Consider the following 288,358-nt stretch of genomic DNA (forward strand, 5'->3'; position numbering starts at 1 on the left):
GGTAAAGATGAAGCAATATTTAGTTTAGTGTGACATGTTTCAGTGGACTGCATCTCTTGTCTCATGTGATACACGTCATCAACAGTAAAATGTCTGTTTCCTCAACAAGTTTCACCTCATTCTTCAAGAACAACGTGAGAAAGTATTAAAAGAGGTGAAAATCACTACTGAAACAGCACAGACACCTTTAACAGCTCTTCAGAGACTGCGTAGATACACAGTTACAATGACGTTACTTTTGGTATTAATGGCAGTTCTTTCACTACTGACTGAAATATATTATGTTTATTTATTTTCTAGACTCAAATAAAATGGGCACAACTGTGACTTCACCTCTCTATAACATTAACGATTAGGTTAGATGAAACTTTATTGATCTCACAATGGGGAAATTCACTGGTCTAAGCAACAACAGGAAAAAGTGCAAGAAAAATGTGCATGCAGAAAGAAAGAATGCTAACAAACAAAAATAAACAAATGATACTGTAAGTAATACAACTCTATAGGCTATGTACATATTTACATAAAAAACACACAGTATAGCACAGCAGGTAAAATACTTTTAGTAATAGTTTTTTTTTTTATTAGAACAGGAAATTATACTTTAATATTTACTTTATTAATGCACATATGATACAACTTTACATATTAAAGATTATTATGCCTCTAGGTCTTTAGAGGCATTATTACTTATTTTCTGTAAAGTATAACTGAAACAGAGCAAATGCATAAAAATGATAAATGAAAAATAACACAGCAGAATTTAAAACCAGTCAGAAGTATGTTGGTTTGGATGTGTGTTGTCTAATGCCCCAGATACATAGAGAATATGGGACCAGGTTAGTAAGGAAGGAAGAACTGGATCAAATAAAACAGGATAGAAAGAGTTGTAAGATCAGCATGTTTAACTGATGATTTTTGTTTTTGTTTTTTTCATACAGTTAACGCCCTCTCTCTCTAAAGGTGTTCAGTGAAGGGGTCATAAATATACTCATACACATCAGTGTGTATGAGGTGTTGAATGGGAAAGGCCAGAGAGCAGCTTTGAAATATTCAGTAGAGATCAACACATCGACATCAAGGAGAAAAAACTGATCCTTGTGCATGTGTGTGTGGCTCCCCGGGGCCTGTTGCTCATTATTCACTCTCGTGTCCTCCCGGCCAATGATTATTGATCGGGCCATGTTAAGTATGGAGAGGGCACCTTATGGTGACAGCTTGACTGGTGCTGCACAGCCTTGATCTTTTCTGAAGGGAGATGATCTGGTGTGTGAAGCTGTGTGTTAATGTGGTAAAATATGTGGGTTTGAGGTGTAAAGCAGATTCTGATCTGGTAAAGCACTGTATATGGTGAGAAAAACAGTGTGTGACTGTGTGTGACTGTGTGTGTGTGTGTGTGTGTGTGTGTGTGTGTGTGTGTGTGCTTGCTTTTGCTCTGAAATCCATCCAAGGATAAAGGCCTTCCTTTCAGTTTAATGTTAGTTTCAGTTTATTTTACACTTACTGCTCATAAACCTGCTGGTGCAGGTGTAGTGCTCATAAGTATAGTTGGATCTCTGATATATTCATGACAATACACAGCCTGGTCAAAAAAATCAAATCTAATCAAAATTATTTCCCTCATCTTTGGACACATAATGTTGTTGTAGCTTGACCTGACCAACTAAAGCAACCCCACACTGACCCCGCAGGCTTGTACTATAGGTACTAGGCATGATGGGTAATCACTTCATCCTCCTCTCTTTTCACCCTGATGCATCCATCGCTCTGGAACAGGGTCAGTCTGGACTCATTAGACCACATGACCTTTTTCCATGGAAACACAGTCCAGTCTTTATGCTCTCTATCAAACTGATGGTTGTTTAACCCATTATCAGGTAAGTGACTATTTTTGGTAATTTCCGCACACATTACAAGACAGTAAAAGCACCAGTTACAGTGAGGACAGTGAATCAACAATCTCAGGTCCAATGTGGTCTACAGGGTCTGTAAGGTCCACCTCTGCATGAACAGTGAGTGGACCTGCTTCATTAGGTACCATGGAGTAATGGTACTAATGTAAGGAATGATGTTCAAAGGGAGAATGTGAATGTCTAATGTTCTAAAAGTGATGTTCTAATGTTCTAAAATACATGTTCCTTTCACCTTATATTTGTTTTTTCTTGTATTTTGTATATATACCTCTTGGATTTTTTTTTTTTTTTTTTTTTTTCAATTTATGGGCAAGGAACAAAATATGGTCTTTTTTTTTTTACCTTGATTTTCTACATGCCAATAAAAAAAGGTTGAAAAATTTTACAACAGTAATAAAGTCTTTTTATGTTCTCCAATAACACACCAAGGTTGAAATGTTGATTTTCAGAGTATTTCTGTGCGTCCTATAAAAGGTTAAAAGATGAAAAGCTACTGCATCAGTTAAAGGGTTAAAGAACTTGTTGCAGCTCAAACATATTACCTACATATTTGTTTAGTTTAATCTCAGCCTGTTGGCCAGTTGGTCTGTATTTACCCCATCCTACTTAAAGGGGTCGTATTTTGCTAAACCTACTTTTATTTGTCTTTGGTTCATTTATTTGTGTATTTGGACCCTAATAGTTCAAAAAGTTTGAATTTGAACCCTCCAGGTGCTGCAAAGCAATATTTTTATTTATTCTGGCAAAAATCGAGTGGATTTCTACAATCTGTTTCAATTCCTGCTTAATTTGTTATGTCTATAACTAGTTATGTCATGACATTTGCACATATAAGGTCCAGACTTCTGATGAACATTTCTCTGAGTACGCTGTAATTGTTTGTTAGCAGCAGCGGTTGTAGTCCATACTGAAAATATGTCCAAATTTGGAACCGATTACCTAAAATGTTCAGTTGTTGGTTGCACGGGACAGAGCAGCACAGCCAACAACCTGGAGGGGGCAGGGTCTGAAGTGGCTCATGTGCATTTAAAGGGCCAGCACTCCAAACAACCTTTCTGGTGTCATTACTTAGAAATAGGGTTGAAGATGGACCTGTAGAGTTGAATTAATGAAGAATTCAGACCCAAGCATAGCATTTACACTTTATGTAGACCGCAGGGAGATGTTTTTAAAAAAAAAAAAAAAAAAAAAAAAGAAGCAAAATATCACTCCTTTAAATGCAGTGGGAATGGTATATATGATCACTTTGCCCCACCTGGGGCACAAACTCCAGATCTAAGCTGGCAACTTAGTCAACCTACAATACACATTTATGACGGCAGTGGAGACTGGAGGACCCAAAGGTAGTACTTGCAGAAAGGTACCAGCAGCCAAATCAGAAGCTTCTGTCTTACATCTGAGAGCCAACAGTACAAACCACTGAGACAGAGTGCTGCAGCAGCTATGTTGCTTTACTAACGCCAAAAGTCCTCCATATGTAAGATTTGCCCAAGCTTGTGTGGAGTCCATATTGTGCATTTTTAAGCTAACACAGGCAGTGAGTAACATAAGAAAAAGCATTGGGATTTTTATGGAAAATCCAACATGAAACCTCTACATGGAAATCAATAGCATAGAGTCACTGTGGATGTCAGCTACTGAGGCAAACATAAGCTTCATAATAGAGATACCTAATGCACAAAACAGACTACAAGTCACAAGACCCCATTAGCACATGCAAATCTTCCATAACACACCTTTAATTGTGCAGGAAGCTTGTGGATCACACTGATGAATCTGGAATTACTGTGAAACAGGTTCATGCATTGAAAATATACTTATTAAGGCAAGTAGATTCATTTGATTCAGTGTAGCTATTGACACTTGAGGTGTAGCAATAGTATTAGACTCATAAAACCTTTCCACATCAAGTAAAATCTTAACAGTTGAGTGTGTAATATCCAGTGACATCTCAATTGCAATCAACTTGAATACACTTTGCCTCACCTTAGTTGATGTTGGCTGCTAGAAATACAAAAATAAAAGGCTCTCTCTAGAGTCTGTATTTGTTTTGCCAATTCTGGGCTTTGTAGTTGAGGGGATAATAACTCTGGCACACACTCAAATAGAGTAGGTGATGGTAATGCACTTAGCACTGTATGTTCTCACCATAAAAACAGAAAGGAGTTTGTTCCGAGCTACTGCAGAAATAAGTTGTCCGTGCATAAACATCGTCTCCACACATGAGACCTGTTGCCTCTGTTGATACAAATGGCTCATTCTAAGGTAAAACATGATTCATATTTTTAGGTGATTATACACTAGTGAAAACATAATTATGTTCCATTTCTTCAGTTAGATTGCTCACAGTACCTTTAAACACTGCCAATAGTGACAGTCTTGCTTTACCAAGGGGGTGTTCATGACTCCATATACATCTTGAATAATTATACACTGAAAAAGAGGATCACGCTGGTATTTCTGGGATTATGCATCTTGTCAAACAGGTTTACACAATGAAAAGTGGCTTTATACTGCATAAGAACCTAAGTAGATTCAGTCAATTCAACTATTGATATACCTCAAATCAAAACGGGTCCTGCAACAAAGGCAGGTTTTTAATTCAAAGCGTTTTCCCCTCTGCAGAGTCTTTTCTTGAGTTAATCACCGCTGCATGAAAATCTGAGTCAGATCTGTAATGAATTGTTTATGTCTAAGAAAAACCTGAATCTATTTATTACATCTATTGAATCCAATATTTCCTCATTGTGGTTGGATTGCCACAGATAACAGGCCGCTATTCATTCTGTTGGTTTAGGATTTGGAGTGCTGCCCGCTGGCTTGCATCAGTGCCCTCCTGTTTGTTTTCTCCACAAGAGTAGATGAGTCAACTGATTGGCAGTCAGACGCACGCTAAGATGATAGTGCTAAACCTTGGCCCGGGCTAGCTGTTCAATTATTCACAGAAATGAGCAAGGAAAGGAAAGAAAGCAAAAAAGATGGGGAGCCGTGTGTGTGTGTGTGTGTGTGTGTGTGTTTGTGTGTTTGAGAGAGGGTTAAAGTGAATGAGAGCCAGGGAAAGAGAAATAAAGAAAGATGAAAGGAGCAGAAGAAGGCGATTCACATGCTGAACATCACCTAATAACACCAATTGAAAAAGATCTGCTTGTTATTATCACCCACCTTCACTGGCGCAAGTGCTGCCTAATGCCTTAATCTAGCTGCTAGCCACTGCCACCCACCACAGTGTGTGACACGCAAACACAATGAAGTAGCACTACCTCTGCCAACACAACACACAGACACACACACCAAGCACACCAAGCATATGGGTCAGATGTAATCGCAATAATTTCATTTCCCCGCTCATCAGCTCCAAGCCAGATAGACTAAGTCCCATTTGTAACCACTGCAGCGCTACTGGAAGGAAATATGACAGATAAGAGGACTCTTGTAATAAGCTGGCTGTGTGGATCTGATAAATGAAGAGAGCTTTTGCCAGTTAGCTGAAGAAATATATTGTGGAGCAGCGGAAACCCAAGTGTGGTAGCTAGAGGATTCATAAAAATAAATGGGGAAACAAATTAACTTTGTTGATTAGCTGCAAGACGGAGGAAGCTGCTTGGAAATGACTCGCCGACACTTGGGAAATCTTGAGAGTGCGAGGCGGCATTTTTGATATCAAGGAGGAAGGGGCGGGGGGTGGGGTGTAGGACACAGATGTGTAAGATACAGTAAGTCCTCATAGGCAACTTTCCAACAACAGTCACTTCTCTCTCTCTCTTTCTAGAATGAATCTCTTTATCTCCCTCTCACGTGCACTTCTTGTTAAAAACATGCACCCTTTTCATCTGTTTCTTGTTAAATGACAGATGTGCAGTCAGTGCTGTTCGCCATAGAAATTGGAATATCTGCTCCAAACGTGGGCCTGCATCATTTTCCATATGGTGGGAACAAGGTGGAGTTGCTAAAGCAGAAATTGAAATGTACATAGAACAAAAGCATTGTCGTAGGTGGTTCAGTTCAGCTTTTTCCAAGGCAAGTAAGCTTTGTGTCCTCAAATGGACCCATAAACTGGAACACATTACTCCTGTTCTCCATAACCTCCACTGGCTACCAATCCCCTTCAGAATTAATTATAAGACAGCCCTCATAAACTTCAGTTGCATCCACAGAAATGACACCGACTACCTCAAGGACCTCCCCACCCCTCACACTTCCACCCGTAGTCTCCGGCCCCACAGCACTAACCTCCTCCTCCCCCCCAGAACTAAACTTCGGACCAGGGGAGACCAGGCCTGCTCCTCTGCTGCCCCCCATATCTGGAACTCCCTCCCTGACCACCTCAGAGTTCCTCAGTCACTGGACTCCTTCAAAAAGGGACTAAAAACATTCCTGTTTAGACCGGCTTTTTGTGGCCCACCATGATGCTCTGTTTTATTTGCTTAGTCTTTTATTCCTGATACAGTATTTTATTTTTTATTGGACTCTCTCCTCTCTGTAGAACTTTGAGATTCTGCTGAATGAAAAGTGCTTTATACATGCAATTTATAATTATCATTATTATCTCCACACAGGCTGTACAATATGTTTGACAGTTGAGTTCTGAGTTTTCAGCGCTAGATTCTGTTCTAATACTGTAGCAACTCTTCTTTGTCTACCCAGTGGTCAGAGGCAGGTCAGTTTGAGGTGGATGACTTACACAGGTTAAGTTAATCACATGTTTTCTCCCTCTTACAGTGCTTTTTATGTGTGTGGTCATTCCCTTACAGTAGGTCATATTTAATGTATCAGCTCATATTTGCCCTGGAGTTATGTGGTGTGACTGACCACAATAATACAGAAATACATGATCCAATATATATTCATCTCAGGTTTGTTTCCTTCAAAAAAGATAAATTACCAAATCAGAGCACTGTAGGCATCAATTCATGCCCCATCATTACTAATACTAGCTTTGCTTTTCCAGGGAGTTCCCATTTTCTTTCATTTATTGCTAATTTTTTTTTGTTTGTTTCAAGGACTGCTGTCAACTGGAAGAGTATTTACCAAAGAGATGATGGTATTGTGAAGATTGAATGATGCCACAACTGTGCATTGTCAATGACTTCATGAACGTTCATGATTTTTATATTTATTTAGGGGGGTTTGTATGGAGGTCCTGGTGGTGTGATCAAACTTTAACCTTGAATTCACACTGGGGAAGTTTGTAGCCAATTGTGAATCGGCTAACCTGACAAAGACTAAGAGAGTTTCAGTATTTCTGGGTTTTGTTGAGGAGTGGTGATGGTTGTGGTGATGACAGACTCAAGTCAAAAGGGGGAGTTCTCATTTTACCAGTCGATCTACATTCCTATCATTACCTCTGGTGTTGTGGGTCAGTGACCAAAAGAAAATCTGCTGCTCCTCTTCATCAAGAGGAGCCAGCAGAGGTAGTTCCAGCATCTTGTCAAGATGCCTCCTGGATGCCTGCTGGGGTTTGGAGCATGTCCAACCCAGCAGACAGACCCAGGACAAGCTGGACAGTTGGCTGCAGAATGGCTCAGCATTCCGCCATAGGAGTTGGAAGAGGTGACTGCGGGGAGGGTAGTCTAGGCTTCCTTTATGCTGTTGCCCCAACAATGAGGACCCAAATAAGATAAGGAAGATGATATCTATCAAATCTTTCATTCACTCTTTTACATCTAATCTTTCTCTGCATTTAACCTTTTCAAAGTGATTTATCACCATTTACTGTAACATTATTCTTTTGTATTTGTCAACGTAAATCATGTATTTTCTTAAATGTAATTCATTAACCATGCAGATGTCCATGAAAGCTCAGAATAAATTAAAAGGTTATTATATCAAAACAGAACAACCTGCATAAAAAGTGACTTTTTTCTGTCAAATATATCATTTACTGAACATAAAAACAAGCCTCTACATCCACTGTCACTGATCCAACTCCATGGGTTTTACTGGTGAATTAATGTTGCAGAAAATGACGGTGTTTCTACGTTCACCACAGAGCCCCTGAATGTTTCAAATGGGTCATATCTGATGACCACGAAAAGATGACTGAATGCATTTTACACCAATTATCTACATGTATTGAAAGGATTAGTGGTTCAGAAGTTATTAAACGTTTTAGACCAGTAGATGCTTTTGGTCTTTGGGGGTTGTTTAGGTCTTTGCAGGTTAAAAAAAAAAAAGAAGAACACTGTGATCTACATTTTTTCTATTTACTGGTTCTCAAGCTTTGAGATGTTGAGGTTTTGTGTTTATTTCAAATAATCGAGAGTGGTGTTGTATCCAAACCAAACAACTGCAGTATTTGTTCAAGACTGAGGTGTTCAGGGTATGTGGTAAAAATTAATTACAAAAAAATTACATTTTAACTACAATAACAAGGCAAGCCACATGAAGATTTCAGGTACATTACATTAGCACATAAGAATTTTCTGTTTGGAAAGTAGGTGGTCATAATGCTCTCACCGTGTATCTGGACTAGTCCAAACTCTATCACCTGCGTTCCTTAAGTTCCCTTGTTTTTTTAATTTCATTTTCTTTGTGATTTGGTTCATCCAATACACTTGCAATGTTCGTGTGGTTGGAACAAACCACAGGTATTTATAATGCAGTGGTAAGCATTTATCCTTATTATAGCCATCAGTCTTATGCATGAGTTATTAGAGAGACAGTAAAAAAAAAACATACAGAGGTGTATTAGCCATAAAGAAATGTACCTCTCCAAACCTCCACCTCATCAGGAAAAAAAATGCATATGTAATCCTGAATACAAATGAAATATAGTTCTTTTCATGTTAATAATGGAGTGTTAAAAAACAAAAGAAAAAAGAACTACAGGCTTTTGAACAAAATCCATAACCCTGTTGCAACACAAGGCATCATCATAGAGTAACGTAATCGGTACAGTTTAAACATTTTCATAAATATTTTGATCTTGCAATATAAAAATCTTGCATGAACTGAAATGAAGGACTTACCCATGAGAGCAATTCAATGCTAAATGGCTCAGTGGAAATACTCTGTAGGTGAGCTTTTTTGTTTCAGATTAATTGCGTTCAGCACATAAAAGGAGGTCAGATATGAAGGGAACACTTTACTTTAACCCTTTATAAACAGAATACAAACAGACACACTCACTAAGAGGATAAAGGACTGGTCGTACCATCGCTTTATTCTATTTATGCATGCAGCTATGTTGTTAAATTATTTATAAATTAATGACAAATTGTGGACCTCCATTGAAATACTTAGTACGTAGGCTAAACAAATACTTAGAAAATAAGCCTCTGTTACCATGTTGTTGTTTTTTTCCTTTATTTTTATCCCTATAGAATGCAATGAAGGGGGATCATCATTTAGTTTCCATACCTTGGAATTTCTTGTGGATATTCTTTGACTCAACAAGAACAAGAAAGGAGCAGAACACAAGCATCACAAAACAGAATAAAAAGCTTATAGAGCTTAGAAACAGCCTTGTTGTGAAATGGATGCAAAGAATGAATATGATGAGCTGCTTCAGTCAAAAACAGGTCAGAGTTGACTGGTAGCGGACAACACCAACACTTGTAAATACAGTTCATCAGTCTTACAGATGGCATGGTATAATCTTTCGCAGCTTTTGAACACTTTTTTTATGATGTTTTTCAAGGTAACTCTCATCTCCTTGGCCAAACCATGCAGCTGAGCCAGATGCGGGTAAATAAGAGCTGGTATCAGGGTTGACTTTGGAGTAGATCACCTTGAAGGACACGCCACTCTGATTGGCTATTTTACTACATGGTTATGATTGAATTCATGAAATGCTACTATGTTGAAATATATAGTGTAGCTCACTTCTCCCGAATACTGCAGAGAGGGGCCCTGGGTTCGTCAGGAAACCAAACTATCTAATAACAAATGAATCCCATTAAATAATGTGTCTGTCTCTCTCTCTAAATGTAATGATTTTGATTGTCTTGTATTGCTTAGATATTGCCTGGCTAATCCAAGTAATAACTGTAATAAAGTTAGAATAATAATAAGCAATCACTACACTCAGTTTTAGTCAGGAAAATATGACAAAATATCAAGACTGTTTTACGAAATAATTAATCAATTATTTACTTCAAATAATTCAAATTATTTAAATGTAACAAAACAAGCTTTCTGAAAAAAAAAAACAGTAAAATAAAATAAATTTCTTATTTACTGTTCACACAAAAAAAAAAAAAATTAACAAAGCAACCTAATCCACAGTCAATTCTCATATTAGACCCAATAACTCACTGTAAGTTTCAGGTAAATACCTTTCAATTTAAACTGAAATTCCCTTTAGGTCCCAAAAATATATGCTTTAAGTTTACAGAAATAATAAAATATAGGTTCTCTTCCACTCTAGATTTTTTGGATTTCAATTACCTTCTCTGCAATAACCTAAGCTAAACACATACACCTAACTCAGTGGGCCCACGCTCACAATCACGCACACATAGGGTTAGGGTTAGGGTTAGGGTTAACCCTAGGGTTAGGGTTAACCCTAACCCTAACCCGATGCAGGCCTGATATTGCGAGGCTTGAGAGCGAGGAAATCCACAGTTTTAATCCAAAACCGATCCAAACAGAGAACAGAAAAGCGTTACCTCGAGTGTAGTTGTACTCCAAACAGCAGTAGGTTACCCGGTTCCAGTCACTGAAGAAGCTTGATCCAACAGGCAGACGGCATCCAACATGGAGACGGACAGGTGAGAAGGCGGTGGAGTCTCTCCCAGGCCCACGACAATGTCCGAACGAAGACGAGTCACAAACACACCGGCAGCAGCAGTCACGATGAATCCTCACGGTCCCGCGTTGAAACCACAAAGCACAGCCGATAACAGATGCTGGATTAGCTTCTCTCGGTCAAGTCCATTCACTTAGCTGGTGAATGCTAACGCACGCTCTGAATTAGCTCAGAGGCTAGGCTAATGTACACGGTCGCAGCTACACAGAAGCTTCGAGCAGAAACATCTCTTGCTACACACCAAACAGTCGTAGTTCCAGTATCCAGGCCAAGAATGTCGAGCAGACTGTCTCTTAATCACCGAAAACTACGGACTTCAAACTTAATCGCAGTAGAAACTTCACACTTGCTACCATTCGTCTCTTATGCATCTCGTTCCAATCGTCATCTCACCGTCAAGTTTTTTTCCCCCACAACATTCACTCACTCTCACTCTCCTTCCCTTCCTGTCTGAACCTGTCAATCACACCTTAACCAATTAAGGACCAGGATTACACCTTTTCTCAATCAGCACTTCCTCTTTTAACCTGAACTTTTTCACAATAAAACGAAATATTTCACTAAATCTTTGTCTCTTTTTAAGCATTTTAACATATTTATTACCTTCAAACTCATTCATCAACCCATTTTAATGGCAATAAAATAATATTTTTACACTCCTAATAACAGTTTTAACCACATCTGAACATATTTTAACCATTTATTATCTATCATGGAATGTGATTTTAGCAGGGTTACAATAGTAATACCACTATTTTAGTGAATTTATCATGGTGAATGTCTGTAACTGATTCACACCATAGATCATAGAGATACAAAGACATTTAACATCTTTTGCAAACTACTCCACTATGAATAATTGTATGCTAAATATCTATAAAAGGCTGTTGAAGTCAGCTGTGGCCTAACTTTCATTTGTCTACTCTGCTTTGTTGCTGCCATGAATTGTAGGATGTTCTGCCTAAAAGGATTGTACAGAAAAGAGTCTCAAAGCTCTGACACCATTACAATACAACTTTGTCCCACCCAAAGTCCAAACCTGCTAAGTGTTTCAGCTGTCAAATTTAAAGCTATGGGATAAATATAATGACATAAAATATAAAAATAACTGTATAAATTTTGTTATGTTTGACATTATATTCACCTCAATTGTGCAAGTATTTAAATCACATTGGTACAAAATAACAACTTCCTTAATACAGCTAACCTATAGAACTGTTCAGCCATTAGCCACAGCAGCTAACCAGTGGCTGGTGTAGCAACCAATCACAGCAGGGCACCCCTTCTATTGCCTAGCAACATAACAACCAATCACAGAAGACCATCCATCCTGCATTATATTATAGCATCAACCTTGCGTCAGCCAAGGAATAAAAGCAAATTGTCAAGTACCATCAGTCAGTTAGCTAATGTTGCTTTTAAGAAGCAAAAGGAGATTACCGGATTACCAACATAGTTTAGCAGGATAATGTGGGTGAATTTAGAAAACATGACTTTTTCTCTCATCCAGACAAGAAAATATAACTCTGCATGAGATACATTTTCAGCAAAATATAATTGAATCGCAATTTATGAATGTAGTCGTAAAGGAGAGATAAAAAAATAATAATTTTTAAGAGAAAGGTCTTATTTTAGATCAGTGGAACATTGTTACACACCATTATTATTGAATTATTATCTGTGACTAGTCTGTCTGAAGGGATCTCAGTGTTTTCTGCAAAGCATATTCCAATAAAAACAGGTCAAAAGGAAAGACATTTTCCTTGTGCGGGCTCTCTCTGGAGGAAACGCTTCAGTGCTTTGTAGAGAATCATTGATGCGAGACGTAACACATAAACAGTCACCTTGTCAGTCACCTTGTCAATCAGTCAGTCAGTCAGTGGGCCCGGTTCCCCATCCACTCGACTGTTCATGCATTATCCATCTATCCAGGAAGCTTCCCCTCTCACCCCCACATCATCCATTCCTGCTAATTCCTCAACATGAGCTGAACTTCACAGACCTGTTATGACCCAACGTCTCCTCTTTTTATGCTGATGCCTGATGGAATTGTTGATCAGGACCTCTTAACTAAACTTGGCGAGGGCAAGCAGGATATTGTTTTTGCCTTTGACCATTTTAACTCACCAACAGATCATCATTCTTGACAGTGAATATCTGGAACCCTGTAGTTTCTCTTGAAAGCACGTTAAGATTTAGCTGTTTTCTTGCTCTTGTGTACCATATCATTAGAAATGTCTTCATCTTTTTTACCTAGTGGCTCGTTGGGCGTATGAACACTGAGCATGCATCACTCCTTCACAGAATGTTCCTATAGTGATTGAACAATAAACATTTTAACATTTTCTTTATCAGCTTTTATCAGTTCTAAGAAGGGGTGTGAGAAAATATCAGTTCTGTGATATATTTTGATATTTCATTTCACGATAATGTATCAATATTAAAAAGTACTGTATCGATATTTTTAGGTATTTATTTTTAATGTAGACATGGTGGAGATTCATTTGTGTTCATTTGATTCCTTTTTTGTTTATTTTTGGGGGAATCCTGTGAGCTCTTTTCTTTATATAGTCACATGGGGATTTTGCTCTGTTTGTAAACTAAAAAGGTAGTTTTGTGATATTGCAGGTCATGCATGTAGTTTTTGAAATTGCTAACACTATTTTGTTAAACAGTGGTTATTTCAAGCATCCTAAAAGCACTTTTTACTGTCTGAAAAAGGCAGATGGTAGTTCCTTTGTTGGGACCACACAAAAATAATGTTATGATGTTGGATCATTCAGGGACTGTACACTATGCATTCTTTTCACAACTAATAGAATATGAATATTTAAGCAGGACCTTAAACTGTAATGTCTGGAAAACGTAATTTTATTTATTTACTTGTGTGTGTGTGTGTGTGTGTGTGTGTGTGTGTGTGTGTGTGTGTGTGCGTGTGTGTGTGTGTGTGTGTATGTGTTTTGTACTGGTAAAGCCGGATGTTAAATCCTTATTTTTTCCAAATCCTGCACTTAAAGTTTTTATGAAGGAAGATTCTGTGATATAGCATTAAATCCTGTTTTGATCAAATAAAAATTTGTTTAGTAATTGTACATATTTCTGGTGTAATTACATTTTTCCAGGAAATAATCATTTTTTAAAAAGAAACAAAACAAACAAAAAATATATTGTCTTGTTAACAGTATTGTGATATATCACAATTAGGGATGGGAATCGCTAAGAATTCCCAGAACGATTCCGATTCCATTATCGATTTTGCTTATCGATCTGATTCCTTATCGATTCTCATTGGGTGAAGGAATAAAAGAGTACAAACGGATGTGTTTGCATTAACTGTCTTTTATATTTCTATCTCACAGAAAATATACCATATACAGTATGTACAAATAATAAGAACAGATGAGGCCAGGCCCAGTTTGGGGGGGGGGGGGGGGGGGGGGGGGGTACAGTGAAAGTGAAACTTAAGACGCTTTACTAATTCCTCTATTGCCGCATGTGCACTACGTGGAACGACTTCAACTCGGCTTGGCTCGGCTCGGCTCAGCTCCCATTGTTGTGCACATTATTTCCTTCTCCTACCTTCGGAAACTTGTATTTGAGGGTGTATGACGTTTGTTGTCTGCACCGGAACCAGAACTGGGCTGGCGTTCACTCTGCCGCTACATTCACAAGCGTCGCTAAGTAGTGAATCAAATACATTCCTGTAAATGAGTCACATGCTGTGGACAAAGGTTTGAGCAGATTGGAGGGATTCCACCCTTTTGAAGACATGGAAGCTTTGACAGTGTTCCAAGTAAGTGGACCTGGTGTCGTCTTTTTAGACCGTTTCTGCCTCAACACCATGTTGGCTACATTCTGACCAAAACGATGCAGTGTACGCGTGACGTCATCGCACATGCACAACGAAGGCAGAATCGATAAGCAGAATCGTTAAGCAGGCAGGCAAACGATTCCAAGGAATCGAGCTACTGGGATCCGGTTCTCAAAAAGAACCGGTTCTCAATTCCCATCCCTAATCACAATGTATCTTATTGTGATCCTACTATTGTGATTTGTATCATATCGCCAGATTCTTGCCAATACACACCCCTAATTGTAAGATGCACCGTTTGGTACTTACAGAATACCCCCTCCCCTTCTCTATGTTGGCTGCAAAAAATGAGAAAAACCCCTCTGTGTTGAGTTTAGGGGATAACACTGGTCCACAGAGAGTGTAGGTTGCAGTGATGCATCTTAACAGTGCTTTCTACCCTCCATTAACCTATAAAGACCCAAATATACACCAGTGACCAAAACCAACTACTGATGTAAACTGTTTAATCCATGTTGATCCACTAATCCTATCGATACATGTAAATACTTGATGTAAAATGCAGTTTTTCATCTTTTCATGGTCATCAGATATGACCCATTTGGACGTTCAGAGGCTCCATAATGAACTTGGAAACATGTCATCTTCTACACTGATTCACGAGTAAAACCCATGGTGTTTGATCAATGACAGTGGATTAGTTTGTGTTCAGTTAATGATTTTACTGAAAAAGTCACTTTTTCTCTGTTTTTGGTTTGATAAGCCTCAAATGTAACCCCAGCATGATGATTAAAGTACATGATCAGTGAAATTAATATAGGAAATACCTGATTTTCACTGGAAAAATGCAAAATGGAGAGGATAATATTATTATAAACGGTGATAAATCATTTAAGAAAGGTTAAATAGAGAGAAAAATTAATTTGGTAACTAACCCAAAAGTAGCACTGGGTCTTTATGGGTTAAACAGAGCAAAAAAGGGAAAGGAAGTCCATTCTGAGCTAATGCAGGAACATGATGATGCTACATGGTGGACGTGTCAATAACAGCAACCGGTTTTCTCTCTAAAGGTGCTTTGTGAAGGAAAATAGGATGATCGTCTTTTTTTTGTGATTATACACTGAAGAAAAAACAATTCTGAATACTACATTCCATTACTACAATTAGACTGCCCACAGACTCCTTAAAATATACAACTAAACACTTAAAACAGTGCAAAACTTGTGTTTCCATGTGGTTTTCTGACTGGCACTTACACTTACTCCAGTTAACATTAGCCATTAAACAATGTATTTTATTATAACAGTCGTAACATTTGACATTTAGTCATGCAGTTATGTTGCATTCAGCTACAGTTATAATGCCCATTAAATATAGGGTGATAACATGGTTACCAGTCACATTTCCATGCCTATTGTTTTTATTTTCAGGTGACATTGGTGCCAATTCTGAAAAAGTTTTTCATTTCAAGACAGTTCCATTGAAATTGGATAGTTTGATGACTGCATCCATATCACATTTATGACATTTGTCAGATTTACAGAGCAAGTATTTAGAGGTAAATACAATTAAATGTAACAAACTTACCAGTTACTTTACAGTGTATTGTGATTTCATTGTATTTTTTTTAATCACAATAGGGTTTAGTAGCATATACATAATGCTATCAATATTTAGTGGCATTGCCTTCAAATTATGCATCTTTAATCAAATGCTTAGTTTCCCACAATACTGCCAGATTTTTGGTCTGTTTCTTCTGACTCAGGGTTATGGGTCCCTAAGCACAAACATGTTTTTTTAGTTCAGCCCCCTGATTTTCTGTTGAATTAAGGTCAGGCTTTGGAACACCACTCCAATATGTTGACTTTGCTGAATTTAAGCCATGTTGTTCCCATTTTGGAGCAATGCTTAGGATCACAATCCTGCAGAATGTTCTGTTTGTCTCTAAGACTGAACTTCTTGACTTATGTCCTCAGATGATGGTTCAGAAAATCCACATAATACTCTGTCTGTGTGAAGCCACCAGTTTTCTGAAGTGCATCAGTTTCTCTTTTGGTAAAATCTCCCCACATGCCTACGTGTCACAGATGGGAGAGTGTTCTGTTACAAGCATCACCCAAAGAATTGATTATGATGGCCGAACATTTCTATTTCTTTCTCTCATCTGACCAAAGAACATTGCTCCAAAAGGTGTCACAGTACTCATTTGAAAACTTATATATTTGAGTATCAGTCCTCTCTGGGGCGCCGTAAAGGGGGGGTAAACATGACAAATTCATGGGGCCCAGTATTCCCAGGGGGCTCTGTGAATATAAGTTAGAAGTTATGAAAATTTCGTGTAAGCTCCAGAGTAAAAGAGAGGCATAGAAGCCGGGAGTTGGCCGTCCAAAGTTAAGTTTGATTTTTGGGTTCACGCCAGTTACGGCCCTTATGGAACCCACCCCCACCTACATACACCCTCCAACAAATTTACAGATACTTTTATTTTATGAAGTGCCCACCATGTTAACCTTTCATGGGGCCGACAATTGCTAGCGGTATCCCAGAGTCCTCTCAAGTGACATAATGACAATAGGGAGTAAGTACAACATACCACTTATTTACTACATCTACACCAGTTCCTTGACTATTGATACAATAACTTTCAAACATTTGGAAACCAGACTAACAGAAGTGGAATTTTATTTTCCTACGGTCATGACTGACTTTTTATTGTAGAAGAACAGTGGTAGAGGACAGCTAATTGTGGATTTTTAAAGGCCAATGTAATAATGATAGTTTGAAACAGACCAGTGCCCTTAACTGATGACAACTGTGGACAAAATTAAACACTATTAGATCTTGACAACACTTCGTTAGAAATTGAATTACTGAACTGAACACCAAAATAAAAGTACCTAAGGTCGTAGCTGTTTGCATCCGGGTGTCCTTCATCACCAGTGCTGTTGACACCCATGTGGCTGGATATTCAATGGCAGATGTTATTTACACCTATGTGTCAATGTTTTTACGCCCAGATGTTATAATGACCGTCTTTGTACATTGTGAATTCGCATAGTGCTGTGATGGAAAGTCTTTCTTACATGTGATTAACATTGTGAAAGGTTCTATTTTGTCCCAAACCATGTTCTTTTAACTGCAGCCATAAGTCTAATCCACATTTTGAATGCCTCAACTTCAGTTGAGAGAAAATATAAATAAATCTGGGATCCCATCTGGGAATCAAAATTCACTTTCTCACCATAGATACATTTCTAGCGACAGACCTTTTCATACATCGCACCACTGAATAAATAGACTAGCACTGTATTGAACATTAAAGATGATTTTGTGTCTGTACTTGGATGTAGCAAAGCTGTTGTGTTACTGTTTTCATCCAGTGTGCAGATAGACACATCCACCCAAACCAATTAATTGGTCAAACCATCGTCACAAGCTAAAGGACTCAGCGTCTCAGAGTGAGCACTAAAATACAGCCCTAGTTGATTTCTAATAATGATGAGTTCAGAGGTCATGACATCAACCTCTGAAGGTTTTCAGGCTGCTTGAAGAATTTGGTGTATGTAAACTTCTGGCACTCTGAGAATGTGATACTATGGTCCAATCCCAATTCACCCCTTGGCCCTCCCCCTTACCCTTACCCCTTCCCCTTGGCCCTTGCACTTGCACTACGCCTTGAAATGGAGTTGCAAGGGATAGGGGTTGAAACATTCCCCTATGAAATGAGACAACCCTTCGAGATGTGTTACGTCATCAGCAGTCATTGATGCCGCTATAAACAGATATGACAACGTTGTTTCCGAAAGAATTCACCATTCCAACAGCAGCTGTAACCATTTCTATTGCATGGGCTTTGGTCATCTTTTTGCAACTATCAACCACAAACCACAGAAATACGATCTATAATACACTGAAACAACATTAAACAGTGGATCAAATGATTAAGTTGTCTACAAAGAAAATAAGTACATTTCATCACACTGCTGCACTTTTTTTGCTGTGTTTACCTCCATCTTGCCGATGATTTGAACAGAATTATGGGAAATTTCTCCTACCTCTCCATTTGTAGTGTGATGCTGAAAAATCTCTGTTTTGAGGGCCAAACAGCCCACCCCCTTAGCCCTTCCCCTCCGACTCAATCGGGACACCCCTACCCTTCACGTGAACGTGCAAAATTGAGGGGTAGGGGTAAGGGGGAGGGCCAAGGGGTGAATTGTGATTGGCTTATAAATGTAGAGGAATAAAGAGCAGAATTTCTGTAGCTTTTCTACTCTTTCTGAAAAAAATGAGTGTGCTTGTGAGACCACTGAATTGGCATAATTACATGGGTTTAAATGCAAATTTACAATGTGCTTATTAATTCTATTCTGCTCATTTCAAATGACTGACTGCACTTAATTAAATCAGATTGATTAGACTTTTCTCGACTTTCCCTTTACAACCACATAATTATGACAAATAGAGCCACTTGACATCAAATCTACAGCAGAGGACGGAGCTTTTCTTTTCTGTCACTTGAGTTTAAGTCCCGTTGTGGGGCGGGTCATGAGGATGTCAGAACAGGTCTCCCACAATATTCTGAAGAAATACTGTGAATTTTACATTGATTCCAGGGAAGTGACCTGTTGTTCTTAACAACACCGTACATAAAAATATTACATCAGGTTACTCCTCCACCCATGCCCACATACATTATATTTTCACTGACTGTGGACGGATGGGGTTTGTTCCATTTCATGATGTTCCTCATCAGCACATACATGCTCTGGGTGTCCACGCTGTGGTTAATGGATGTCGCTTATGTCATGACACCAGAGTCTAAACTTTTCAATTGGAGTAGATTGGATATAATTCTCTGCTGTTGAATCCAACATTAAACATGTCATTAAAGGGGGTTCCTAATAATGGAATCTGCTGTCTGGACTGGACTGGTAAGGCTCCCTGCAGTCTAATGAGAATGCATCATTATTTGTGGCTCATAGTTTTCCTCTCAATGTGAGATACTCACCAGCAAAAAAAATGTCTAACAAGCATCCTGAGCCTGAATGCGAGCCTTTATCTGAAACAAGGTCATACGTGTGAAGGGAAAAAAATGTTCTCACTGGTATAAACTTTTGTTGATGCGGTTACATTGGAATATTAATCATTCTAAAACAGTGCTAATGGCGAGGTGAAGAGAAAGAGATGTAGGAATAATTAAGGGTGGAAAAAAAAAACAATATGCAGAAAACATGTTCAAAGAAATGTTTTATTTAAAAAGCAGCGCCCCAGGACCTGGCGAGTTAATGGCTGAAAGGGCTCCTGCTTCTCAAGTGTTTTTCTGAGCTTTGATTGCAATTTGAAGAAGGAATTATCTCATCGGGGTGCGTAGATGGAGGGAGGTCGGCTCTGACTGTGAAGTGCTTGTCATTACCAAGATCTCTCCCTTTTTCCCTTGTTCCCTTTGTCTCCATACACACCCCCACACCCCCCAACACACCTCACACCCCACCCTTTTTTTCCCTCACATTTCATTTGTCATTTCCATCGAGCGGTGGTTGTTCTGCAACTGCAGCGTCAAAATATTAGTGAGCCCATAAACACAACACACATATGCCACTATATTTACAGTAAACATAAAGTAATATACAGAAATATATTGGTTTGTAGGCCATCCCATTCTGTATGTTCACTGTAGGAAAATGCTTAGCAGTATACTGGTAGACTGGTTTTACTTTCCCTTCAGTCACAAGACTTAGAATTTTATAACAGAGGTTGATGTAATAGTTTATTCATCATTAATGTTTTTATTTTTATTCACTAATACTATTTTACTTTGACTTTATCAGAAACTAAATAAGTGTTGAACTGAACGTCTATGTCATAGTAATAAATACCGAGATGAATAAATCAATGAAAAGATAAATGATGAATTGAATATGACTTCAAATCAGGTTAAAAATACCATACAGTATGTTTAAAGTTGTCAGTGATTTCCATAGAAACACGTGACTTTGTTGAAAACATTCTAATATGTTGATGATTACCTGAAGTTGAAAAGGTCTGAAAACATTGAAAGAATTCATTATAGATATGGTAAGAAGGAAGTTAATGTTAAGTTATTCCCCATATGAGCAAAAGAGTAAAATGTAATAAATTGGTTAAAAACTATGCAGAGGTGATGTTTTAATTAATGATTTAATAAAATAAATAAATACAAATTTGAAGTGCCATGTGTCAATAATTCTCACTACTGATTGGTTGAGGTGTTTAAATCGCAGAAACAGGAAATGAAAAAACGGGTTATGATTTGCAGAGGGAAAATGTTTGCGTAAAGGAGATGAAACAAGCATGGAATGGATGTTAGATCTATTACTCATCGTTCTGTAACATGATATCTATGCTACACTTTTTTGGACAACAATTAGAGATACTTTCATCTGAAATATGTCTTACAGTTGCTTATTAGCATACAGGATGTGTGTTAGCATTCAGCAGCTAACAAGTGAATGGACTTTTAGCCCCAGGTTAGTTAACTCTGCTAACTACAGTTCATTTCTGGTGTAGAAACCCTGAAGATTTACCAAAAGTTGAGCTCATACCAAACTATTCGGACATTATTAGTGCAGTGATCCCTTGACATGTACCATCCTGTTTTCCTCCAGAGGCTGAGACTAACCCTGCGCACTGGAATCAGACTCTGGGATGACCTACTACTGTTTTATTTATTTATTTATTTATTTTGGCTCATTTGAGTGAACCAGTCATAAGTTTAGGGCTGTATCACAGCTTCGCATCAGACCTGCAAGAAGAGAGTTACAGTAGTTTAATGATTGGTTACTGTGGATTTTATCTGAAAGGGAAGGTTGTAATGACTTTTGAAACAATTTGATGCAATTGCTATTTTGTCTTGATCACCTTTGTTTATTAATGTATTTGTTCTGCTGTTTGTTGTACACAAGAGATGTTTAATTTTTTCTTCTGCTCAAAACAAATAAATGAATGAATGAAAAAATGAATGAATTTATTAAGACACAAAGATTGACTGATTCATTCATTCATTCATTCATTCATTCCTTTTCTGAATCACTTTATCCTCGAGAAGGTCACAAGTACAAATACACAACTATTAATCACTTTTATTTTATTTCATATTTTTTAAAAACTTAACACTGTAAATAATATATTCTTTAATTTTTAAACATATTTTAGTCTGGTGTTTTATCATTGTTTATTGAAGGACACTCAGAGCAGTAAAAGTGTTCATTAGTACCAAAAAATACTAAAATATAAAATATTACATTAACATTTGCTGTTGAACATTGGAGTTTAATGACTAAATGAACTGAGGACATTTCCCTGAATAACATATGATTTAAGTGCAATTTTTATTCCTATCACACACACACACACACACACACACACACACACACACACACACACCCCTGAAGTGAGTATTTCCAGTTGAAAAGCCTATTGAAAATGATTTCTGTACTTTAGAATATAGCAATTAAATACTCCCAACCTACTCTCTTAAACAGTGCAAGCCACCATGTAACACAAGAATTTATGGCATAAAGACAATTTTCTACATTATTAATAATAATAATAATAATAATAATAATAATAATAATAATAATAATAATAATAATAATAATAATAATAATATAGTTTAATATTTATGAAGTTAGTCCACTCAGCAACATTCTGGTTAGAGTGCACTAGCTAGTCAATGTGGAAAACAGCAGAAAATGTTATCATTGTTTATTGGCGTATCATTTAACTTTCAAGATCTGCTTTTTATTGGTGGCAGTTTGCACCTCATTCATGCATTCTGATTCCGTCACATAGTGGAAGACTTTTTGGGAGTTAAACAAACCCTATATTAAGGCAAACCTTCAATGTATGAGATTTTCCTGCACTGGTAAGAGCAATAATAACAGTGGAGAACATAAAAAAAATGGTAATAATAGAAGAAAATAGTAATGTAAAGGGTTAAGGAATCAGACTGTAAGCATCAAAAAAGATATTTCACACAGGAATAATAGTAACCATGGTGGGAAAAAAAGCATAAAGGCTGTACTGTGCAAAAGCCTGAGGCCACCATTAGGCCACCACACATATGCAGTTCTCATTTTCGTTGTCAAGACACAATCAGAATGAATGGGAAATATGTACAGCACATGTAAGAACAGTTTCAGGGGGAAAAAAACAGCTTCTACAAGCCAAAGTGTCAAGTATTTAGTGCCCCCCCATGCACTGCACGTCTTTAACTCTTTTGTTCAGACAATGAGATTTATACACCAGGTTTCCTTCAACACGTCAGACGTTTCTTATTCCTCACACTGACGCACACGGGCTGTTTGAGCACGGTCAGAGCTGTCTGTCTCTGGGTTTGTTTGTTTTTTGGTGATTTTATTAGCACCATTGCTTAATAGGTACAAGAGCTAAGATGTTCAAACTCAGCCATAATGATGATCATGATCTGTAAAAAAAAAAAATTTGAAACTCCCATACAAGCGACTATGCAGGCAGAGTATGCAGATGTAGTGATTCTGACTCACAAGCTCATTTATTTTTTATTGTGTACTTCTGTTTATATGGATAGAAATATACATTATGCACCAGATGTCACAAAGTAAAATTCTATCCAATACAAAAAATACATGCAAAAGATCGAGTTAGTTATTCTAAACAGGCAGAGGACGTGGGTCGGCACCTCTTCTGAATGCAGCCTGGTTGTTTGGGATGTGTTTTGTTATGGAAACACAGGTCACACTAAATGCTGACTCTAGCCAGTAGAGGCCGTTTAAGTTCAGATTTTGATTTTTGATTTTTTTATACTGTGCACACATTTCCTCTATATTCTTCTTGTATCTGCAGGAAAATAGACTGGGAAATAATGTGTTTCCACATTACAACCTTGCAAAACAACACCAGTGTAGGTGCATGAAGACCTCTGCGCAGCACTATAGAGTGTATAGAATAACATATGTGGTACAGTGATATAAGAGTAAATAAACAAGCTTTTGCACATGGGAGTAGAGTGATTATCTATGTATTGCACCAGAGATGCAATTAAAATCTGCATTCTATGTACGTCTGGCTGAAATGTAAACCACAAAGGCCTATATAAAAGCCCAATTACACATTTATGTACCACAAAACAACCAGAATCATAAAATAACATGACAGAAGTTCTTGGTCATACCACCAAGCACCTCCCTAGGTTGGTCTTTAGTTGTTGAAGAGCGTGTTCAGGAATGAATGGAAAAACCCTGTACTCCAACATGCATTCACACACATTCATATGTATACAAACATGCACATGCATACTGAACCTGTCTATGCAGAAGCACTCTGTCAAGATATGTTTTCACACTCTTCCCCCTCCTCTTCCACTGATTCGACAATAATACTGCGTAACCTCAGTCTTAAGTGACTCCTTAAAAAAAAAAAAAGAAATGCCGTGGGCACAAGGGTCATGATATTTCCCCTTAATTACTGTGCCACATTATCACCATAAAGCACTCTTCCACCTCTCTCACACTTCTAATTACATTGTTCCAAGTGCTGTGACACATCCTTTCATTTGCCGGTGCACTCTGTAAAAGGACACGAGTGTGAGCAGGGACAAGAGTGAGAAAGAGCGTAGGAGAGGGAGACGACACTAAATTCCATCGCTGTCATGCAAAATGATGAGCCTTGATTAAAAAAAAATATATATATATATATATATATATACACATATATGTGTGTGTGTGTGTGTTAACGCTTTGGGCTCGCGGTGCTATGACAGTTGCAACAAAAAATAAAAAACAATATCTATCTGAGTCATCTGAGCTGAAAATCAGCTTGTGTAAATCAAAATAAAGACAAAAGCACTGTGTCCCTCATCATTACACATAAAGATACAGGATATGTTTACGAGTAAATGGGGGAAAGGATTTAGTTATTCTGCTGAACATAAGTAGGTGTAAACATACTGTCATTTTGTATTAACTATGCATCTGTCTGTGATTTATAAGTGATTTCTCAGTACAGTAGAGACTGACAGAAATACATGGAGGCTGTTCATTTCTACTGTTATTGTCATATTATTGAATATGAACGTGCACACTGCACTGCATTTATACTGATATCTTTTGGAGAAAACAATATGCCAGCAAGTCTATGGATATCATAGAATCACTGATTTTATATCAAATTTCATGCATTAGAACGTTAAGTAGAGATGTAAATGTGTGGGTTTTCATCCTTTTTTTATACTTCACATGTAACTTTCTGTGTTTTTAAAACCCACGTGTAGAGACTATGGATGTAAATGAGCAATTCTACAAAAAATCTGACATTTTTACATGTTGTATTTTTATAGTGTGTTCATAGTGTATTGTGTTCATCTGTGTGCATTGTCTCAATAGACTGAACAAATACTTATAATTAAATCTGAGTAACTTCATAGACATATTTCATCTAGATATTTCAGCTAGTTAAGAAATACTGCTGTCTTCATAGATAGACCTAAGAAAAAATGAAGTCTGCTGGGACTGAACTTGGCAAATAGTTCAGATCCTTCCATTGGACAGAGGTGTCAAAAGTATTCCCAGTCATAACTCAGGCAGAAGTATAGATACTAGGGTTTAAAATGACTTCTGCAGAAGTTGAAATATCAACTCAAGCTTTTTACTCAAGTAAAAGTGTAAAAGTACTGGTTTCAAAACTACTTCAAGTATAAAAAGCATTATGGCTGCAGTGGCAACAAACATGGAAACAGCTTCATTGGCTCTTGCTACTGAGGTTGCGTTGAGCTCCACTTCCCACAATGCATGTTATGACAAATTTCCGAAAATGCCAGAGTGACCTACCGGCTCTGTTTGTAAACAAATGGATTGTTAATGGTGGAGTACACTTTGAAATTGTTTCCCATGAGGGAGGAGATTCAGGTGAGTAATCACAGAAAGACATACTGTATGGATTTGTGATACTTAGGCTATGATTCAGGTTTTACAGATTTGATGAAATATTGGTAACGAAACTCATACATGGCTTTAAAGTGAAATGATTATAAAGTTAGTTCATTTCAATTGAAAGTCTATTCACATGCAACAGGAAAATGTTCACTTGTTCTACCATATCTACAATACTGTGCAGAGGTTTGGGTAATAACTACATGACTACAATACATCCGTTAATAATCTTGCAAAATAAAGCAATATGAGTCATTTATGGCTCAGGTTACAGAGATCATACAAACCCATTATTTTTACAGTCAAAATTATAAAAATTTAAAGATCTCATAGAATTTCAAAAAAAGCTCAGACATTATTCAAAGCAAAAAACAAATTACTACCAGGAAGTATTCAAAAACTATTCATAGAAAGGGAAGGGGGTTATGAATACAACGTAACAGGAGAACATCATTTCAAATCGTTAAAAGTGAGAACAACAAAGAGAAGTTTTTGTGTCTCAGTTTGTGGAGTAAAAGTATGGAACAGATTGAAGGTGGAGCTCAAAGAGTGCCCAAACATCAGCCAGTTTAAAAAGAGGCTTAAAGACATGGTTTATACGCGGTCTAAAACTGAAGAAAGGGTTTGAATATGAACACATGGGTGCTGGGTTGTTTGGGGTTTTTTTGTGTGTTGATTTGTTTATGTTTTGTGTGATTGCGGTTGTTGTTCACTTTGTCTTATTGTTTACTTTATTGTGTATTCATTTTGTGTTGCCTTCAAAGATGTATGTATGTATTTATGTATCTTTTACTTTTCTGGTATGTCAGTGAAGGTGTGTGTGTGTGTGTGTGTGTGTGTGTGTGTGTGTATGTCGTTTCTATTTTTCTGGTATGTCAATGTAGGTGTGTGTATGTATGTATGTATGTATGTATGTGAATGTGAAGATGATAAATGAGGTTAACTGATCCAAGGGACTTGATTTTTTTTTTCATTCATTTATTCATTTTCATATATTATGCTGATAGGAAGCTAAACAATAGACTGTTTTGTGGAGAAGGGGTGGGATTAAATAATGTTTTTAAAACTGCAAATGAAGTTATACTTTGTTTTCATGTATATGTACCGTTTTTTGTTTTTGTTTTTGTTTTATAATCTGTTTCATTTGTAAAGACCAGGTGGGATCCAAGGTTATAATCGTTAACGAAAATGAACAAATGACGAAAACTAAAACTGAAAAGATATTTTCGTTAACTGAAATAAATAAAAACTCCAATTAAAAGAAAAAAACGCTAACTAAATGACACTGTATTATGAGCTTACAAAACTAACTAAAACATATAAAAATTATGGATAAAATTTCCTTCGTTTTTGTCTTTGTCAGTGTCGGATTCATATCAAATTGATTTATTTCGCTCCAACAATTTTAGCTAGCAGCACCATATGACAGTTTACAGTCCTTCATGTCTGGTCACTGTGGTTTCCAGTCGTCTTCTGGTCCCCACTCTACCTGGAACATACAGACTAAAGCTGGGACAAAGCAGCACAGTCCTGTCTGGGATTTACTTTAGTGATGCATGGGGTCAGTTTTTTTTTTTTTTTTTTTTGGCTCACTGTGTATGTGAGTGACAGAGACAGAGTGGAGCTAAATGACAGAGACAGACAGGACTAGCATCCAGGTAAAAACTGGAGAGTTTATCACCATGAAAAGGCCTTCCAAGCCCTGAACTGCACAGTTTAGAAGAGGAGAAAAGAGGAGGATGAAAACTAATCCAATTACAGAGGTATGGAACCTGTTATCATGTTAAAAAATGTTTGATGTTACTAGCAACAGCTAGCTGAACTGAAATGAAGCAAAGTTGGCTAATAATGGAACTGGAGATGATTAAGATATGAGATATCTGCTAAGGTGTGGTTTACTGCTGATGAACTGGGTTATATATGTTTATAAGTGGTTTATATATGTTTCTATATGGTTTATATATGTTTTTATTTGGTTTACTGCTGGTTTATATATGTTTCTATTTGGTTTACTGCTGGTTTATATATGTTTGTATTGGGTTTACTGCTGGTTAGCTGGTTTATATATGTTTCTATTTGGTTTACTGCTGGTTTATATATGTTTCTATTTGGTTTACTGCTGGTTTATATATGTTTCTATTTGGTTTACTGCTGGTTTATATATGTTTCTATTTGGTTTACTGCTGGTTTATATATGTTTGTATTGGGTTTACTGCTGGTTAGCTGGTTTATATATGTTTCTATTTGGTTTACTGCTGGTTTATATATGTTTCTATTTGGTTTACTGCTGGTTTATATATGTTTGTATTGGGTTTACTGCTGGTTAGCTGGTTTATATATGTTTCTATCTGGTTTACTGCTGGCTGCTTTGTGCATCTCCACTCACGCTTTGCACATCTCCGCATTGTTTTCATGTAAGTGACGTTGTGTATGGATCACACACACCCCCAACCTGCTATAGGGAATTTATACACTGTACTGTACATGTGTTTGTGTCTCTGCTCAGTCAATGAGCCGCCCTAACCCGACCCCCAAATAAAGTGTCCGGGGTAACCCACTGATCCGCACCTCACTAATTTCTTTGAATAGGATGGTGAGGAAGATAAAATATATGAAATAACTAAAACTAATACCTAAACTAAACTAAACTAAAACTAAGCATTCAGAAAAAACAATAACTAATAAAACCTAGCAAACCTGCTCTAAAACGAATTAAAACTAACTGAATTAGAGAAAAAAAAAAAGTAAAAACTAAATAAAACTAAACTATAATTAAAAATCCAAAACTATTATAAACTTGGTGGGATCACTTGGTTTTGTTGCATATTTCAAATAAATAAACTAAATTAAACTAAACAATTTGAATGCACATTGCAGTAACAGATTTACAGTATGAAGTCCTTTAGTCTCCCACCACCAGCCCATCTCACAGTATTCAAAACCCATTATGAGCTCTTTTCCCCACTTTGGGTGTGGGAATAGGGTGGGGGTTTGTGGTTCCACCAGGTGGACTCTTTGCTAAATGGCTGTTGCTCCGTTAATGCGGCCATTAAAGTCACTGAAGTGGCGTTATTGTTGGACAACCTTTCCCTGTGTGAACATTGTACCAACCCTGGCGCGTCCTCATTGGTGGTCTCAGTTTCTTTTACCAGACCACTCTCTCGGTTCGTCGCTCTCCCACTTCAAACCAAAATCATTACACAGTAACAGTGAGAGTCCTGTTATGTGGCCCATAACTCTTCAGTACTGTGCATTTCCCCGCTGTGTCTGAAGTGCCATTACAGAGCAAAGTGTGGTCGGTTTATGTAGTTGAGGATGAAGGTAATAGAGTCATTTTATTAATCTAGCATGTGTTAGGGAGGAAAAAAGAGGCAGGACACAGGAGCGTATACACTGACATACACCCATTCAACCACATGAAAAAGGACAGGAAACAACGTCTTAAATAGAGGTTTGAGTGTTCTGTATTGAGGTAGAAATAATTAACTAAAACGAGCTTCTATTCAGGTTCTGCTTGGGTAGAAATAAAGGCCGATGAAACGTAGCACTTTCAGATTCTATTCAATGTATGTGCTAAATAATACACTTCATGGATGCATTACACGCAACTTGACTCTAAATCTATTTGAGTAATTTCATGGACAAAACACAACAGGTCTTTTAAAATGGATTTCTTGTTAAAATAGGGCAAAAAAGAAAAAAAAAACCTTAGGCTGGCTATTTATATTTGTAATGAATGAGCATGCAGCTACTTCTATTTAAAGGCTGAGTGTGTGATATTCAGTGGTATCTAGTGGTGAAATTAGACATTACAACTAACTGAATATCGGTTTGTTTTTGTCCTTTCTGGTTTTTTTACATACGGGTGATGTTAATGCACTTAAATGCTGGACGTTACCCGCTATGACAAAAGAAGAAAAGGTATTCTGCTCTGAGTTTCCATAGAAACATGGTGGCTTGTGCGTATTGCATGAAAACGAAAGCTTGATTCTTATGTTCATGTGATTTTACAGCAATGAAAACAATTATGATTATATTGTATTTCTGCTTTTAGACCTTTAAAATCAAACACATTATGCCCATTTGAGAATATTATAATGGTACTCACATAGTTTGTTTTGTTTTTTTTTTAAACGTGGAAATTTTATATAATTTGTTACTTTTAAGCATAAGAAATACAACCTAAATGCCTAAAAAGTTGGGTAAAATGTATATTTAAAAAAACTATGCAATGATTTGCTCATCTCATAAATCCACATTTTACTCACAGTAGAACATTTTGAAATAGAAAATAGAAAACATATCAAATGTTCAAAATGAGAAAATGAACGATTTGTAAATGTTTTGTTGGCCATGTTTACTTCTGTTTACCTCATTTAACAACAGTCTGCAAATGCCTGGGAACTGAAAAGACTGAGAAGTTTTTGGAGGTTTGGGAAAGGAATGTCTTCTAATCCTTGTCTAATATAGGATTCTAGCTGCTGGGTGTTTTTTGTTGTACTTTTTATTTTATGATTCACCAAACATTTTCATTTGGCCAAATGTCTGGACTGCAGGACTCAGACTCTAACCCATGCTGTTATAGTGGATACAGTACAGGGGTTGGACAAAATAATGGAAACACCTTAAAAAATCAACAAAATATAATTTAATATGGTGTAGGTCCGCCTTTTGCGGCAATTACAGCCTCAATTCTCCGAGGTATTGATTCATACAACTTGTGAATTGTTTCCAAAGGAATTTTAAGCCATTCTTCAGTTAGAATACCCTCCAACTCTTTTAGAGACGATGACGGTGGAAATCGACGTCTTACTTGAATCTCTAAAACTGACCATAAATGCTCAATAATGTTGAGGTCTGGGGACTGTGCCGGCCATACGAGATGCTCAACTTCATTAGAATGTTCTAGCTGTATGGATTGGGGCATTATCATCTTGAGGTGAAGGTGTTTCCATTATTTTGTCCAATCCCTGTATGCATTTGAACATTGGTGTTTTGGTGAAAAATGCAAGGCCTTCCTGAAAAAGATGGCACATGGATGGAAGCATACGTTGATTTTTTTTCTCCGAAATCATCAGTGATGGGACCTTTCCATATATACACGCACTTCCATAGAAACGTCACAGAAACATGCATCCCCATACCATCAGACATGCAGGCTTTGGACTGAGTGCTGAGAATAAAACACATGCCCTTGTCCTGTGTGCAAAGAGATTTCTCCAGATTATCTGAATCAGTTTTTTGCAGACTGCTGAATTTCTCTGGAAATGCCAAATACTTTAAGCCTCTGCCTCTCTTTTTATATCAGTCATGTTACTAACCTGTTATAAATAAATCTAATTTGTTGCAAAATGTTCCTCCAGCCGTTTCTTTTAGCACTTTTTATTTTTCCAACCTTTTGTTGCCCATGTCACAGTTTTTGGAGATGCGTCACTTGAATGAAATTCAAAATGTTTCCTATGTTCTATTGTGAATGAAATGGGTTTATAAGACTTGAAAATCATTAAATTATGATATTATTTACATTAAACACAAACCTCCTATATATCTTTAAATGGGGTCATATATATGTATATAATATAGATCACATGTACACTTGCACTATATTACCTTATAAAATATTCATGAAACTGTGCAATTACTTTTTATATGTTTATAACCTGTAGACACTAAGTGCACATTCAATGCTTGTATTTGTGAGCAGAAAATAGAGTGTTTATCAATGTTCTAATCTGTTTTGGTTAATGTACCTGAGGTCAAGTACAAATGACGTAAATATGAAGTTGGTTCAGTATGGTTTAGTTGGTCAAAACCCAAAGACAAACAGACTTCAAAAGTAGATAATTATGTTGTTGGGTTTTTGTTTGTTTGTTTCTCTTGGTCTACAACAATTAAATCTTAATTCAACTAATTCTGTAAAGCCCTGTGGGGTAACCTTGCTGTGATATAGGTGCAAATACAGTTGAATTGAATTGAATTAATTCAGTATGTAGAATTATAGTAAATCAAGTCTATTAATTACATCTCTACATAACATAAAATGTTCAAAACCTTCTGTGTATCAAAAAGGATAGACATACATAATGTATCCTGTACTGTACTTTTTTTTCCCCCATTCATTCCTATTACTGACGTGCATTCACCATGTTTTTCTCCTTTGAGACCAAAAGTAAATGCATAGGACTCTTTCAGGTGTTACTATAGCTACCATGCTGCAGTTTACCACCAGCACTAGCATGGTGTTTGTTGCATTATGTATATCATTATGCTACTGTCCAAGGTTCATATTTATTTATTTATTTATTTATTTATACACACACACACACACACAATATCTTCCTAATACAAGAATTCACTCAGTGTGATGACTCTCCAATGCCATGAAAGATGTACAAAAAGATGGATTGCTTGAGAGGTTAGAAGAAATGGATGGGTGTGGGGTGAAGGCTGGGTGTGTCCATTCAGTGTGCGTCAGGGTGTGTGTAGACTTGTGCATGTTGTACTTGAGAAGTAGCAAAAAATGATGATAATGAATAGCTTGAGTGAGTCTGGGCTTCTACATCTGTACTGTGTGTACTGTGGAAGTGTGTGCATGCGTTCGTTCGTGTGTGTGTGTGTGTGTGTGTGTGTGTGTGTGTGTGTGTGTGTGTGTGTGTGTGCGTGTGCGTGTGCGGGTGTGTGTGTGTCGCTCTCAGCCTTTGATGACCTTTGCGTGTAGCCACCGTGAGCAGAGTGACCCGGCTGTACTCATTAAAACCAATGGAACGGATCATTCCCCGCTAATTGTTTTCCACTGACAAATGGCTCCTGTGACTCCTGAAGACTGCTGCAGGGGCCCAGGCTGCCTAGAGCACACTGACTCCACTAATGAGAACCGCCAGTCCAAGGGTTGGTGTGCATCTCAGTGTGTGTGTGTGGCGGTGCAAATGTGTGTCTGTGAATGCACAGGAGTGTGTGTGTGTGTGTGTGTGTGTGTGTGTGTGTGTGTGTGTAGGTGTGTGTGTGTGTGTGTGTTCGTGTGTGTGTGCGTGTGCATTTGTGTACACTGTATTTGTGCTGCCAGCTTTCCTTGCTGTGCAGTGGCATGTTTAAAGTCGGAAACACTGCTACATTAGGCTCAACATAAGCCATTAAGGCATTTTTCTCTTGTCAATCATCCTAACACCAAGTTATTGTTAACAAGGAAAGTATTGTATCTAACTGCTTAAAAAGTCATTATTTACAGCTGAACACATTCCTTACTGTGTCTGTTCAGCAGTCATTTTAGCCAGCTCGGGGTAATTCTGCCCTCATTTTAAACTGCAATTAAAAAAGTATTTGACTTCAGCAGCTCAGAGTCACCAGCATCAGGGCACAGCTCAGTGTCACTCTTCCTAAATCACAGCTTTGTTTACCACTTGGTGTGTACTGATCAGCCTTTATAGTACATAGTGACCCTGTGTCCTCTTTACATATTTTTTGTCCTTTTAATTTGCATTCAGGCCCACTTTCAGTAATTTTTTTACAATGACAGAGACATATAACCTAAAAAAATAGGAAGGCTCTTTCTTTTGTTTAGACCCTTTTTTTTAGTTTAGGCAATAAAAGCACATATTCTTATGGTTAAGAAATCCATCGGTCCCTAAACCTAAGTACAGAAATAAATAAATTACCTCCCACATACAGTAAATTATGTTCAGCATTGAGAGAAACGGCACTTTACATACACTGATGCTCTACATATTCATCATAACTACTGCCTCCATTGTTGTTAAATATGTTTGTATGAGGTGTGCTTGTGTTTGTGGTAACAGATGTAAATGTATTCAATGTTTTCAGTGAGTACAGGATGTAGAATACTGCAGTTTACTAGTACATCTGTGTGTCTGTCTTGTCTGTGTCCTCCCTGATTCCTTGATTGTCTTTACCTGAGGCTCATTACCTGTTTACCCTTTACATACCCTCCTCTCCTCATGTCTGTTGTCAGTGCGTCTCCCATGCTATGCCATGAAAAGATCTCCCTGAACCTTCACCTGATCCTCGTTTTTGCTTTGATACACTTTGTAAGTTTTTTGATACCACGATTGTGAAGATCTTTTTGTTATATTTTTTGATACCTCGACAGAGAAGATTTTTGTGTTAATTTTTTGATTCCACATTTGTGAAGATATTTTTGTTGCATTTATATTTTGAGTGAATAAATACTCAAACTAAGCTGCTCTGAGTTTGTCTCCAAGCCTTGTGTATTCGTAACAACTTCCACTGTATCACTCTATATCAGCTTTTCCCCAACTTAAGGTTAGGACCCAAAATGAGTATCACAAGTTTTTTTGGGGGGGTGATCAGTTAGTTTACTAAAATACACGCCAGTAATATAGAAGGGTTTCTGTGCAATATCTGCATCTGCATCGCAGATATGCGCATGCAACCAAGGGGCAGAAAGCGGGACATTTCTCATTGTTTTCAAGTGGATTCAAGCAGCAAAAGAAAATGACATGGGGTTGTTGTATTGTTAACTGCACAAACCGGTGAAAGAATGGGTGGGAATGGTATAATAACCAGAGGGAATTTTCCAAAAGAAGAAGATGTACAGTTAGCGGTTAGGATGTACCCAGGATGTGCAGGACACCTGCCCTCAAAATGCAAAACCCTGAACCTCATAAACCTCATAAACCTCCTGAACCTCATAAAACTTAAAGTTTTGCACATGACCACAAATTATGTAATTATACGCATCTAAAGATTTATATGCATGCAGATTGTCATTTGTGAGCACACTGGGGCCCAATCCCAATTCACCCCTTGGCCGTCCCCTTTACCCCTACCCCTCCGTTTTGCGCGTACATGTGTACGCACGCACATGTGTTGTCCTGATTCTCAGTTAAGTGGAGGGGAAGGGCTAAGACAGAGGGCTGTATAGCCCTTGAAACGGAGATTTTCCAGGACCACACTACAAAGGGAGGGGTAGGAGAAATCTCCCATAATTCTGTTCAAATCATTGGCAAGATGGAGGTAAACACAGCAAAAAAGTGCAGCAATGTGATGAAAGAAACACACAAATGTACATATTTTCTTCGTAAACAACTTAATCATTTGACCAACCATTCAATTCCGTTTCAATGTGTTATAGATCGCATTTCTGCAGTTTATAGTTGATAGCTGCACAAAGATGACCAAAGGCCATGGAACAGAGATGGTTACAGCTGCTGACGGCATGGTGAATACTTTCAGAAACAAAGTTGCCGCGTCTGTTTATAGCGGCATTGATGACTGCTGATGACGTAACAGGTTGCAAAAGGTTGTCCCATTTCATAGGAGAATGTTTGAACTTAGAGCCCTTGCAGCTCCGTTTCAAGTGCTAATGTTAAGTGCAAGGGCCAAGGGGTAGGGGTAAGGGGCAGGGCTAAGGGGTGAATTGGGACTGGGCCGTGGTTTCTCTATGAGATAACTGTATATGTTGGGCCATATGATAGCTGAACATTTGGACATATCTGAAATCCACTGGTCACTGGGAATATGAAATGGGTCTGGTAATTTCTCACCATTACTGAGGACCAGTTTCTTTGGGTAATCGATGCAGTCTGAGCTGCTCAGACTGTTGATATAATTGGTCTGAGCCGTCTCTGTCCCAGACCTAGTTAACAAGCTATCAGACGTATAGTTTAACATATATTTACAATGACAGTTATGTTTTTGTATTTTTTTTCTTCTAAATGTTAAGAAGGCCGTAAAGTAGCCTCGTCGAAAACATTTTTACTTTGACTTTGTTAGGGTTACCACCATGTTCCTGATATTGTAGACATCCAAATCAACCATCCCAAACTGATAAGTTGAGTGAAATTCATGGACATTTCTGCACTTGTTTTTCTGATTTGTGATGCAATGAAAGACAAACACTTTTTTCTATGAAATGACATTTGATTACAATTAAGTCAACAAGAACTTACAAATAAAACGGCATCTACAGTTGCGGAAAAAATTATTAGACCACCCTTGTTTTCTTCAATTTCTTGGTCATTTTAATGCATGGTACAACTAAAGGTACATTTGTTTGGACAAATATAATGATAACAACAAAAACGGCTCATAAGAGTTTAATTTCAGAGCTGATATCTATCCATTTTCCATGGTTTTCTTCATAATAACCAAAATCATTTCAGTTCTTACATCAATATCTATGACATTGTACGGACAAAAACAGTGCTTTTAGGCATTCCATGTTTTCTTTTCTGTCTATTTTAGTCACATGATACACACAGGAGTTAGAACTTGATTGCATAACCATTGTTTTTAATGGCTTTTGATGGTCTAATAATTTTTTCAGTGACTGTATATTAATATCAGTTCACTCCAAACCAGTTTTTTTTTTCCCCCTGGTTGTGCACGCACCTAGTATTGTTTGTACACAAGAAACCTGTCTGTAAGATTTGTATTCATATTTCTAAATAAAATAGAGGAAGAGGATTTTTTTTTAAAAAGAAGGAAGTGACACAAAAGACATCAGATGTAAACAACATAAAAGTCTTGAGTACTGAGACAAAAATTAGATGGAAAAAATAAAACAAGAAAAATTCTGCAAATGAGAAAACTACAAAAAAACAAAGGAAAAGATGTAACAACACAACAATGACAAATAGTACAGAGTAGGATAAACAACATGAAAGATGCAGCAAGACAAAAACAACAGAATAAGAGATGGAAAAAAAATTCAAATGGGCTAAATGACAAAACAGGAATAAAACAATGTAGATGATGTAATGACAAAAATCATAGAATATGACAAGAAAAAAGTGAGATGATGAAAACACAAATAAACATAAAAGATGTAACAGCAAAGTTACATACAATATGGAACAAGATAAAGAAAAACAATTTAAAAGACAAAATAATATGAAAATAATGCACTAAGATGAAAATATATTAGATGAAATAGAAGAAAAAAGTACAATAAAATTGGTTGAAAATATCATGATTGTTGTGCTTTTATGTGTGTTGTAAAAAATATGGACCATGATATCCCCTTAACACTTGAATTAATATACAAGTATATTAAAACATTTATTATTTGTGTTTTTGCTTTCAAACAGGTGCTAAATTAAATGGAGATTGTTAATTTGTTGATAGTACTTAAAATAGATAGAAATTTGGGTATGATGCAAATTTGAAACAACAGACACAAATGGTCGATAGTAATGAAAAAGTAATAAAACAGATTTTCAGGAGATGGAGATGGTTCTATTGATGCCACAAAATTATTTTCAGCGTCCTTACTAGGTATGTATTGAATTTACCTCAACAGGGCATCGGGGGAATACATATGCTATCTTGGCTGATTGTATTATGGAAACGGTTCGATGCAAATGTGGGACAGTTGATGTTAAGGGGATATTGAGTCAACGCTTGTTCTCCATGAACAGTTGTGTAAAACTGAAAAACACTGTAAATACACTGAGTCATTTTTATCATATATTTTTTATGATTTTTTTCTGTATTTAGCTTGATATGTTTCCCTAATCCATGGGTGTCAAACCTGTGGCCCGTGTGCCAAAACTGTCCCGCCAAAGGTTCCAATCTGGCCAGCGAGATGAATTTGAGGTCAATGATGTCGAACTCATTTTATTTCAGGAGCCACATACAGACCAAAGTGAGTTCAAGTGAAATAATAACAAATTAACCTTTAAATAATGACAGCTCTGAATTTTTATTTGTTTTGGTGCAAAAAAAATAACATTAAATTCTAAAATACATTTTCAAACTATCCTTTAACAATAAAATGGGGATACAACAAATATGAACAACCTGAAATGTCTGAAGAAAATTAAGAGCAATGAAATGTGATGGATTTAATGTACTGATTTTTAAAATGTATTTCAGAAATCTCATCCTTACACATGTACGCAGAATGTGAATGTGTCTGTTCATTCTCTCTGTGCACACTCCTCTCCTTCCTGTCGTCCCTCTCTCTTTCTCCACCTGTTCCATGGTCCACTGGATGACTGTGAATCCTATTAGGGAACACCCCAGCCCCCTCCCCCTCCCCAACCACACTACCTGGCACTCATCCATCAGAGGGGCAGTCAGGCTGTGCACCACCCCGCCGCCACCACCACCCATCCCTGATACCCGTCAGTGCCCAGAGCTGCGAGAGAGGCCCCAGCTGGGGGACCGCCAAAGCCCAGTCGTTATCAGATGACGGATAGCTTCATATCAGGTGTGTAAAACTGGGCGAGTGCTGGCGAGGGCCATCTGGCCGATGATTTGGAGGAAGTTGGGAAGTCAGGTCCGCAACCAAGAAATAGCGAGGTGGGTGATGATGATGGATGGGGGAAGGAGCTGGGCTGCCAGTCACTGAAATGGCTTCACAAACACAGAAGTATGCAGGCATGGTTAAACACAAGCTGTTTAGTACTGTACACAGTCTTCTACATTATGGGAACACCTCCCCCCACTTTCCAAAACCTATTTGAAGCAGCTTCCTCTTTTTTCCACCTTAAAGGCTCATGAGCCTATTTTTATCCTTGTCAACCCAGTAGCCATTTATCCTGTTGATTGGGTTGTGTGTTTCTGCAAACCTCAGATAATCTCATCTAAATTTGTCAAAATAAATAAATAAAAAATATTGATACTGTGTGTTTCTTCAAACCAGTATTAATACAATTTCAGGGCTCTGCTATGGTTTTGTTTTTGCTCTTTTCCTCAATAGCCAGGATGTGGATGGTAGATTTATAAAATCCAGTACTAAGACCACCAGAGACTAGAGTTTTCACTCAACTCTCATATGTTTCCATTCTTTGGTTAATGTTAGAAACATACAGTTTAACCCATAAAAACACAGTGCTACTTTTCTGTCATTTCCCAAATTAAATTTTCTCAATATGTAACCTTTCTTAAGTGATTTATTGCCATTTATTATAATATTATCTTCTGTATTTTGCATTTTCAGTATCAATCCAGTATTTTCCTATATTTAATTCACTGATCTTGTAGATGTTCATAAAAGCTCAGATTAAATTTGAGGGTTATTGCATCAAAAACAGAGAAAACTTGAGAAAAAGTGACTTTTTCAGTAAAATCTGTCAACTGAACATAAACCACGTGTCTCCATCCACTGTCACTGATCCAACTCCATGGGTTTTTCTGGTGAATCAATGTTGTAGAAGATGACGGTGTTGCCACGTTCACTACGGAGCCTCTGAACATCCAAATGGGTCATATGTGATGACCATGAAAAGATGACAAACTGTATTTTACACCAATTATTTACATGTATTGATAGGATTAGTGGATCAACAGGTATTAAACAGTTTAGATCAATATATGGTTTTGTTTGACTGTGAATGTTTGGGTCATTATGGGTTAAAGGTCTAATGTGTAAGATTTAGGGGGATTTAGAAATGCAATAACCGCAGAAATGTAATATAGTTTTTTTCATCAGTGTATAATCCCCTGAAAATAAGAATCTTGTCTTCTTTACTGTAGAATGAGTTATGAATATCTACAGAGGGAGCAGTTTTTACTGTTCACTTAGTTCCAACCTGCTAGATGTCAGTAATATTACACCATTACCATTGTTAATATTATTTTGTCACCTTTGTGTGCTCTCACTGTATTAAATCAAACCCTAGTAGCTTCCCCTGACCTGAGCCAGATATCTAAATGGAACCATTACAAATATTAAGTAGTTATATATGAATTCCATTACTGTGGGACAAGATTGGAAAAAAAAAGCTAAACATGATCATGATGACTATGATGCTGATGTACACAACTGATTTTGGGTGCAGACATGTTATGTCGTTCTTATATTGTTTGAATGTCTGCTGTTGTAAATCCCCAAACCCCCTTCATACTGTAGCAGAACCAGAAGCTTTTGTCAGGATCTGTGCCTGTGTGACTTTCAGCTCCTCCCTTTTGGTCATGGACCTGTGTCGTTATTACCCTCAGTTTCTCCTTCTCCTGATTACATTCATCTGACTCACCTGCTGGCGCTGCATGGCTGCAGCCAATTATCTCTGGCCTATTTAAGGCTTTGGTTTGCAGCCATGCAGCGCTGGTCCATTTCTCTCCATTCTCCTCACTCTTTTCCATAGCCCGGACATTTGTTCATATTCATCATCGGATTCTGATTCAGGTTTTGTATGTCGTTTTTCTTTTATGGACTCTGCCTTAGTTTTTTGTGTTAGGTTTTTTCGTTGTCTGGTTTTCATTTTTTGTTAAATAAACTTTTAATTTTTTCTCTTCAGTACCGTGCACTTGAGTCCTCTCATTTCCCCTTTGTGACAGCTTTTCCCTGGTTTGACAACATTATAACGCTAAAAATCACAACTTTTTATCTATTAGCAGCCAGATAAGCAATCCTGTTTCCATTTTTCACATAATCAATTGTACGCACTCTGTTGTTTACCGGCAGAAGCATCATATAGTATAATGCAGTTGTTTCAGAAACAAAAAGCTTTTTCATCAAAGAATAAATCAATTTGCTGCCACTCTTCTGGTGAACTAGGGAAATTTTAATAAATGTTATGTTGTTTATTATTTGCTCATGCATCTAAAGGCATTAAATGTGTCCTTGTGTGAGGAGAATGAACAGTGAAGGGTTTTCTCCACATCAAGAACACCAGTGTTTTGTGTGACAAAGGAGTAATGCTGGGTGTTTAATTACTTTCTGTGCTGAAGAGTAGTTTCATTTATTGAATTCTGCTGTATATTTGTTTAGCCTATAAGAAGAGGCTCAGAAAACGATTCAACAAGTGACTTTATAACAAAGGCATTAGCACAACTGTTGACAGGAAGCTACAAGGGTAGAACATTACAAAGGGTAAGGCTTTCATTCAGGGAAAAAAAGCACATTTTTCTAAATAAATTACCTGTAAGTGGGTGACAACTGTTTGTATCTGTTTCTGTCTAGCAAGAGTAAACATGAAAAGCCCACATACAGTATTTATGCGTTATGTTTGGTTTTGGGGTGTATGAAATCCTGCAGATAAGTATATCTGGCTTTTTAATTTACCCACGCACTTGGAAAAACCCTCCTGAGACGTGTTGTAAAGGTCTCATTGACTGAGTACACTTCCAGTTGTTAAAACACGGTCTCATCTTGGCAAATTAATTCACTCCATCATCCCCCGTGTAAAATCAGGATTCAACTTTCAGGAAAAAAAAAAAAAAAAAGCGATTCCCCGTCAGAGCGACTGACGAAGAAAGCAACTGAGCATTTCTCACATCTTGTCTGTCAACTTTTCTTCTTCTTTTTTTTTTTAATTTCCACAACCAGAGTGAAGAAAAGGCAAGGAAAGCAATGGGAGGAGAGGAGCAGTGCCGAAGCAGCAAGTGGGAAGATGTGTTTTTCACCTGCTCACATCAAATGCACATGGAAAACTCAACCACCTCAAAGGATTGTGGGATATCCACCAGGCCCCAGCAGACTAGCAATGACAGACATGTATAAATTTCTGCAATTTTAGATTTGATGTTCTTAAGATAATACAGTGGGGACGTTATCTTTACAGCTCAAAGGGAAGACTTTTTTTTTTTTTTAAATAATGCATTCATTAAGATTAATTTACCCTGACATTACGAGACATCATTAGTCTGCTTTGTCGAATGAAAGTTACTGAGTCCCATCTTTGAATGCTGTTGGGATATTTAGTCAGTCTTCTCTCAACGCTGAGGAGACTCATTTACATTCTCTTGGAAGAATAGAAGTCAGGTTGTCAGGTTTTTTTTGCCCACTTACTTCTTGTGCTTTGCTTAAAGCCAGACGGTGGGTTGAATTCCATAATACCCCAGTGGGTGAGGACAATCTCTCTCTAGACACTGTACCTGCACAAGATACTGCACTGCAGCTGCTCTCCCATCATGCAGTTCTGTCTCTATTCCTCACAGCCAGTGTCTTTGCATTTAGATGAAAGGAGGCTTGGGGCTCAGGTTGGTTAATACAAGGAGGTAGGTTTGGTCAGGACACAACACTCTCCAACACAAAGTTCTTGCATGTTGTCTTCCAAAAACTTCCAAATACATTAACATCAGTATAGGTAGATTATGATTATTTTACAGGTTTGTTGGTATTTTACAGTGAATCCATACAGCATAAATCATACCTCACCTGCCATTCCCTCAACCTGTCCTAAAACATGTTTACCTGATTTCTCAATTCCTTACATGTGATAAAACAAGGCACTTGTGCATAAGATAGACACGACTATATGAACATTTGAAAACCCATTTTTACTGTAGTTTTGTGAAAGTAAGATCTTAAAGTTGTCCAAAGACGCTATGATAAATATCTTAAAAAGTCATAAATTTGTCTTCCTCAGACCTACAGATACCTAAGTCACAGTTTTTGAAACCTGACAGTAACTTGGCACCCAACGACGATTAAACAATGACGGATTTACCTACCAACGCCCCCCATTTGAACATGTAAAATAATTTGACTGGTCTTGCAAGGATTCAAACCCCAGTCTCCTGTATAGTAGACCATTGCACTACCAGTTGAGCTAACTGTCTACACATGTATTGGGCAAAATAGTGCAAATTTATGCACCACAAGCCCCTTCAGTCTCTTGGATTGGAGGGTCTATTGCGTATGTGTCTAGACTAGACTAAAGTCTAATCATGAGGAGACGACTGTCTGTTCAAACAGCATTTGGGTCTGCATGAAAAGCAAACGGGCTGCCACAGAAGGTTTGTACTGTATTATTATACAGTCAGAACTATAGAACTGCATGGACTGGATATGAAATATCTTGGAGTTCCTGTGGAACACAGCCAGTGATTGAGTGAATCACTCAAAGTTGTCAATGAAATTAGATGTGGTGTGCCCCAAGGATCAATCTTAGGCCCCATACTTTTTAATATATATATGCTTCCACTTGGGGATATCATCAGGAGACATGGCATCAACTTTCACAGCTATGCTGATGACACACAGCTGTATATTGCCATGTCTCCTGAAGACACTCGGCCAGTTGATGCCCTTTTTAACTGCATTTCAAATATTAAAACCTGGATGGCAGAAAACTTCTTACAGCTCAACCAGGGCAAAACTGAAGTTTTAGTTATCGGTCCTGAGGCTATGAGAGAGAAATTCTTACCAAAATTACAAGCGTATTCTTTCAACGCATCTGTACAAGTAAAAAACCTGGGCGTTATCTTTGACTCTGAGCTCACTTTCATCCCATACATTAAATCTATTGTAAAAACAGGTTTTTACCATCTTAAGAACATAGCCAGAGTAAGTCCAGTTCTCTCTCGAGCCAACACGGAGATGCTGATGCATGCTTTTATTTCCAGTAGGATTGACTACTGTAATGCCCTGCTTTCTGGTCTTCCCAAAGATAGAATCTCACAACTCCAACTCCTTCAAAATTCAGCCGCTCGAGTGCTGACAAAGACCAGAAGGCGGGCTCATATTACACCGGTTTTAAAATCACTGCATTGGCTCCCCGTGTGTTTCAGGATTGATTTTAAGGTCCTTTTAATAGTCTTTAAATGTCTTAATGGTCTTGCGCCTTCTTATCTTTTAGACTTACTTTTACCTTATGAGCCCTCGTGGACCCTGAGGTCCTCTGGCACTGGCCTTTTAACAGTTCCAAAAGCCAACACAAAAATTCATGGTGAGGCAGCTTTTCAGCATTATGCTCCTCGCCTTTGGAACAGCCTGCCAGGGAACCTCAGGGCCGCAGAGAATGTAGACATTTTTAAAACCAGGCTCAAGACCCACCTTTTTAATTTGGCTTTTAACTAATGCCTCTGTTTTATCTACTCAAAGGTTTTACAGTTATAGTTAATATATATATCTTAAGATTCTTTTAACCAGTGCTTCTGTTTTATCATTTTAATGTTTAATATTTGTATTATTTTCATATATGTCTTAAATTTAGCCTCTTTTAATCAATTCTTTTATATCTTTTTAATGTTTCTTATTCTCCAGTGTTTCATCAGAGGGAGCCCTCCATGCCGGGGGGGTGGCTGTGGACTCCGGTGGCTGTGGCACCTTCTTTCACTGGGGTTTGCTCCTTTCTGGTGGTTGGGGGTCCCAGTTGGCCCTCTCCCACTGGTTTGGATGCGGCGCTGCGGCGCTGGCGCCTGGTTGCCGGGGTCGGCGGCTGCCTCCTGGTGCGGATGGCTCCCTGAGACAGCGCCTCCTCTTTTACTTTTACTTTTTCGCTCTGGTCTACCCGTGCTCAGTCAGTCTTTTTAAGTATGTGTGAGCTTGTGGGTTTGCATGTGTGGGTGTGGGTTTGCATGTGTGGGTGTGTGTGTGGGTGGGTGGGTGCGTGGGTGGGGGGTGGTACTGATTTTTAAACTGATATGTAAAGCACTTTGTGCTACAGTCTCTATGTATGAAAAGTGCTATATAAATAAAGATTATTATTATTATTATTATTATTATTATTAAATATACGTCAACTGTATTGTGTTGTTTCTAATCTTAAATTATTACCCTGCTCCTCGAAAGGGAGGTTTTTGGTTTGTTTGTTTGTTTGTTTGTTTGTTTGTTTGTTAACACTTTAGCAGCAAAACTGTTGGTTGAATTCATACCAAATTGGGTTTATAAATTGCCAGATGTGATTACATTTTGGGAAAAGTAGGTCAAAGTTCTTTTTTTTTTTTTTTAATGAATTTTTAAAATCTTTATTTTCCCCCATTTACTTATAATGAGCAAAATTTCAAATGTCTATGAAAACATCAATTTTCTTTCAGTTTACTTCAAACTTTGGCACTTATTTAGAGGCAATTGTTATACATCACTCTGACATAAAGCTAAGGCATATATTGTATATAACTGAAACAACACAAAATGTTTCTTCAAGTAATCTCAACGTTAACACTTTTTTGGTTCAAATGCTGACATCAGTACATGCATATACATGCTGACGTCATCATATGTACATGTATATAGACATGATTACATCAGGAAACACCCAAATATGCTGACATCAGCACACGCATAGACATGATGACAGCAGCTGGATCGATGCCAAAATAGGCTACAAATGTGTGAGGGGCGGGGTTTGTTGTACCTGGCACCACTTGTTTGGAATGTAATGGAATTCAATACCATAACTGAGGACAACCTTATTAAAGCCAACTCTTTGCTTTGTTTCCAAATGTGGTCACATTAGTGAGCTTAAATTGTATTCATTTTGTTAGTGTATGATAGTAAAAAAACAAACAAAAAAAAAAAACATATTTGTGATTTTATGTGATTTGAAGCATTTCTAATGTTAATTTTGCTTCACTTCACCCCTTGAACTCCCACCAGGACTACGACCCTAGATATTACCCCACCCCCACCCCTTCTATTTTTTCTGGATCCACCACTGTTAAACATGTCTTTTGCAAGAGTGTTGTGGCCCAGACAGCAGCAGCAGAAGTTATACAAAATAGAAATCACAGCCATACAACCACACTAAAAATCTACATAAAACACAGAAAAGTCAGTTGTAAAACCATACAAAATTCACTAAACTAATAACATACATATAAAATACCATCTATAATTTAAAAGGAACTAAAAGTATACAATAATGAAAGCATCTTAAATCAGAATCCTATTAAATCAGTTAGAAAAACATCTACATCTGCATTGATCCTTTTCCCATTCACTTTCACCACAGAAACATGCAGACGAACATTTTAACTCCAGTTCTCTGAGTACATGTATGGTGTTTTCAAGGCCTTAACATCTCCTCAGTGGTAGAGACATGTCCATATGCAAACTTACATCATTTGCTGAATAAATGTCTTTTTCAATTTGGGCATGAAGTAATGTTTGATTATTGTGCAATGAACTAAATAAGTGTTTGATTAATTCAGTGCTGCGTGTGTGTGCGTGTGTGTGTGTGTGTGTGTGCGTGTGTGCGTGTGTGCGTGTGTGTGTGTGTGTGTGTGTGTGTGTGTGTGTGTGCGTGTGTGTGTGTGTGCTGAAAAAGGTCAGTGACATGATAATGGTGGAATCCCAGAGTCATGCTATCTGGCAGAAGTATCTAAGGTTAACAAAAATACCCTGACATTTTCCAGATATTAAATTTGAAGTAGTTAACAACATCCTTGACTCTTTCACTGTGCACATGTCAACTAATTAACCTTGGGGAGACATTCAATAAAACCGTACAGGCTGACACTTTGCGCCTCCATCAGCACCACTGTCATTTGTTTTCTGTTACAGATTTATCATGTATTCAGTCTCTGCTGAATCACTTTAGGACAACTCCAGAATTTACATGACGCCTAACTCATTTTCTTTTGTTAATGACTTGTCTGCCAAAATCCAATCTGCAAAGGAATGTTGCCATTTGGACCTGTGAAGAAATGGGTGCACACTTCTACAATACCAAATAATTGGTGTGGTGGCATATAAATGTTTTTTTTTTTTTATCTTGTTTCATAAGGAATTGGACGGTGGGACATTTTTTGGACTATGTTTATGTGCTGAAAAGGATGTTGATGCTGCACAACTTCAGTCCAGTGCCAGTGTTTTGAAAATGCTTCTGTATTTAATGGATAGTAAGATACCAGATGACTGGTTTTCCAATTTAGAGGGACATGTTTGAGGAAGATGAACTTTTTTTTCCAAATTGAAGTAACATTGTCAACATTTTTCATAAATTACACTGACTGATATTGTTGCTTAAACCTTTGGTTCTTTATTGATCTCATCTTGGGCCCCGCATTCTCAACAACCCATCAACTGACAAAGCAAGATTTAGCATTTCCATTCCCAAACATTGGGTCCTGACCCACCTGGTTGATTTTAATTTAGGGCACCAAATAATATTTAATTGCAAGTGTGAACTAGAAAAGCACTCGGACAGCGCAGACCTCTGCCAAGGCAGATCTGCCCCCACCCTACCCCCCAACCCCCCAACCCCCCAACCCCCACCCCAATCACCACCAAAATTTAATGACTTGTTCCTTGTGCAAGTGTCAACATTTTCTGAAAATTTCATGAAAATCCATCCATAACTTTTTGAGTTATCTTGCTAACCAACCAACAAACAAACAAACCCTTGCAAAAACATAAGGTAACAAGATATTGTTATAAGCTACAAGTGTACCAAATTGGAGGCTAATCGGAGTGGTTTTGAAATTTTTTATGAATTTTCGAAAATTGCTCAATGATGACAGACAGGAAAATTTGAGATTTTGTGACCTTGCTGTGACCTTGAACTTTGGCGTACTTGACCCAAAATTTAATGGGTTTGTCCCAGGGCCTAGGCCTATCTGTGGGTAAAATTTGGTAAAGATGGTTGTAATAGTTTTCTCGTAAAGTTGCTAACAAACAAACAAACACACAAACAAACAAACACACAAAGCAAAGTGATCACAATACCTCCTGGTGGAGGTAAATAATACTTTGTGTTTGTTCTACTGCTGTCAAACAATTAAAATTTTCAGATTAATCACAGAGTTGCAGTAGATTAATTTTGATTAATCATGATTAGATTTAGATTGACCAATTAAGCTATTAGTACATGTTTTTGGACAGTGGGAGAAAGCGAGAGAACCTAGGGAGAACCCACGCAGACACAGGGAGAACATGCAGACTTCATACAGAAAGGCAGCGTGTTAGGCCTTTAACGTGATACACACATTTTATAGGTAACTGTTACTAAGTACATACCCAGTACTTAACTGGATTTGATTATTGTGATTGTAATTTATTGTAATTTAGTAATTTATTTTGATCTAGTAAGAAGAACTCAATCAATCAATCAATAAAAACAACAAAACATAAATAGAAAACTACAAATACAGGACTAGGAATATATATTACGTGGGAATGGCAACCAAACGGAAGCTTGGTTTCTCACAGATTTGTCAAGAAAACAAGCCAGATCGCTGCAACGTAACATTATACAGTCCACTGGGGTTGTTCTAAAGAATGAGTATAATCAGTGGATGGAGGTAAAGGCCACATTTGGGCTCAGCACTCACAAAGAGACTGCAAAATTGCTGCTGTGTGGATTTCCCATTCCCACAATGCACTTTGCGACAAAATTTCCAAAAAGGCCCCAGTGATGTTTTGGTTTGTTATGTAAACAAGCGGACTGTGTTTATGATGGAGTCTTCTTCAAAGTAGTTTACTCTTTTAACAGATCTCATTGTAGCAGCATTTGCATTGGACATAAATCATGACAATGACAGTATTCTTACAGCCCTAGTGAAATCTATACAGTATATACAAAGACAAATCCAATATGGAGAACACAGCTTTGCAGACACTGTACAATTCTAAGAGTTCATTGTGTTGTCACTTTTCCTGCAAAACTTTGTTCCACTTCTGCCTCTCTTGACCTTTGATTTTTATGCTCCTCTTAGGTCCGTAAAGACAATACTGACTCTTCACTTCAGCCTCTTCCTCTCTTCTTTGTTCCCTCATCTTTTCATCACTAGAGGTGTTGATGTTGTTGATTGTCGGCCGCCAGCCTCGGGCGACGTTGATCAAATGCCGCATAATTACAGGGGTTCGGATGGCACTTGTTTACTGTCAACTCCCTTGTATTTGTCTCATTCTGTCGCTGTCGTCCCCGTGAAGATATTATGAGTGTGTGTGTATGTGGGTGTGTGTGACTGTGTTACAGGTGGCCGCCCAGTAGGTGGGAAAATGCAGGAAGTCTGCTTGTCTGTGTGCACATGTATCAGACGCAGCATGTTTTTCCCTTTCAGAGGCGAGGTATCCTGTGTGTGTGTGTCGGTGTGTGTGTGTGTTTGTATGTCGCCGATCGCACTGGGTGGCTGACTTCCAGGAACCCCTGCAGCAAAAACAGGCACTGTGTGTTTCCTGCTCTCACGCACCGTTATCACAGGACACACACACTCACGCACACACACACGGATCATTGCCCTATTCTCTTTTCCCTTGCAGGTTTCCTCAACGCCTATCCTTGTGCCTCCGGCTGTCAAGATGTTTCGCTGTGATTGTCATGAGAGAACTTGCTCTCAGGGAACAAACCACAAATAGGCGAGGAGTGACGACATCCTCGTGGCCGGATTTTTTTTTTCTAACGTTCAGTTGCTCAGTTAGAGTGGGCCAACTACCTCTGGACCTATGACCTTTCTCACATCTGACTCGGAGCTTTTTACTGTTCTTCTGCATGTGCATACCACTAACTTCCTTTCCTCTGTTTCATCTGAAGTCTGGCAAAAGTACACTCATCTTTCACTCCAGTAGTGATACAGATGCTGAAGGAGTACAGATGCAGCTTATTAACTCATACAAAATTACAAAAGAGCAAACTCTGAAATGTTCTCTTAAAACAGTTCTGTCAGTTATTTTGGCACATCTGTCATTCTGTGCACTGCTCTACACACCAAGGGGTCATCTGTTCAAAGATTTAGATAAGATATGACTTTATCCCACCCTGAGGAAATTTCACAGTTAACAGCAGCAACATACAACAAGCAAGTACAGAGAAAAAGACAGGCAGAAAAACCACAAATGAGTGAAAAATTAAATATACAGAGAAAATAAGAAATTTGGTATTTATATAAATATATATGAAGACATCCCCTGTTTTGCAAAAATATGGAGTTGAAAGCATAGATATTTGTGTTAAAATGCATGTAAAAGCAAAAAAAAAAAGGTCAGAAGTAATAAATACTCAGTAATGCACATAAACTTGAAAACTGTACTCAAGTATTTCTGGCACTTGCATTTCATCAGGTATCATGGCTCACTTCCATTTCAGATCTTCCCCTTTTCCATCCATTGCTATATCTATTCACACCTCATCCATAACCCACTGCCTTTGTCAGAGGTTTCACAAAAGGATCCCGAGTGAAAAATGGAGGTTAGAGCACTGAGTCCTTGCTCTGTGCAAGTGTGAGTGGCAGAGACTGTATCTGTCCATATTCCCCTTTGAGAATACAATGCAACCCACTGCTCACTGAAGCTCTCCAGATGATGAGAGAGAGAGAGAGAGAGAGAGAGAGAGAGAGAGAGAGAGAGAGAGAGATGGTGAAAGAAAGACATACATTGTGATGCTGAGGCAAACAATTGCCATTAATGGCATCATCTTTCCCCCACATACTTTATTTCCACTCTTAAGTAGAGTTTTCACAGATCTGACTTCTTTCTTTCCCGAATTTCTCCATACATTTTAACCCAAGTATCTCTTCTTTATCTCTTCTAAGTATTTTCAAAACAGGCTCATTACTGATGTTTTCATGCAATTTAGGGGAATTATTTTCAAACTATTTCAATACTAATGTTTTATTCTCTGGAAGAGTTCAAAAATCAGTATCTGGTGGCATGATGGCTGCTCTTTGTGCAAAAACATCGTCAGTATTAGCGTCACTTTGTTTGATGACCTATGAACGTCTGTCTTGCTCTTGATCACTTTTTAAAAGTTTTCAATGGGTTTAGGTCTGTAAAACTGCCATGGTCTCTAGATTGTACAAACCGCTTATTACCAATACTGGCAGGTAGACACACATTTGGAACCTCTTTATAGAATCTAGACCAAAGGTGTCAAAGTCATTTTAGTTCAGGAGCCACATTCAGCCCAATTTGATCTCAAGTGGGCCAGACCAGTAAAATAATAACAGAATAACCTATAAATAATGTCAATTCCAAACCTTCTCTATGTTTTACAGTAAACATTATGAAAAAAATTACATCTATGAACTATGCTTTAAAAAATACAGTATGTATATAATGAACAGCCTGAAACGTCTTACAAAAATGAATGCAAATTTAATAATATTCTGCCTCAGGTTATTATTACAGGTATGCATTACAACTTACAGATCACTGTGGATCTACAAAAACACAAAACATTTAGTAACAGACAGAATATACACTTTATATTCTGCTAGTTTATTCTTTATTCCACTTCTTTATTCTTATTCTATTTTACCTCTGTTTTAAATGCATGACACTGAACAAGGTGAGAGAGAAACAGTATCTCAGTTATCTGTATGTTCTGTGCATCTAGTGAATTGACAAAAAAGAGTCTTTTAATCTTTGAATCTTGAAAAATATTGTTAAAACTCCACTTCTCTTAAGATATTTCAGGGTGTTCAAATTTGTTCAGGTTGGATAAGATAGTTTGGAAATGTAAATATTTTCATGTAATTTTACTTTTTTAACACTAAAACAAGGAGAAAAATGTGGAATTGTCATTATTTATAGTTTATCATGATTGTATTTTATGGGTCTATCCCATATGTTCTGATGTGGGATAGACCCATAAAATGATGACTAAAATGATTCTGACACCCTTAATTGTTAATTTCTTCAGTCTGTGCGATTTTTGCATTTCACAAATTCATCTCATGGGTTGGGTTGCACCCTTTTGGGAGCCAGTTTTTGCCCACAGACCACATGTGTGACACCCCTGTTCTATGTAGGATACAAATTAGACCTCCTACATGTCATAGACCTAAAAGAATAGTATTTTATTGGTAACTCTTAGTTTCCAGTTCCTTAGTTACTAAGTGCATAGCCAGTGCATACATGGTAATTTATAGAATACCTTCCTGTTATTATCACTGAAGTGCAATAGAATTACATACCTTGCCAGTAAAGTATGTGGCTATTTCTTACTAACACATCTCCTGTTACTCATCAGCTTGAGCTAATACAGTATAAGAGGTTGATGAGTAATACTGAAGACAGCAGTAATTTCTCTGTGTTTACAACCCCATAATATACTATGATTTGCTATATATTTACCCGGGAAGTACAAAAAAATTACACAACTAGGAAAAGTTTTATTTGGCTAAAACTAGCAACATGGAGAAATATTTTTGTATTCCATCACTGTGCTTCTTCCCAACGTCAACATGGATTTCAACCCAAATGAAGGAACAATAAGATGTCCATCAGGGCTAATTACAGATATCAAACCATGACAAAAAATGTAATATATCTTTGACAAAAGGTTTCATAAGGTTTTTAGTTTTGCTGCTGACACTGAAAACTGATTTGAGTGGAGTTTAAATTCCAATTTCAATGTAAATGGATGGAAAATTAACAAATCCACTGGTGCATATCACACACAATAAACGTAATAAGATGAAAACGACATACAAAGATGTAACAAGATGAAACAGACAGTAAAATGGGACTGGATTGTGGACAAAAGCACTCATAATGTTTTTAGTTTTGCTGCTGACACTGAAGGTTTATAGGCTTGCTATTTAATTTTATATTATACATTTAAAAAAAAAATTTCCCACACTTGTATCTGTATTTCTACACAAGTAATGAATGTTTGGACTTTTGACACCTCTGCATAATGATCCTTATACGGGAGAGCACATTTAAAATAATTAAACCAAATACCAGCTGCTGGATAAAGTGACATTGAAAGCATGTTCTGAAAAGATACCCCAATTTAACTAAGAATAGAGCAGAATAGGATAGAATGTTTTATGAGATGTTATGGGCAGGCTATGGTGCATGACTTGTTCAACCATGCAGTTCAAGTGGACCGGTTGTTATCACTGAGTTGTAAACGTAGCTTCTGCTCTGTGCTTTCACTAGCTCTGCAGCGAGATGACTTCCAGATGGTCTGGGGAAAGTGTTTGCCTTGGGTTACTGCAGGCCAGCCTGCCTCTGCCTTTTTCAGCTGAGGGAAAGATAGAGATACAGCGCATATGTGTGTGTAAGTGCAGACATGCATCACACAATCCTAATTTTTGTGCGCACACAGCCATCATACACACACACACACACACACACACACACCTACACACACACACACACACACACACACACACACACACACACACATGCACACACACAGCTGATAAACAGCTCCTAGAGCTCTGAACTGGCTGTGTCTTGTCCATGACACTCTCCCTGCTGTCTGTACACAGAGCTCTTCCAGGTGGGTCTGAGGACCACCAGAAGGACATTTAACAATAGTTAGCAAATAAATGAACCAACTTTATTCCAATTTATTTCATTAACTGATCCAAAATGAGTTGTGGAGCTATTTTGGTTGAAACACCAAGTGGTAGAGTAAAATACATAACAATAAATCCTGGAATTTAAAGAAAACAAATATTAATGTTAGCTTTAATTTAGTTGTAATGACACATATTTTTCCATCAAATATATATTCAACTAATACAGCTAACTGTAGCCAGTGAGCTAAGAGCAGCCGTCGTTGGCTAGCAAGGTAGCGAGTGTGTAAAGGGACGATTTGAGTCTCCGGACGATGTACGTCACACATGCGTAGAAGCATTTACCTCTGCCGGCCATCTTTTATGGCAACCTCGCCAGGACAAATCACTGTTGTATGAGTCAAATTATGCTCAAGTACACAGACTTTACCTTATGTATCTTTCTAGTGACCAGAAGTGATTTCCAGAGTCAATTTATATGCCTACTTTCGGTTTCTTTCACAGCCTATCCAGCTGACAAACATTGTGATCTAAACCTGGGGGAAACAGCGGTGGAAGGTATGATTTGTCCTAGCGAGATAGCGACTCCTAAAAGATGGCCAACAGAAATAAATGCTTCTACACATGCGCAGCTCACACCGTCCCTAGACTCAAATCATCCCTTGACAGAGTGTTAACAGCAGCTAATGTTAGCTAAGGAACTAAGTTTAGCTAAACATATTTGTGAATTCCTATTTTAACTGTTTGTTGGTGATATTTGTCGCGTAGAGTGGCTAGCTAACACACCTTGTTAGTATTAGAACTAATTGCTGTCTTCCTAGCAGGTGTTCCTTTGTATTCTGCACTGGAAACCACTGTGTTCTACGTAAGTGCAAAAATCCTATTTCCTGGTGCTCGCACGTCAAATAGAAAGAAATAAGAAATAGAAGATTGAAATAATTTCTCTTTACTTTTACTTCTTTACTTTCTTTTGTAAAGACTGCCAAATATATGGTGCCACTGAAATAGGATATTAACTACATTTTCATCATCAATGAATTTATACTCCTGCCACAAATGTTTTTTTAATCCCGCAAATGTTTAAGCATTTTAACATAATTTCAACTTTTTTTTGTAATTTCTCCTCAGTCCAACTGAAACAACTTTAACTCAATGGCTATGCTTAGCTAAACTTTGCTCCTTAGCTGTTATCTGTTGTTAACACTCACTACCTTGCTAGCCAACATTAGCTGCTCTTTGCTCTCTGGCTACTGTTAGCTGTATTTGTTGAATATGTATTTGATGAAAAATATGTGTCATTACTACTAAACTGAAGCTGACATTAATATTAATTTTCTTTAAATTCCAGGAGGTAGTATTTTGTCATGCATAGAATAAACTGGACTAATGGTAGGTACATTTAATTTTTTAGCTAAACATTATTTTGCTTGTGAGTCATTAACAAATGTGTAAGATAAGATAAGATACGATGCAAAAAGATACTGTGGGGAAAGTGTAGTGTTTACAGCAGAAAAATACAGAAAACAAAGGAAACAAGAGTGAAACGGAATATAAAAGAGTATCTGCTATGAAATTACTTTTTCTGTAGACATATATAGGCTACATATTATAGTTGCACATGATGTTGGTTTCGATACGATATGGGGGATTACAGTGTGAACTGTTGTAGGCTACAGTGTGTGATGATGATATGATGATTCATTGTGTATTGTAAGTTTGGCCTCTGAAGAGACCCTGAAAGTATGGGAATCCTTGTGCTGTAAGTGTATTTTGAGCCTGCTAATTTAATCAGGGGACTGTAAATCATACACTTTGGTAGAGCTGTGATGTGACTGATGTGAAAAAGATTTCTGCCAGTAGCCCACAGTCAAAATAAAAAAAACAAAAACAAAAAAAAACACTTGGGCTTGACCTGGCCGTGCTTTTCCAACCTGTTTCAGGACACAGACGCAGGCTGCTGCCCAGTCGCCTCCTCCCCCTCCTCCCCCTCCTCCTCCTCAGCCCCGCCCACCGCCACCTGGCTCTGCTGCACCGCCGACTGGAGGCAGAGCGCCGTTACTCCTCTGCCCAACGCCGACGGAGAAGCAGAAGACACGGAGCCCGAGACGTACGCGAATTTTCAGCATAATTAATAAAAAAAAAAAAGAAGAAGAAGAAAACAAAACAGAAAACATTTAATACAGTCTAGACCGACTCGACGCTGGAAGGATTGTGGAGGAAGAGTGCGCGTGCAAAGGCCGATAGGAAAACCCGAGCGGGTGCCCAGCGCGCGACCGCATCCTCCCTCTCCATCTCCTCTTCCTCATCTCTCCTCCTTCTCTGCGCTTTAACAGACTCCCATCCCGAGTCTCCCCACTGACTGATCACTTATCGCTTCTTCTTCTTCCTCCTCCTCCTCCTCTTCTTCTTCTTCTTTTGTCGGAGTTTGAACCACATTTCTGACCTCCTGGAAGTACACCTTGACCGCCGGAGCCTCTGAGAACTAACCCGGACTCTGCAGCTTCTGTCCCCGGTACCAGAGGATCATCCAGGGGAGCCTAGCGCGGAGTCAAAAAGGACTGGAAATTATTTATCCCTCTCACATCAACGTGCCGCATGGTGGGAATTTCTGCCTCTTTTCAGTGTAAGTGACCTGTTTTTTTTTTTTGTTTGTTTGTTTTTTCTCGCCTTTTCTGCTGTATTTGAGCCTATATGTCTGAATTCCGCCTTGTATTTGCGAATGTGCATCCAAAGAAAACTCAAAATCCATCCTGGATCACAGCAGAATTTGCCCCTTTTTTTCTAAATTTCATTTTGCTTTGGACTTAACCTGAATTGAATCGCGCAAACATACAAACCATGCAGATGTATGGCGTTTTTCACATGTTTACAAAATATTTTATTTACACCTTGATGGTGTAAAATGGTGTGAAACAGTGCCTCAGTCAAAACAGATGAATCATTTTATTCTAAAGGAAAATAAATAAGAATATGTCCAAGTGAATTTTGTGTCATGAAAGGGAAAGTTCAACGTGAATTATAGCCTAATAATAATTAAAAAAACAACAACAGAAAAATCTTTCGTTGGGTTATATTTAAATGACAGTTTAATGGCAGAAAAAAATATTTACACACTTTTCCACTGATACAGTTCAGTACGGCACAATGCATCTAGTACAGATGTGTCTGTTTGAATAATAATGTAGATTTCAGTTCCAGAGCTTTCGGGTCGTTTTCGGGCAACAGGCAACTTAAGTTTACGCATAAATACCGCTTTCACTGCTACTTTTCGAAGCCCATTCAGTAAAGAAACTGGTCATTTATATCAACTGAGAATCCACAGAAAACACATAAACATAGGCAATTTACAAACTGGATCATAAATAAATTCCAATCTAAACAACACAAGGAATCATGTAAATGTACTTTCCTTTTTTACATTTTTAATATAAGGAATAAGAAAATGAGCTGTTTGATATTCTCTATTTTATTCTTTATAATTGTTGGTTTTTGCTGGAGAGGTTTTGGGTTCACTCTAAGCTGCCTCTTCTCTCGTCCTGGAAAGCATATTTAGAACGACTTTGCATTTTTTAGAGTTTGCATCTGAAAACATCCTCCGTCTCCAACTGTCAAGCGCATCTCCTCAAATCCAAGTTCCATCTCCACCCGCTGCGACTTTTTCATCAGCACATAACCCGAAATACGCCAGTGAAACGACGTAGGGTTGAATTAAAGGGTTCAGAGAATATATCTGAACTTTTTTTTTTTTTTTTTTTTTTTATTAGCATTTGCCTCCCCTTATTTTCAGGGGAGAAGAGCACAGACACTAATGCGGGTGTGGGGATGGAGGATGCTGCGTGGGGCTCCAACCCGCCACTGTTTCTATATCTGGAGACCCAAAAACAGCTTTGGACATTTTTTACGCATGTCAAAAAAAAAAAAAGAAAAAAAAAAAGAAAACTTTGTAGGCATCCAAGAGGGTGACTATTAAGTCTTCTTCAAAGTGTGACTCACTGTTGAGATAAAACACATAATATAGAGAATATGTTGCACTGAATTCAACCTGGGCTGCAGTGGTGCATGGTGGGAAATGATAGTAAGGGACCAAAATTTAACAATAAAGTCGTATTGAGTGCAGATTGGTGCAAGCTGTTTATGCTGACCGTTGTTTACTGTGTCATCTGTTGTTTTTCTGACTGCTGAGACTTCCATTAAAGTGGGGACTTGACTGAAAAAAACCATTACCTGGAATGTGTGTGTGTGTGTTTGCACAGATAAAGAGAGAAAGAGTAAATGAAAGGTAAACAGAGCTGGTAATGAGGGGAGAGTGAATGATAAGTGCTGTTTGCATGTAGTGCCATGTGTGCGTGTGTGTGTGCGTGTGCGTGTGCGTGTGTGTGTGTGTTTGCATGTACATCCCCACATCTCCACATATAACTAGACTTGTTTTTATCATCGCTAGCTGCTAATTCTCTGAGGCTCCGTTGGTCCAGACTCTTGCAGCATCAGCTAGCACATCCAGAGGCCATCTGCCCAGAACACCAGCCTGCTTCACACCTGTTCCCCCCACCCCACATCCACCCCTCTTCCTCCTCCTCCTCCCCCTCACAGCTCTCGGGCTATAGGGTCAAACGCATCAGACCACTGTTCACAGACACAGACGTGGTCTTGCAAAAATTATGGCAGCCATTTTACTCTCGCCTCCTCATACACACTGAGGCACACAGTTTTATACCCGTTTGGCAGGTCAGAATAAAAGTGAGGCAGAAAAAGACAGTGTATCATCTGTTCGGTGACACAGTCTCCCCCCCTCTTCCTTTAATGCGGACAAAGTTCTATCTGAGGCTAACCACAGCTAATAGCCTCGTAGTTGTTTACTGCCCCAAACACAGCTTTTAGATCACAGCCTCTGACAGTGAATTACTGTTATTTCAGGGGGGGAAAAAAGCAAAACAAAACACTGATTTCCCCTTTAGCGCAAAGTGGGTTCAGCGCCGTGATGTAATTACTAAGCACTTCTTTGTAAGTATGACACACAGACGTTTGGATGCGGTCCAGGTTTTTTTTTCTTTTGCTCTATGGTGAATAAGTGATGATGACTCAACAGAGTTAATACCCCGGCTAAATCACGAAGCCCCCTTGTGGATTCCTGTATCAGCTGTATGGCTCGACTATCACTTTATCTACAGATATATGGAAAATAGTCTCCTGTGCATGAGAATACTGCAGCTGAATGAGGCAGCTGTCACATTTAATCATGTCCAGAAAATAATGCTCCTTTCCACATAGTCATTTACAGTAAACTAATTAAAAACATGTTGCCTCCAATTGACCAACTTAATCCATTGGTTTCAAGTAGATACTTACTGAATTTATAGATTGGCTGTGTAATAACCTGTGTGCATTATCTTTCAGCATTTGCATTGTTTTAATTGTGTTTGCTGTTTGCTCGAATTCAAATATATCAGCTTTTCCCATTGCAGTTGGATACTGAGAATCTGAATCCAGTGTGGCGGGTATTGCCGCAAATAATAAACAAAGTGAAAAGTTAACTTAGGTTAAAATACACTCATCTCTGTAACTGTAATAATGTACATGTCACATGATAGTGGATTGTTGAAGGTTGACATAATGACATTAGTTGGTGATCAATGATCGATGTCCGCTCTAGAACAACAAATCTAGTGTTCGTAAGGTGCTATTTTTGAATTTATTAGAAACTGTAATCTGTACCTACTGAACTGAATCTCTGTGTCAAAGTAAGAGATTCCTAGAAGACGAAATGAATCAGTAAACACAGCTGTATCACTGATCATCAAACCCTAAGTAATGACTAGATCACTAATAATGCACTAAAAGTGGAATTTAATGTCACACTTAACTGTCAAAATTGTAGGTGATTTATGTTTTATTTTCCCTAAAAGTCAGCATTTCCATTTGAGAGTCCTAATATTAACCATCAGCTGCTGTCAGAGCCAAAATGTGCCAATAGTGATAGATTATAAAGTGTCCTATTGGCACTGATCAGTTGTGTATTTGCAGATGTTTTGGAATGGTGCAGGACTGCTGAAGCTGTGACGGTAAAGGGCAAATGTCAGGTGCAGAATGATACACTAAACCCACCGCTGCTCACACTTCTTCAAGATTCATATGTGTAGTGATTATTCCGAACTGTCTGTTACCAAGTCCCAGAGTGAATTATAGATGCTATCAGTGTGTGTGTGTGTGTGTGTGTGTGTGTGTGTGTGTGTGTGTGTATGTGTGTGTGTGTGCGTGTGCGTGTGCATGTGTGTATGTGTCAGTGTAGATCGATAGGCCGATTGATGGTTATCAGCGAGAGGGCAGTTCTCTTCACTGTTTATTCAATTTCATCACCCATGAAAGAGCAGCAATGGTATAAAAGGACTCACAGGTGTGTGTGTGTGTGTGGCATCTATGTGCTGGTGTGTTGTGTGTATATGTGTGTATATGTGCTCTCCCACTCTCGCAAAACCAAGAGGTCTTTGTGTTATAGTAGTTGTGAGCTGGCCTTTACAGGGGCTTATTTAATGTCAAAGTCAACAGTGAGCACTACAAACTGATTTTATTGGCCCTGTTCGTGTTTTTACTCTGGATAACATGAGACGTATAGGGCAAGTGAAGAAGAGGAGGACCACAAAGAAGCCAATAGGGCAGGTTTTCATGGAGACTGTGAATTCTGCACAGGTTTTTTCTACTTGAAGCTATATTAAAGACAAGTAGGAACTGAAACCGATAAAAGATGAGTTAATGAATAGACAAACTCATCTTTTTTTAAAGTCATAAAACAGTCCTGCTCAGATGTCGACTGCACTGACGGTATCGTTGATGATGACTCGGTGATGTAACGTATCAGGACAGAACATCAACACTGTCTGGTTACATGTCACAACTAATGGAAATTAGAAAAGGACGTTTATTATTTATAATCCCTTCAGTTCAGTGTGAAACACACATACACATTGTATAATTCACACTTGGTTTGACACTGAATCACTGAAAATCATTATCAGTATTATTGTGATATAATTCTGATATTATGTCATGATTATTTTACTTGGTTTCCTTGTTTATCGTGATATAATTTTTATTGTCATGATAGTCATTTTTGTCAGGGTTCATTTGGTGTGCATTGCACAAAAATGCTTTGTTGTATTGCGATAATCACCTTTTTTTGTCTTCAGGGTTTATTTTGCATTTCACAAACACTCTCCAGTGTTTTGTGGTTTCACTTAATTTGACTTTCACACATTTTGCCATCAAATTTTTTGGTCTAAAATGATGACAGTAAAATAATATTGCATCGATTATTGTAATTTTTTGTTGTCTTCAGGGAGCATTTTCTTTGTACTGCAGAAAAAGTCAGTCTTTTGTCATTTCACATCATTTTATTCACACATATTTTGATGTTGGACAAATGTTTTACCACTGGAATTGGTTTTGTAATTCTAATTTTATTTTTGAAATGTATAGCAGTTCCAGTGTTTATGTTTATGGGTTCCAAAATGGCTGTATTTATCGTGATATGTATGATTATATCAGAATAATTGCCTGTTTTTGCATTCTTTTTGTTTTCATACAAATGGAAAAATATTAATATAAAAGTCTAAAACCATAAATAACCACCTGGAAAGAAATACTGATTTAACATTTATCATGATAATAATCACTATCGACTCATATGAAAATTGTCACATGACTCATCTCACCCCAATAGAAACTACTGAGGAAACAACTGGAGCATGACCGTGACAGACAATAACAGAAGAGCCTTATGTTATTAACATTTATAAATGGTAGCTGATGATGATGATGATGGTGTCACCGCTGCAGGAGGTATCATCAGCTGCGTAGGTAGACTTAGAATATTTGAGGCTTTTTTTGGACTAAAACACACACTAACAGTCATGTACAGGACAACAGTCACACACGGTGCTCTTTCAGACATCTGTAAATGGACTGGGATTGAGTCGCTAATTAACTTCACTTTCTCTAACTGTATCGCACACAGACAGACTGCCACACACACACACACACACACACACACACACACACACACACACACACATCCACAATCTCTCTCTTAGGCTTCTTCTCATGACGTGTGTCCTCTCTCTCTCTCTCTCTCTCTCTCTCTCTCTCTCTCCCTCTCCCACTGTTTATTTTCCTGCCTCCATCTGGAGTCGGCTGATATTGTAATCGCCCTAATGCACATTGCCTTCCCCTTACACACACACACACACACACACACACACATGCATGCAATGTGCCATCCTGACAAGGCCCTTTTCTTATTCCAAAAGATAAGCTACTGGATGTGATTCTGTGACTGTGTGTGTTAGTCTAAGCACACATGCAGGTGTCTATACAGCATGTCTAATGAATACAAAAGGACGCTCACAAAAGTGTGTTTCTCCCCGCACTCTGGCAAAGGTAACAATATTGAATGGGCTTTTTTTCTTTTTTTTTAAGTGATGTGGAAAGGCGATAATACAGGCAAGTGAAGATGTTACTCCTTATCTCTCACCTCTTCAATATTCGCCTGTCACCCAATTTACTTTTAAAGATTAGATGGGGGGAAGGAAAGAAAACCAGTGGTGGTACAGGGAGTATATGTGTAAAAATGTGAGGTCATTTACTACATGCATGTGTGAGTTTATGTTTCGTTTTTGCGTGAAGGTTGGTATGAGGACAAATGTGCACATACAGTATGGAACGAGATTACTGCTCTGTCACCTCTAATAGCTTTTGTTTGGTGCTCGGGATGTTGTAAGGTTGGAAACTGTAGACACATACACACACACACACACATAAATAGTGAACACGCACAGATGTATGTGATTGATGGGGTGTATGAGCTGTGAAACTGTGCGATTAGGAGCCTTTTTCTCCCTAGTTCACGAGAGGACAATTGTTGAAGGATGGAGCAGCTTGCTTTGCTACTAGTCCATAAAACCTGACCATAAAAGTCGTTTTTTGTGCCCTTGTGTGTGGGTCAGAAGTAGAGAGAAAAGGAGAGAGAGAGAGAGTGGAGATATATAGGGATGGGTGCAAACAGATCACCCTATAAAGAAACAAGCAGAAAATCAAATTGATTAAAAAACGAGACAAAGGAATAGGAAGTACATATGGAGAGTGAAGCGACCTCACTTCAGCCCAGTCACGCTTTAGCGGTTTTAATCACCTACCAAGGTTGTTTCCTCCATAAAAACCTACGTTGTTAACATTACTGCAAGAACATGTGAAAATCATCATGTCTGTACCCTTCTTTTACAAAAGGACATCATTTACCATCGCCATCCAGGCTTATCAGCTTGGATACCCCCAATATTTGATTTACAGCTCTGTTCTCTCTCATTAATTTTGATGTATGGATTTTGGACGGTTCACTTTATGAGAAGGGCAGCCACTGGAGTGCAGCCTCGGCTACAGCCTGGTTAAAAAAAAAAGAAAAAAAGAAAAAAAGAAGTGTAATTAAGATCAGCAGACAGTGGGAGAGGGAGAAGGAGAGATGCCAGATCAATAGATGCAGACAGTGGACTCTCTGTTTTTTCCCTTCAAGTATTGATGTGTTCAGTCAATTACAGCCAGAGAAAAGAAGAGAGAAGAAGTGAGGATTTGGTAGTCTGTGTGTTCATATATGGGTTGAAAATAGGTGGATGCATGTAGGACCAGGCAATATGGCCAGAAATGTTGCCACGATCAGAATTTTCATATTGATGATTAATGTGGTGAATGTCAAACTCTTACTTCTTTATGGTTTAAAGGCTGGCCCTTAGTGAAAGTTGAAGAAATTATTATTAAAAGATGCAGCAAAATTATACAAGAGATACAAAAAGACAAAAGGGACTCAAAAGACAAAAATGACACAAGAGAGAAGAGATGATAATGTAAAAGATGCTAAAAGCATGAAGAAAAGGATGTAAATGACTAAAAATGTGATATGTAAAAGACAACATCACAAGCACTTAAGAACATTTCACAAATCTGGAGGTAAAACAGCTTTTTTTTTTATGTCAACACATGCTAAGTGCTGATGGTGATTGACAATGCTAATGCAGGATGGGCAAAATGAACATATTGAATTTCCTTATGGGGATAATAAAGTGTGTTACCCTTTTTAACCATCATCATAATATCTAAAGTTAGAATTAGCAATAGGCACAGAAATTCTGTCATTATAATTGCAGCTGCAAAACTTTATTACTTTATGTATCATTATCATTGTATCATGTAGCCCTACATTCATGCATCTTGTCCAAATGTCTACACCCACATCTGTGTTAGTATGCGTGACTTGGTGCAAACAGCCAACACACGTGCGTTAAAGATGTGTCTCTTTAATAGTCTTAATAAAACATGGACGACTGCAGAGCAGAGACATCCCTGTCTGTTGTTGTTTTCGGACTTCCAGTTGCTTTAAGCCTTTTGTCTGCAATCAGCGGATAAGACGTGTTTCCTCTTTTTGCTGGTTAAAATCATAATAATGAGCCCTTTTTCCTATTTTGCATGGGTTTGACTTGCATGAAAGGTGTTGCGGGTGGGGGGGTGGGGGGGCTTCCAGCTGTTGTCAGTTTAGTGTCACAAGCAAGAAGGAGATCAGGACAATGGGACAACAGTCACTCACTCCGTCCGATTGTCTTGTTGTCAAACCGACAGCAGGTGTCTTAAATGATAAACGCAGAGTGTCAATTATTTCGAGGAAGGGCCATTTTAGAAATTGCTTCAAAGAAAACGGGGGAGGAGGGAGGGGAGGCAAAGGAGACGGTGGGGGTTACATAAAGAAATGGAAGTAGCTGGTCCATTTTCTCCAAATGGGGCCGAGTAAAAGCCCCATTTTGTTTAACTTCTTGTGCATTCTCAGTATTTCGCTGTCAGTGTCTCCCACATCCCATCCAACCTTCAATACCTGAATTGTGACTAGACACCCCACTAAGTGTTTGTATACTCACAGTCAATATAGTCTATGAAAAAAAAAAAAAAAAATTCTAGTCCCTCTGAACAAAACTGATATTTGATGGCATTTCCACCACCAGCACCAAAAAAACACAACAAAAAAATATTATGCTCACAATAATCACACTCAGAGGAATAAAAAGCCCTGTTTTTTTGTCTGAAAATCGTGGTTAACGTTGGCCTCACACTAGAGGATAATTGGGCTTTTTTTTTTTTTTTTTTTGGGGTGGGGGGTTATAGTCTGGCTAGCCATCCATCTTTGTCAATGAGAAATCCATCTGTAATTGCAGGACTTGAATCCAAATATGAAGGCAGGACTTACCAAACCAATCACAGATAAGACGGATGTGACGCTTTTGTCAGAGAAACTTAAGAATACATGGTGTAATCTGTAATTCAGTCCTAATTTTTGAATCAAGAAAAAAATCGACAACAGTTATAAAGAAATTTGCGGACTTGGAACTGGCTTTGACTCGCGACAAAAGGAGGTCAGTGTGACGCATTGTGAAACACCGGCCCCCCAGACTTGCGATTGGTTCAGAAAAGAAGCGATTGCACATATTTCACAGTGACTGTCCCAATTCCAGACTGTTGTCTCAGTATTGAATACACTGAGAAAACTGGATGGCTGGCCAGGCTAGGGGGTGGGGGGGTCCTTTTTTTTCCCTTTTGAGGCTGGTCCTGAACCAGTTATCTGGCCAATGATGAGGTTTGAGATGTAATCTTAATGCTACCAACTGGATCAGAGTTCCCCTGATTTTGACTAAACCATTTTTGATACTAATTTGTGGAACCTCCAGTAGTAGTGAAAGGTTTAGATGGAATATTACACAGAAACCCAAAGGAGCGAGTTGACCAGAAAGTGTCACCAATCAAATGTTCATAGTTTTAGCTTCTTGCAATAGTGTTTTCAAGCCACAATAAAACTGTGTTTCCATCTCAACTCCATTGGTTAACTATTCATTCAGTTTCGTAATTGGCTTTTTTATTTTCATTGTTTCATTATGACACAAAAACTTCCAGCTTTCTTTCTTATGTCAGGTTTCACGTCCAGTGGCTTATCTTTAACTACAAGCAGAGCAATCTGACTAAGCATGACTTCACTATTCCAACATTAATGTAATGGAAAAATGTGCATAATATAGTCCAGTAGTCCATAACTCACTGTCACAGAAACATGGTCTTACCTAACACGCCCCAGCAACATCTCACAATCTGAGGGTGAAAATATAAATTCATCCAATCACGTTTCCAGTATTTGCTGTCGACAATCACTGAAGCTCCAGAGCTCAGAAAATGTCTCTCAGTCCAGCCCACGCTACAAAATGTATAAGCCATCTTGATTCTATCCCCTTATGACTTCCTTCATCCACTGTATTTTGGTTTTTTTGGTGTAAAATTTAAGTGCAGCCAGGTGAGGACAAAGTTCTGTCTCAGTGTTTGATCACATGAGCATCTGCGAGATCTGCTGAATCACAAATCAACTCTATGATGCAATGTCTTGGCTAAAGTGTCTGGTATTTACATTCTCAATATATTGGAAGAAAATTGCTTGAATTTGTTGTTTTATCCGTGGTTTCTTCAGGCTCTGTTTTTTAAATCTTGAAACTAGAGGATCTGAAATCCTCCAGAGTGCACCATAAGTAAAGAAAGCTGTTGCAATTCAACTGGACAGAGGGGATTAGGTGTGAGGCTGTAGCCGTGTATCGATGAATAGATAGAGATCTCAAGAGCTGCCTCTCCTCAAGCGTCTGGTGTGTGTGTTACAGATAGCGAAGAGAGTAACAAAGTAGAAAAACATACAAATAGGTAGCTGTATCTGCCACCTGCCCGTCTGTCTGTCTGCCTGCCTGCCTGTCTGTCCGTCCATGTGTCTGTATTGACACCGTCATCTGATATACATTCATGACCCCAGCTGCTCTTATGGATTTGCGATTGACAGCCCTTTCATCAAAAGCATCTGTTCTTCCCCTCTGTCGTACTCTCACCATATGGACATGTCATCCTCAGCTGCGCGTTTCATAGTAGCGTGGATGATGTGTCTCCATGGTAACCAAACTCCTCTTTTAGAAATATGATGAGTTATGTTTGTGGCCCAGGTTGTCTAAACACGCTGGTGTCTGCGTAGCGACATACCTTGACATTTATAGTGTTTCGTATCAAGTGTGATAGTAGCAGAGGATGATGCTGTTTTTGAAGTTTTATTGCACCTACAGTGTAAGGACATGTTTGTGTTCTCTACACGATAAAACCATTTGTGGAAGAATCCAAGCTTTGTCCAGGTTTTAAACAGCTCCAGATTGCGGTGAAACTCTTTAGTCCCGGCAGCGACTGAGTGTAAGCACGAAGCAGAGGAGGGAGAAGGGCTCTCACGGAGCAATAAAAATCCAGGGGAGAGGATAAATCCATCTTTCCTTGTAAGGTCCGAAATTTTTTTGCAGATGTTTCAAGATGTTTGGCCCAGGCGATGGTAATTTCTTGCCCATCTGTCTTCTCCACTCCCCCTACGTCTCTTTATCTACATCTGGTTTTCGGTGCAGCAGGGAAACAAGTATCCTTTATAAGCCAAGGGTTCCCAGTTCCCCCTCTGCTTGTGCTATTAACTTAGCCTCAACTACTGCTCTCTCTCTGCACACACATATTCACATATGCTAACCATTAGAAAGTCATACCATTCAGAAAATGTAATAACTTTCAGTTAGAGGGGGAGATAAAGTATTTTGCTTTTTTTTTTTTTTGGTTCTCTCCTCACTTTTTCCATAACTCTGAAGAATTTTGGGGTTCTGGTTTTTATGCCTCCCCTGTGAGTGGACAAATTACTGCCTAGATGTTAGTTTGAAGATGCTTTAGTGAGAAGAAAACTGTTTCCCCTTATCCATTTGAGTAGGACCCCAGAGTCTCTGGCTGCACCTTTTCCACTACCCACTAAGGAGGATAGCATATAAAGTTGAATACTAGAGGTGATAGTTTCCGAGATACCAGAGGGGCATTTACACAGAAGACGACACGTTTATTTGGGGTTTTGTCTTTCAGAATGAACACACAAACATCTCGCTGAACTCCTAAAGTAGTACAGCAAGATCTTAATTCGCTACTTCCTCTTTGGCAGAATTAAATTGTCCACATAATAATTCACAGCTGTGCAGGGTTTGTGTATTACTCTGCAGCTGTGACTTTTATGTTGGTGAGTTCAACCTTTTAACATACGAAGCCGAAGCGCACATCAGACAGTAGGCGCATGCGGAGATACAAACACTGACGCAGACACACAGATGTGCACTCGCTAAATCACGCTCCCTCATTCTTACAGTAAGAAACTAAATATGCAGACAAAGACACACAGCTCAGCACCATATGGCACAGTTGTCAATCTCAAATAAAGGCATGCAGAGTGTGCCTCAAGCGTGCCATGTATGGTAAGGTTGTGTTCCACGTTTCTGGTGTATGTTTGATAGGTAGAAGAGTATTTATGAGGATTATGCAGCAGCATGTCACGTTACTGTAACAGACAAGTACACACATCTTTTGAATATGCACAAACACAACATCCACACACTGCCATTCCACCACATACCCTTGTCCTACTTTTTGTCATTTAGCCGCTTAACAAAAGCCTGCTGAGCTCATTGTTACTGCCAATTACGTTCTATTAAATCAATGTTTCTATTTTTTTTTTTTTTGACACAAAGCAGAATTTTACATGTTGTGTTTATGGGTCAGATTGTGTTTTCCTTTAGATGTTTGTGCGAGTACACATACATCTAAAGACTGGGCTTGTATTATCATGGGGAATTGATCGTAAAAGATTAGATTAGCCTCTTTTCCACTAGATTTTCAGGAACTTTTATTACTTTTATTAATCTGCGTGCTTTGCGTTTCCAAAGTTCCTGAAAATGTATTCAACTGAGGCGGAATCGTTAAGAGTTGCCGACTGCTCAAAGTTGTGCTGAATGGCTTTTGAGCAGATTCAGCATACATTCAACGAGGTCTAGGCTGTTTTAGTGCATTTGCTGAATATGCACTTGAATGTATTCGGATGGACAGACAGGTGATTGCAATGGACTCGTAGGAGCGAGACAAATACACTCAGCTTGGCTTCAGCTGCATATTCAACAAATGGATGTTGTTGTTTTTCTTGCAATTTCTCTTCTTTCCAAATGATCAGAACACAAGTGAGGTGAAGTTTGTACAAATGAGATAAAGAAGTTTGCAGCTGCACACTGGCTGTAGTAAGTGAACGTAAGTGTGAAAGCTGCAAGTGTGTTTCACCAATTAATGTTGTTTAGCACACAGCCCCGCCCCCAAGAATTCTTGGTAATCTGAAGTCCTACCTCCATACCATGAACTGTTTTCAGGGAAAGTTTTGGGTCAAGGTGAAGTTTTTTACTCAGCTAATTTCAGTGGAAATGTGCCGAGGTTTTTCAAAGTTCCTGGTAAAGTAAAAGTTCCGGCTGTGGAAAATGGGCTGTTGTTCTAAAGGAGGGGATGGGGGTGAACGGTGACAAGGTGAAGGAAAGTGAAATGGGGAGGAGAGATAGCATTATATGTCTAAGGTCAGTATGCATCTGTTACAGTTGATTTGAAAGGGAACATGTTCATTTTGTGTTTAACGTGGAGCTGAAATATAACCGTCATCAGTGTAAACATGGCTCAAATGCAAACTTAACCCTAAATGCATGGTGAAACTTAGGGTTAGGGTTAATCTAGGGTTACAAAGTGTAAAGGTAGGCCTAATGCATGTACGAAACTACATCTGAAAGAGAGCAACTTCTAGTTTCTAGTAGGGCTGCACGATTAATCGATTTTAAATCGAAATCGGATTTTTTAATTAGGACAATTTTTAAAAAAGGGAAATCGTAAAATCGATTTCATCTCTCTCGTGCCTCCGGGCCGCGCGCCTCCGCGTGCCCGCGGGCCACCGTAGGCTCTTCCTGTGACAGCGGTCTGTCACAGAAGTCCGTGTAATGACCGGACGTTAAATCTGTTAATGAACCCGCAGTACTTATACCAATATAAGCCGTGGCTTCACGCACGGATCCCGCAATTGAAATATAACTGCAAGCGGATCACTCATCTTCCGTTGTCCCGGATCAGTACCGTACTGTCTTCCGAACCGGGTCCGGGTCTCGGGGTCAGCAGCCTCAGCAGAGGAGCCCACACAGCCCTGTGCCCACACACATCCACCAGCTCCAGGGATAGAATCCCTCTAGTGTGTCCTGGGTCGGTCTGTTCCACGCACAGATCCTCCAGTTTAAACAGAACCGCATGTGGATCACTCATATTAACCTGGTCCACGCACACACGCACGACTGATGCCTGTCACTGACTTACACTGGTATCACTGCTGTGGACCAGATACCCAGAAAAGAAAGAAAAAAAAAAACTATAAAAAAAAAATTAATTTAGTCCTCTTACTTGCTAAATTTTTCATTCACAAATGTAAATTCTGTAACACAAAACCAAATATTATTTATGTTTTGTAAGATGTTGAAATTTATTTAAAGCTGTTCGATAAATGTGGAAACAAAAAGGCTGTAACAACTATCAGTATTTGCTCTGATTTGGACATTTTCTTATAGTGTATTCCCCCTGACAAACTTATGTTATTTTCTTGTTGTATACATTGTTTGTATACTCTACTTCATTTCAAAGATTTAATGAAGAGAAAAAACAAAACAAAACTGTGGGTTCATCACGTGATCCCATCACAGCTTTGAGGTCAGAGCAGTGGCTTGCATTGTGGGCTGCTCACGAAAACGACATGCTGACTGCTGTTGCCTTTTCTAGTTATACCCAAAAATCGAAATCGAAAATCGAGTTTTTAGAGGAAAAAATCGGGATTTTTTTTTTTGCCAAAATCGTGCAGCCCTAGTTTCTAGGTTTAACTTGTAGCTGAAACATCATCAGTTTAAGCATAGCTCAAATGTAACCCTAACCCTAAAATGTGGTCACCAGTAACCTTGTGGATTTATAGAGGTTTTAAGGATCAGAAGCTGGGCATTTGCTTTTAATTAACAACTAATTCTTGCAGAGTGAACACATCCATCAGCAGAGGGAAAAAGCTGCATCAAGAACCCAGTGGGAAAAATCCATTTTTTGGCATTTCAGAATGAACAGCCATGTTGTTTTTTTTTTTTTTGTTTTTTTTTTCCTGCAGGGCGAATAAGGTTGTGTGTTTGTGGCTCTGATGTAAGCCTGTTTGCCTGTGCCAGCTGGATAGGCTGGACCCTACCAAAAACAGAGAAAAGCGAGTGGGGACATATTTGAGAGTGACTAACCACTGGAAGCTGACGCTAGAAGCCACAGAGTCAAGCAAAAGAGATGGAAGGAGGGAGTAGCTAAACAGAAAGAGCGAAAGAACTATGACATGCTAAACATTTATGAATTCATGAGTTTTTTATGTATCTAATGTGTTTTTGTAATTCTCGTTGTCTCTAATGTCCTCTACTGAGAACAGCGCTAGAAGCCCTTTAGCGTTTCAGGAAAAATAACATGAAATCAAACTATATTTAACTTGTCCATGTCAAGGAGTTCACACAGCAAATGTTAACCACAGCTACATGCAAGCCACAGTATATACTATATATAACTGCTCTACTGTAATAGAAAATTATAGCGTATCTGGGGATTTAGAGGTAGGAAAAATGCTGTGTTCATGGTATGTGGAAGAAAAAGCTTGTAAAATGTGACATTGCCTGCAGCTATAGAGCTTCTTGTTTTTCAGTGATTGCTGGTGTGAGGCAGTCTTATTTCATGAAGATAGATGGAGAAACACGTGTTTTGTTTTTTCTTTTTCTTTTTTTTTTTATGAGACGAAAGACAAAACAACGTGTGTGTGAGCCACGAGGGGAGCAATTTTATATTTATTGCTTTGTCTCAATTGAAATGTCCCAGAGTTTTTATTCACATCCTGAAAATTCAATCAGAGGCTCAGAATATGAATGTGCCGGAGTAAGAGAACTGTATTAAATTCATAGAATCACAGATACTAAATTAGTCCATTTACAGGATTCTGAAATTGGATTTGCTTTAGAGAGTTTCCAGTTTTAGTAGTACACAGACCTGAACCTTTTGTTTTATCATTGCTATTGATGAAGCGCTACGTTACAGTAAGGTGTGACTTTACCACAAATTAGCACCCAAATACTCACAGTGTCATCTATAAAAAAATCTGTCCACATACTGTTGAGTGATTCTGATATATGAAAGTTCATACATTTTCTTTTTCTCTCTGTCATGTGTCTGGGAGGAATATTAATATTGCATTTGTGCATAAAGGAAAGGCGAAGACACTGTTGTATTTTGTAAGCCAGATACATCTCAGTCTAGTTCAGGTCAAGAGACATAAAGAATGCAAAGAATGAAGTTTTAGATTGAGAAAAAATACCAGTGATAAAAAAAAAGAAAAACCCTTTACGCTTCAGGCAGATAATATGTGGATGTCCATATATGTGCACATACAGGTGTGTCTTTTGACAGGGCATTTGCAGCACCAGTTGTCATGGAAACAGCAGGCACTTGTATTACTCGTGTGTCTCTGTTTCACCCAAGACCCCCAGAATAGCGCAGTGATCAGGTCTGGTCAGGAGGACAAGAGCTCTCTGTTTTTACTTAATTTGCTTCCTCCACTTGTCAGTGTTTTACTCCCATCAGTGAGTCAGCTGCTCTGCCCGGGGTGGATTTGTCGTTTGATGCTACAGGCAGTGTCTGACAAAGCCAGATAGGACTGTCCTGCACACTTTCAGGACGGTACGGTCAAGCCCAGGGCCACCAGCTCCAACACTATGCTCACAAAGCCCCTTCCCTTCTCGGTTCACCTTTCTTCATCCTACAATAGTTTTTTCTAACTTTAACTACCTGAAAATAAGCAAAAACATCCTGGTTTCACAGAGAGAGAAATCATGAATGAGTGTGTAATGTGTGTGTGTTGCTGCCGGATATGTGTGACATGTGTGCAGGTCTGAGCATGTGTTTGCATGGAAACAAGACATTTATCTGAACAGCACTGTATTATCTCAGACGTACACACAAACCCTGTCACACATCCTGACCCTGACCAGCCAACCATCCACACCCTACTCCTCTCCCTTGCTCCCTGGGTTCCCATCCTCTGGGCTCCCATCCTCTACACCCCCCCCCCGGTTCCTTCTGGTTCCCTTTCTGGTTCCTGACCAGCGGGGCTATCTCTGGATAGCCGGTGGTTCCTCTCATTCTGCTGGGCCATTGTGTGGCGAGTTGGGTTGGGCCCGGGGCCCCGGGGGCCGGGAGGGGAGTCAGGAATGACCTGGTTCCTGTTGCTGTACTAGTTAAAGGAACTGTGGCACCGTTTCCATCAGTGCAGCATACAGTAACTGCCGTGAAAGTGATTTTTTTGGGGTTATTTTGTGGAGTCAGTTACATCCATGTAAGATGCTTTCATTGTTTCTAGAGAACGGTGGCTTTGATTGGGTGGTTTAATGTGATGCCTTGGTTGTTAAATAGCTTAAACACACAATTTGTTCCACAGCTGATGCACAGTAAAATAAATAGGTTTCTTGTGGCTATGATTTAGCATTGAAGTTACAGACAGTTGCAGAGGAGGAGGTATATTTACATGCAAATCTAGCTATAATAAACATTTTAAATGATATGCTAATGACATTGTGGAAAAAATACAATCCAGATGCAATTTTGCAAATCAAGAAATAGTGCAGGGAGTCATTTGGCATTTCGAAGAGTTTTCAAAGCTTCTAAAACACATTAATACTAACACATATAGACATGAGTATTTTTATGATCATTTGTTGCATTTGTTGCAAGAGCTGGGTGACAAAAGGGGGGTACTTTTACCTACTTCAAGAGAATAATTTAAGGTCAGAGTTTACATTTTGTGTAGTCATTTACATCCTTTGTCTTCATGCTTTTTGCATCTATTACATTTTCATCTCATTGTGTCATTTACGTCTTTTGAGTAATAATTTTTTCGACTTTCACTGAGGGCCTGCCTTTAAGAGTTTAATTTACTCTGTCCCACTGAGAGCAGATATGGGGTTAGAGGGGTTTGGCAGAGGTACAGCTGTATTATTAGCGCCACCTAGTGAAATGGACATGAGAATTACTATTCCTCCTCAAGATGGACTTAAAGCAGAGTTGATTTGAACTGTAAGTCATTCTGTCAGTATTGCCACACATTTTTCTTTATGCCTTTCTTCTAGCCTTCTTCTTGTCCATAACTTCTTCCTGTTCCTCTTCCCTCTCCTCTTTTCCGGCTCCAATCTTTCAACATCGTGGCACTCCCTCTTCTTGCTTGCTTGTTGTTTTTTTTCCTGTCTCTCTTTTCTCGTTGTCACCACACTTCTCTTGCTGATGTCAGTTGTGCTGTCTTGTGTGGTGTTGCGACAAATCAAGTGCTCCATTCATCTGATGTCATATGTGCTACAGAGAAATGTACACTCTCTCTTCTCCTCTGTCTCCACTGACAGCCACCTCTCCACTTTATCACTGCCAACAGATCAGATTGGAAGTGGGCCAAGTCACTCAGTGCTGGATAAATGGAAGTTGGCTGTGGTGTGTGAGGATTTATGGGTCTAGTTGAGGTAGTGCAGGCTGAAATGAAACGAAGTAGTACGAAGTAGTGTCATCATTTGGTTTATTTATTTATTTATTTATTTATGTTCTGTAATCTTCACAGAATGATGCCTTTCAAATTACAGGTCTCCATGTAAAAGTGATATTGAGAATATTGATATTTTTAACCCCTTCCAGTTCCATAGAAACCTGTGTGTGGAGTAAACATGGGACTGTGTTGAATTGTGTGACATATGAGTAGGCACTGGTGCTACTTATCTATATATTTGACTGAGCAGATTGACTGCTTATTGGAATGATCATACACATGGACATGAAAGATGCTGTCAGTATGGGCACAGTTTTTTGCAACCCACAAAGCTCAATGCCAGACCTGATGTGATCTTCACAGGACAAGCCTGGACTTGTCACCTATGATCAAACGTGTTATACACTCGCCCCTTTTTTCACTGGAGCAAATATTAATAAAAAATAATGAGTAACAGTATTTTATAGAATTGGGCTGACATTTAATTGACCTTGAAGCTACTTTAAACCACAGCTTTTATAGTTTTTTAGTCTCATTGGGCTAAAATTCCCTGATTACCTTTCAGCATATTATAATTCACAAGCACTGAGAGAAACAAGAATTATGATATTACCTGTGATGGGAGGTTTTTGTTCCCCATGAATGTTTTCAGATGGTTAAGGGTAAAAATATGTGATTGAGAGCTGCAATTATCCATCAATATTACGATTTCATCAGATGCATTTCTGTTGCTCTACTCCATGGCTTGACACAGAAGTGTGGAAAAGTGGTTTTGCTCTTCTATTTCAGCGGTGTGAAACAGCATCAGGTTCTTCTGTGTATGTTTCTAGTCTTTTGATCTGGACAGAGAGGAGAGAGCTGCAGAGGGAATGTTAATGTATGGCTGTTTTTTCTCTTTATTTTAGTCCCTACAGTTGTAAACCGGGATCTACATTGTTGAATCACATTTCCAAGAAGGTAAAAGTCCAAATATAGGGATGACAAGTATAACGATAAATTTAGAAGTGAAACGTTAACATAAATAGTAGTAGCTGATTAGACTTGATGATATTAATTATTTATTTTATTTCCAAATTATCCAGGAAATATACATACATATCCCCTAATAAGTTAAACACAAAGCCAGTTAAACACATTGTGCACTTCAACAAGTTTGATATAATCCATTAGAAAAGTGTATTGGAGTACTTTTAACATTGCAAACATGAGCAGATTAAAACAATGCTTTGTACTAGGCCTAAATTCCACCATTTCTACATGAGAAATAAAAGCCTGCCTTTAATACTTACAAGCCTCCTTCAAATAAAGGCCTGGTACCTTCTGCAGCTGTGACCTAAAGGCCACTCTTTGAGGGAATATGATATATGTATTTTTGTTTTCACCCACACTCACACATTTAGTTCAAATTATTGAACTACATTTTCTAGGACTTATACAAACTACTCGGCTCTGCCCTAAGCGTATTTTGTACATGTTTGATCCTGGTTGTCAGTTTCTATGAAATAAATGTCACAATGCAGTGAATAAACAAATAATATCTGCATTTTGTTGTATTTTATCATATTGTTGTAGTTCATTGTCTTGGTCATTGTTGCAGAGTTGTAGAATTTTGATGAAACTGTTATTGGAAGCGACGTATCGTGATAGAATTGTATTGTGACTTCTTCAGTGATTTCCACTTGTAGCGTGGTCGGTATGATTTTCATTAGATGCAGATATTTTCTTCAATATTTTCCCTAACATGTAGCTACATTTATTGTTTATGATTCTGCAAAAAACAAGAACAATTCATTGTAGGTAAGTGAGTGGTTTGGTAGGGAGCAGCTTAGACTGGGAGAATTCAACAACCTGTCAACACACACACACACACACACACACACACACACACACACTAGCCCGCACACATGCATGCACCCACAGCAAAAAAGTCATTTGTTCTACCTCATTAGCATGTATTGTGGTGAACGGGCGTAACACAGTGAAAGGTGAAATGGGTCCGCCATGAATAGCACACCAGTCGGCAGAGAAAAAGAGGAAAGGAAGGGGAGGAGAGTGGGGGTGTTGTGGGGTGGGGGGGGAGTGTCCAGATGGCCGGGGACCTGCCGCACACACAGGGAGTCTCACACTCTCATCTTTTTTTTCCCTTCTCCGCTGATTGCACCGTTTCGACTACATTCGCCTTCGTTTGCTCTCTTTCTGCAGCTCTGTCTTTTTTTTTCTCGCTTGCATCAACACATACGCACTCGCACAAAGGCCAAGCTCATATGTAACCTCTCCTCGTTGTTCACATGCAGCCGCCATGCACCTGCACACACACTGTAGCAAATATAACCTCACTAAAGAAATATGCGTGACCACGGGGCAGAGTGTAGTTGAGTGCAGCCCGGTGGATGGCGCCTGTTGTGGCCCATTGTGCAGCTACATGAGCTGATCTTATGGTTTTATGTCTCGGTCACATTCTTCCATGAATTCATCCATCTGGTTCCTTTCCACTCACCTGGTAAGAGTGGGTGATAATGGACAAAAATGTTATGATGTTATGTTATAAAAATAAAAATCTTCACATAAATCAACATATTTGTGCTCAACAGTCAATAATGCATGAATAAAACAAGCAAAACAATAAAACATTAAAGATTTGGTTTCTTCTTCTTCTTCTTCTTCTTCTTCTTCTTCTAATTGATGCACCCTTTAATTAAAGGCTCAGCCGAGTGGAATTTGTTCAACACAGCCACTTTTCACCTTAAAGCCGGACATGTTTTGGACAGATTTCACATAGCCTCCATCTTCGGTTTGATGACTGGTGTATGGCGATGTTTGATATGCGGCATTGAGAATCTGTTTCTGGCAAGTTACATCAGATTGCACTAAAGCTGAGGCCATCTTCACTCGATCCTTTTGACTGTGAAAGAGGAGAGAGGGAGGGAAAGTCGCAGAGAGGAAGAGCACTGACGCTTACCCTGATGTTCCCTTCCCTTTTCCCTCAGTATTGTGTTTCGCTGCCAGAATATCTGTCCATTTATCTTCCCATCTGTGTGTCTGTATATCAGTCTGTCACTCTCTCTATCATTCCCTCATCCTTCATCGCTGACTCTGTCTCTCCATCTCACCCTCCCCTCTTCTCCTATACACATTTTTTCTCCATGTTTCTCTCAGACTGTCTTCCCTGTGTGTCTGGTAGAGAATCACTAATGGTCTCCACTGGGGTGTAAACAATGTGGGGTTGTGTGTATTCTTCAGGCTGTGCACAATCTCACATCAGTTTCACAGAGACCGAAAAGCAGGGGTGATAGTGGGCAAGGAGACGGGGAAAGGAATCAGGAATCAGACGTGTGTGGGGTGTGGTGATGTGTGCAGGCTTGCTGTGTCTGTCCAAACATTGTATTTACCTCCATTTGCAGCATCCATCTCTTCCCTTCCTCTTACTCGCATCCCTCAGCGTATTTCGATCTACATGTCGAGTGGGAAAAGGCGGTCTCGTGGGACTTCAGTGTGTGTGTGCACCTCACTCCATCACCCCCACTATTCAAGTCCACCTCATTGACTCATCATTGAGTGGGCCCTCCAAAGCGCTATTGAGTTTATCAAGTCTTCCACAAAAAAGTGACTCCCATTCTTTCTTATTGAAGCCAACCACCACCACCCCCTCCCCTTTCAAACACACACACACACACACACCAACACTCACTGATGCACACAAGATGGCCCTGTCCTACTCAAATCCAGCCTCGCACTCCATAGAAATCCTCTAAGCCAAATGTTTTCCCCCTCATCTGCATTGTGTCTATTCAGTCTGTTAATGTGTCTGTATGAAGAAAGCCTTTTATTCACCCGTTTTGAATTTAAGCACATATATTAACCCATATTACTGACAATGACTCTTTAATAGTCTGAATAGGAGGGTGAAGGAGGGGGTTTTAGGAGATACGACAGGAGGACAGAGACGAATGTTTACGATGGCAGCGGGATTTACTGAAAGACACCGTGTTTCAGCTTCTCCACAACCCAGCCTGTTTAAAACATGAATAAAAGTAGGCCCTTGATGCTCACTCGCGGACACACTCATGCACGAGTAGAGTAGTTAAACACGACACAACTCATATCCCATACAGCTGTAAATGTCGTATTCACAAGACAAGTGCCTTTCGGGTGTATTTGTCCCGTTACTGCTCCTTTTTTTTTAACAAAAGTGTTCAAATAACACAGAACACTATCATATAACAAACTGGTGAAATTATAGGTATCATAGAAAGACAGATCGATGCAAACAATCACCACTATTTGGCCGTGGAGTTTTGCAAAAGCTTTTGTTGCTGTCAGTGGGATTATGCATTTTGGCAAGATGCGCACTAAAGTATTTGTTTGGTTGCCTACGTCTGTTGCTGTTATTACATGTTTTTTTGTTGTTGTTGTGGATGAGATGGTGAAAGTGGGACTGATTCCAGGCAATCTGGGACAGAGGAGTGAGAACAAATGACTTGAAAAGAGGCTCTATAGCATCCAGCAACACTCTGCTTCCACAAATAAATGCATTCATTTTATGCTACAAAACAATAAATATGCATCAGACTGAAAAACGTTCGACCATATATAAGTGATCGTGAAGCGGTGCTGGTTAGCATGGCGCCATTGTCGGAAATAAACAGTGGTCGATTTCTGATGACAGTAACTGTAAGGTAGGACATGGAGATGAGCAAACTGCGCGTCATTAAATAAACTAAATCTGCAGTATCAATGTCTGCTTATGAGATGGAATGTGAGCTTGAAGAGATGCTGTGTGGATGTGAGTGGTAGAAATTTTAGGGGTCGTGTATCCCAGGGGAGCTGGTGGAGCTACTGCTGTTGATTATTAACACACACACACACACACACACACACAAACCAATTCCCTCTCATCTGTCTCTATCTCCTCTCTCTCTGTCTTATTATATTTCTCTCTATCCTCCATTACTGGCATTTTAAGCAGCTCACCAGGGAGCATGAGGCTTGTTGGCTCGCAATAATGTTAAGATGCTTTGTCTCTCATCCTCATTGTTGTGGGCACACACACATATACACAAATACACGCACACACAGTCTGGCACAAAGGTATGTAAATGCAGTTAAAAGGAGGATCGGAGGGATTTTAGTGCCATTTTCTTTCGGCCCTCTACCCTCCTGAACCTGAATGGTGGTGTGTGGAGATTGTGTGTGGATATGTGAGTGTGTGTGTGTGTGTGTATCTGTGGATGTGTGGGTGTGCAGATGCCTGCAAGCTGACAGGGAGTGAAAGCCTAGACATATGTTAATCAGATGTTGCGATGATGGCAGAGCAGAAGGAGAGAGTGAGTGAGAGAGCGTGCAAAAAGGCAGAATGAGAAGTGAAAAGAAAAGCTTTAAAAAAAACTGGAAAAAGGGAGAAAAATGAGAAGAAGAAATGAGGATGAGTAGCGCAGAGGAAATAAGAGGAAGTGGTGCAATGATTCATTTTATAACGGCAAAAAAAAAAAAACTCTGCCGACAATCGATCTGGTCCATTAGTTTAACTGAATAGACCTGGTATTAGTTTGAGGTCACAGAGCAACATGATGAATGTTTCCTACAGGTACAGGATGTATAACATTACACAGCACAGGTCAAAATAATTTATTTCAGATGTTAGTATCTAATATGTAACACTAGTGATATCCTATATACTGTAATTGTTTATTGACTGCAGCTGTATATAAATATAATGATACAATATAGATAAGTTTAATTTATATGTCATTTACAGAGGTTTTCCAACTGGTAATGTGAGTCTGTTTAGGTGAAATATTAGGGTCACACCAAAATGTCAACCAATATTTGCTGTACTGGCCAATATCAGTATTGATATATAAGATGTGTTTCTACAGATGGCAGTGGCAGTGTAAATCTGTGTTAATTCAAACTTATTACAATGGAAGAACAGACTTTGTTTTTTGTATAGTGAACATTTCTTTGTTAAAAGGGGGATAAATAATAACAAAAACAAAATAAAGAAATATTAGTAACAACAGTATCATCTATCTATCCATCTGTCTTTCTGTCTATCTGTCTACCATAGACTTGACTTGACACACTGACTTATAAGAATATTATATTATATATAAGTTTACGTAACTAACCTGTTTAGCCCCATTGGCGGTGAAGCTAATGTGACGAGCTAACATGTCATACGTACACAGCGTTGAGAAATGGTCTTAACAACAGAACAGCCGGTTTTTGGATGATGTTTCCTATTAAATCAATCTAATAAATGTTAATTTTCTGTCAGAGTTTTGCAGATGCTTTTCAGGTCAACTCAACTTCTTTATGACACGTGTTGTTGGAATTTTGAGCCAGATTTCCAGAGGCTTTAATATAAATGGATCCGCTGTATTGCACATATTAAATGTGAAGAGATTACCAGGGGTGACTCTGAGAGTGAGAGAAAAAAATAATTAGAAAGCGGGGAAATCCAAAACAGTGAGGAGGAGAGAACAAGAAGACAGTTGGATCGAGAGATGTGGGGCATTTCTACTCCAGAGAGTTCACAGGAGGCCAGTGAAAGCAGCAGACGGCTGCTCCAAATGGATTTTCCTTGTTTGCAATGAGGCTACTTCTTCTGCTGCAGCCGCTGCCAGAGCATGTGGTGCTTTTTTTTTCTCTTTTTTTTTCTTTTCTTTTCTTTTCTTTTATGGGGGTTCTACTGGTGAGAAGGATGGAGATGCATAGCTAGGTAAAGGAGCAAGAAAAAGAAGAAGAGGGTTGAGCGGTGAAAGTGGATGGAAGTGATAAAGAGAGCTGGAAACGGAACACCAGGAGGAGGTAGGAAAGTAAATGAGGAAGGAGGGTGCGAAAGAGGCTGTGGAGGGTAAGAATAACAGCAGCAGTGGGAGAGGAGTGTTCATATGTAGGCTTTTTTTTCCCTGATGCTGTTATACTACTGAGGGGGCAAGTGATGGAGTATGGGAGAAACAATCAGTTATTGCAGGTAGCGGTGGCCAGTGAGAGGGAAAGAAATAAATGGAGTGAAGAAAAGGAGGAAAGGGGAGATTTGTGATTGGAAATATTATAGAGGAGTAGCAGCTTGGTGGTATTCTAACCTGTTAAACCGTGATGTACAAATATAAAGATAAATGGGCAGGAGAAAAATGAGCAAATTGCCTGAAATTCCACGTGAATGTACGACAAGGACACCGGCTACATGTTAACTACTCATATCCTTCCTTGGCCTTCGCTTTCAAACAGAGGTACAAGGCAGGGTTGAAATGAGAAACATATGAGAGAGCTTCACCTTAGGCAAAACTCTGGTAAAGACAGCGACCTGTTTCAGCTCTTCTTTGATGTGAATTCCACGGTTCTGTTCTCATATTACTTTTCCACTTTTCTTCTTATTCTCCTCTTTATTTTTCTTTCTCCTCTTCCATACCTCACCTTATTTTCTGCTTGTCTCCCTCGGTATTTTTTAGTGTCTCGTCGAGATGGAGGGATGTTTTTTTCTATCCTTACAACCATCATTTCCCACTCCTTTTGTTCTTCCTTTTACACAGGTTTTGTTTGATGTACAAGCTCATGTACCGTATATATTTATGTCTACACGCGTGCTGCAGTGTGTTGAATCCACTCGAGGACCCCTTTGGTCCCTGGCCTCATCTGATAAAAGAGAGAAGATGAGAAAATGAGATCTGGAGGAAAGACTCTGTGGACTGTGTTGTCTTGTTCAATGCCAGATAACCTGAAAAAGACCTGTCAAGTAATGACACATCTTAATCTTAAACACTGTGCATGTTAAAAAAAATAAAATAAAAAACACACAAAGCTTTAATACACAGGTGGTGGCGGCATAGTGGAGGAATCCAGTGACTTGGAAATTCATCCAATGAGATCAGACGTGATGGGAGAATGTGAAGAGAGAGAGTGAGAGTTTATGAAAGCGAAAACAAGGGCAGAGAAAGAAGCAGAGGGAGAAGTCAGAGGCAGCACACAGATGGCGAGCTGTCAGCGGCCGGCTGTGCATGTATATGTGTGGAACTGCATGTGTGTGTGCGGTTTTTACGCCGTGCATATTTGCGCATGCTGCATGTACTGTATGCAGCGTGCATGTCTGCCCTTGCTTTCTTCTGTGCATCCATGCATTTCAATGTACGTCTATGTGTCCGTGCCCTCTGAGCTGAGATGAGGTAGTGTATGTGCACGGAGCTGTTCTTCCCAGATGGCCCTGGCAAACACACACTACAAGGCTGGCGGAGTTGGCACAGCTACCCGGTGCACAGTTGGCAGTGCCAGCCACCATGCTCTCCCGTATGTACCAGGGTGAGGGTACCTGCTGCCAGCCGCCTAAGCTCATTGACTGACTGGCAGGCCGTCTACCAACTGCCTTATTCAGTTAGTAAAGTTTCTCTGTCTTTGTTTGATCCTAAGAGAGCGTCCCTTTCACCCTAAAAGAATAGAAGAGCATTTTCAAGCAGCGGTGCTTTATTTTAACGCTTTCCCATACAGCTACATCAAATAAAAACACACAGTTAAGTCACGAGGCTGTGTTAGATTGCCTGTCACAAGAATTCACATCACACTTTGAGCATTTAAAACGGTTTGCACTGAACACAGCTGCATTCTAATTACATTCTGTTGATTCTATTGTTCCAGTCAGAGCTTTCATGTCTTAATTTCATTGTCAAATCATTAAACAGTGATGTGTCTTAACACACTTCTATGATCATGCTGATCTATAGGCCTCGGCTGGCAGGTTGCCAGCATTGGAGGCTTTCCAGCTGAACGCCTTGATGTTTTTTCTCTGTGTGTGTCGAGAAAACAAGCAGATACAAACAAGGTTGAATAGCTACCGAGAATAAAGCGCCGCATTAGTGTTTGTGTTGTGTGTGCGTGTGGCAGATGCACAGGAATGTCTGTCTGTGTGTGGGCTTTGGTGGCGTGGCGGTGTACGCATGTGTGTGGGTGGGGGAGTGTGGACTTTATACTTCCCATCGCTGAAACAGGAAGTGTAAACTAAACGCAGATGTATGTGTATGTGTGTGTAGCTATGTGTAAACTGTGTGTCTATAAGTGTGTGTGCCTCTGAGGAAGCAGCTGTGCAAGCGGCAGCGTGTGCCAGGTCGGGAACACTTAAGGAGAACCAAGACACTATGTGTGTGCATGTGTTAGTGTCTGTATGTGTGTCTTTATTCTGCAGCATATGCGTGTGAGTGTGTGTGTCTGTGTTTGTGTGTGTGCAGGGAGGGGGTTATTTTGGCCACCCATCTGTGCTGGGCTATTTCGCTACTGTTTCTGCAGGCGCACACACTCACACAGACACACACGCCGAGCACTGTGCCAGGCAAGCTGTTCACTAGCTGGCGCTGGCAAAGCTCCAGAGAGAGTGGTGGCATCCATCTGTAGCACTGGAGAGCAGTTAGGCTGTGTGTCTGAGTCTGTGTGTGAGTGGGTATCTGTGTGTGTGTAAGTGCATGCATTTGTGTTTACGGGACAGAGACTCATAACAATGAGATTGTCCTGGTGATGCTATTAGTGGTATCAGTAGTGGGTGGGAGACAGAGTTCAGAGTTGTGTTGGATCAGAAGCTGCTGCTGTTGTTTGACGGACAGTGGGAAGTGGATGGAAGAGGGAGGGGGACGTTTAACGCCTCCTGCAACATGTGTCACACAGTGAAGAGTTGTTAGGATTTGTAGTATATTAAATCTCAGGTAATCACACAATATAGGCTGTGATTTAAACACACAACACCAATACATGACAGTACAGAGTAGAGGAGGACTCATCTAAAATCATTCATTCCCACAGTGAACAGTTAACTTGGATTAAGATCGCATTGGATTTTCTGTTCATTCCTGATAATTGCATCATTTTAGGAGAAAATAAACATACTTTTAATATAACTTTTTTTTCAAATGGAACTATGGGCTGCAAATGGTCGTAAATCTAAAAGTCATATTGTGATTATTGTAGACAGTATCACATTCTAACTCTACTTACTTGTATACTTTTTCAGTTCAGACACAAACTTGATTTGGTTTTAGTAACTTCTAAACAAAAAAAAAAAGTGGTCACAATTGCCCAGCACTAACAGCAAATAACATATTTAATATTAGGGATGTGCATCAGGGATTGTGCCCAAAAGTGGCTGTGACATTAACAGTCTTTGCATGAATGTGATTTATTTGCCTGTAAAAGTCTATAAAAATCTTATGTTCAGTGCATCTCAGAAACACATGGAAAAAAGGAAAGGAAAGTTTAAAAAACAAAATATGTGTCATTTCAAAAACTTTTGACCACAATTGCACATTACTGAGGTCATGCATCTTAATACATCACTAACAATGATTCATTAAATTATAGTTCTTAATTGTGAAATATCCTACCAAGTAGGAGATATTGTGAAAAAAAATTCCATCTTAGTTTTATTTTCAGTGTTAAGGATGTTTTAGCTGATTTGCCAAGTCAAATAAAATTTTAGTAGGACAATATACGCTCGGCTTCCTCCTCCCCCATCTTGGACATAAAGTGTTGTTAAAGAGCCACAATGAACTAGTTTTACATTGTGTGACATTTGTTTTTCTGTTTTTGGTTAAAGTATTGCCTTCAATATTCTGGAGAGTTCCGTTTAAATTTGTAATTTCTCTTTGCCTTTTCTGAATCAGAATAGTTTATTAATCGCAGGGGAAAATTATTGACAACTGAGCTGCAATAGCCAGGAATCAAACCCCACAAACACTGCTTGAAAGGCAGCTATGCTCACCACTATACTATCATCAATGCTCATCTTTGCATTTTATTCCTACTTATGTTTGAAATAAAGTTTAATCAGTTGTTTACTGGATAAATGAACTGGAGATTGATTCAAAACTGCTCTCTGCCCAAACTGTGTGACTGGAAAAACAGATTGTCAGTCATTATATTACAAAAAGCAAACAGATTCCATTTTGAATTTTTGTTGCACAAGAAATTTCTCCAGAGGAATTAAGAATGAATGTAGACTCTTCATTTGTCAGTATATATGTTTTACATGCAGACTTTGACCCTCTGCATTTAACCCATCAGTAGCTGAAAATGCAGGGACACACCACACACTGCAGACTAGGACCAGAGGGCTGTCAAAAAGCCAGGGAGCAAAATTGGGGGGGGGGTTAAATGCCTTGCTCAAGGGCCAACAGTTTCTCTGCCAAATTGGGGAATCAAACTGGCAACCCTTTGGTCATAACCAAAACCTTCCAACCTGCAGCTGTCCCCAAAAGGCACTGCTGGGAGTTGAACCCAGGATCTCCTGTTTACAAGACAGACGCTTTCACCAACTAAGCCACAGCGCCCTGTTGTAGAGTTCCTGGAATGATCTTGATTGTACCATTTAGGCATTTTTCAGAATTTTCAAAACCTTGATTTATTGAATTCATTTATTACTCAGCCCAAGATTCACCCTCATTGCAGTGCAGTTGAATTCTGCAATGACACTTTTGACAAGTATCATTTCAAATTCCAAAGGCTCAGGGCCCATATTAATAATTGTAAGTCAGACTGTAGGTGCAAACATTCAAGGCACTCTCATCTTGAGCTTTAATGCCCATTCAGTGTGAATCGGTGAATCTTACCTTCTATAATGCATACGAATGTCACATTGTTCATGCATTGCGCTTCCAGAAAGCATCTCTGTGGTCGTCTTGTCTTCTACTGTTGTTTCAGAAATGACTGGCTGTCAAAATTGTGTTGTGAGCTGGTATTTTTGCCCATTTTGAGATCTATGTCTTCTTTTCTGTCAGTGGTCTCAGATGCTGGTGCACTGACAGGGAGGTAAGACAGTGACAGGCAAAACAATGAGCGGTAAGAGCTGAGTGTGTAACGGCCAGATGAAGGGAGACCAGACCTATCACTGACCTGAAATGGTTGTGGTGGTGGTCGTACTCAGTGTGCGAGAGAGCAGATGCCATCCTGCTGCTGCCTTTGCCTCCAGCAGTTCTCTACTTTGAGCCACTCAAAGCCATTAGCAAGCCATGGTCACCATATCACACACACACAAACAGACAGGTACACACACCGAGACCCTGGAAATGCCCTGATACGAGGTCATAGCGGCCGCTGTTCCCAGCTCCCTGCTCACCAGATGGGACTTAAGCCCTGTTTTCAAACATCTTCTCCTGCTGAAGGGGGGTGGGGGGGTGTAAAAAGGAAAAGAGACTGGTGGTTTTCAGGAGAAGGGGTGCTGAGGGTTAAAGGCCTTTTTTTCTGTTTTGCAAATCTGTTTCTACTTAGCGGGTCCTGGAACACATTTCATAAATTGCAGACATATTTTTTCGAAACGGTTTTTGGGGAAGATAGTTAACCGGCAGTAATTTCCAACACATGGCAGCCGTCATGTGATATTTTGAAAACTTCAGGCAGACGGACTGGTTCCCTCCCCTCTTTGACTACCCCCCCCAGGAACACCACCACCCTTACTGTTAGCCTCTGCCCTCTTTTTCGATGCTCAATCTCAGCCTCTCGCGTTTTATTTCCCCATCTGTCTCTCCATCTTAATGTTATTGCTTGTTTCTACTACCCCCCCCCCCCGTCTCCAGATTTGTCTGTTTCTTTCACTCTGTTTTCACTTTTCTGTCCTTATCTCCATCTCCTTCTGTTTCTAAACTCTATATTGTTCCCTTTTATATTGCTGCAGCTTCACTCTTTCCTATTCAACATTGCTCCATCCATCCACTCTCACTCCGTCCTTTCTCCCACCTCGGAGCTTCTGTTTCTCGCCACATAGTAAAAAATAACTGTCATGTAAAACATGAAAGCTTTTACTGTCTGTTGAAAATTGATTTTGCTCTTGAAGACAGGGATATGACTGCTTTTAGCATGGACGCACTCACACATACTCTCAAATTGGCTACAGAGAGAAGGTTCCATCTAGCTCGGGGGGACAAAACAAGCATACAAATTTCCACTTGTGTATCAGTGTGCTTGTGTTTACAGATGAAGTGGATGCATCAGTGATTTCAAATTGCATTTGTGGTGCAAGGGTCAAGGAGTTCATAGAGGGGTTTTTTTGTGCTTTCTTGCTGAGTTGATTTTGTGTAGTACAGTATACACCAGCAGTGATGGCAAACACTGCATGTTTATAGACCCGTGGAAGCAAAAAAGACAGAGCTTTCACTGCGATTCCAATAGTGGGGTTTTATACAGGTTGGTATCCTATGGACTGGAGCAAAATCTGTATCTAGAATAGAATAGAATAGAATAGAATAGAATAGAATAGAATAGAATAGAATAGAATAGAATAGAATAGCCTTTATTGTTATTGTGTGTACAATGAAATTAGGAGTGCTACTCCAGTCAGTGCAGTAATATTAACAAAACACCAGTGCTACAGAAATAAGAATAAAGCAAATATAAAATTACAAAAACTAGAAATTAGATAAGAAAATAGAATATAAAGTTTGCAATTTTGCATGGTAACATAAGAAGCAGAATGAAAAATAAAAATGGACAAAATATGAATAGATGCAAATTTGCAGCATTAACAGTATGTGACAGTATGTATAATCTGTCAACAATATAAATAATATTAACAGTATGTATTACCCATGAAAACAGTATATATATCTGTGAACCAAGTTGAAATAAAAATAGTGCATTTATATTTTGATAAATATTGAATAAATATTGCATTATTATTGCAGAACAGAAGATTATCGCACGACTTATTGCACATAATTTGACATATTGCACATAATTCCCAGGCACATATCTATTCCAGGTTAGAGTGTATGTTTTGGTCCGGAGTGGAAGTTGTTTTTGTAAGATATAACAGGACAAAAATTAGATGTAGTAAGATAAAAAAAAAAAAAAAAAAGAAGAAGAATGCAAAGAAGATGAAGACAAGCTAAAGACTCAAAAATAATAATGGTGCAAAAGACATAACAAGATGAAGATTATGTATAAAATGCAAAGAGATGAAAACAAGGTGAAATAAGATGAAACAAGCAAAGAATGACAAAAATATGAAACTAGAAGATGAAAAATAAATTCAACATAAAGAAATTATTGTTGTATATAAAATACAAAAGACAAATACAACATATAAGGTGCAACAAGGTGTAAAAACATAACAAAACCAAAACAACATAAAATTCAACACGACAAAACTGATGTTAGGAATGTAGTAAACCACAACAGTAAAAGCCATAACAGTATGTGAGAAGACAAACATTTAGTGTGATTTTCTGATTTAATGCATATTTTGCTAATTTTCTTTATTTAGATTTGCTGATGTTTGCAAGATTAAACCAAAATCAAGAAAATATGTAAAATATGATTCACCAAGATGAAAACTACAAAAGAATATTTGTTTGTTTCATCTTTTATAAACACCAACCAAACAGCAGACTCATCTGGATGTTGGAAGTTCAAAATAATTATGGTAAAACTAAGTAAAGAAAGAAGTCATGGAAACATTTTCTGTTTTTGCTGAAAATTCAATTAACATTAGGCATAAACACAATGAGATTTATTTTAAAAATGATACCAGAGTTAATGTCATTATCGCCTTATTACCCAGCTCTAGCCTTGTATCAAGGCCTGAGTAGCAGGTTTCCATAAATAGCCGTGCTCCTGATAGTGTTTTGGGAGTACATATAGTACCACTGGGCCCGCTAAGCACTGCTGGGCCTCGCTGTGGAAAAATATCATCTCATAATTGGAAACATGCTCTGTGTCTTTTTCTGTCGCACTCTACATATGCTCATGTTTTCTTTACCTTTACCTCCCCCTGACCCTCTTCTTTCTCTCACCTCTTGTTCCCTGTTGCCAGTCTTTCTTTTATAAGACTCTGTAGTTCAGTTTTGCCTGGCAACAAGATGTGGCAGGGATCAGTTGGATTTGAGAGGACACATAAGAGGAACCGTGAATCATTTTTATTGTTCCTTAACACTTGCTTCCTCTCTCACTCAGTCTCTTGCAAGGCAGACTGTCTTTCAACAGATGGGTAAAGCAGACCTTACCATAAATCTATTTTTTGAAAAAGAGAGGAGGACTTCTAATGCGATATTCTGCATATGTTTCCATCCAGTTCATGCATCTCCAGTGTGTAATACAAGGTGTTTTGCAGGATGTGCAATTGCAACTGTGTGTGTGTGTTTACTTTATGTATTTTTGTGTTGTGTACTTGCGCATGCGTGTGCGTGTTAATGTTTGTGCGATGGAACAGATGGTGTTCAGACCTTTGTATGCAATTGAGAAATCGCCTTATGTCTTTGCTGGCTTGACAAAGTGTAAACACACGATGTTACACTGGGAGAAAAATACAGATATTGTAGGAGAAGCAAAGGACTGAAATCTTGATCAGAAGCAGATCTGTCTGCATGGCTCTTTACGCTGTATTTTACCATCATTTGTCTTCACTCTGCTACACAAGGTGTTCAGTATATGTTTCAGGAAATCTAAGTAAAAGAATTAGTTTGAATTACATCACAATCAACATGATAATGACTGGAACATACAGTACCTATACTTGTACTTGCAGTTATTTCTATGTCATCTTGAGACTTTGGCTCCATTCTACATAGAGTCTGGTTTTGACCAGCTCTATATGTAAAGTGTCATGAGATAACTTTTGTTATGATTTGGTGCTATATAAATAAAATTTGATTTGATTTGATTTGATTTGAATTCTACATACAACACTTGTACATGGATTATTTCATTCTTTGACTTCCACGGTCACAAGGATATGCATTCATCGTAGCTTTGATTTTTTTTTGTGTATGCATGTGTTGATATCAGCATTGGTGTGTTTACCAAGTAAGAGAAAGTGGGGTCAGTTTCTGGTATTTCTGGCCTAATCTGGTGTAATAACCTAAACCTGTCTGATTTATGCCAAATTATAAGTAGCCTACATCTGCAATATGTATAGAAGGTGTCACGTTAATAAATCCAACTTTATTTGTATTGATAATCAACAGTGTTGGGAGTACCGCATTACAAAAGTAATGCATTACAGTAATGGTTTACTTTTTGCTGTAACGTAGTAGTGTAAGGCATTACTAATCAATTTTCATATTAATAATAATATTTTACTCGGTGCTTGATCAGTTGTGCTCGCGTTACAACACACAACACTTTCAATTGCTCAAATAAAAAAAAAAAATTTAAAAAAACCCAACAAGACCACAAGACCTTAATGGATCAAAAATGCAACAGGAAAGTTCCATTTCCTATGCGTAGTCAGCCAATGGGTTAAGATGGACTGTACATTTGCGAGATGGACGTATGCTCATCACTTTGAGTTTGTCAGGGATAAGGACAAGAGAAACGGAATAGTCAAATGCAACCGTTGTCCAAAACCAAAAGAACTATCAGCGCTGAGAAATAGCACTAGCAATTGTTTTAAAAAAACATCTCGAACGGTGCCATGTGACCACTCTACTTACTGAGAAGGGAAAGAAAATAGAAGACGAGAATGATAAGCCAAGCAACACTGCCTTGCCTTGAACCTTCACTTTGGCTATTATAAACTCTACTAGCGTGTTGACCCTTGGGGAACCACTGGTCATTTTAATACCGGTATCGAGGGACTGAAGTTACTAAATACGTTGCTCCTGGTGTTAACTTCAATTCCCATCATGCAGTGTGGTACTGCACTTCCTGTCAACCATCATGGGTATAGCAACATGATTGTAAGGCTATTGTATTCCAAAATTACTAATATCTCCCAAAATATTGGTCCTATCACCTTGCCGAGATATTTAATATGGAGAGGGGACTATTCCTCAACTGTAGGTACCAAATTGACCAGTTAAAAACATCTCAATTTCGCAGAACTGTGCAGATACACACACACACAGAGCCCTTCCAGTATTATGATATAGATGATATAGATTTTCAGTAGCCTGGACAGCCCACAGTCATTATGCAACACCCTATCTCCCTCTACAATACTAGTTATTTTGGTGAAAGTAACTGAAAAGTAATACAGGAGTCATGTAACACATTACAATTCTGAGACAGTAATAGGTCTATTGTAAGGTAAGGAATTACTTTTAAATAACAGTAACAAGTAATCCGTAATGTATTACAGTTTGGAAGTAACGTGCATGATACTTATAATCAATATGTCAACATGATTAGCATAATGTTAGGTTATTTTCTGATCTGGCTAATATGTATTTGGTTGGTGATGATAAGAACATTTATGGCAAAATAGGCATAGGTTGTTTATTGATGTTTTAGAGATACATTAGTGCCACCTAGTGGACTGGAGTCTACACTCTCAATTGTACTTTTGGCAATCTAGTGTAGCGTGAAACACCTCGTCATGACATTCAGTCTTCTGGTCAGGTCCAGTCTTCAGTTTAATAATATACAGCAGAAGTGTCAAAGTCATTTTGTTTCAGGGGCCACATTCAGCCTAATTTGATCTCAAGTGGGCCGGACAAGTAAAATAATAATATAATAACCTATAAATAATGACAACTTCAAATGGTTCTCTTTGATTTAGTGCCAAAAAATAACATTAAATTATGAAAATATTTACATTTACAGACTATCCAAACAAAAAAGATGTGAATAACTTGAAAAAAACGAGATTTCTTAAGAAAAATAAGTGCAATTTTAACAATATTATGCCTCAACTTATCATTTATGCATGTGCATTATGGATCTATAAAGACACAAAACATTTAGTAACAGGCAGAATATTGTTAAAATTGAACTTTTTATAGACATTTCAGGTTGTTCACATTTGTTCAGGTTATTCACATTTTATTGTTAAAAGGACAGTTTATTAATGTAAATATTTTCATACTTTAATGTTTTTTTTGGTGCTCAAACAAAGAGAGAGAGTTGTCATTATTTATAGACATAATGTAAAAAATTTTTCCCCATTAGACCAAGAATAAAATTTGGAATCATTATTTGTAAGTTATTATGCTATTCTTTTATTTGAGATCATATTTGTCTGTATGTGGAACCTGAACTAAAACGAGTTCAACACCCTAGACTGTTAATGTCTTCAGTGTAATTTTTGCACTTTGCAAATTCATCCTGCATGTTTGACACCCCTGATGTTCAGCTTTGAAAACCTAGTTATACAGGCTCATAGAAAAGCATGGTATTAATAGTCTTATCCATGTACATTCTCTGTTGTTGTTTGTGTGTTGACATTTGATGTTTTAAAACTGCAAACCGGTCCAGTCCAGCCGTCTGTGTCTGCATACTGAGTGTAAGGGCCCTCGGAACCATGTTTCAATCAAGGTTGAATGCAGAGATAGCATATGTGGTGCCACAGCTGCCATCAGTGCAGAGTGTTTTACAAAGAAATGAATGTCAGCTGCATCCATTGTGGGTCAGTGGAGAGGACAGACAGTCTCAGAGAGCCTGGGGTCACCAATGCAACCAACTTTATTGAATAATTCTACTTCAATTTGTCATTGGGGTTCCTTCCTCTAATAGTACTAATATATTTTCAAACCTTATAATAACATTTAACTTTGTTCATGAGGGGCTCAAACCCTCTAACTCTACTTTATCTATAACTTAAAAAATAACAGAAATTCGGTTTATCATAAGAAAATATTTGCTTCCGGTACAACAGTATATGGTACCACCTCACAGTTAATTCTTCATCAAGAATATGTTGTGTTTTGACTAATTTTATCAAAGTTTTCCATCTGCAATTAGATTTAAAAAGCAAACTTTCTTTCTTTTTTTTTCACTTAATTGATCATAAAAAGGCTCATGCATCACTAAATATATAATCACTGGAAACTGTGTTCTGAAGAATAAATAGAAACCAGAACCTAGTGTATATCTGAGAATGCACTAAAGTAACATCTAAAGTGTTAATATAAGCATTAAATGTGAACGTACTAAGTAATATGCTGACTTCTTGAATAACAAAGCCATTACTGGCAAGAGGAAACTATATCACACTGTGCCCAAAGTCCTTGCATCATCAATGTTTCTGGTAGATGAGACAAAGCAGCAGCCAGTGGGAACTTTCTGGAAAGCAAGCATGCATACATGAGTGAAGAGTAAAAACAGAAAAGGGTAGAAGTTGAAAAAAAAGAAGAAGAGAGTGAGAGTGGAAGAGAAAAGAGAAGGAAACAGAGGAATGTCCAGAGGGACTGAGTGGCAGTGGCAGTGCTGCTGCGCTTCTTTGCATCCTGCATCTGCTGAGGAGGGAAACAGATAAAATGGTGGAAATTAGATCTGTGTGTGTTGTTTTATTGTTCTCCATGCAGTGTGTGTGTGTGTGTGTGTGTGTGTGTATGTGTGTGATTGTGTGTGTATATGCCCTTGCAGCTGGGTATGTGTGTTTCCATGTGGACTTATGTGTATCTGTGTATTTGTTGGCTTGCGGTAGGGCGTTGTATCCATACATCTTCTTGACAAGCGGGTGGAGTTTGATGGGACATGCTTTGCATACTGCTCCATCTGGATACCAGTGTGTGTGTGTGTGTGTGTGTGTGTGTGTGTGTGTGTGTAGGTAGGGTCCAGAGAAGGGGAATGATGGAAAGTGAAGAGAGGTTACCACTCTTGCATACTGATAGATTCCCCTTGTTTCTCTGTATACTGTCTCTGAATCTTAATCGTCCCACCTGTCCCTCAGCCGCCTCCTTTAACACATCCGTCCCCTTATTCTCTTCATTTTTCTCCCTTTTGTCCATCCCTTAGCTCTAGCTCCCTCCCTCCCTCCCCACATCTGTACCCGGTACACAGAGCAATCACCGCAAGCCACTATCACACCATCTCTGTATCGCTTCATCTATTCCATTACCTTGCTGTCCCGCTCCTTCTATTCACACATTATTGTGTACTGTGTGTATATATATGTGTGTGTGTGTGTGTGTGTGTGTGTGTGTGGGTAGGTATAACACACCCAGAGGCACCATTTTGCACAGACATTGGCATGTTGTGGACATTAGCGCTCAATTCACCGGCATCCTGTAGCTTCATGCTTTTTCACTCCAGCACCTTCCATATCGATGCGCATTGTCGCGTACGTCAACATTATGTCTTTGCCTACTCATGTGCAGGACATAAGTGGGTCAGTCTATATGCATTTTTCTATTTAACTCCATAATGATGATATCTTATGTCTGTCTAATACAATCTTGTGCTCACGCGGGCGCCGGCACACCGTAAATTGTTTATGTCACAGCCGCCAACTCTCGAAAATTCACCCAGCATGATTGAAATCCATTGTCGTTTTGAAGAATGCGATTTGCCTGTGTGAAGTACTCTCAAGTGGCATATTACTGCCACTGTTATCACATCATTTTCTGGGTCTCCAACTGTACCATTGCAGCACACATACACACATGCAAACGCTCCAGCGAAAGGCAATTCTAGCTTATGAAGTGTGTAATGGAGATTGTTTGACTCTATCTCCTGATGATAGACTTTGAAGTCATTGTAGCCTCTATGAATAATCTAAAATATCAAGGTTAGGCAATGTTGTCCCTGTTTCGTAAGGTGATTTGAATGCGAAATGACCTCATAGCTTTGTGTGCGATGATGAAATGTAAAAAGGGTTTGATATAACTTTGTGTTTTCGCCTTGAGTTGTGGGTTAGCGAAGTCTTTTTTGTAACATATTGAACTGTTTCTCAGGGACTGCGCTCCTCCTAGATATCGTTCATTGCAACAACCTTGTTTTAGGCGAGTGATGTAACTTGTATGTAACCTTAGAAAAGGCGTGTATCACAAGTCAGTGGGGGGATAAAATCTCCTTTCTTTGAGCTTGGCTGAAAGAGAGTGAGCGAGAGAGATAGGGTGAGAGAGAGAGAGAGGGAGACAGGGAAAGCCGAGCAAAAAAAGAAAAGAAGAAATTTTGCAAACATTGAGGATCACGTAATCACGGACGATGCAAACGGGTGATGTAAGTGTGAAGACATCCTTGTGAGTGGCAGGTAGTTGTCCAGGGTTCTGTCTCATTTCGAGGATCGCTCTCTGACTCAGAGGCGCAGATTGCGAAGAGATAAAAGAACGTACAAACAAGCACAACTCGGCTTTGGTTTCACTTTATTTTAACAGGGAGTGTTGGGAGTATTTCTGAAAAATCTGTGATGAATGTTGGCATATGTAAATGAATTTACGATCTTTTTGAAAAACAGAGTGCAGGAAAACTTAACCCTTGTGTGGTTATTCTTACTTCAGTTAAAACCTCAATATTTACAGCAGCTACTCCATCTGATTAACCCATAATTGGGCTTAAACCCAAAATACTGGGTTTACAGTTGAAATGACATGTTTTGTATTTCACTCATATATTCACATTATGGGAAGTGCTTTGTGAAAACAGTTTGGTGGATGTGTCTAAAGGCCATTTTAAACTCTTGATGCTCTTGTGTATCTGGCTCAAATCCCAATCATTTTCTTAGTAATTGCATGAACAGTTTCCAGCAAAGGTTTCAAATATAGCAACAAGCTACTAGAAGACATTCTGCTCTAAAATGATCCAGAGGAAATGAGTAGTTGAAGCAAATACAACACATAATTCAGTCTCTGGTCAGGGTAATTATCGTTGACACTTCTGACGTTATAGTTGAGCAACAATACATTAAGTGAAGGACCACGCACAGTCTAGATATTCCTATGGATTTGAGTTTGTTCTTGTCATTGTTTTACAAATATGCACACTGAGATAGAGCTTGATGGTCTCATGATCTTGCGACTTTTTTGATTTTTCATATGATGTATTTTTCAGAGCAATTGTACAGAACATGTTATTAAATGATAATAATAATCATTTAAACAGCATGTTTAAAACTTTCCTATTCAGCTAGCAGTAGCATTAATGGCACTGGCACAGATCTCTGGATAAAACAGTGATACTTGACCATCTGTACTTTACAGAGTCTATGCAACATGTTTTATTACTATTGAAGATCTGGTGATTAAAAATGACTGTTGATCCATCAATTGTAGGTCTAACTGCTGAGCTCTGACATGAGAAATGTCTGAAAATAATATTTATTTCATTATAAAACTCAGACGGGGCAAATATTGGTAATTAATGGAAAGACTGCAGCTGTGTTTACACCAAATGCAGATGTAATTGTTTATTCCATCTAGATATTGTCAATATTGTAATAATGTTGCTAAAAAATTATGCAACAAAGCAGAATATAGGTCAGATAATATCAACCAAAGCTATCAGTCATGGACTTAGGCTTCCATAGACCATAGAAAACTAGAGTAAAACTTATAGATGAGCTGTAACTTTCTGTATTTTATAAGATCTAAGAAAATTATTTTTCAGATTGTGGATTGTGATTTTACCTCAACGTCAACCAATAGCTAGATCGCCCAGTGCTACACCAATGAATCTGCATTATTTTTTATGTAAAACATAATGGTGAGTGGTTTTTGTTAAAGCCATAGGCGTGATTGTCAGTAGGTCCGACACTGGAGATCCTCTTCTGCTCCTTTGTGGCTAATTGCTAAGTCTTCAGCAGCCCGTCCTCTACCCCCCCCCACTTCAACCCATTAATGCCTGGACAACAGCACTTCGGAGAAATCGTAAAAAAAAAAAAAAAGAAAAAAAAAAAAAGTGAGTTAGGCAAAGTCAAAGCACTCATCGGCCCTTTCCATTAAAGCTCATCAATACCTGTCCTGTTGTGGAATAACATCTAACCACAGTCCTGCTGCTTTGCCTACAATATGAAAGTGTCGGGGCAGTAACAGGCCTAATAAATGGACAATGGATGTGCATTAAGTTTGGTCATTAACTTTTAACCGACGTATTAGACCGAGGGAGATGGCTCGACTTTGTTTTCAAGGTTGTTTAAGGATGCTGGTTCAGGTAGTGCTTTAGAGGGTGAATTATGCATGAGCTGGTGCACACTTGCTATTGTTCAGGTTTACTCTGTTGCTGTAATAAAATGAGGCCTTGTCCAACTGTTGTCTGCACATGCATTTCTCATTTGGCAGCATGCACGCCATATTTTGCTCATGTAATAGACAGAGTGAAACTGCGTGCTGTCAGGTGCTTTCAATAATGCACTTCAGTCGTAAGGTGAATTTTGATTTTTTCCCAAAGACTGGGTAAATGACTTTGCGAGGAGAGTATTGCTATTGATTCCAGTGGCATTGTAATTGCTGAGTGAATGGTTGACTGCAGCCCTTGTTGGTTAGTCTGAAGCCATTGATTTTACTCTTCTTATATGCTTTCGAGCGCTCTCAGTCAAATCAGAAACAGAGAGGGTTGTCTTTGATTTGTGTGTTTGAGAAACATAGAGGGGGGAAAAGACTGTATTCTTGTGTATTTATCTGCTCTGTGTGTGTGGATTTCACTATAATTCATTCTTTTATCCTTCATCTTCTTCACCTGAGGGACGGAGGATGAGTTTCAAACTGCTTTCAGGGTTTATGTTCCTCTCATCTCCACCCAACAACTGCTATCCAATCATAACACTGACCCAGGTGTTAATCCCCAATTACAGGCCTGTAACCAAACTCATCTTTTCATACCACTGCGGGGTTCATGCTGCAATGGAACCAGTTCAGACATTTGTGTGTTTTCTCTCAAGTATTTTACTGTTGGAAATGAGTAGTAGCCCAAGAATCAAACATCCAGGCTTATTTCCAAAATAGGTAGTATTTTGCAATAAGGGTTACCTTTACAGAGGATTTATACATGGTTTATAGTTATTTATTAGGTTTTATTAAGTTATTGAGTAAGACCAATTTTCATACATCGATACAGGCTCAGTATTTGGCAAGGTTGATGCTGTTTAGTTTCAGATCTTGCAAATTCCGTAGCCTACTTCATCTTGTCCCTTTATCAGTTATGTTCGACCATGTGAAATACATTGAGTTTCTAATGTTTAAGATCTGACTTCAGCACAAACATCTACAAAGCAGTCTTTATTTTCACATTACAATTAATCCAGGGTCTATTTCAGTATAAAATAAATGAATTTTACTTTAAGAGAACTCAAAAGTACTATCTTAAAGGTTGACCCTTTTTTTTTTGTTTTTGTTTTTTATCATAATCACATCTAATTCAAAGACAGCAAAACTTAAATGAATAAAATATAAACTAAAAGTAATTACTTACTAGATCTGCAAGTGAATATTATATTAATTTTAAAAATCTAAGTGAGGGCAGGTATATTACAATATTTTCACATATTGTTGTCAGCTGAGAAGTCCTTTTTTAGGAGCATCAGGTTCCACTGATACCAACAGTTGGTATTGTGTCCCGTCATCACAGATTAATCCAATCAATCAGCTGATGCGTTATAAAGCAATGAAGAAAGCAACAGCCTTAGCAAGCAGGTCATGTAACTCAAAGTACACCCACATTACATAAAGCAACTCTCTTAGTTATTGATATAAAATGAATTAGTTATCATTACACAAAGTATGATTGCAACTTAACAGATTACACTTGGATAGAAAATGTCCAGGTACCAAACATGCAAAATGCTAATAGTTATCAAAGAATTTATCTATAATTTCTTACAAAAAAAACAGTAATTTATGAAGAAATGCCACTAATTATTTCTTTCCTTCTATCACATATTATTACTAGTATTACCTTTGCAGGACTTCCAAGTGAGTCAAAGCAATACTAAACATGACATAAAATCCTGCAGAGCACACACTGGTCAATGAATATGTGTATCATCACATTCAGACAACATCAGAGCAAATTATCAAGTTGGGTCCTGATACGTATGTCTAAACAACTGAAGTAAATTAAACTTGATGTCATGTCTCTTTTTAGAAATCGCTCATAGGTGTAGTCATCATCACTGTAGTTACTGGTGCATTGCTGTAACAACATGCAGCTACTACCCATGCATTGGAATTGCACCATGCTGGGGGTCATAATAAGCGGTGCCAAGCCGAGGCAAGTCGAGCTGACACCAGCAGTGGAAAAGCAACAAAAGGAAGCTGCACAACCAGTAAGGACTGAGGCTGAACTGGAAATGTAATGTGGGTTCACCGTTTTGCAAGCAATACATCACAGTGGTCTATGTTGGACATGTTAAAGCAGCCTATTGATGATTCATAAGCGTTTACAACCTCAACTTAATATATTTTATATTCTTTGGTACCAAAAAATAAAAAAAAATATAGGCTTATTTACATATGAATTCCTACACTATGTATACTTTGCAGTCACATTGCTGCAAATTACACAGTATTGATGTGACTCATTTATATCTGTTTGCCTATCTAGTCAGAGACATTAGGTAATTATAAAATACTTTGGATTCTGATATGATTCCCTTCTATCTAATAACAGATTAAGTAAAGAGGGCCAAAAGTTACCACATAATTAGAAAAGCCAATATACAAAATTACAGAAAGTCTGGGCTCAAAGATTCACTGAAACAGAATAAGTACAACCATGTGTGATACGGTGACTTGGTTTTATTTACCTTGGTCCAGTTCCGTATATACATGTAAGGTCTTTGTGTTTGACTGGAAAATGATGAATTACCTTGGGTCCTGTCACCCAGCCGTCTTTTTTAATGACCTTGTATTTTGGTAGATCATATTTTAGGAAGGCATACAGGATATGATAGCTGGCAGCCAGAGGTAAGACTATATGTTTCCACCAGCTATTCCACTATATCCTGAGTTTATAAAATAAATAGTCAGATCCAGACTTTTTTTTTTTTTGACTGCGGTGAAATTAGAGCAGTAAACCTTTCTGATTCTGGCCAGGTTGGACGACGAGGAAAAAGTGGGAGAGAAACAGAGAAGAGGGGATTTAGAAAGTTCAAGTGTAGCCGCTGAAGAGGCAGTTAAAGGCTTTTAATAGTTACTCTGCTCCTTCTGTCAACTTTTCTTATTGACTCCTCTTTCACCTCCACTCCTCTGCTTTCCTAATCACGCAGATTTTTTCCACTTGTCTCTTTTTTCATCCATCCCCACCACTCTCCTGCAGTTTATCCCTCTGAATTTGTATTCCAGTACTAGTTTCCCAAGTTTATCCGATGACTCCACCACTTTATGTGTACAAGGTGCACTTTATTTTTTAACATTAAACCTACAAATATGTTACATTCAGGTCTATAGTTCTGGTTTACTGAGTCCATTTCATACTAAGGCTATTAGATTTATGAAATTAATGAAATTTATCACAATTTCATTTGATAAAACCATAAATATCACAGTGTACATTTTTCTTTCGTCTTTATAGTTTATTTAGTTTTCATTGGTCTAAAAAATTATTCAGTGTTTTGGTGTGTTTATAAATTTTTACTCATCTAATGTTGAATATATCTTTATCACTGTCATTGATTTGAATGGTCTGCATCTAGATTTGTGAAATATTTTGCTTTTTGGCAAATGTTTGTCATTTTCAGATCATAAAGAATAGATTAACATTATAAATAATCATTTTTGTCTCATTTTGATCTCATTAAATTCTGCTGGTTTTGTAAAGTTTAAAACAAATTAAACAAAATAACCACAAGATGAATTGCTTGCTATGTTTTGTTTCATGTTTTATGTCATTTTCATGTTTTTACATCTCTTGTATCATTTTTGTTGAGATTCATCATTTAACATTTTTGTGTTAATGCATTGTTTAGGTCATTATTTTTTCTTGTGTCTTGTACAAATAATTGTTTCTGGGTTTCTTCAACATTCACTTAGGATATATCAGATGGAAACCCAGCCCAGAAAGTTGGAATTTTTTTTTTTTTTCAGACGCATTCCTCTTTTATTTCTATTTTATTTCTCTCATTTCTATTACTGAGTTCCAGTTACATTAAATCACATTGTTACGATCATTTCATGAGAAGAAGTAAAAGTATTTTATTCCAACTTTATGGACAACAGTGTATTAAAGTTAGCCTTTCTGCTTTTTATTTCAGTGTGCCATGTGTTACAGTAGAGTCCCCTTAAATTCCCATCAAACACAGCGTGCTCCGTCACCTCCTTGTGTTGCCAGTGTTCCATTCTGCATGATGAGAAGAACAAAACTACCATCGCATATTGTTCCAAAATGAAAATACTGACATTAATAATGTTCCTCCCTGGCTACCAGCATCATCCTGGAAAAGGGACGAAGGCTCGCGACTAAACCCCCGAGGTGTTGTGTTTCCATCACTGCCCGTCAGACTAATCTACTGCAGAGTCATTTGACCAGAGAATCAAACCTGCTTGTTGCTGATTGCACATTTTCACTCTGAAGACAAAAGCCAGATGGTAGCTGGAGTTTTTTTAACACCAGTGCACTGGGAGCCAAATAAACCTAACCTTCCCAGTGACTTTATCAGTCAAAGCGTCTCCTCTACACCTTCAAAGGGCGTTTGTTGGGTGTCTTCTGTGGTTAGCGGGGAGGTGTGTGACCTCTGTGTTTCTAAGCCTCTAAAACATGGGTGTCCAACATACGACCCGCAGGCCAAAACTGGGTCCAATCTGGATGAATTAGTGAAATGCAAAAATTACACTTAAGATATTACCAGTCATTTTAGTTCAGGGGTCTAATTCAGCCCAATTCGATCTCAAGTGGGTTGGGTCAGTAAAATACTATCATAATAACCTATATATGCTGACACCTACAATATTTTCTCAGTTAAACAGTTAAATTACATGAAAGTGTTTACATTTACAAACAATTCTTTCACAAAAAAATGTGAATAACTGGAACAAATTTGAACAACATGAAATGTTTTAAGAGAAGTGAGTGCAATTTTAATAATATTCTGCCTTTTCCTAAATATTTCGTATATTTGTAGATCCACTGTGATGTGTAATTTGTGATGTATTTGTGTAAATGATAAAGTGGGACATAATATTGTAAAAGTTGCAGTTATTTTTCTTAATAAATTGCAGCTTCTTCATGGTTGTTCATGTTGGTTACATTTTTTAAAGGATATTTTGTAGATGTAAACATTTTCATAATGTAATTACAATTTTCTGACTCTAAAACATAGAGAAAAGTTTGGACCTTATTTGTTGGTTATTATGTTATTATTTCACTTCAGGTCATTTTGGGCTGAATGTGGAACCTGAATTAAAAATTACTTTGACAGCCCTGATCTAAGAGGAGTGTCCTGATGATACGGACGCCTGAGTCAGTTCATTTCAACTGTGACTGTATAAAGAGCAATAGAAAGACACACTAGATCTTTTAAGAAGCTAATCGTCACCTGCTTATGTATGCAGTATGTTAAAATACACAGCAAATCTTTAAAGCTTAGAGACTGAACTCATTTCTGTCTCTAAACTCACACAACCTTAACCCATAAAGACACAGTGCTAATTTTGTCGCAGTTCCCATAATTAATTTTTCTCCTTTTTTAACCTTTTTTAAGTGATTTATTACCATTTATTGTAATATTATGCTCTGTATTTTGCATTAAGTGAAAATCACCTATTTCCCTTTAATTAATAACCTAATCATGTAGATGTCCATAAGAAAACTAAAGAAAAAGTGACTTCTTCAGCAAAATATATCATGAACTGAACTTAAAGCAAGTTTCTCCATTTGCTGTCATTGATCCAACTCCATGGGTTTTACTGGTGAATCAATGTTGTAGAAGATGACGGTATTTCCACGTTCACTACGGAGCCTCTGAATGTCCAAATGGGTCATATCTGATGACCATGAAAAGATGACAAACTGTATTTTACACCAATTATTTACCTGTATTGATAGGATTAATGGATCAACAGGTATTAAACAGTTTATATCAGTAAATGATTATGGTTGCCAGTAGATATTTGGGTCTTTATGGGTTAATATGTTTTAATATGTGTGATCATTTTTATGCATTTCTCTTTCTCTTTGTTTCTCAAACATGGGTCAAAAAGTTCAGTAAACAAAATTGATCTAGACGTTCAGTCCCAGAAATGGAGTTATGTGTGGCTTTTATTTAGCATTTCAGTGACATCTCCATCGCTCAGTTGCCTGCCTGCTAAAGCCAAGCTGGTGTGACTAAAATACTTAGTCACAGTTCACCTCGGCAGCAGCGAGTCTGAGCATGACTGAGGCTCAGGCCTATAGCTAAAAGGCTTAGACTATCCTGTCTCTTACACATCACTGTTTCTTCTCTCATTTTGAAGTTGACAGTCTTACCCAAAGACTTTGCACCAAGGAAAAGTGGCATTTATACATTCTGTAACTTACACAGTATGTAACATGTATTATTATATAGCAGTGTGCATACTGTTATGTAGATTTCTGCTGTTTTAATTTTGTGTCTTACTAGAGTGTTTTAATATGTATATTTGGCATGTATATGTATTCAGGGCTATGTATATATATGTTTGTATATTTAGAGCTTTTCATATGTTTATATTTATTTTTTAATTTTTTCTGTTGTATTGATAATTTCTTTCCTGCTACTTTTTATTATACTTGAATGGAGCGACTGTAACACCCAATGGTTTCCCCCTGGGGTTAATAAAGTATTCTGATTCTGATTCTGATTTCCATCATTCCCAAGTGTACATGTTAGGGTCTTTGGTGTGACAATGTGAGACAGGAACCACCCAGTTTCTGGACAGTGTCCCACCACCACCACCCTGATTACAGAGTGTGTGAGCTGATCCTGTGCAGGTTTGTGTGTCTTTGAGTCAACACACACGTATTGGCGACAGGATTACAGCTACTGTATATGTTCAGCGTTAAAGATAGTCGTCTTGTTTCTCTAACCTGCTCCTCCCTTCCCTCCGCTCTCTGTCCTTTCCCTCTTTTCAGTTGCTTCCTTTTTTGTTCCCCTCCAGCCTCCTTTTCTTTCACATTGTGCCGCAGAGACAGTTGATAACAGCCTGTTGTCGACTGTGTGATAGGCTTGTAACTGCTTTTGCTCAGAGAAGTTGTGTGTCTCTTTTCCTGCTCAGTATGGGCTCTGCCCTCACACCCGGCCGAGACTCTGATAATGTCTATGCTGTTGTTCTCATACATTTGATAAGGTCACTTATTTGCTGAGTACAAAGCGACTGAAATAAGTGGAAATAACTGTGTATTAAAAAATGTTTTCCTTTTGATTAATGCTCTTTATCTGGAGAACTTGATTCACATTTTGAAAATATGAATGTGGTTGGGTTAGTGAAAGTTTAGTGGATGATTAAATGTATTTAGTTTTAATTTCTGTTCATTTTGTTAATACAATAAAAGAAGAGCTTATTGGAAAGGAACATTAAAAGATAAAAATGAGCAGCATTTTGGTTTGTAATCAAGAATTGCAGAGGGTGAATAGACTGATTTGTTTATTGCACAAATACTGAAATGACTGATAATAACAGGTAGGACTGTCATAATTATTATATGATCATTTCATCATGTGACCTAACATTGATTAATTTGTATAACTGTGGCAATCTTTTCAGTTGATCAAAATGTCACTTTTCCATCACATTTTGAGTGTAATCTTCCGCTGTTTGGGATTTGACTGGTGTTCTGTGAAATGTCAACTCACTTAACCCCTATTGTAACCTGTCATTTAGTTATTCAGATATTTAAGGGATTTAGGTCAGATTTGCTCTGTGCAATGTTTATTTACATCGACTACACAAGCAAACAGACTTATCGATGTGTTCCATTCTTGAATACAGATGTGTCTCCTTCATTAGATGTAAAAGTGTATTATCAGGCTTATATTTGGGCTGCATAGCTTGCTGAAAAAAATCCCATTGTTATTGTGGGCAGTATTATGATTCTAACTTGCAATTTGAGTCTTGTTGCTTGGTTATCAAGGAAAAGGCCCAAGTCAAACAAGCAAATATTACCTAACAAAACAAAAACATAACCAAAATACTCACATTTGACATGATTTACACAATACCTCTATCTGCATAATGTCTCTAAATCCAAACCATCACTGGACGACAGAGCTCATATGTTTTGTTGCAGTTAGTTTACCATAAATCCTCCTAAATCTGGACATTAACATCATAATATGCATATATTAGGATGTATTATGGTTGATTTTGGTAAATGTGCATCCCTGCCTTATACTATACTAATGGCATCAAATAAACACAGCGAAAATGAGGTTTGTGTGACAGTTAACTAAAATTTCATAATGATCAACAGCCTTAATGACAGGAGCCAATAAAAGTGAAAAGACCTTTTATTAAAAGAGCAAAATATTGACTGAAATGTGGTATTTGTGTTCACAGCACAAAAAAGGTAATAATTAATAAGAGGAACAGACCTAGCTTGGTGTTCAGGTGCAGACCCCCTTTTGGATGATATGACTATCATGTGAAAAAGACATTTAAAGGATGTTTTTCTTTGTTAGTTTTCACAGTCTGAAAGTATTTTACTGACTAGCTGCTTGTCTATTGTGTTCGTTACTTGAACAGATGTGGCTATAGTATCCAGAGATATGCAAGGATTAGGGGTGTGGGTGTGTACTTGTGTGTGTAATGAGTACCGCAGTCGTTAGCAGGGGAGGGGTGGCGGCGGCGGTGGGGAGGGGGCTGCTGCGTGTTGCCGTGGTGTACAGCGGGCGTGCAGAATGGCACAGATGGTGGTGGAATGAGACCCATACTTGGTGCATATTTACGCTGCTCTCCCGGGCGTCTGTCTGTGTGTGCGTCTGTGACTCTCCTCTCTTCCTCTCATTCCTCATTTGACAGTCTGAGCATATGCATCAGTGTCACTGTGGCAAGACACGCAGACATACGATGTGGCGAACCATCTATTTCCAGAACGAGTCTGTCTGCTGCACCTCACGGTCGCTTTGTTATCAAATTAAATCCTGCTGCTGTTGTTTGTCTGGAAATTATAATATAGCTCTTTCTCAAACACAGTATTTGTAAAACTAGTTTATTCCCTGTCTTAAGCCGGCAACCTGTTATATTAGATATGTTATTTAAATCTTTATCTTTTTTCCTTTTTTTTTTTGCCTTCAGATCGCACTGGGAAGCGCTCCACCATGCCCGACTCACCTGCGGACGTCAAAACACAGTCCAGGTTGACCCCCCCTACCATGCCACCCCCGCCCAGCACGCAAGGAGCACCCCGCAACAGCTCCTACACCCCAACAACACGTGAGTAAAGCCACATTTATAGTTTGGGGATCAGACTCATGTATAGTCATTTCAGTCAAGTCGTTCATTCTGGCAGGAGACAGCGAGAATTTTGATTGGTCCCCGTGGGCGACTAATGTTGTCTCATACATTTTATGATGCAGGTGATGATTGTTGATAATAAAGATAAGGCAGGTTATAGAATGCACTTATCACTTAACTCTTACAGGAACTTCAGATGTTTACTGACAAAGAATACTGATCCAGTACATGGAGATAAAATAAGATAAGATAACACAACATGAGATGAGACTAGATAAGATAAGACTAAATAAAATGAGATGATACACATCAAGACAGGACGCAAAAACACAAAATAAGATACAACGTGATAAGCCACAATGAGCAGACTGATGAGACTAGATAAGATACATTATAAAACACAATAAGGTAAGGTAAGACACGACAAGACAAGACAAACTGAGAGGAGATAAGACAAGATACCAAGACGTGACAAAAAATAAGATACAGCATGACAAGGCACAACAAGTTGAAACTATAAAGCAGGTCCAGATGATGAATGAATGAATGAGGAAGAGTTAATATACAACAAGATACAACACACACGACATGATAAGATAAGATACAGAGACTAGAGATAGAGACTAAATAAGATAAGATAAGATGAGATAAGATGATAAGACAGGATATAACATTATAAAACACAATAAGATAAGGTAATAAATAAGATGAGATAAGACAAGAGACAACAAGGTGAAATATTGCGTTATCATTATTATTATTATTATTATTATTATTATTATTGCACATAGTAATCAGAATAAAATGTTAGAAATGTTTCCCTCAGGATTAATAAAGTATCTATCTATCTATCTGTCTGTCTGTCTGTCCGTCTGTCCGTCCGTCCGTCCGTCTGTCTATCTATAAAAAAAAGAGCTGCATAAATGTAGTGTAAATGAACAAAACTTACTTTGCAAGATGTCTGATGTCAAGCGAGGTAAATAAATTCAAATACGTCACTTTGCTGCCTGATACTAAACACATGGCTCTCATTTACCGTGACCTATCTACAAGTGATGTCTTTCCAATATAACAATTTATTTTGCGTAAGGGTCCTCGGACACACGAACCGCCATTTATAATCCGTCATGATAAGGTTATGATTAAAGATGCAGAGAAGATTTAGGGGGATTTAGGAGGATCTAGCTGCAGAAATGGAATGTAGTATTCATAATTATGTTTTCGTTAATATAAAATTACACGAAAATGGGAATTGTGCTTTTCTTACCTTAGAATGAGTGATTTTCATGTACAGAGGGAGCAGGTCATTTGTTCTACAGTAGACTTTCATTCAACGTTAATGCACATTACTGTCACCGACTATGTTTGAGTGTAGACCAGAGTTAATATCCACTTAACTAAAAAGCCCTGAATGGACAGAACAACCACTGACTTTAATAAAGGTCCACTGTAGGGAAGAGTAAGAGGTTTATTCAGTCGGTTGGATTCTGCATCTTCATCCTGCCATGTCACTAATTATTGCACAATGCACCTTTAATTCTTCTCAAATGGAGGAATGCAAGTCATCCAGTGCGAATGTATTTTTCCATATCGTTAGCCTCATAGCATAATTGCTAAAGTCATATTTTTGGCCAAATTGTGATATTTGTGTAACTTAACTGTCCTATCACTGCTGATTGATTCCCAATTTGGCCAAAATTATGACTTAGGCAATTATACTATGAGGCTAATAATATGTAGAAAACAGAACATTTTAGTTTTGTGTGATGTCATGACTGCTGCTCATTACACCACAAAAGTCTGTTTTCACCGTAACCCACACAGACAAAAAGAAAAACACAAACACACAAACAATGTTCCTTAAACAGTCTTAAGGCGAAGACACACCAACCCGATTTTCAGCAGTCAGACCTCATCGGGCAGTCTGGCGAGGTCAGCGACATGAGTCTGGGTGGTGTGTTTTGTGCGATCGGCAGTTGTTAATGCCGTTGCCAGTCTTTTCAACTGATTCAACATGTGGATAAAATAAGATACTACCTGTCACTACCTGTCATTCATTCTGACCAATCTGATTGGTGGAGGGATCGCCCTTGGCTAGTGAATCAGTGAACGAGAAGTTTCCATGTGAATACAGCTATGCCAAGGTACTGCACTCTATTATTGTCTTCTATAATAGACCATTCACTGCTCATATCATATCTGAACTAGAAGCACTCGGAGAGCGCAGACCTCCGCCAAGGCTGATCAGTGGGCCTCCCCGTGGGCCCCCCCACCCCCGATCACCCCCAAAAGTTAATCATTTCTGCCTTATCCCATTTCCAACAAACCCTGAAAATTTCATCAAAATCTGTCCGTAACTTTTTGAGTTATGTTGCACACTAACGGACAGACAAACAAACAGACAGACAGACAGACAAACAAACCCTGACAAAAACATAACCTCCTTGGCGGAGGTAATAAGTGCCAGTCAGTGTTGACTATGGGCTTCATTCATTCCATGAAGTAAACACTGTTAGCATTGTTAGTATAGTGCGATTTCGCCTTAGTTTTCACCTGTGACATCTTTCTTCTTCCACAAGAAGAAGCTTGAGAGCTGACAACACCAGTATCTCCTTATTACTGTCCATCCGTTCAACAAGTGCAACTACAACAACCCTTCTGAACTACTCAACACTCTCTGCTGCAACAATGACTGATGACAGTGGATGTCATCAGTCAGGGATGTTCCGTCATTTTCCGGTTTTACGTCTTGCACAATCGCAGAATGTATGCTGAAGTTGGTAGTCGATTTGGTGTGTTCTTCACACTTTTTTGACTGTGTCAGGGAGACAAGAGCCGACTGATCAGTCAGGGTACCTTTTCTGGTGACGATTGGCAGTCGGGTTGGTGTGTATTTGCCTTTAAAAGTCTTGAATTTATAAATCTGCATTTAATACCTTAAAAAAGTCTTGAAAAGGTATTCAATTTGATATGGTAGGTCTTAAGCTGTGTTGCCATAAACTTGTTCACTGTGTTGTGTTCAAATGTGTCTGGGAAATGTCTAAACTGCAAAGAAGGTAACGTTAGTCGACTCAGTTCCACTCATTCCAAACCGACAATTTATACTGAAATTAGGAACCAATTATCAGTAACTTTGCAGCTGGTGAGAATTACCACAGAACATTCAGCCCAAAACACATGCAGTCATTAGTCACGTGCAATGTCGCCTAAGAAAACTGAGTTTGGGAACTTTAAGGGACGGCTCGCAAGCGAAATGTAAGCATGAGGAAGTGCAAATTTAATAATACCTGGGTAGAGAAAAGATCATTCTCAACCTGGTTGACACGAGTGGAGGTTGAGGTGTTTGAAGTTCACTGCACCTGCAAGAAATCAATTCAGAAAAGACTGGAATCAAAGCGCTGGAGTACATAAATACATTTTCCTAAATTCTAGGAGTCGCAAACTTTTGCCATCATGGTTGTAAAATCGGCTCTAAAAAGGGCATTAAATTCTGTTTTAAGTAGCCTTAAAAAGGTCTTATTTGTAGAAACCTGTGGGAACCCTGCACACACACAGCCAACACACTTCCGTTCACACATGGGGAACCAGACAGTTTCATTGGTAAATCATAAAGAACCTTATCAGCATCACAAAACCCCATTAACAAGTTGCATTGAGCGTTTCCAAATTGCAGACATTCCCGGCGACTCCCCCCGATAAGTTCATTAATGCCCACACTCACAAACCCTTGGAGCTTCGCCACGACATGCACATAGGCTGTGACGAGCAAATTACACCCTAGTATTCACTTAAAAGTGCACGCTTAACCACTTGCATGAAGAGCACCAGAATCAAAGAATCAAAGGCCACTTGCTGCCTGTGCTGTAGTAGCACTGGATGTCTGCAACAGGGACATTATTCTTCTTCCCTTCCTTTTTCAATGACTCGCTCTCCACTTATTTACTTTCTCCGTCTCTTTGTATCTGTCTGTCTGTGTCTGCCTGTTACAAACACTCACACTCCACAATTAACATCAGGGCTTCCGTGAGATGAGGGAGGAAAGGCCCGGCTCTCTCATTACGCATGCCGAAGGTTTTAACAAAGCAGTATGCTTTGATTTCCACCCAACGTAATTGTTACCAGATGCAGTTTGAGTATCTCGTCTCTCTCCTCTCTTTTACAGTGGCGGCTTTGGACGGCAGCCAGAGGGGGAGTGAGTGGATCGCTAGTCAAAACCTAATCTCATTAGAGGGAAAGCTTTATGCCGCCTTGTATCTCTTTGTACACTGACTCCCCCAATGCATGCACACACACATACACACATACACACACACGCACACACACACACACACAGATTCTGCTCCTGTACTCTGACTCGATGGGGTGTCACACTGTCCCCACTTGTTTAGACTGCAGAGAATGAGGGAAACGCACAAGGAGGTGGAGAGAGTCAACATGTCTCCAAAAGCAGAAATATGTTTTTTATGTGACGATCAAACAAGCCACGATGATTGGAAACAAATGTGGAGGACTGAGAATGTTTGCAGGGGAATGTAAATCACTTCAAATCAGTGGTTAGGTCCACAGGACGCTCAACTATGTTGTTTCCTTTGTTGCACACTCAGTGATTTTAGCTTATTTTTGGCCATTTGGTAGACAGCGTGAGAGGACGAACTGGCAATTAAAAACCAATCAGTACTTTTGTGTGACGCTGTCCCTCTGTAGAAGAAACTGCTCAACAAAACACAACTACAGCTGAAACGATGACGCGATTAATCGACTCAAATCGATAAAAAAAATTACAATTTTCTTGAATCGAACTTTCATTCCCTTAAATTTGCTGATGCTAAACATTGGCTCCGCTGTTGTGTTTCACACAGACACTTATTGTGATGCACATGATGTCAGGATCAACACGTAGTTGTGTTAGTTACATCTTAAGTTGTTAGTAACGAAGACCACAGTGCACTTGTTTGTAGATGATGTTTGACTTGTTTGTTGTTTATATATTTATACATATTTTTCTAGATACTTTTATACTGTTTTTGTTTTGTGTATAGATATTTTTATATATACTTTTCCTTTTATACTTTTCATGGTTATTGTTACAGCTGGTTCTGGAATAAAGGAGAAGTAGTTTGTCCTGTTTGTCATTTTCAGACATGTCTGTTTCACATTTTTACCATTTTTTTGACCTATTCAAATAATTGTTTAATCGCATTGAATCAAACAAAATAATCAATAACTGCAGCCCTAAACCCTAATCTGAAACTGATACTCATTAGTAGAACACACATTTACATTTTTCTTCATGTCCTTGTCTCTCACAGTAACCAATGGAAGCAGCCACTCCCCTACGGCGCTCAACGGTGCACCGTCTCCTCCCAACGGCTACAGCAACGGTCCCAGCTCCTCCTCCTCCTCCTCGCTGGCCAACCAGCAGCTCCCACCAGCGTGTGGCGCCCGACAGCTCAGCAAGCTCAAACGCTTCCTTACAACTCTACAGCAATTCGGCAACGACATCTCACCTGAAATCGGCGAGCGGGTCCGCACGTTAGTGCTAGGGCTAGTGGTGAGTACTGACTAAGTGGACTCTGGGCCTTAGGGTAGCTGGAAGTAGAACTCTGTTAATCATAAAGAAGAATAATCCCCCGCACTTGTTAAACACACCACAGAACCAGATGGAAGGTGTTAACAGAATCAGAAATTTAAGTTGGGATCACTTATTGCTGATTGAAAAACCTCCTGGGATGTATTTTAGTCCTTTCCCTTCTTAAGTCAGAAACATCACCCACCTAGTCTGTCAGCTGTAAAATAAACACAGGTTTACAAACCTCTGCCCTTCACCGACATCCATCAAAGCTGGAAAATGATGGCAGTGTTGTGTTTTTAACAAAGAACAACAAAAAACATCAAACCAGGTGACTGTTGTTTTCATGCTCTTAATCACAGTATGGTCAGATTTTATTTATTTTACTTCTTTCCTTCCATATTTCAAGTACATTGTATCTCAAACATGTCCATTATGGTTCCAAGATGATTAAAGACAAAAAGGAAAAAAACCTGAAGACAATGATCCACACATACCTCCGTTAAAATGTGAAAGAGTATGTAAGTCAGATATAATGATTTGAAAAACAAAAATCATCGACAGTGACCTTTGACCTTTCAGTTAGCTAGATCTTGACACTACACACACTAAATGTATATCGTTTTGACCAAGAGACAAATTTGAAAAATGTCTCCCAGTGTTAACAAATGTCAACAAATGGGAATTTCTGAAATTGTTTTGGAAATGTTCCTTTTACTTTGATCTTTGAACTACAAGAGTTGACATATAATTATCTGTCGTCACTGTCATCAAGACCTGACAGGAAAAAAAATCTGGTCGTTTAGACATTTTGTTGTGAATTGCGACTACTAACAGTCAAACAACTCCAAAAAGATAAAACAGAAAAAAAGACAAATCCTAAAACTTGTATTAATAAAGTCATTTTAAACCAGTATCTGTTATTCAATTGTAAACAGCACCATAATGAAAATAAAAGACCTCTGTGGCAAAGATGAGATGACAGCATTTGCAAAGGTATCATCAGATTCATGCATTAAAACATGTCAAAGTAAAAATCAAGTCGACAGAAATCAAAATACGACGCTGCAGAGATTTGATCAGACAGATGTTTCCTCCGACTTCGATGACATTGTTACATCAAGGCTCTATCACAAGAGCATTTGGTTGAAAATCAACGTGCAGATCTCAAGATCTACCACATGTCTGTGTGATCTGAGAAAATATGAGCGTAACAAGCGGGGGAATACAGAAATAGGGACTGAATGTTGTGCCGAGGAAGAGGAGGAGGAGGAGGAGGGAGGGTATTTTTTTAATTAGCCACACAGAGCATAGCCTCCTTTTGGCTTCGCTATGTTTATTTTTCTCACCGTCTGCATACGCACATGCCTCTCCTGTGTCCTTTTGGCTTACTGCACACACCCCCTCCCTCGGACGGCATCTCCCTCTGTCCCTCCCCCTGCCTTATTGAAAAGAGTGACACTGTTAATTAGCTAGTTGTGTGCTGGGGAGAGTTGGAGACGGAGACTCAGGAGGTTTCAGTAGCTGTCAAGAACAGCCCCTACGCAATCTGGGTGAACAGATGTAAGGCTGAATGTAACAAAATTCAGGTCTGGGAAATAACGCAAAGAGTGTGGGGAGGAAAAATAATATCTGCTGTTTTTTTCATGTTCTCTGTCTTACTTGATTTTTTTTTTTTTCCTTGTTTGTATTTTTCCTTGTTATACGTAGCAGATTATTCTCCCTCGTGCACCTCTTTCAAACTTCCTCCTCTGCATCTCAGGGAAAACTGTTGAAAATTAAAAATAGTGTCACCGCTGTCTCGTCACGCCACCGAACCCGAGTTACAGGCGACTAAAACGAAGAGAGACAGACTGGTTTGGGTGTGTGGGACTGACAGAAATGCATAACCGGCTGTCGACCCCCCACAGCTCCAGACGCACACATTGAAACACAACCCCCTATTTATAACCGTACAAAAACACCCCAAATACCCACTCATGGTAAATAAACTGGGCTCTGCATCTTCTGTGGTGCATTTTTGTTGTATAAGGAGACGATGTATGCAGCAGACAGGGCCTGTTTGTTAAAAAAAAAAAAAGAAAAAAAAACACACAAGAGGACAAAATCTGAAGGAGTCGTGTATTTCTAGCTTAAATGTTCTCACTCAGCTCAGTTTGTTACTATTCTGCCTGCATAAACCTACAAGGTATTGGATGCATAAATTAGGGAAATTAGGGAATGCTCTGCAAAAATTAGCACATTTTCATTCATGTCACAGTTTGGTTTTGAGAGCAATATGTTTTTGCTTCTGTATTTACTTAGACATGAAATGATTCTGTCAATGAATCAGTTAGTTTTAAGTTGACGATGGATAATGTTAGGCTTCCCAAGTGGCAGTACTGACTTTGAGAGAAAATAATAGCTTGAAAGATTAAAAAAAACAAAAAAAAAACAACTCCCATCTTGAATTTTTACAGTTCATTTGATGTTCGGGTCCACATTTCTGAATTAATTGCCAATTGTGATATTGAGTCATTCAGATTTATTTATTAAGATGTTTATTCCTTTGCCGTAGATGTCCAGTTCAGTTGTTATGCAGTTTTTAATCAAGTGAAAAAGAATTAATCTCAAATATGAATCATTTGTTTTCAGTAGGTGTGGTTCTATCTACTCTTAAAAATCACAAATGAAAACACAGATCTCAGAATAGCAGGGAAAGGTTTTCTGCTTGGGAAATATGTAAAAGTTGGTTTTATGGATCAAAATAAAAGCAAGTAAGTGCAGTGGAAACAGATTTAGCAAAGAGCTGTGTTTGTGAACGATAAGGAGTAATGTTGACTGAAATAGAACAAGAAACAGAAATATAGAAACGAATGTTGAACAACTGCCCAGTTCACATTAATGTATGTGTTTTGCAAAACTGAGTTTGTTCCTCTTGTTCACACTCAAATGCATTTTGGAACCAAAACTAAGATTATAAAATAAAAATGCTTTCCAGTGTGAAGATTTTTTAAAAACTCTGGTTTGTGTGTATCCTTGTGTTCAGATTAAATGGAAAGACTGGAAAACAATGACATCCTATTTTGCTGATTAATATTATGTCTTTGTGTAATGAAGCTGCACCTGAAACATCAGATCCATGCATATAAATGAGTGTATGACCTGCAGTAGATTGAGGTCAGCTCAGATACGTTAGGAAGATGGACCAGATCAGCGTCATGAACAAGTCCACATCATGTAAAGGAAACACTTTACCTAATTCATTTATATGGTAACAGAAGACAGATCCTACCATCAGCATCTGTTGTGTCTATGTTTGACAGAAACAACGGTTTGTCTGAGTGTTTGTTCCAGTTTGGAGTCGTTTTTATGTTGGTGCTGGAAAGAAAATATCTGTTTATGAGAATGTCCATGTTATTGTGGACAGGACATTAGTCTATGAAAGGGTCTGGTATGATCCAGATCAGTGGTTCCATTTAGTGGAAGAAAGTAAAGCATCCTCTGGTTTTAACCAACTCAGGTAACATTTTAACAGTATTTAATATTATTATATTAGTATGTATGTTAAACAATAATGAACCAGCTTTAAATATACACATAACACAACCCATTATCGGATAATTCAGTTATAATTTTGTAATACATCTGGAGGAAAGCCTGAATAGTTTCCATATTTTTAACAATTTCTCAGCATTTCCAAACTTTGCCCATGAAGACCCAGTGTTACTTTTGTGGCAGTTCCCCAATGAATTTTTCACTCTATTTAACCTTTATTAAGTGATTTATCACTATGTATTATAATAGTAGCCTCTGTATTTTGCATGTTTCACTGTAAATCGTGCATTTTCCTACATTTAATTTTGACGTTCATGTAAACTCAACGTAAATTCAAATGCTATTCTATCAAAACAGAGGAAACTGAAGAAAAATTGACTTTTTCAGCAAATATATCATTAACTGAACATAAACCAAGTGTGTCCATCCACTGTCATTGATCCAACTCCATGGGTTGTACTGGTGAATCAGTGTTGTAGAAGATGACAGTGTTTCCACGGTAACTACGGAGCCCTTGAACGTCCAAATGGGTCATATCTGATGACCATGAAAAGATGACAAACTGTATTTTACACCAATTATTTCCATGTATTGATAGGATTAATGGATCAGCAGGTATTAAACAGTTTAAATCAGTAGATGCTTTTGGTCACCAGTGGATGTTTGGGTCTTTATGGGTTAATCAATCAATATTACATCGGCCTTTACAAATCCACTATTGGTCGACTTGTACTTTTATTACCGCATAAGCCAATCTGACCTAATGTGAATAAAATGTTTGGCGATCATATTTTGGAACCATTTCTCAAACACACAGCGTTCTCACAGAGGCAGATCTATCATTAAAGTCCACATGTGAGTCCACATCCACAAAGACCCGGTAGAAGATGAAACCCATTTTTCCATCATTTTTCTCATGATGATGTGGCTCATGCATGTGTGTATTTGTTTTGTTAATTGAAAACGATGTGCGCCTTTGTTTTCCTGAGAGTCTTTTCGCTGAGACCTGCCCCATATGTTTCCCATTACAGAACCCGAAAACATTCACTACAGGCCCAGAATATAGCTTAGCTTCCAATAAGTAATATTATCACTTAATGTCTTCCACATGGATTCATGTGTTTTCTCTCCCCTACAGAATTCCACGCTAACCATCGAAGAATTTCACTCCAAGCTCCAAGAAGCCACCAACTTCCCTCTGCGACCTTTTGTCATCCCCTTTCTGAAGGTAGATATTTAAATATACAATTACCACTGAGGGGTTCTCCTGCCTGGCTGTCTGATCAGCCAGATCTGGAACACATTTAGCAAACCCACATCCAGATGTGCATGCTTGTGTTCATGATATTTATCGTGCTTTTTTTTCTCTCTGTATTTTGGGGGGTCTCGCTGCTCCTTGCCTATATACATTTCTGTCTTGTATGTCTTCTTAGTCTTTTCTCCTCTTGCATCACGCTGACTTTCTTCACAGTTTCACCAGATACTGTCATATGTGATATCTTTCTCACATCGTCTGGTTTTCCTCTCCTGTGTCTCTTCCTCTAACAAATTCAACAGTCCATAAATGATTTCAGGACTGATGTTGATGCGCTATTTTACAGTTTTTTTTAAAGACTGCAACTTTGCACAAGATTTTAAAGTGGAAAGAAGCTGTATTTTTAAGGAGTAGCTCCACGTGTACACTTGAACAGCACAGTGACTGTAGTTAGTTAGTAGAATCTGCATGTAATTAACATAACATGCATCACATTAAAGTTATCCAACAAGAAATCAGTAAGAAGTAATTACTCCTGTGCTTAGTTTTGTATGTTCTTTATAGACTTAACTATTTAAAACAGGGGTGTCAAACTCATTGTAGTTCAGGGGCCACATTCAGCCAAATTTGATCTGAAGTGGGCCAGACCAGTGAAATAATAACATAATAATATATAAATAATGTCAACTCCAAACTTTCCTTTATGTTTTAGAGCGAAAAAGTACAATTATATGATGAAAATGTTCACATCTACCAACTATCCTTTAAAACAATGTGAATAATATGAACAAACTGAAATTTCTTACGAAAACTAAGGGCAGTTTTAACAATATTATGTATCAGTTTATCATTTACACAAGTGTATACAACTTACAGATCACAGTGGATCTATAAACACTATAACACTAATACTAATAACACTAACTAATAACACTAACTAATAACAGGCAGAATATCGGTAAAGTTGCTCTTTATACATTTCAAAATGTTCATATTTGTTCAGGTTATGTGCGTTTTTGTGAAATGATAGTTTGTTTTAGTGTAAATATAATAAGATGACATGAAAATGTTTACACTTACTAAGAGAAAAATGTGAATTTGTGAGTATTTATAGGTTATGATGATAGTATTTTACTGGTCTGACCCACTTCAAATTAAATTGGTCTATATGTGAAACCTGAACCAAAATGATTAATATTTTGAGTGTAGTTTTTGCATTTCACAAATTCATCCCAGGGGCCAGACTGGACGCTTTGGCAGGCCGGATTTGTCGGATTTGTCGGCCGGATGTTTGACACCTCTGATTTAAAAGAGACTATTCAGCATTATACCCATGTCAGACAACCCAACAGCATGAGCAGTTTGGCCAAAATAAAGATGAAAAGCAAAACCAACAAATTAATTGCAAATATTCAAATAACACAAGAGCAAAACAGTCAGATTTGAATAAAATAAATCACATCTTGTGTCTTTTCAACATACAAACATATCACTTTTTTGTTAAATGTGATTTATTTGTCAATAAACATACATAGAAAATGCTTCTAATTATTCTTCAGTATACTGGGAAAAAGTCTAAACGCTATGGTAGCAAAGCTTACGAAAACCAAATTGGTCACATCTGTAATATTTAACTGAATCGTCTTTATCTTTGATTTCAGCATGAATTTATGTGGCATCATTTCAAAAAGTTTATATTAGTTCATGCTAGTTATTTCCATCATTTTTTTTAACATATAATGTTCCTGAATATGTTGAACCTGAGATCATAACTGTCCCCTCAGCCTTGTACTGTAGGCGCTAGGCATGATGGGTAATCACTTCATCTCCTCTTCTCACCTGATGCCCCATCACTCTGGAACAGGGTCAGTCTGGACTCACCAGACCACATGACCTTCATCCAGTGAAACATTTCAATAAATGAGAAGCTCCTTAATGCATGAGTTTGGGTGAAAGAACATGTTGCAGCTGAAACATATTCATCACTGCAGTAATTATCCAATGGAAGGACCTGAACTTTTGGCTTAGTCAGTAGTTCAGTTCAGACTGTGTATTAGTTTTGAATTCTTATTCTTTAGTTGTTCCAGTGTCCTGACTGGTTGATGTGTGAATATCACATTCATGTTTAGTTTCTCTCAGTTGAATCAAACGTGGATAGTGTGAGACAGTTATTGATTTATTTCTTTATGCACTGACTGTAGTGATGATCAGTGGTTTTAGTGCATTTAGTTTAATAAAAGGGGGGTTTGTTACTCCTTGTAAGTGGTCCTTTTTATTATTTGCGCTGTTATAGCATCTGTGTTAGTTTGTTATGTTGCTATTTAATAAACATTAACCTCTATATGGGAGCATGAAGAAATATTTTAATATGATACATGGTATTTTGGCCTTAATATGATTTATATGTGATTCTTAATTAACCCTTAGAGACCCATAATTATTTTTTTTTTACAACTTTCAAATGATTGTTTTTCAAGTGATTTCTCACCAATTATTACAATATTATCATTTGCATTTTGTATTTTTTAGTGTAAATCATGTATTTTCATATATTTGATTTACCAATCATGTAGATGTTTATAAAAGCTTAGAGTAAATTCAAAGGTTATTAGATCAAGTGCATCTCAGGTATCTAAAATACATGAAAGCAGTTTTAATCCATGACAAAAACAGAGGAGAGTCAGATGTGCAGTAAGAAAAACATTAACCTACATATTCCTCAAATGTAATGATTCGGCCAGTTCCTTATGTCCGGAGTCTGCTCATCAAATTTAACCTTTTAGCATGGACCATCAACCCATTATTCATTGAATACAACAACGTCATGTATGTATATAATGTTATTAACCCTTAAAGACCCACAAGTATTTTGTCACAACTTCACGGGATTTTTTTGTCTTTCCCAAGTGATTTATCACCATTTAGGATAATATTATCCTCTGCATTTCACCTTTTTTCAGTGGAAATCATGAATTTTCCTATATTTGATTTACCAATCATGTAGATGTTCATAAAAGCTTAAAGTAAATACAAAGGTTATCCGATCAAATCAGAAAAAAGGAGGAAAAAGTGAGTTTTTCAACAAAATACATCATTAACATGTATGATAGGATTAGTGGTTAAACAGGTATCCAGCAGTTTAGATCAGTAGATGTTTTTGGTCAGTGGTGGACGTTTGCTTCTTTATGGGTTAAATTTATTCTGTATTATTACTGGCCCCTGGTTGGTCAGTGTATTTCCGACCAGAGGACAGCGTTCTCTTTCTCTTTCAGCCTCCTTCTCCTCTTTCTCTCAGAGCTTTGTTTTGTCATTGATTGCTTGTCCCACTAAGCCACATTTTCAGTGAGTATTTTTTCCCCGTTTTTCAGCCATTAGAATAACATGACCAGTGGAAGGAGCCTCTGCCCATTCATCACCCCTCGCCTCGCTTCAGTCACAGCAGCAGCGTATACATGGTTTTATTCCAGCGTGGGAGCAAGAAATGAAGAGCGATGAGGGTTTTTCTGTTGTATTTTCGGCTGAAATAGCAGACGTTTATGTGAATTTGGACTGTTTTTGTCAGATAAGTGCATATTCGCAGTGTTTGTATTGGTCGTCAAAGATGACAAATGGGGCCGGGGTCTATATTTGGATCTAGAGGGTTTTCACTGAGTAACAACAGTTCAGGTCCTGGTTGAAGCCGAGATCAATATCGGTGTTTTACTGAGAGATGAAAAGCAGGGACAGGCCAATCATTTAACACAAAGCTCATTTATTTTTATTATACGCCTCTGAAAAGGCACTTTTATTTCTTTTATACTTATTTTCACGCTTTTCCTTCTAAAGTTTTCTCTATTTTTCTTTCTGCTTCTTTTATCTGTTGGAGAGCAACGTGGCCAAAAATGTTCTCTTTGTAAAAGTATTCAGTTAATATCTATAATTAACATGATAAATGGCAGATCAGATGGAGTCCAGAGTGTGAAGCCAGACAGTTATATTTGGTTTTCAATTATTCATGGAGGACAGAACGAGATGAAAATGAGGCAACAGGGCAAATATGTCCTAAAAGATAAAAGCAGCACAGTTACAGTTTCAGATTTTGTCATTTAGGGATAATTTTGTCCATTTTGTTTGACAAAAACAAACATAACAAGATGAAACAACGTTAAAGACTCAAGAAGATAAAAGTTGTTCTAAAGGATTCAATAAGATGAAGACATGTGGTCTCTGATTTTGTCCTTATTTTCTTTATTTTTGATTTATGCTGTCTATGTGGCCTTTGCAACAGTTAATCAAAATAAAGAAAAGGGATGCAATGTGAGTTCACAGACAACAAGATGAAAATAGCATAAGAAATGTATTAATGCACTCACCAATAGAAAAACATTTCACAAATCTAGAGGCTGAACAATGAAAATTGAATAATATTGAATTATAATGCTAAAATGATGCTCAAAATGGAAATATACACAAGTAAAACCAAGGCGCAACAGAAGTGACATAAGAAATAAGAAGACGTAGTAAGAGAAAAACACACCTGTAGTATTGGATTTAATGACTATATCAAATGAAATTTCAGTTCTTCTGATACCAGACAGAAAAGACACAAGAAGACAAATGTCATGAAATATACAACAAAATGAAAATGATGTAAGACGACAAAAGCACGACTGTAGCCTGTGATTTCATGCTTTTTTTGTTCCTTTATTTGTAATTTGTGTTGTGTATTCTGTGTATTCTGCCCTGGCTTCTGCAACAGAGAATCAAAATGAGGAGAATAGAATAGAATAGAATAGAATAGAATAGAATAGAATAGAATAGAATAGAATAGAATAGAATAGAATAGAATAGGCTTTACTGTCATTACACCAGTTGTGCAACGAAATTACAGGTGGTCTCGGCCAGCAACAGTGCACTTATATCTAAATAACAACACAATAAATTATCGCAGCCTGAATTCTTATTTAGCAAGATGAAAACAACGTAAAATATAGTTGTGGTTATGAACCTCGGGACAAATGTAAGGATCAAATGTTGAGTCAACATCCAAATACTCACAAGTAAAATTAAGCAAACAACAACTTGCATTTTATATAATATTAATATATAGTTTAATATGTAAATAATATTCCATTTTAAATTCCAATTCTATATTTATATAAATATTTTCACTCATTTGTGGTCTTTTTCTTGTTGTATGTTGCTGCTGTTAATTGTGAAATTTCCCTACAGTGGGATCAATAAAGACATATCTTATTTTGTAGGCGTTAGCTGACATTGTAAACATATCAAAACCCAAAGACTAAAGAAAAGATGCCCATCATGATAACGAAATGTACTGTTACTAGTAATAACCTACTCATCCATATGGTTATTGTTTCGTCAGCCTGTCCTCGTCTGCTGTCCCCTTCCCACTGTCCTCTGCGTCTGTTTGTGTCTGTTTGAGTGACAGGCCTGAGGTAAATGTTATTTCTACAAAAACAGGACAGCGGTTTCTCCCTGAGCGTGATATCATCTCGGTTTGTGCCGTCTGTGTGTGTGTGCATTTGTAGATGTGTGACATTCACAGGCCTCTATTTTCCGCTCAAGTCCTGCGTGGATGTGGGCAGCCGAAATTGGTCCCACTAGAACCGTCATTACCGGCTGTAAACAACACAAACAGGGACTTGGAGTCCTCCCTGTCTCCGTCCTTACTCTCTGCTTTCTTTTACTCTGTGCATTTGTTCTGTTTTTATGCAGTATCTTCCAGTCTCCATCGCCTTTCCTTTTTCCTGTCTCTTGTTTATCTACTGTTCTCCATCCAACCATCCATCCTCAAGTCCCGCCTCTCCTTCTCTGCTCCTCGCCAGATGGTTAGTGTATCATTGGGATGACTACAGAATCAAAGATGCAACTCTTTTTTTCCCTCTGCATCGCTCCTTCTCTGCCTCTCTCTCTCCCTAGTCTAATTTTAGTGTCTTCCCACTGCGGGGCCTTTAATGCCAGCTACCATATGGTAGCAGAGAGCAGTTGGAGGTGTGGGGGAGCTTTTATAGGTGCGGAGAAGCACAGCTGCAACAATGCACGTCAGGGCTCAGAGTTTTTCATTACACTAATGTTACCCCTTCAATCCCCACCCACCCACCCAAACCCACTCAACTCCTTTTCCCTTCTCTTAATACGAAACCACAAATTGGTTGGGACTCTTTACTGGAAGGAGGCAATCATAAACCACACAGCGCCAGTGACGTGATGTGTTGGCGTGGTGCCCGTCACACAAGACAACAGCCTCGCAAATTAACAATGTTTCCCTGTTTTTAAGTTAAATTTGTGCTGTTTTTGCGTCGTAGCTGTCAATTGTTTTGTTTGTCTTATGTCAAGCTGCAGTTAGAGCACTGAGAGGCTGGAATGAACACTTTAGGTTCACCTTTTAACATCCAGTGTTTTCACTAAAAGGTGTAGGGTTAGGGTTACTTTGAGCTATGTTTAGACTGATCTAGAGTCAGTTGTGTTTCAGCCACATGTAAAACACAGATAAATGCTCCATTTTGAATGAACCCTAATGCATGTATACTTGCTTTGTACTTATCCCATGTTAAATGTGTATGTTAAAGGGTTAAACTTTTGTACATATACCAAAAAAACACATAATATTTTGTTTTATAGCCAGTAGCTTTGATTACAGGACACATTCAACATGGTATTTTTATGGTATTTAATGTATATTCAGTCACCTTTACTTCCATCCATTGTTGCATTCATTTTTCTCCCAGATCTTGTATTGATGCTGAAGAGTCGGACCACTGTGTAAAGTCTCACATCACATCTCATCCCAGAGATTCTCATTGTGGTTCTGGTCTGGACTCTGTGGTGTCCAGTCCATGTTTTTATATGATGTCTGTTGCTCTTTCAGAATTTGACCCTGATGAATCCAGACTTTGTTCAATCTTTATGCTCTTGGTCAAACCGATGACTGTTTCAGAAATGAGAAGCTGTACTCTGCTGCTGCATCAGTTAAAGAGTTAAAGAAACATATTAATCACTGCATTAATGAATTATTATATGGGATTTATTATGGTCTTATTCTGCAGTAACTTCCTAATTTCTCTTTACTGATAGCATGTATGGAAGCTGTTGACCATGTTAATATGCTTTGTTGAGTATGGGCCTTATAAGATGCCTGTGCCAAGGTTAAAACCTCCTCTTGACCACAGCGTCACCTCTGCTGAATACATCCATCTGACCTTTTTCTAGCTCTGAAGCCCTTTATGTCCAAACAAGAAACACAAAGCAGTAATAATATAATATTATTATGAAAACCAAATCAGTGTCACTGCTAAAACTTTAGGCCACATCTGTAATATTTAATTGAATCATCTTTAGCTTTGATTTCAGAATTCATGTGGCATCATTTCAATAAGCTTATATTAGTTCACAACAGTTATTTCCATATTTTTTTGAATTTATAATAGTATTGAACATGTTGAACGCCAGATCATAACTGCCTCCACGGGCTTGTACTGTAGGCACTAGGCATGATGGGTAATCACTTCATCCTCCTCTCTTCTCACCCTGATGCCCTCATTGCTCTAGAACAGGGTCAATCTGGACTCATCAGACCACATGACCTTTATCCAGGAAACACATTCCAGGAAATGAGAAGCTACTTAATGCATCCGTTTGGGTTAAAGAACATGTTGCAGCTGAAACATATTAATCACTGCATTAATTATTCAATGGAGGGACCTGAACTATTGGCTTAATTGAATCCATGTGGAGACTTTTTTTGCCAGGCTGTGTAAAAGTATTACAGTTTTGTTTAAGCAATGCTCCTTATTTTTATCTTCTGGTACAAATCTTCATCTCTTCAGTCCCTCTCCTCCTCAGTTCACCTCTCTACACATCCCCTTTCAAATTAAGTCTAATATGTGCATATTGGCTTTAGTCCTCTTCTATTATGAGCCTAAATCTAACCCTAAATGCGTCACCATTGAGCTGCAGCATGTTAAGAGGCTAAAAAATGAGGAATTAATTGAAATATGAGGAAAATATATGTGCAAAAACTCAGTAATCTACAGTAGATTCTCCTCCTCCAGCAAATTACACAAAAATCTGAAGTTGATAAAGTGCAGTGTATCCTGAAAATGGCATATCCTGAATTGTGTTTTGGCACCGTTTGACAAAAATGACAGATCCAGTATTTTCACAATAAATTATCTCGGGTGGATTTTAGCTGCGGCTGCTGAGCACTGTTGGAATTTTTTTTTCCTTTTATGCAACTGCAGATGTTGGTTACCATAATGGCACAGTGGCAAATTGGCATAGTTTATCATATGAAAAATGATCGGGCCTCTTCAGCGGTCCGCATTTCTTGACTCAGTCTTTTTGTTAATGCATCCCATATCTCTGGCAATTAGGGTGACCTCTAATTAATGGAAGATGAGTTCACCAGGGTCAAAGCAATCTATTTTATGCTCTTTTTTCAGAGGGTAATTACGATCATAAACTATTAACGGACCATTAACTCTGGCAGGTAAAGCAAAGGCCAGTGCTTGGCATTTCTTTTACTACGGCTAATTACTGCAAAGGAAAATTCCTATGATTATGAAACGTAAATGAACAGCCACAGCAGTGTTTGGTGGGTATTATAACCTTACAGTTGGCAAAGACTGGATCAAATGGTCAAAGAAATCAAGACAAATCCAGCAGCTAATGTAGGACGGCAGGAAAGAATGGATGAAGGAGTGAAGAAAAGCCCTTTAGTGCAGAGAAGATTATAAGGATGGAAAAATATGGAAAGGAAAAACAAAGCGCCAGTGTCAGAGAGATTAAGATATTGAGGACAAAACAAAGATTAAGAAAACCAAAAAAACTTACAAAGATGGTCCCTCTGGAGGCTCATGTGATGTACCTCGCCAAAATAACCCTCACTTCTTTCTGATCCAGACTGACGCAACACTTTCATCTTGTTGCTTCAAAATGCACCCCATCAGATGTCTTTGATGTCGATGCTCACATACCTGCATGACCCTCCAACTCTACACAAGAAAGCAGACCTCCTTGTTATGTCAAAGAGATTGAAAATAGCTGTAGTTTCTTTAGAAAAAAAAATGATGTGCAGGAGCACCTCTTTGGGTATAAATGCACTTGGGGCCACGGGAAGTGGTAGCGGTTCAGCGGTAATGAGCAAACAAGGCTAAGGTGACAAAATGGGTCTCACTCTTACCTCAAATTGGTGTTTTCAGCTCATTATAGACATCACACTTTTACCTTTAGGTTTGGGCCTTCTGTTCTGTGATGATGGCTATGGTTTTAGATGCTGTGCTTTCTTTGAAATCTCTGCCTTTCCCCCTTTTTTATGTGTACATGCAACATATTAGATTCTTTGAACAGCAAAAACTATGGTTTAGAAGGAGCTTCAGTTATTATATCTACAAGAAAATGCAGACACTATTCATTTGCACATGTAAAGCTCCATGACTGTATTTCCAGTAGACCTGCATGATTTGGTTTAAGAGTCTGTGTTTATTATGGACAATAGCGCAAATGCTGAGTCTTTTTTTCCAATGCAAACAAATTTGTGATAATTTGTGACAACTCAGCTGTGCAACTGACAGTCATTCCAAGGATTTTCTTAACCCATAAAGACCCAAACATCCACTGCTGACCAAAGTCATTTACTGATGTACAATGTTTAATAGCTGTTGATCCAGTAATCCTATCAATACATGTAAATAATTGGTGTAAAATATAGTTTGTCATCTTTTCATGGTGATCAGATATGAACCATGTGGATGTTCAGAGGCTCTTTAGTGAACGTGGAAAGACCATCATCTTCTATAACACTGATTCACCAGTAAAACCCATGGAGTTGGATCAATGACAGTGGATGGAGACACTTGTTTTTATGTTCAGTTAATGATATCCTTGCTGATAAAGTAATTTTTTTCTTCAGTTTTCTCTGTTTCTGATATACCCCTCAACTTTACTCTGAGCTTTTATGAACATCTACATGATCAGTAAATTAAATGTAGGAAAATACCTGATTTTCACAGAAAACACAAAGATAATATTACAATCAATGCTGATAAATCACTTAAGAAAGATTAAATACAGAGAGAAAATCATTTGGGAACTTCCACAGAAGTAATACTGGGTCTTTATGGGTTAAATTAACCAAGCCAAGACAGATAGCATCTTCGATAAGCGAAAACTCCTTTTTTTTAGTTTCTCTTCAGGGCATGCAGCTAAATGTTTCTGTGCAGTCTGAAGCGTAAATACCCTCTGTATGAGTTTCCTCTGGTAATATATTACTATCTCCTTCTTCAGGCCAACCTGCCGCTCCTTCAGAGGGAACTGCTTCACTGTGCCAGATTGGCTAAACAGAACCCGGCCCAGTACCTGGCCCAGCACGAGCAGCTGCTGTTGGACACCAGTACCACCTCCCCCGTGGACTCATCTGAACTCCTGCTGGATGTCAACGAGAACGGAAAGAGAAGGACGCCAGACAGGTCAGTGGAGTAAAACACATAGAAGAGGAAACTAAACTCTGGGATGTATTTGTAATTAAAACTGTCAAGCCTTTCACTGTATTGAAATGTGTGTGTGTGTGTGTGTGTGTGTGTGTGTGTGGGTGTGTGTGTGTGTGTGTGTGTGTGTGTGCGTGTGTGTGTGTGTGCGTGTGTGTGCGCGCGCGCGCGTACAGTCGTGTGTGTGTGTAATATAAATCAGGATGTGCTGTAGAGTTTAAAAATGTAGCAGCTCCAAACATGAAAGCAGCTCAGGTTTTTACTCATCTGTCACATGAGCTCATGCATAAATCCCTTTGAGTCTGCATCACCATGAAACCGTATTTTACACCACAGCCGCAAAACTGAGCCAATGTAAGGCAATAGTGTGATGCATTAATGTATGTATGGACGTAAGGCATCATGATGCGCACTGTTGGATGTCTCAGCTCCCAGCTCCTGGACGAGATGGGGAAAATAGACCTGGTTGAAGCCAGACATGCACCCACTGAGGAAAGAGACGAGGTCAAAGACAGATGAGTCCATGACAAGTGACAACGTGGAACACTTTGAACTAAGATGCACATATTTATCTTGAAGCACTTGTTAATTTACAGCATAGACTATCTGTATTAGTCATTATAAACAACTGATCAGTGCCTTAATCTGTATGACTATATTCTAAAACTAGTAGGATGTTAGCTAACAGTTCTCCTTCAGTAACCTCCAACTTACGTTTTTTATTTGTTTGAAGTAAGTTGTACTTGATTTAGAAGTCTTTGTTTACTGTGTTTACATAAAATGTTGAGCGAATATAAAGTGAATTTTTGAGAAACACAAAAAAGGAAATGTAGATTATGTACATTTCAATAAAGTGTTACACACATAACACATAAACACAGCAGCCTCATGAATTAATTCTGGTTGAATTAGTTATGCACTACACCTTGTATTCTGAGGCAGAAATTCTTATTATTAAGCTATTTGACACTGTTAACACTTAATTTGTGTTTTGTAACATATGAATAGGCACCATTTCAGTGCTACTAAAGGAGGTGTGCTGAAAAAAAGGTATTATTTATTTATTATCCTCTTATTTTAGCCATTCCCTTCATTCTTAGCACCTACGTCTAACTAGGAGCATTTTTCTAACCCTTTTCATGTTGTTTTTCTGCCTGAACTTAACCAAACTGGGACCATGCCATTGTCTAGATACATCCCACATGTCATTAAAAGATGCTCTAAGGAGACTCTGTATGTGACAAGTTGGGAGTGAAAAAGTATAGGATAAACACACAAAATCCACAAGGTCAAAATACAATCAAAATGTCAAAACTATAAAATTATCTGCTGAATAGATGCATTAGGCTTATTTATTAATGCCTCTTAGACTTTCTCCCAGAGGAAGAATTACATTTAGGATTAACGGCTGTAACTGAAGACAATATTGAGTAATATGAGGTTGTCTGCTCTGTGTTTCTTATTTGGGCAAAAAAGGCTTCAGAGGTGGAAAAAGGTCAGATGGATGTACTCAGCAGAGGTGATGCTGTGGTCAAGAAGAGGTTTTAACCTTGGTACACTCATCTTAAAAGGCCCATACTGAACAGAGCATTTTAATATGATCAACAGATTCCATGCTTCCTGTCAATAAAAATAAATTAGGAAGTTACTGCAGAATAAGACAATAATAAGTCCCTTATATTGACTAATGAAGCATTAAGGTTAAAAAAGGATGAAAGGCGAAGACACACCAACTCGATTTTCGGCGGTCGGACATCATCTGGCGAGGTCGGTGACATGAGACTGGTTGGTGTGTTCTCTGCGATCAGCCGTCGTTAATGCCGTCGCCAGTCTTTTTGGCTGATTCAAAATATATAATTGTCCACTACCCCTCATTCAGTCAGTCCAATCTGATTGGTGGAGGGAAAGCCCTTGACTTGTGAATCAGTGAACAAGAAGTTTCCATGTGAATACAGCTATGCCAAGGTACTTCACACTTTTATTGTCTTCTATTCTATTCTATATGACCATTCACTGCTCATATCATATCTGAATGAGTGCCAGTCAGTGTTGACTATGGACTTCATTCATTCCATGAAGTAAACAGTATTAGCATTGTTAGCATAGTGCGATTTCTCCTTAGTTTTCACCTGCAACATCTTTGTTCTGCCACAAGAAGAAGACCGAGAGCTGACAACACCAGTATCTCCTTATTACTATCCATCTGTTCAACAAGTACAACTACAACAACCCTTCTGGACTACTCAACTCTCTCTGCTGCAACAATGACTGACAACAGCACTCTGTGTTTAGAGAGATGTTCCGTCATTTTCTGGTTTTACATCTTGCGCAAGTACAGAACGTACGCTGAAGTCGATAGTCGATTTGGTGTGTTCTTAAGACTTTTTTGACTGTGTCGGGGAGACAGGAGCCGACTAATAGTTGGGCTACCTTTTCTGGCGACGATCGACAGTCGGGTTGGTGTCTTCGCCTTAAGCTAACAAGCAACTACCTAAGTCTGAATAAGTGTACCTCATTAGACAGTGTTTCTAATGTGATTTTCTGCGTATGTTTTTGACGTTTGCATATTCATTTACTTGACTGGATGTGTGAAGTCTACACTGAGCCTGTTGACATGGTCATAAAAATCCATTAAGTTGGAATAATCAGATCATTGAAATAATCAGATCTGATGTATTTGCCTGCGCTTCAAAAGTGCAATATTCAGAAATCCTAGTTTGGATGCTCCAGTCTATTATCAAATTTCTTTCGGATTATGTATGTACATAGTGATAGTAGATTCAAACTTCCTGTTGTTGTCTTCCGCTCACGTTTGACTACCATTTTCTACACTTTTAATTGTGTTTACACATGCGCAAATGTAAAAGAACACAATAAATCAGATTAACCTGGATACATGCAGGAAGACAATGGAGTATTAGGGAGAAATCCAGGTGTGTTAATCCAATTTCTCATGATCAGATTACTGCCGTTACCTGATAAAACATATCAGATTATACTGTTTACATGATCACTTGAATAATCTGACAACTCCATAAATCGGATAATGATCGGAGCATTAGTGTGGCTGTAAACAGGCTCAGTGTTTATATGTTCCCATCAGTTCATATCTTCACTTTCTCCAAATCATTTGTGGCCACAGTTTTGGATAATGACTCAAGGTTCCCTGTGCTAATGAACAAGCTTACAAACATGCCTGCCAGGAACACATATACCAGAAAAAAAAGAAGAAAAAAAAACAGCAGTCCCCACTGTAAAAGAAAAGCTGCAAAAACCGCGAGCTTGTGTGCATGTTTTTACGACCAAGTATTCCCATCTCAGTGTAGTAACATTTATGCTGTCAAGCTGCAAAGCAACCAAAAAATTACATCAGAATATTTACAAGCCCTGCAACCAACCTTTAATAATAGAAGAGATGCACAGACATATACAAATGATATATACTGTATTTTGAAGATTATTGGGCATTTTTTCATGGAAAGATATAAGTAATAAGGGGTATTTTCATCTTTCTGCTTTGTTGTGAATTTGTTCATGACTGAGTCCTGGGGGGCTAAAAAATTTTTTTTAATACAAGGGATAGGAAAATGTACTTTTTATATTTGCTGAGGGACAAAAATGCCGAATGAGATATTAATAATTTTCACCTCTCTTTTCCCCTAACAGTCGGATAGGCAGACTTTTTCTGTAATACCTGCATATTTGCTGGCCGTCTGGTGCACAGGGGAGTGAGCTTAGGGGAAAAGGTGTGCACATAAAATGTGCAAGAGGGGAAAATATGTTGAGAGAAAGAGAAAAAAAACGGTAAGCAGGCATCTGTATTCAATGAGAAAATGTGGTGTGTTTGTGTGAATGTTTGAGTGCATGTGTGACGACAAGTTTCTCGATCCAGTGTGAAAGTGTGAGCATGGTTTGTGTGTGTTTATGTGGCTTTGTATGACTTTTTGGTATATGTGTGCATCTGTGTGTGTGTGTGTGTGTGTGTGTGTGTGTGTGTGTGTGTGTGTGTGTGTGCGTGTGTGTGTGTGTGTCTGTGTGTGTGTGTGTGCGTGCGTGTGTGCCTAGGGAGATGGGCTGATAACACATACAGATGAGTCTCCAGCACCAATACGGCTGGCTAAGCACCTCTTGTTTCTGCTTACCTCTGCGCCACATTCCCGCTTATTGGAGGCCTGTGTCGGAAATATTGGAATCTGAATGGGAATCCTTAATTACACACAACAATCCACTGTCAATGCGTCCTGATTAATACTACCATAGTCTGCGAGGGAGGAATATCATCGCACATACAACACACACAACATAGAAACGACATGAAGAGACGAATAAATCTAGAGAATAAAAATAACTAAAATAATAATCAGTGCTGTGGCCTGTGTGAAATAATAACAGCAAGAAGAGAGAAGTGTTCAGCGTCACAGATGTGTTTTTGTAAGGCTACGATCAGACTGCAGGTATATGAAGCTAAATCCGCTTTCTGTGTCCGAACTGTTAAAGACAGTTTGAACGGCACAAATCTGATTTTTTCATATGTGGTCCTGAATCTGATACGTATCTGATATTTTCAAAAGCACCTTCAGTCTGAACAACCAGGTCGCATTTATCCAACCTCATTGAAATGCAACAAATGTCACAATTCTGCTGCTCAGGAGGAGCGAGAAACTTTATCTGTGCCACACACATGCTGAGATGAGATGCCTCCATATTTACTTCTATAGACACAGCACGTGCCTGCGTGGTCCTGTATTACATCAGGGCCTCTTCTGCACATGTGGGCCACTTCAGGGCCACATTAGGTTCATACTCAAAACTGATTGAAGTTGCATTTAATGTGTGATATAAACGAGCTTACAAAAAAATCAGATTTCACCAAAAAATCTGAATTGTGCATTAAGACCTGCTGTCTGAACCATGCGTTCCTTCATTTCCCAACTTTTTCAGCTCGAGACCCTAAGCATGTACAGTATGTGGAGCTTCCTCTGGACCCGAATTTCTAAAATGAAATCACAGCATTAAGATGACTAACGCTTCCATCACCAAAACAATGTTTAATGAGTGGAATTTGCTGCAGTCTGTCATACACAGTAACAGGACAGCAAGTTCATTTCAACTTCTAAAGTGACAAAAGTAGCTGGAGGACGCAAAACACTGACAAAAACTGCAAACATACACAAATACTGACAAAGCACAGACTTCTGCTTAAAAACAGAGCTTTTTGCACTTGACATATAAATGTAGATCTTGACACAAGGTATGGTTTGTAACGTGTTTGTTTTTAGGCATCCTCCACCTGTATGTTTGAGTGTGAACCAGAGTTAAAATAATATAAAAAAACAAAACAAAAACTAAAATATCTAGAAATAGCAAAACCTGATTTTTGCATAATCAGCTGTTTACCATCTGCAACTTCAACTTTAATTCTGTTATATTCTGATCTTCTTCATTAGTATGAAGACTCTTTTTTAGCACTATTTGTAATGTTTTAACAGCGTATTGCTTCAGATTTAACCATTTTATGTTTCATTGTCTGTTGATGAATTGTTATACACTTAATACTCTATAATTCTTCTGTTGAACATCTTTCACTCTTTAACCTTATCCTGTACAAATTCTGAAAAAATCGTTCATCTTTTTTCATCTCTGATTCACATTTTCACCTAATTAAAAGCTGAAACCCATTTTTATCTTCTTTTTACAACATTATTGCATGTTAAACATTGAATACAGGCTGCTGAATTGTTCCAGATTCTCTATAAAGTCTCTGTAGGCAGACTACCCAAATAAAGCGCTACACCAATATTTGATAACACCAACAGATGCAGATGTTTCATGATAAAATTCCTCCAGCCAAGTGAAGGAATTACATCCTTCCTACGCTGTTGGATTCTTTTCAATGTGAGAAAAATATGAAACATACCACAGTGGGAGTCTGTGAATGTATGAATGTATTTTACAATGTTGATGATGTCGTCACATGTCAGTGTCATTGTATTGGCGACTTTGCATGCGTGCTTCACTGGCTGTAGATATAAACAACGTTGCATCAGGAAGGCTGGGGAGACAGGAGCGTGTTGTGGGGGGGTGGGGGGGGAAGAGAGAGAGAATGGATGGATGGATGAGTCGAGGGAGGCAGGGAGAGATGGACGGATGGAGGGAAAGAGCATATGGAGAGCTGTGGATGAGCATTAGGAGCCCATAAAAACAGCTCATTAAGAAGTTCAATCTGTTCATCGGAGAGAGAGAGATGAGGAGAAAGAGGAGAAGGAGAGGAAACTGGAGGATTGCAGACAGTGGGGGGAGGTTGGCAAGATTTAACTGTGAACTGACAAAGCTGAGAACACACACATACACACACACGGACACACATGTGCATGCATGCGCACACACCAACACACCTGGCCACATTAATCTTCGGAAGCAGGCTAACAAAAATCCACCTGATCCCCTGAAAGCTACTTGTGTGAGTATGAATGTGTGTGTGTGTGTGTGTGTGTGTGTGTGTGTGTGTGTGTGTGTGTGTGTGTGTGTGTCTGTGTGTGTGTGTGTGTGTGTGTGTGTGTGTGTGTGTGTGTGTGTGTGCAATTTGTGAGAGAACATATGCTCAGGCTTTAGTTGTGTATAGTGCAGTTCATGTACTTGAGTGGACATGGGTTAAGGAAAACATTTAAGATGACTGTATGGAGGACAATGGTTTTATCTGTTAGTCCTTAAATATAATAAATATAAGAAACCAGGAATCCAGTGGTCAGGAGGTAAGATCAGGTTTTATAATGAATACTGAGGGGAAATAACAGTTAAAACTAGAAAAGCACTCGGAGAGCGCAGACCTCCGCCAAGCGCAAAAATTCCCCACATAATCGGTGATACAAATCCTACATTTATTTTTTAAAATAAAATCCGCCTTCTGGATCAGATCCGGATCAGCCTTTGAAATGTGATAGAGGACCCCATTGTCAATTCCTGAGTTAAATTTCATGAGTTTTGGTCAATAATTAAGCGAGATATTGGGAAACGAAAATTTTGGCCCCATTTACCACAATGTTAACGAAAATTTCAAAGTGATCCAGAATTCAGGATTTCTTCCGGATCACCCCCAAAAGTTAATCATTTCTTCCTTATCCCATTTCCAACAAACCCTGAAAATTTCATCCAAATCTGTCCATAACTTTTGGAGTTATGTTGCACACTAACGGGCAGACAAACAAACAAACAAACAGACAAACAAACAAACCCAGGCAAAAACATAACCTCCTTGGCGGAGGTAATAATACTTAGAAAACATTTTAAAAACAGAATCGCCACAATCACTTATTTTTTAGAGCGTTCTATCCATTTTCTGAACCGCTTAGTTCTTGTGTGGGTGGGGTACCAGAGTCAAGGTGGGGTACCCTCTGAACATGTGACCAGTTCCTCACAGGGCTGACATAGACAGACAAACCAACTCTAACCAACGGCCATTACTCATATTCACACCTATGGCTGATGTACCTTAACCAACTAACCTATTAACCCATAAAGACCCAGTGCTACTTACGTGGCAGTTCCACAATAGTTTTTTCTCAATATTTAACCTTTCTTAAGTGATTTATTGCCATTTATTATAATATTATCTTCTGATTTTGTGGTTTTTCAGTGGAAATCAGGTATTTATCTACTTTTTCAGCAAAGATATCATTAACTGAACATAAAACAAGCATATCCGTCTACTGTCATTGATCCAACTCCATGGGTTTTATTGGTGAATCAATGTTGTAGAAGATGACAGTGTTTCCACATTCACAACGGAGCCTCTGAACGTCCAAATGGGTCATATCTGATGACCACGAAAAGATGACAAACTGCATTTTACACCAATTACTTATATGTATTGATAGGATTAGTGGTTCAGAAGCCATTAAACATTTTAGACCAGTAGATGCTTTTGGTTTTGGTGTTTGGGTCTTTATGGGTTAAGGTGTGTGTCTTAGGAGGACCTGGAGAGAACATGCAAGCTCCAACTGGAATCAAGCCAGGGACCTTCTTGCTGTGAGGCTAAAGTACAAATCACTGCACCGTGACACCTCTTTAGAGCTGCCTTAATATAGGAAGTTTCAGATTTACTGACGCTGATGGTCAGTGATAGAGATTTGTTTACTTACAGTCAGGCTGCACAACTTGGAGACAATTCCAAATGCATGTATTGTGCTTTGAGTCTATTTTCTAGGGGATTAAAGGAAAATGCTAATAGTACTGATCATTCTGAAATGTGATTATTTCGTACAATCTGTGACCAAAAAAGGAATTAGCTGAAACAGAAAGCTTATTTTTCCCATACCTTGAATTACCTGGAAAACCAGCAATGCCAAAGGAAAAATATATACAAATAAGACAAAATTAAATATGTTCCTCAATTGTATATTTTTATATTATCACACTCAAATTTACATTTTGTAATATAACTAGTATAAACAAATCACAAATACTTACGCTACATAAAGACAATATAGCAACTTATATTTTCCATTTCTAAGACAGTTCACCTCTTTGCTCAGTGTCACTGAATCCAAGACGTCACCTCACACACCAAAACTAGAGCCTTTTCACTCCAGTTCAGTTCATTGTACAGATTTCATCTATACTTTGTGTTTATCACTTTGACATGAAGCAGATATCTAGTAGTTTCTAACATATCATATCATTATCATATCTCCACTAGCCCTCATCTCTTTACCTGGATTTCAGAGTGACAAGACCATGTTTAAACCCATAATAGTTAACATTTCCACACTGACATGTCTGAAAATGTGTGTCTGCTATATTTGGTATTCTAACATTATAGCACATGCTTCCAACAACATGCAAATTCAGTGAAATTTGAATCTGCAATAATATAGAAAATCAACAATATGCAAAAATGAAAAATCAGCAATGTATAGCAATGTGCATAATCAGCAATGCAAAATAAGCAACGATAATCAATAATTAATGTGTAATAATCAAAAATCAACAATGTCCAATAACTACTGTACATCTTACTGTTTCTGTGTGAATGTGTGACTTGACTGAATGGAGGAGGGGTGGGGTTACTATTTATTCTAGCTCTTTTTCTATTTTAATATTTTGTATCTTATATTGTGTATTTTTTTTACTTTCCATAATTTCATTGTGTATGCTCTGTGCAGGGTGCTCGCACAGGTCTTGAAAGTCTTAAAAAGTATGGAATTTTGAAACAGTGTGGCCCCGACCTTGAAAAGTCTGGAATTTTACGTGAAAGTCTTGCCAAAGTATGAAAAAGAGTTTCTCTCGTAGTCAAATTTTAGAGTATGTTCAAAGGCACATAATCTTTTAAGAAAAGAAATACATGAGGAAAGCAGATAAAAAACTTGATATGATTTCACCGACCAGTCAGTACTGGAATGATTCTAGTGAATCTTGTTTGTGTGATATTCATGCACTTGTGTGATTTTCATATGTTTTGAAACTGTTTCTGTCGGTGAAATATAATTTACTCCAAATTATGAATTCATTCATTCATACATTTATTGAAAGGAACTTTTCTACTTCACACAACAGGTACAATCTCAACCAAAAATGTAGGTACACAAGTATAAAAGTATATAAAGTCTAAATTATAAATAAATGAAATAATAGCAGTTTTGAAAAAGTCTGGAATTTGTATTTGAATGAAGAGCAAGCACCCTGTCGGTGTGTACAATGGCAATAAACTTTATTGTCATTGTACACACAGACAGGTGATTCCTTTATTGAATAAAGGAATCTTGAATCTCTTGAATCTTGAAATATCTCATCTCACTCAGTGTAACAAACCACTCAGTTCGGTCACTTGTCGTAGTGTTACTAATGTTTCATTAGACCTTCTCAGTTTGGTCAGATACATTTTTTATAGGCAGTGATGGTCATAACATTAACTCCCATGATCCAACACTTCTTCACAATGGGAAGTAATAATGTAGACAGAATTTACACAGTTTTTGTATCAGTTTAGTAACAATAAAGAGCTGTAAATATTCAGAATTGATTCATTTGGTTACATTCCCCCAATGGTGTCCTTGAATTTAAAAGACAAAACAAAAACAAAACCCAAATTGCAATGACACAAACTTTAAATCTAACGTTTCTCTTCCTTCCGTCTCCACACAGAACCAAAGAGAATGGCTTTGAGCGGGACGGCGCCCTGCACCCAGATGTTCACCCCAGCAAACGGCCCTGCACCATAAGCCCCGCCCAGCGCTTTAGCCCGTCCAATGGTCTCTCCTACCAACCGAACGGCTTGCCCCACCCCGGCCCCCTCCCACCACAGCACTACAGATTGGACGACATGGCCATCGCCCATCACTACCGCGACACGTACAGACACCCTGCGTCCAACCACAGGGAGATCCGCGAGAGAGCCCGGCCTATCGGTGAGAACAATGGAGGTGTGGAATTATGGGATGTATGTGATTGATCGAATTGCATCAATGCATTGACATAAGTGTTTGCATCAGCTACAGCTTGGGATGAAATCAAAATACATCATTTATAACATCTTTGCATAAGTTAAAAAATGATTAATTGCATGTGTATATTAGTAAAGGCCCTAAGCTTCAGTAATGAGTGATTTCATATTTATCAGCAGGTTGATTCTTTTGTTAAAGTGTTGATTTATTATGTCTGCTACTCTCAGTTCTCACCAGTATAAACAAAGCTTTAGGCTTTAATGAAACATGTAACTGTGGATAGAACAGTAAAGAACTGGTTTAAGGCAAAGTCCAGGTGTTTTTTTTTTATAATATCTTTGTCTGAGATAGGGCCACATGTTTTTTTTTTTAGAACAAACAGCATAAAAAGATTCAGAGCAGTAGTCCAAGAGAAACAGTTATGTGGAGTGAACATGAGGCTTTTTTTGTTAGTTTATTTTTTAATTAGTTTTTTTAAAGAAGAATCTAAGAAATCTACCTTTTCATCATCAAAGCGAATCATATTATGTTGAATCAAAACATGTCGAATTGAACCGCATCACAAAAGGGGTTATTGCTTTATGCAGATCTTTAATGGATAAACTATTGGTAATGCTTTCATATGCTGGTTGTACGGACCTTGGATATGTACATGGTTTCAGCTTTTGGGACATAAAAAGATTCCATCTAGGACTGTACCCACAGGTTTCACACTGAGCTAAAAAAAAAAGGAAAAAAAAGAAAAAGGAGACACATAAAGAGGATTGTGTATAGAAAAGTAAATAGTTACACCAGTTGCATCATTTTAACATCATTTTCTGGCTTCTTATTTCTTTGCAGCGCAGTGAGATCACAAAAACTGCAACAATAATGATTAGGATCATTGAGTGTCCTGCTCAGCCTCACTTAGCTACATGAGCCGTTTGATAGAGTTGAAAGAAAAGCCAAAAACAAAGGCTCCACAACCTGAGGAATAAAGTAATGAACTACAACATGAATGAGAGTGCAAAACAAAAAAAAACTACTTTACTTTAGGGAGGGATTTTTCTGCATAGACTAAACCTTGGTGAAGCTGAAGTAATGACTTCGCTTAGGATAAAAATAGGAAAGACATTTACTCCGGCTCAGTCTGTGATGGATGTTTACCGGACTAGAGCAGGGGTTTAGTTCTGGGCCACATTCAGTCCAATTTGATCCCAAATGGGTCGGACCAGTAAAATAATATCATAATAACCTATGAATAATAGATGTTTTAGTGGGAAAAAAGTCAAATTACATCATGAAAACAAATAATCTGAAAATATTAAAATTTTCACAATAAAATATGAATAACCTGAACAAATATGAACAAACTGAAATTTCTAAAGAAAAATAAGTGCAATTTCAACAATATTATGTCTCAGCTTATTATTAAACACAACTTAGAGATCATAGTGGATCTACAAATGCACACAACATTTAGTAACAGGCAGCATATTGTTAATATTGTTTTCTTTAGAATTTTCAGTTTCTTCATATTTGTTCAGGTTATTCCCATTTTATTGTGAAGAATGTGAATATTTTCAGCATGTAATTTAACTTTTGTCACATTAAACCAAGAAGAAAATTTAGAGTTGTCACTACTTATAAGTTATTATACTATTATTTTACCTGAGATTTACTTGAGAACCAAAACAAGTTCAACACCCTTGATGTTTGATGTTGTCAGTGTCATTTTTTGCTACAAAAAATTCATGTTGTGGGCCAGATTGGACCGTTTGGGGGTGCGGTTGTGGCCTGCGGGCTGGAGGTTTGACAGCCCTGGCCTAGAGGCTCAGAAGAAGAAGAAGAAGAAGAAGAAGAAGAAGAAGAAGAAGGGGTGAGAGAAAAGGACAGAGGAACAAGTTCCAAACAGGAACCAGGGTCGATGGGAGACTAAGCGAGTGTTGGAGCGGTGTTGCATGGATCTGAGGCGTTGCTACGTTGCTCTTTGTTTACCTTTCTTTCCGTCTCCACATCTGTCCACAGGTATGCACACAGGGACCAGGCAGGAGGAAGTGATCGACCACAGGCTGACGGACAGAGAGTGGGCGGAGGAGTGGAAGCACCTTGACCATGTAAGAAAAGTAATAACATTTTTATTACTATACTATACTTAATATACTGTTCTGTCTCTGTAAGTAACACATGCAGATGATCTCTACAGTAGTACTTCTGATACACTCTACATACTTTACTTTTATCATGTTACTGCTGTTGAAAGTATTTAACCACTGTATGCAAAACTAATTTACTGCATGAAATAACTGCATCGCTAGGTTTGGTGTTAGAATAGTTTCTATATGTGTTGGCATGTTTGTATGTGAACCCTTTAAGTGCCAAATTCGCAATATTTCAACAAGCAACATAACTGAATGAAACACAGCTTTTTGAAATCTTGATATCAAAATTGTTTATTTAAAAAAAAAAAAAAAAAAAAAAAAAAAACAAAGCTCAGGAGCCTGAAGGGTTAATATGTTGTTGTTGTTTTGTGCTTTAAGACTTAAAGAATTTGTGTACAATGTCAGAAATGTAATGAGAACAGAAAAGAGGACAGAGAGAAACAAAATAAATGCAGGAAATTAACTGAACACAGGCAGTGAATCCAAAAAGGATAAAATAACTTAACTGTAATTAAAAACAAGACTGTTCAAAGATGTTAATCAGAAGTAAAACATTTACAGGCATCGTTAAAAGTGTCCGTAAGGTGAGGCTGAGAAAAAGCATGTCAAGTTTAGTGGTTTTTACACCAGTCCTGAGTGGAAGCGACACACCAGAAAGGTGGGTTGGATCTAACGGTTTCTAGTCCGATCCAAAAAGAACACACTTTATTGCACACATTGGTTGCAATATCTGGCTCAGATAGGGAGGTGTGTCCTAAAAAGTGTTATAAATGAGCAGGAACCAGTGAGTCTGCAACAAGGGATGTTTGATCAGAGAGAAGAGATAACGACGGTGTGTTTTAGATGCATTTGTAACAGGTCGACCAGCTGATGGACTAGTGTGTCAAGTTCATGAAGTGTGTGTCCACGTAATCAAACATGGGATGAACGATCATTTCAATGAGTATATGGCTGTAGCTGTAGAACACAGGTGTCAAACATGCGGCCCGGGGGCCAAATCCGGCCCACCAAAGGGTCCAGTCCAGCCCTTGGGATGAATTTGTGAAATGCAAAAGTTACGCTAAGATGTTAATCATTTTAGTTCAGGTTCCACATTCAGACCAATACAGTCTAAAGTGGGTCATAAAATGAATGCATGAATACTCACAACTCCAAATTTTTCTCTTTGTACAGGGTGGGGAAGCAAAATTTACAATATTTTGAGGCAGGGATTGAAAGACAGTGTATGACCAATTAGTTTATTGAAAGTCATGAGAATTTATTTGCCACAAGAAAATGTACATAATAGAAAATGTTTTTATTCTATGTGTCCTCCTTCTTTCTCAATAACTGCCTTCACACACTTCCTGAAACTTGCGCAAGTGTTCCTCAAATATTCGGGTGACAACTTCTCCCATTCTTCTTTAATAGTATCTTCCAGACTTTCTCGTAATAGTTTTGCTCATAGTCATTCTCTTCTTTCCATTATAAACAGTCTTTATGGACACTCCAACTATTTTTGAAATCTCCTTTGGTGTGACGAGTGCATTCAGCAAATCACACACTCTTTGACGTTTGCTTTCCTGATTACTCATATGGGCCAAAGTTTCTGAAAAGGTATGGATAATAGTGTTAGGTATGATTATGACATCAATATATGTTTGGTTTCAAAACAATTGACGTAGTGCCTGCTGAGAAAAAACAACTAAATGTTCATTGTAAATTTTGCTTCCCCACCCTGTAAATGTAAATGTTTTCATGTATTTTACACTAAAACAAAGTATAATATTGCTAAAAAAAAATATCTGAATAATCTGAACAAATATGAACAATCTGAAATGTCTTAAGAGAAGTAAGTGCAATTTTAATAATATTCCACCTGTTATTAAATGTTTTGTGTAGTTGTAGATCCACTGTGATCTGTAAGTTATAATGTACATGTGTAAATGATAAACTGAAGCAGAATAGTGTTAAAATTACACATTTTTTTCAGTTTGTTCATATTATTCACATTGTAAGGATAGTTTGTAGATGCAAACATCTTCATAATGTAATTTTACTTTTTTCACTCTAAAACATAGAGAAAAGTATGGAGTTGACATTATTTATACACTACAAACAAAAAGTTAAGGTTTTTTTTTTTTTTACTTTTTTTTTTTTTTTACTTTTTTGTCATTTTTGCCATTTGTAAATAAAACTATGTCGGGTCATTAAAAAAATGTGTTTCGATTGAGTTAACACCCAAAAATTAAAAAGTGCTGTGCAAGAATTCCAACTGAAAAAATAGCCCAAAAATTAAAAATATCCTTAACTTTTTGTTTGTAATGTATATTATTGTATTATAATTTTACTGGAGTTCGGCCCACTTGAGATCAAATTTAGTTGAATGTGGCCCCTGAACTAAAATGAGTTTGACACCCCTGCTGTAGAAGAACAACAGCATAGTGGTATTATAATATAATATAATATAATATAATATAATATAATATAATATAATATAATATAATATAATATATAAGATAAGATAAGATAAGATAAAAGATAAGATAAGATAGTTTATTTACCATTTGTACACATTCAGGTGCATAGGAATTATTATGCAGAGGTCTCAGAGTACAAGTATAAAAGATTAAAAGATACAATCAGAATAACAGGCATAAGACAGAAGCAGTATAAAAGCAGTGTAAAAAAACAATTAAAAGACAGTAACACAATGACTTATAATAAATAGAATTCATGTGATAATGTCCAACGTGGAACTCAAAACACACAGATTGAGTTTAAAAAGTGTACTGCAAACCTCTTTCTAGGAATGTATGATGGAAGTTGGAAAAGTAGCAGCATATGAAAGAATGTCGTATAGGATGCAGGACAAGACAGAAACATATCATTTGAAATGGAGCAAATACCTGGAATCTTTAGATCTCAAAGACTAAAGGCTAAGAGGATTCACACTGAAAAGACAATGATCACACACCTTATGTGTGCGTGTGTATATTATGATTAGACACCTCTGAGTAGATATTTATGGTGTATGTGTATAGTACATACATGGATTCTCGGAGTTGATGTGTGTGGGATAAAAGCCACAATATCGATATGAAGACCCCTTCTGGTTACAGGTGGGTGTGAGGGTGGGTAATTTACCAATGCTCTGATGTTAGTATTTGATGAGTGATGATGTGATATGTTTGGAAAAAGTTAATAAAAAATGCAAGTCATTAAAAAAAAAGTGTGCTGCAGTGTGAAAATAGTGTGTCCCAAGTTCAGATTGAGTTTAAGCTTAAAGATTGAAGTTACAAATGCATGAACCAGACAAGACTTAAACCTAAATAGTCCCTGGATGCACACTCGTTTCCAAATCACAGACCGATTTAAGATGACGTATCAGCAGACGGAGCCTTCATTTCAGCTCGTGTGGAAAGTGCAGATGTCAAAGTAAAACTACGAAGTCAATTGTGTTGAAAGGCCAAATAAATCCAGACTTATGATACACAGTATAAACATGATTTTCAGCAATATTGTCGTCACATTTGGTGTATGTTCGGTGCAGGAAGAGACGGTGAAAACGGCGTCTAAGGGAAGAACTTGCATGAAAAAAGGGAATATCACCACCTCTGACCATGTGGTGGAAAAGTGAACTACATCAGCCAATCAGACGTGTGGCATCCTGTTATACCAGATTGTTTTGTAAATAGTTGTTTATAGTTTTAAAAAAAAAATACCAGAGGCATTGCCTGCATTTTCATGTAAATAGTTGTTATTTTCTAAATTTGTAATTATTTTTTGGGACATTTTCAATTTATGTGTTTATTCTAAGTTACAAAAATGGTGTGTGCGACATGTTTTTGGTGAAAAACACTAAAGAATCTAAGTTTTTCATACTCAGATTTCATATTTTTTGTGTGGTTTTCAGTTCAATGTGTTAACCCTACTTAGTTCACTCATAGAAATATTGTGAAATTCAGAACTAAAATTGTCAAATTCAACTTTAGTGTGTTATTGGAGAACATAACAAGACTTTATTACTTTGGGAAATTAAAAAAAAATAAAATAAAAATTAATTTGTAAAAAATCAAGGTAAATGAAGGTACCATATTTGGTTCCTTACCCATAAGTCGCAAAAAAAAAGAAAAGAGAAAATCCTAGAAGTATATATAAAAAATACAAATAAAAAACATATGTAATGTGAATATTTTAGAACATTAGACCAACAAAAGTGCTGGTCCAGACCCCTGTCCACATCCACATTCTCCCTTTGAACATCATTCCTTACATTAGTACCGTTACTTCATGGTACCTAACAAAGCAGGTCCACTCACTGTCCATGCAGAGGTGGACTTTACAGACCCTGGAGACCACATTGGACCTGAGGTAGCTGACTCACTGTCCTCACTGGAACTGTCGGTGTCACTGTCTTTAATGTGTGTGGAAATTACCAAAAATAGTCACTTATCTGATCAAGGGTTAATACAGCATGTCAGATGAAAAAAAAAAAACTGTAGTCACACAGGTGAGGTTGTGCTGAAGGTAAACAGTTTTTAATTTAAGGCAAAATCAGAAGTGTTGAAAAAAGTGTTGCCAAAACACACTCAGACTCTGAGGGGCTTGGTGAGTCCACTGGATCTGATCTTACCAAGTGTTTTTGTGATGTCCTTATCTGCTGGTGTTTACACATCACCTCTCTCTTGTTTTACGTATCGTTAGCCTCATAGCATAATTTCTATATGGACAAATGTATTTGGACACATTGAATTCAGATGTTTCTTTACTAACGGGTCTGGGATACAAAACAAAATTGACAAATGTCATAATATAGCTTTATATTGTGATAAATATCATTGCATTGGTTCGACTGGTTTAAATTGTTAATTGTTAATCTTCCAAAATGCCTCAGAGATGGTTTTCACTTAATTTTTCTCAACATTGGTATTGTTTTTTCTTTGTTTTTTTTATCCATGACTATGATTTTAAATGTTTTACCTCTAAATTTATAAAATATTTTTCATGCTTTGACTCTAAATAATAATTTTCTACCACAACTAACCATCTACTTTCTTCACATCTCACTTAAGAAAAAAAATCTCCCATTAAACTTTATGGAAATATTGATGTTTATAAACTATATGGTCAAAAATATTGGGACACATCACGGCTACAGTGGTAAGATGTCCTGTTCGTGCTGATTCAGACCCCTGTTAGAAAAGAAACACCTGAATTCAACGTGTCCCAATACTTTTGTCCATATAGTGTATGACTTAGACAGTTATGCTATCCAGCTTGTTTACATTTTGTAGTTTTTTTTAATGATATTCATTATCACTCCTTGTACCTATTAAATAAGAAAATACTATACACAGCAAACGAAGCCTAGGTTTGTTGTGAATGAAGGTTTTGATGTCTATGTGTGAACTCAGCGCCATCTCCGCTCCGTGTCACCCACAGCTACTGAACTGCATCATGGACATGGTGGAGAAGACAAGGCGTTCGCTCACGGTGCTGAGGAGGTGCCAGGAGGCCGACCGCGAGGAGCTCAACTACTGGATTCGACGATACAGCGATGCAGAAGAGCTGAAAAAGGGAGCTCCTAGTGGACAGCCGAGGCAGCAGAGCCCAGCAGCACAGGACAACGCAACACCAGGTAGGATGATACACACACAGACTGATGCTTTACGTCAGTACTTCTATTGATTACTCAAGTAGAAATACAGATACTAGTAAAAAAAAAAAATACTAGTAAACATAGAAACTACCTTACCTCATCTATAAGTGTAAAAGTACAGACTCTTATTAATATACAGCAAAACGTCAATATACTGAAAATGAACTAACTGTTCAGTAGTGTGCATGTTGGTATAAATGTATCTGTTTTAACTATGTTAGGAGTAAAAAGTGCACATCTTAGATTCAAATGTAGGCAGTAAAATAAAAAGATGTCAGAAAAATAAATGCAAATGTAAATATAGGTCAACAATAGGTCAACAATGTTATGACAAACACTTTCATATCATTTTATATCAACAACTGTCATGATTGATGTCAAATCAGTATTTCTTCAAGTGTAAAGGTTGCCAGATTTTTTTGATTTCAAGCTAATAGTAAAAGATGAAATGAGCAGCAAGATAAAGACATAAAAAGAAGTATAAACACTTCACAAGGTGTAAGCAGAGAAAAAGCCCCTGTAATATTCCATGTAGTAAACTGGGGTTTATTTTCTTCATTTTGTTTCAGTCTTTTCATAGCATTAAGTCAAAACTCTTATTCAAAAAGCCTAAATGATGAAGATAAACATGAGTAGAAGTAAGCAAAACAGAAATATACTGAAGCATTTGTGCTTTAGCTCTAACTCTTGTTATTACTTTGTGTTATTGCAAAATTTTTGCCTGTTTTTTTTTTTTTTTTTAATTATTACTGATCTTTTAACTCTTTTCATTATGGTGTGTGCTGATGACCTCTTTGCCAGGTTGCCCTTGTAAAAGACATCCTGATCTCAATGGGACTTTATCTGGTTAAATCAGACTCACACTCAGCTTTATTGTCATTTGATCACAGACATGATCAGAACAAAACACAGTTTCCCAGGTCTTGGTGTGTAGCATGAATGAACAGGATGAAAAAATAGACAACAATAGTTAAAAATACATAAAAATAGACAATAGGTAGAAATAGATAGACATAGATGGGTTAGGTCAAGCAGTGACACGGTTACATGTTTCGTGTTCAATAGGCTTTAACTTTGTACATATATAACCTATATTAATGTGTTTCATATTTCAGTAGGTATTTGTAAGTACTTAAACATAGCAAGGATGATGATTGCATACAATAAAAATTTTGACCAAAAATATTTTAAAATGTGCTCAGTGTGGTTTCACTGATTTTGACAAGGTTTACAAGTGCTTAACATGCGGTTCCCACAGGAAATTCACTTAAATTTGCCTATGATGTGTTAATTAACATATTAAAACTGATGTCAAAATGTAGGAAAATATATTAGAGACTTTTGGACACAGATTTCAAGTAACACGGTTTCAATGGGCATAGTGAGTTTTAATTTATGATCCTATTAAGATGTAAGGACCAATGTGTCTAGATAACAAGTCAAATATTTTTAATACAAGCATTTATTATGCATCACAGTAATAAGCCAACAAATGAGTGCATACAGAATACGATAAGAGAAACTTTGATTTTTCTCACAGATGTGTGTGTTCCCTTCTCCTAACCCAGATAACAATCTGTAAGAGTAATAGAACAGAATAAAAACTACTATAAAAACCAGTAAAATAAATATAAAAACCACTGAATCTGTACAATATTGTACAATATGCCTTAGCAGCGGCAGCTTAAGGTGGTTGTGTTTGCACAGCAGCGATATGAGCACGATAAAGTGGTGCTAGTGACATGATCTGTTTTACGGTGGAAGGTGGACAGTACATGGGGTTAGTATATGAATAAAGGTTAAATTTAAAAAGATTACACATAATACCTTATCAATATTGTAATATTGTTATGGTTTTTCATCTCAAAACTGAAGAGCATTCATGAACTGTTTCTGTGTTAGTGTGTTGCTGCTCATCTCTTCACTCTTTCAGTGTCGACTTGTTGATGCCTAAACTCTGCCTGTGTGTGTTTTTTTTTTTTTTGTCTCCAGAAATTCACCGGGAGCTGCTTCACCGGCCTGTGTCTGGTTACGTCCCCGAAGAGATCTGGAAGAAAGCCGGTGAGCTACACTTTTTCGCCCGCCGCCGCTTATATGCCGCTTCATTCTCCGTCTCTTCAATTGGAGCGACTCGGCTTTGTAGAAGTCAAAGCTGTCTTTTTTTACCCACATGACTCAGGGCTGGAAGTGGATGAGAGATGCTTATTTAAAGTCCGCTCTCCCCTCTCATCCCCAAGTCGTCAGCCGTCTGCAACCTCCTGCCCTGGCAGACTTGAATTAATGTGTCAGACTACACTAAGAAAAATCATTTATATTTGATTCGGCGAGACCTTATAAGAGAAATAAGAGTTTTACCACACTCTCCAGGCTCCAAATATGATGTCAGATCGTAACACAATTTTACTGCGCCAGTCAAAGAAGGGGAACATAAGTAGCTTTCACAGCTGGTTGGGTCCTTCTGCACTGAAAAGTCCAGTAGCAAGACTTGATATCTTTTTGCTTTTGGCACTTTCGTAATCCCCTCAGTGATAAAGACGTCACAGCTTTTCTATTTAACCAAAGTAAAATTGAAATAGGGAAAATTTGTAGAAGCAGTTAAGATCAAGCACTGAAACTAGCTTATTGCTTTAACAGCTTTCATTAAATTTTCAGAGTACACAAATAGTAATCTCTCAGCTCACTAGCACAGCTGAGATCACCGTTATCGCTGTTCTGAAGAACTGCGAGAATATTTTCACCGAGCCTGAGAAATCCACTTTGTATTCACCGTCAGTGATACAGTATATCTGCCTTTAAACCCCTTGGAGAAAAGAAATTGTCCCCTTGCTTGACCAAGCATGATGTGTGAGATACTCAGAACAAGTAATATGCATTTAAATTGAATTGGGTATCACCATCGGGACTCTGCCTTGCTCTCCACTTCTCTCCTCCCCTCACCAGCTTTGATCGATCTTCCATCTAAGGCATTTGGTGTGTAATCACAATTCCATGCACAAGGCATATATCACACGACACCAGGGCAATTTCCATGACTTCAGGCAGCACAGTAGGTTAAAGACAAAACCACCCTGGTTTAAAAATTTACCTCCATCACGATGGAAAGAAAACGTCTCTGTTTTCAGAAAAGCGCACATTCAGTCAGTTACAGAAAACAGTCTTTTTAACATTTGTCGTACAAGTGTGAAATGAAGCAGATTTGGTTGACATAAAGCTCTATTTATCTTTTGTTTTGTTGGATAAGTAGCGTGGGCCGTTTTTATTTTTTGTTCTCTTTGCATCCTACTCAGTATTTTCGCCATCCTCTCCACTTCAGTCACATACATCCCGACTGAGGAGAGACTGATTTAAATGTGACCCGGGAGGATTGCAAAATAGGATTTTTAACACAATGAAGTGCGGTGCTGAATACATCTGTTTGAAATGGGCAAAATGTTTACAGTTGGTGATAAATATTCAAGCACCTTGCACGGTGTCCTACCGGTTTCCCACTTCCCCTCTCCACATGGGCCTCTGGGATCACAATGGAAATGCATAATTTAAATATAAATTGCCTGATTTGCATACACAATTAGTCAAGTTACAGGCTTGATGGGAGCAAACAAAAAAGCCCTCCTTTTGCTTTGACGTTCGGTTGGAATTCCACCGCTTAACACCCGCGCGGCAAGGTTATTCATTCCACAAAACAAGTATAAAATAACACATTGCCGCAGCTTAAAAGCACATTTTCTGAGTGATTACCTGGAATTAATTGGCTCATGCTGTTGTCTTGAGGATATTTTTAAGTTCTAAAGGAAAAAGGTTGTTTTTTTATTGTAAAGATCATTCAACTTTTCATCTTAAATTAAGAGATCACACTTGATTAACAGTAGAAAAACGTACTCATTACATAGAGACGTAGGTGAGTGATAAAATATTATGTCGTGAAAGCCTGAATAATTGAATCAAGGCTGGTTCTGTACCCAGTACGCTACATTTACAACCACTGGATTAGATATTAATGTTATTCTTCTTACTTATGTAGTTCAGATGCTGAGGTTTCATATAAGAAGTTCATATTTTATTTTAGACTTGGCCCTCCCATTTAGTAAAGGAAATGGATTTACATATTTGAACACATATTGTTTACATGGAACTAGTGTTAAAGCTGTAAACCAATATGTATGTGTTAGGGAACATCTTCTAGTTTATGTGTTTAAACCCAATATAAACCACATCTGTTCAACCACGGCCCAAATGTAACCCTAACCCAAACTGTAAAACGGGTCCCTGGTGACCTGGTGGGTGTTTAACGGTTTTTAAAGTGTAGTTTAGCCACATGAAACTAGATTTTAGATGAATAAAAAAACCACAATCCGAGGTTAGAGTTCTATGAGCATTGTGAGTGTTAAAACATGTAACTCTGAAAAGGGGCAGTGCATATTTATCAGGGATCAGTGCACCAATTGTAAAATTTTTGGCCGATACCAATACTTAAAATGACACTTTGACTGATGGAAGATGCTGACCCTGATGTTACTGTCTGTTTCTTTCTTTTTTTTTTTTGTTATTTATTCCATTACATAATTATCATTATATACATACAAAGTAGTTACTATTTTAAATGATTTCAGCTCTTCATCACATGATCTATGAATGAACGCAGATTCGGTCACACAAATTTATGAGAAAACCTTCAGTAAAACCCAACACATAAAAAGGTTCCACCACCATCAGTAAAAAGATGTCTTATATACCAATACTGATATTGGACAGTATCAGCAAATATTATCTACCACTAAGATTGTTTACATGACCATGATAATTGTAATAATCTGACGCATTTACATGTACTTAAGAAATGCGATAATTGAAAAACTCTGGTTTAGATGCTCCAGTCCAGTGCATACATACATAGTGATGGTAGACTTAAACTATCTGTCATCTTCTGCTCATGTTTAACTATGTAACTTCTGTTCTCCTCTATTTTAAATGTGTTTACACTGTATACACCTGTGTACACCTGTGTACATGCAGGAAGACATCAGAGTATTGGGCAGAAATCCAGGTGTGTTAATCTGATTTGTCATAATCAGATAACTGCCATTATCTCCAGAAATTGGATAATGATCGGCATATTGGTGTGCATGTAAACAGGCTCATTGATAGTGATGTTCAACTGATATATCACTAATGTCTGCAGTGGTTTTTGTATTGGCAGTACTTTGACAGCAGTGAATCTGTAGTGAATCTGTCACTAGGATCGTCAGTGTAATCCAGGTTCTGCATTAGAAAAACCAAGAATAATAAGTGGTGCCAGGCACAACAAACCCCACCCCTCGCACATATTGAAGCTTATTTTGGCATTGATCCAGCTGATGTCGTCATGTCTATACATGTGCTGATGTCACCATCAGCACAGACAGCATAAACAAATTTCAGCTATTGTAAGTAAATGGGAAAAAAATTAATAAATTTAATTCATAAACTATGTGAACTTTGACATACTTTTCCCAAAATGTAATCACATCTATTCTGGGTCACTGGCAATCTATAAACCAAATCTGATATGAATTCAACCAATAGTTTTGCTGCTAAAGTGTTAACAAACAAAGACACAAATCGAACCAAAAACAACCCCCTTGCCCCCCCTTCGGGGGGCGGGGTAATAGTAGATATCAGATCCAGTACATGTGGTGTTGGGGAACCCTTAGGTCATACTAATCACAAAACAAATAAGAACAACCATGTAAAAGAGGCTGCATGACTGATAAAGCTGTTTGATTCATGTGTGACAGACAAGTAAATGTATCACTGTGTTGTTTCATATGACAATGTGTTCTTATTGAAAGAACATAAAACAGTCTTAAAGAGCAGATGATATACTGGACACTGCATTGCAGGTACGGGAGGCTTGACTTCCTCTGTATCCACACTCTTTCCAGAAGAGGCAGTGAATGAGGTGAAGCGTCAGGCCATGTCAGAGCTGCAGAAGGCCGTGTCAGAGGCTGAGCGCAAAGCTCACGAGATGATCAGCAGCGAGCGCGCCAAAATGGAGCGCACAGTAGCCGAGGCCAAGCGGCAGGCTGCCGAGGACGCGCTCTCCATCATCAACCAACAGGAGGACTCCAGCGAGGTACCGTCATGCACTCTGTAACTCATTAAAACAGTGTCACCTTTTAGCATCATGGTTACAATGTTGTGTCTTTCTTTGGCGCTTTGACTATTTGGTTACCATCCCAAATAACCAAGATATCTTATTTATTCTTTCAAAGGTAACATTGTTGTACTTTACTAACCTATTGGAAGAAAAATTACATACTTTCTTTATTTGACTTTCACTTTCAAGCAGGCATACAGATGTGTGTATAGAAACTGAGGTAGTGATTCAACTTCTTAACTGCAGTCAAAGTGAAGAAGTACAGGCTCTGAAATGTTTAAAAGTAACATGTCTTGTCACATGTCAGAATCAGAAAACTTTATTAATCCCAGGGGGAAATTATTGGGTGTTACAGTCACTCCAATCAAGTATAATAAAAAAAAAAAAAAAAAAAAAAAAAGTAGCAGGAAAGAAATTATCAATACAACAGAAAAATAATATGCACACACACCAAATATACATATTAAAACACTCTATTAAGACACAAAATAAGAACAGCAATTTGTACAATATGTACTAAACAATATATTATTGATATGATAATTAAAGAAATAATAAGTGCAAAAATGTTAGGCTGTTCAGACTCACCGACTGATAGGCCATGAGCTGTTGTGAAGGCGCTGTGTCGTCGTCATCTTCGTCATCGTTAGCAATGTCCTCAAACATCCTCTCTGACTAACAACTGGTCAGATTCATTTCAAATTTTATATGTAACTTCCTTGGGACAATATCTACAAAGTCTGTCCATCTCATTTTATTGTCTTGTTTGTCCTTTACATTGTTTTACATTTTTCCCTACTTCTGTGAGACTGTGTATTATACGTTGTTGTGCCATCTATTAAGATCCAAATTGGAGTGCAACGCTGCAAAATGAAAAATTAACAATTCCCGTCTCATGCAGAATAATAATCCTGTTTTGAAAATGTAGTTGAGCAGGTATAGATATTAAACATAACATGAATTTAAAAAAAAAAAAACAAGTAAAGTGCAGATACCTGTCAGTAGTATTTCCTCTCCACCTCTGGTGCATGTCTTCCATTACCGTACGTGTATTCCTTAGAGTCAGTAGAAAGAGGAGCAGGGTTAATGTGGCTTCTTTCATCATCACTTTACTCCTCTGCTTTTTTTCTCCCATGTTTAAAAAACTGCTACCTATTCAGCTGAGACAACATAAAGAAAGACGCTTTCATTTGCTAATCATCATCGGAGACCTTAACATTTAATCAGTCTGGAGTGAAGGAAATATGGCTCACATCTGACATTAATCGCTCAAGTAATGTTTATGAGCAGGACGCGCCTAAGGGGAGAACTTTCAGAAGCCGTTTATAACCTTGTTCTCCTGTTTCCTGTGGATAAGCAGCCGTCCTGACATACTCTCCCTGTGGTTCATAACATACATATAAGAGACTCTAAGTGCTGGGATTTGATGCGTCTGTGGTTTGTTTTAAGCTTAAGTGATAAAAAAGGCAGATGCTTGTTTGATCGTGTGCACATTGGTGCGCTAATATCTGCTGCTAATCTTCACATTATGTTTGTTAAGTCAGTGTCTGATGTGAGAGCGTCCTCTTATTCCCTTAAACATTTGATAACGACCTTCAGTTTGATGGAGGCACAGAGTAATCTGGGATTTTCATTACGGATTTAATAATTAAAGGTTCGTGTGCTTTAGTGAAGTTGTAAGTCTCATCAGTCCACTCTACCTGTTTACACCGCCTATATTTTTATGCTTTAGTGTATGAGAAGGTGGTCCATTCACATTACAGTGAATGGTTTGTCCTTTTCACATGAAATGCATTATCTCTTTTTCCAAAATAAAAGGGCAAAAAAACCTAAAAATGATTTCCTTTTTTGACATTTCCATAACCATTTAATGATGAGAAACTTGCAAAACCATATTAAGCATGTTACACAGGTATTGAAGGCACTGAAAAGGGATGGTAGTTTTTTTGGGTTTTTTTTAAGGTAAACACAGAAAATGTAAAAGTGATAACGTTATTTCTTAACATATGCTATTTTTATGAATCTTTAAAGAAGTGAATCTACTGATAAACATATACTTTAAACATGCACTGCCTGGCCAACTGGGAATCCTGCTGCTCCGTGATGTGTTTGAGTTAACATTGTCTCCACTGTTTTTTTCCATCAGAGCTGCTGGAACTGCGGACGTAAAGCCAGCGAGACGTGCAGCGGCTGCAACACAGCACGCTACTGCGGCTCCTTCTGCCAGCACAAGGACTGGGAGAAGCACCACCACGTCTGTGGCCAAACCCTCCAGGCCCAGCAGCAGCAGGCCAGTCAGCAGCAGGGAGGGGTCCCCGGGTCAGAGACCCCCGCTCCCATCAGCTCCTCCGCCTGCACTCCGAGCAGCGGGACCGGGAGTCCGGCTGCAACACCACCTGCTGCTACCCCTCGCTCATCCACCCCCAGCACCCCATCATCCTCTGCCCTGGACGGCGCACCACGCTAAGAGACTCACGCCACAGGGGGACGGAGGCCCAGGCCTCGGGGGCCCCGCGGCCCCCCCCCCTCCCCGACCCCACAAACAGCATGACTGTCTACATTGCCCTGCACAGATACTAAGCTAAAGTGGCTAACAGGAAGAGACGGCAATGCTTCTGTCTTGCAGTGTAGTCATAGAAGTAGGAGGAGGTCCATAATCAGGTCATATTGACTTGCCATGACTTTAAAGAAACACAAAGATATTCTTTGTTTTGAATGAATGAATTTAAATATTGACGCCATTTTATTGTTACACTTGCTATTCTTGTTGTCCGTTTGTTGTTGTGCCCGTTGTTGTTAATGTTGTCATTGTAGTTTATCTTATTTTCTTCTGTAAATATGAAGAGACTGAACTCAGATAGCCGTGAACTCCACAAGTATATCTGACTGCCCCTTTTTTCAACGTTTTCGTTCTCCATCCTTAACTTAATGCTTATTTCCTTCCTGTATCTGGGACATGAAGAATAGTCAACCTCAAAAAGTCATTAACCAAGGGATCATGAGACAGAAGTCATCAATACTCTGTGTAAAGAAAGATATTAGATATAAATGTGACAAATGGACGGATAAAGGCATCGACTGCCTGGTGAGGGGAGGGAGACGGACTGGATCTGTGGCCCACAGACTGCCAATGAAACAGGCAGATGTGCAGCAGATTGCTGGGAGAGCCAGCTGTTCAACCAATGTTATTTCCCTCTCACTTGTAATAATATCCAGGTCAGTGGGCTGGGAAATATAAATGCGTCTCCCCGAATGATGTAAAAGCAAAGAATTCTTGGACGTGATACAAAACTTTGCCCGGTGCACACGCGGAGGATGTATGGACTATGATCCGCACGTGCACGCTTGGCGGTTCGCAGAAGCAACAGGAAGTGAAGTCATCACCCCCCCCCCCCCCCCCCCCTCCTCTTTCCTGGCTGAGACTGTGGACTCCCCATGACAGCTCAGCCCCCGTGGGCTCAGAGCTGAAAACACCCACAGTCGTAGTCTGCACCCGACACGCCCCTGCTGTCTCAACTCGAAGACGACACTTTCATCTTTATTCATGTTCTTTTTCTGTAGGTGTCATGGTGTTAAAGACTTCTGTCCTGTGGTGTCACCGATGGTTATTTATTGTATATGTGTTGGACAATTGTGACAATGCATAGAACTCCAACCAGTCACAACTCTTAAGTCTTTCATTACTCTCTCTAGCTGGTGCAAAAAGAGATAAAAAAAAAAGAAGTGTTATTTTTTTTTGTTTTCTTTTTTCTCTCTGAGCTTCTTTTTTATTCTGTGTGTAAGTGGTAGATCTCTCGTAGTTCTATAAGTTTTACTTTGTCCTCAAGAAAAGACACAAGCTATATCTCAGAGCTGCTACTCGACTCCGACCCAGAACTTTTCTGAGAACTAGCATGTTGCGCGGAATGCTAACCTAAATGTTTTGTATAAGGGACATACACAAATGTATTTGCACTGTCACAGAGGTTATTTTGGCATGCTTCTTTTGGGTTGTGTTGTCGGTATTTTGAGCCATAATCCATCAACCATTTTGTATGTAGTGATTTTTTTTTTTTTCTGTTTGTTTTTATGGGTTGAGGGAGTTGGAAAATGTAAAAATGCCAAACCCACTTCTTTTTCTCAGCATACTAAGTAAAGCAGCCATAATGTTTTGTTTCTTTTTTAATAGTTACAGACAGTGCATGCACATTACTGAACGTTTGTTAAATAACTGTTATTTTTTAGAAAAAGTGAAAAAAATAACCAAAAAAATTTTAAAACAGTAAAAAAAAAAAAAATATTCTAACAAACTAACTTTCCAAATGCAGAGGTGTAGACTCCCATTGACAGCTTTAACACTGCAAAGCACCAGGTAACACACAGTATTAACACAAGAGATAAACAAAAAAACCACCAAAAACAGCCAAAGACTGACACCAAGGACCAAAATCCTGATTTAAACAATTTTCAAGAAGAGGTTTGTTCACACGGACATCTGGTTATTTATTTTTACAGTTTTCATTCATAGTCACGCAAGTAAAAACAAACAAAAAAAAAATCAGTGTAGTGAAAGTTATTTATTTTAGTGTTTTTCTGAAAAGAGCAAACAGTGGCACTCATCTAGCGTTGTGAAAGGAGACGGTGTAAATGTTTCACAGCAGCGTCACGTTTTAACTGGAGCAATAATAACCAATGTGACATGAACGCAAAGAACTTTCTCAAAACGTTTGTTTGACTTTTTTTTCTTGTTTAGGCATTTTCTGATCACACAAACGTCAGATTAAATGCCCATTTCAGCTTTAAGCAGTTCTAAGTTTTCTCAAAGAGGTTGAATGTGAGACTGGGCTTTCACACCAATGCCGTTTATTTTCTATTTATTTATATCAAACTATGTCCTCTTTTTTTTGTTTTTAGTTCGTTGCATCTTTATTGTAAACTTTCAGTATAAATCAAACAAACCTCTCATTCACAGTAAAAAAGCACTTACCCCGACGCACACGAACGCTCCGTCCTCACCCCTTGGTGCTACACAGAAGCGCGTTACAAATTCTGACCTCAAGGAACAAGTGGAGGCCCACAAAGGTCCTGGGTAGTTGAATACTTCCTCATCCCTCCCTTCTTGTCTAAATAAATACACACCTGCATTCTTGACTTAAAGGGTTAAACAAATCCAAAAAGGTGTCTGACACCCTCCTAGCGACTCCTCAGAAGCTGTGAAGAAACAGCCGAGCTGTTTTAACACTAGTGTTTTTCAAAGTATACAACAAATAATGTGTGTGTTCATCACTATCAGGGCGAAACCTGGGTTCAAAAGAAAAAAAAAGAAAAAAAAAAGAAAAAAACTTGGACATACTGTACATTGTCACTCAATGATTCTTTAAGAAGCTCTATTTTTTCTTTCTTCCCTCCTCCATGTGTGTTTTGCTACAAATTCCTCGGTGGCAAACAAGTCTCACTCTACCTCTTACAGCACGATAAGAGCATCAGTGGCGGCGCTGATACTGGTCTAGTCGAAACCAAATGGGCACAAGAGAACAGGAAAATTTTAAAAAACCCAAAGTTGAAGCTCATACAGCTGCAAAACCATATCACTACTTGGTAACAATGCAGACCTCATAAATAAATGAAACATAAATGAATAGAAATGAGAAAAAAAAAAAAAAGAAAAAGTCTTTTGTTATGTTCCTTTTATGCCTGTGGCGTTTCTAGAGTACATCAAGAGTTTGAATTGTTTGAACAGATCAAAAAACAAAAAAAAAAAAAAAGAATATTGTGCTAATTTTAAAGGAAAATGTTTTGTCGATTCCTATTTCGATGATACAAGCTAAGGTCACAGATATGAAATGTGGTTTCTCCTGCTCTTTTCTTTTCCCCCTCGTTTCCCTTTTTTCTCCTCTTCTCTGTTGTGAAGACATGCTGAAGTGCTTGTCAACTTGTCAGCTACGGTCAGTCCAAACAGGGGGAATGCAAACAGCAATGCTTATACAAAAAAAAAAAAAACCTGAACAAAATTTTTTTAAGGCTATGAATTTAGGCATGCCTGTTTTTCACAACGGTGAGGAAATATTATTTACATTTCCTACTTGTAAACATTGGAGAAGCGTGCGGGGGCCAGCAGTGGACAGCAAAAAGGCCGTAGCATTAATCTGGGGGAGTGAGTTGATCTTGAGGGGTGGGAGGGGTTTTTTGCATTCTATTGAGAAAATTTATTGTGGAAAAAAAAAGAGCTCACATGATTTAAAGTTGTTGTGCAATACTTAATTGAGACATGAAAACCACAGGTTAGTGGTAGGCTGACGCTGGGCGGTCTCTCCATCGCCTAGGGTCAGTGTCCTCTAGAGAGCTTTCCAGTCTACTATGTCAGAACTGTGGTTTCTTGTTGATTTTATTTTCTTTTTCTTTTCTTTTTTTAAATTCTTTTTGGGCTGTAAACTATGGTCTGTCAGTCTGTGAAACTTTGCAGTATAATTCTGGTATTGTTGTTCTCTTTACGGTGTAATAAATATGTTAATACCTGCATCGCACGCTTAAGGCTCATGTTTTGTAATTACACAAACAGGATGTAATAAATGTAACGCAAAAGTAACACAACATAACACTGACCTTTTGTCATTTAGAGATATGTTTATAAATAGACAGCAGTGTTAGTCAGCATGTAGCTTGTACAACGCTGGGACATTTTCTAAAATGTGAAAAACAACAAAGTTTGTGATTTGTTAATTGTTTTGAACATTTACTGAACTGGAAAAGGCTGCCCCTAAGACAACTACACATGGGAATAAAAATATAAATGGTCGATAAAATGAAACATTTATTTTATTGACGTTTAGATTTGATGTTTACTGCAGTTCTGATTGTTTTCTTAGAAATAATTTAATAGTATAGATTAGGTAAATTAAACATATGTTAGTTACTAAACTGAATTCAAATAATGTAAAAATTATAGATTGATAAAAAAAACTGTAACAACAATGTTTGAAACATTTTTGTACAAAATTAAAAAAAAAAAAAAAAAAAAAAAGATAAGTAAAACTGATTGAAAATTTAATTACAATTTTTTTTTTTTTTAAATCTGTAAAATAGTTTTAAAAAATCTGTACAAAATAATTACATCTTTATAAAATGATTGAAAAAATTCCAGTAAAAAACAATAAAACCTACATAAAATGATTGAGAAATTCTAGTACAAAATAAAATAATCTATATAACATGATGAAGAAATTCTAGTACAAAATAATACAAATATACACAAAAAAATAATGGAAAATTTTGAGTTCAAAATAAAAATTATTTAAGAATAATTGAAAAAGCAGGAAAGTACTTAAATTAGCAAATAGGGAAGTAACTCTATGCCTTTGATCGGTATGTATCATATATGATACACTGAAGGGTTAACATACACAGATTAGCATGGGGCCCTTGTGCTCATGGGACCCATCAGGCCCATGTTTTAGAAAAAGAAAAAGGTAAAAGAAAAGGGAAAAAGGTAAAAAGAAAAGATATTCATTGCAACGACAGATTTACATACCTGCCTGCATGAAAAACAAATGGGCAGCCATAGAAGGTATGGAATGTGTTATTATAGTCAGAACTACAGAACTGCATGGACTGAATAGTAAATATCTGTGAGTTGCCACAGAACACAGCCAGTGATTGAGTGAACATACAAAGTTGTCAAACATAGGCCTATACCTCTACTGGATCCTGTTGATTCCAATATTAAATTATTTGGAATTTGATGGAATTCAAAGCCATAACTGAGGCCAACCTTATTAACCCATAAAGACCCAGCACTACTTTAATGTCAGTTCCAAAATGACATTTTCTCTATATCTAACCTTTCAGCATTTATTTATAATATTGTTGTTATGTTTTATATTTTATCAGTGTGAATCATGTACTTTCCAGTATTTCATTCACTGATCATATACATGTTCATTAAAGCTCAGATTAAAGTTGAGGGTCATTATATCAAAAATAGAGAAAACTGAGGAAAAAGTGACTTTTTTAGTAAAATCTATCATTAACTGAAGACAAAACATGTGTCTCCATTCACTGTCATTGATCCAACTCCATGGGTTTTACTGGTGAATCAATGTTGTAGAAGATGATGGTGTTTCCACGTTCACTCAGGAGCCTCTGAACGTCCAAATGGGTCATATCTGATGACCATGAAAAGATGACAAACTGCATTTTACACCAATTATTTACAAGTACTGATAGGATTAGTGGATCAACAGGAATTAAACAGTTTAGATCAGTAGATGGTTTTGGTTGGTGGTTTTGGTTCCAAAAGTGGTCACATTAGTGAGGTTAAATTGTATTCATTTTATTAGTGTATGATAATAAAAAAAACAGTAAAACAATATAATTTTGTGATTTGAAGCATTTATAATGTTAATTTTACTTCACTTCACTACCCCTTGAACACCCACAGCCCTGGACCCCACCATTCTACTGACCATTCATCTTCCATTTTTACGTATTTCATTGTTGATATTTTACTTCTGATATGTCATAGACTTTTTTTAGAGAGTCATTTTTATTTTCAGTGTTTGTCAGTCCATTTTTGTGTTTTTTTAAGTGTACACAACCTACTTTATGGTAATAATCCTTCAGCTGAGAAAGCTGATCTACAGGATAAAATACTATGAAAAGATTCAAGAAACCATTGAGGAATGTGTGTGACCTTTGACCCTCAGGTAGCATTGCAGGAGAAACTATCACGGTACCAAAATGAGCATAAACAAATGGACACAAGAAGGTTTTGGAAAAGCATTTTCACTGAACCCAGTCCACCACCTCATCCAAAAAGGCAGCCTGGAGGTTTATTACCCAAGGAGGAAGAACTATAGGTGATACAATACTGACGTCTATGGACTCCAGCTCATCTCATTTAAACTGAGATACAAACCACAGCTGCATTGTGGTCAAATATTTTCACATTTCAACTGGTTTTCATGAAAATGGATGATGGGTTCTACTTGTCGAAGATGAAAATCACCATCTAAACTGTTATCAGTGAACGATGCAAATGTCGCATCTGTGATGGTCTGGGGCTGCATTAGTGTCCACATGGTCGACCTGCATGTGTGTGAAAGGACCATCAGTGTGTATGTACAGACATGTTAGCCTCAAAGTCATACACTATATAGACAAAAGTATTGGGACACATTGAATTCAGGTGTTTCTTTTCTAACAGTTGTCTGGGATACAAAACAATAATGACTAAAGTCATAATATGGTTTTATATTGGGATAAATATTCCATTGGTTAGTTTGGGTTACATTATTATCTTTGCTTCCAAAATGCCTCAGAGATGGTTTTTACTTAATTTCTCTCAACACTGATTTTGTTTTGGGCTTTTTTTATCCATGACCATGATTTTAAATGTTCTATCTCTAAATTTCAAAAATATTTTTCCTGCTCTGACTGTAAATAATAATTTTCTACCACAACTAACCATCTACTTTCTTCACATCTCACTTAGGAAGAAAAATCCCTCATTAAACTTTAAGGAAATATTGACGTATATGAATTATGTGGACAAAAATATTGGGACACATCATGGCTACAGCTGTAAGATGTCCTGTTCATGCTGATTACCTCCGCCAAGAAGGTTATGTTTTTGCCAGGGTTTGTTTGTTTGTTTGTTTGTTTGTTTGTTTGTCTGTCTGTCCGTTAGTGTGCAACATAACTCAAAAAGTTATGGACAGATTTTGATGAAATTTTCAGGGTTTGTTGGAAATGGGATAAGGAAGAAATGATTAAATTTTGGTGGTGATCGGGGGTGGGGGGGCCCACGGGGGGGCCCATTTCCAACAAACCCTGAAAATTTCATCAAAATCTGTCCATAACTTTTTGAGTTATGTTGCACACTAACGGACAGACAGACAGACAAACAAACAAACAAACCCTGGCAAAAACATAACCTCCTTGGCGTGGGGGGGCCCACAGGGGGGGCCACTGATCAGCCTTGGCGGAGGTCTGCGCTCTCCGAGTGCTTCTAGTTTGAGATATAAACATCAGCATTAATTATTGTTGAAAGATACATCTTGCGGATAGGTTGGGACACATCATCAGTGATGTTACCTGGGGTCATTGGGTGTTTCAGGTCTTTCAAACATTATACACAATTACCCAGGCGACCCGACCGGGGTTGATCAGACCCCAGCCTGTGTCCCAGCAGCGTTTGCCCACAGATCTGCCCTCTTCAGCCACCCTGTGGCTTTTCCTGCAGCTTCAGTTGCAGATCTGATAGTCTTCTTCTTTGCCTCCCCGGTGAGGCCCAGCAACGTGAGCACTTTACAGAGTGACCGCCAGAGGTGGGTAGAGGAGCCAAAAATTATACACAAGTAAAAGTAGTTACTTTAGAAAAATATTACTCAAGTACAAGTAAAAAGTAGTCATCCAAATAATTACTCAAGTAAAAGTAAAAAAAAGTACTTAATGACAAAATTACTCAAGTACTGAGTACTTCCTGAGTAACATCATATTTATTGTTCTTTTAAATTCAATAATTAATAAATTAAATGTTAAATAAAATATAAAATATATATATGGGAACATTACAGCTACTTACAAATATACCTGGTAATAATCATTGTTGGTTAGATCACATTAATATCTAGTCTGTACTGACAGAGGCAGATACTGGGCATGGTTTTCTGTTTACTTTTACTAGTTGGCCTTGATGTCTTTGAACATATCTTCCCCGTCTGTGGAATATCTTTAACTCTTATTAAACATAAACTGTATTACAAACAGCACTAGGCTGTTAACCTTAACATGATGTGGTTTCTGAAATTCAAAGTTGAGTTCTTATAGGCTGAAATGTCAACTTGTTTGCACATGACACAGCTGTTCTTTTTCATAGACCGTAAGGTAAACATAGTTTAGCCCCCCTCCCCCAGCAGTAAACCAGATAGAAACATATGTAAATCAGATAGAAACATATACTGAACAAAAATATAAATGCACGACTTTTGTTTTTGCTCCCATTTTTCATGAGCTGAACTCAAAGATCTAAAACTTTTTCTGTGTACACACAAGGTTTATTTCTCTCAAATAGTGTTCACAAATCTGTCTAAATTTGTGTTAGTGAACACTTCTTCTTTGCTGAGATAATCCATCCACCTCACAGGTGTGGCATATCAAGATGCTGATTAGACAGCATGATTTTTGCACAGGTGTGCCTTAGGCTGGCCACAATAAAAGGCCACTCTAAAATGTGCAGTTTTATCACACAGCACAATACCACAGATGTCACAAGTTTTGAGGGAATATGCATTTGGCATGCTGACTTCAGGAATCTCCACCAGAGCTTTTGCCTGTGAACTGAATGTTCATTTCTCTACCATAAGCCATCTCCAAAGCTGTTTCAGAGAATTCATGAAGAAGACTGTGCGAGGAAAATGGTGGTCACACCAAATACTGACTGGTTTTCTGACCCCCCTGGACCACCCAATACAGTAAAACTGCACATTTTAGAGTGGCCTTTTATTGTGGCCAGCCTAAGTCACACCTGTGCAATAATCCTGCTGTCTAATCAGCATCTTGATATGCCACACCTGTGAGATGGATGGATTATCTCAGCAAAGGACAAAGGAGAAGTGCTCACTAACACAGATTTAGACAAATTTATGAACAATATTTGAGAGAAATAGGCCTTTTGTGTACATAGAAAAAGTTTTAGATCTTTGCGTTCAGCTCATGACAAATGGGAGCAAGAACAACAGTCGTGCGTTTATATTTTTGTTCAGTGTATATAAACCAGCCAACCAGCAGTAAACTGGATAGAAACAGATATAAACCAGCTAATCAACAGTAAATCAGATAGAAATGTATATAAATCAGATAAAAAACATATATAAATCAGATAGAAACATATATAAGCCAGCCAACCAGCAGTAAACCGGATAGAAACAGGTATAAACCAGCTAATCAACAGTAAATCATACAGAAACATATAGAAATCACATAGAAACATATATAAACCAGCTAACCAACAGTAAATCAGATAGAAACAGATAGAAATCAGATAGAAACATATATAAACCAGTCAACCAGCAGTAAACCAGATAGAAACATATTGACCTTTGCGCTCTGTTCGCGCCGCAAATGAGCGCCATGGCGGAAGTGCCGGACTGCACACTGCAAACCGGCTAATATCAAATTTGATCTGAACATTCTCGTTTTTGTTGTTTTTTTTAACCCTGCTTTACACATACAGTGGTCACACACAACAGTTCCATCCTTCTTCACAGACACCCATGGTTTCAGCTGGTTCCAGACAGAGCCTGTCTCTGATGGACCTGATATTACAGATAGAACAGGCTCTGATTGTGTCCACAGCATATTAGCACCACCAAATGCTAGCTAGCTGGTAGACTGGGTTAACTACTATGAGCCACTCTGTCACCAGTACCTTCAGTATTTGCTCTGTTGTTGTAGTGGCTGCCTTTGTACCAGCTCCACTATGTTCTATGTCCTACTGTTATTGTCATTTTGCTGTTCCATATGTTCTAGTGGTGGAACTGTATATATGACTGTGTGTAGACAGTAGAAAGGCAGACATTTCAACAACAGAGCTAATACTGTAGGATACTGATGACACACACTAACATTATTACACAATGTTAGCTCATTAGAGCTGCTTTTGGTTCCAGTCTATTGGAGTTTTAATGGCATGTTGGAGGAAACATGTTAAAAACATACACAGCTAGCTAGCTAACGTTAGCTGTATCTTTCTTTTACCATTATGAGATACATTCCTCTGAGGTGAGCGCAATGCAGCGACTGGGTAATCTAACCTGAGACTAAGAACTGGTGTTATCCAGACTTTTGTCTGCTTTTAGATCAGAACCTGTGTATGGGGACACTCCATTTAGAACAGAATGGGACAGATTGTGTGCTTTAAACTCCTGTAGACTGGAGGACCATAAACACATCAGGAGGGACAAGGTATGGGTCAGTAACTAGCCCTGCTATCACTGGCTTCTCCAAATAGTGTTTTTTCTGCCGTCCAGTAAGGTGAGTCCCTTTGCAGGACAACTCCAAAACTTTATTTTCAGTGCTGGTAGCCATAATCCGTCGATCAATCGTTTGTTTGCTGTGTCGCTTTTGCCATCCACCATGGCACTGAACCCCTAGTCACATGATAACTATGACGTTGGTGCAAAGGGTCAATATAAACCATATATAAACATATATAAACTAGTTCAGCAGCAGTAAACCACACACCTTTGCAGTTATCTCATATCTTAATCATCTACAGTTCCATTATTTGCCAACTTTGCTTCATTTCAATTCAGCAAGTTTTTTTTAGTAACATCAAATGTTTTTTAACATTATAAAAAGTCACATACCCCTATAACTGGATTACTTTTCTGCCTCCTCTTCTCTCTGCTTCCAAACTGTGCAGCTAAGGGCTTGGAAGGCCTTTTATGGTGATAGTTCTGCAACCTTTACCTGGATGTTTAGTTCTCCACCTGTCTGACTGTCATTCAGCTCCACTCTGTCTCTGTCACTCACACACACAGTGAGTACTGGTTCTGGGAGAGTTCACCTGAGAAATTACTTGGGGGGTGTTTCATTTCTTTGTTATTAAGACAGCTAATGAGAAATTATCACGTTATCAGTACTAGTATTTTTTCATTTACTATAATTACCTCTGCCAAGGAGGTTATGCAGGGTTCTGGGATTTTTTCACAGCGTAGGGGCAGGGGTCCAGGGGCATCCTCCCCTGGAAAATTTTGAAATTTATAACTCTCTGAAACACTATTTCCTGCATTTTGAGGGGCAAATTTTGAGGAATGAAGCCAAGTTTTTGTCTTTGTTAGAACAATGATTAAAAGCAAAAACTGTTTTGTTTTGTTTTTTCAATTTGTGAATGGTAATTATTGATGGGAATTACTCCATATGGGCTAAATTTTAGATTTAATTTTCCACAGGTGATCGGTCCGTTTAAATGAGATATATTGATTGAAGTCTCATTGTCAGCCAATGAGCGTAAAGGCAGCCTTACACTGTGCGAGTTTAGAGACGATTTCTCACTCGTGCGACTCTTTCTGGGATCGGGCCCGATGTGCCTCTAATCGTGTGTCGTGCTTCGTGCAGTGTACATGGGGTAAAGAGAAGCGATTAGCACCTCACGACCACCTCACGACCAGCAATCATGTGTTCGCAAGGAAAACGGAGCTGTTTGAAATCCTGCTCGCTCCTCATGAGTGTATCGTACTGTCAAAGCAGTGCCACGAACCGATGTGCCTCAAATTCTCACACTGTGCATGCGCAAACACAGACGCGTACAGTAGCGTACAAGCTAACAGTAGCTGGCTATTGTCCTAGTGCAGTTTAGCTTTTGCAGCTTACCTCTAGTTCTCTTTGCTGTAGGATGACAGCCCATACTGTCCACGTCTGGACAACCAATGCCTGCGCCAAACACATCGTTGTCTTTTCTTCTTTTTTGATTCCTCACAGATAATGGCACATATTACCAAAGCAGCTCGTTGGTTTTTGTTTAGCACTACCATTTCGTGGCTCACGCCAATGCACAATCGTCTATGCACTTTTTCGGATTCCTTGGTATTTTAATGTTGTATTTCCGGATACAACACTCAAACGTGTCGTGTGTCCTGTGGTGTATGGTCCTACAATGTGAGCAGTCAGGTCGCATAGGAGCGTCGGTCCGTGCAGTGTGAGAACAGGAATCGTGAGCCTGACTGTATGACTGATTCACACAGTTTGAGATGGAGCTGCGTGCAACGATCAAAATAATCGCACAGTGTATGGGCGCCTTAAGGCAAGTGATGTTGCCGGGCGGGTGTCAGACAATACCAAGGCACACAAAAGGGTGTTGATTATATTGTTCTCATTTCCTGTCTGCAGCGCTTTGCACCAAGACAAAGGAATATATTTTTTCAAATTCAAATCTCGTTATCATTACGCTGGACGATCACACACACACACACACACACACAAAAACACCACTACGCTGGTTGAAAGACAGCGTTGCGGGTCAAATCTCAGCGTTGGGGCCCCCGATGCTGTCCCTGGGGTGCCCCGACATTCAATGATGCTAGCGAGAACCCTGTAATGTTTTTGCTGGCATTGGTTTGTCTGTCTGTCTGTCTGCAAGATAACTCAAAAAATTATGGACGGATTTGGATGAAAATTTCAGGAAATGTTGATGCTGGCACAAGGAACAAATGATTAAATTTTGGTGGTGATCCGGGGGGGGTCACTGATCTGCCTTCACGGAGGTCTGCGCTCTCTGAGTGCTTTTCTAGTTATAATTACTGTTATTGTATTTTATTTTATTTTTTTGCCTACCAGTGGCGACCCCTCCAGCGGTTGGCGTCTGAGACTATGTGGCCTATGCCACAAGCCGGCTCTGAGGGGTGTTCCGCATCTTCTGTCTCGTTTAAATCCGAATCACAAGATGTTGTTTCATCCATTGCTGACGTCCACTCCTGTGTTTGTATTCCGGTGTGCTCACTCTGCTCCTGTGTGAAACTGGCACCAAGCTGTCATGTGACTGCCTGGCTACATCTGATTGGTGGTACGGAGTCAAACATAGTTAGTGCTGCATCAAACGTATCTACTAGCTACATGAAACACGGTCATGTGAGTTTTTGGCGTAAGTCTTTTTAAGAAAAACAAAACAAATGGTTTGTGCATTAACAAATGATCAGAATTAAAAGTAATGAGTGGAATGTACACCATTGTAACAGAGTAGAAGTAGCGTTTCTTCTTCATAAATGTACTTGAGTGAAAGTAAAAAGTATGTTGTGTTAGAAGTACTCTTAACAGTACAATTTATGTAAAAAGTTACTTAAGTAAATGTAACGCGTTACTACCCACCTCTGGTGACCACTCAGTGAATCCTCGACAACCCACCTCCAGAGGTTCACAGTATGTTCTCCAGCCTTGCCTCTTACAGTCATCCACCAGCTCCTGGTACTTGGCACACTTCCTCTCATTAGCCTTGTCCATGTGCTCTTCCCATGGAACTGTGAGCTCCAGAATGATCAGTTGCTTGGTGGAATGATCATGACCATGATCGCGTCTGGTCGAAGCCGTGTTGGTGTTATCCTGGTTGGGAACTTCACCTGTTTTCCAAGGTCCACTTCCATTCTCCAGTCAGTGGCGGAGGTGAGGAGGTCTGACTTTACCCATTATTGTATGTTGGGCTTCTCTCCAGCTCTGTGGAACATGGTGGTCTTAGGCTTGTGGTAGCCCTTGATGGTGTTGATGGCCATGGCTATGCTCTCAGCAACTGCCCTAAGCACCTGATCATGGCGCCAGCGATAACGCGCGTCTGCAAGCGCTTTTGTGATGCTGCTGCTGCTGCTGAGGAGGTATTCCAGGGATCCCCGTCTTGAACACTGAGGACAGGATGGTGTCTCAGTTTTGGCCCAGATGTGGAGGTTGGCTGGACTTATAACATATTTATCACAATATAAAACTATAACAGGACATTTGTCATTATTGTTTTGCATCCCAGCCCCCTGTTAGAAAAGAAACACCTGAATTTAATGTGTCCCAATACTTTTGTCTATATAGTGTATGACTTAGGTAATTATGCTATGAGGATATCGATATGTTGCCTTCAAGTCGAGACCAGGTCTCACTCTGCTCCAGTTCCACAGACTGTCCTGGGTACAGTCCACATCTGTCTCCTATTGACAACACATGGACGTCATGAGGAGCAGAATTAGTTCCTTCAAACCAATGAACACAGTTTAACTCTTGTTTATTATGGATTGGAAAATATGCCACCATTTCTGCAAATAGGATGTCCAGTGTATTTCATAGATGATATCAGCAAAGAGGAGGTAAAATTGTGGTGGAAGCATTTAACAACAAAAACCCTGTATTTCTAAGTCCACCACTGCTGGCTGAATGTTAAGCTGTGTTTAAATGACAGAGCTGAGGTTTGGACAGGATCTGCCAACTCCTCTATGTTCCAGGACAGTTGATCTTCCCCATTTCATTTCATCCCAGTATTAGTTGCATATAGAAGTTCTGCACACACACACACACACACACACACACACACACACACACATACACCCACACACACATACACACACACACACACACACACACAGGCCAGATGTTGAGTTTTCTTCCTGTGCTTTTAAGACAGTAGATGAACAGATCCTCCTTGGACTATTCACTTACTGTAGGTTCAATTGAGACAAGTCAAGTTTAATTTGAAATACTACATTGTTGTACTGTTTTGTTTTGTTTTTCCAGAATGTCCATGCAATAGCGTGTACATCTAGACAATGAACTGTGCAATAAGCGGATGTTTTATTGTTTTATTAATGTCAGTGCCAAGTCAGACACTGGAGCTTTGAGGAAAAACTGAAATGTTACAATTGAATTTCAGACTAGAATGATGTAATTTACTGAACAAAATCTAGTTCTTGCAGCAGATCCCACATGTCATAAATGAATACACACGTTAAAATTTTATGACTCCGTCAGTCTGGCTGAGATGTATTCCAGTGACTTTTAAACATGGATGTTCATGTTTAAACACACATTTTAATGGTCTCATCGTGTCCATTTGCAAGTGTGTCTTTGAGAGGGAGGATAATGGATAGAGGAGAAATATTCATCAGAAAATATTAACTACTATCTGATGGTTTTTAATGGAGTAAAAAGTTTTGGTCAAACATTTTCATTTCATTCAGTGTCCTTTAGATATTGATCTAAATCCTTAAACACTGAGCCTTATTTAACAATAATTCACACTTTTTAATGAAGTACTTTAACAAATAAAAACAGCAGGAATAACCGCTGCACTTTGGGTTTTAAAATGTGATCAACACCAGGGAAAAGGCTAAAGGTAACATCCAAAATCAAAAATGATACAGTGGAAAATGGGTATGCATGTGATACTTTTTGTTTCACCACCTGTAAGGCTCTTACGTTTTGAGCACGAATACTCCAACTTCAACACAAAGTAGGGGAGACTGGGGATGATCATGACACTTTTTGTTTGAGAAAGTGTAACTTGATCTCAAATGTTGACACGTGGTACCCACATTTGTTTGCTATAAATGACATACACTTGGACTTCTACTACACCATCACAGATTATGCAAATTCATGTCAAATACAAAGAGTTATGTTGTTACAACCAACTGCAGCACTGGGGTAGGTTGTAACCAGTGGTGGCTGCTCGTCTTTCAGACAGGGGAAGCTCATTGTCGGCATTGTCGACATTAAAAAAAAAAAAAAAAAAAAAGAATTAAGAAAATGGTCAGTGACCTTATCGTACCAGTAGGCGTCTTTTCCAGGGACTGGACCAGTGTCCTCTGAATGTCCAGCAGAGCTGGGCTGCTCAGACGGCCTTGGCCCATTGTGTTGTGGGTGTCAGACTTCAGCCTTTTTAAACAACAAATGCTCCTTTCACTCCGACCTAGCCGACAGTTTGATTGATTTAACTATCTACAAAACGATATTAAACTCGAACAAGAAATGATTAAATTATGGAACTGAAACAAGAAAACGGTGAAATTATGTTAAATTGAAACAAGGAAGTACAATGAGTGTGTTTTATTTACAGTGCAAGAAATGAACGAGTCATTTCGTAGTAGTTTCTCTCTCTCTTTCACAGCAGAATGTGCGACGGTATTACACTGAACTGTGTCAGTGAAGGAGGAGATCTGAAACTAGCTGTCAATCAAACGGGATTCAGCCTTTCGACTGATCCTCCAATCAGCACGTGGGATTCTGGCATCCAGCCCAGCTGAGCTCCGCCCCCAGAAACGCCCGGTGTCCGGGGGCGGGACAACATTGTGGCATTTATCCAATTACCGTCCAGTTTTGACGCAATGAAAAAAACTGTTCCACTCAGTCCCATTGAAGCCCAGAGACGCCCGCAGTCTACAGACAAATGCACTGAGCAGAGATGGAGGAGAAAACAGCACAACGGGAATGTATGAGAAGTGAACAACATCGCGTCCGTTGGTTTGTGATAAAGCTGATTCTGAACGAACTCATCTTTGAGATGAACATGTTCTAACGCATTTGCAGTCAATAAAATGTCAACACAACCGTATATATTTAACCATTTAATTTTCGTAATTTTAGGGGAAGCCGGGCTTCCCTTGCAGTCTATGAGAAATCGCCACTGGTTGTAACAGTACTTCAGGATGGATGTAACAATTAAATTATTATGCTTAAAGAAGGTCCACACTAATGCATGTATGGAAGCACTTTAATGAATAATAAAGTAGGAACCATAAACTTGTAAGACTACAAAAATAATAATAATAAAATAAATGAAAAAGTATAAGCAAAATACAATAAAAAAAATCTATCTATCTATCTATCTATCTATCTATCTATCTATCTATCTATCTATCTATCTATCTATCTATCTATCTATCTCTCTCTCTCTCTCTCTCTCTATATATATATATATATATATATATATATATATATATATATATATATATATATATATAAAACATAAAATATTTTTTTTTAAAACTGCCTAAGGCATAATACATGTTTACACTTTTTAAGAACAGTTACAACCTTGCCCATGCCAGGCAGCCACATTAAAAAGCAAACCGTTTTTAGCATTTAGCTTCATAGCTAGCACTAATGCAACACATCAACTCAAACTAGACAAACTACTACTTCAGCTTATGTAAGTGAAACAATTGTATCTACAACACAATGGACACTATGCAAAAAATATTTGTGATGAAAATTTTTAGTTTCTTACCTGAAAAATATTTTTTTTGCTCCAAAACACACAGTTTTCAACTCAGAGACAGGAGGGTTCACCAGTGAGCTCAATTTGCTTTGTTTTTTTGTTTGTTTGTTTGTTTGTTTGTTTTATTTGTTTTTTCCATTTAGTTAGTTAGTTAGTTAGTTAGTTTTTTTTAGTGAGCTCAATTTGTAAGTGGGCATGGACTGTATTGATGACATGAACACAGCTCATTTCTGATTGGCCAAACTGAAAGTGTTAAAACTGTCCCTTTGTTACAGTCATCCCCGGTCTCCCCTACCTGTATTTGTAAAGTTGGCAGGTCCAACCTTCAGCAACATGAGTCACAAATTTTGGAGGAAATGGTCATTTTTACATTTTATTTTCACAAAAATATATGTATACATAAAAACTGTGTCTTTTGCTACATGTTCCCTTCCATCTTCCCTTCAACCATCATTTATAAGAATATGTTGTGATACATTTTACTTTCATCAAAAACCTGCAGTGTGTGTTTATGCGTGTAGGAATTCTGTAGAAAAAAAAAATTGGAAAATGTACTAATTTGTAAATATGTTGATGATTCTAACACTTTTTAAAGATGTGTTTCAGTCCACTGGACAGCCCCAGTCAGCTGTTTAGTTAGCCATGTTAGCATTACATGTCACATTTTGCCAAATATGTACATAATTTTAGGATTATTAAACAATGTATGGTGCAAGGTTGAAGATCTACTTTTTTTTCTGTTGTCTGAACATGTCTGTTTATATACATACCTGATATCCAGCGTAACTATGGAGGAAATGAGTGTATTTTAATGGTGCAAGAAGATATTAATAGACTTAAATATTGCAATTTTATGATTTGTGATAGTGTTAGGGCAAAACGAAAAATCCTGTAAACATTTTTCTATTGAATTTTTGTATGAACGTGTAAAGACTTACAGCACACAATGAACCGTATATTTTTAATTTTCACCCAATCAAAGCAACAAAGATTAAGGTGATCTAAGTACAGTACTGTATATTTAAATGTGTAATCATGAATGTATGTAATAAAACCAGTAGCCTAATTTATTCATTTCTTTCCCTATGTTTTATTGCTTCTTTATCTCATAAAGACCCAAACATCCACTGGTGACTAAAAGCATCTACTGATCAAAAATGTTTATTATTTGTTGATCCACCTATCCTATCAATACATGTAAATAATTAATGTAAAATACAGTTTGTCATCTTTTCATGGTCATCACATATGACCCATTTGGACATTCAGAGGCTCCATAGTTACCGTGGAAACACTGTCATCTTCTACAACATTGATTTACCAGTAAAACCCATGGAGTTGGATCAATGACTGGTTGAAAACATTTGTTTTTACATTCAGTTTTTGATATCTTTGTTGAAAAAGTCACTTTTTCTTCAGTGTTCTCTGTTTTAATGTAATAAAATTTGAATTTTCTGTGAGTATCTAAATTAAGTAAAGACAATTAAATATAGGAAAATATCATTTACAGTGAAAACTGCCAAATACAGAGTATAATATTAGAATATATGTTGATAAATCATTTACAAAAAGGTTAAATAAGAAAAAAAATTCATTTGGAAACTGTCACAAAATTAGCACTGGGTCTTTGTGGATTAAGAGACCCGACACCAGAAATATGCATAGTGTCTTCTATTTACGATGACGGTTTCCATACAATAATATTTACAGTAAATGAGCTAGTCTTCAGTGTCATAATCTATATTGGATTTCTCCCATGTAACGCAATACATATATACCAGATCCCTGGACACATAGAGCTGTGTAACACATTATACATATAGAGATATGTATATAGAGATGTTAAATGATCATGTGACTCCTATCTTGTGACATACTGGTGGTACTGGTGATGTTACAACTCTCTCCATGTCATAACCAAAACCCAGTGTCCTCTACGTTAAACAAAGCTGTTGAGACCTAAGCTTCAGAGTGAGCAGTTTCTGTGTGACACCAGTCCAATTAACCTCCTAACTAACCTCAGGGTTTGACTTGATAAAAAAGTCTGTTCAACCTCAAAGAGCTGGGATCAGCTGCTTCTTTACAAACTGAATGACAGTAAAGTCACTCAGCAGCTTCAGAGCAGTGGGAGCTCTGCCTTTTTATGACCCCCCCACCCGCCTACCCCATTTTTATCTGTGTTGAACCACTTCGGAGTTGATAAAGCCCAGGGATGAGTTGGACTGCTGTGATATTCCTGCCACATTCTTCTACATAAAGTTCATTGTGACCGGGCCCCCCCCCTCCCCCTCCTCCATCTGCCTCTCTCTTTCCCTGTCTTTTCTCACTCTGTCTCTTATCAAACCGGGCAGAAGCAGACAGCGACTTGAATTAAGCGCTGGTTGGGGGGGAGCTGCTCGGAGCCGATAACAATACAAAATGGATTTTCTCAAACAGAGAAAAACAGCTGTCTCCATTATTTGAATGCTTCACCTTTCCCCGCTCCATTAATTGGCTCTTTGATCACAGGCAGAGGTGCTCTGTGACTGATAAGGAATAGGTTATTAGTAAAGTAGCCTGGAGGACCGGGAGGCGGCCGGCCGTGGCAGGCTGCGGGAGATGAGATAAAGGCGTGGTAATGCTGGTGTGAGAGAGTGCCGGTGAGTGATAGGGCAGTACCGTCTGGCCCTCATCACTTCCTGCTTTGCTCACGGGCGGTGGAGAGGGTGGGGGTGGGGGTGGGGGTTTAGCAGTAGCAGGACAGAGTGTGATATAGCTGCTAATGCTGGGTTGTGATTCAGCTCGTGGCAGGATAGAGCGTGGGATTTGATTCCATGACGACTTGCTCCTTTAAGTTGTAGATCCCTCTCTCTATCTCTCTCTATCTCTCTCACTCTCTCTCTCTTTCTTTTCCACTATATTCCATCCTCACTCCTTCTCTCATACACACTCTCAAAAAAATCAAACTGTGTGACAGCGAATTTCCTCTGTGCTTTTCATATTGGCCTGATATGTGGTAAATGTTAGGCCTCTGATATGATAGCCCCAAGAGGAGAAGGAGGGGGAAAATGACATTAGCCCATCCAGGCTTTTACAGAGATGGGCGGCTCCTTTGATGTTATGCTGAGCTAAATTCACTGCATTAAATCTGATGGAATTTTCACTCTAAGCCTGTTTATGTATTTTCTCACATCCACGGACAAGGGACGATTTGCCACACTTCTCAGCGGAGGAAAGGAATCTTCAAGAAGTCACTATCTTGTAATCCATTCCCTCACTCTCCCTCTCTCTCTCCTCTTTCTCTCTTCAAGAAATAGGACCGGAGGGGACAAGCAGGGTATTTGTGTGTTGTAAAGCGTGGTAAGAAAAGAGGGGAAGTGTTGATATTAAATTACCGAACACAAGGTTATCTAGTTCCTGCACATGGCTAGGCTGCCCTGGGCCAGGGGTAATCTGCTAATAGCGTTCACACCGAATGACATTATTAAGGAACTGGGCCCATGTGTCAGGCCTCTCTCTCTCTCTATCTGTCTCACTCTGTGACTCAGTCAAACACACATACATGGTAGAAAGCAATAGAAAAGTATCGCCAAAAGACATGGGGCAGAGATGGATGAGGAGGGCTGGAGGAAGAGATAGGGATTGACACAGAGAGAGAGAAGGAAGGGAAGAAAGTCAGGAGTAAAGGATATGAGGCTGAAACGCTCCCTTTTTTTGTAATTGGTGGCGTATTTACACCCTGTAAATATCAAAAGTTCAAGATGATTTACGACTCAGTCAAAGCAAATGACAAACACTTTCATGTAGGGAAATAGCGAGCCACTAAAATGCTACAATTTCCTGCTGGTCTGAAGAAAGCTGCATTAGAGGAGAGACATGGATCATTTCATTTTATTATTATTATAATACTAAGAGAAAAGAAGACAAAATCCACTAACAGCACAGAAAAAAGATTGATAGTGAGTGCTGCACTTGATCTATAGACAACAAATGTGCAAAGCAATGATGTATCATTCATTCATTCATTCATTTTCTGAACCTGCTTTATCCTCACTAGGGTCACGGGGGTCGCTTGGAGTCTATCCCTGCTACTTATGGGTGAGGCCAGTTCATCACAGGGCTGAGGAGACAAACTATCACTCTCACATTCACACCTATGGGCAATTTAGATTAACCAATTAACCTATCAGTGCATGTCTTTGGATGGTGGGAGGAAGCCGGAGAAATGAGAATATGATGTGTCATGTGTAAAAAAAAAAAAATCTGATGCTCCTTGATGGACTCCTGATTTTGAAGACCCTCTAATTATTATTACCATAAGGTAATGATGGAGTTTTATTATTATAATAAAGGTGTATCAGACTTTTGTCTGACTGCTGTTTTTGCATTGTATACTTGTGGGATATCTGCTATTAGTCATTTGCGATAGTTTTTCTTCCTTTTTAGTTTCATACAAACAAATCATCCTTGGAAAATCTTAACAGCTGAAGTCTCACCCCTTCCAGTGTGTCCCATGGGGCCTAATGTTAGCAAAAAATATCAGCAGGTACAAAGAGACAGATCATTTTGTGATTCACCGAAGTCTTTGTAAAAATATAATTTTACAAGTCAAAAAAGCTTCAGTTTGTGGTAAAGATAGTAAAGTATTGTCTAGTTTTGTATGAAATGACCCAGTGGACTGCATCTCTTGTCTCATCTGATGCACCTCACTGATGCCAAAATGCCTGTTACTTTAGCACAGTTCATCGTGTCCTTCAAGAGCAGGGTGAGAATATTAAATAAGCTGAAAATCTTTAAATACTGGACATGTTGGTGCTACAATGACATCTTCAGCAGTTCTGAGCAGCTTGTGGAGTAACAACAACATTATGATGATGTTACCTCCATGACTTTCAGGCGTGGGTTAGGGTTAGTATCAAGGGCTGACAAGGGCCAAACACACTGCAACAGCCCAGTGTGTCTCAGTTAGAGAAAACAGCTGCAAGTACAGAAACGATGCAAATTCACAAACTCAAGTCTAAACTAGGTACAAAAAGAGGAACATGGTGCAAATGAAAAAATGCGCTGCAAGAAACAAAACACATGCATAACCATCAAATGCTCTGCAAATAGAGAAACAATGCAAACCAAAAAAACATCTGCAAATGAAAAACAGTGCATAACCAGTCACTCCAACAGAAGAGCTCCAAAGCTGCAGCCAGCGTTTATAGACAACAGACTAGTGTCAAATAGAATCTAATAAAAGTCACATTACTGCGCTACGCTGTAACTTCAATTTGTTCCCGCTGTAGTTTGAAACACTGTCAGTCAGCTGTTCTCTGTCTCTCTCTCCATCCTGTGTGTCTCTGCATTGAGCGGTTCTGCTGACAGCACCCCCTACAGGTTTGGAGCACTTCTGTTGTAGTGACTGGTTATGCAGCGTTTTTCATTTGCAGATGTTTTCTTGGTTTGCATCGTTTCTCTATTTGCAGAGCATTTGATGATTATGCATGTGTTTTTGTGTGCATTTTTTTCATTTGCACCACATTCCTCTTTTTGTACCTCATTTAGACTTATGTTTGAGTTTGTGAATTTGCATCGTTTCTGTACTTGCAGCTGTTTTCTCCAACTGAGACACACTGGGCCCTTGTGATATGTTTGGCCCTTGTCGGCCACCGTAGTATCATCTAGTTTTGTACGAACTGATTCAGTGGACTGCATGTCCACTGAGTCATTTCTGTTCTGTTTGCATATTTGCACAGTCTGATGGTTCAACAGGAACTTGTGGGACTTTCTGTGTGGAGTTTGGATGTTCTCCCTGTGTCTGCATGAGTCCAAGTACTCCTGCTTCCTCCCACCATCCAAAGACATTTACTTTAATAGTTCAGCATCTAAATCGCCCATAGATGTGAATGTGAGAGTGAAAGGCTGTTTGTATATGTCAGCGCTGTGATGAACTCTTGGATCAGCTCTGGTACAACCTGAGACGTAAGTGGTTTGGAAAAAGAATGAAGGAATGAAAGATGGTTCAACAGTTTTACTACAGACTTTCTTGACTTGTAAAACTGACACACATCATATGTGTAAATAATGGCAAAATTCAAACAGGGTCAAACTTGTCTCTCACCACTGATTATAATTTTTATAATTTTTTTTTTTTTCCAAAATAAGGTCCCATGAGCCACAACTGGATGGGCCAGGATTTCCGGTCTGTATGAGTTCTACATTTTTCTTAAACAAGACTAAAACATCTTTCTCATCATTCTGTTTAATTTGATAATATTATTTAGAAATTCACCAATAAATATAAGTCAGTCATGCTTCAGCTGTGAACTTTAGGTTTTTCTCGTGTGAAACACAAACATCATCTTCAAATCATGCCTTCAAGTCATTTAAAAGGATGGATTCTATTTGATTTGTCAGTAAAATATGACGTTATATTTTTTTAACAAATGTCTTCAGTTATATGTACGAACATGTGTTGTTCTTCATCATATATCCAGGTACAATAGACATTCAAAATGTTATTTAAAATTTTACAGACCCTTTTAATGATGCATTTTTAGCTTACCGGCCGACAGGCCATGAGCTATTGTCATCATGCGGCGTCCGTCGGCGTCGGCTGTCGTTGTCTGTCATCCGTTACAAAAATTTCAATCGTCTTCTTCTCCAAAATTACAATTCCGATTGACTTCAAACTTGGTATACAGCTTCTTTATGATGAGGTCAACAAAAGTTTGTGAAATTATTTGGATCCGGATCTGATTCTGGATTTGGTGCCACTTTGAAAAATTTCCCCATTATAACAGATAGGAAGTGGATGGATGCAATAACTCAGTAAATATAAATGATATCCAGTATAAATTTCTACAGTCCAGCCCTGATGGGGAGATGACCAAAACATAATGGCCACATGCTGATCAGGATCTTCTTCTGGATCTGGGAACTTATGGAAAATTGAATTTGGGCTCTTATGGGGGAAAAATTTCAATCGTCTTTTTCTCCCAAACTTCAGTTCTGATTGACTTCAAACTTGGTATACAGCTTCTGCATGGTGATGTCAACACAAGGTATTGAAATTATTTCGATCCAGATCTGATTCTGGATTTGGTGCGACTTTGAAAAATTTCCCCATTATAAGAGATAGGAAGTGGATTGATCCAATAAATCAGTAAATATCAATGATATCAAGTTGGAATTTGAATTTTTTACAGATCTGATTGGAATATGACCAAAACATGGGCTATTTCTGTAATATAATAAATACACAGAACTGGGTGATAATAAATGGGGTCTGGATACATTTCCCAAGCTTTTCATTTGGCCGGTAAGCTACAGGGCCATTGGTCCTATTTTTTTATAATGTCATCATGTTCTCAGTGGATGTTCATCTGTTGAACTGTAAACCATGAAATGACAAAAACCACTATGTATCCTATTTTTTCTTCTCAGTTCAACTGGACAGGTTTAGCTCTTTTGAAAACATTCCGTCTCTCATCCAGGAGACTTCTTCAGTTCTAATAACTGGTGGGGGAAACTGGACTTGTAAACCTGCAGGGGGAGCGGTCTGTGTAGGTGTTATTAGGTGTTATTAGGTGTGATTAACACCTACACAGACTGCTCCCCCTGCAGGTTTACAGCTCAACAGATGAACATCCACTGAAAACATGATAACATTAAAAAAAAATAGGACCAAATGAGCCAAATTGCTATTCTTTGCTATTCTTTTCTCCTAGGATGGTGAAGCCATGCCCCGCCTTACTTTGCCTGTAATTGGCTAGTACTCTGTGCCTTCACTGATTAGATTGGTTAACTTTAGGCATGAGGACTGATGAGCCAATCAGAGGCAGAGTAGGGTGGGGCATGCCGAGGAAAATACTGCTAACTAGCACTGGCCATCTCTGGAAATGAATGGCCACCTCAGGTGCCAGTGCCACCCCAACTGATTGACAGGTAACTGCACGTCTCATTGAAAGATACATGATTATTACTGGAAATGTGAAGGAGAAAGGCAGAATAAACATTTCCTGTGAGTGACACATATTAAGAGAACCTACTTTCATGGAATACATAACTGTGAAGTTTTAAGGTGGTTTCCAAATGAGCCACTGTTTTAAACTACTGGTCATATGACTGCACATTTAGAGGAGAGATGTCATTGCCAATAGTTCAACTGTGTGAGTAGGCTAACGTTATGAAGGGCTAACTTTATCCTATGTTTGTCTCATGTTGAATACATTTACATTCATGCACCTGCTTGTGTGACCAGTAATACCTACAAACTGCTCCTGATCAAGTTGTGATAATTTTATAATAGTGAGCAAATACTACTGATGGATTTTTGGGTAAACTAAATAGGGTAGTCTGACATGTCACTGTTTCTAAAACAGGACATTTTTTTGGAACTACTTAAATTTAAAAAAAAAAAGGCAAAAACTGAGAGTATACCCACTTCTCCAGGGACCATTACACCACTGGTTGTACTGTAGGTTGATAAGCAGCCTGTTGCCAGACATTTCAATCAGGTCAAACTATAGGCATTTTGGATTTTCGTTCATTTACTGTGTGTGCTTGTGTCTTTGCTCCTGTTAATCCGATCTGTGTTTTCTCACCTTCAAAAGAGACTTCTATTCAAAAGAATTCTACTGAGACCACTGTCAGGAAGTGACATCATTTTTTAATGATAGAACTCAACTGTCAAACTGAAATAACCTTCTGCTGTCAATCCTACCTTTTGTGTGACATTCTTAAAGCTCCACCCTGCAAGGAGACTGTATCCATAATTTATTATTATTTATCTAGTTTGTCCACCCAAAAACATATGGAAAATGTGAAAAAAACTATTGTTTTTATCAGAAGGAACTTCATAATCGGCAACTCAGAGCACAGAGCTCCACCGAGACCAGTAGTCCACTGATTTTCTTGTGTCTCTGTTTTGTAAAACCCCACGTTATTACAAATTATGACCCATGTTTCTGCCTTTTTTATCAGTTAGTGCCACTGAATGATTTAACTGTTACCATGGCAGCAAAAATCTAAGTTGTAATTTGTCAGCTGGTGAATTATTATTATTATTTTTTTGCTATTTCTTTTAATGATTTCATACAGTGTACCTCACTGCAGACAAAGGTACGACGAGTTAATTCAAGTACAAATTGAAAATCGGAGCTTGCAACTAAACCACACACACACACACGTATTATATAGGCTGCTCATGCTGAGGGAACGGCCATACCTTATGTCTCTTAAAGTATAGTGTATTCAGCTGTAGCATATACAGGCCAAGGACAGAAGCCCATGCACCTATCAATGTCAAGTAATGGCCTCCATACACTGCCCAGCAGGTGAGTGGAAAGGAAAGAAAAACATAACGCCTCCTTATGCGCCTGGGGAACAGTGAAAACACACCGAGAGGATTCAATGGGGGAAAAAAAATAATGTTCTCTTTTTCTTTACACTCCACTGTCTCCCTCCTCCTCCTCCTCCAATGTCACCCGTAGCCGTGGCAGCATCCTGTAATCCGCTGTGCAGTTGTTCTAGTTGAAACAGTCATGGCTCTGTGACACAAATAGAAACGCATGTTCACTGTTATATACATCCAGGCTGGAAGAAACAAGCCTTGAAAAGAGCATTAAATGAAAAAGAAATCCCATTTGGATGTTAAAAATGCTCTTTAAAACAGTGACTGCTTTTATCCATTGCCTGTGTAACACAGATTTACAGTTTTATTCTCTAAAAAAAAAAACAGAGATTATGTCATACAAAGAAATGTTCAAATCTTACATTGATGCACTCCCCATATGTAAATGTAACATACATATGACAAATGGCACTATATCAGGTTACCATATATGTTACCTCTATTGTATGTTTCCACATTTCTACTTCCACCTGTCATGTCTTTGTGAGATACAGGATGGTTTGTACATGTACGGTGAAGCGTGGAGGTGGAGGAGGTGTGATGGTGTGGGGGTGCTATGATAAATTCTGCAGTGGCATGCCATCCCACCTGGTTTGTGCTTTGTGGGATCATCATTTGTTTTTCAACAGGACAATGACCCCAAACACACCTCCAGACTACATAATGGCTATTTGACCAAGAGGCAGAGTTCTGTACATACTGCATGTCCTCTGGATTTATCAAGATTTAAGGTTATAGCATATATCACATAACCAGAGAAACATTTTTACACTCATATTCACAACATATTTCATACATGATAATTCTGTGTAACTATTACATTTAACCCATAAAGACCCAGACAGTCACTGGTGACCACAAGCATCTACTGATCTAAACTGTTCAATACCTGATGATCTATTAATCCTATCAATACATGTCAATAATTGGAGCAAAATACAGTTTGTAATCTTTTCATGGTCATCACATATGACCCATTTGGACGTTCAGAGGCTACGTAGTTGTCATGGAGACATTGTCATCTTCTACAACATTGATTCGCCAGTAAAACCCATGGACTTGGATCAGTGACAGTGGATGGACACACTGGGTTTATGTTCAGTTAATGACAGACTGGACTGAAAAAGTCACTTTTTCTTCAGTTTTCTCTGTTCTTTGATATAATAACCTTCAATTCCAGTCTGAAGTTTAATGAACATCTGCATGATCAGTAAATTAAATACAGAGAAAATGCATGATTTTCACTGAAAACTAGGCAAAATACAGAGGATAATAGAAAAATTCATTTGGGAACTGACACAAAAGTAGCACTGGTTCTTTATGGGTTAATAATGGTCCCATTGTACAACATGGCTTGGAAATCATTTTACAATCAATAAGCACATGCAAAATGACCCTGATAAGAAGTGGCAGTAGAATTCAGGGCCTACCAGAACATTATGTTGTCTCTCCTATTTCATATTAATGTGAAATTTTCATCATAATTACCCTGCCGGGGAAGTCTGCCTTACATTTTGCATAATTCACCAAGTGTCTCCAGCAAAGCACCTCCACACCATCACCCCACCCCCTATGAATCAGGGCGGTATCCATACATCCATATCCATATCATGTATGATGTGGTGGGTGGAGCCAAATAACTTCATTTTGGATACTGTGCAGTACAGGTAACACATATGGCAATGTAATATAGGACTGTATGTGGCCAAAAATCTCAGCAAACTTGATCTTTACTCTTTTGCTGCCAAAATGTGAAATAAAGAAAGTCCCTGACAGCATTTCTAAAACATGTCATATTAGTATGAGATTTAATTGACATATAAATTCTTGAGTTGCAGCAAAAACCTGTTTGTGATGACACAGTGACTGACATTTTGCAGAGGCATTCTGGATTTTGAGTGTGACAGACTGATGAACGGTGAGTATGGAAAATTTTTTATGTCAAAGATGCATCGCAGACATCCTAACTGACACGAATCCTGAAGCTACTCGATCATATTTCTACTTGAAATGCAATACAGAGGGATTTGTATTTTGTTTTTGTAATGTTTGTGTTTTGTGGGGGGTCATGCAGATACTTACTGCTTGTATTAACTAATGAAGAAGAAACCATGTGTAGTCATTTATAACTGTGAGGATGCAATGTAATGGGATGCACAAAAAAAAAACCTTCAACCATTGAATTACAATCGAATCAGTTTACAAGGCCAGTGCACATTCACCTCTCATGGACGGACAAAGCTGTCTTTACAGTGACTGAAGACTTTGATTTGAACATGATTAAAGGATGAACAAGTTGTTTAACTTTGAAACTTGGAAGATCATCAAATCACGACTAACCAGCATTAACAGGGGCATTTCTTTCCTCTGAGTGTGTGTGCGCGTGCGTGCGTGCGTGTGTGTGTGTGCGTGTGCATGTGTGTGTGCCAAACTGAACATGTTGGTAGTACGTGCAGTTGGGACAACCTGCAGGCAGCCAGCTGAGAGGAGGAGATTGATGGCTAATGAGGGCTGAATGAGGAGCCGAGGCCAAACACACAGTGTATACTGCCTACTGCAGCTTTAGCTCATGATGGATGGCACGCTGAGATACAGTACCCACGCATACACACGATACTGCTCACAGTGGAAGTGGATAGGCTTCTATGTGTGTCCTCTTTGAAAGTATTAGTGTACTTAAAGGCGTGCATATTGATCTGGAAAAGCGTATTTACAATGCTGTGACTGTTTTATAGTATGTATTAATGTGGCTCCATCATTTACCAAGTATCTGCTCCACTTGCACTCTGCAAATCACTGACATTAGCTGGTTCCCATGCTACCTCTGCGGTCCTAACTCTCACTCATCATGCTTTCTTTTACAAAACCATTCTGTTCTGCTCCAAACCCATTGAGCCAAATCACATCCAAAAACAGTTTACTGTGACACGCAGTGGGACATCACACTCCATCAGTCAACTTGAACCCCACTGTTTCCTGCTCAGTGGATCCATCCCATACCATTCAGATACTACGCAGACTTCTCCTATAGACACTGCATGAAGCGTCGTATAAACCCCATAACATATGGATGGTTAGAAAATCATTCTTTATCTCTCAGGTCGGTTTGATCCGTGATTAATTACTCTGTTCAATAAGTCTGACCTTGAATCTGACAGTTGTACCAAAATGAAAACATCTTGTAGCATGATTAAGTTGTACTGTATGCAAACATACAATGTTTATTTAACCCTTTCATGCACTGTCCACTCCAGTGGACAGTTCTTCTCCAGCTGTTCGCTTGTAAATTAATGGCCTTTGTTGTTTTAGTTTCATATCAGCCAACACAGTGGACGCTTATGCACCATCCCATACACTGTAATTCAGATCATTACTGTAACTTTGCTGTTCTTGATAAACCTGATCTGCACTAACATGTTTGAGTGTAAATCAATTGTTATTTGTTAGACAAAAAGGTTTTTTTTGCACATTATCTCCATGAAATGAGTAATTACTAGCATTAGAATATGTTAAAATGTGAGAAGACATCAGATTAGCAGCATTAAAAATGTTTTTATTTCATTGTTTTCATATCACTCTCTGATATTTGGTTTTAAACACGTTTCTTTACGTCAAAAATTAAATGCGTGGATATTTTTGCAACGCCATAGAGAAAAAAAAAAAAAAAACTTGATCGCATTGTTTTTTTCATTGCTAAACAATGAAGAAGAAAATCTGGACTAAGGTTCTCATAATTTGTGCATGAAAGGGTTAATTTATATTACATTATTATGATACCCTGTGTCCCTAAGCAAGATAAGCTACTGGATAAATAGATAAATCTGTTCTTCCTCTTTTACCTTTGGACGGATACTTTTTATATGATGTGTCTGCAACGCACAAGCACAAGCAGACACATAGCATTAGATGCATTTATTCACATTTCTTCAAATTCTTCATCAAGTTCTTCATCTTCCATTTGAGTTTTGGCATGTCACTTACATCAGAGAACATACATCAGAATGTGAAAAATGACTTTTTCCAATGGTCAGACATTGTTAAAAGGATCAAACCCACATCTTCTTTAGAGCAAAATAACTTTCTCATGCTTTAATGTAAAAACATGATTGAAACTTTTAATGGTTCACAAGACCTCAGTATCTCAATATTTGTATTTGTATTTGTATTTGATATATACGGTGTTGAGGAAATGTGTTTAAGTTCTATGTTTTTCCTGATTGTGTCCAGAATATTTAGACTTGGACTGGACTGAAAGTAGACTGTTAAATCACATATCGTAATGACCATAAATGTAGCTGTATTTGTCCTCTTTTACACAGTGTGATTCCCAGCTCCATCCAACTACATCATTAAACTCAATAGTAAATCACAGAAAAAAACACACATATTTACATCACTGTTTTTATCACAATTCCCACTAAATACACATAAAATTTATAACAGCATCCTCAAACAAGTCTCCTCTCCCATGCGGTGAATAGTTCTTGTTGAAATAAGGTACTGCCTGCGACTGAGAAGCCTCTGATTGAGGCGTACATGGATCCATTTCAATAATCGTCAAACTTGGCTTCTCCATGAAACTGAATCTATGAAAGGTAATCTATGGTAAAGGAGCAAACCTGCAGCAAGCAGCAGGCACACTGGGAATTTCTGTCAATATTTCCTAGGAATGAATCAATGAATGTCACTGCTGTGGTCAGTCATGCATGGTGTAGTCTCTGTGACCTCTGGCACTACTTTGCTTAAGTCTTGACTTTATTCTGCATATTTAATCTTTCCGTCTGCATTTCAGTCAAAATTGCAGTCAAAACTAAAACGCGATTGGTTCATTTGAACATACAGTTAACAGACAAAATAATAGAATTACCATGATTATCATTGCAAAAATACTACTGTACAGTGCAACGAAATTAGTGGTAGTGGATATCAGTGGCCTGTGTTGATCAAGATATCCGCTGAGAGCAGGGGTGGTGTGTCAGGCTCCACTCTTGTCTGCTCTTTTTGTCTGCAACACCTTTTTTGGGGGCATTTTTTGCTTTGCAAACTTCGAACTCTTTAGTTGAAGATACTGAGGTGGAAGATAACCAAGGCTACAACCAACCATGGACAAATCTAAGGAATAGTCAGGAACCGGCTCCAAACAACTGGACATGGAGGGTATGGCTGCAGATGGTTTCTTTGTGGCTACTTGCACTTTGTCTGGGATCTCTTCGGTTATATACAATTGCCCATCACCTCAAAGTAGCAATGTGGAGACAAAGACACAACTTATTTTTGGCTGCTGCTTTGCTCATGGCTTCTCTGTGTTCCTCTGTCATCAGATACAAAGTCACAATATATGCCAGTCATGTAAACTTAACTTTTTTGGGTGTGGACATTTGATCATTTACACAAATTTATGGCAGAAAGACCACCATTGTTTTGGGGGTAATAAAATCAAACAATGCACCAAGAGGAGGAGCAGGAGATATTTTTCATACTTTTTATTATTCATGTGGTTACTATTGCTGCTTTTCCATTACATGGTACCGGCTCGACTCGACTCGACTCGGCCTTTTTGTGTTTCCATTACAAAAGAGGACCTGGAATCTGGTACCCGATATTAGTCTTTTGGTATCACCTCTGCTGAGGTTCCAAGACTGGGGAACAGATACTAAAACGTGACATGTAAACACTGCAGACCACTGATTGGTCAGAGAGTTGTCTCTGTGACCCGCCATTTTACAAAAAACAGATGCGGAAGTGGACAGTAAATATAGCGGTAGGTTAATCCACATGATGACAGCCCGCAAAACTACACCATGGTTGATCATGGAGGTTCAGATGTAAAAATTCAGCATGAGCTTGACGAGACAACATGCAACGAGCAAGTTTATCAGCAATTCTCTGAGCATACAACACAGAAGTAACACGCTGCATCACTATGACGACCAGGTACTCTAAAGTCGGTAGTATCCTGCAATGGAAACAGTCTCCAGGAATAGGATCTGGTATCCGAGTTGAGTTGAACCAAGCCGGTTCCACGGAGTGGAAATGGAGCATAAATGGCGATATCCAGTTGAATCCTGGCCCATTAACACTGGCCACACAGTAACAACAGGAACTGCCACTTGTCAAGGTGTGGGTACACAGGTGAACACAGTGACTACTGGATGGCTGGAACCCTCACTGATCCCAACAGGAACAAGTGACTGTCTCAACCTAGTTCCTCAGCTGGACTCAGTCACTGAAGGAAGCCTGACTATACCCCAAGAAATCAAGCAGAGCAGGAGCTGTTCTCCACAGAAACATTCTAACCTAAACCTTTTACTCAAGACTCAAATATCCACAGCAGCACAACTACTTCTGCAGGAGAACAGATTTAAGAGCAGAGCAGCTTTGCAACAAAGAGGTATGAAGTACTGTCAAAATGAAAACCGTGCAAAGGTGATTTGGGACTCAACGAAAAAACCAAAAGGCATCACTGGTGGTCATTTGAGCATACAGAGTATTATACCAAAGAGATCAAATACAGCATCTGTTAATAGACTCCAACTTGGACTTCCTGGCTTTAAGTGACACATGGCTGACAAGTCACACCCCAACCACCATGACTGATGTGCATGGGTTCTCCTGCTTTCGTAAAGACAGACTATTGGGAAAAGGGGGGGAGTGTTAGTGTACATAAGGGACACTTAAATGTACTCTTGTTAACTTAGATGTTTCTGGACTAGAATGTCTAGTTTTAAATGTGTTTTTTTTCACCTACAATGAATTTTAACATATTCACTTTGTACAATCCACCTAACACAATGTAATATTTTACCAAGATTTTGATAATTTCCTTAAAGCACTAAACCATAAATCTAAAAACATTGAACTTGGGGACTTTAATATAAACTGGTTGGACAAACACTGTAAGCAAAAACTCAAAACAGTTACATCTGAACATAAACTGCATCAAATAATCAAAAAGCCAACCAGGGGTTTGTTTCTGCACTGGCTCATTAAATCGTTAAGCCCAGAGCAACGCAAAATGCGTCCATTTCACGCATTTTGTGCCATTTCATTTCTGGGCTCGCTCTTTGTTCATTCACAACCAACGCAACACAAAATGCATTATCCAGTTTGCACGTTAGTTCCTTAATCCCAATGCAACTCAAAATGCACTATCCCATTTCTGGGCTAGTTGGTCAAAAGTGTGCCCAAATGCTACTAACTTGGTGATTGGCAGATAGGTGATGGGTGGAGCATCAGACCAAAACATAAATTGACAACATAAACATTACTTGTGGGATGACACTTAGCTTTTCAAATGTGAATATTCTGGCTGGACTACTACTGTCAGTGATATCAGTATTTGAAATGAACATGATTCCTTAATGTCTGGTGACATTCAGGACCATTTAATGATTACTTGGAACATAATTCTTACATATAGCTCCTATAACATTAAGGGAATGATATCCACCAACACTGAGGAAATAGCTACTGAGTTAAATACATACTTTATACAATCTGTAAATGATTTTGATAAGGCCTTTACTTCACTTGATAAATTTGTCTTTTAAAGAAGGGAAATTTCCTCAAAGCTTTAACATGGCTGTTATCACTTTGATTTATAAATCAGATGCATTAACTGATGCAAGTAACTATAGACCGATAGCAATCCTCCCAGTAATGTCAAAAGTACTTGAAAAGATAACTGCTACTCAATTAATGATCTATCTTAAAAACAACCACGTTATCATTCCAAGCTATTTGGATTTCAGAAAAAAACTATCAATGTGCTTTTCAATAAGAAAGAAAGCTGTTGACAAATTTCACATTACTGTTGACGCCAAAGAAATTGAGGTGGTAAATGAGTTTAAATACTTAAAGTGTAGTCCTAGATCCATAATTTAAGTTTGACGCACATGTAAAAAAGCTAAGTAAAACTGGAAAAAAACAGTTTGAACAGCTTTAGACTTGTCAGGTTATGTCCATCCTTGAAGGTATTTGTCCTACTGCATCACTACTTGGGGCGAGGCCACTGATTCAGTCACTACACCTCTGTTTTCACTCAACAAGCAAACTCTCCAAATTTTAGATCAAAAACCACAAAAATAGCACCACTGTAAAATTATTGAAAAATAGAATTTGCTGAGTTTCTCTAATTTTATAAAGTTCTCCTTTTTAAAAGTTGTTTTTAAATGCTTAAACGTGATGTCTCAGATTTTCAAAAAGACAGACAACCGTAGGACAGTGACCAGGGTCATAACCAGCAGAACTGTATCATTCCAATATGCAGGACAACGTTTGGCCACTTATTCCTCTCAGTGTACGGAACACACTTCTGGAACTCTCTGCCGGCAGAAATCAAATCTCACACTGAATTGAAGGTGTTTAGTGTCGAAGTTAAGCACTGGCTTAAGCAACAGCAGAGGTGTGAATATTAATGATAACAGCTCATTATCAAAATACACACCATTTTACCATGTTAAAGTCTAATTTATTAGTGTTTTAATCTTTACATTGTGTTCAGTTGTCTGATATGAGTCACTGTATTTATTAATTTATGGCATTTATCCATTGTATACATTGTGTTTTTGTTGTATTTTATTGTACAGTCTACTCTCGTTAAACCGCCCGCCGTTATACCGCCATTTCCGCCTATTGCCATCCGCCAGCCCAGTTCCATGCACAAACAACACTTATACCATTGATTTCCCGACCGTTATACCGCCAGCGTGATTGCCATCGAGTACACATAAATTTTAACAATGCACTGAAACAAACGCGCCAGACGCTGATCGCGACAAGCTACGAGTAGGTCTACGGAACGGCCACCGTTCATTTATCGCAGAACACTCAGTAGGTCAGGATGTCAGGAAGAGGACGTGGGATTAAGCCAAAGCCTCAAGATGATGGGGTGTCATTTCCCGACACGGTATAATAATGCTTAAAATGTTTCCCCACTTTAAATGATCCCTTACAACATAACAGAATCAAGATTTATTTAGAGACGCAATTAGAACGGGTTAACGGAGGCAGCATAGACATCATATAGTAAAGACATGCACATTATGGACGCAACCCGTTGTAACGCCATTTTCGCTATATCGCCAATTTGGCCGTGAACGGAAGTTGGCGGTATAACGAGAGTAGACTGTATTAAGTATAGACCACTTCAGAGTCGATGTCATGATCTACATCATCGCAGTTGCCCACGCAGTTTGGTGGCAGAAAAACACAATATCAACAGAAGTAAATGGAGAGATCGGAGAGAATAGAGGGAAGAGGAGAAAAAATGTCTTGCTGTACTGTAGGTTGTCAGAATCGAAATGCTAAAAAAAGCAACCTTCACTTCTACCGAATACCGTTGTTAAAGACGCCATTTGAGGCAAACCGTAGACGCTTACAGTTGAAGCCATTAAACGGACGGACTGGACTGATGAAACATTAATGAACATTAAAACACTGACATTGTTTTAATGTTCATTAAACAACACTTACCGGCCATGCAAGTGCAGTTGGCTGGCAGTACAGAGTTGGTTGACTTGTCGATGATCGCCCACGTCTTTATGTCCTTGTCGCTGACTAGGCAGTATGACGGTCCTCAACACACCAAAACCATCAGACAAGTCTGGATGTTCTGTATTCAACCTGCTCTGTGTTCTTTGTGCTCTCAAACTGAAGGGTCACACAGGATATTCACTCATTATTGACACGGGGTCAAGGTTACCAAATGCCTGCGTATGGGATTTTTTTTTTTTAATTGTGTGAGTTACCACAGTATTCCTACCCTTCAAACCTACCCTTCACACTCACTATTCAATATCCTGGACATGACCGCAAAGGTCACAGTTCTACGCATGGAGGGGTTTGTATGCCTTGAGCTTTTCTTCAGTGTAAACGCTGGGTTTTTCACCCACATATAAACACGTCCGGCCACTGTAGCTTGGTCCATTTCGTCAGCTCTGTGACCCACACAGCCAACAGTGAGTCCAGATCAGGAAGCCACCTCCCCCTGCTGCTAATGGTTAACTTATCTTTACACCTTGTCTCTCATTGACAGACCATTAAAGTGATCGGAGAATACCTCTGTATCTCCCATTACTCTTTTTTCTGTCCTGATTTTCATGTTCCTGACACCAGCTTCCATGCGCTGTTGATACCACAACTTTTTCTGCCACCAGTTAAGCCCCACCCACAAAATACATCATCACTGTTTACCAACATTTAAATGGTCTATATTATTTTATAGTGTTCAGTATATTATTCTATAGTATTCAAAAGCCTGACCAGGGACAGAGACTGCAAATTAGCTGAAGCTAGACATCTCATATGCATCACATTTTCCCTTTAATGGCAGTGCTGTATGTATCGTCCCTGATAAATAAACATTAAATAAATAAATAAATTTGGGACAGTAATAAATTAACCTTTTCCATTAACATAATGCACAAATAATGTAGATGTATTTCCATAGGCACAGCTGAGTCATATATCAAACAGTGAACAAGATTGATTTTTAGTCATGCTGAGGATTTTTAAAGGATGCGATCACTGAGTGTGTGATTTATGCTTCACAACTTTAAATAAAATACCAAAGCAGAGGCTATACGGTAAATCAGCACAAACATATTTTTTTTTCCACAACCTGGGACATTTCATTTTTTATTGTACATATCTTTCATATTTTCCACTGTTTACACTTGCCATCCTGAACTTACTTTTCAGATATATATTATATATGTATTCAAATATATATATTCATGTCCACAAAGGGACGGTGTGAAGGACGACAAACGCCTTCTTCCAACAGAGAACAAAACTAATGATGAGCAAGCGCGACACAACTAAGATCAGCACAGCAACGCCATAGATTAGTGCAGCTGTCCAAACCATCCTGAAGCGCTCCCGAGAAAATTTATAGCTTATTCTTGAGCATCATTTATACCCCCTGGCCCGGCTTCCATCCACCCGTCCCAGGCCTTCTCTTCCCACTCCCCCCATCACCCCACCCCTCCTCACCATGCACCCCCCTGGCTTCCCCAGCTGTTGTGCACCTGGATGCTGGCCTGGGAGAGGGATAGGAACGCATGCCATCTATCTCTCTGAGGGGACATGTGATGTATGTGCATCTGTGTGTATATGTGTGCAGATGGGGGTTGGAAGCCCTGGGACTTCAGTTGTGAATAAAACTATAGCTCTGAGTCAGTGCTGCTACATTGATCCAATGGTAAATGGTTTTATGAACTCATGATTTAGTTCACTATGTTTACTTCATTGTCCCTGAAGGGAAATGAGCTTTGCATTTGACCCATCCTAGTACATTAGAAGCATTTGGCTGCCGCTGACGGCACCAGGGGACCATCTCCACATCTACTGCACTATCTTGGTAAATGGCACTGACTGGAGACTTAACCTAGCATACACTGGTTTTGATGAGGACGTGGAGGAATCCTGCATGGTGTGAGAAGAACAGGTAAACTCCACATAGAAAAGCTCTGTTCCAACTGGGAATCAAACTCTTTCCTGAGCAACAGAAAATGCTACTAACTATTCACACAAAACATAAATAATATTTACACATATTGTTAGCCTTGTAGCATAACCGCCTGAGTCATACACTAAGTATTGGGACACGTTGAATTCAGGTGTTTCTTTTCTAACAGGGGTCTGGGATACAAAACAATAATGACAAATGTCATAATACAGTTTTATATTGTGACAAAATATCACATTGATGATACTTAATATTGATGTTTACATCTCAAATCAGCATGAACAGGACATCTTACAGCTGTAGCCATGATGTGTCCCAATATTTTTGGCCATGTAGTTTATAAACATCAACATTTTCCTTAAAATTTAATGGGAGATTTTTCTTCCTAAATGAGATGTGAAGAAAGTACATGGTTAGTTGTGGTAAAAAATAAATAAATAAATACACACACACACACACACACACACACACACACATTTACAGACAGAGCATGAAAAACAGAAAAACATTTTTAGAAATTTAGAGGTAGAACACTTAAAATCATAGTCATGGATCAAAAAACACAATCAATGTTCAGAGAAATTAAGTAAAACCCGTTTTTGAGGCATTTTGGAAGCAACGATAACAAACCAAACAAATGCAATATTTATCACAATATAAAACTATATTATGGCATTTGTTTTGTAGGCCAGACTCCCGTTAGAAAACAAACATCTGAATTCAACATGTCCCAATACTTTTGTCCACATAGGGTATGACTTAGGCAATGATGCTATGAGGCTAATGATATTTGCAAACACAAAATACCATTGATAAAATTATAAAGAACTGTTTCAAGCAGTGACATCAAGCAAATTTCAACATTTTCAGAATTAAAATTCCTATTAGGCTGTTTCCAGGGCTAATGAACCATTCTACTGCTATTCCTGATTACCTGCAGCTTCGCACACCCCAGTTAATAAACTGTGTGAACATAAAGTTTTTCTGTCGTTCCATCTTACACTTTATTGAAAAGTTCAGTTTATGAAATATTTCCTCATATCACATAAAACCTACTGATATCATCTTGCACAAAGTTTAATTAACAGTAAATGCGTTTCTCCTTTCAGCTACAAATGTGCACTTTTCTTTTGAGCATACATCTTCACCCAGGAGGATCTTTTTAGTCTAGTTCAGATGAAACCAGGGCCATGTGTCACAACCTTCCATAAAACTCACAAATGAGTTCTAAATGTGTTGTATGCATGTTAAAAAACTGAATATCAGCAGACCTCACGAGTTATTCACAAAATGATCCGTTTGAGAAAAGGCCTAAATAAGAATACCTGAATAGTATATAGTGTTGAAATGAAATGATCATAGTGGAAGATTAATGTGGCTGTAAAAACATATTATGGCTAAGATTTGGTTCAGTTAAGGCACAAAAGCAACGTGGTTACAGTTACAAAATGGGACGAAACCACTTGTATCTTACATACTGGACCTGGACCTTTCTTCAGATTTGGACAATTGATATGTGTACTATTTATTTTTTGCTATTTATTTTATTTAATATTTAATATGTGTATATGTGTGTGTATATATGTGAGTATTTATATTTGTATACACTTTTTTTCCCTTATTTTATTTTTCCTCTTTCTCGCCCCCCCCCCCCCCACACACACACACACACCTCTTTTTTTTTTTTTTTTTTTACTTTTGGTTGAATTGTATTCCTTAACTATGTCTTTGTCTTTTGTTTGGGTTTTTTTGAGTGGCTGGCCTTGGGTGGTGGGTGAAGGGTGTAGGGTGAGGGGGGGGTTGGCATTCAAGTGTGGCAGTCGATGTCTGTTCTATATTTTTGTACCTCATGCTGTGCATCACTTGGTCTGTCTGAAATGTTCCAAATGTTCTATAAATAAAGTAAAAAAAATAATAATGATAAAAAACACTTGTATGTGGTGAGAGAGTTTGTCATTCCATCATGTCCATCTCCTACCATGTCCTTCTAAGGTTCATTCTGTCTATGTAATGACATTAACTGACCAGTGCTGCACTTTCTATAAAGTCTGCTTGCTGGATGTGTTCTACCATAATAAGGGTAAATATTTCCATGGTACAAGTACAGGATGGTCATTCTCCTTCACCTTGCTCCCCCTCGTTACATAAAAGAACATCAACTTCCAAGCAGCAACTATAGGGGTTGGACAAAATAATGGAAACACCTTAAAAAATAAACAAATTATAATTTATTACGGTGTAGGTCCGCCTTTTGCGGCAATTACAGCCTCAATTCTCCGAGGTATTGATTCAGACAACTTGTGAATTGTTTCCAAAGGAATTTTAAGCCATTCTTCAGTTAGAATACCCTCCAACTCTTTTAGAGACGATGGCGGTGGAAATCGACGTCTTACTTGAATCTCTAAAACTGACCTTAAATGCTCAATAATGTTGAGGTCTGGGGACTGTGCCGGCCATACAAGATGCTCAACTTCATTAGAATGTTCCTCATGCCATTCTTGTTAGGACAGATAGTACGAGTACTGGACCCAGATGCAAGACCCTCAGACAGGAGTACAATTAAAAGGGATTTATTAGAAATAGTCAGAGTAACAGGTTCACACTGAGTGGTAATGTATATATCTTCAGCTGGACTGAGATGGGGAATCGTCTCGGCTTCGGATCTTAAGTGAACCACGTTACGGCCCACATCGGGAGCACACGAGGGGAACCCGACTAGGAGAGAGCAAAGGAGAATCAGAGGGCAGACCAGGTCATACACGGGCAGGCAATCAGACAGGCAAACGTACATAGGGTCAGGCAGGCTCACGTACCAATAGTCCAGGCAGGGGTCAAAACCAGGAAAAGGCACCAAGGCGGAGGAACAGACAGGGGTCAGGCGTATTCTCAGGTGTGATGACAAACCAGGTCGAAGACAGACGAGCAGGCAGACGAGGAACAGGCAGAATCGGAGGTCGATAGGCAAAACAGGTCACAACAGGCAGGCAGGATCAAAAACCGCTGGTTAGTTATCACACCAAGGGTTGAAAACAAACTGGCAACGAACAGGGGAAAACACAGGGTTTAAATACACAAGAGGGCGGGAAGACAATTGGACACAGGTGGAGACAATCAGGGAGGAGGCAGGTAATCAGGGCAAAGGTGAACACAAAGAGGAAGTAAAGACACCAGACAAGACACATGAGGGAAACTAACAAAATAAAACAGGAAACAACACACAAGACAGACAAAACAAGTAAAAGTCCAGGGACTGATATGACAATTCTTTAACAATTCTAGCTGTATGGATTGGGGCATTATCATCTTGAGGTGACGGTGTTTCCATTATTTTGTCCAACCCCTGTACATCCTCACAATGACAAGTTTTGACAAAGTCACACATCTTTTTATTTAGTGTTTTTTTGTTTGTTTGTAGCAATTTGGTCATTACAATACCATGTCACACTCCTCCATGAGCACATGTTCCACCATAGCAACTTGCACCTGATAATATTTTGTAAATACACCTGCATTCAGAGACACTTAAGAACACAACAACCTGGAGAACTTTACTTCTATTCCAGAATGATAACAGAGGGTGTCAGACAAACCTACAGCACTGGCACAGATCTAAAGAAGTGTGGAGATAGACTTGGATACTTTATTCATACATGCACTTATCTACACTATATTGCCAAAAGTATTGGCTCACCCATCCAAATAATCTGAATCAGGTGTTCCAATCACTTCCATGGCCACAGGTGTATAAAATCCAGCACCTAGGCATGCAGACTGCTTTTACAAACATTTGTGACAGAATGGGTCGCTCTCAGGAGCTCAGTGAACTCCAGCGTGAAACTGTGATAGGATGCCACCTGTGCAACAAATCCAGTCGTGAAATTTCCTCGCTCCTAAATATTCCACAGTCAACTGTCAGCTGTATTATAAGAAAGTGGAAGTGTTTGGGAACGACAGCAACTCAGCCACGAAGTGGTAGGCCATGTAAACTGACGGAGCGGGGTCAGCGGATGCTGAGGCGCATAGTGCGAAGAGGTCGCCAACTTTCTGCAGAGTCAATCGCTACAGACCTCCAAACTTCATGTGGCCTTCAGATTAGCTCCAGAACAGTGCGCAGAGAGCTTCATGGAATGGGTGTTTCCATGGCCGAGCAGCTGCATCCAAGCCATACATCACCAAGTGCAATGCAAAGCGCTGGATGCAGTGGTGTAAAGCACGCTGCCACTGGACTCTAGAGCAGTGGAGGCGCGTTCTCTGGAGTGAGGAATCGCGCTTCTCCATCTGGAAATCTGATGGACGGGTCTGGGTTTGGCGGTTGCCAGGAGAACGATACTTGTCGGACCGCACTGTGCCAAGTGTAAAGTTTGGTGGAGGGGGGATTATGGTGTGGGGTTGTTTTTCAGGAGCTGGGCTTGGCCCCTCAGTTCCAGTGAAAGGAACTGGGAATGCTTCAGCATACCAAGACATTTTGGACAATTCCATGCTCCCAACTTTGTGCGAACAGTTTGGAGCTGGCCCCTTCCTCTTCCAACATGACTGTGCACCAGTGCACAAAGCAAGGTCCATAAAGACATGGACGACAGAGTCTGGTGTGGATGAACTGGACTCACAGAGGCACAGAGTCCTGACCTCAACCCCATAGAACACCTTTGGGATGAATTAGAGCGGAGACCGAGAGCCAGGCCTTCTGTCCAACATCAGTGTGTGACCTCACAAATGCGCTTCTGGAAGAATGGTCCGAAATTCCCATGAACACACTCCTAAACTTTGTGGACAGCCTTCCCAGAAGAGTTGAAGCTGTTATAGCTGCAAAGGGTGGACCCACGTCATATTGAACCCCATAGACTAGGAATGGGATGTAACTGAAATTCATATGTGAGTCAAGGCAGGTGAGCAAATACTCTGGCAATATAGTGTATATGATTGCAAGAAATCATCATTTTATTCCCCTTCAAAAATCCATCAGTGTTGTTGTTTTTCTGGCGAGATCAGACTAGTTTTCATCAGAACTGTCACTGATGTATTTAGTTTTGCGTTATTTAACACAGTTCAACACTTTTGTCAAGTAAATCACATCTCTATGAGCAGATTTTGTTCCAAATATGCCCCAGCCCTTTGACAGTCATGCCGTTTACAAATGCTGATAGTATATATTACATAAAATACTCACTGTATTATTGTCAAAACAAATCTACTCTAACATGTACCTGTAATTTTCTATTCTAACTTCACTTGCATCCTGCTGCCTGAACAGAAACAGAAGCATTAATGGCATCAATATTACAGAGTTTCTCCTGTGCCTTTGTTGTTGTTGTTGTTGTTGTTGTGACTGCTAGAAACAAAAAGAAAGTTTTCATATTAATAAGTTAAGAAAGTTATGAAAAGCATGAAATGGCATGGAATATTTATAGTGGCACACTTCATGGCATTTTCCCCTGTGGACAATATAAAATAAATGTATTCCAATGCTGTGTATTAATAAAATGTTAAAATGTGATAGAAGCGCCACTGGCATGTCAAGCCATCATCTTGATTAAAAGCAATTTATTGGTGAGCGGTTTGTTTGTGAAATAAATTTTTCATTTTAAATGTCACATTTCTTTTTGCAATGCAGATTGGTTGAAATATTTCTTTGAAATATACATGGGACTTCAGTCCTGTCCCACGGCACACAAATTTGATTGGTATGAGAGAGAAGGAAGATGGATGAAGATTGTCCGGGGTTAGTTGTCAGGGGACCGGGAGAGGTTGCAGCGTTGTTCTATATCTGCGGGAAATGTCTCAGATCGAAAATGGCAGCTCCCATATGGATTTGAATGTGAGACACAATCCGCATACTAATACACAACCTGCACACACACACACACACACAAACACACACACACACACACGAACACAGGAGGCATGTACTGTAAGGAAAGACACACATACTTGGGAATAAACAGCTGCGATACATACAGCATGACAAAACTCAACTCAACTCATTTACATAAACTACACATTTTTTAGTAAATGTAGGAGAGTTTGAAAAGTGGCTGATGGTCACTCACCGCTGGTGAAATGACATGTGCTGATTGGATTGTGGTCAGAGGTTTCTCTCAGAGGTTGATGCCGGTGTCCAAATTACCCCCCATTTGCACCCACATCCTTTCAGCAGACCCTAACTACAGGTGTCTCTGAGGTTCAGAGGAGACTTCAATAGGTCTTTATTGACAATGACCTGTACTGTGTAAATCAATGTAAAATATACCTTATGTAAATGCTTATTAGGAAAAAAAAAATTATAAGCACTGATTTGTGCTGATTCATATTTATTTTATAAGTGGGTAAATGACATGGTGCTGGTATTTTTGTGTCTTTATGGTTTAATTAAATTAATGAGTGTTAAAATTATAAACTGAACCTGTGCATTATTTTTATATTTTCTTTTTTTTCTGAGGATTGAAGGGAACAAAACTGCAAAAATGTTAGTTTAGTGTGAGTATAAAAACTTAAAACATCCAACAAAGTGTAGAAGATGCTAAATGTTTAATAAAAACTAGTGCAATGTCCGCTGTTCTTATGGTTATAATACATTTTGTTCGAAGATTTAGAAGTATTGTATAGGTTTGTTGACAAATAAATTGCATATATGCGAAGAGTCCATTTATGTGACTGCCAGCACTTTGGGCCACTTGTTTGAGGTTACACTTTTTCACATTTTTAGATCCAATTTCTTGAACATGGAGTACTATTTAGTTTGACATAGTGTGTGTACTTGATTTCACACATTATTTTAGACATAAAGGTCCATATCAGTAGAAAAAAAAACTCAAACTACACTAGCCTACAAAGGTATCGTAATTTGTTTATGGAGCATAAACAGCATCTATGTCCAAAAACATATGGTCACAACACTGACCTTTAACTTTTGCAACCAAAGTCTCTTCAGTTAATCCTTGGATCCAGGTGAACGTCAATACCAAACTTTAAGACATGCCAAGTCCTCCCTGAGATATCACAAGTTTAATGTAACGGAACCAATGGGCTATGGTTTTGGTCAACAAGCATAAAAAAATCACTGAAAAAAAACAAACAAATGGGGCAATTTTTGTGCCATGGTGGTTGAGACAAAAACTGGGCAAACCTTGCTAAAACATATGTTTTGGTTTTTTTTGTTTTTGTTTTCATGTGAACAGTGATATTTATAAAAATTGCATTTTTTTTTTTTTAAGCAATTAAGTGTTGAAAAAAATACCCACATACATTTGGCCAAACTTTAAGTTCCTTTTCATATAAACCAGCCCAGTCCAAGTACCATCCTACTCTCTCTACCTGCTCCTGTGATTTTATCATCCTCTCAGATCACATCAGTTACGACGTCCACTGTCTACCACATGGTAATAATCAGAGAATATGATAGATTAGATCATAATGAATCTGGGTTCCACTTCATCTTCTTCTCAGAAAGGTGGGACTCCATCACAGCTGGATTGCATGAGGTCAAACAGCTACTGACACACCATCATAAAGCTATTTCCTCCATATCAGACCTTCCCTGTCTGTCTCTCTCTCATTTTTTTCTCCTGACATCTTGGATTCATCTTTCCTTCCTGTTCATCCGTCTCCCCCCATCTTTATCAAACTGCTCTCCTTTCTCCTCCAACATCTTGTATTTATCAATTCATCTGTAGATTTCATTTTTGCTATCAGTCTTTGTCAAATGACATCTTGCGTTTATCAGTCCATCCTTTATGCCGTCTTACTAAACTAACGTGTTGGCCTCCATCCATTCTCTGTCACTTCATTGCTCTGTCTGCCTCTGCCTGCCTTGCCATATCTCTCGCTCAGATCTACAACAAATGTTGAACCAAGCTGTTCAACGCCGTATTTTTCGGCGCTGTGTGTGAGCCGTCGTCATCAGACATGTTCGCCTGACATGATGCATCGTCTCTGTTTAATTATAGAGTTGCTGAATAAATATTTACAGATGGCCGATCCGTCTCATTCTGGCCAGACCCAAGTGTGATTTATGAACCGTCGGTTCACGTGAAAGAAACGGCTGTCATTGTTTCTGTATGGAAGCTGAATACTATAAATATGTATTACAACCAGCTATATCTCAGATAGTGCTTTTTAATTTGTGCAAGTGGATACTACATGAAGTGAATTTCTGAGCATCATGAGACTGGATTAACTTGTGAGGGAATCACTGTGATAATAGCATCAGAAAATGTCAGGTCTCATTAGATATGGCAAATACCAGCTCTATTGAAGCAATGTATCACAGTTTGCTCTGACTTGGTGAGAACTCTGCCTGAAGCTGGCCCTCAAATATCCCCTTATAAAACTAAACTGACATTTAATTGCTACCAGAGAAATTCTTGCATATGCTAACCTTTTCAAAAGGATATGTTTAGCTGTAAAGTGCAGCTCACTATGGCTAATTATAGTCAAGAGCAGGTATAAAGCAGCTAAAAGTAATATGGTAAGTTTTTAACTGAAAGTACATTTCATACACAGACAAGTGAATGTGCAATAGCAAGCTGAACCCACAAAGTGACAATACTGACAGCAGTGAAAGATGAGTATGACTACATTGTGTTCAGTTTGTTTGGCCAAATGCAGGCTGTTTATCATAAAGTAAAGCCACTGCAAAGTTTTTATTTCTGTTACATCATTTTGCACCTGCATAGTAATCTGTAACTGTCAGTAATGGGGATGAGATGTAGACATTGAACAGATCCCTGGATACTCTCAAGCTGTTTTCAAGCCAGCAGAGAGCCGTGCCAGTGCTGGTTCCCACACCTAATCTCGAACCAGCTGAAAATAAGAGCAGTTCCCAAATCTTCCCCACCAAGTAAAACTTGGTTTTTCTAAGTGAACCATGTCGACATGAGTGGAAGTCACCAGGATGAAATATAAACAAACCAAGAAAATGTGAGTGTGGACAATGGCCGTGAAACCAAGGTGTAATGTTCTGTTTGCATTAAATATAAATCATCTTTTGAGAGTTCTGTGTCATCTCCAATGCTACTCGTACATTCACTTGCAGACATCCGTTTTTTCTCTGACAACCTATCCCATCATGCATCAGTCCTACTACATCTACGGTAAGTATTGAGGGACAAAACAGTAGCAATACCACATCTCCATTTTTTGTTGGTTTTTTTGGTGGCAAAGCAACGCCCTCTGTTGATGACACATCATGGACTCGTATAATGGTATAAACGTGGGCCATTCACAGGCAAGCACTCTGAATCCCAGTGTAACTGGCTCTGACACCGGGCTGGCCGGTCTGAAAACAACAGTTTCAGAGTACTTCAGGTAGAGTATCTGGGTTCCTTGAACAGAGGGATGTGGTGTTTGCAGTTCCCAGGATGCTTCAGATACCCACAGTGTCAGGATATGGATACACGCACAGTCACTGTGTCTGAGATGTTGCTATGCCAACCGTCATTTCATGGTTCCTACTAGAACAGAAAAATGGCCCATGAAGGTCAGTAGTTCTCAGGGTCAGGACCCACTGGGCAGTTCCTATCAGAAAGTCTACAGAACTGTCCAATAATATCATAGCATGATGCCCAGAAGGGCAGGGGGTGGTGCAGTGGTTAACACTGTCACCTCACAACAAGAAGGTCCTTGTTCCACATGTTGTACCTTCTTTTTGTGTGGAGTCTTTTTTTCCACCAAGCTGCTCCACACATTTTCTCAGTGTGTGTGGAGGTTCTCTCTGGGTTCTCCAGCTTCCCACCATCTCAAACCATCCCAAAACATGCATCTTCATAGGTTAATTGGTCACTCTGTGTTGCCTATTGATGTGAGAATAAATATTTGTTTGTCCTTGACTTTTCCCATATGTCAGCCCTGTGGAACCCGACCCTCCAAGGGGATTAAGCAGTAGAGCTGAATGAATGCTTTCCACAATAATGATGATGTGTAATAGTGTTGTGTCCAAGACTACCTAAACCGAGACCAAGTCATGACCAGGACCAGGCTATGACCAGAAAGTATTGATATGGCCAGTTTCTCATTATACGTGCCTTGCAAGCATACAGGGTATGGCCCTCAGTGCTCACTCGCTCCTGACAGTACATGTATGATAAGCCTATGCGATGACATATTCCGAAAATGCCATGAAACTCATGTCTAAGTGTTGTTTTTCATGATCACACCCAGTATTATAAGACGACAATTGACTTACAGAGGTTCTTTCCATTTCTTCTGACACGAATTCATTGCTTGTTGTTTCCATGTTTGTTGCTGCTGCTGTGTGGAATTCCCATTCCCACAATGCACTTCGCAACAAAATTTCTGAAATGGCGTATCAGCTTGGCATGTAAACAAACGGACTGCTTCTGATGGAGTCATCTTTGAAGTTGTTCACCATGAGGAAGTGATTTAGATGCATAAGCACAGAACGTCTAATGGATTAGTGATAATGAGGCTATCACTCTGGTTTTACAAATTTAAAGAAAAATTTGTGATGAAAGTCATAGTCTGCTTTAACATAACTCTGAAAATAATGTCTAAACGCAATAGATATGTGTTTTTATTTTAAGCATCTCACTTAGTTTGGGAAAGACCGAGCGATTGAGCCGTAGAAAGATGACTCACACTGAAAACACTAGCATTAGAGGGGGTAAAATATTTCATAGGCCTATTGGATCTGCGACTGTTTGTCATAGAAGCATGGGGTCATTGCTGGGTCTCCTGAGTCTGGCTTAGTGGAAGTACTCCACAGCAGTGACAGCATTTTATCCATTTCCTTCTTCATCTTCCTTCCTATCTGCGCATTATCATTATGGAAGTCTCCCTCTTTACATGGAAGAACAACAACCTCTGAGCTCCAACCACAACCTGTAAATGGTGAGTTTTGACAAAGACACACTTCTTTTTATGTGCCATTTTGTGTTAAATGAATTTTATCTTTTTAATACCACAACACACTTCATCATTTGCAAATGTTCCACCAAAACACTGTTTCTTCTCTCACAGCATCCTGCACTCATTATCTACATTACTTCATGAGTCCTGCCTGTCTTGTCATAAATGTAGATGTAAATTAGGATCAATAATGTTTTCATGTGCCCTGAGCCCCTCAATCTCTATCAAAGCTAATACAGTATTATTTACTAGTCCATCACGAAGTTTATGCACCTTTTTAAGTTGCACATAGGCAGCAAGCAACTGGAACTATACACACATATGTTTAATATGTATAATTGATAATCACAAAATGTCCTTGGGTGAGTGGTGAGATGATCCCTTTGTCAGTGAGTTGGTATGTTACAGACTGAAAGATTTCCATGTTTGAGATTCGTTGCAAATCACAGGTGTGGTTAGGGATGGGAATTGATAAGAATTTAACCATTCCGATTCCATTATTGATTTTGCTTATTGATCCGAGTCCTTATCGATTCTCTTATCGATTCTAATTGGGTGAGGGAATAAAAGACTACAAACGGGTTTGTTTGCATTAACTATCTTTTAAATTTCCATCTCTGCACAGAATATATAACATATACTGTATGCACAAATAATAATAACAGATGACAACGAGCCCAGTTTGGGGGGGTGGGTGGGGGGATCACACCATAAACCATACAAAGTAAAAGTGAAACTTAAGATGCTTTACTAATTCCTCTATGTCTCCTGCTGTTGTGCACTTCATTTTCCTTTTCCCAACCATCAGAAACTTTTATTTGTGGGGGCAGTATGTTTGTTGTCCCCCCCCCCAGAACCGGCCCCTTGCAAGTGTTACAAGTGGCTCTGGTGTCATCTTTTTGCATAAAATATAGCCATAGTTATTAGCGTTTCTGCCTTGACGCTATGTTGGTTACGTTCTAAACCAAAACAATGCAGTGTACGTGCGACATCATCCCACATGTGCAACAATGATGGAATTGATAAGCAGAATCATTAAGCAGGCAGCAAATGATTCCAAGGAATTGAGCTACTGGGAGCCAGTTCTCAAAAAGAACCAGTTCTCGATTCTCATCCCTAGCAGTGCTCTTCATTGGTCTTCAAATAAAGTTTAGATTTGTCTTTGTCCCATTTCCCGCAATACTTGTATGCAGTATATCTCAACACAATCATCCACAATACATCATAATGTCTGTGTAACTGAAGAAGACAAAAAATGCTCCTTAATCAGCAAAAAGTAGGAAGTGCCTATTTATTCACTGTTTTGTGACATGTGAATCTGATAACTGAGATGAAGGGATGTACCAAACAGTGCACAGAGTGTTAGTTCAGTATCTGTTTAATATATGTTACAATATTAAGCACCAGTTTTCTGGTAATTATCGCAAACAGAAGCAGTATAATAAAGTCCTGTGTCAGTATTTGGTTCCATCTGTACATGCAGTGCAACACAAGGTAGGTTTCAATCCAAATGCAACTATCAGGTACAAGTTAAATTACATTTACAAAATATTGCCAAAAGAAGATTATTATAAATATATTACAAATATAACAGTTGGTTAATCATCATTATCATCATCATGGTTAAAACTTTGCCATTGTTGTAATTTACTCATGACTTAGTTGCTGATTTTTTGTACTAATGTATCAATAATATTAAGATGACAAAAACCTGAAGCTGACATCTGAACCCAGACCCCCGAACTGAACCACTGATCTGGATCTAATATTGTTGTTTTAAAGTCTTCCACAATTTTGTTTTGCAGCCCTTCATGTATGGAGGCATTTTGTTGCTGTTTTCCATCTAATATGTACTTTTTGTTTGTTTCTTGTCTTAATTCAAACAATGTTGTTGCCTCCTGACTGATACTGATCTGCACATGATGTACACATGTAGTTATACTAATCTGTTTTCATTGCACTTATTTGCATTTATGTTTAATCCATACGCCAACTTTTTGTTTTTTCTGCATTTCCACTTAAGCTTTTCTTTTTTTGTTGCAAATAAAATAGCTTTACATAAATGCACCTATTCTTATACTGTAACGACGTGTTGATGTAATGATAAAAACTAGGACTAAACTTGAGTTCATAAACTCACAAGATCCGGCTTCTGACTGACATTAATGTGTGCTCTGAGGCGGAGCAACTTGTATATTGCTGTGTTGTGCATGAGTTCTTCCCCAGGCGCTGGGAGAGAAGTACAGTAAAAACACATTAAGCATTTCACTTCCAAACTCACTGGAGGGCTGCAATGTTTCCTAATGCTCTCCTTTTTATTGCACACAACTAAATGTGTGCATGTGTGTGTGTTAGTGTGTGTGAACCTGCCCACCGGCCTGCTGGTGCTCCACAGCCATCTGGTATCTGGTCAGTCTAGTAAGCCTCTGGAGGGCACCTGGCCAGCAGCTTGCTCACCTGGCTCTGTTAGCCTTTGCCAACCGCCACACCTGGCCTGGCCAGGACACATGGAAAGAGAACAGATTGCACAGTGCAGTCAGAACCTTTCTTACACTGCAGTATAAAACAGCGCAATGATGTGAGGAATATTTCCCATTTAGTGTTAGACTACACGAAAGGCATCCACGTGACATTCTTCAGACATCACAGAAGAGTCGACTTCACTATAGGAAATGCTCATTGTCAGATTGTATTTATCCAGCAGATTTTTGTTCTTCTTCTTTGCTTCCATAATGAGCAGTGCTGACTTGTGTGCATCTGTCCCCAACAGTTTGTCCCAATCTGTGCCAGCCTATCCATTTAGCATATGATGGCACTTCCTTCCTGTAGGTTGTCCTCTGCTATCAATTACACTCTCCTCTCCCTGCAAGAAAGATGCTCTTTGTGGCCCATAGCACAGACACACATAAAATATGTGCACACATCGCAGACGCAGAGGGACAGACACCTGCAGAGTGTTTGTCACCTCTTCTGTTGGCATCTGCGACCGCGCGGCATTGTGGGAGAGACGGCCATCTGCTGTCGGCGAGGCTACGGAAGGGGGCAAGCGGGCATGATGCATCATGCTGCTCTTTTCTGTCGGTCTGAGCTGAGTGAAGCGCTTGTTGTGGTGTTTGTGTTGCTTTCACTCCTTGTGTTGTTACTCGGCTAAAATACTCAACTAAAAACTACAGTTACGCCTTTTCTTATGAGTCCACTCAGTTTTTCTTCAGTAAATTCGTCATGTAATTACACAGAAACCCTGTCCCGTACAGAATGCTTTGGATTCATTAAAACCACATGCAAACTGTTGGCTTTTGTCAAAAATGAACTCTTTCCTAATTATCTTGGAAATGTTTACCCTTCTTCACAGGGAGACAGCGCATGAATGCATGATTGACATGACAGTGGTTGCAAAGTTTCTTCAATTATCCTGGCAAGGTTACAATTGCTGCCTCTTGCTTCACAGCAGGTCCTTGTCATTCCGAACACAAAAATAATACACTCTTTTTCCTACCTACACTGCTGTAACCTATGAATTCGTAAGTCTGCTGCAATTGTATCTGAAAGGCATTTAGGCAATCACAACTATTCGAAATAACACCGGTATTTAAGATATGTTGAGCAGACGGAAGACCACTTAAAGTATTAAGTCAGAAAAACCACTCAAATATGTACATCTGTGTCCACCTGTTTAGTCTTTAGTCTATAGTTATGCAACCAAATAATTTGGCATAACAGACAATTGTCTATAAATCACTGGAGAATGCAAAAATTAATCGTCCTTATTGTCAGTACTGTGTAAACTGATTCAAATATATGGTGTATCAAAATCAATAACAAAGGTAAATGATGATAAAATATTATGTGCTAACAACCTGAGGGGCATTTGTATGTAAAATATATACATATGTATACATATATACACATGTTGAATAAAAACTCTGGATGATTTCAGTCTGATGTCAAAAGGACATTAATGAGTTATTGATGACAAATTAGAGAATTTTATACTAAACACAATGGAACCAAAAGGGTAAATGCACATGTACAGATTGTTAACCTAGTTGCAAATTTGTTGTTGAATGCATTTAATCATTTGGTAAATGATCTTTACTTTCATATTTTTATTATTCGGAAGACATCTGTAATGTCTTCTCAGTCACCCAGATGTTAAATGGCTGCACCACCAGATGCCCCTGTTTATTGTTATGTTTTTTAATAATGGGCCAAGAGTTACTCATGCATGTATTAGACTTCCTTAAAAGGGACTGTTTCCTAGTTTCTGTGTTTAACCCTTTCATGCATGAATTATGAAAACCTTAATCAAGATTTTTTTTTCCTGAGTGTTTTATTCCTCTTTAGGCATGAAAAAAAAGTGATTGAATTTTTTTATTAACTTATTTTTCATGGACTTACAAAAAATGTCCACTCAGCTGGACACCATGCATTTAATTTTAGAAGCAAAGAAACATGCATTTATTGATATACTGTGTGAGAACTATGAAATAAAAACATTTTTAGTGCTGCTAATCTGATGTTTTCTCACATTTTAACACACTCTAATACTAGTCATGACTCATTTCATGAAGATGATACGTAAAAAAACCCAAAACTTAAAAAAAAAAAAAAAAAAAAGTTAATTACAGTCTAATCACATTTACCAGTTTGTTTGTTTTTTCTACATTCAAACATGTTAGTGAAGATCACGTTTATCTAGAACAGTAAAGTTACAGCAATGGTATGAATTACAGTGTATTGGATGATGCATAAGCGTGCACTGTGTTGACTGATATGGAACTAAAACAACAAAATCCATGAAAATACGAGAGAACAGTTGGAGAAGAACTGTCCACTGTAGTGACCACTGTGCATGAAAGGGTTAATATGTGGTTGAAACACATTCTCATCAGTTGAAATCCTCACCCTAAAATTACTGGTGACCTATTATGAATTAAGTGTATCGTCAAGCACGTATATGTCAGGGTAGAGACTGCAATCTGGTAGGATCGGCGATTCTACCAGTAGAGACTCCGATCGTAGTCTCTACCAGTAGAAACTCCGATCAGAGTCTCTACTGGTAGAAACTTCAATCCGAATCCTAACCCTAACCCCTAACCCCTAACCCCTAACCCCTAACCCCTAACCCTTCTACTGGCAGGATCGGAGTTTCTACCAGTAGAGACTCTGATCGCAGTTTCTACTGGTAGAGACTACGATCGGAGTCTCTACTGGTAGAATCGCCGATCCTACCAGATCGCAGTCTCTACCCTTACATATACGACTCAGGATGGAAAGTCAGATCAACCTATGGAATTTTTTTTTTTTTATTTGGGTCTCCTGTGAATTTACTAAAACTTTACTTATGTCCCTTTGATTCTAACCCTTTGACAAGTGCACAAGATGCTCCAATAGTGTAATGTTGGAAAAATGTATCTCAGTTATCTAAACTTCATGAAAGGAGGTTTAATCCATGACAGAAACAGAAGAGAGTCAGATGTGCAGTAAAAAAAATTAATTAATTAATTAATTAACCTACATATTCCTCAAATGTAATGATCTGGCCAGTTGCTTATGTCCTGAATCTGCTCATCAAATGTAACCTTTTAACATTGACCATAGACCCATTATTCACTGAATATAACACCATCATGTATGTTTATAATGTTATTAACCTTTAAAGACCCACAACTAGTTTGTCACCACTTCCACATGATTTTTTTTTTGTCTTTCCCAAGTGATTTATCACCATTCATTTTAATATAATTGTCAGCATTTTGTATTTTTCTGTGAAAATCAGGTACTTTCCTATATTTAATTTACCGATCGTGCAGATGTTCAGGAAAGTAACATGAGTAAATTCAAAGGTTATTAGATCAAATCAGAAAAAAATGAAGAAAAAGTGTTTTTTTCAACAAAACATATCATTAACTGAACATAAAAACGAGTGTCTCCATCCACTGTCATTGATCCAACTCCATGGGTTTTACTGGTGAATCAGTGTTGTAGAAGATGACGGTGTTTCCACAGTAACTACGGAGCCTCTGAACATCCAAATGGGTCATATCTGATGACCATGAAAAGATGACACACTGCATTTTACTCAAATTATTTAGATCTATTGATAGGATTAATGGTTCACTTTGGTACATTTTATTTTAGATCAGTAGATGCTTTTGATCGGTGGTGGATGTTTGGGTCTTTATGTGTTAATAAAGACTGAAATGTGGACACAAAGTCAGATCAATCTATGGTCACTTTTTTTTTTTTTTATCTTAGTCTAATGTAAATTTAGTCAAATATTACTTCCACCCCGTTCCTTCTAAGCCCTTGACATGCACAATGATATCTGATTGTAGTGTCATTTATTTTATTAGTGATGTAATTTTGGTGAAAGAAAAATTCTCTTTGGTATCTTAACTTCTAATTTATAGAGGAAACTGTGTTGTATGGTTTAAGAGATTACATAAACCCTAAAAGACAGAAACATGGAAACAGTTTTAAACCATGACAGAAATAGAGGAGAGTCAGATGTGCAGTAACAGAGATATTAACCTACATATTCCTGAAGGACAATGATTTGGCTGGTTGCTCGGGTTGTGGGTCTGCTCATCCAGCCGGCCTTCACATCGCAGACAGATGTTTGGCCAGCCAAGCCTGCAGCGCCACAGGCACTGTGTGTTCTAGAAAAACCCGGAGACCAGATGCTGCTACCTGGTGTCCCACCCGCCTGCCGCTTTCACTATACTGAGCATGCTCCAGTTGCCATCACATGACCTCAAACTGGGTTTTTGAGGCTGTGCGCCGTCAATCATAGTGATGACAGAGTCAGAGCTGGAGCTGGAACTGAAAGACGCTTCGGAGAGGGTTGAATGAGCAGGTTCCTCACTGTGTAGCTGACAGGTTGAATTCATACGCCAGGTTGTTTTGAATAATGAATCAAATAATGGAGATAGGAATGTGTCAAAATTTCAAGCATACATGAAGACTTGTCTTTGAGATCTACTCCAGAGCAAGATGTAATATTAAAATCCAAGCATAAAAGAAACCTGTTTCCCACTTAAAATAACTATATTTGGGGGGAAATGACAACATCAAAACGACACATCACAGAATGCCACTGGGTGAAATATCTGAAGTAACATCTGAAGATAAAATGCAGCTTCTACATCTCTCTCAGACTCATTTTCCCATCAGTTTTGTTCCCAAAATAAATAAACAGTCACTTCTCACATACAAACAGCAACACTTTTTTTGTCCCTCTACACAGCCTCTGTTATTAACAAACCCAAGGAAACTTTCGAAGAGATTCAAAGACGCTCAAGATTAAAGCTGCATTTGTTCTTTTGAAGTCCTGGCAGTGTTTTGTTTTTTTGTCTTATATTTCTTCAACGAACACTGCGTGCTAATAGTGTTTTTGCAGCGTGGTTAGTGCTGACCCAGAACTGCCAGACAGAGGTTGCTGGCCTGACTGTCGGGCTCTCTTGTCTTGAAACTCCTCCTAATGAGGAATGGCTCGGTAATGGAATCGCCTCCTTGTACCCTCAAAGGACAGACAATTGACTCACTCATATTCCAACTGTTATTTTTGTATTATTTTATGATGTGAAAGAGATGAATAGTGGAGTCATCTGGAGGCTGACATCTAGTACATCTGCATGCTGTTGTTTAAGAGTAGATTTTCATATTCTGGTGTACTTCAAGCATTTAGATTGCTTCCTCTTATCTTTCCATTGTATGCATTCGGTGAAAACATATTACACCTGCAGTCTTTTCCATTACTTTTTCATTGATAAACATCACCGTATACAAGGAATCTTTCACCTTTTCTCATATATGCTTCCTTTTATCAGATGTAACAGTCACATGGGTGTTACAGTGCTCTGATCATTGCAATTAGGCTTTGAATTTCAATAACACCCCATTGTTCTTGCTTTTATTATCCGCTCTGTGTCTATCTCTCATCAGGCAGAGCTGGGTGTGCTGTGCTTCAGTGCATCTCCAGGCCCATCTCCTCCAGAGCCAGCGGAGAATCACACTGCCCCCTAGTGCCCGCTAGTCATTAGTAAAGCAGCAGAATTGATTGTGCAGCCATCAACCAGACAATACCCTGGTACTCTGCCAGTGGCTCAATACCAAGATCTGTCATGGGCAGCGATGCACAACAATAGATTCTACTGATTGGAGTGCTACTCTCTCCTGGCTATGACACTGCCCTACCGCTCACTATCGAATACCTGTTGTCCCCCTTCTCTCTCCAGTCACAGGGGCCCCTAATTCAGCAATCAATGCTACTCATTTTAATAGCACCTTTGCTGTGGCCCGAGGAGACGAGAGGAGAAATCAGGGTGAGCTCATGTCAAATCATTCTGTGGAGGTGAAGCCCACAGTCATGGCTTTGGGGGATGGAACTAAAATGGTTAAACACGCTACAGTGTTGCAGCGGAAATAAAATAAGATAAGATAAGATGAGATGAGATGAGATGAGATGAGATGAGATAAGATAAGATAAGATAAGATAAGATAAGATAAGATAAGATAAGATAAGATGAGATGAGATGAGATGAGATAAGATCAAATAAAATAAAATAAAATAAGATAAGATAAGATAACATAACATAACATAACATAAGGTAAGATAAGACAAGATAAGATAAAATAAAATAAGATAAGATAAATAAGATAAGATAAAATAAGATAACATAAGATAAGACAAAATAATATAAAATAAAATAAGATGAGATAAGATAAGATGAGATGAGATGAGATGAGATAAAATAAAATAAGATAAAATAAAATAAGACAAAATAAGATAAGATAAGATAAGATAAGATAAGATAAGATAAGATAAGATAAGACTTTGCTTATCCCACCGTGGAGACGTGTCACAGTTAACAGCAGCAACACTATGCAGTATTTTTTATTGGAACTGGTTGTGCAAACCTGTTGGAGCATAATGCATAATAATATATATTGGATGGAATGATTAATGCATGTAATACAGTAATTATAATGGTTAGGATGGCGAGGTTTGAAGCCAAAAGATGTAGAGAAACGTAAGTAAGCAACTCAGTGATACAATACGGTGCAAAAACACTGATTTGCTGACTCAGTAAATTGTGCAAACCAGATGGAAACGATGTCAGAAGGTTATGTAGAAACGAGGTTGCATAGATACTCAATGACCTTTAACAGGAAACAGAAACAATGAAGAATACATGAATTCCTGCTGTTCAGTAAGACGGCTGCCAGATTGAAAAGCTTCTACTGGAGTCAAAAGTATCCCTCTTCCAGCACACCTGAGTCTGATGGCCGTTACCCGGCTTCTGCAGAGCTTGATGATAGGCTTGTCATTTGAATCAGGTGTGTTGGAAGAGGAAAACATCTAAAACATGCAGGATAGTAGATCTGGAGGACCAGGGTTGGTGACCCCTGTTCTATAGGATTCATCTCATGAAGCAATGTTAATTACCAACACAATAAAATGCACAGAAAGACTGATGATTATATACTGCATATAGAATAGACAAAGAAAAACGCACTACTATACAATGACACCATCTGCATAAATGGTTCCTAATTAGGTTATTAATTAGGTTGTATACACATTATAAATCACTCATGTCTGTTCATTAATTCTATGTTAAGTTCAGTTTCCCAGCAGTAGAAAGGTTTCCTACCTGAATCTCCAGTAATAAAAAGTGAACATTGTAAGGAATAGTAGATCATCCTAAATAGGTCCCTTTGATTAGCTCTTATTAGCTACCTTTGAAATTAACATGCTAACGATTAGCATGCTAGCTATATGAACTTTTTCTAGATGTACAAACTGTTTTATTCTAGGTTTTTCTTTGTAATGATAACAAATGTATAATATACTAAGAGCTAAAAGTGTGTTTTACGTAATACAGCTGTAATTTGAGTTACATTAGCAGTTTGGTAATAGCTGCTGTCAATGCTTTATAATGCTAAGTTAAACATATTTGCCATAAAAGTGTCCTATCATGACAGTATCATGTGATTACTGGCATACACACTGGTTTAATAAAAAAAAATTAATAAATAAAATGAAAGGTTAAAAGAAAGACTTCTTCATAAGTTAAAGTCATTTTTTACACTTTACAATGAGGCTCCTTCAGACTTGTATAAATGTTAACAATTCTGGAGTAAATGATTTAAGATGCATTACATTATATAAAGGGACAAAATAAATTAAGCAACTTGTAAATTCCCATCAGTGCCAAATTATGAGCCTTTTCAGTCCATGAAAACTGCTATACCATCTGTTTATTATTGAGTTAAAATGTGTTTAAAACCTAATTAATAACAATTTCTAAGTCTGTTTAATTTTAACCCTTACTGTAAAGTGGTACTGAAAAATGTTATTATAAGACATGTATCCCAATAGTTTATACTCCATACAAGTCTCAGGTTAACTGTTGTTATATATTCATTAGCAAACATACAGTTTCATTATATCTGTATCAACTAAATGGTTGCATCAAACATGCTATATTCTGTTTTTAGCTGAGCAAACTATCAGTTGTCTAGTCCCAAGATGCACTGTGAGCTAAAGCAGACACACAGGCTCTTTTAAACACATCCTAAGTAAGTGTTTCAAATGACAAGACAGCCTAAATACCCCCTAACAAACGATACAAGAGTACAGAAAAACGCTTTAACAAAGGAGCAATGTAATGAACCTGAGGTGCCTTCTCAATATATCATCCTGAGTAAATTTGCCAGCATCACTCTCTTTACCTCCAAGCATAGTAAATGAGAATTTATGCACCAGCCACTTTATCATTCTTTACTTTTTTCACCCCCATGAGGTAGTCATGCCATGCGAGACAGATATTTCCACCAAAGGCAATATCCCCTCGCAGTAATTATATCAGAGTGAGAGAATGGCTCATTAACATATGCTAGGCATGTCAGGAATTTACAAGCGCCTTTTGTAGATGCCTCTCGTCAGTGTACTGCTCCCATCCGTATGGTGTCTCCTTTGAGGATGCAACCTCCTCATTTCCATAGATGTCAATCAAGCTGCTCATGTTTTTTTTTTTTTTTTTTTTTGGAGTGAGCGTGTGTGTGTGTGCGTGCGTGCGTGCGTGTGTGTGCGTGCGTGTGTGTGTGTGTGGAGGGGGGGTTATTTTGTACCAAACATAGTGCTCTCTTAATATGGCAAACATAAATATGGCAATCATAAAGGACAGCTCAGTGATAAGGAAAAAGCCTGTCTGCACACAGGGGGCGGGGGGAGGGGGGCAACTATATGTTTTGTGAAATGACATAAGTGGAAAACAACCAGGACAAAATGACTGTACGCTGTTGATGTCCCATCACTGATGAAAGGGTGGAGTGACTGTTTGTTTTTTCTTCTTTTATGCTGTGTTATGTGTGAATACAGACACCAGACACCAGCCCGACTACCAGACAAGTCCTGGGGCCACAGAGCTAGTGCTGCTTCTGCTGCTCCACTGCTTTAGGATGGAACAGCTGCTGCCTGTAAGAAGGCACGTCCTATTGGCCTTTCACCCATTAGCACAGGGCCAGCAGAAGACAATGACCCATTTATCAGTTATATCCACATACACACTGATAATGTCCACTGTAATGTGGATATGTTATAGTAACACATGTGCTACAACAAAATGTTGTTTTTGTTAAATATAGATTTGTGAGCATAAGGCTGTTTCCTGGTGCTGGAGGCATCATCGCAGAGTTTGTAACAATGTAAGAGAGCAACATTTTAAATTACAGAGCTATATATTTAAAATAAACCAGAGATGCACTCACTTTGTAGATGGTAACATGACATATCCAGTGTGGAAAACTTGTTTGGAGAAAATATAACATTTTGAGACTGAAAAATGTGTGAATAAATTTGAAAGAGGTGCAAAAAACTCCTTTTGCAATCTGACTTTCATTATAGGTGTCTTCACATTCAGCTGAGACCCTGTGCTGCTGTGAAATGTTAATAAGTTGGAGCCAAAACTCAGGGTATTAAACCAGTTGGAGTGGAGGCACAACATACTGATGCAAAACATCCTCTTACAATGTCAAATATTTGGAGGATTTTATTTAGTTTAGTTGTATTTTTCAGTATTTAACGGTCAGTTATTTAAGATTTACATGGATTTAGGATGATTGAATTGCAAAATTAGAATCTAGTATGTATGACTATGTTTCCCATAGTTTATAATCACACAAAAAGGATTTTCATTATCTTAAAATGAGCTGGTTATAGCTAGAGCCCACCATATTGAACTGCCATAGTTCTAGTAGTCCAGAATAGATCTCATCACAACAGGTGGCATCCAATTTTATAGTTAATAGTAAATTCGTGATTTGACTTAATACTGCGATCTGCAACCAGGAGATGTCAGTAAATATCATACACGGAAAATGTGAGTCAATTTAATTATTTATTGTTTTGTAAATGAACATTGGTATTATGGTGAGTAAAAACTAAACAAAACTCACTTTAAATATGAATCAGCTGGCTAGAAAAGGGAAAAAAAAGGCCTTACAGTGGTATAATAAGAGTTTGACAGAAGAACTCTGAGGTATGATGGAGATGGAGAGAACAGTCATTTGTGTGAATGAGTCCACATCTTTTGCCCTGACAAATGTCATTGCAATGACTGAAGACTCGTTGTCCATTTCCATCACTGCCTTCTCTCTCTGTCTCCCTCTTTCTTCCTCATTCATTGTCATTGCCTTTTCCCTTTAAGTGCACTTTCGCCCACACCACTTGGAAATTGATTGAAACAAAATGTCACAATTATGCCCTGTAGCTCGCCGCTTCAATTATTCATCAATTAGGGGCTAGGCTCCTTTTTTTCTCTCCTCCGAGCTGATTTTTCATTCAGTTTGCTCGAGATGTATGGCTCCCCTGCTGTTAACCAGTCCAAAGTCATTAGTTTCTGGGTTTGCAATTAAACCTGATGCATTATGCATGAGGCTCCAACTCAGTAGACACACACAGCAGCGGCCGCAGCAGCAAGTGAACGAGCTCCCAAGCTCTGGAGGCATGGATGGGAAATTAATTTGCTAGAAATGAAGTTCTCTCTCCCTCTGCCTCTCTCTCTCTCTCTATCTCTCTGTTGTCTGGCAGGTTGGAACAGATGCCACTGGCTAGAGATTGAGATAAAGATGGAGATGGGGCAGGTATGGAGTCTGAGTGCAGCTGGATCTGCACTGACAAGTAAACAGCATCCCACTATGTTCATATATCCAGTCTTATAAATGTCCACAAACACCAGTTTCTCCAATGTAAGACAGCAGTGGGTCTACACTATTTGTTTATATTAAAATGTAAGGATTTTAATGTAATAATTGTGGCTGTGTGGAGTTGGTCTACTGGGTTATCTATTAATTGTTATATACTTGAACTGACTGACCAATGTAACAGCTGAGCTAACATTGGTCAGTAAAAGCTGTAAAATAATGATTTTATAAGCAGTGTTTAGCTGTTGCAGTGTTTGTTCCATTTGTAGGTATTTCATAAAAACTGTAATTGGCACACACTGCATGAAGCCTGAGATCAGCGCTGTAGTTGAAATTTTATGTGCTCACTTGCTGCCACCTAGTGGCCACAGAAACAAAAGTCATCTACGAGGGTAGACTCTTAGGCACAGAGTCCAAGACAGGGTTTAAATTAACCCAAAAAGACCCCGTGATACTTTTGTGTCAGTTCCCAAATGGATTTTTCTCTATATATAACCTAATAACCATTTATCACCATTTATTGTATTATCCTCTTTATTTGAAGTTTTTTCTGTGTAAATCAGGTAATTTCCTATATTTAATTCACTGATCATGTAGATGTTCATCAAAGCTGAGTAAATTCAGAGGTTATTTTACCAAATCTGAAAAAATAGTGAAAAGTTAGTTTTTCAACAAAAATATAACTGACTAAACATAAAACCAAGTGTTGCCATCCCCTGTCATTGATCCAACTCCATGGGTTTTACTGGTGAATCAATGTTGTAGAAGATGACTCTTTTTCCACGTCCACTACGGAGCCTCTGAACGTCCATATGGGTCATATCTGATGACCATGAAAAGATGACAAATTGTATTTTACACCAATTATTTACATGGATTGATAGGATTAATGGATCAACAGTAATTAAACGTTTTATATTAGTAGATGCTTTTGGTTGATGGTGTGTGTTTATGGGTTAAGCTTGGACTAGTAAACCTTAGACTAGACTAGGTAGTCCTGGGTTAAAAATGTCTTTCTGACACAGTCAGTAATGCTTAGTACTTTAGACTACAGTCCTGAACTAAAGTGAACAAAATTAGTTTAAAGTCGTATCAGTGAAAAGGAGCTCCTGCATCAGTCTGTAGTGAATTCAGTGTAAATGAATGCACATCAATAAGACAAATACAAGTTCAGTTAAGAACCGTTAGCTTTACCTTACTCATTCATTAAATCAACGGAACAACAGAAATTCAAGCGTTATGGAAGAATATTAAAAAATAATTTCCAGAAGACTGGTGAATACAGATACCGACTGGTTTGATGAGTCACTGACAACAATAACGGAGGGTCAGTAACCAGGAGAACAAACCAGATGATGATCATGTGCATAGTTCAAATGATAGCTGTGAGTATATGAGTACATGTCACTCTGATGTGAAAACTCTTATCTAATCTAAATTTATTTGACCACTACATATGATCTGACATATGACTTTTATGGTCCACATCTGTGGAACAGCCTGCCTGATGATCTGAGAACCAAAAGAGTGTTGATGTTTTTAAAAGCAAACTCAAGACCATTTTAGCCTGGATTTTAATTCAACTTTATCTCTTTATTTATTCTGTATTTACTACAATTATTATGTATTTATCTATTCATTCACTTTTATCAATCTGCTTTCCGGCTGGCATATTCTTTTATTTTATTACATATTTCTTTTATTTTATCTTATTTTAACTTATTTATTTACTTATTTATTGGTTGATTTAAAATTGCTTTCTGTTTTGAGGTTTTATCCTGCCTCTGGTATTTCCTCACTTTCCTCAGCTCCTGTCCTTTTGTATGAAGGCTGTTCTTATTTTGGTACCTACCACTACGTCTTTCAGCGTGTGTTTTATTGTTATCATTGTGTGAAGCACTTTGTGTTGCACTCTGTTTGCATGAAAAGGGCTATATAAATAAAGTTTGATTGATTGATTGATTGACTGACTGATTGATTGATTGATGGATGGATTGATTGGTCGATTGATTGACTGGTTGACTGATCGATCTGCTCTTGTTTCAGGGAGATATTCTTATGTACAGAACTGAAGAGCTGAAAGCCAGTTTATCCCCCACATCCTCAAACACACATCCTCAGTTAAAGAGACTGGACTAGGAGGAGCATGAGACACAAGCAGAACTGGAAATGAAAATGAAGTAGATATGTACCCGTCTCAAATGTCACATCAATACATACATCTGTGAAAGACATACTGTTTTATTGACTCCTGTTGAATGTTATGACTGCTTCAGTAACACACCAAAATACACACTCCTTTTAAAATAGATTTTATTGTCTCATAATATGTGAAAATGTATCTGATCTCAGGGGAATGATGAAAAGGTAAATCTTTTCAGAACATGACATGAGGTACAACTGTCCCTGTGACCTGTTGTGATTCATGTGTCTTCAATGACAAGCAACATTCATCTGGACTTAAACCTGCCAAGAAGGTTTTAATTTATGCCTCAATTTAGTCCTGAAGTAGCTCTAAATCTTCCTTCAAAAAAATCAGTTTTGTGAATTCAGTTTATGTCTATTCAAACCATGATTGAGAGAGTAGATTTCTGTTAATCTGGTTTAAAAGACTGTTAATCTAGAAAAAAAAGCACTAATCTCAGTCTGGGAAAATGTTTCATAGAAGTCACCATCCAATGTGTCCAGAGTTTTCTCCCCTTAACGTCAACTGTCGCAAATTTGCATCCAACTGTTTCCATAACAGAGACAGCATATGTATTCCCCCAACACCAATTCAGGCATATTCAATAAATACCTAGTCAGGAAACTGAAAATAAGTTTTTGACATCAATAAAACCATCTCCATGTCCTGAGAAAATCTGTTTTAATACTTTTTCATTATTACTGATCATTAGACCTGTTATAGCAAATTTGCATAATACCAAAATTTCTATCTATTTGATGTACTGTAATCAAATTTACTATCTCCACTTAAGTTAGCATCAGCTTGAAAGCAACAACACAAATAATTTAATTTTTAATATTCTTGTAAAGAGATTGAGGTGTTAAAACAGGGATGTCAGACTCATTTTAGTTCAGGGGCCACATTTGGCCCAGTTTGAGCTCAACTGGGCCAGGCCATTAAAATAGTAGCACAAGAGCCTGTAAATAATGACAACTCAAACTCTTCTCTTTGTGTTAGCGCAAAAAACGTTAAGTTATGAAAATATTTACATTTACAAACTATACAAAGAAAAAAGATTTGAATAATCTGAAAAAAAAAGAAATTTCTGAAGAAAAATAAGTGCAATTATAACAATATTATGTCTAAACGTATCATTTATACATGTGCATTATGGATCGGCTCTGCAAAGGCAAAAAACATTTAGTAACAGGCAGAATATTGTTCAAATTACACTTAATTTTCTTTAGACATATCTGGTTTGTTCATATTTGTTCAGGCCATTTACATTTTATGTTAAAATATGTTTGTAAAAGTAAATTTTTTCATAATTTAATATTTTGCACTAAGACAAAGAGAAAATTTGAAGTTGTCATTATTTTTAGGCATATTGTAATTTTTTTTTTTTTTTTTTTTGTCTCCACACTGAACAAAAAAGAATATTCAACAACAACATGCAAATTCATCCCACGAGCTGGATTGGAACCTTTGGTGGGCTGGTTTTGGCCCGTGAGCCACATGTTTGACACCTGTGCGTTAAGGGGTTAAAAAGAAGGGACAGTGACTGACATCATAGACAGTCATTTTTAACTGGACTTGTATTATCTTGAAGCCACACCATAGTATGCATGTCCACTTGTATTAAAGCACTTGTATGAACAGAGAAGGGCACGCACTGGAATAATCAGTGAACTCTTCATGTGCATGACCTGAAACACACATGAATATGAACACCTGTATGTTAGATTACATACTGTAAATCACTGCATGGTACTAATAACAATTTATGATCATATTAATAGGTGAAAAAACACAAACCAGACCTTCCTCAAGCTGATGAAATGCACACACTCCAGCCAAGTGGTGAGGAAGGGGCCCCGGCAGAGTGCACAACAGCTGCCACTGGCCAACAGCACTGTCAGGGGGGGGTAGTGGGGCAGCATCCTGTGGACCAGAGACAACCTGTTCCTGTCCTCCTGTAGGACAAACCGGGCAACCAGCTCCTATGGACCCAACAAGAACCAGTGGAATATGGTCAGTGTTCTATCTCAGACAAGTGTAACTGTTATTCTCTCCTAATTTTCTGTTCTATTTACGCCCCAGTGAATACATGTTACTGACTTGACTTCTTCCCTGGAGTCTCTGTGCGTTATTGCCTCACAGGTTTTCCCAGGATCATCACAGGTTTTCCCAGGATCCTCTCTGGACCTGCTGTTGTGTTCCTGCCTCTCTCCTGTCTTCATCGTCCTCACTCACTTATCCATATAGTTATGATAGTGTTTATTATATAGTTCCATAGATGTTCTAGTTCAGTTATCTGTGCATCAACTGCATCCACGTGTCTCCCCCTACCTCCCCCCTTCTCCCCTTCTCCCCCAGTCTCTCTCTATCTCTATCGCTCTCTCTTTTCTCCTCCTTTACTCTCTCTCTTTAACCCCAACTGGTCAAGGCAGACAGCCATCCTCCAGGAGTCTGGGTCTGCTCCAGGTTTCTGTCAAAGGGAAGTTTTTCCTCGCCACTGTCACCAGTCACTAGTGTTTGCTCCTGGAGGATTCTATTGGGTTTCTGTAAATTGGCTTAGAGTCTGGTTTTGACCAACTCTATATGGAAAGTGTCATGAGATAACTTTTGTTGTGATTTGGCACTATATAAATAAAATTTGATTGATAAATTTGATTGATTGATTGATTATTATCAATCAATCAATCAATCAAATATATATATATATGTATATATATACACACACACACACACACACACACACACACAGTATATAACATATTTGCAGTACAGTTGTACTTGATGTTGATATCGATATGATATGGGAGGATTACTGTGAAATGTGTGAAAATTTGTATGATATATAGATGATAGACAACAGCATTCAGGTAAAGAATAGAATAGTAAGGAGTTTTGTCTCTTTCATCCAGCCCTACTTTTCACATCTTTAATGAGGTATCTAGTAATGTGCACCGTATTATATTTCAGAGTTAACTTGCGATCACCTTCAGTGTGAGCACCTCCACATGCTGCACTGCTGACATCGGCTCACAGCGGATGAACCTGTTGCCTTCACAATGGAGCTCTTTAAGACGCAGCAGATAAAACTAGACAGTGTCAGACAAGACAGACGGTGAGGTTTAAACACCATAACTTACTGTCACTGAAATACCACGACTCTGACTCACATATTACAACTATATATTCCGTACCTCGACAGGGAACATGGACAACTTGTTTCCAGCCACATCCAGGACCTGGAGTTTTGCCAGTGCTCCAATTCCCTGGTTTGGTCACAGCATGAAGCCACATTATACAGTGAAACAAGTAAAGATGAAGTTAGAACTGGGCTGTAACAGTGGACACAGATGGTGAACAAATGTATTTCCAAAAAACTTTTTTTAAATGGCAGCTGTGTGAATCCTGACCTCTGGTAGGTGGCTCAGCTTGTTTCTGGCTAAGTATAACTTGGTCAGCTCTCTACACCGGTACAGCTGCTGAGGCAGAGAGGATACATTGTTGAAAGTGAAGTTCATCTCAGTGAGTTCAGTGAGATGACCCAGCTCAGCAGGGACCTCCTCCAGCTGGTTGTCCATCACACTGAGGTGTTGGAGCTTCACTAAACTGAAAGGAAAAGCACAGGCACCACATGATGGACAGGCCCACAAACAATGAAAGCATTCAAAACAAAGTCAGCAACCAGATAAGGTGCCAATATTAATCTCAAGTCTTTAAAATACAGAATATGACAAATTTGACACAGTTATTGTGTTTGTCCTTTCTGCTGAATGTATATGTGCACCATATACAGAATTAAACATGCTGTGGTGCATGTTTACATGAGCACAACTGTGGACACCATGCAATAATGCAAGTACTGCACACAATGCAGTTACAAAAGAACATGTAAGTCTTTTAGTGGATAATTACACACATCCAGTCTATGTAGTGTTTATTTCTTATTTAGAACTTTCTTTAGATTAAAATCAACAGAGTTCTTCTTATATCAAATGTTTTCTTGTTGGTTTACTGTTTCATCTGTTGCTTCATCAACTGTGCTTTTCTAAATGATTGTGTCACTGCAGGAAATGAGATGTCAAGAATGTTCCTTTAGTCAGTTATACGATTTTGAGGTGAAGACATCTACTGTGATGCTTTTAAATCAACTCCACTTTAACTTCAATTAAAGTTGCGTGTTATTAATTATTGTTATTCCTAACTACTTTTCACAGTTACCTACAACCCCAATTCAACAAAAGTTGGAATAGTGTAAATGACTGCAATGATTTGTAAATCTCATCAACCTATAGCAACATGTGTCTAGAAAGTTGGGAAGGACCATGTTTACAACAGTCTGTAAATGTCTGGAACTGAGGGGACCAGTTTCTGGGGTTTGAGAAAAGAATGTCATCCTTGTCTTGTCTCATTCTAACAGTGCAACAGCCCTGGGCATTAAGGAGAAATACTCTGAAATTTTTACACAATTTGTAGACAGTTTTTCTTAGACTTGCCCATGTTTATTTCTGAGAGACTCTGCTCTTTTTATACTACTCACGTTACTTGTTAACAATTAACCAAATTAGTTGCGAAGTGTTCTTCCAGCTGTTTCTTTTAATACCACTTACTTTTCCAGCCTTTTGTTTCCCCCATCCCAACTTTTTGGAAACATGTCAAAACCATTAAATCCAACAACTTAGTACTTTTCTCAGTTTAAACATCAGAAATGCTTTCTATATCCTACTGTGAATAAAATGTGTTTACGAAATTTGCAAATAATTACATTCTGTTTTCATGTACAGTTTACACAACATCCTGTTTTTTTCCAGAATTGGGGTTGTGCATATGTATGTAGTAAACATACCTCTTAACCTCAGCTGGAAGCCTCTGAATGTGGTTGTGGTTCAGATTGAGTATAACCAGGTTTGGTAAGCAACCTGTAAAACAAAAACAGGCTCATGAGGGAGCGCATTGGAGCTTTGTCTTCCTCTAACAAATCTTTGCATTGTGCTAATCATGCAGAACACAGGGAACACACCTATCACCTCAGGTGGCACCAGTGTGATTTGGTTGCTGTACAGATACAGCTTTTTCAGAGACTCCAGATGGGCCAGAACAGCAGGGACCTCCTTCAAGGAATTATTCCCTAAATTCAGCTCAGTCAGCTTGCAGGCATTGCAGAGAAAAAAGAGAAGTATGTAATCAAAAATCTGCATGGGGTACAAGATATTTAAAGTGTATCTTGGCGTTATACCTGGGAGCAGACAGTTTTATCAACTCCTCAATAAGGAAAGTATCTATTGTCTGTCCTGAAATTTATTAAATGACATCATTGCCTAATTTGAATAATTGACAATGTGCATATAATTTTAATGAATGATGTAGGGAGACAGGAATAACATTGTAGGAGAGAAAAAAAGTGAGTATAAAAACACCATAAATATGTTTAGAACTACAAATGAATTATCTTACTCTTACTTTTTTAATGTCACAATTCCTACCCTCCTCCTTTATTTGAGCTTAGGGACTATATATATATATATATATATATATATATATATATATATATATATATATATATATATATATATATACAGTACAGGCCAAAAGTTTGGACACACCTTCTCATTCATTGCATTTTCTTTATTTTCATGACTATTTTCATTGTAGATTCTCACTGAAGGCATCAAAACTATGAATGAACACATGTGGAATTATGTACTTAACAAAAAAGTGTGAAATAACTGAAAACATCTCTTATATTCTAGTTTCTTCAAAGTAACCACCCTTAGCTCTGATGACTGCTTTGCACACTCTTGGCATTCTCTTGATGAGCTTGCAGAGGTAGTCACCTGAAATGGTTTCCTAACAGTCTTGAAGAAGTTCCCAGAGATGCTTAGCACTTGTTGGCCCTTTTGCCTTCACTCTGCGGTCCAGCTCACCCCAAACCATCTCGATTGGGTTCAGGTCCGGTGACTGTGGAGGCCAGGTCATCTGGCGCAGCACTCCATCACTCTCCTTCTTGGTCAAATATCCCTCACACAGCCTGGAGGTGTGTTTGGGGTCATTGTCCTGTTGAAACATAAATGATGGTTCAACTAAACGCAAACCGGATGGAATGGCATGTCACTGCAGGATGCTGTGGTAGCCATGCTGATTCAGGTTGCCTTCAGTCTTGAATAAATCCCCAACAGCGTCACCAGCAAAGCACCCCCACACCATCACACCTCCCCCTCCATGCTTCACGGTGGGAACCAGGCATGTAGCATCCATCCGTTCACCTTTTCTGCGTCGCACAAAGACACGGCGGTTGGATCCAAAGATCTCAAATTTGGACTCATCAGACTAAAGCACAGATTTCCACTGGTCTAATGTCCATTCCTTGGGTTTCTTGGCCCAAATAAATCTCTTGTTTGTTGCCTCTCCTTAGCAGTGGTTTCCTAGCAGCTATTTGACCATGAAGGCCTGATTCACGCAGTCTCCTCTTAACAGTTGTTGTAGAGATGTGTCTGCTGCTAGAGCTCTGTGTGGTATTCATCTGGTCTCTAATCTGAGCTGCTGTTAATTTGCGATTTCTGAGGCTGGTGACTCAGATGAACTTATCTTCAGCATCAGAGGTGACTCTTGGTCTTCCTTTCCTGGGGCGGTCCTCATGTGAGCCAGTTTCGTTGTAGCGCTTGATGGTTTTTGCGACTGCACTTGGGGACACATTCAAAGTTTTTGAAATTTTCTAGACTGACTGACCTTCATTTCTTAAAGTAAAGATGGCCACTCGTTTGTCTTTACTTAGCTGATTGGTTCTCGCCATAATATGTATTCTAACAGTTGTCCAATGTCAGCTGTGCATCAACCTGACTTCTGCACGACACAACTGATGGTCCCAACCCCATCAATAAGGCAAGAAATTCCACTAAGTAACCCTGACAAGGCACAGCTATGAAGTGAAAACCATTTCAGGTGACTACCTCTTGATGCTCATCAAGAGAATGCCAAGGGTGTGCAAGGCAGTCATCAGAGCTAAGGGTGGCTACTTTGAAGAAACTAGAATATAAGAGATGTTTTCAGTTATTTCACACTTTTTTGTTAAGTACATAATTCCACATGTGTTCATTCATAGTTTTGATGCCTTCAGTGGGAATCTACAATGAAAATAGTCATGAAAATAAAGAAAATGTGAAGAATGAGAAGGTGTGTCCAAACTTTTGGCCTGTACTATATATATATATATATATATATATATATATATATATATATATATATATATATAAATATATATATATATATATATATATATAACAAGAATATACAAAACATCAGAACATCAGACATTCCAAGCCATAAACTAATAATAAGAGGACATAAAAACTACAAGAATAAATAAAATTAAACATATACAGACAAAATACAAATAAATAATAAATAAATAAAAGATAATAAAAATGAAGATCCAACAATGAGTAAAGGTACAGTTAAAAAAGGAAAGAAAAATAATTTTATAGTATGAAGTGGAAGACCAATTTACTCAATGTAACTGCAGTAAAACTGAAGCGCTCATAAACTTTTTTTTTTTTTTTTTTTATTAAATTTAACATGTTTTAGAGACTCAACATAGATTTTCAATTCTGTTAAAAATAACTGAAATGATGGGGATGCTTTCGTAGGATAGCTTAGCTTTACGAATATGAAATTCACCCAGAAGAATGAAGGAAGAAGCAGACATGTTATAATAATTAGCATGAGGGGAAAAAATACTGCTAAATTTGTTGCTAGTGGAGTCTTGAGACGGGTCTGAAAAATCGCTAAATATAGCAACAAAGAGGCTACATTCGCAACAGTGACTTTTACAGCTTGGTAAACAAACCGTGTGTTTTTCTGACCGTGACAGAGAAAATAATTTCATGTCTTCCATAAAGAACATGCTAAATGCTAAATGCTAAAGTTAGTAAAAGTTGCTAAAAGTGTGTGTGTGTGTGGGGGGGGACTCACGTGCTGGAGGGAGGGCAGGTCCGCGGGCAGAGCACTGATGGAGTTATGGGTCAACAGAAGAACCGACAGGTGAGTTAACCTGCACACACACGGAGGAACCTGCTGCAGCTTCTTACAACTCAGGTTTAAAGACGGTGCATGACTGTACAAAGCCCTGACTACGGACTCCATCTGCACGAGACTAACTCCAAAACCTGGAGGAGCCTCTTCCTCTGGTTGACATGACAACCAGACGCGTTTTGATAAGTTGGTGAAGGCCTCCAATGCGACCTCTAATGGTCAAGGAAGGGATGACACCAACTGATTTACACATACAAGTGGAGGAAGATATTACATGTACTGTAAAATACTATATGGGTGCTTCTATGAAACTGGGTACATTTTGGTACCTGGCACTTTGTCTGCTTTTTAGAACAAAAAATAAAAGAGAAATTTAGACATATTTTCCCCCAGGGTGTACCTAATGATGACCTCAGATAAATACAAAAGATAGATAGATAGATAGATAGATAGATAGATAGATAGATAGATAGATAGATAGATAGATAGATAGATAGATAGATAGATAGATAGATAGATAGATAGATAGATAGATAGATACTTTATTAATCCCGAGGGAAAAAGAATTATACTCTTGCTCTGAGCCATCCCAAAATTAACGAATTTTTAATAAAATATTAGTGCCAAAATAGGATCAAAATTGGGACATGAAAAGTTACCTAGGTGTCAGTGCATTTGATCTGGACCACATGGCTGTAAATGGTCTTATACACTGCTACAAATAAAGACACTGTGTTAAATTTGATGATCCGAGTGGTTTTTCTAATCCGGACATGTGGGTTTTTCATGAATTGGCAGTCTAATTCCAGGTTTTGTATGTAACCCATCGTGCCCACTTGTGTTACACACAGAACCTGTCCTTTTAAACACATATAAATCGTGAATGATTTTGCAACAGCGGTCATTTTTGTGAAACACTCAGCCTTGCATAATTAATTCAATTCCCAAAATATACGTGTGAGAGAATAAAGAGGTATTCAAAAAAAATAGTAGCACATAATTTTTGTTTCTTTTTGACCGTGTTACATACAGATTTTTGTATTAAATATAATGTAAAATAATGTAAAAATGTGTGTCATCTGAAAAATAGTTTCTTTTATCTCAGTAAATATTTTTAAAATAAACCCAAAGTGCTTCCAAACTTCATTCATAACATTAGTCGATATTTGGTTTGAATTTTTAGCCCCCACGTCCTGTTTTTAGGGACCAGTTTCATAGAAGCACCCATATATACACTGATTATAACCTATAAAGCACGTTCTGGAAAGGGTTGGACAAAACCTATGCAAATATATAAATCATATACTTATCACAAAATAAGTAAGTAGAAGATTTTCTTTTATATTTCCTGTTTCACTCTTGAATGTTTCTACACTCTGTTTTTTGTAGTATTGCTGCTGTAAACACAGTTCCCCCCGATGAAATCAATAAAGGCATATCTTATCATAAGTTATCTTGTCTTATTTTATCTTATATCAAATTTTTCACTATTCATCACTCCTTTTTTACAGCATGTATACAAAAATATTGTGGCTTGATGTGCAAAATTATTCATCTAGGAAAACTGGTCAAATAAAGTGGTAATTTAATTTAATTTCACAAAAAGTTGATAGAAAATATAGTCTGGTTTTCTATTCAGTTCCGAGTCATTTTTGGTATGGTCTGATTGAAAGCTCAACTTCAGTGTGTTTTATACATATTAAATTCATATTTAATTTACAAAACAAAAAAAAGATCCACAAACTTTACAAAACTTTCACAATCACTGACTATGTTTGATTTTAATTTTAAATAAAATATCTGATTTATTTTACTTTTACTTTATGTAATGCTTGTGGCATGTTGTCTTTTATTTATTCTGTTTGGTTAATTGTGTTGTATTGTCTGCCCCCCTAGCACATCATTTCCTTGTTGTTGTTATTATGTATGTCCATGTTGTATCGTACTGAGATTGTTACAAAAGCTACTTGAAAGGAGAAATGTGCCAGTTTCATATTTGATCCAGAGTATATGGGATCTGTTTATTCATGTTAAATCCTGGTCTGAGTACAGTCCACATTTCCACTGAGAGTTGGATCATCCAGACGTTTCTGAGCCTTATGAAGTCCATGACACTTCTGGACACAGTTAACATAAGGCTTCCCTTTGGGTCGGTAATATTTGTGTTCGGGCATTAATCCTGATCCATGCGGTCCCATCAGCGCTGGATGAATAATGGTTCTGGGTGCGGTGTCATCTGAGGGATCAGAACACGTCACAGTGTTTAACCTCAGACTGAACCCTTAACCCTTGAATCCAGATTCCCCAGAGGCTGAAGTATCCGCATCCCTTCACATCTTTCATTGAGGAACACTGTTGTAAGACATTTCAGTCATTTTCCCACATATTGTTGACCAACCAGTGTTGTTCAACCCATTTTGCACCAAATTATAATTGTAATCATATTAATTCATTATTTCCGTTTACATTTTTTTCTGAATGTACACAGCCAGAATCTATGTATATTTTCTAATGCAATGGGGTCACGCAGGCAAAACATATGTATTGTTCTCATGTTGTCTACAATGTAACTTCCATTTTCCATACTGTACCAACTATTTATTCAGGGTTGTAATTTTTTTTTTTTTTACTTAGCTCCTATTAAGAATTTCTCAATGTGACATTAACAGACTGAATTAAAAACACCAGACACTGAACTATCACACAGGACACAGTACTATCTAAAGGTGTTTTTTCCTATTGGAAATATGCATTATGAAGCAATGACACACCATATTAGTATTGCATGTGTTTATGTAATATTGATGTGATTTACAACTTCAACACTGCAAAAGCTTCAACATCCACTCAATGACTGTTGACATTTTGTTGAGTGACATAAGTATTAATCAGCTCTTTTACATCCTCTCCATTCCACATGGACTGAATTAAACAGTGAATTGGAGAGGTTAAACCCCAAGTCCAAATCCCAAAGAGGGCTGTCAGGATCCTTGGAGTATGAATGACCACAGTAAAGGAGAAAACAAATTAATCCCTTCACTCTGCTAGATTTCATCAGGGCAACACAACCGTCTTCAGAAACAAAGGATTTCATTACATTGAACTTTTCTCACTAATATTTTTGAGTTATTAACAATGAAGTGTCTCTGCAAGGTTAACCCAATCTGAAAACAGCATCAGTCTATGATAACGTCAGCTCAACGGTGTCTTCAGTCAAGGACATCACACCCAAATACGTCTGTATTTAGAGGTCCGTGTTTGGAGAGGTCTGAACGCTCTCTGCATCACACAAAGTGGTCACAAGAAAACTGAGTCATGTTTCAGCTGTCCTCTGCGTTGGCCGGGTCCTTTAGCCGCTCCACAGAGTTGTAGTGTTCTCCCAGTCCGTAGGCATGACGCATATAACTGCAAACAAACAAAAAGGAGATTGGTCTGATGAAAAAAAAAAAAAAGCTTTAATCAGATAAGGCAAAATATGAGTCATAATACAAGTCATAGCATAAGCATAATAAATATAAGTCATAGCTGGTGCAAAAGCAAAGGGTTTTACAGCTCTTATGACAGTAATATTTTAGAAAGTATTTATCCTTTACATAAGGTTAAATGAGGATATTTAAGTGTCATATGAGAGATAAACACATCAGGCTGAGTTCAAGGCTAAATTTCAGCAAGTACAGATTAGATCATCTATCAAACTGCAATAAAAGTCTTGTCTGGTTTTCTGTAGTCCAAGGTTTTACCTACACAGAGAATGAAAAGGTGTCTATCAGATGAGTTTAATGGAAAACACTGTTTTATAACATCTGTTGTCATATGACACTATAGGTTGTGCTGTAAGTTTTTATCAAATACAAGCATAACTTTGAGTGTAGAAGGAGGTTTTAACTTTTGTCAAATAGTTTCACCACACTTATGTCTTGGACCAAATCATGATTACATTTTTCACATCACATGTTTCAAACCACATTGTTATTTATTTTCACTCATTATTAGCTCTAAATTGCTCCTGTTCTGACTTTTTCTTCAATGTGTGTGTGCAACCTGAGTGTGAGAAATATATGGATACTTATATGAAACTAAGTCGACCAGACAAAACCTGAAACATATTGGGCCTGATTTACGTGTGTAAAAACATGCGCAAACTTGACTGCACATGCAAAAACACATTGAAGCGTATCTACTAACAGGACGCACCGAGGGTTGCGTCTCTCAAATGGGCAAAATAGCTTGTGCAACCCGTTTAGCGTGTTTGCCCTGATGAATATGCAACATGGGCGTTTCTGCCAGAATGCACAAAATTACTGGGAGGAGTAAATGCAAATATTTATTTAGCACGCATAATATGATTTACCAAACCTGAAACTGACTGTGGTGGCTGATTTGTGTCTATATTTAGCACGTCTGAAAAACAGGTTTTAACTAGCACAGCACAAAAAACTGGCTGCAGTTGTTGTGGTGAGGAAGCAGCATAGACGCAACCAAAGGCAACACAGAGAACCAATGTGTTCTGGTCACCTCAACGTTTTTGGAATTATGGAAGAAATATTAATTGAGAAGTATGCCCCCCCCACACACTTTACAGGACTCTTGCTGCAAAGGCTACTTTTCCACTTGACCTGATGATTGTGATTAAAAATATGCACTGACATTAGGCTACAGTGCAACAAAATTATGTGCTCTTGACAGTCATTCAATTCAACAACCCCCCCCCCACCTCTAAAATGAATCCAGCGCTGCTACCCAACAATGCCATTGTAGAACTTCTAGATGAACTAGGGGATGATTTGGGGCCAGCCACAAAGAGGAGTCATGCAATACCTTCTGTGACAAAACTCCTCACAATGTTACATTTCCTTGTGTCTGGATCATTCCAGCGCACAGTTGCCATTAGTGCTGATGTATCCCAGAGCAGTTTTTCCAGCGAAATGTCTCCATGACGACAACCAGTAGCACACACAAAATCCTCATTTAAATAGGGCGGTCTCCAAGAATTTGCACCTGTTGCCATTTGCACAGGCAATCTTAGTTAATCACTCATGACAGGCAAATCAATAACACACACATTTTTTGTGCAAGCAAATTTGTGCCCGTTATTTGCGATCTTAGTACCGTATTTTCCAGACTATAAGCCGCTACTTTTTTCTCGTTTTGAACCCTGCGGCTTATACAGCGATGCAGCTCGAGTATAGATTTATACAGGCTAACGGCCTCCAGGGGGCGCTCTAGCGGGAAGCGCAAAACTGAGGCAGACAGGTGGAAGAAGTGATGCGAAGAGGAGAAGTTTTAAGCTTAACTTTAAACAATCATTTTGCGTGTCATGCACAAACCCTCATCATGGAAAACACACGAAGAAATGCATATTTTGCAGCTTTTAAGTTAAAAGCAATCAATGTGTCTGTCTAAGAAGGAAATAGAGCTGCAGCACAGAAGTGCCATTGAGCAAGAATAGAGGAGAGATGCAGAAGGTGTGTGATGGAGCCTTTCTGAGGCTGTTCAACTCCAACACTGAAGAAGACGACTGCAGTGGTTTCAATGAGCAGAAGGAAGATGAAGATAGAGATCAATGACTTTTCTGTTTTTTTAACCAGCCATGTTCCTGCTGTTTTACTGCCGTGTTACAGGCACTGTTTGGAAAAAAGCAGTGAAGGTATGGAAATAAATATTTAAATAATCTTTCTGTTTACCATCTTTCTGTGTAAATATCTCATGTCACAACATGGACACCTGCAGCTTATAGTCAGGTGTGGCTTATATTCCGGTGCGCCTTATAGCCCGGAAAGTATGGTAAATCAGGACCATTGTGTTCACACTGTCTATAATGAAATACTGCTCAAAGTACCTTTTAATATTGTTGCATTCTTTTATACAAAAGTTGTTGTATCTCTAAACTGTAGGGTGAAGATAACAAGATAATCATGTTTACATAAGGAATTGGATTTCAGATTCTGTCTTCAACAGTTTTGCTGCTTGTGTTGGAGTGGATGTGATTTCAGTACCAGGACAGGTCAGTTCTTTTATCAGACTGAGAATGAACTAAAACGAATACAAAAACTCACTAAAAACAACACTTCATATGACAACTAAGGTCAAAAAGCGGCCTTCATTTACAAGAAAATTACACAAATTTCAGTAAGTGCCATATTTCCTTGCTGTTAAGATTCCTTCTGGACCATCTTTAAAACATGGTCAAGACCTACCTCATCTAAAATATTCAATTCTAAATGTGCTCTACATTTTGAGTTACAGGTGCAGACAAACAGATGGACAGAAAGACTTGACTGCTCTAACTGAGTGGGTAAACTGTAATGAAGACACATGTCCTTACAGAAGAGTGATGGGTTCGCTGTCATACTCCTCTCCAATTTTGATAGTTGGGGAGTCGGCCTGGATCACTGCTATTGGTAAATGGAGAACATGGGTCAAAGCTCGCAGCTGTGAAAAAAACAAAACAAAACAATGATTAGAGTGTAAGGAGAAGAAAGGAAAGGAGAAGTCTGACCCTGAATCGACCATTATTCATTATGAGGATGTCCAAATTGTGGACACGTACAAATGTCTTGGGACTCTCAGTTTGATTCTCAGCTCAGGTTTGACAAAAACCCTGAGTCACTGGTCAAAAGAGGTGAACAAACCCACCTACAGCAGAGACAGAACTCTTTCAGCGTTTTGAAACCCATTTCATTAAGTTTTTATCGTTCTTTTACTGAAAGTCTTTTCACCTTTTCTCTTCTTTCCTTTATAATGGGCTGCCTGTCATAGACAACAACAGTCTCAGCAGCATTATTAAGGTCTGCTCCAAAATTGTAGGTGTCCAACTAAACGACCTGAATTCTTTGTGGAAGAAGCAGGTTACCCAGAGAGCCAGAAGCATCTTAAGTCAACCAGACCATGTCCTTAAAGAGAGATTTACTTTAACCCATCAAGACCCAAAAATCCACCTGCGACCAAAACCATCTACTGATCTAAAATGTTTAATACCTGTTGATCCGCTAATCCTATCAATACATGTAAATAATTGGTGTTAAATGCAGTTTGTCATCTTTTCATGGTCATCAGATATGACCCCCTTGAACGTTCAGAGGCTTCGTAGTTACTGTGGAAACACTGTCATCTTCCACAACATTGATTCACCAGTAAAACCCATGGAGTTGGATCAATGACAGTGATGGAGACACTTTATTTTATGTTCAGTTAATGATAGATTTGAAAGAAAAAGTCAGTTATTCTTCAGTTTTCTATGTTTCTGATATAATAACCTTCAACTCTAATCTGAGCTTTAATGAACATCTACATAATCATTAACTTCAGTATAAGAAAATACCAGATTTTCACTTAAAATGCAAAATACAGAGCATAATAGTAGAATAAATGATGATATATCACTTAAGAAAAGTTAAATATAGAGAAAAATTCATATGGGAACTGTTACGAAAGTAGCACTGGGTCTTTATAGGTTAATGCCATCAGGGAGACGCTATTATAAACAAACAGATAATCAAACACATTTAGTCCCTCTGTCATCAGGCTGATCAATGAGTTGGTAGTAGTTGGTTTTGAACAGCTTATGTGTCTGCTGACTTATTTACCTGTAGTTTTTTTTGTGATGTGTGTAATTGCACATATAGATGTCTGAATGAGCGCATTAATACTGCTCACACTGACAGTATGTACGATGTCTAAAATGGTTGATATCTTTGTTGCTTATATTGCAAATTCAATTACGATTCACTTTGAACCACATTTGGGGACTGTAAACTAACTGACTAACTAAATAGCTAACTAACTAACTAACTATTATAATACACCACATAATAAGTCAAAGTCTAGACTGAACTCACTTCGAGTTGCCCCCCCCACGCTGCTGTGTGCTCCACGTCACTGCAGTATTTCTCAAATTCATCTGGAAACAAACACACAATCACAAGAATATTGTGTAATTGGAATTAATTTTGTGGTTTCTTATAATCCCTCTATGCAGTGTGTTTGTACCTGTTGTGTACATGTCACCAGTGTTGGGGTTGGTGAGAAAAGGTAAGAAGTCATCCGCGTGACTTCTCATGTGCTGGGCAGTGCGGGACCGCAGTTCCTTCACGTTCATGGGTAATCCAGGCTAAAACACATTAAAAGAGAACATGTACCGTATGAAGATTGTCAGCAGCTCAGCTTAACAGCACTGTTGATAAGCAATGGTGTTAAGAGCAGTGTTTGCTGTAAGTGTTAATACTGTTGACACTCACAATAAATACAGTGGGAAGACAGTAAAAGCAGCATTGTGCATTTTTCCCATAAGACAAGCATCAGCGTCTCTAGGCCTCTTATAGTCATATCTAGAAATTTAGACTACACACTGAACAGACCTGTCTCCTTCCACAGCGGTAACAGCGCTGTAACAGTACATACCACTGATCGCTGCGCCAGCTGATCCTCGACAGCGCGGTACATGCAGTGGCCATCAGAGGAGATCTCCTTGATCTGGAGCTGCTGCTGAGCCAGTTTCTGGGTCAGTTTCAACCCCTCCTGGTGTCTCACCCCCTGCAGGTTCTGCACCTCTGCCTCTGCTATCCGGGTCTCCCGCTCCTTCTCCTGGGCAGCTTTCTTTTCCTGGAAACATGGAACAACAACCATAGAAGTCAGTGCTAATTTCAATGACAAATAATTTTCAACAGCAACCAGGGTTCCCACACTTTCCCTGAAATTATTTTCCAGGACTTTTCCAGGACGTTTACAGCCACTACAGAGACAAGTTATCACATTATACACTAATCCATTCCCCTGTCCCCCTCATTCTTTGGAAGTGTTCTTTTCTACAGTTGTGACTTACATTTACCCAGATTGTTTCTATGTTTATTACTCGGACATTTGATGTGCAGTCTATGGCTATAATTTATCTATGAAAAATAATTATGACAAATGTATCATAGAATAATGCAAACACACCCACTGATTACAGCGTAGCACTTCATTAGCCTGACAAACTGGAGTTACAATGTTCAATTGGGCAATTCCCAACTAAACTTTCTCCTCACTCTTACTTTCTCTCCTGCACTTCTACTAAAAATATTTGTATATTTTCAATAAATCCCTGAAAAACAATTTTCTTTTTTTTCCCCCCATCTCATTTTAGGCCCACAAGGTCTCAAAGCAAGGGGAGGATAAATCATTTTCCAGGATAACTTAACCGTTTCCAGGACATTTAACCTTTTTTCTCATTTTCCATATGCTTTTCATGACTGGAAAATTGCTCAGTCATTTTCCAGGTTTTCCAGGACACATGAGAACCCTGAGCAACATTTTGTCTGATTAAAGCAAAGGAGTCAACAATTGTTTTTTTTTATGATAGAATACAAAATCTGTTGACATTTTTTGTCAACGAATAAAAAGGAGATGAAAATGTCAGGGTTGGATAGTTTGGGAAGAGCTGCAATCAGAATTTTTCTGGATCTATAGCATATCAATGGCTACATATATCATCAACTGCACAGTGCTAATGTCTGAGACAAAGAGGAAAAGCAGATATATTATTAAATTTTACCACATGAACCACGTGTTCTTGAAGAGCTGCCAACTCGCACACAGTTGAACCTGACACTCACACAGCTAACACTTTCCAAACACTGTCACAAACTTATAATAGAAGATGCTGCAGTGACAAAAAGACACACACTTCAGACAGACTGGCAGAGAGTATGCCCACATGTGTGTATAACTACACAAATACTAAGTATAATAAGGAGAAAGGAGAAAACATACGCATCTGTGTACATTATGTACTGGTATTTATTGTCATGCATGAACTTGAGTCTGTCATGAGGTGTCACATACAGCAAGTGCAACAGAAGATGCTGTGAGTCTGAAACTTCCACATGTAAAACCTATAATACATTTTAGACAATGTAAAAATCATGAAGATACTTGTATTTTAACGCTGAAATCAAAAACTAGATCATATAGCATAATTTTCATTTTTGGTTCACATTACACTGCTATAAATATTTCAAAATATAAACAGTAGTAATCATTTATCGCAGACTAAAACCAATTTGTTGCCAAAAACTGAATCAAAACTTGTTATTAAAATGAACACAAATTGAAATGTTTTCCTAAAATATGGGCCTGTACAACAGGCAAAAAACATTACAATCATTTTTGTTAAATAATGTGATGAGTTGTGATTTTGTTAGATTCTCATTTTTGTATTTCATTTTCACTGATCAAAAAAACATGAAAATAGTGGTGATGTTTTTGATGATGTTGATTTTTGTTGGCGTCTGGACTAGGGATGTAACGATAACCGGTATAATGATAAACTGTGGTAAAATTTCCAACGGTTAGTATTACCATTCCAATTCTAATTATGATAATTGTGTTTGATTACCGCACCTAGAAAACTCATGGTACTGTTCATTTCCTGAAGAAGCAGCGGCACTCCAGGCGGGTGTGCACAGTTTGTAATGTTTGGCCTCTGAAAACATGGCGGAAGGCACCTGCACGGACAGAGCTCCAAAGATTCGGGGATAGGGGCTCCCGCACGGACCCAGTCCGTCCGACTGCTGGTCAGTCCGAACAAGCACGCGCATGGACTCTGTCCGTTCTAGCAAGCGAGCGGACAGACCCGGTCTGCACTAGTGTTTACCCCTCCCCGGCCTCCACTGATTCAGATCCTCCCCCAACATTGAAACCATCTGAATATAGATACTCAGAACAAACTCATGTCAGTTCAAATGAGCCCAAATGAGTGAGCTTCAACTGTACAAAGACACATGATGTGTGTAAAAACCAAAGGAGAGGAGGCTTTATGAACTGAAGGACATTCAACAGGAAATCCACTGACTGACCTCCAGAGGAACTGGACCATATGACACTGTTGGGATTGGTCTGTCACTGACCAGGAGTGAACCACTGACCAGTCTGGATCAGATCAGCCTAACATGTTATAAAATCCTCATTCTTTCAGAATATTTACATTTGTTCATGAAACAGTTCAGGAAAACATGACTGTGTTTCACTTTCTGTTTGTGTGTACAATAGTGTATATGTGTGACACTGTGAATGATTTGATCTGGAAAATGTTCAAACAAACTCCACTATGACCTGTCCAACTACTTTTTTTCACACTAGAAAACACCTCAGGAATCAATAGGAGAATCTCAGGAATCAATAGGAGAATTGATAAGGAATTGGACTGATAAGCAGAACTGATAATGGCATTGATACTGATCAAATCCTATCAGTTCCCACCCCTGGTGCAGATATCTCTTGTGTCCATAAGGTGCCAGCTTAAATTACATTTGTATGTTTGTTGTTTACATGTTATTACTTGAATGTTTCTGCAACAGAAAGTACATTGTGCATGTTACTTTATTAGTTTTTTTCAAAATACAACTTGGTTATATTATTTCAGTGTGTGTATAAGTACTTTTTGAACACTCTGAACACATTTCAACAATACCGCGATAATAATGATAACTGCGATAATTTTGGTCACAATAACCGTGATATGAAATTTTCATATCGTTACATCCCTAGTCTGGACCAAACCATAATGTTCCCTTACGTCTCTCTGGAGAATTTGCTACAGCATTTCTTTATCACCAGTGCTTCCATTCTAATGAGAAGCTGTGACACACACCTTCATCAGAAATCTGCAGCTCCTGTGATCTGGATATTAAACGTACACTGCCATACTGTGATTTTGATAACATTTCAATTAATTTTCACCCCTTGTTCCATTCAGGACAATCTTAATGATAGTAATTTCATATAATTCTTTTTAATTAGGGTATTATTTGTTCATTTTCTATCACGTACTACTGATAGTGTAGTTCAGTACAGCAAAATGGTTGTTGTAAGGACTGTGATGTGTTTTATTTGAAAAGACCCAGTAACTCACCCGTCTCTTTTGGGCCTTGGTAACCCGTGGTTGTTTGACCTCCTCTTCTTCTCCACCATCCACCTTTAGAGACTCAACTCCATTGATCACCTCCTCTACCTAGTACCAATGGGGAAAAAACAGTATGACATGTAGTATGCTACATGCATTTTCTATAACATCCATGTTTCTTATATGAGACACCTTTTAATCATGTGCACACACACCTTTGTGTCTGTAGTAGATTTGAGCTGTTTGACCTCCTCCTCATGTTTCTGGTTGAGGTCAGCCTCTAACTTGGTGATCTCCTCAGTCAGCTGTTTCCTCCTTTTCTTGTCATTTTTGGGGACTGCATTTTTCATGCTCTGGATTTTTGCTGGAAAAGAAAAACAGCAGCAAACTTTAATTACTACAACACACACAGCATAGAGGATAAAATTGCTGATGATAAAGTTAATAATCAGTCACTTCATCATCAATCTAAAGAAGTATATATGAAAAACATCAGCATGTCTTAGAGTTTACAGACCGTTTCTATGATGCAAAACAGTCTAATGCATATACTGTTGAGTGTGGAAGAATGACATGTATTTAGGTACAACTTATGAATAACAGTAATTACTTACATTTAAATAAGCAAAAATCAAAATGCAGATTCTGGTACAAGTTATTTAGAGAGATTACTTTAGTTGGGTGTATTTTATGAGAAGCCTCCTTGTCTACACACAACACAGAGGATGGTGCTTCGACAGGAAATCACAAAAAAAAAAAAAAAAATTCCACCCATTTCGTGCTGTGGGACAATAGAAAAGTTTCAAGAAAGCAATTTTTTCATCTTTGTTTACTGGTTTTCAGGTCTGCATAATTTTTTGTCTTTCACACAAAAAAAATGGCACCAATTTTGTGATCCCATATATTCATAACTTCACCTGTTTATCTAAGGTGAGTGAAACCTACTTTAAGTTGTTGTATTATGTGAGTACTACATGAAAACTACATCAACCAGAATACATTACTACTACATTTAAAGGCAATCTGTGATGAAACACAAATGAACAGATATATAGTAATGGCCAAGTGATAAAAATGTAACTATTATGATAGTTCTAGCTGCAAACATTTTTTAATGACTATATTATATCAACATAGTTTCCTGTTGGTCCTTGTTATGACTGTCACAAAATAAATGTATTTACTTTTTAATACTTTGAGTTAATCGATTTTGTTTGCACTCTGACACAAAATGCTAGATGTTTAAATGATTTTTTGTATTAATTAATCTCACTTTTTCCCAATTTACCACTTCTGATCTCTCTGATCTTTACCTTTGTAATTGTTTATAATCTTCTACTTCTGTGTGTCATGATTTGACAAAAACGGATATTTTTATCCCACAAAACCACCTAGATTATTCAGCTTTCACTCCGGACCATTAATCTCCTTTAAAGTAAATCTTTTATATTTATCCTAAAATAATCCATGCCGACTGAAGTTACAGTTTTTATCGTGCTAACCACATCGCCATAGCAAACACCCGGGAGCCCAGTTCAACATGTAACATGACTGGTGTGTGGCTACAATGACAGCGCGTGAGTGAAGTTAGCTACCCACACAGCTCTGCTCCGTTTTCTTCATTTACCCCAGTGAAATGACAGTTTTCACTACAGCATGTTGCTAATGGGCAGACAGACACAGGCCGGTAGGTAAAGGTTGAGTTTAGTGGACGTACCTTGCAGGTCTTTCTTCTCTTTGCGGTGCTGTTTGGCCAGCAGCTCCTCCGGTGTCTCCGCTATCCCCTCCTCCATGACTCGATGCTACTGCTGCTGCTCCGCTTGTTAAAAAACATGAAACCGACAACCGTTACAAAAATAAATGTTATGAAGTCTTTTCTGTCAAATATGGCCGCATCACTGACAAAAGATAAAAAACAAATGTTCCATAATAAATAAAACGTGCTGACATGGCCTTATCCGGAAGAACGGACCGGAAGTAGGGCGGAGCTTTTTTCTTCTTCTACGCTGAAACTAAAATTGAATATCGCCTCCTGTTGGCCAACCATCGCATTATTCTACAGCAAACTCCCCTTAGGCCAGGGGCCACGTAGGGTACAGAGCAATTTGATATCAAGTGGGCCTAACCAGTAAAATACTGACATAATAACCTATAAACAATTACTCCAAAAATTTTATTTTCCTTGGCGCAAAAAAGAAAAGTGAAGTTTTACAATATTATGCCATAGTTTCTCATTTACACATGTACATTACAATTTATAGACCACAATGGATCTGAAAAGGCACAAAACATTTAGTAACAGGCATAATATAGCTAAAATGTTACTTCTTAAAGTTGTTGTCAGGTGGTTCATGGTTGTTTGGATTTTTCACTTTTTTTTTAAAGATAGTTTGTAAATATAAACACTTTAATCATGCAATTTAACTTTTTTCCACTAAAGTAAAGAGAAAAAAATGAAGTTGTCTTTGTTTATAGGTTGTAATGCTATTATTTTACCCATCCAATCCACTTGAGGTCCAACTGGGTTCTATGCAGCCCCTAAACTCAATTTTAACACCTTTGACTGTTAATATTTCTAGTGTAATTTTGGATTTGACCCTTTGGGAGGCTGCTTTTGCCTGCAGGCCACATGTTTGACACCCATGCTGTACAGCCAAAATAGTGCTTGATATTATAAACCTAGTATTGTGCACTAGGCAAGAAAAGTACAACATTAACCTCTAAAATGTTTGACACATGAAATTGCATAGAATGGAGATGCTAAACTGAGTGCCTCAAATTTGTACGGTACTTGAGTTAAAGGAATTAGTTACAGTATCTGCCAAGTACTAGCAGTAAGTGAAGTCAGCTAATTTGGGACATTTTTGGTAAATCACAGAAAAAAAAACATCCAACTATCTCAAATGTTACTTTTTTTCTTTGTTTGGATCACTGTATAATTCTATAGAGCACATATTTTACTGAGTAAAACAGTACATGAAGAGTCTGTTTAGGTAAAATAGGAAAAACAGAATTAATACCCTTAACTCTATATTTATTAACAGCAAGTCACTTAACATGTTACTGTTTTGTTACAACAAATGTCCTTGACATCATACAATAACCTTGATTGGTCTAAGAAAAAGAGATGGAATGGGTAATGGCTAATCCTGGACTCTTCTAAAAAAAAAAAATCTTACTTTCAAGTGATGGAAATGATCAGAATGTCTCTAATAGCAGCTTTCTAAAAACATCTGTGTTTTCCATCAGAAAAATGTTCCACTGTCCTTATTTTCCTGTCCCAATGGACCTGAGTGCAATGTCAGTCAAAGGCAGTTTTCATAAAATGCTAAACTTTAACACATTTTTTAGATATAGTGTATGTTTTTTTATTTTTTTATTTTTTTATTTTTTTGTTTCTATTGTATTTGATGCATATTGTCTTGTGCTGCAGTACATTTGAATTTCCCCCTTGGGAGATCAATAAAATATATCTTATCTCACAGGTAATTATCTGTCTTAATCATTACAGCTGCAGGATGTTGATTTCATCTCAGAAAAATGAAAGTTACTGTTTCATGTTTAATGTACATTTCGAACCTAAATATATCCAGCCTATAACATGATTGGAGTCTTGCTTCTGCTATTTTTAGAGCAGAAGATGTTAAACTTTATTTGTCCCACTTTACCTTAGGGCCCACATTACCTGACATCACTGTACGCTAGGTATATATGGACAATTTAATTAACTGAAATGAGTTGAAAAATTAACATAGGACTCCCTGAATAGTTTATAGTACAAAGTACAAACAGACTATATTCAAATAATAAAGACAAGGACTGAATATGCCTACAAGGAATTTATCCAGTTCTTTGTAATAATAATAATTTGGCTACTGGGTTTGACATTACTGGTGTGTTTTTAATATCAGACTGAGTGGGCTGCAGACAGGCCAGAGGTTCTGTGCTATTTTTTTTTTTTTTTTTTTTTTTTTTTTTTAGAGGTTCTGTGCTTTTTTTTTTTTTTTTTTTTTTTTTTTTTTTTAGAGGTTCTGTGGATCTAAACTGGTTTCAGGAGACGCACTTTGTGACGTGGCACGAGGGGCGGAAGAGCTTGTTTGTGTTTTGGTTCTAAGGGGAAGTTGCGAGAAGAAAGAAAGGAGGAGACGTGACGGGATTGTTGAAATTATTTTCTTTCTTCCCCAGCGTTACCTCAGCAAAGCTCCCCGGGTTTCGTATGTAAATACTACAACGGTAGTATTAAGAGTTGAAAACATCGTCTGGCTCTCAGGTAGCGTACTTGACGTGAAACGACAAGCTGTGGTTTCCAGCTGGATGGCTAGCTCGGCTAATGCTAACATTTAGTCAGTTGTCATCGGGGCTAGCTTGGTCGCTACCCGAGTCTAGCTAATATCGGTGATGTCTGATATGTAGAGAATGCAGAAAGGAAGGCCTTTGTCTCGTTGTACCGAGTCCGGATGGTCATTGCGTTTACAGTAATGGTGGTTAGCAATGGTGGTTAGTGATGCCTGGTGTGTCTAGCAGTCTGACAGGCTTGCAGTAGATTTTGTGATAGCTAACAGTTATATGGGTGGAATCAGGTCAGTGGGTGGAATGCTAACAGTGCTGGCAGGCTAACGATAGTGTTTGTTGATTGAACGTTTGGCATTTGACCATCACATGTTTTTGACGACAAGCACAACATGTCTGTTTATAGCTCAGTCTAATTATATGCCTTTCCTCATCATAATGTACATGTTAATGTCTTATTAACATGGTTTGATCAGATTGGCTGAGGAGCTACTGGACAGCTAGTTAGAAAGAAAAGTTATGTTCATTATGGGTAAGTGAGCTAACTAGCTAGACAGTAAACAGAGTGGAAAATGCGCCCCCCCACACACACACACAAACACACTAAAATAATAACAGATTGGCTGTGCTAATGTGTGTTCACTGTCAACTGATGACAGTCAAAGCCAAATATTTTTCGAGCAGTATTGTACACAGTGTTTGTTGACAGTCCAAGTCTTGAGTCTAAGTACACGCACTTATTGCTATTGTCATTGCATCCACTTATGCTTACTTGTTGACTTAATAAATGATAAATCCTTGATCCAAAGTATTAGACAAACGTGTGAAGCCATTTTATAAGCAAATAACATCCTTTAAACTATCAGTTTTGCAGAGCTGTTTGTATTACTACATAAATTGAGCATTAAATTTAACATTGTTATTTGGTTAAGGGATTATTTCAGATGATTTATGAGGCATTAATGGTTCTTTTAACTTGAGCAGTTGAGAAGCCAACACACATAGCATCACAGGCCGTTAAACCGGTGTTTGCATTTTGCAGTCTGCCGGTGTAGTCACTGACCCAGTAAGATAATCCTTTATTGGTCCCACAACGGGAAAATTACAAATACTCTACAGTAAAGGATGGCATCTGTGTTAGAAGGAAGTAGGAAGCCTGTAACTAATAAGAACTGGATTAGAATTATGAACCTTGTACAACACACTGAAATCTAACATTTATCAAAGAGGCCAATCAACATTTTTGAGAGAACAACAGAATCAGAGTGTTGTGTTTAAATTGTTTGGAATTACTTGTTAAATTTGGCAACATGCCTTTTGCATTTGTCAGTAGATGTGTGGAATGCACAGTTAAAGTCATTATAGTCATTTTTTTGGTTAGGCCTAAGATTCCACAGATCATTCTCAGGATACATTCTTATGCAAAGCTGGTCATAGGCTGTGACTATCTACTAACAACAGCCAGTCTGTTCTGTACAGATTAGTCAGCAGCTGAATCCTAAACAAGTTAGTAAGTAATGCACAAATGCATGGTATGTAACCATACAGATGGTCTCTTAGTTGTAACAGACAAGTAATGGCACCATTTGTGTTCTATTCTCGTATGAGGTTGTGGTGAGCTTTCTTTGCACCTTTGATCGTGTAATTCAAACTGAAACTGTCCCGTCATAGGTGCCTTCGTGCTTGTAATTCCACCTCTGAGAAACTTACCAGTCCACAAAACTCGTAGTGATCATTATGTTTCAATTACTTATTGTGTTTCTGAGTTTTTGATTAAATCTTTTGATTGAGTAGTGTTAGGACAACACTTGAATTTTGTTGTATGTTGAAGACTTAAAAGCCATCTAACAAATAAATATGTAAAGAATCTTTGTATTTTTGTGGTGAAAAGCAGTGAAATTATTTTTGCATTAAAGTTGATCACATTTAACATTTTATTTTGTGAATAATTACCTCCATTATCTGTCTTATGCCAGCACCTGAATCAAATTAATGTAAAATCAATTTAGAGAGCTCAGATCTAATGGTTGTAATTGGTCTGCAGTGGAGTCTTTATCAATTCTTTTATTTATTTATTTTATATATTTTAAATTATTTATTGTTTGCGCTTGCTTTTCCATATTTTTTGTACTCAGATATGTCAATAGCATAGATCATATATATGAAATTCTATTTTTTTTAATTGGATTTTTTTTTTTTTTTTTACCAGTCCTGATCCTTAACTTAAGTCTTAGAGAAAATGTTAGAATTCAAACAGTACACAAGTCCTCTGAAAACTGAGGGGAAACCCTGGAGTAATTGAATTATTTTACTTTCAATGTTATATTCTCACTTACAGTGAATATGTGAAGTGATTCTCCAAGATTTGTCGAGTTTTTGATAACATTATGTTTTTTGTTTTTTTTAGAGGTCTAATATTTATTGTGGGGGCAGATGCCCCTTTGTGCCATTGTGTCCTTGGAAAACACACTTCACCCTCTTTGCCTCCAGTGCTACTCACACAGGTGGATGAATACATATGAATGTTTGGTGGTGGTCAGAGGGGCCGTTTGGCGTGAATTGGCAGCCATGCTTCAGTCAGTCTGCCCCAGGGCAGCTGTGGCTACAGATGTAGTCGACCACCACCAGTGTGTGAATGTGGAGTGAAGAAATAATGGAGCCAATGTAATCGCTCTGAGTAAAATAGAAAAGCGCTTTATGAATATAGTCCATTATTGTTATTATTATTATTATCACTGAATTAGTTTTAACATAATTTGTAAATGCACCATGTGGGGAAGTGGATCTGTTTACAGCTAACTTGATTGGCATTGTCAATCAGAGCAGGTATAATGTGACATGAAAATCAGTCATATTAATAAAGGAGAAAGGAGATCATCTCCAATTACAGTGACTGTATTGATAGGCAAATATTAAATTCCATTGTGTTGGTGTTACAGATGCAATAGAGTAGACTCTTTGTGCATGATAACTTCATTAGGTATAATTAAATTACTTTTTTGCACAGTTGTTATAAGAAGTGGCGTGACCTGTGATTCAGTTTTTTGACTGTTGTATTTCTTCCAGCACAAGTCCTGAAAGTGAAGTTTGGCACACCAGGCACCAGGTGATCTGTCAAGGTCATGGCCAATCGGGGAGGAGCTACAAGACCCAATGGACCCAATGCCGGGAACAAGATCTGTCAGTTTAAGCTGGTGCTTCTGGGCGAGTCAGCTGTTGGAAAATCTAGCTTGGTGCTCCGCTTCGTTAAAGGCCAGTTCCATGAATTCCAGGAGAGCACAATAGGAGGTGAGTGTCGACAACAAAGAGAAGAAAAATAATTAATATACATTGATGGTGTGAATGTTACAAAGCACTGGAAAAGTTATTAGTGTGGCTTAAATATTCTTTCTTTACATTGTCTCAGTTGTAACTTTGTGCTCTTGTCTTCAGCGGCCTTCCTCACCCAGACAGTGTGCCTAGACGACACAACGGTAAAGTTTGAGATCTGGGACACTGCAGGTCAGGAGCGTTACCACAGTTTGGCACCTATGTATTACAGAGGAGCACAGGCGGCCATCGTGGTCTACGACATCACAAACGAGGCATGTCCATCCATCCAGGACAACTTCAGTTTTTCCCATATTTCATTTGTAATGTAATAGTTAATACAGGCAATATATTCAGAATCAGAATACTTTATTAATCCCAGGGAGAAATTATTGAACACCGGCTTAATGGAAATGTTGACATTCTTGATGCATGGCATGAGTGTACTGAAAATGTCCCTGTTTCTTCTGTTGGCAGGAGTCCTTTGCTCGAGCAAAGAATTGGGTAAAAGAGCTGCAGAGACAAGCTAGTCCTAATATAGTCATCGCTCTGTCTGGCAACAAGGCTGACCTTGCCAATAAGAGGGCCGTCGACTTCCAGGTCAGACTAAGCAAACACTGTCACCATTTTTTCCATTTCATTCATTCTTGCAAATATATATTTTTATTTTTCATGCAAAACTAAAGCTTAGCAACAAAATATAAGTTTTTTCCATATTGATCACTAATGATATTTGTCGCTATATATAATTTGATTAGACTAAAGTGTTCATCAGCTTAACTTAAGCACATGGATGTGCATTTTTAAGTGCATGGATGTGCATTTTTGTTATTTTAATTTTAAAAAAAGGGGGAAAAAATATTTGTGGTCAACATTTATGGCCGTTTGAGTGCAGGTTTCTGCACTTTCAAGGCTTGCTTGAGTACAACTCCCAGTCAATGCAAGTTGTACTGAATATATCTCTTCTCAGGGCTGTGTGTCACAGTAGCCACTCAAACAGCAGGACGGAGGCTGTTGATCAGTAAATGAGACTAAAACACACAATAGACTCAGCAGGTTTTTAACTATGTGAATTCTTCAGAATGAACACTTACCTGCCAGGATGCTGGATGTACCTATACCTCAGATTCGCTCATACAATAAAAACTCTGGTAGTGCAGTGGATAGCACTCATGCCTCACAGTAAGAAGGTGCTGGGTTCAATTCCAACACCAGTCGATGGGGGTGGGACCTTTCTGTGTGGAGTTAACATGTTCTCCCCGTGTCTGCATGGGTTCTCTCTGAGTACTCCGAAACCCAAAGACATGCACTGATAGCTTATAATTGGTTAATCGGCCCTGCGATGAACTGGCAACATGTCCAGGGTGTACCCCACCTTCGCCCATAAGTAGCTGGGATAGGCTCCAGTGACCCCTGTGACCCTAGTGAGGAGAAAGCGGGTTCAGAAAATGAATGAATGAATAGAAAATTCATTCACTTGCAGTTACTCATTTTTTCATGTACCTCTTTTGTATAATGTGCTGTTAGATATATCAGTATAAAGTAAAAAAATATCCAAAGCTTTATAAGATTATCAACATATATTACAGTGCCATTTTGAGATTGCTCTATTGCTATGTAGAGCTGCTTAATTGCCTTTTTTCCCGTGGTATAATGCATGAATGTAGAAATATTTTGTGACATGTAAATAATTATCTTTACAATGTCTTGACAGGATGCCCAGTCCTACGCAGATGACAACAGCTTACTTTTCATGGAGACGTCAGCCAAGACATCTATGAATGTGAATGAAATATTTATGGCTATTGGTAGGTGCCTCTAAACACTGACACAATATGTTTTTTTATGTTTTATTTGTAACCCAGATTCATCTGTTTGAACTCATGATCTCTGCCGGCATCGTGTGAAGTATGTATTTTGATGAACTGAGTGATTATTACCTCCACCAAGGAACAGCAGAGGTTATATTTTCATTGGGGTTTGTCTGTCTGTATGTCTGTCAGCAAGGTAACTCAAAAAGTTATGGACTAATTTTGATGAAATTTTCAGGAAATGTTTGTACTGGCACAAGGAACAAATGATTACATTTTGGTGGCGATGGGGGATGATCTGCCTTGGCGGAGCTCTGCGCTCTCCGAGGGCTTTTCTAGCTTCATGTATTACCTTTGTTTTGTTTTTGCTCTTCAGCAAAGAGATTGCCGAAGAGTGAGCCTCAGGCTGCAGGAGCAACCAGTGGGCGTAACCGGGGAGTGGACCTGACAGAAGCTGCACAACCCGCCAAGGCCCCGTGCTGCAGTAACTAACATGAAGAATGCCTTCCCCAACCATCCTGTATAGCAGTAACTAATGCGGCCCATGCACCAAATGCCACTGCAGTTACTAATGCAATGTGTTGTAGTCTTATCTCCAATTCTCTAATGTGCAAAACAAGAAAAGATGCCCTGTGGCCCCCCCTTTTTTTTTGATTTGCAAACTCATTGCCATTACACTGATCCCTGAACTCTGGCTCTGCCTCTTTTCCTCCATCGTGATTCCGCTGCTACCTGGTGAAGCCTTTTAACCTCTCTTTGAAACTTTCTGCCAACTAGTGTGTTACATCTATCTGTGGATAGATTAAAGATAACAGATTTGTGAGACATTAGTGCACCCTGCCTTCCACCATCTTCTGAAGTGTAGATATGAGTTTCTTTTAGAGGAAGTGGTCACTTCCCTTTTCTGGGATAGCTCAAGACTTTACTACTGCATTTCTGATACCCAGCTTCAGTTTTGTTTGTTTTTGATAATTGTTGTACGTTATAATTTTGTCAAAATTATGAATGCACATATAACTGTATACTTACACGGCCTAAAAAAAGAAAACTGTTTTATGTTTTGAGTGCAGCAGCACTGAAAAAAAGTCTATAAGAGAAGAGGAGCGTTTTGTTGTAAATCTGAGAAAGAGGAAAGGCTCAGGGCAGAGAGCAGGCAGAGGAACCCCAGAGCTCCCTATCTCTGGTCATTGGGACCTTTTTTATCTGAAAGGTGAAATATTGTCGCAAACTCTAGTTCTTTAGATTCTTACTCCCTGGTTCTGTCTGTCTGCCTGCCTGTTCATCACTATCCATGCCCCCCCTCCCTTTACTGAACCCAAAGTAGCACTTGTGTACATTCTCCTTCCATCCCTGGGCCAGGCCTGCTTCTAGTTTTTCCTAGTGGCATTGTGCAATGTTTCACAGTATTTAACTCTGTGACTTTAGTGTCTGCAAGGACCAGTGCAGCACAGCAAAAGCCTCCTGCTCCACCCATCCTTCTCTATAACAAGGTGCAGTGGCCTCTGAGGTACACCTGCCCCTGTCACCACTTCCCCATCCCTTGTCCCAGTGTCCTTTCATAAATCTCGTGCACACCATCTTTTTTGTAGTTAGACTTGGGTGTCCTGGTTTCTGCCTTTGGACAACATAGTTTGTGCATACTACCTTTTCCATTGAGTTAATGTTGCTGGATCGCTGCAGGGTTTGCACATGGTTAGAGGTGATGATAGTAGCAAGTGGGGGAGTTGCAATATGTAAGGTTACTTCAGAATCACCTAGAATTCTTTGCCATCCTGCCCTGATTTGGAAGTGCTTTTAGACACAGTCGTGTGTCAGGGGGTACAAAGTGGGCCCGGGCTGGCTGGTAACAGATTACATCTACAGGATTCACTCACACGTGCCCATTTACATGTGTGTATGTTTGAACACACATTTGCACATGAACACACACATTTACCACAGATTCTTCCCTCTGTACCCTGTTGAATCTAACCGTCATTGTACAGCCGCATCCACTCACAGTCTGTTACACCACTCCGTCCCCTTTGTTGTACACATACTTGTGTGTTTTTTTTCTTCCTTTGCACCATCTCACTAAAATGTTACACACACATACAGAAGTAAATACACACATATACATGCATACATACAGTACATGTGGTTAATAACTCTTTTTACAGTTCTGTCTTACTCATGCCTTGCACTAATGATGCTCATGAATATGTCTTGTCATAATTACAGCCAGTGTGATATAAATATATATATATATAAAAATATAAATATATAAATAATATACTGTAAATAGGGTGTTGCCGTGTAGTCTACTTTTGTTGATTTACCAGTGACAGGACTAATGCTTGCTAGGGAGTTGTCCAGATAATCAGAAAAAAACTGTACAGTGATCAAAAAACAGCTACAATCTGGGTTTGGAGTTTTGTTGCTGTTCCTTTTTTCACAGAAATGGTTAAATTATAATCAGTGGTGGTCTTTATAAATGTATGTAGTGATATTAACAAAAAAAAGAAATTGCATTTATTTAGTGGTCTGTCTTGTACCATTTTCTGAAAAGAAAAAAAAATAATGTCCAAAAATTTTGGTTTCTATTTTTTAACATTATCTCTTTCTTGCATTTCACTAATTCTTTATCTTTTTTTAGTGGTATCAGGCTGAGATGTCCTGTGCAGTTACTCCTCCCTCTTAAAGTGGACCTGAACTCTTAGAGACACTGGTTGTAAAAGCTCCAGAGGGGTCCACTAGACCCTTTAACATCTCTGTAACATTGTGACAATATTGTAGAAACAGTGTAACAACTATCAGCTGACACAATGATGATTCATAAATAAATGAGTTAACACATAATAGGGATGTAAATTGTATGGGTTTATTTTATTTTTTTGCGGTGAACACTTAATTGCAGCCGGAAACATTTAAATGCAAGCATTTTACAATACTGTTATGTAATGACCAAATAAATACTGAAGAAGATTTGATCATTGATTATTGTAATCATGCTGTTTCTGTGTGTGGATTTGGTGGTATTTTTACTCATTTTTGTCATCTTTGTTTCTGTCACACTCAGTCTTAACTTTTACCTGATAAATTCCCTGTATCTGTAAAACATCTTTTCTAAACTGCTTGAGGTTGCATTGTTTCCTTTCCTTTAGGGGTTTTGACTAAGTATTCCCTCTAGAGCCAAAATGTGTTTTTATTAATTTGTCACTAAGTATGATGTAAGTTTGAATTTGCCTCCAGAACTGCTGTTAATTCCACTGTGGTTTACAGACATTACCCGCCTCTCTAGTCTCCATACAAAGCCACTTTTTTTCCCCCTACATTTGACCTTGAATTTTTGCTACAAACGGTTGCATTTTTTGACCTCTCCTCTCTGAATTGTACTGGAATTGGCCTATCCCATTTTAGTCCCCTAGCGGAGAAAAATGGGCCTACAGTAAGAAACTGAAAATAAGGATGAGCGCCATGTCTGATCCTCCGCTTGTGGAATAGAGCGGAGAGCACAGCGAATACATCCCGGGCCGGTGGGGGTCCCCTCGGTGTTCGGTGGAATCATGGCCGACAGCGCTGGGATTCAGCAGGGTTCTCCGGCCATCGGAGCCGCCGGCTTGGTTCCGGCCGCTCCTGGAGCCGCGGGGACGGAGGGCTCCGGCGCCGCTGGACGATCCGCACGTATCGCCGTGAAGAAGGCGCAACTCCGCTCCTCACCACGACCGAAGAAACTGGAGAAACTCGGAGTATATTCGTCCTGCAAAGTACGCAATATGCACCGATCCTGCACTTTTGTTGAACATGCTGGGTTTAGAAGTGTCCTTTAGCAGCTATTTCCTGGGCTTGGTTGCAATAGTTTTCAAAATGCAAGCACAGCAAAGGAAGCCATTGCCGCACTTCATTTTTTTTTTTTTTTTTGCGTTTTTTTTTTTTTTTTTTTTTTTTTGCGTTTTGCATTCACGAACCATTTACTGAAAAAGTAAATAAATGGTGTGTCTGGTAAATGGGTATTGCTGATGCATGGTGGTTAGGTGGCGGCCTTTTCGCAGTTTATCTGCTTCCAGTGTCGGTGTCTTGGTGGGGGGTTGGTGAACGTAAACATTGGCTTGGCGCTGCTCGGTCTTGGGAGTAGCAGGCTGTGCGCGCGCCGTGGCCGCATCCCACTCTGCGTGTCTGTGCCTGCTCTAAATGCCGGACACGGGGAAGCCTGTCGGTGTCCCCGCGCCGTCTGTCAGCCCACGGCGGTAAACCGAGTGTATTTTATGGGGTTTATGCTGTGTACCAGCCGCAGAGAGGGACGGGGTCTTTGTTTTGACAGGGTGACAGCTGCTGGGAGGGGGGCGGAGTTTGTTGTTGTTTCAATGCGCATGCTCAGTGCGGGAGTTACAGCTGACGGTGACAGGCCAGGATTTAATAAAGTCACATCCTTAATACTAGTGGAAGAAGAGGAAGCCAGGTCTGTACTGGAGCATTACAAGTGTGGAATGATCCACTACGGAACCGAATGTTATTAAGTAAAAGTACAAAAGTAGTAGTAAAATATAGTTGAAGTAATAAACTAAAATATATGAAGCTGAAATGGATTTACAGTGAGTGTGCTGATTTCTTTGGTTCAGTTTTGTTATCCAGTAACAGTGTACTGTGTACGTCAGGGGTGTCCAACTCATTTTAGTTCAGGGGTCACATTCAGCCCAATGTGACTTGAAGTGGGCTGGACCAGTAAAATCATAAGACAATAATATATTAATATCAACTCCAGACTTTTCTCAAGCTTTAGAGTGAAAAAAGTGAAATTACCTAATGAAAATGCTTACATCTACAAATTATCCTTTAAAAAATGAATAACATAAACAACCATTAAGAAACTGATGTTTATTAAATGAAAATATGTGCAATTTTAACAATATTGTGCCTGAGTTTATCATTTACATGTATACATCACAACTTACAGATCACAGTGGATCTACAAATGCACAAAACATTTAGTAACAGGCAGAATATTGTTAAAATGGCACTTACTTCTCTTTAGACATTGCAGGTTCATATTTGTTCAGCTTATTCACATTTTTAGTTAAAGGATAGTTTGTAAATGTAAACATTTTTATGTAATATTACTTTTTTTTTTACTCTAAAACAAATAGAAAATAATTGGAGTTGTCAGTATTTGTAGGTTGCTATGATAGTATTTTATTGGTCTCATCCACTTGTGATCAAATTGGGTTGAATGAGGCCCCTGAAATAAAATGATGGTTAATATCTTCAGTGTACTTTTTGGATTTCACAAATTCACCCTATGGGCCAGATTGGACCCTTTACTGTCTGAATGTTTGACACCCATGCCCATAGATCTATACCTGTTGCTTGATGGAGATGCAGATAAGTGCCCACACACCACAACACAGACTGGGAACTTAAAATGTTCTGTCGCTCTGCTAATCTAAAAAAAAAACAAAACAAAACAAAAAACTGTATTTAAGTATTCAACAAAACTTAACATTAAGAGAGTTACAATCTTGCTACATTTACCAAGTTGCTTGTTCCTTCAATTGTTTATTATTTTAATGAAACTGGACAAGTTAGATCAGAGCATCACAAGGAACACAATTGATTTAATCTGACATCATTAGATTATGAACAGTGATTATTAACTGTGTTTGTGACAGAATGTTACTGTTGTAGCTGCTGCAGTTGGAGATAGTTTGAACTTCTTTACATCCAGTTTTATACACATGGACACCAGATAAACATGAAGGCTCGTCTTATGATTAATTGAATAGCAAAGAAGAACACAAGGATTTACAATTTTTCATGGGATATTGGATAATTTATTGGTAAAAGTTAAACCATGTGAGAAGTTTAAAGGGTAAAGAAATCAGCATTTATAGACATCTGAAATGTGACTCTGATTACACTGTTTTTTGTTAAACCTCAAGAGCCAATCGGGTGGACATGACCTGTTTCATTCTTAGAAATGTGTTGTGTTTTAAAGTCTTCTAATATTAGTTATTGCTCATCTCCATTACTGTTTAGCATATACTGTAGGTTTGGCACATTTAGAAGACTGTAATTGTATTGATACAGTAACATGGTCCTTATTCTAGTTTTGTCTCATTTGACCATGTTTCCCACAGGCTGAAGGAGCTTGTAAGTGTAATGGTTGGAAGAGTCAGAACCCACCACCTACACCCCCACGGACCGACCAGCAATCCAATACAGTCAACCTGCAGGAGCCCTGCAGGAGCTGCTCTCACACTTTGGGTACGTCAGCATGCCAAAAATAGAACTTATACTAAATATTACCACAAAAATATTTAGGACAGCTATGTGAATTATGCAACTCCGCTCATCGTCACAACACTGTGATTTATAGGAATTCTTTGTGAAACATCCTGAGTGTTTCATACGATATTTGACTTTCCTCTTGTTCTGTCGTTTGTCCAGGTGATCATGTGACCCATCTGGAAAATGTTTCAGAAGAAGAGATGAACCGACTCCTTGGTATTGTCCTGGATGTGGAGTATCTCTACACATGTGTTCACAAAGAGGAGGATGCTGACACCAAACAGGTCTACTTTTCACTCTTCAAAGTAAGTCTGCTGCTTTTACATTGAACATATGAGCACAGATCGCCATCAGATGAATATCAGTCATGTGTATATATATATACATATATATATATATATATATATATATATATATATATATATATATATATATACATACACACATATGTATGTATGTGTGTATATATATACATATATATATATATATATATATATATATATATATATATATATATATATATATACATATATACATATATATACATATATACATATATATATATATATATGTATATAGGGTGGGGAAGCAAAATTTACAATATTTTGAGGCAGGGATTGAAAGACAGTGTATGACCAATTAGTTTATTGAAAGTCATGAGAATTTATTTGCCACAAGAAAATGTACATAATAGAAAATGTTTTTATTCTATGTGTCCTCCTTCTTTCTCAATAACTGCCTTCACACGCTTCCTGAAACTTGCGCAAGTGTTCCTCAAATATAACTTCTCCCATTCTTCTTTAATAGTATCTTCCAGACTTTCTCGTAATAGTTTTGCTCATAGTCATTCTCTTCTTTCCATTATAAACAGTCTTTATGGGCACTCCAACTATTTTTGAAATCTCCTTTGGTGTGACGAGTGCATTCAGCAAATCACACACTCTTTGACGTTTGCTTTCCTGATTACTCATATGGGCAAAAGTTTCTGAAAAGGTATGGATAATAGTGTTAGGTATGATTATGACATCAATATATGTTTGGTTTCAAAACAATTGACGTAGTGCCTGCTGAGAAAAAACAACTAAACGTTCATTGTAAATTTTGCTTCCCCACCCTGTGTGTGTGTATATATATATATATATATATATATATATATATATGTACACACACATACACACACACATATATATATATATATATACATACTCATATACATATATATTCTGATTCTGATTCTGTTTATTCAGCTGCTGAGGAAATCCATCCTTTTGATGGGTAAACCAATGTTGGAAGCACAGGACAGTCCTCCATTTGAAAAACCCAGCATAGAGCAGGTAACTATGTACTTAATGTCTACAACATGAATGAACCATTACAACACAAATGTGTCTGCATTACCATGTTTTAACTTTCTCTTTCCGCTATTCTCAATAAAGGGAGTGAACAATTTTGTCCAGTACAAATTCAGCCATCTGCCGTCTAAAGAACGTCAAACCATCATGGAACTGGCCAAGATGTTCCTCAACCAGATCAACTACTGGCAGCTAGAGACACCTTCCCAGAGACGTCAGCGGGTGCCTAATGATGATGCAGCTGGATATAAAGCCAACTACACCAGGTAGTTACACCACTAGGCATCCTGGAAACCTGCATTGGATCCATTTATTACTCTGATGGAACTTGAGATCAGACTTTTTTAACCCTTAAAGAACCACAGCTATTTTTGTCACAGCTACCAAATGATTTTTTTCTCTTTCTCAAGTGATTTATCACCATTTATTGTAATATTATCCTCTACATTTTGTATTTTTCTGTGTAAATAAGATATTTTCCAATATTTAATTTACTGATTACATAGATGCTCATAAAATAAGTATCAGAATACTTTATTAATTGCAGGGGAAAATTGTATGTTACAGTTGCTTCATTGAGGTATATTAAAAAAGATTGCAGGAAAAGAACAGCAATTTGTACAATATGTGCTAGACAATATGTTATCAACATGATAATTAAAAGAAATATACATAAACAAGTCAGCAAAAATTGTTGTGTTATTAAAATGATGTGGTTATAATGTGGTTTTAAACAGTCTGATGGCCACAGGTAGGAAGGATTTCCTGGGTCATTCAGTGGTGCGTTTGCGTAGAATCAGTCAAGTTCAGAATAAATTCAAAGGTTATTATATCAGAACAGAGAAAACTGAAGAAAAGTGACTTTTTCTGCAAAGTATTTCATTAACTGATGATTAAATCAGGCTTCTACAACAACTGTCATTTGTCATACTCCATGGGTTTCACTGGTGAATCAAGATTACAAACTCCATTTTACCTGAATTATTTACATGTTTTGATAGGAGTAGTGGATCAATAGGTGTTAAACATTCTAGACCAGTCCGCCTTCGCCCATGAGTAGCTGGGATAGGCTCCAGTAACCCCCAGCGACCCTAGTGAGGATAAAGCGGGTTCAGAAGATAAATGAATGAATGAATTATTTTCGGTGTTCTCTCTACAGATGGCTCTGCTACTGCAACGTGCCTCAGTTCTGTGACAGTCTACCCCGGTATGAGACCACACAGATCTTCGGCCGGACCCTGTTGCGTTCGGTGTTCACTGTGATGAGGAAACAGCTGTTGGAGCAGGCGAGACAAGAAAAGGACAAGCTGCCACCGGAGAAACGCACACTTATTCTCACACACTTTCCCAAGTAAGATAACGACCAGCACATCGAGTATGGATACAAAATGTAGTATGTGTCAGTTATTAGCGTTCTGACAGTTTCTGTAAGTTTTATTTAATTTTTTTTTTGTCATTTGGGTAGTTTTTGTCTAGTTTGAGTTATTTTTTTTTTGACACTTAGTTTTTATTAGTTATTTATCATTTTGTCATATAGAACAGACAAACAAACAACAATCGGCAACAGATAATAGTCATAATCTAATAGTAAAGATAATTTAGGTTACAGTTATGAAATAGCAATGAAGTTTAATTTTTAGATCAGCAGTTTATGTGGCATTTCACAGGACTATGAGATAAACCACCCATTAATTGTTTTTAAAGAAACTAATCCATTTGCCCCACCTTATCATGTAAAGTTCATCTTGCAGCCTCAGCATAAATGTTAATTTCTCCATTTTGTGAATTTCATCAACAATTTTCAACCAGTCCTCCAGCACCGGTGGATCAAGTTGAAGCCATTTATGAATGATTGGGTTTTTTTGCTGCAGCACCAAAGATTTTTAGTAGGTATTTATAATTTATTGTCAAATCATCAGGAAGATCTCCTAACAAAAGTGGGTTGCTGTCATTTAAAACCCAAAATCTGTTCTATTTTTAGATAAACATCTTTCCAAAAAGTTGTAATTTTTATGCAGGACCAAAAAATGTGGGTGTGGTTTGCTTCTGTGTCCCCGCAACCCCTCCAGCATGTAGAAGCATTTAAGTGTCTGCAAAACTGTTGTTTTGGTGTTATAAAGAACCAGACTAAATTTTTCCAACAAAATTCTCGCCAGAAGGCTGAAGTAATTTGAGTTAGTTTTGTGAGTAAATAAATAGTTTGTTGTAGTATTTCATTTATATTTTGTTAAACTGACAGGTCGGTTTAGTGCAGGGGTGTCAAAATTATTGTCTTTCAGGTTCCACATACAGCCCAATTTGACCTCAAATGGGCCAGACCAGTAAAATAATAGTCAACTCCAAATTGTTCTCTTTGTTTTAGTGCCAAAAAGACATTAAATTATGAAAACATTTACTTTTACAAATTTAAGAAAAAATGATGCGAATAATCAAAAAAAAAAAAGAAATCTCTTAAGGAATTTAAGTGCAATTTTAACCATATTATACCTCAACTTATCATTTATACATGTACATTACAGGTCTACAGAGGCACAAATTTACAAGCAGGATACTGTTAAAATTTTACATAATTTTCTTTATACATTTCAGATTGTTCATATTTGCTCAGGTTATTCACATTTTATTGTTAAAGGATAGTTTGTTAATGTGAATATTTTCATAATTTAATGTTCTTTTTTTGCATTGAAACAAAGAGAATAATATGGAGTTGTCATTTATAGGCATAATGTAATACAATTTTTTTTCACATTAAACCAAGAAGTACATTTGGAGTCATTCTTTATTGGTTATTGTGCTATTATTTTACTTGAGACCACAACTGGGATGAATGTGGAAACTGAACTATAACTAGTTCAACATCCTTGACTGTTAATATCGTCAGTATCGGATTGGTCAGGTTGGATTGGAACCTTTGGCAGGCCGGTTCTGGCCCAGAGGCTGTAAGTTTGACACCCCTGGTTTAGTGTTTATTTAATTTTAGTGTTACTTTAGATATTTCTGTTTTTAGTTCAGGTGATTTTAGGAAAGCCTTGATTTGAGATGAAAAATGAAGACTGAAAGAATGCATTACATCAAATATGATTTATGAAGTTATTTTATTCTTGCACCATATAAGCCATTAACATTGAACTACATTAAATGCATAAGCCATTGGGGGAAATGAAAGCAAAGTTAATTTTTCCTTCATTTCTGCTTTATTGAAGTTGTTCATGGTCAGTTTTATTTAGTTTTACTTTTTTTGATTCACTTTTCACTTAAGGACATTCTTAGTTGTTAGTTTTAGTTGTAGCTGTAACTTTTGTTAACTACAGTAACCTTGCTGTGTTTGCTGTGTTTTTTCCAATGACTCAGGTTCTTGTCTATGCTGGAGGAGGAGGTGTACAGCCACAGTTCTCCAATCTGGAGCCAAGATTTCCTGGCAGGAGCGTCAGGAGGGCAGATTCCAATCCACACAGGTAAGACCCACCCACACCGGTTTAACTGAAACACACCCTTTTTCACCCACACCCTTCAGTCTGACTCATTACATTTTCATCCTCTTAAACAAATATTGATCTGTTTTTTTTTTTTTTTTTTTACATTTAGAGGAGTTTTCACTCAAAGATGTTCTGAAAATGCATTGCTATTTACTATTAACATTGTATTTTGTAGTGATCAGTGCGCCCCCTGTGGCCAGGCCTTTGTACTACAGCACCAGCCCTGTGTCTGTGGATCCATCCAGCGGCAGCGTCAGTCCTGCCAGGAAAACAGCATCAGTACTGGAGCCAAATCCAGGTATTAAGACAAACCTATAATTACATCACAACAGTCACGTCCTGTATCTAACAGTGTCAAACAGCATGAGTTTTGTGTTTCAAAATTTTAAGACACAGTTGTATAATTCCTAATTTCTTCTTAGATCAATTGCCTCTATTTTAATATGTTTAACTCTTCCAAATTCCTGGAGGTTTGTTAGTTTAGTAAAGTTCTAATGACCACACGTATGCATTTCTCAGTCTCTGATTAAAATATGTGTACAGCAGTAAAAACAAAAGTTTCAGGGAAAAAACAGCTTCTATAAAACATAGTGGTAGTATTTAATGTGACCCCCCTTTACACTGAACATGTCTTTAACCCTTTTGTTCAGATAATATGAGATTTATTGCATTAATTCTCTGATGTTCATTCAACACATGCCAGATGTTTCTGTTTGTGCTGCTTCTTGTCATGGGGTCAGAGGTCATGCTAAATAGTGACTTTAACCTTTAGAACCCATTTAGTTCAGCTTTTTGTGTGTCTTTTAAGCTGTGCACACATTTCCTGCATTTTCTTCTTAAATCTGAAGGAAACAGAATGAGAAATGAATATGCATGCTCATTTCAAGCCTAACTGTACATATCTGCATTCTCATTTTCTCAAAAATTGAATTTAAACAGACTTTGCCATGTTTCCTGTACATTTGGATATAAAACAACCTGTAATCGACTCGATCTGAATGAGCAAATAAACACATTATTGTATGTTGCTAACCTCATAGCATAATTGCCTAAGTCATATTTTTGGCTAAATTGTGATATCTGCGTAACTTTACTGTCCTAACACTGCTGCTCACTCATTTTACACAGATATCACAATTTTGGCCAAAAATAGGATTTAGGCAGTTATGCTATGAGGCTAATGATGTGTAAAATGAAAACGGCTGTACTTACATACAAGTTTGACATACGAGGGAGAGTCGGAAAGTTCTCAGACGTTTGACCCAGAGAAGAAAATTCAATCAAAAGCAGCAGCTGGATCTGTGAAATCAAAGGCAGAGAGGTCTGTTAAATAAATAAATAAAATAAACTTTTTATTACATTTGTCTGATAACTTTTTGGCTCTCCCTTATCCTCGTACTTTACCTGAGTATTTCCATTTTTTTGTGTTTTATGCATTTATTCTACTCCATGTCAGAGGCAGATATTGACTGAGATACTTTTCACTCCACTGCATTTGTCTAACAGCATTTTACACTTTTCAGATGAGTATCTGAACCATTGGATAATATTAAAATCCAGTGGTTAACATACATTTTATGAAAAGAGGTGATGACACACACATCCAGTTGTTAAAAGGTGTGCAGGATCCAAAAAAAATAGTGATGAGAAAATAAGACAACCTCGAGTATTTTACTTGTTGAAATTATTATGAATTTAAAGACACTCACATCTATTTAATATTGAATTGAATTGAAAAATCTTTAATGTCCCTGAAGGCCAATTTGATTTGCAACAGAAGTGTAGATATCTCACATATCACCAAAACAATCAATATCACATAGTACAATAAATACAGTAAATAAATAAATAAATAAGTCATCATCGTTAACGGTGCATTGTCCACATCAAGCTCGTCTACAGGCTATTTAAAAACTTAACGGCAGATGGGACGAATGATTTGAGATATCGGTTTGATTTGGCTCTGTAAACAGTAAAAGTAAAAGTTACTGTTAATATGACATAATTTGCATTGCCTATTACATGATACTGCAGTTAGTATTCTATATAAGCAGCCGTGTGTCCTGACCTGTCCCATGTCTGATGAAGGGCTGATGTTCGAAACGTCACTGTGGTGATTACATACGTTTTGGACATTTTTTTTCTCATCTGGTATCTTACAAAATATAGTGTGTGGTCACATTTCACATGTGCCACCAAACAGTTTTAGTTTTCCTCCAGATGACAGTATTAGTGTAGTACTAAAATGAATGAAAATGAAAATGAATTTCTTTGTAAATGTATGAATTGTTATACTTTAATATTGGGAATGGACCCCAGGAAGAATAGTCTGTACTTTGGTAGAGACTAATGGGGATCCTTAAATAAAGAAATCCAAAACTACAGACATTTTCATTTTAGGTACAATTAGTTCACAGCGCTCTTGTATCTTTAACTAAGTTATGTGTGAGTGTTTCCACAGTCCATGTTTACTACTTAACATTTCTCAGAATGTCATCCACCACCAGATAACAGTGAGTATTTTCTTCTGTTATTGCACATTTTGACAGTTGGAGAGAAGCGTAAGCCCTCAGAGCCCCTCACCCAAGAGGAAAACAAGAGGCCGAGGGTGGTGGGCGACATCCCCATGGACCTCATCAATGAAGTCATGGCAACCATCGCCGACCCTGCTGCTATTCCAGAGGTAACGGAGGAAGCACATGAAGTGATGTAACAGACTCAACCTGTCCCTTTGACCTACAGTTGGACTTAGATACATACACAATATTTACATATTCATTTTTATACTATGCTGTTTCATCAGAGTTATAATAGTTTCCTTTTTGTTTTCAGTTTTATCTTTTAATATTGTCGGTCAGTTCCACTACTCTGTTGATGTCTCCGTAGTTTGATTTTATTAGATTATTTAGAATATTAGGTTCTAATTTAAGTATTTTACTATATTTCTCCATGACATACCTATGATCTGATGTAAATCTGACACAGACATAAAAAAAAGAAAATTGTAAAATAGATTTCTTGTCCATCGAAAGAGACACAGACAAAAACAAAAGAAATTGTCTCTGTAATTGCAGCTTATTGCACTTATTTTATAATTTCACTCCAAAGTTTCAGTTGTAGTTTTTTTGTAAGGCTGTCAAAATTAACACATTCATTTCACAAATTGACAAACAATTCACAGATTTAAAGAAATAAAAAATGAACAGTTCTTTTTGTGTCCTGGTTCAGCTGACCTAGGATCAGTGCCAGACAGCAGTACCTGCCAGGTGTTTGTGTTTTAGAACAGTCAACAATGTGGAACAGAAAATTGAAGTTTTCTGGTTCACCACTACTCATTCCAATTCCCTTTTCCCACTCTTCTTAACTCTCCTCACTGCTCCGTCTCTTTTCCTCACAGCCACTTTTCCGCTGTGTACAATGTATGAGTAACTGCAGGATTTTGCAGCCACACAAACATATGAGCATATAAGAGCAACATGTGTCCAAGTACAGGGTGTCCACAAAGTCTCTTTACAATTTAAAAAAAATATTACAAAGTAATTGATAAGATATGATAACCAGATTTGTTCTATGTACTCAGTGGTTATCAAAGTTTTTAATCACATTGTGGGATCATGGGAAATTGAGTCATTGATCCATTTTTCATCAATGAGAGATCAATTACTGCAAATATTTACCTTGACCTTTTGACTGAATATGTGGCACCACACCATCATTTTCCAGGTAGATGATGCACCACCACATTAGGGACTGCATGTTGGTGGGTTCCTAAATCAAACAAGTCCAGGCCGATAGATTGGAGGGGATGCTCCAATTCCCTGGACACCTCATTCACCAGATATCACTGCTCTGAGTTTCTTTCTATGGGGTTATGTTAAAGATATCATGTACTGAACAAAGATACAGGACATCAACAAGCTGAAACTAAAGATCACTGATGCCACTGAAACCATTGATGAGGCTATGATACAGAGAACATGCCAAGAAATCCATTAACGATGGGCTTCGTGCAACTAGTGGTGTCCATATAGAGGTGAATTAAATGAGGCAAAAAACTTCAATATCTACTTTTCAATTTGTAATAATTTCCACAGATTTGTCTATTCATTTACTTTTCGTAATGAATGTATTAAATTGTAAAGAGACTTTATGGACACCCTGTACGTTGTATGTTGGTCACATGACATTCTAACTGTTAGTGCTTGATCATGTGACAGACTCCAGAAACAGACTGAACGTTTGGATGGAGTTGAACACAATGAAAAAGATGAATGATTTTGAACTTTCAGGAGAATGTCTTGTTTTTTCATGTTTACTGAACTATAGAGTCAGTTGGCCGTTGACCTTAGAACATTAATTGTAGTCAGTTCTTATGTTCGTGTAAGACATCATTGTGTTTCTTTTGGGGGTTCCTTGGTGGCTGACCTGGTGGAGTTCATCCACATTTGCTGAGGTTTCATCCCAGCAGCTCGGGTTTGTAATTCCACCCTAAGACCATTTTCTTCACATGATTCTCCCTCTCTGTTGTCCCCCTCATTTTCTGTCTCTTTCCACTGTATCTATCAAATAAAAGGAAAAAAATAACCTTTAAAAGTGTAGTTTAACATATAGACATTGGTTTTGTTCATACATGTCTTTCAATCAGTTTTCAGTTTTGACAGTTTTAGTTAACCCTCCAGTATCCGGGTGCACTTTTTAGGCACACTTTGCACTTCGTGTTAAAAAACTTCATATTATTTTTCACAGTTTAAGGTTAGAATTCAAAAGTTGTTCATTTGTGCATGATCTTGAAAATTCTGGCCACCAACTAAAATTTGCACATTGTAAACAAAAGAAAATTACAAGACTAGCATCTGTCTCCCAAGTGTGCCTAAAACGCACTATTTCTTCCATTAGAACCACTGTTTTTGATCCGTAAATCATTAAGGCATAAATCCTGCTTTTACTGATATCTGGGCTTCATTTAAGAGGTGAGGGTCTAAATCAATTTATTAACGTTGTTAATGTTGCTGTTCATCATTGACATATGCCAGGCTGCAAAAATCAAATCATATGTAATCCAATTTTTATGTAGTATTTTGAAAAAAAAAAATCATATTTTGTGTTTTTTTGCATCAAAAAATGTCATGACATCAAGATGAAAAGAGATTGTTTAAAGGGTTAAAAAAAAGTCTAAAATGAATGATTATTTGAAATGTATGATTAGGGCTGACCTTGATTTACAAAAATAAAATCAAATTAGAGCAGAAAAATAAATCAATATATAATATTTAATAGTTTGTTTTATAGGTGTGCATTTTTGGCACACTTGGTGACAGATGCTAATATTTTTGTACATTTGACCTAGCGCCAAAAATAATAATGCAAATTAACCAGTGTTGCTGTTAATCATTGACATATGCCAGGATGAAAAAATCAAATAATATGTGATCCACTTTTTATGTAGTATATTAAAAAAAATATTTTTTTTTGTTTTTTGCATCCAAAAAAATGGTTTGTTTACATTGCAAACACAGTATTTAAAGGGTTAAAAAATGTGACAATTATTGAGTATTTGGTATTTTTATTTACAGCTCAAGTTGATGAAATAGAAAAAAGTGTAAAAGAATTAAAAACAAACTACATGAAAATTTTTTTGACATTTTTCCACAAGTGTGCAAAAAAGGCACGCTTGGTGCTTAGTCAGGGCCTTGCTGGATGGGATACTAGAGGGTTGATCTGGTTTTAAAAGTAAACAATAGTATTTACATTTACAGTCTCTTCTTTTGTTTTTAATCTAGATAATGTGATTTAACTGTCAATTATTACCACCTTCAGTAAAATATGATTAATTACAGCAAATTGTTCAAAGGTCAGTTCAATTGATTAACCTATTGTTTTATTTTAGAAATTCTTTAAAATGTTTGTAACAATCGTGTTTATTCATGCATAGTTGTTGTTATTTCGTTAGTTGTAATTAACAATAATAAGCTTGGTGATGATGATAAGGCTAATGTAGGTCTAAAGTCGATGTTTTGTGAGGACGGTGATGATGGAGCACATGTGACCGGTGGTGTTTTATCGTGTGCAGACCAGCCTGTTGTCGGCTCATTCTGCCCGTGATGAAGCTGCACGTTTGGAGGAACGCCGCGGGGTGATCGAGTTCCACGTCATCGGTAACTCCCTCAATCAAAAGCCCAATAAGAGGATCCTGATGTGGCTCGTTGGTCTCCAGAATGTCTTCTCCCACCAGCTTCCCCGGATGCCCAAGGAGTACATCACACGGCTGGTGTTTGATCCGTGAGTGGAACTACACGTAACACATCCAGATATGTATTTAACCCATAAAGACCCAGTGCTACATCATCTTCTTTATATTTTGCATTGTTTCAGTGTAAATCATGCATTTTCCTATATTTAATTCACTGATCATGTAAATGTTCATTAAAGCTCAGATTAAAGGTGAGGGTTCTTATATCAGAAACAGAGAAAACGGAAGAAAAAGTGACTTTTTCAGCAAAGATATCAATAGCTGGACGTAAAAACAAGTGTTTCTATCTACTGTCATTTATCAAACTCCATGGGTTTTACTGGTGAATCAATGTTGTAGAAGATGACGGTGTTTCCACGGTAACTACGGAGCCTCTGAATGTCCAAATGGGTCATATCTGATGACCATGAAAAGATGACAAACTGCATTTTACACCAATTATTTACATGTATTGATAGGATTAGTGGATTAATGGATCAACAGATGTTAAATGTTGTGCATCAGCAGATGCTTTTGGTCACCAGTGGCTGTTTGGGTCTTTACGGGTTAATGTAACCGTTTGGCTCAAATGTCGCTGTTTGTCCCTCAGAAAGCACAAGACTCTGTCACTGATCAAGGACGGTCGTGTCATCGGTGGAATCTGCTTCCGGATGTTTCCATCGCAGGGTTTCACGGAGATTGTCTTCTGTGCCGTGACCTCCAACGAACAGGTCAAAGTAAGGGGTTCCTCACTGCCTCCGTCAACACTGACATGTCACTAGATGTTTAATATAATCCAATTGGTCAATGTTTCCTCTCTTTTGGTTCTAGGGTTATGGGACGCATTTGATGAACCACCTGAAGGAGTACCACATTAAGCATGAAATCCTCAACTTCCTCACTTACGCTGATGAATACGCCATTGGTTACTTCAAGAAACAGGTAAAACACTGCGTTCTTGGAAGTACATGTTGTATGATTTCACTTTAGTCACATGATGCAGTACGAGTCTCCACCCTATGAGCCAGATCAGCCACGCAGCACAAAATTAGCATGAGGTCATAATCCAGAAAAACTACAGATATAGTCCGTGTGAAACACTACAGCGGAACCAATGTTTAGCAGCAGCAAAATTAAGGAAATAAAGCTTTGATTCAGGAAAATTGTATTAGAATAATACTTTAATTGATTTGAATTGATTAATTGATCAATCGTTTCTGCTGTAACAAAGATTGTGCAAATGTATGAACACTGATGCAGCCAGTTCATTTCAATAAAGACCAAAGCAGTCGACCAAGGGGAGCACAAATTAGCACAACACCAGTTCTGAAGACTGTGAAAGGATCCAACTAACACAGGCTCAGGTTGTCACTGAACCCTTTATAGGTCGCTCATAGAAATACTCTGAAATTCACCATTTCAACCTCAGTGTGTTATTGGAGGACATAATAAGACTTTCTTACTTTTGTGAAATTTTTCAAAATGTTTTATTGTTATGTAGAAAATCACACATGAAGTTACCATATTTGGTTCCTTCCGTATAAGTGGCAAAAAAAAGTAAAAACAAGTGGTGCCAGGCACAACAAACATATTTTAACATACTTTTGCATCGATCCAGCTGATGTCATCATGTCTATGGGTATGCTGATGTTATATCAATTGCCTCTATATATGTGCCAAGTTTGAAGGAAATTGAAACAAAAATGGTGTTTTTATAGACATTTGAAATTTTGCTCGTTGTAAGTAAATGGGAGAAGAAAAAAGATTTTAAAAATTCATAAAAAATGTGGAATTTGATCTATTTTTCCCAAAAATTAACCACGTCTATTCTGGGTCACTGGCAATCTATGAACCCAATTTGGTATGAATTCAAGCAGTAGTTTTGCTGCTAAAGACATTTAAAATTTCACCCATTATAAGTAAATGGTGAAAAAAAAGATTAAAAAAAGCCTAAAAAAATTAAACTTTGACCTACTTTTCTTGAAATGTAATCCTATCTATTCTGGGTCACTGGCAATCTATAAACCTAATTTGGTATGAATTCAACCAATAGTTTTGCTGCTAGAGTGTTAACAAACAAACAAATAAACCAAACCAAACACATTACCCCTTGCCTCCCTTTCAGGGGGTGGGATAATAATTAAAATGCAAGAAGTAAATATAAAAAATACTAGAAAAACACATGTAAGGTGAAAGGAACATATCTTTAGTGCATTAAAAAATGACAAATAAATTAACTACTGCAAACCATAGTCTATGTTGATCATGAACTATTAAATTTTCTTTGAACTTTGTGCTGTGCCACTTAAATCTCAACAGAATTTTTATTATGGCACAAAAGGCTTTGAAAAAAGAACTTGACATGACCAAAAAAGATTGGGCAAAAACAAAAGTCTTCTTACTCCAGACCAAGTATATTTCTCAAATGATTCGTCATGTCTTGAAACTGCTGTGACTGTATTTCAGCCCTGAAGCTTCTTCTATCTGATCATAAAACATGCAATGAAAACAGGAAAATGAAACAGTTTTTTCTCAGCGCCCTCCTTTTTGTAGTAGCTGCATGGCATTTTAAATGCAGAAGCATCTCTTCCTCTCTCTCAGGGTTTCTCAAAGGATATTAAGGTTCCTAAGGCCAAGTACGTGGGCTACATCAAAGACTACGAGGGCGCCACACTAATGGGCTGTGAGCTCAACCCCAGCATCCCCTACACCGAGTTCTCAGTGATTATCAAGAAGCAGAAGGAGGTATGTGCTTCACTTTACACCATTTACATTTTAGCCCTTAGGAGTAGGAGTGTGTTTTGGCTGTTTTTGACTACTTTTGATTTGGCCTTTATATTTCTCATTAAAATACAGTTTACTTTACAATGTTTGGTGTCATTTTTTCACAAGAACCTTACCTGTGTGTGACTTTACAGTTATGTTTTTTCATTTGACATGCTGTATTAACACACTGAACCTCAAATCACACAAGAAACACGAAATCTGAGTAGGAAAAAGTTAGATTCTTTACTGTTTTTCAACAATAACATGTTGAACGAACCATTATAATAGTAGTAATAACTTAAAATGAACATATAAATTCAAAACTTAAAAAAAAAAAAAATTACAAATTTAGCAAATATCAAATTCATATACAAATATTTACATGAAAATACAGGCAATGGCTCAGGTGTTTTTTTTTGTTTGTTTTTAAACTATAAACAGCTATTTACAAAACAATCTGGTGTCACAATATGATGAACAAACATGTTCAATGAACCATTTAAAAAAAATAATAATTTAACCTTTATTTAACCAGGAAAAAAGACTTGTTGAGATTAAAATTCTCTTTTGCAAATGTGTCCTGGCCCAGACGGCAGAAGATACAGACAACAGAGATTTCATCCATACATCCAACATAAAAACATACATAAAACACACAGTAAAACTCAGTTCTGCAAACATAAACCCATACATTTACAATTTAGAAAACTATATACAACTATTAAAAACAACTGGGTGTCACAACATGCCACACATCTGATTGGTTGCTGTAGTTTACTTTTCATTTAAGTACTTTCCTCAGAACCCATGTTTACCATCTCTTCCTGCACTAAATGCACACCAAACACGATGACAGTATTATAGAAACTTGTGTTTTTATTGTGTATCTGGTTTTACTTGGTCTTTCAACACAATTGAGTTTTTTGTTTTACTTTGACATCTGCACATTCCACACAAGTTGAAATGAAGACTCAGCGAGGCTCTGTCTGCTGATACGTCATCTTAAATCGGTTACATGACACCTAAGACTCTTAAGGGTTAAGTCCTGTATTTGTGTCCGTCACTCCACTTCCTGTCGGTTTTTTAATCCGTCTGTCTTCCTCAGATCATCAAGAAGCTTATTGAAAGAAAGCAGGCCCAGATCAGAAAAGTCTATCCTGGACTTTCCTGTTTTAAGGAAGGAGTTCGACAGATCCCCATTGAGAGCATTCCTGGCATACGTACGTCTCACTGTCCATCCTCTCACTTTACTCCTGCCCACAGCGTGTCATGTTTAGGATTTCACATGATTCCACTATGATGACAATCTAAGTTTTCTTTCTTTGTGTCAACAGGTGAGACTGGGTGGAAGCCAATGGGAAAGGGGTACGTCTGACTCAGTGTTACTTTAATTTATTTTTCTCTATATTTAACCTTTCTTAATTGACTTATTGCCCTTTATTGTAATATTATCTTCTTTATTTTGCATTTTTTTCTGTGAAAATCAGATGTTTTCCTACATTAAATTTATTGATGATGTAGATATTCATAAAAGCTCAGAGTAAAATTGAGGGTTATTATATCAAAAACAGAGAAAACTGAAGAAAAAATGACTTTTTCAGCAAAGATATCAATAACTGAAGATAAAAACTAGGCCTTCATCCACTGTCATTTATCAAACTCCATGGGTTTTACTGGTGAATCAATGTTGTAGAAGATGACGGTGTTTTCACATTCACTACTGAGACTCTGAACGTCCAAATGGGTCATATCTGATGACCATGAAAAGACGATGTATTGATCTTCTGTTCGTTTCCAAAAAAATCATGTATGAGTTGTATTCTGACGCGAATGACAAGACTGTAATCCGTTCCAAAAATTTATTAGAACAAAAAAGGCTCATTTACATTGTGTCAGACGGTAGAAAAAACTATATACTCACAAGCTCCGTAAGCTCTCTTTTTCTTACGGCAGAGGTCAAAAGACATACATACGCAGTGATGGGGCATTAAATTGCAACAAAGAAAATCAGAAATTTGCAACTTCACACAAATAAATTTATTAACATTAATTCCTATTAGTCATCATGTTTTGGCTCTTACAGACGACAAACTGTATTTTACACCAATTATTTACATGTATCGATAGGAGTAGTGGATCAGAAGTAATTAAACATTTTACATCAGGAGATAGTTTTGGTCGATGGTGGATGTTTGGGTCTTTATGGGTTAAGCAGTGCATCTTAACCCAGTGACTTAACTAGAATGACCCATGTTGTCAAAGATCTCAGATAAAAGCATTTACTGAATTTACTGGGTTTACTGGACCTAAGCGCTGGCAACATTATGCTCATTTCTATCTTGAGCAGTTTAGTTAACAGTCCACAGCTGTAACCGTTAATGATTATTGTCATCCTCACAATTTTGACATGTCTTTCATGTCCTTGTTCTACTTCAGAAAAGAACTGAAGGACCCAGATCAACTGTACAGCTCCCTGAAGACCATCCTCCAACATGTAAAGGTAAGTGTAAGCTCACTGGTACTGTGAGCTGTTCATTTTCTTTCTGTCTTGAAAAGTCACCGTAGAAAAACACCATAGAATGATAGCATAAAAACATAGAAAAGTAAAAACCTGAAAGCCTCTTAAGGTGATGCCAGGAAATAGACTGGTCCGAACATGTCAGAGTAGCAGCAGCTGTGCCAGATAAGGAAACATTAAATACATTATAAACAAGTTGACATTTATCAGTTGCACCTCTTGCAGACCTGACATTATCATGGGGCTGTGATTACATCCAATAATGTCTCAGTGGCATCTGTCCACTCCTGTCTTGTGACTTTGCACATAAAATACTCTTCACACACAATCCAAACATGGTCTTTAAATGTATATTTTAGGTCTACAGTGTAAGATTTATGGGATTTAGGAGGAGCTAATTGAAGAAATAGAATCCCATACTCATAGTAATATTTTCATTAGTGTGTAATCACAGGAAAATAAGAATCGTTGACTTAGAATCTTAGAATGATCCTTTTATACACTGCCTGGGCAAAAAAAAAAGTTGCACATGCAGTGTTTCAGAGTTAAATAAACAACAATGGACAAAAAAGTAACTGCCTGGATTTAACTAAACAAATAGTTCAGATCCTTCCCTGGGTAAGTACTGCAGTGGTTAATAATGTTTCACCTGGAACAGGTTATCTAACGTCAAAAAGACTGGACAATGCCAGGACTGATCAGGATCATCAGGATAATGACAGAATGGTTCAGGGAGAATTAGCCTCCATAAAGTCCAGACTCTAATTTGGGATGTGATGAAGACTTGATGCAGAGGTCTGATTCTCCATAATCAGTAATCAAAAATTAATGCAACTATGGATGGAAAAAAATTTATGAACCTTATTGTGACACTACATAAGTATTATGTGGCAAAAAAGATGTCACAGTGCATGTCTCCTGTAATCAAAACCAAAGGAGGTGCAGTCAAATATTGTATATGCGACTTATTTTTTTGGCCGGGCAGTGTCTCTGCATAGGAAACAGGTCACCGTTCACAAAGTCCAACATGTTGTGCCTCCATGTTAGACTTCCTCTTCTTCTTTTTTTTTTAGCATTTTCTTGTGGGGCAACATCAGCGTTAAGGTGCATTAGTATCACTGTATGTCTGAGTCCGGACTGGAGTTAATATTCTCTAAAATAAAAAAAGCCCAGAACAGATAGGGCTTAAGAGTCTGGTCCGACCAGTTCTAAATGTAAAGTGTCATGAGATAATGTTTGTCATGATGTGGTGTTATATAAAGACAGACAGACAGACAGACAGACAGACAGACAGACAGACAGAGCTGTAGGTGTATTCATATGGTTGAAATCTTCCCCACCAGATATCACTAAATATCATACACTGAACCTTTTTTCTCAGTGTTGTGGAAAATTCCCAAAGTGAATATTTTGTTTTCTATCTAAATGGAATACAGTCGACATAAAGTCTGATTCAAAAGCAGTTTCCCTGAAAATGTGCAACTTTACCACTAGATGTCACTAAATATCACACACTGAACCTTTAAATAATCTTTTACTTTTATTATGTTATTTATCACTTATTGTAATGGATCCAAGCTGATTATATCAACTCTAATATGAGTGATTTCAGAATAAAAACAAAAATAAACATGGCCTTGAAACAGTCTCTCTGGTAGTTACAGGGATGTGCACATTTATAGACTGACTCCCTCTGACACAAACTGTATTCTAACCAATCTCTTCTTGTGATGAATCAGAGTCACCAGAACGCCTGGCCCTTCATGGAACCTGTGAAGAAAACTGAGGCCCCTGGGTACTACCAAGTCATTCGCTTCCCCATGGGTACGTATGTGCAGGACACACAGGAGTCAAACAAGTCAGTGAGACAGATTTTGCAGTTTGAACATTCACATAAGATTAAAATTACAGGACAGATAACGCTGTTAGGACATCCTGAGCAGGTGAATGTGTCCAGTTTGAATAGGCTGAGGTCTACAGATGGTGCACCTCAGATATAGTCAGTAGTGGAAGAAGTAAAAGTACCAATATACACCGCTGACCATAAAGCTGGAGTCAAATAGTTTTGTTTTTTGTTTTTTTTTATTTTGCAGTTCTCAGTTATTTTAAATGTGTAGACTGGTATCCTGTCACCCTGCTGCCACAGTACTGTGACAATGAGCATCACACATGTCATGCGCCTATCCAGTTACAGGAAAAGACGAGGGGACCAGTTACCAGAAGCTAGTTTGTGCACTGAAAGAGTGAATAACACTTTCAGTTTCAGCATTCAGGCAAACAACATGAAACATGGTGACTGTTTTGCCTCATATTAGGAATTTGCCCGGGTTTTTGATGAACTTAAATCAGCCACTGGTACAATGTTCAGAGTGCAGAATTTGGATCATTTAATTTGCTCTGTGGCAATAGACAAACTGATATTTCGTGCCACAGTACTGTGGCAGTAGCCATTGCCTATTTTAGAACACAAAAACAAAAGAAAAAAGGCTCAGATGTGTGTAATAAGTAATTAATTAACGAGCCAGTCCTTACTTAAAGAAAGGGCAGAGGCAGAGGACAGTCACTGGTGCACAGATATAATCCTTAATCCAATCTAACTTCCTCCAAGTATGTGAGAAACAGAGTCCAAGCACTAGAAAAAGTGTTCACAGAGCATGTCCTCAAAGACCTGAGCTTTTCCATCTGTATTAATGACAACATATCACTGACCCACATTTGAAAAGGAGGAGGATTTGGAGACTTCCATTGTTTTAAAATCAGCCTTTTAGCGACTATCATTCCAAGTTCCAGTGGACGCTGTGGTGTTGCAGGTATAATCCTGACGGTCTGAGAACAGGCAAAAATAGCAAGTCCTGGTTCAGGCTGAAGAGGCCTTTTATAGGCCCTGGAGAACCAGTCAAATATTTTAGACCAGAAACCTGTCACTGAGACAAAGAACCAAAAGGACTGACAAGGTACCTTCTAAGGCTTTACACTTGTCACACATTGGGGAGACAGAGGGATAAACGTTATTCAGTCTGACTTTGGAGTAGTGGAGGCGGTGGACAGTCTGAAACTGGATCAGCTGATGCCTATGTTTATAGAACAGGAGTGAATCTTAGACAAACACTTGTCCCACATAGATTCAGTGAATTCAATGCCTATCTCTTCTTTCCAAGTATTACTTTTTTTCACACTATCGGCTTCAACATATTCATCAAACAGATGTACACATTTTGAGATGAGATGTCTGGAGGAAGAAAGGCTTTTCAGCTGGAATCAATCAGTTTAACCTCTTCTCATGGAATGATTGTGACAAGGTGATTTATTTCTGATTGGTAAAGTGTAACTGGGACCTGGTTAAAAAGATTTCATACATTGGTGAGAAACTGAAAGTTAATAGCAAAATTTGTTCAGTGAGTCAAGATATAGGTTTTACACTTCAGGATTTTACATGGGCCCCGTTCCTTGCCACGCAAATTGGTGCCTTCCTCAACATATCTGCGACAGCACACCTAAGCATGCTCAAAACCAGCTTAAAGAATCCTCTAACAGCATTAAACCCTTGTGTTTGGCATGAATGACTCAAACCTGTCGTTAATGTGAAATCTTTGTATTGATGGTGGGGGGTTAACATGTAGTTATTTTTTTCCTGTTTTTATGTACACAAGTAAAAGACCAATGGTCATCCATGGCAACATATCTCATATTAACCCTTACACTTCCATGCGCAAAAGACTTTGATTTTGCACAGTTCAAATTAGCGTTGTTCACTGAAGCATGAAAACTGACCCAGGACACTGGTGTCAATCAAAAGACAAGTACATGGTCAATAAACACATAGGAGCAAATTTTCGAAATGTCTTCGCATTTTGGTTTTATGTTGTTTTTTCTGAGAGTCTACTTTTTTCTGATACACCCTGTAGACTTATTGTTCCTATAGATCACAGAAAACGGATTACATTGATTTAAAATATACCATTTACTTGAGTATAATACTACTTGATTTATGAGAAAATTCGATATTTTGTTTTAATTGTAATAGTTACTGCGATTCTTTGTCACACCACATGTTTCATAAACTCTAGGACATATTTTGGTCGTATAACAGGTGTTCCATACAGTATTTATGAATTTCAACCTTGTATACTGTTCGATGTCAGCACTATTGTCAGGAACTCATTCTTTCCCTCCACCATCACCATCACCACCATCAGACTCCTTAACAGCTGACAGGAATCGACAACAATAGTCATACTGACTGTTTACAGTGTTTACATTTTCAACTGTGATATTGTTTGTGCACTTTATACTCAATAACTGTACATTTATCATGCTGTTCACCTCTGACAGTTTTGTACATTTAACATATTTTTTATGTCAGTTTGAACAATTACTCATACATTGCACATTTATGTAAATATATATTTACTTAGTAATAGTTTAAATTTTATGCTCATTCCCTTTTGCATGCCATTAAATGCGTTGTTTTGTTTGTTTTGATTTCCTAGTTAAATTATTCAATTATTTTTTACGTTTTTACACATCTTAACCCGTAAAGACCCAATGCTACTTTTGTGGTAGTTCCCAAATGAATTTTTCTCTCTATTTAACCTTTCTAAAGTAATTTATCACTGTTTATTATTATATTATCCTCTGTATTTTGCAGTTTTTCAGTGTAAATCATGTATTTTTCTGTTTAATTCACTGATCGTGTAAATGTTCATTAAAAGTCAGAGTCAGTTCAAAGGTTATTATATCAAAAACAGAGAAAACTGAAGAAAAATTGACTTTTTCAGTCAAATCTGTCGTGAACTGAACATAAACCCAGTGTGTCCAGCCACTGTTATTGATCTGACTCCATGGGTTTTACTGGTGAATCAATGTTGTAGAAGATGGCGATGTTTCCATGGTAACTACGGAGCCTCTGAACGTCCAAATGGGTCATATCTGATGACCACGAAAAGATGACAAACTGTATTTTACACTAATTATTTACGTAGATCGATAGGATTAGTGGATCAACAGGTATTAAACAGTTTAGCTCAATATATGGTTTTGTTTGATGGTGGATGTTTGGGTCTTTATGGGTTAAATTCTCTTGGTATTCAGTGTGGATGGAAAAGTAATATTTCCATTATACAGGGAAACCTGTTTCTTTTGTATTCACACGACAATGAAACACTTTGAATCTTGAATCTCCTGGAACCTATTAACCCTTCATGCTATTGTGAGATAGATCTTACAGTGCACATGCTCCCAAAAACGAATGAATACTGAAGTATGAAGTGTGACAGACAGTTTCAAATACTGAAGTAACATTGTCTTTTTCCCTCCATAGACCTTAAGACCATGAGTGAGCGTCTAAAGAGCAGGTACTACACAACGCGCAAGTTGTTCATGGCTGACATGCAGCGCATCTTCACCAACTGCCGCGAGTACAACCCCCCTGAGAGCGAGTACTATAAGTGTGCCAACTTACTGGAGAAATTCTTCTACACCAAGATCAAAGAAGCGGGCCTCATAGAGAAGTAGAAGAAGAAAGAAAAGTCTGGATGAGATGATCCTCAGACAAAGAAAATAAAGGACAGTGACTGAACGCACAAACAAACAGAGGAAAAGGACTCCTGGTTCTGGAGGAGCAGCTAGAGAGGCATCTTTAAGTAAAGGTGAGACCAGATCTCAGATCAGCGCTCTTTAATATTTAACGAACGCCGGCCCAGTTCCAGAATCAGTAGCTTTGACTGATATTTACACTGAAAGAGCAGCGGCGGCGGCAGCGAGGGAACGGCCTCTTTGAAGACCTGCGAGACTGTTGCTAAAGTGAAACTAAAGAAGAACGGTGTCTTCTTGTTTCATCACGTATCCCAGGGTTCCACAGGAGAAGGAAAGTAGAAGGTGTATGTAATAGTAACATATTCAACAGGGCAGAGGCAGGCGTCCTATGTTTTTACTCTAGGAACGATGACAAGGAAATGACGACTAATTAGATTCACACTCACACACACACTCTGTCTTCACCCTGCTCTTCTCTCTTATGTTACACTTGCATCTTCTGCCTTTTTTATTAAACATCTGCCTCCTCCTCCTCCTCCTCGGTTGACTCAGGTACAGATGTCATGAGCACATCTACACTATATGGAGTCATTATAAATTTCCACATTTTCTGTCTGTGAGGAAAAGCCTCTCATGATGATGTTAAAGTTTGTTCTGATGTGATGAGTTCATCCTGCCAAAAGAGGAATACATACTTTAAAATTTGTACAGATTTGCATTACGTCAAAGCACTTATATTCCCTGTATATTTCAAATGTATATATATAATATATATTTTCTGTTTCAGAACTAAAAAAAAAGATCTTTTTGTTTTCGGTAAACCGCATAGGGCAGTTTGTCTATCGAAATGCACTTTTATTTTTCCAAGTATTAGTTAACATAAACGAGAGCATCCTCTTTTCTTCAGAATTTGTTTTACATATAAATTACCTGCTATTGACTAAGGACTAATTTAATTACCTAGAGTTTATTCTTATTTATGTGCTGTAATTTAAATGAACTATGCTTAAGACAAGGTCTTAATTTATTCTTTCTTATTTTTGTCCTGCAGATGGAGATTGATAACTTTATACTTTGGAGATACATGAAAAAGATTGTGCAATACTATGTAGTTTTGCTGTTTTGTAAGAAAAAAAAAAAAAAAAAAAAGAAAGTGTTTGTACTTTTCAAACCTTCTGACATATTTTCATGTCTGAGGGAAAAATATTTCATGCTCTTTGTACAATTGGTTTTAATGACATAGTATTAGCCTATTTTGTAGACTGAATAAAACAGAACTGAAGCTGAAACTGAATCTCTGCTTTTTTTTTTTCTCCCACTGTAGACATGAAAAGATTTTCCATCACAAAATACAAGTTCATTTTTAACAAGAGGACAGAAAAAAATTCAGATCAGGATTAAAGTCATAATATTTCAAGACCTGTGTGAAATTTCTTAAGAGCAATAAAGAAATAAGGAAATCACATTGCATTAAATAACATCAAACCTGTAGCCTGTTATTAAATTAAATCTTTTATTAAACAAAGCTGAGTTTGGTTCAGCTGGTTATTTTGACAACTAGCTTTTTAGTCAAATTAGTAATAATTAAGGGGTGAGATGGTGGTGCAGTGGTTAGCACTTGTGCCTCACAGCTAGAAGGTCCTGGGTTCAATTCCAACACCAATTGACGGGGGGTGGGACCTTTCTGTGTGGAGTTTGCATGTTCTCCCCGTGTCTGCGTGGGTTCTCTCTGAGTACTCCGGCTTCCTCCCACCATCCAAAGACATGCACTCTAATAGGTTAATTGGTTAATCTAAATTGCCCATAGAAGTGAATGTGAGTGATTGTTTGTCTCTATATGTCAGCCCTGCAATGAACTGGTGACTTGTCCAGGGTGTACCCCGCCTTCACCCCCATGTAGCTGGGATAGGCTCCAAGTGACCCTAATGAGGATAAAGCGGGTTCAGAAAATGAATGAATATGTTTTTCTCTTCTGACTCTTTGTCCACTCTATAATTACAAATTTTCTTGAAATGTTAAAGCTTCCATATTTGGAGTTTTAACCAGACTTTTTTCCTCAATACTCTGGAAATATCAGATGTTTTTATCCTCATGTGGCCTTAATACTACCACACCCAGTTAAAAAACATGACAGATGTTTTAATTGCTAAGTAAAAGGACTTTTATTTTGTTGGGTTTGATCAACCTGACTGAAACACAATTCATATTTGTCCAAGTCATTTTAAAAGATGTTACTTCCAGAAACAAGACATTTAAGATATGTGTGAAGGTCTTTAAGATGAGGAAAAGCTGTACAGAATGCCCAAAAGCCTATTTATATTACCAATTTGTGTTTTCCTCCGCTTATCAGAAAACTTTTTGTGTACATACATTTTATATTTCTGTTTTATTTTAATCTAAATGTATTTTATGTTGCAAATATGTACATATCCAAATTTTTGTCAAATTTGTAATACTTCTGTACTTTGTTTTCAGTTTAACTCTATCACTGCAACCAAGGGTTATCTCTGAGTGATTTCTCCAGTGTAAATAAAGGTTTAGACATTTCCACTCTATACTGATGCAGAAAAGACACAAACTGGTGCACTTGAATTCACCAGCGTGAATGAATGAGGTGAGCGAATGAGCTGTTGAATGTTCCACATTTCCTATGGGAGGAACCCCAGACCTCTGACTGCCCCCTTAATTTGACTCTTAGCCTCTTGTTCTACTCATGTGACAGATGTTGTCATTTTACTTTTGTCACTCATACAGATCTGAGTTCTCCCGAGTCTTAGAAATTTAGGGTCTTGAACATGTTGATCTCAAAGAAGCTCATTTTTGTGAAAGGTGAGAAACTGACAAGATTAAAAAATTAAATTCTGTGGCTTTTACAAAACTTTGTAACAACTTTCCTCCTTTTCATGACTATTCGAGACTGAAAGGATGGTTTCCCAGTTTCTCATGACCATGGAAATCTTAGTAAAAATGGACCTAAGGGTAAATAATTTATTGCCATTCTGTTACAGGAAAGTGGTAAAACATGCTTGTGATGCTTCAGAATTTATTACATGACATATATACCAAAAACTTGGACCTTATAATAAGATCACTCAGAATTAAGTGATATACTGATGACACACTCAGCTAGAGATGAAGAGGAAGCAACTAAAATCTAAGATAAGCAATGAACAAATGTTTACCTCACAATAATTATCTCATTAACTCTTTATCATATAAAAAATACAACCATGAGAAAAAAAAAAAATCAAAATCAGTCAAATCTCAATAAAATCACAATAAAACTGACCAGGTAGAACAAGACAAAGTAGCTGCTTTCAGAGACACCCGACAAATGATTCGTTGTATTTCTCAAACGGTTGTTGTCCATTCATGGAGTTCCTTGATCGCTGCACTGACCTCCGGCCGGACTTCTGCTTGAAAATGGGAGAGCGGAGGAACTGCAAATCTGTGAACTTATCTCCCCGTCGAAGTTTCCTGTTGTGATGAGAAAATAGCTGTCATCCAAAAGAACTGTTTTTGGTACAAAAATAACTGGAAAAACAATAAACAGGGAACATACGCGCTCAGCGACGGCTCCTTGTAGTCCACAACCATGGTGCACCGCCGTTTTCGGGACGGAACCGGCGTGGAGCACCGGGCATCAGAGGGCCGGGACCCACCACAGGAGAACTTTCGATAGGCTGCGGGGGACAGATTGGTCACATCACACAGACTCAAGCCACGCCCCGCTGTCCTCACACCAAGAGCACCTGTAGAAAGGTGAAGAAGGATGTGATCCAAAGCAAGAAACAGTGACAAATAAAACAAAGTGTAGTGAAAATACCACAAAAACAATGAGGTTCAAAAGCCTCCTGAGTGCAGAGGAAGAACTGTGACATCAGAGTCAGTGCTGAAGGTGGTTTCATAACCTACGTTTCTTGCATGGCTTCGCTCTCTGGGGCGTCTGGTTGAGCAGAAGAGGTGAAGGTTCACAGGTGGAATCTCCAAAATTGGACAAGACAGTGTCTATTCTCATCATCTCAGCCTCAACCAGAGGGCTGACAGAAGGCAGGCAGTCCTCATCCTGCCCCTCCCTCACGTCCACTTTGCGACACTTGACCGAATCTTCAGAACCAACACACGAAACGATCATTAAATTCACATTAACTCAGTCTTTCATCATAGAATGACATTTTACGCTGTGTTTGGGGACTGATTATGAGTGTCTGTCTGTGTGTGAGACACCAGAGCAGAAATGAAAGTCGCTACACATTTTGTTCCACTGATGGTTCCTGAACAAAACCCAAACCACTGCTTTAACAGGAACACGGCAGACTGACTGTGACCTCCTTTTGTTTTTAAGGCCAGCAAACTGATGTTTGTACCATGTCAGACTGCAGAAGACAAAGCACGTGCATTTAACTGATGACAACCTTTATGAGTGTTTGGTCATTGATCAATGTGTAAAATGTTCACATTGTAAAATGGGACTTAATGTTTTTTCTTGAACAAAACAAATCAAAAATGCAACCTGTCCACTTATTGTAATATGTTGAATATGCTTCCATGTCTAACAGTAGTGCTTTATTTTATTGGTTATTAGAATTTTTCCACACATAATGCACATTGCAAGCCTTGCAGGTGCTTTCCTTTGCTGTTGTATGAGTTGATATTGCCCATTTACTGTAGATAATTTAGATCTTGACTTTATGTAGACAGAAATAAATCCATGGTTTTGTGAATTTCTTCTTTCTTCTTTTCCAGACTAGGGCAAAGACCTTTTTAAATTCCATGATTTACCTGGGTTTTCATGTTATTTATTAGTTTTGAATGTGTGAACACAGTGAGTTGATTGTGGTATCACTGAAACTTATCCCGTTCAGGATTCACTCACCAGATGGATTTTCTTGCCCCAGTCTGGGCAGGTCTGGGCTGTTAAAGGTTAAGTTTGGAGACTGCCATTGATCAGATTGTTCCTTTTGAGGCTTTTCAGCTTCAGGGCTCAATTCCTCATCCCTAAAGACTACATACAAATACATAGTGATGGTTTAATTATTAGAATTTAAAGTCATCCCATAACAACTTGATATTCAGGTTAAAATGAATAAACACTTACCAGCGATCTCCTGTTTAGGGGGGACGTTTTCTTTCTGACTGACTCTTTTAGAGAGTCTTCCTCTGCGAGTGGTGATCACTTTGGTCCTCTCAGGTGAAGTGTGTCTTTTCTTGGTCTTCTGTGGGACATAAAGACTGTCCTCTGATTCAGAAGATGGAGACGATGAGCTGGATTCTCTCTTTTCGGAATCAGCAGGTGATACCTCCGATTGGGACGGTCCTGTCTGTGGCATCTCTTCACTGATGGGTGTGGCTGGCTGACGCTCCTCAGCTTTGGCCTTGAACGGTGTGATGTGGACCGCCTCCTCACAGTCAAAGTCAAAAGTGTCATTAAATCCCAGTGATGTGTTGAGCTTGTTGCCCTGCTGTGGAGGTGCTGCTTTGGCCCGTGTGGCTGAGCGGTCACGACTCTTGGACCGCGTTCTTGGTTTAGGATTATCCCAAGGTTTCTTTAATGGTGCACGCTCTGCTTTGCGGCCTCTATCGGGTTTCCGCTGCTGAGCTGGTTCCGGTTTGGTGCGGGGCTCTTGCTGAGGTTGTTTCTTAGAAGGTTGCTGTTGGTTGCGTTTTTTGGCTGGGATCAGTTCAGGGGTAGAGTGCTGAAACTGCTCAGCATCAACAGGATGTATTATCTCTGGTTCCACCTCCTGATGCATTTGATTCTGGTTTCTTTCATCACTGCAAATAGGACTTGCTATTAAAGTCTCCAAGGATACACCAGGATCTTCGTCTCTTACTGCCTTCTGTTCTTGCACACGCTCAGACCTCCTCTTACTCCTGCTGCTTCGATCTGTGCGACGACGCCTCACACCCACTGTAGATGGTAACATAACAAGGTTGTCACATTCGGGAGGTTCACATTTTTCTGAGGAATGAAGGTCTGTGGAGGAAAAAGAAAAAAAATTACAACAACAGTTACATGATCATTGCATGAAAGAATCATAAAAGGCTCAGTGCACGACTGTAGAACACAAATGACCAGTGATCTGTAACATCAGCTATTTACAAGCTGAGTTGAGTTTATTTGCACATTATACACAACAACATGACTCAAACTTAACAAGTTAGTGTTCTGTGCAGGAGACCCTAGCAGCTAAAAAGTCTATACTACAATATATAAATATTATCACAGTAACGGCACTTCCTGCCAATAATTCAGTGTCCATTACTTTCACAATATCTGGAATTGTTTTGATACCATTTTGTTTGTTGTGTAATTGCCTTTGTACTATTTGCTATCTAGTGAAGAGGCTTACATCTAAAAAATAAAAAGCTAACATTAATCCTCCAAACAGCAAAAACAGCTACAGAAATGATTGGGTGTATGTAACTACAGATATAAATACAGATTAACTGTATTTTTCTCCAAGGGGAAATTCATATTTCCATCAGCTCAAGAAAAAGCAAATAAAATGTTTAGTCATCAGACTAAGATGTTAGTCTGATGGCAGTGTACATTATACTATTATATAATAATATAACAGCCCCTTAGTGGACCGTTGGAAATCTAATATTTAATCCAACACATGACACCTAAAAAAACACAAATCAGCAGTTGTTCATTCTAACATTATCTCTTTACTTGCCAAAACTATTACTACATTAAAGATATGCAGCCCTGTATCACAGACATAATGCTATACTGATGTTAATTTGTGTTCTGTTGTTTGCTGGATTTAGTTGTCTCATATTGTAAGTTTGTCATCAGGTAGTAATATTAATGAACGTCTGTATCTAAAAAAACAAAACAAAAGCAAGAGTATAAATCATAAATATCACCATAAGAGGCTGTCAACTATCACAGAGAACCTGTTACCAAGGTAATAGGGCCAGCATGATTCACTCCTCCTTCGCCTAAGATGATTGTGTAACCTTTCAAATATCACTAGAGTATGAACTCCACTCTAACAACTGGTGCAACATATTGCAGAGCTTTAAATTAGAATAACAGCATGTAAGTGTTACAGCTCAAGGGAATAAAACTGTAATAAAAACTGTATAATTAGAGGACAGATCATGCATGTGTTTACCTGAACAAGCTGGTGAGGCTTCTGGTACAGTAGGGTCCCCTACATTTTGGCTCCTTCTGTAAAACAAGAGGCCACAGGTCATGATACTTATAAAGCAAGATTAAAAGATGATGTATGTGATGACTTTTGTGTATGGTGTATGAATGCGTATGAATTGTTGGTGGTGGTCTGAGGGGCCATTCGGTGCGTACTGGCAGCCATGCTTCTGTCAGCCTGCCCCAGGGCAGGAGTGGCTTCAAATGTACTTTACCACCAGAGTAAGAATGTGAGAGTGAATGAGTAATGGATCAATAATATAAAGTGCTTTGGGTGACTTGAAAAACGCTACTGAAATCCAATCCATTATTATTATTACCTCCGCCAAGTAACAGCAGAGTTTATGTTTTCATCGAGGTTTGTCTGTCTGTCTGTTAGCAAGATAACTCAAAAAGTTCTGGATGGATTTGGATGAAATTTTCAGGAAATGTTGATACTGGCACAAAGAACAAATTATTACATTTTGGTGGTGATGGGGGGAGGGGGGGGTGATCTGCCTTGGCAGAGGTCTGCACTCTCCGAGCGCTTTTCTAATTATTATTATCTTGTTTTTTTTCCAAATTTACCTTGATAAATCTTCATCATCTTGAGTCTGGGGAATCCTGTTTGTGGGTTTCTGAATAGACAGAAAAATAGTGTTATTTTATTACTATGGAACACACACCTTATCCCAGCCTTAGAAAAGCAATGTGCAAAAAAAGGGCACAATAACAGACAAGGCCTCTCCTGGCGTACCTCTGAAGCACTGTCCACCAGAGCCACCTGCTCTTTGAGCTTCCTCTTGAGCAGAATCAGGTGAAGGAATAGGGCGTGCTGCTCCCTCTTCAGCTGCAGGATCACTCCATTAGCTTGCCTCACTTTCTCCTTTTCAGCTTGCAGCGCCACAGCCAAGGCCTTGTTTTTTAGTTGGACACCCTTCAGGATGGTGTTTCTGTTGCTTGTGTCTGAGAGAAACCACAGTGATAGGTGTCATTTGCTAGTCTGGACCATAGTGTCTGGTCCATATATCACCTCTCCATGCTGTGCTTCCTGCAGATATGGATCAAGCTCGACATTTCAATGCCACAGTGTTTTGAACATAACTGATAAAAGCAGGTTCAATCATATAAGTGGGCTGATGAAGTTGGAGCCCTGTGTTCCTCACCGCTGCTTTTGTTGATCATCCTGGACCGTCCTCTGTTTCCTCTGTTTGGGGCTGAAGCACTAGCTAACCGACTGTTCCTCTTCTCCTTCATCTTCTCCTTTATGTCCTCCAGACTCTGCTGGAATGACTTCCTCTGGACCCGCTCTCTCGCCATGGCTCAGACTCTTTAATAAATATAAAACGTATGCGATAATCGAACAGTTATAAAGCATTAGATCATTATTATTAGCTAAAAACAACCAGCTAAGCTAAGGACCAACAACCGTGAGAGCAAAGCTACGTTAGTTGAGCCCACAGGCCATTTTAAACATGTCCGTTTAACGATATCAAACTTAGAAAAAGAAGTTAAACTCTACCTACCAGTGTGAAAATAACAGCCTTTTTGGTTTGCAGTTAATCGCTTCAATAAAATTCGTCGGTGACTGAATTAGAGTCTAAAGTAAAACATTACATCGCAGCTCGTCCGACACTCACAGTACGTTGATGTTCGAATTGTGAGCCGCGGTCGGTGATTGGTGGAATGACGATACGTCACTTCCTCGTGGAGAAGGTCATTGTCCGCTAGATGGCGCTGACAGAGATGATCTGAGCACAGACTGTACATCCGACTGAGAAGAGAGAGCATAAGTTACAATCTGAGAAATACAATTAGACAGGATTTTATTCTTTTTGAGAGATTCTACTGTTTTCCATTTTCAATATACTTCATCTATTAATTTGTTGTTGTCATTATTATTATTATTATTATTATTATTATTGTGGTTTGATGCATTGAATTGCATTGAATTAAACTGAAAACTGAACTGAAAAATGATCAAAGGAGAAGATCTACACTAAATTGTGAGCCACCTCAATCAGTTGTGTGTCATCACACTATTACTGTTGTAATGTTAATGACGTTGGATCTTATGGAACAACAGGGAAGAATGCTTAGCCATGATGGTAAAGATTTGTGAAGTACTCAACTAGTTTAAGTTTTTGGTTGTAAAAAAAAAAAAAAAAAGAGGGAGAGAGAGAGAGAGATGCACAAAAAACAGCCACTGTAAATCAGCCCTACCTGGTGCAACACTCTTTTTGGCTCATTTTAGATGTTATCAGGCATCATAATTTGCTAATCTATTGCAAAGATATTAGGGACTATAACAGAGGCTGGCTGATTATTATAATACATATTATTTTCACAAAATAGATTCAGGGCAGGGAGCCACTTCTTCCATATTCCATCCATTATCTGCCGCTTATCCAGGGCAGGGTCGCGGGGGCAACAGTCTAAGCAGGGATGACCAGACTTCCCTCTCCCCAGACACCTCCTCCAGCTCTTCTGGGGGGACCCCGAGGCATTCCCAGGCCAGCCGAGAGACATAGTCTCTCCAACGTGTCCTAGGTCTTCCCCGAGGTCTCCACCCGGTGGGACATGCCCAGAACACCTCCCCAAGGAGGCGTCCAGGAGGCAACTGAAACAGATGCCCGAGCCACCTCAGCTGGCCCCTCTGGATGTGGAGGAGCAGCAGCTCTACTCCAGGCTCCTCCCTGGTGACTGAGCTCCTCACCCTATCCCTAAGCGTGCGCCCAGCCACCCTACGGAGGAAACTCATTTCGACCACTTGTATCCAGGATCTTGTCCTTTCGGTCCTTTCTCCCATATTATTACACTAAAATAATGAGTCTTTCCTTAAACCCTAATCTCTACATTTCCTAACAGAGACAGCACTGTTAAGGCATTTGTTATTTGTCTACAAAGCCTGTTCCTCTGACACTCAAGAGTAGATTACAAGCTGTTGGGGAAGTACCATAGTGTAAAAACACTGAAAATCCTGCTTTCAAGTCTGTACACAAGCATTAGCATCAAAATACATTTAAGGTATAAAAACATTAAAGTGAAGAATGACCCATTTCAGAGCAGTATACAATATTTAATGTGTTCTTTTTAACGTAGTTTTTTAAATGGAATCTTTCTTTGACGTTATATTTTATATGTGGACATGCAACACACACCACCAGGATTGAACCCCTGTATTTAACCCATCACTAGCCAAACATGCAGGAACACATCACACACTGTAGATTAGGAGCCAGGAGTCAGGAGTCAGGGCCTCGGGGAGCAAATCAGAGGTTAAGGGCCTTGCAAAATGGCACATCAGCCAACAATTTCTCTGCCTGGTCCAGGGAACCAAAGTTTTCATGAGCCACTTCTCCACAGCTGCACCCAAACTGCATCTGATGGGCAGCTCTATCTATGATAATCACATCAAAATCAAAAGTAACATAAGGCACAGGAGTAAAATGTATGTTTTCCTTCAAAATCTAGAGGAATAGAGGAAAATGGAAACCCTGCTTACAGTACTTCAATAAAGGTTACTCTACACCACTGTAGATGACCACATGGCATAATAAATATATCATTATAACTTTGTGCTTCAATCGTTTTAGTCCTTCCACTTTTTTTTTATCAGTATGAGGATAAAAAAGGAAACTGGCGCTATTGTACATTTATTTGACAGGGTAAATTAGATGAATTCTCATATAGGCCCAGGCTCAGCACCTCCAAAATGACCAGTTGAGTGTCTGTAATTGAATGAATGCTACATAGAGCTCTGCTTCGTGTGGACAGAGCTGATAAGTGTCCATACTGACGCCTATTTGAATTATAGTTCCTCTTCTGTTTTTTTCCCTTTCCTTTTGTGACCCTTTCAAAATTAGATTACACAGTGGCCAAGAAAGCATCATCCACTCAATTATTAGATCAGTGCAAATGTTAATTTAAGGCTTTTGTCCTTTTGCTCTGGTGTAAGGCCTCTCATCCTGTTCCTCATTAAAGCAGAGACACACATATTCCTCCATATACACATATATTCTGCCTCCATGTTGGGCCTGCCCACCTCAGGTTTGCTCATATAAATGTTCCGCAAATATCAGGTTACACTAAATACCAACTCGTGATCTCATTTACTTTCCCAACTAGAACTCATACAGGGCCTGTCTGACTTGGCAGCACACATGTAGAAACTCACACCTTTTCCTGCATGCCGCTGCAGCTAATGCAACATCCATTTGGGCCCGTACTGCCAAAGAGGATCCAAGAAAGTGTCCATGACAGCCCTCTGACTGGCATATTGAGGCTACAGAAAGGTTTTGGTAAAGCATGGGTGTTGTCAGTGTCACCCACTGAAAACAAATGACTTCAGCAGGGTTTCTCGGCTGCAGAACAGCCCTGTGCTTTTCACACAAGAACTTCAGGTAAATCACACGCTGTTTTTGACTTATTTTTTATTTTTGTCACAAATGTGTGGTGCTTTTTGTGCTCTCAGTGGGGTTATTTGCTGTGTTGTTAACGTAAGGATATGAAACAGTCTGAGGTGGCACGAGTATATGTGCTTTCTTTATCCAAATAGAAGTACAGACACTTGTGAAATAAAGAGATCAATGTGTAAAACTGATCAAACTTGAAATGATAAAAACCCCTTTTCTCCACAGTTCCAGCTACATTTCAGTCTTTTATACCATTTTGCTCTTATTTAGTCTTTTACCATCATGTTTGTCTCATTATGTCTTTTCCATTGTTTTTGTGTTGATACTTTTTTGGTCATTTTTGTCTCATTAAGCCATTTATATTGTTTTCATCTCATTGGGTAGAAGTCAGATTGCACTAAATTAGCTATTTTATTCATATCATTTGAGAACATTTGAAAGCATTCAGTTAAAATCAACATAATGGACAAAACAAGCCTTAAATCACACCATCAGTGATAACAGGTCTGTTTTTGTTTTGTTATCGTGATAGATTTTACATTCTTTTCATCTTGTTCCATCTCTTATACTATTTTGGGCTCCTTTCATGAGTTACAATATTTTTGTTGTCTTTTCTGTTGTTTTTGTGTTATTTCATCATTTTCATCTTATGTCTTTTATGCCATTTTGGTATTAATTTCATCTTTTACATCATTTTTGTCTTATAAACACCCAGATGTAACCCAGTCACATCTTTTTCTCTTTATATTTTCTACATTGTTTTCCTCTTGTTGAGTGGAACTGTGAGTGGAACTGCATTCATTTATGTTTTTCATTCACAACATTTGTGGATGTTTTTTTCCTCGAGTTAAATCAAGAAAAAAAAAACTTAATGAACAAAATATATTCTAAATCATGACATCTGAGAGCATGATTGTGTTTTCATTGCATTGTTACATATTTTACAACCTTTTCATCATCTTTTTTATTGCTTTTTAAAATTTTTTGGGATATTTTGCAATTTCTGTTCTTTTAGTTCTAGTTACTTCTTACTATTTCAGATTGTTTCATCAGATTTCATCTTATTATGACTTTTTCTCATGTTACTTTGTCATTTTACACCATTTTCATGTTGTTTGATTTGTTGTGCATGGTATTCATTGATGGCTTCACCAACAGATTGTCTTTTCTATGTGAGAATTTTTCTATCAGTTACAGTTTCATCTTTTTTGCTTGATATCAGTTTTGAATTTAGGAAGGTGTGTAATGATGCAAAAATTATAATAATCGACGCTTTCCTTTGAATGGAAGGAGTAAAAAATTAAGATGTAATTATTAAAAAAAAGTTGTCATTAAAATTTACATTCAAATAAAGAACAAATACCTGACAGCTCTACAGGGTGTATAAAAAACAACTATACATTTTGAAAAATTACCCCCAGTTCCGCATTTGATAATTTGTGGAATTTTCTTTTATGGATGTCTGTGGGTAGGGATAGGGTAGGTAGGTAGGGTAGTGGATATTTGTCCAGATTTACAGACTCAGGTTTTCATGCATGAGTGAGCAGGGGCAAATTGTGCAATCCAAGTTAAAACTGGTTTGCGTGAAGTAGCGGTGGGATTTAAATCCCATCAAAGATCATGGGAGGGGACAATGGGCATCCATCTTGTTTTCCACAAAATTGCCAGGTTACAGCATTAACATTTTAGCCACCATGTCAATTTCATTTCTTCTCCCATGGCAGCTGTTCTTGCCTTTCAAAGTTAATTCAACTTGTTTAGGCCTGAAAATGTCACTGAGGACAGGCCAAGTAACCCTAACCCGAACTTGGCCTGTAACTATAATAATTTAAGTACAGTAATGGAGTATTTGTACTTTCCCACTTTTGGAAACGAGTTGTATTTCAAAACTAAGTGTTTTTATAGTTGAAAATCCCACCAAAACTAACATCTTTTTTTTTTTTTTGCAAACGACAACAGAACAGGTCAGAGTGTTTCTGTGTTAGGGAGTGAGCCATACAGGAGCATAATGACTCACTGTTTTAATAATAAGGTCACCTCTGTTTACCTAGAGGTGTATTATTCTTACTAAAAGCAAGTAAATGTTACAGCTGTTGCCACATGCACGGCAGGGAAATAGTGAGCTGTACAATTTGTGTGAAAGTTCTTTTTTTTTTATGAGTGTAAGTCTGTACATTAAATAGGCGAGAGAAAGGCAGAAGAGAAGAGAGTGAAACATAGAACATCTGACAGATCGACTGCCGGAGGGACAGGTTTTAGCTTCGCTTAATGGACAAATTCATCACACAGTCATTTCATGCCACCTCTGACTATCCATATGTCAGATGCCTGGAGAGAAACTTATTATCACAGGTAGAGGAAACGGACAGCATGAGATGAACGGATTAAAAAACGTAACATTGTCAGTGTTATGGCAGCGAAGGAAAATAAACTATATTAAAGATACAACACAGATTGCCTTTCGTTGTAACTATACCCGTCTCTATCCACCGATGTGATGCACAGATACCTTTATTAAAAAGTTCACATGCTCC

At 38.2% G+C, this 288,358-nt stretch overlaps 6 protein-coding genes and 1 non-coding gene across 10 annotated transcripts; 3 read left to right on the top strand and 4 right to left on the bottom strand.

The window, feature by feature from the left end:
- The first annotated feature begins 54,328 nt into the window (after positions 1-54,328).
- Positions 54,329-156,481, top strand: runx1t1 (RUNX1 partner transcriptional co-repressor 1). 4 transcript variants are annotated; one of them, XM_030147824.1, is made up of 11 exons: positions 54,329-54,886; positions 104,620-104,757; positions 110,088-110,329; positions 115,023-115,112; positions 125,427-125,608; positions 135,767-136,029; positions 138,073-138,170; positions 143,631-143,826; positions 145,840-145,908; positions 149,727-149,959; positions 152,130-156,481. In XM_030147824.1, exons 1-11 carry the CDS (start codon positions 54,859-54,861, stop codon positions 152,448-152,450), a joined length of 1,860 nt encoding a protein of 619 aa, XP_030003684.1. In that variant the 5' UTR covers positions 54,329-54,858; the 3' UTR covers positions 152,451-156,481. The 4 variants fall into 4 exon arrangements, with proteins under 4 accessions (XP_030003684.1, XP_030003686.1, XP_030003685.1 ...); XM_030147826.1 differs by having other exon boundaries at positions 149,769-149,959; XM_030147825.1 differs by having other exon boundaries at positions 138,073-138,161.
- On the bottom strand, positions 84,044-84,117 carry trnat-ugu (transfer RNA threonine (anticodon UGU)). The gene has a single exon. It is a non-coding gene; the product is annotated as a tRNA-Thr (tRNA).
- Positions 156,482-218,395: 61,914 nt separating the features above from the next.
- Positions 218,396-225,664, bottom strand: lrrc69 (leucine rich repeat containing 69). Its single transcript, XM_030148057.1, has 9 exons — positions 225,661-225,664; positions 224,778-225,049; positions 221,830-221,956; positions 221,656-221,728; positions 220,223-220,418; positions 220,007-220,078; positions 219,800-219,901; positions 218,618-218,797; positions 218,396-218,503 (listed from the first exon to the last, which is right to left on the bottom strand). The coding sequence occupies exons 1-9, from the start codon at positions 225,662-225,664 to the stop codon at positions 218,396-218,398; spliced, it is 1,134 nt and encodes a 377-aa protein (XP_030003917.1).
- A 1,948-nt stretch (positions 225,665-227,612) lies between these two features.
- On the bottom strand, positions 227,613-238,704 carry otud6b (OTU deubiquitinase 6B). Its single transcript, XM_030148046.1, has 8 exons — positions 238,436-238,704; positions 236,934-237,082; positions 236,728-236,826; positions 233,238-233,438; positions 232,827-232,947; positions 232,676-232,737; positions 231,163-231,269; positions 227,613-228,242 (listed from the first exon to the last, which is right to left on the bottom strand). Exons 1-8 carry the CDS (start codon positions 238,509-238,511, stop codon positions 228,158-228,160), a joined length of 900 nt encoding a protein of 299 aa, XP_030003906.1. The 5' UTR covers positions 238,512-238,704; the 3' UTR covers positions 227,613-228,157.
- A 2,102-nt stretch (positions 238,705-240,806) lies between these two features.
- LOC115427964 (ras-related protein Rab-5A) lies at positions 240,807-248,943 on the top strand. Its single transcript, XM_030146720.1, has 6 exons — positions 240,807-240,988; positions 244,075-244,296; positions 244,441-244,592; positions 244,795-244,917; positions 246,032-246,125; positions 246,505-248,943. Exons 2-6 carry the CDS (start codon positions 244,131-244,133, stop codon positions 246,618-246,620), a joined length of 651 nt encoding a protein of 216 aa, XP_030002580.1. The 5' UTR covers positions 240,807-240,988; positions 244,075-244,130; the 3' UTR covers positions 246,621-248,943.
- Positions 248,944-249,224: 281 nt separating this feature from the next.
- On the top strand, positions 249,225-275,557 carry kat2b (K(lysine) acetyltransferase 2B). The gene is made up of 18 exons (XM_030146717.1): positions 249,225-249,874; positions 252,242-252,368; positions 252,552-252,697; positions 253,640-253,726; positions 253,829-254,010; positions 254,904-255,095; positions 257,096-257,199; positions 257,396-257,518; positions 259,770-259,903; positions 263,291-263,499; positions 264,060-264,186; positions 264,281-264,391; positions 266,051-266,194; positions 267,321-267,435; positions 267,550-267,580; positions 268,652-268,715; positions 270,473-270,557; positions 274,054-275,557. Exons 1-18 carry the CDS (start codon positions 249,674-249,676, stop codon positions 274,245-274,247), a joined length of 2,376 nt encoding a protein of 791 aa, XP_030002577.1. The 5' UTR covers positions 249,225-249,673; the 3' UTR covers positions 274,248-275,557.
- Positions 275,558-276,247: 690 nt separating this feature from the next.
- Positions 276,248-283,061, bottom strand: sgo1 (shugoshin 1). The gene is made up of 10 exons (XM_030146719.1): positions 282,936-283,061; positions 282,576-282,739; positions 282,167-282,375; positions 281,998-282,047; positions 281,396-281,451; positions 279,367-280,245; positions 279,145-279,273; positions 278,184-278,375; positions 277,831-278,020; positions 276,248-277,745 (listed from the first exon to the last, which is right to left on the bottom strand). The coding sequence occupies exons 2-10, from the start codon at positions 282,727-282,729 to the stop codon at positions 277,586-277,588; spliced, it is 2,019 nt and encodes a 672-aa protein (XP_030002579.1). The 5' UTR covers positions 282,730-282,739; positions 282,936-283,061; the 3' UTR covers positions 276,248-277,585.
- Positions 283,062-288,358: the final 5,297 nt, after the last annotated feature.

This window comes from Sphaeramia orbicularis, chromosome 11, assembly GCF_902148855.1.
Source record: "Sphaeramia orbicularis chromosome 11, fSphaOr1.1, whole genome shotgun sequence".
Taxonomy (NCBI): Eukaryota; Metazoa; Chordata; class Actinopteri; order Kurtiformes; family Apogonidae; genus Sphaeramia; species Sphaeramia orbicularis.

Coding starts and splice junctions, on each gene's coding strand:
- runx1t1 (XM_030147824.1), top strand. CDS start 54,859: ATGGTGGGAATTTCTGCCTCTTTTCAGT. Junction 54,887..104,619: donor AATTTCTGCCTCTTTTCAGT/GTAAGTGACCTG, acceptor TTTTGCCTTCAG/ATCGCACTGGGAAGCGCTCC. Junction 143,827..145,839: donor ACAGGACAACGCAACACCAG/GTAGGATGATAC, acceptor TTTTGTCTCCAG/AAATTCACCGGGAGCTGCTT.
- lrrc69 (XM_030148057.1), bottom strand. Junction 218,798..219,799: donor TGGAGGTGCTCACACTGAAG/GTGATCGCAAGT, acceptor TTGGGTCCATAG/GAGCTGGTTGCCCGGTTTGT. Junction 218,504..218,617: donor ATTTCATCAGCTTGAGGAAG/GTCTGGTTTGTG, acceptor TGTGTGTTTCAG/GTCATGCACATGAAGAGTTC.
- otud6b (XM_030148046.1), bottom strand. CDS start 238,511: ATGGAGGAGGGGATAGCGGAGACACCGGAGGAGCTGCTGGCCAAACAG. Junction 236,827..236,933: donor AATCTACTACAGACACAAAG/GTGTGTGTGCAC, acceptor CATTGGTACTAG/GTAGAGGAGGTGATCAATGG. Junction 228,243..231,162: donor AGCGAACCCATCACTCTTCT/GTAAGGACATGT, acceptor GTTTGTTTGCAG/TTATATGCGTCATGCCTACG.
- LOC115427964 (XM_030146720.1), top strand. CDS start 244,131: ATGGCCAATCGGGGAGGAGCTACAAGACCCAATGGACCCAATGCCGGG. Junction 244,297..244,440: donor CCAGGAGAGCACAATAGGAG/GTGAGTGTCGAC, acceptor TCTTGTCTTCAG/CGGCCTTCCTCACCCAGACA. Junction 246,126..246,504: donor TGAAATATTTATGGCTATTG/GTAGGTGCCTCT, acceptor TTTGCTCTTCAG/CAAAGAGATTGCCGAAGAGT.
- kat2b (XM_030146717.1), top strand. CDS start 249,674: ATGGCCGACAGCGCTGGGATTCAGCAGGGTTCTCCGGCCATCGGAGCC. Junction 252,698..253,639: donor TCTACTTTTCACTCTTCAAA/GTAAGTCTGCTG, acceptor CTGTTTATTCAG/CTGCTGAGGAAATCCATCCT. Junction 270,558..274,053: donor AGTCATTCGCTTCCCCATGG/GTACGTATGTGC, acceptor TTCCCTCCATAG/ACCTTAAGACCATGAGTGAG.
- sgo1 (XM_030146719.1), bottom strand. CDS start 282,729: ATGGCGAGAGAGCGGGTCCAGAGGAAGTCATTCCAGCAGAGTCTGGAG. Junction 279,274..279,366: donor CCCTAAACAGGAGATCGCTG/GTAAGTGTTTAT, acceptor ATTTGTATGTAG/TCTTTAGGGATGAGGAATTG. Junction 278,376..279,144: donor GGGGCAAGAAAATCCATCTG/GTGAGTGAATCC, acceptor TTGGTTCTGAAG/ATTCGGTCAAGTGTCGCAAA.